General features: G+C 35.4%; 19 protein-coding genes and 3 long non-coding RNA genes across 49 annotated transcripts in view; 12 read left to right on the forward strand and 10 right to left on the reverse strand.

The window, feature by feature from the left end:
• Nucleotides 1-4,757: 4,757 nt before the first annotated feature.
• Nucleotides 4,758-10,189, reverse strand: Igfals_4 (chaoptin). Its single transcript, XM_011194703.3, has 14 exons — nt 10,119-10,189; nt 9,761-10,009; nt 9,539-9,699; nt 9,291-9,460; nt 9,078-9,230; nt 8,792-8,994; nt 8,631-8,732; nt 7,971-8,115; nt 7,656-7,910; nt 6,989-7,600; nt 6,788-6,882; nt 6,357-6,546; nt 5,589-6,286; nt 4,758-5,350 (listed from the first exon to the last, which is right to left on the reverse strand). The coding sequence occupies exons 2-14, from the start codon at nt 9,859-9,861 to the stop codon at nt 4,948-4,950; spliced, it is 3,288 nt and encodes a 1,095-aa protein (XP_011193005.1). The 5' UTR covers nt 9,862-10,009; nt 10,119-10,189; the 3' UTR covers nt 4,758-4,947.
• A 1,994-nt stretch (nt 10,190-12,183) lies between these two features.
• On the forward strand, nt 12,184-13,801 carry LOC105218857 (inactive selenide, water dikinase-like protein). Its single transcript, XM_011194704.3, has one exon. It carries the CDS (start codon nt 12,350-12,352, stop codon nt 13,550-13,552), a length of 1,203 nt encoding a protein of 400 aa, XP_011193006.1. The 5' UTR covers nt 12,184-12,349; the 3' UTR covers nt 13,553-13,801.
• Nucleotides 13,802-23,503: 9,702 nt separating this feature from the next.
• On the reverse strand, nt 23,504-29,682 carry LOC128922654 (uncharacterized). Its single transcript, XR_008471837.1, has 4 exons — nt 29,081-29,682; nt 28,158-28,330; nt 23,949-24,010; nt 23,504-23,865 (listed from the first exon to the last, which is right to left on the reverse strand). It is a non-coding gene; the product is annotated as an uncharacterized LOC128922654 (long non-coding RNA).
• LOC105218858 (proteoglycan 4) lies at nt 25,412-38,663 on the forward strand. Its single transcript, XM_011194705.3, has 8 exons — nt 25,412-25,755; nt 32,995-33,071; nt 33,144-33,303; nt 33,366-33,399; nt 33,488-33,693; nt 33,750-34,777; nt 34,842-35,024; nt 37,317-38,663. The coding sequence occupies exons 2-8, from the start codon at nt 32,997-32,999 to the stop codon at nt 37,449-37,451; spliced, it is 1,821 nt and encodes a 606-aa protein (XP_011193007.1). The 5' UTR covers nt 25,412-25,755; nt 32,995-32,996; the 3' UTR covers nt 37,452-38,663.
• A 776-nt stretch (nt 38,664-39,439) lies between these two features.
• Nucleotides 39,440-41,989, reverse strand: LOC105218859 (beta-1,4-N-acetylgalactosaminyltransferase bre-4). Its single transcript, XM_011194706.3, has 6 exons — nt 41,630-41,989; nt 41,287-41,564; nt 40,392-40,818; nt 40,199-40,321; nt 40,032-40,127; nt 39,440-39,758 (listed from the first exon to the last, which is right to left on the reverse strand). Exons 1-6 carry the CDS (start codon nt 41,758-41,760, stop codon nt 39,617-39,619), a joined length of 1,197 nt encoding a protein of 398 aa, XP_011193008.1. The 5' UTR covers nt 41,761-41,989; the 3' UTR covers nt 39,440-39,616.
• Nucleotides 41,990-43,761: 1,772 nt separating this feature from the next.
• Nucleotides 43,762-46,189, reverse strand: LOC105217512 (dnaJ homolog subfamily C member 11). Its single transcript, XM_011192554.3, has 6 exons — nt 45,922-46,189; nt 45,267-45,843; nt 44,915-45,212; nt 44,611-44,727; nt 44,117-44,540; nt 43,762-44,056 (listed from the first exon to the last, which is right to left on the reverse strand). The coding sequence occupies exons 1-6, from the start codon at nt 45,991-45,993 to the stop codon at nt 43,916-43,918; spliced, it is 1,629 nt and encodes a 542-aa protein (XP_011190856.1). The 5' UTR covers nt 45,994-46,189; the 3' UTR covers nt 43,762-43,915.
• Nucleotides 46,190-46,642: 453 nt separating this feature from the next.
• On the forward strand, nt 46,643-50,634 carry LOC105218861 (heat shock 70 kDa protein cognate 5). 2 transcript variants are annotated; one of them, XM_054233883.1, is made up of 7 exons: nt 46,643-46,857; nt 47,029-47,075; nt 48,043-48,621; nt 48,686-49,790; nt 49,853-49,993; nt 50,057-50,167; nt 50,223-50,634. In XM_054233883.1, exons 1-6 carry the CDS (start codon nt 46,777-46,779, stop codon nt 50,144-50,146), a joined length of 2,043 nt encoding a protein of 680 aa, XP_054089858.1. In that variant the 5' UTR covers nt 46,643-46,776; the 3' UTR covers nt 50,147-50,167; nt 50,223-50,634. The 2 variants fall into 2 exon arrangements, with proteins under 2 accessions (XP_054089858.1, XP_011193010.1); XM_011194708.3 differs by having other exon boundaries at nt 50,057-50,634.
• Nucleotides 50,635-57,059: 6,425 nt separating this feature from the next.
• LOC105217507 (SET domain-containing protein SmydA-8) lies at nt 57,060-60,995 on the reverse strand. 2 transcript variants are annotated; one of them, XM_011192548.3, is made up of 7 exons: nt 60,303-60,995; nt 59,893-60,153; nt 59,323-59,513; nt 58,001-58,429; nt 57,829-57,936; nt 57,437-57,621; nt 57,060-57,380 (listed from the first exon to the last, which is right to left on the reverse strand). In XM_011192548.3, the coding sequence occupies exons 1-7, from the start codon at nt 60,432-60,434 to the stop codon at nt 57,142-57,144; spliced, it is 1,545 nt and encodes a 514-aa protein (XP_011190850.1). In that variant the 5' UTR covers nt 60,435-60,995; the 3' UTR covers nt 57,060-57,141. The 2 variants fall into 2 exon arrangements, with proteins under 2 accessions (XP_011190850.1, XP_054089859.1); XM_054233884.1 differs by having other exon boundaries at nt 59,922-60,153; nt 60,283-60,420.
• A 7,331-nt stretch (nt 60,996-68,326) lies between these two features.
• On the reverse strand, nt 68,327-72,738 carry LOC105217508 (ubiquitin carboxyl-terminal hydrolase 33). 2 transcript variants are annotated; one of them, XM_054233885.1, is made up of 7 exons: nt 72,576-72,738; nt 72,362-72,511; nt 71,730-72,285; nt 70,957-71,671; nt 69,877-70,897; nt 69,486-69,822; nt 68,327-69,430 (listed from the first exon to the last, which is right to left on the reverse strand). In XM_054233885.1, the coding sequence occupies exons 2-7, from the start codon at nt 72,434-72,436 to the stop codon at nt 69,099-69,101; spliced, it is 3,036 nt and encodes a 1,011-aa protein (XP_054089860.1). In that variant the 5' UTR covers nt 72,437-72,511; nt 72,576-72,738; the 3' UTR covers nt 68,327-69,098. The 2 variants fall into 2 exon arrangements, with proteins under 2 accessions (XP_054089860.1, XP_011190851.1); XM_011192549.3 differs by lacking the exon at nt 72,576-72,738 and having other exon boundaries at nt 72,362-72,540.
• A 288-nt stretch (nt 72,739-73,026) lies between these two features.
• On the forward strand, nt 73,027-76,790 carry LOC105217509 (SNF-related serine/threonine-protein kinase). 2 transcript variants are annotated; one of them, XM_011192551.3, is made up of 9 exons: nt 73,027-73,182; nt 73,276-73,730; nt 73,816-74,034; nt 74,220-74,395; nt 74,461-74,812; nt 74,876-75,013; nt 75,067-75,187; nt 75,274-75,957; nt 76,061-76,790. In XM_011192551.3, exons 2-9 carry the CDS (start codon nt 73,480-73,482, stop codon nt 76,589-76,591), a joined length of 2,472 nt encoding a protein of 823 aa, XP_011190853.1. In that variant the 5' UTR covers nt 73,027-73,182; nt 73,276-73,479; the 3' UTR covers nt 76,592-76,790. The 2 variants fall into 2 exon arrangements, with proteins under 2 accessions (XP_011190853.1, XP_011190852.1); XM_011192550.3 differs by having other exon boundaries at nt 73,030-73,730.
• A 1,714-nt stretch (nt 76,791-78,504) lies between these two features.
• On the forward strand, nt 78,505-79,726 carry LOC128922656 (uncharacterized). Its single transcript, XR_008471839.1, has 2 exons — nt 78,505-78,961; nt 79,025-79,726. It is a non-coding gene; the product is annotated as an uncharacterized LOC128922656 (long non-coding RNA).
• Nucleotides 79,727-82,083: 2,357 nt separating this feature from the next.
• Nucleotides 82,084-86,845, forward strand: LOC105217506 (dynamin-like 120 kDa protein, mitochondrial). 4 transcript variants are annotated; one of them, XM_011192542.3, is made up of 16 exons: nt 82,084-82,277; nt 82,373-82,661; nt 82,717-82,852; nt 83,038-83,160; nt 83,288-83,362; nt 83,428-84,017; nt 84,086-84,313; nt 84,374-84,519; nt 84,574-84,738; nt 84,797-84,984; nt 85,352-85,429; nt 85,488-85,882; nt 85,950-86,068; nt 86,150-86,234; nt 86,298-86,502; nt 86,565-86,845. In XM_011192542.3, the coding sequence occupies exons 1-16, from the start codon at nt 82,246-82,248 to the stop codon at nt 86,627-86,629; spliced, it is 2,919 nt and encodes a 972-aa protein (XP_011190844.1). In that variant the 5' UTR covers nt 82,084-82,245; the 3' UTR covers nt 86,630-86,845. The 4 variants fall into 4 exon arrangements, with proteins under 4 accessions (XP_011190844.1, XP_011190847.1, XP_011190848.1 ...); XM_011192545.3 differs by having other exon boundaries at nt 84,797-84,975; XM_011192546.3 differs by lacking the exon at nt 83,038-83,160.
• Nucleotides 86,846-98,354: 11,509 nt separating this feature from the next.
• Nucleotides 98,355-99,030, forward strand: LOC128922655 (uncharacterized). The gene is made up of 2 exons (XR_008471838.1): nt 98,355-98,651; nt 98,710-99,030. It is a non-coding gene; the product is annotated as an uncharacterized LOC128922655 (long non-coding RNA).
• Nucleotides 99,031-100,572: 1,542 nt separating this feature from the next.
• On the reverse strand, nt 100,573-128,193 carry Slc16a14_2 (Monocarboxylate transporter 14). Of its 4 annotated transcripts, none has more exons than XM_011192538.3 (3): nt 126,871-128,193; nt 102,538-104,406; nt 100,573-101,169 (listed from the first exon to the last, which is right to left on the reverse strand). In XM_011192538.3, exons 2-3 carry the CDS (start codon nt 104,399-104,401, stop codon nt 101,009-101,011), a joined length of 2,025 nt encoding a protein of 674 aa, XP_011190840.1. In that variant the 5' UTR covers nt 104,402-104,406; nt 126,871-128,193; the 3' UTR covers nt 100,573-101,008. The 4 variants fall into 4 exon arrangements, with proteins under 4 accessions (XP_011190840.1, XP_011190842.1, XP_011190841.1 ...); XM_011192540.3 differs by lacking the exon at nt 126,871-128,193 and adding an exon at nt 126,031-126,821; XM_011192539.3 differs by lacking the exon at nt 126,871-128,193 and adding an exon at nt 123,433-123,718.
• Nucleotides 128,194-145,594: 17,401 nt separating this feature from the next.
• LOC105217503 (40S ribosomal protein S23) lies at nt 145,595-146,928 on the forward strand. The gene is made up of 3 exons (XM_011192537.3): nt 145,595-145,753; nt 146,195-146,354; nt 146,580-146,928. The coding sequence occupies exons 1-3, from the start codon at nt 145,750-145,752 to the stop codon at nt 146,845-146,847; spliced, it is 432 nt and encodes a 143-aa protein (XP_011190839.1). The 5' UTR covers nt 145,595-145,749; the 3' UTR covers nt 146,848-146,928.
• Nucleotides 146,929-147,831: 903 nt separating this feature from the next.
• Nucleotides 147,832-155,803, reverse strand: LOC105217502 (nucleoprotein TPR). The gene is made up of 6 exons (XM_011192536.3): nt 155,519-155,803; nt 148,912-155,278; nt 148,558-148,850; nt 148,353-148,489; nt 148,156-148,294; nt 147,832-148,082 (listed from the first exon to the last, which is right to left on the reverse strand). The coding sequence occupies exons 1-6, from the start codon at nt 155,667-155,669 to the stop codon at nt 147,928-147,930; spliced, it is 7,242 nt and encodes a 2,413-aa protein (XP_011190838.1). The 5' UTR covers nt 155,670-155,803; the 3' UTR covers nt 147,832-147,927.
• A 23,258-nt stretch (nt 155,804-179,061) lies between these two features.
• Nucleotides 179,062-213,150, forward strand: LOC105217501 (putative transcription factor SOX-15). 2 transcript variants are annotated; one of them, XM_029043609.2, is made up of 4 exons: nt 179,062-179,531; nt 183,818-184,503; nt 205,301-205,926; nt 210,118-213,150. In XM_029043609.2, the coding sequence occupies exons 2-4, from the start codon at nt 184,451-184,453 to the stop codon at nt 211,758-211,760; spliced, it is 2,322 nt and encodes a 773-aa protein (XP_028899442.1). In that variant the 5' UTR covers nt 179,062-179,531; nt 183,818-184,450; the 3' UTR covers nt 211,761-213,150. The 2 variants fall into 2 exon arrangements, with proteins under 2 accessions (XP_028899442.1, XP_054090233.1); XM_054234258.1 differs by lacking the exon at nt 179,062-179,531 and having other exon boundaries at nt 183,585-184,503.
• Nucleotides 193,426-194,345, forward strand: LOC128922723 (uncharacterized). The gene is made up of 2 exons (XM_054234259.1): nt 193,426-193,761; nt 193,832-194,345. Exons 1-2 carry the CDS (start codon nt 193,560-193,562, stop codon nt 193,993-193,995), a joined length of 366 nt encoding a protein of 121 aa, XP_054090234.1. The 5' UTR covers nt 193,426-193,559; the 3' UTR covers nt 193,996-194,345.
• A 2,213-nt stretch (nt 213,151-215,363) lies between the features above and the next one.
• Nucleotides 215,364-218,958, forward strand: LOC105217499 (vesicular inhibitory amino acid transporter). Of its 4 annotated transcripts, none has more exons than XM_011192533.3 (4): nt 215,364-215,518; nt 216,129-216,266; nt 216,561-216,717; nt 217,033-218,958. In XM_011192533.3, exons 2-4 carry the CDS (start codon nt 216,230-216,232, stop codon nt 218,327-218,329), a joined length of 1,491 nt encoding a protein of 496 aa, XP_011190835.1. In that variant the 5' UTR covers nt 215,364-215,518; nt 216,129-216,229; the 3' UTR covers nt 218,330-218,958. The 4 variants fall into 4 exon arrangements, with proteins under 4 accessions (XP_011190835.1, XP_011190834.1, XP_011190836.1 ...); XM_011192532.3 differs by having other exon boundaries at nt 215,720-216,266; nt 217,033-218,955; XM_011192534.3 differs by having other exon boundaries at nt 215,376-215,541.
• A 2,784-nt stretch (nt 218,959-221,742) lies between these two features.
• LOC105217498 (uncharacterized) lies at nt 221,743-242,348 on the reverse strand. Its single transcript, XM_054234751.1, has 5 exons — nt 240,079-242,348; nt 232,215-232,481; nt 232,081-232,154; nt 231,894-231,949; nt 221,743-231,828 (listed from the first exon to the last, which is right to left on the reverse strand). Exons 1-5 carry the CDS (start codon nt 241,825-241,827, stop codon nt 221,912-221,914), a joined length of 12,063 nt encoding a protein of 4,020 aa, XP_054090726.1. The 5' UTR covers nt 241,828-242,348; the 3' UTR covers nt 221,743-221,911.
• Nucleotides 242,349-255,207: 12,859 nt separating this feature from the next.
• LOC105217495 (zinc finger protein 605) lies at nt 255,208-267,400 on the reverse strand. 6 transcript variants are annotated; one of them, XR_008471994.1, is made up of 12 exons: nt 266,520-267,399; nt 263,588-263,721; nt 263,251-263,333; nt 262,941-263,168; nt 261,243-261,403; nt 261,071-261,173; nt 260,677-261,001; nt 260,446-260,610; nt 260,258-260,384; nt 258,617-258,765; nt 257,627-258,531; nt 255,208-255,735 (listed from the first exon to the last, which is right to left on the reverse strand). XR_008471994.1 is itself a non-coding variant. In XM_029043580.2 (12 exons), exons 1-12 carry the CDS (start codon nt 266,643-266,645, stop codon nt 255,568-255,570), a joined length of 2,418 nt encoding a protein of 805 aa, XP_028899413.1. In that variant the 5' UTR covers nt 266,646-267,400; the 3' UTR covers nt 255,208-255,567. The 6 variants fall into 6 exon arrangements, 4 of the variants coding, with proteins under 4 accessions (XP_028899413.1, XP_028899415.1, XP_028899414.1 ...); XM_029043580.2 differs by having other exon boundaries at nt 257,883-258,531; nt 266,520-267,400; XM_054234752.1 differs by having other exon boundaries at nt 255,516-255,755; nt 257,883-258,531; nt 266,520-267,400.
• Nucleotides 267,401-275,199: 7,799 nt separating this feature from the next.
• LOC105217493 (ikaros family zinc finger protein) overlaps nt 275,200-288,358 on the forward strand; it is a 20,771-nt gene continuing 7,612 nt past the window's right edge. For 2 of the 9 annotated variants that reach the window (XM_011192523.3, XM_054233567.1), the window contains exons 1-2: nt 275,200-275,643; nt 288,212-288,358. The exon at nt 288,212-288,358 is cut by the window's right edge and continues 528 nt beyond it. In XM_011192523.3, coding sequence (XP_011190825.1) covers nt 288,216-288,358 — 143 coding nt within the window. In that variant the 5' untranslated portion in view covers nt 275,200-275,643; nt 288,212-288,215. Of the gene's footprint in view, nt 275,674-279,866; nt 280,383-281,055; nt 281,575-286,439; nt 286,462-286,595; nt 286,757-288,211 lie in introns of those variants that run through there. The other 7 variants (XM_011192522.3, XM_054233566.1, XM_029043583.2 and 4 more) reach the window with 7 other exon arrangements.

Below are 288,358 nucleotides of genomic sequence, written 5' to 3' on the forward strand. Positions count from 1 at the left end.
TCCAACAGCTGCTTCATGCTTTCTGCACTTTATCCATTTGCTGTTGATCAAGTAGTCTGTCCACTTGTGCTGTAAATTGTAGCCTTCTAATCTCATATCTTTCCTTGAGAATTTGCCAAGCGGCTTCATAATTTGTTTCAGTTACTGGTAGATGTTGAATTAATCTACCAGCTTCTCCACTAATGATGTCTTCAATCGGAACATCTTTTCCACTTCAGAAAAGTGCTTCGAATCATGCACCAAACTTTTAAAAAGATCGTGGAATGACGACCATTGTTTCATTTCTCCATAAAACATCGGACTTTTTCCTGCAATCCAGCAGTTTAACATTAGAACACATTGTTTGTGTTCTATTATAATTGTTTAATTTCTCCGTTATTCTTGCGGTGATAATTTTATAATCTTGCTTCTTCAACATTCTCAAATTGTATTTCAGGCTTGATTTTGATTTCTCTCATTTTCTCGAGAGAATTCAATTCATTTTCTTGAATTTCATCAAGTGTGTGTTTTGAGCTTTTTTGCTCGACGTTGATATTTTCTTTCAACGCCAGAAGCAGCTTCAGGTGGTTCGACCTGAATAGTTTGTGACATAGATTCTATAGATTCTGCTGCTGAAGACCTTCGGCAGTACTTTGAATTCTTAAATTCTGAATAGAATTCTCCATTGTTTGCATTACATGCTCGTAGTAATTCTTCTCCTCCAACGCAGACAGATCGCCCAACTCCTTCTGTCGTGTTAGCAAATTCTTCATATTTGGTTCTTTATAGTTGGTTTTTGTTGATATTTTTTTTGCACTGTTCTTGTTGTTTAGCCACAAGGACGCTTTTAAAACTTTTTCGCTGTAACTTTTACTTTCCGGCTTATATTTATATTTATTTGGCTAAGTAATGCTCTTTTTCTTTTAAGAAGCTTATAGTACTTGCACTTAAGCTCGATTCTTTTTCAAAAAGAGGATCGAAGGACCAAAATGTTCAGAAAAACACTTTGCTTTGATCTGAACTCTCACACATTTGAATCTGATTTCCTTTATTAAAAAATTCATATTACAATTTTGTTTCTTAACATTGCAATTGATATTTAGTGTAATACAAATTTCATGTTCATATATGTATTTATGAACCATGGAGTCATCTAAAGAAAAACGATTTTTTTCATAAATTGCTTTCTTAACATAGCTAGCATACGGTGGTAAAGTAATTTTTAAAAATTCGAAGTCGTTTTAAAGATACAGCAGTTAGAAGAAAGGCGTTGAGTTGAGAGCTGAAATTTTGAACGTTTTTTTTTTTAAACTTTCCTCCATCGAATCTCAAAAACGGCTTGACTGGATGACTTGGCATTTATAGGGTACATTCAGCAAATTTCAATTTTCTATAGCAAACAAACCAAAAAAAAGCAAAATTCGCATTTTTTTTTCAAATGTCCAATTTTTTGTATATTCATTTCGTAATAGTCCATTTTATGCATTTAAGCTTACAGATTAAAAAGCCACTAATTTTGTTTGCCGGAATCGTGGAGGAAGTGCGAGCCCATTTATTCGAGGCGGGGATGCTCAGAGTGCTGTAACTTAAAATTCGTATTTATACTTCGAAATATATTTAACATCTATTACACGGGTCAACACAAACTTTGACCTTAACTTTAAAGCAGTAAATTTCCATTGTTTAGGTCTTAATTAGACGAAAAAATATATGCCATGAAAAAGTTTGCTTTTTTATTTAGGACACCGTTTTAACGATATTTTTTATTTATTTAAAATAGGTGGTTTTAATTTTTAATTGAAAATGAAATCACTTAAAGAAACATTTTAATTAAGTTTTACTATCAAAATAGCTTACAACAAAGTAAAAAGTAACTTAAAAGTGCGCACTTTTACTTTTTTTTCTGTTCATAGGTACTAACTCTTAATAAACCCCAAATATAGTCTCCCATCATGTTTTCATTGTATTGGCCATGATAACGTTGTTCGAAGCTCATAATGTCCTGGTGAAAACATTCTTCTTACTCTTCTTAATACGCTCCCATGTTGTTTTTGAATTTATCTAAATGAACATGCAGCATATGTACTTTTAATGACATTCTGCAGCCCATGGCCAAATTTTTTTAGCATATTTTCAACTAGATTTTCGTAGTTTTCGGCTTTGTTATTTCCTAAGAATCCAGAAACGACTGCTTTGAAACTGTTCCAACTCGCTTTTTGAATACGATCCTGCAACGTTGGAAATTTCTGATCGGCGAAAATCTGTCTGATTTGCGGACCAACAAAAACCCCGGGTTTAAACTTTGCTTCGGATAACTTCGGGAAGAACTTTTTTAAGTATTCAAAAGCTTCTGAGGTTTGATCCAGTTTTTTAACAAATTGTTTCATCAACCCTAACTTGTTTTTAGCTATTATTCGTTTAGGATCATTTGTGGTCTCAAAGGCAAACAATCCTTTACATTGCATACATTAAATACTAAGGCACTAATCAATATACCGTTAAAACACCGTTTTAACGATATTTTTTTTTAAATGTGGTTTTAATTTTTAATTGAAAATGAAATCACTTAAAGAAACATTTTAACTATGTTTTACTATCAAAATAACTTACAAAAAAGTAAAAAATAATTTAAAAGTGCACACTTTTACTTTTTCTTTTATGTTAATTGGTACTATCTCTTAATTAACCCCAAATATACTATTATTACTATAACTTTTACAAAAGCAAACTTTATACGAAAAGAAAGTACTTTCTTGTCGTTTTTGTTCATAATTAATCAGAAAATCATAAAATAAACTTTGGACAAAGAAAAAAAAAATTATTGTAGAGTCGTGTTATCTATCTATTTACTGATTGCAGGAAAAGAATTCTAAAAAATCCTTAAAAAATAGGTCGTCACATCGGATGACCCCCTTAAGGGAGTAAATTGGCAGGTGAAATTAGAGCTCTTGTTTTCACCGCTTTTATTGCATTTTTTAGATGATTAGCATGAAAGGGCCAGTTCAGTGTCATTATATAAAAATTATCACTGCATTTAACAATTTATTTTATCAGGGATAGCAAATACACATCTACAAGTTTGTTTCACTTTTGCCAGTGATCAATACTTTGAAAGATAGCACGTCACTGGCTGAGATAGCATCTTATTCACATTCGGTCAAAATGTATCTGCGATTTGAAGATACATTACATTGCCAACTGCTATTGACTTGACGTAGTTTCCTTGTCTAAACCTCGAGCGTATAACTTTGTTAATATACAGTAATCTCCGTTTAACAAAAATACTTATTAATAACAATAAATATGCAAAAAAAAAAACAAAAAAAAAACATTACAAAACTATGTATATGTTTTACTTTTGACAATACCCGCATTCAATGTCAAAAATATTAAAAGACACTTAAACGGGGATCACTGTAATATAAAATTAGTCGTTCAAACGTGTGCTTTTTAATTGGCTGCATTGTACAGAGTCCTAAACTGGCCAGAAGCATTTTGTTACAGTTATGCACAAATAACCTTTAAACTTCTAAAAAACTCAAAATATAAGGTTAACAATAATAATTTTTGAATAAAAATGGTATAACCAAATGTAGTATAGAAGTATTATGGTATGAAAAAATTGTTGAAATGATGAATATTATACTTTAATAGTTCGCAAATTGTATTAAATGTTTGAACAGAATTTTAACATATGGTAGACCGTTAATGAAGGGCCCTTTTCTGGAAATGATACGCTTACAAACTTCCTTGCCGTCTCATTGGATGTTGACATCGTCCACGCTTCTGCACCATAAACAGGACGGGAATAAAGAGGGACTTGTAGAGTTTGCTTTTGGTTCGTTGAGAGAGGACTTAAATTTTCAGTAGCCTGCTCAGTCCAAAGTAGAAGCTTTTGGCAAGACTGATTCTGCATTGGATTTCCAGACTATAATTGTTACCGTTTATATTTATAATAGCTCTAGTTGAAGCTAGTATTATTTTTCCAAGCAATAGATTGAAGAAGTCACAGGATAGTGAGTCACCCAGTCTGAAACCTTGTTTGATATCGAACGGCTCGGAGAGGTCCTTCCCGATCAATTTTCACAGCTGTATTCGTTTTAGCGGGAATGTCAATTTTAGACATAGCGGCATGGTTGCAGGGTGGGCATCTTTAAAATCAACAAAGAGATGGTGTGTGTCGATCTTCTTTTCACGGTATTTACCAATATTTGGCACATGGTGAATATCTGGTCAGTTGTAGATTGTCCAGTTCTAAAGCCACACTGATAAGGATCAATCAGTTTGTTAAAGGTGGGCTTTAGCCTTTCACACAGTATGCTCGATAGGATTTTATATGCGACATTGTCAAGGCTTATTATTATGTCGTGGTTCAGTCTGGATAAGTAGCATATTAACCAGCCACAATATCCAGACGAGCCGGGCCTCATTATGTAGGTGCTTTTCTAGACTTAGATTCCAATCATGCTTTCGGCCGACCATATTCGGCAAAGAAACTGATACAAGCACCTTATCAGCTCTTCGCCGTTGTGTTTGAATAGCTTGGTCGGCAATGCATCGGCTTTGTTGTTTTGTCAAGGGGGTGTTATACTCTCACTGCCATTCAGAATACTCTTCATTATTACTTTCATAAATATATATGGTTTAAAATATATTGTTTATTATTTATAGTAAATATATTGGATATTGTGTTTCTTCCTGCTAGATAATTCTTAAAAAAAGGGGAATTGACTTGGAACTGCTTTTGAATTTCCATATAAATTCACTTATAATGGTGGTTCATTAATGATATAATTAAACAAAATCAACTTTATTCAATAAAATTCGTTAAAAACATTATCACAAAAGGAATGATTATTTGCTATAGAATAATACATACATAATAATATATGTATGTATATATGAATGTAATTTGTTTGGCAGTGAGGATTCCATTAATGTGGTATTAATGTGGTTGAAAATCCGTTGTTAAATTTGAGTGTTTACCGCAATTGTGGAAAAAACAATCGTTAACCAGGATATGGTTATTGATAGCATAGCTTTCGTTGTTGTACGATCAGCGGAACTATACGAAGTAAACGTGAATATGCCTTTACGTTTTTGTTTCAAATTGGGCAGATTTGTACACTGTGCACTAAACCAACGACCCGTTATGCCATTGCTATCCTTGGATATTATGCATATCTCCGCATTTTGGCCTTTAATCTTGTCGCGAATAGTTTCGATGCGGATCTCATGCGTTCGCTCATTATACGCTGCCTCTCCTTGATACAAGACATCGTTTTCGTTGTTTCGAATATAAATTAAAAAGTCAGCTATATCTCTCGCAGCGGTAACAAAGAAACGTACTGTAAGATTTCCATAATCAGTGCTGAAAAAAATTAAGAAATACATATATATTCATCTACATATACTACTATTATAAAGAGGATAAACTCAAAAGCTACTCGCGGTGGAGAAAGTCGAGGAACGAACACTCGCAGCTGCTTGCTGAACAAAATTTCAAAACCTATAACTTATAACTTTTGAAATGTTTGTTTAAACCCGTGCGAAGCCGAAGCGGTCTGCTGGTATTATATAAAACAGGCCATCACATATTACATACTTACACTTTAATATCTCGAAACAGTACATCTGAAAGCTCTTCGAAAGCTACACCCTTGTAGAGATCTCTATCCTCTAAGATGCATTGCAAATTCTCGTCCAACACTTCCATAAGTCGCTGGTTCTTATAAAACGACGGCGTACTACACTCTACATTTTCTAAGTCATTGTCTATTTTTGATTTTTCCATCATGAAATGCTTTAGTGGACGCGCAGCACAACTGCAATCCAACGAATTTCCAGCAAAATATACATTGGTGCCGTTGCGAAGCATTAGTACTAATAGTTGCGGAAAGTCGCGCAATTTATTGTTGCGCAGATCAATGTTTTCGAATTGCATGGCTTTTTTAAAATTTGAAATTGGGATTTTGTATATCTGATTGTTGCTCAGATTGATGTTGGTCAGATTCTTCGGCAGATCGAATACATGCTCTTCGGATGCAAGGTTAGTCAGTTCGTTGTTGGATAAATCCAGTGATTGTAATTCCGTAAAATTTGCCAAAACGCCTCTTCGGATTTCGTTTATATGATTATTCGATAAATTCAAAGTCAACAGTTTTTTGGTTCCGAAAGTGATATCGTACGTCAACACCGGCATTTGATTGTAGCTAAGATCCAATCGCTTCAGGTTGTACGGTATATATTGATTGGATGGGAATGTTTTTTTCGTGATGAAACTTATTTTGTTGTGGCTCAAATTTAACTGAAATTATTTGATTACTTTTATATATATAACTACATCATTACATAAATATTTACATTTGTGTACATACCTCTTCTAAACTGAGCAAATCATCAAGTACGCCATTTGTTTTATTATCCAATTTTGACAGTTGGTTAAAAGACAGATCCAACTTCCTCAGCGAAGGTAAGCCAATAAATGCGTCTGTTGGTATACTTTTGATGTTATTGGAGGAGAGATTGAGTGTAAGCAATTGCAAAAGGCCTTCGAAGGAGCGCTTGCTGAAATGTTAATGTTTTTTTTTATAATTTTGCCTTGTGAAATCGACAAATTAAGATGTTTTGCTAAAGAACGGGTATCGCCTAAATATTTAAATATGTGATTTTGAAGTTACTCGATTAAATAACGTCTCCGACTTCAACGTACCCAAACTAAGCTTACTTTATTTTTATATCGTCGGATTGTTTCGGCTCCGAGCAAATTAATAATAATAGCGAGAATAGTAATTAGAGTAATACTAACCTTATATCCTGAACCCCATTAGCATGTAAATTAAGTTCAAACAGGACTGGCAACTTTCCGAAAGCACTCTTATCCAACGTTGTTATGTTGTTATGCTAATAAATAATTATATTATCATAATTTTTTCATACGTATTAATATAATATTGGAATAAATAAAGACTTACTTTACAGCTTTGTCTATTTTGCATGTTGGACTCACCTCTAATTGCAAATACTGCAGTGTCGACATGCCGGCAAGACATTCAATCGGTGGCAAGGTTATGCCATTTTTATTTAGCTTCAATCTTTGTAACACAAGCAGACCCGTGAAACTTTGCGCTGATAATGAATCTCCAATTTGATTGTCATTTAAGTTCAAAAACAGCAGCGAATTCATAACGGGCCAAGTGCTTGCTGGTATGCCAGTTAAACGATTGCTCTCCAAATTTAGCTCGTTCAGGGAGATTGGAATCTGGAAGAGTTTTTCGAGCTGATTATTGCTGAGGTCCAAAAAGCGCAAACTTGTAAGCTTTGCCAGTGCGCCACGCACAATCGATGTTAATTTATTGTGGCTGAGATTCATGTCCAGCAATGTGGGAAGCGTGCCAAAAACTGAAGACTTAATCTCCGTTAAGCTATTGTGGCTAAGGTTCAGCAAACGTAGTGAGAAGAGTGTCTGAAAGACGCCATTTGCAATCAATGAGATGTTGTTGTGTGAAATGTCTATGGTGTGCAGCTCATACAGTTTTGGAAAACAGTTTTTCGGCACCTCCGCAATATAATTATGCGATGCATTAATAACTTTGATGCCGGTCATATTTTGGAAAGGAACCTGCAACACAAATTATTACGTCTTATACAAATAATTACTTTTATTGCAAGATCACCTGCGCTAAATTTGTGAGGAAATTGTAGCTGACTTGGAACTCCGTTGCAAATGTGGTGAGATCAAATGCATTTCGCGAAAAATTCGTGAGCCTGTTGAAAGACAAGTCCAAAATTGTAATGTTTACACAATTTTCGAAAGCGAGTGACTCTATTTTTTCCAAAGCGTTATGTGAAATATTTATTGTTGATTGGTAGATATCCTTAAAGGAGTGCTTTTCCACGATCGTTATGTTATTCTCAGCCAAATCAATAAGCTAAAAATTGTTAATTAATTAATACTGGTGCATAAAGTAATATAAATTTTGTATATCTACCTCGACGTAATTAAGTTGTGAGAACATTTGAAATTCAACTTTTTTCAAAAAATTTCTAGCCAGATCAATTGTGCCAATTTTTCCAATGGAGCCGAAAGTGCCTCTGCCAACATCATTGATTTTATTATCACTCAAAAACAAGCGTCTTTAACAATGAAAGAATACAAATTGAAAATATACATATATACATACGTACATGTATTAAAAATATACATATTATATTACATAAAACGACAGAGATCCTTATTTGAGGTAATATATATAACACGAATAGTGTTAAAGACAGCAAACAATAGTGCATTTTAAAATAAACATTATACATATAACCAAAAAAATATGCAAATAAATTTCTCTGAAGGAAATCGTTTTCAATTAAATCAATTTCATTACCATGGTTAATAGATTACTGACTATCTATGGAAGACATTGCCAAAGCTTGAAAAGTTTGGCAAGAACTTTCATACTCTTTAAAGGTTATTTAGTGAAAAATATACATATTATATTACATAAAACGACAGAGATCCTTATTTGAGGTAATATAGTTAAAGATTCCGGATAATAAATAAAGAACATTCATATGACAAACATGAACATTTTAATATGGTAAAATGAGGTTATGCGTTTCAAACAAGAGTGTAAGCACATCGTATTTGAATTTACCTTAAAAACCGCATCCCACGGAAACTGTTCGCGTCCAGACGTGTGATATTGTTGTGCGACAAATTCAATAACTTCAAAACGGAGTTGCGGGCAAAAGTTCCTCTAAATATTTAACTTATTATTTTCGAAAAATGTTCTAGAAAGTGCATGGTAATACACACCTCGAAATTTCTGTAAGTGCATTATGAGAGGCATTGCACCAACCCAACTTGGTTAAATCTGCGATATGCTGTGCCTCAAGCTTTTTAAGGTTATTGAAACTAATATCTAAGATCTCCACCGTCCTTAGATTCTTGAATTGATTTTTTTTGAGATTCTCTAAGCGGTTGCCATGTAAATCAAGAATCCTGAGTTTTCGCAGAGGCTGCATTTTTGCAAAACATAGTTAACAGCAGATGTTGATAAAATATTTTTTAAACAATTTTGTTATAGACCAAATGTGAATACCTGAAAAGTTTCAATTGAAACATCGTTTAACTGGCCGTTGATAATTCTTAAGACTTCTAGCTTGCTCCCAATGACTTGGCCATCGAAAGCATCTTTCCTGATACTTTGCAAGGAATGTCCATCAATTACGAGTTCTTTGACATTTCCTAATATCTACAAACACAAAAAAATAATTAACAGAGCTTTTAATGTTCGTGTAACGTTAGAAATTACCCCAAAAGATAGTGGTGTAAACGTTGTTAAATTGGTGTTGAGTAAGCGCAGCTCCTCTATGGTTTTGTTTACACCGAAGAATGGGTAATCCTCAATGGTTACTATCGGCGTATCAGATATGGTCAGTAACCTAGTTCTCACTTTCGAAAATACTGGCCCATATAAACGTACTGTAGAAGGTAAACAAGTGAAAACAGAAACATACACACATGTTGAAATTAAAATGCATGTATATTATTTTGTTTTACCGAAATGCCCCTTCAAAATTTCCAACTGCTCCACTGGAGTGCCCAGTGCTCCAAGGTTTTCAAGCGCAATGGAGAGTGTTGCTAAGTTCGTGTTTTCACATCGCACATAGATGCCTGCATCAGAGTTCTTCCAACAGGTACATGGGTAGATGACTTTCGGCCTTAAGAAGCATTATTTTACTATCCATATCTTTTGCGAGTATTTAAGAAACTGTCACTTACTTTGCTGGGCACTTATACTTGGGCTCATTAAATGCATATTCTGACTTCACTGTTGCACATAAACACAAAAGGAAAGTACAACCAAGTAACAACTTAGTCATATTTATATTCAAACAGGTTTGTTGAAGAGAAAATTCGACATTGACATGAACACGGATATAGTTCGTTGCTTAAGTCTTTCGTTTATGCGTAAAAGTCTACAAAAAATATTGACAATTCCTCCGAATTTTGCTAAAACACCTCATTCTACTGTTGAAATATATTTAATTTATTTAGTAAAATGTAAACTGCTAAATTTTTTCTCGAAATTTTGTTTATTTCACTATTTTAAATCGATACTAAAACAAAAATATCTTACTCATTTGGACCGTAGAGAATTCAATATTATTAAATTGGACTCTATTGGCATGACATTTTCAAATTACTTACCACAGTACATACAGTAGAAAACCTTATTCGTGGGGAATTCTCGGTGGTAAGATATCCGCCATCTTGGAAAAACACTGTGCTGTATATATGGAGTACTTCATTTTTGTAAAACTTTAGTCATAAAATAGCAAATATTATATATATTGCTGTCTTATATAAAGCGAAATTATTTATTTATGCTATATTTCACTTATAGAAGATTTTAACATCAATGTGTGCTATATTATATTCAAAAAATTTATTTAATGTAGATGAGAAATTTTATAAGTGGTGAGAATAAAATACAGCTCTCATATAAGTACTTCTCTGTGGTAAGTTATTTTTGGCCACATTTATTTATACTTTACTGACACAAAATTAAAAAAATGCTTTTTTGTTGTTTTTACTTAAATTATTTACAAATATTTATATGAAAAAGGCTTTGAATTGCAAAGCTTGGAAGTACACAAAAGCTTTATGAGCTTGAAACGATACGTGGTCGCCTCCTTATTAAACATTTTTTAAACAAAATATGTCATGATCCTATTGAATAGGTATTTCAACACATCAGGTCCAAGGTAACAAGAATCAAAATCGTCATTTAATACTAATTCAAGTTTTTTATGAAATTTGTAAAAGGCTCAAGAGCTTTTATTAAGTTTGACGAATACTACAATTTTTATTTTGTAAAAGTATAGGCATATTCAGAGATTTAGCCTTTCTCGAATAGTGTTAAAGACAGCAAACAATAGTGCATTTTAAAATATACATTATACATATAACCAAAAAAATATGCAAATGAATTTCTCTGAAGGAAATCGTTTTCAATTAAATCAATTTCATTACCATGGTTAATAGATTACTGACTATCTATGGAAGACATTGCCAAAGCTTGAAAAGTTTGGCAAGAACTTTCATACTCTTTAAAGGTTATTTAGTGAAAATTATTCAAATTTTTTCATGTTAATATTAAATCTTTTAAAATTTTAAAGCGCCAAATGCAGTGTCAATCCAAAAATTAGTTGAATCGCGTTATACACTTGTACATAAAATATAACTAACTTATCAATAAATAGCATTTAATACCACCATAAAATTTAATAAATATGCGAAATAATTTAAAATAATTCCAATAATAATGAAAAAAATTATTTTATTTAATAATTAATAAATACTGTTCATCGGACTTTAAAATGTTTGTGAAGATTAAAGGCTAGCACAACACCGTAATTACCACAATTGTAGCAAAAGCGTAGCACACAACCCAAGTACGCCTCGGTGGTGTGTTAAAAGATGAAATATAATGTAAACAAATCAAAGTTTTTATACTGTATATACTGAGTTACAATCGCAATGAAATAATTGTAAATTTATATACAAGTTAAATAGCTTTAGTGAAGAATGTTTTAAGATAGTACTTGCTTCATTGTTACTTCATACCAAAGAAATTATTAACATTTTTTATTAACTATTTCTAAATTTAGTTCCTCATAGGACAATTATTTATATTCTCAATATTATGAGACAGACATTAATCATAACAAAAATTGTACTCCTTAAAAATTAAAATGTATATAATTGTTGTTGTAAATATTCGATATTATAAATCATAGGAGTATTCAATTTCATGTAAAGTTTTGCTGCCTTTATAATTATAAATATTATCTATGGATTTGAATCTCTTGTTAACGATTGAAATAAATACTTGTGGATTTCTTTTCATCAGTAAATTTTAACGAATTCCTAACAAGAACAATTTTTGATGTTAACAATTTTTAAATTGAAAATTCTGGTAACTCTGGTTCACGGCAAGATTTGACAGCAATTCATTAGTTAAAATGCTATGAACACTGCCAGAAAATACTCAATCGCCTACTATGACCGCCGGGAGAAATACTGACTTCGCCCGATTCATACCGCCATTGCTAAATTAGCCAATAGGAGCAGCGTATACTTACACTGACGCAGCTTCGGGTTAAATTTTTATGTACATGCATGGCTAATGGCAATAGTGTGTGTGCTGAGGGAGAATGTGAGTTATTTGTCGAAGCGAGCGCTAAAAGGTAGCCATTAATACTTAACCTTTCTATCAAATCATATATTGTGCCGCAGTTGAAGTGTTTAATTTGAAAAGAACTTGGTCAAAGTTAATTTTTATTGGTTGAGAAAAAAGAATTTGCAATGAGTTACCAAGTGGAGGCATTGAATTCTGCACATCTTGAATTGCAAGGAGGTGGTGGTGGCGCCGAACTCCGTCGACCATTTGATCCAACTGCTCATGATCTGGAACCATCTTTTCGATTGACTAGGTTTGCTGATTTGAAGGGTCGTGGTTGTAAAGTGCCACAAGAAGTTCTTGGTAAACTTGTTTCGGCATTGCAGCAAGATTATTCTAATGCCTCGGATCAAGATGCTCAGTTTATGAATATGGCTATACCACGCATTGGCATCGGTTTGGATTGCTCTGTTATTCCACTTCGTCACGGTGGTTTATGTTTAGTTCAGACAACAGACTTCTTTTATCCTATTGTTGATGATCCCTATATGATGGGAAAGATAGCATGTGCCAACGTTTTAAGTGACTTGTATGCAATGGGTGTCACAGATTGCGATAATATGCTGATGTTGCTAGCTGTAAGCACAAAAATGACGGAAAAAGAGCGCGATGTAGTCGTTCCACTAATAATGCGCGGTTTTAAAGATTCAGCTCTCGAAGCTGGAACCACTGTTACTGGTGGACAAAGTGTGGTGAATCCTTGGTGCACCATTGGCGGAGTGGCTTCGACCATATGTCAACCAAATGAGTATATAGTTCCAGATAATGCAGTCGTAGGCGATGTGTTGGTGCTTACCAAACCTCTCGGAACTCAAGTTGCTGTGAATGCTCACCAGTGGTTAGATCAACCAGAACGGTGGAATCGCATTAAACTTGTAGTTTCCGAAGAAGATGTCCGCAAAGCATACCATCGAGCAATGAGTTCAATGGCTCGATTGAATCGAACAGCAGCTCGTCTAATGCACAAATACAACGCTCATGGATCAACCGATATCACCGGCTTTGGTTTATTAGGACACGCACAAACTCTTGCTTCACATCAGAAAAAAGATGTATCATTTGTTATACATAACCTTCCCGTAATTGCTAAAATGGCTGCAGTTGCAAAGGCATGTGGAAATATGTTTCAATTATTACAAGGACATTCAGCAGAAACTTCTGGAGGTCTTCTTATCTGTTTGCCAAGAGAACAAGCTGCTGCTTACTGCAAAGATATAGAGAAGCAGGAGGGATACCAGGCTTGGATTATTGGTATTGTTGAAAAGGGAAACAAAACCGCTCGTATTATCGATAAGCCCCGAGTAATTGAAGTGCCAGCAAAAGATTAATTTTATACATTACTATTAAGTATTCACAATTTAAAAATGATTTATAGACATTAGAAATGTTGCTTAGTTCGCAATAGTTGTTTAACGATTTGGTTTTTTACACAGCATTATATTAAAAAAATATACCTAATGATGTATATATAAGTTCGCACTCTATATTTAATAGTATTTCGTAAGGCTTACTATGTAATTGATACGACATATTTTAAAGAATAAAGAAAATGAGTAATGATTGTACAATTAAAATAATATATTTTTTTGAAACAATTGATATTTCATTAAGCGGATTCGGTCCATTGCCATGCCCACAAAACGGTTGCTTATACCCGTTACAGGTATGTATGTAGTAACAGTACTATGCTATGAATTAATACCAGATATGTGCCACCAAATACCAGCACTTTACTATACAAAAGCTTTTCTAAATATTTTGTCAAAATGACTGTTCAAAAATATTTTTCATGATATTAATTTTAAATGCCTGGGTCAAAGACCGCCTTACCTTGCGATGGTCTTTTAAGAGACTGTTAATTATGTACTTCCGTTTTTGTGGAGTGAATATGTATTTATGTACATATGTTTTTTTTTTTTTTTTGGTTTCCGTTCGGGCCTTCTCCCTTCTCTTCTTTAATAAAATATATTGCCTGTAAAACATTTATTTTTTCAGGCGAGTCAGTCTCTATTCTTACTAAAATATCTTTAACTGAAAATTTCGAAAAATAACTTTGAAATTTTTAATAATTCCTTGATCCAAAGCCTGACAAACTAAAGTCGTGTACCTAGGTAAAAAAAATATCTTCACTCTTTTTAAACTTATCTCGGTGTAAGATGCTGCATTTTCTAAAATTATGACACTTCTGTTGTACAACTCAATTTTTATATCCTCGCAAAAGTTCCTAAGAGAGTATTATAGTTTTGTTCGCCTAACAGTTGGTTGTAAGTCCTAAAACTAAACGAGTCAAATATGGGGTTATACATATATCAAAATGAAGGCCCACAAAATAGCGATAACCGAAACCAATAAAGAGCTATAACTAAGCCATAAATTAAGTTATGAAAGTACAAAAGATCGTACTAAGTAGGGACATATTTGGTTGTAATATTTTTGGGATGGTGTGCTAACCCCGCCCTACTAAGTTAAGGTAGTTAAAGGTAGATTAACGAAACTCTCGGGAGTCGTTTCCTTCAGGCACTTCCTTATACAGTCTAAAAATGGTATCCATCTCCCATCTCCCATACAAAGGTTATTCTGAAAATTACTAAAAATGGTTTAACTTGGAAAGGAAAAATACCAGAAACCTTACATTTCATTATAAAGGTGATACAGAAGAGCTGCACTCAAATTGGTATACTAAATTTTAATGGGCGTGGCTTCGCCCACTTATGGGTCAAAAACCATTTCTCCGAAACTATTCGACCAATTTCAATGGATTTCTGTTCATAATATATTTCTGGCTTCCCAATGATATGTTATGAAAATAGGCCAAATCGGTTCACAACTACTTTGAAGTCGATCTGAGTCGTTTATTTTACAATATATCAAGTAAGCATTAGTGAGATATCGGAACAGAACTTTGCACAAATACTGTATTTATAGGGTGGCGACGCCATGCCATATATGCTGAATATGTGCGTAAAATTGTGTGTTATAATAATAAAATGAAATAAATAAATTGCGAGAGTATATAATGATCGGTTACACCCGAACTTCGACCTTCCTTACTTGTTTTAATTATGTTTGTACCACGATTTTATTTATTTCAAACTCTCTAAAGTTGTTTCATTTAAAACTAATGCTTTAATTCAGTAAGATGGTCCAGAAGGGCTGCACTTAAATTTCTATACAAACTTTGAAATGAGCGTGGCTCTACCCACTTATGGGTCAAAACCCATATCTCAAAAACTACTCGATCAATTTCAACGAAATTCGGTCCATGACATTTCCTTGGCATCTATAGTTAGAAAATGGGAGTAATCGATTCACAACCATGCCTACTTTCCTCATACCACAATTTAGATGCTCATTTGATTCGTTCTCTTAGCAATCTATAAATTAAGCACCAGTGAAGATATCGAAACAAAACTTTGCATAAATACTTCATTTCTAGTGTGGCATAGCCCGTTAAAGCCCGAAAAAAAATATGGAACATGAAGACCTCGAAGTTTTCGAATAATTTTTTACTGAAAATATCGGGAAATCCCTCAGATATTCTAAAGTTATTCAATGTATATGTGTTCCTTCTAACAGAGAATAGAAGAAGGAGCTTTCCGAAGCGCTCAGTAGGCAGCTGGAAACTTTGAACCCGTATTTCTTGAAACTATGTTTTTCAAACTTTTCTCCATTGTATCTCAAAAACGGCTTGACCGAATGACTCTTTTGTTAGGTGTACTCAGCACATGTAAACGCGTGGAACGCTCTAGTATTGATCAAAAATTCCAAAAAATTCGATTTTTTATAGCAAAAATTCGAATAGTTGCTCTGCTGCGAGTATTTGAATAAATGAAAATTATTTGAAATCCAAACAGCCTTTGATTTTTGTTTGTTTTTACAGTAGATCAAAAAACTTCGAGTTATAGAATTTTCATTAAAATATAAAATTATTCAAAGAGCTGTAAAATATAGATTTACTTCGCATAAAGTTTTATGTACATATGTACGTTAAAACCTGTATTCTGTAATTTTGTTTGTTGCAGTTTGCAATTGTTTAACTTTTGACGTCTGTATCCCATGCAATCCATAAGTGTAATATCATACTTTTTATTCGCCTCCATTCGATATAGGGATTCTTTTAAAATTCTGCCTCGATAGTAAAATTTTATATTTTTGAAAAGTTCGATTACTGGAAGGAAATTTGTATGAAATTTGATTTCTATTACCAATTCTACAGTTCGAGCTATGGAGATCTTCAAGTTATAGAAGCGCGAGTTATGGAAGGAAATTTGATTTCGAAACGCTATTGCCAATTCAAAAGTTCGAGTTATGAAAGTTCCACTGTATTTGTGAAAATGTCAATTTTGTGAGTTTCTCCTTTTTCAATACTAATCGAAATTACTTACACTTCTCGAATAATCGACAACGAACGCTTAACCGGATAGCCAAAATGAACGGTTAATCGAATAGTCGACAACTTACGACTATCCGGATATTGCAAACAGAATATTATTATTCGAATAATGCCCTATCCGGTTAATTCGGTCAGTCGAATATCAATATCTAATACTAGCAGACCCGGCCACACGTTTTTGTGGCTAAGGTATACATTAAATTAAGTTGGTCCAATCTTGGCTTCGGCGACGATATTGATTACTCGAGGTTGATTTATGTTACGCAGCATGATTACAACTCACACTACTTTTAATTGCAAAGTACAGGCAATTTTAAATAGTTTGGGATAATTGACTACGTCATCCTGGTTAGTAGCTGTGTCAACTCTCTTGGACCGAAATTCTAAATTGTCGCATTAAGATCATCGATATTTTTTTTACCACCAATATAGGTCATTCAATCAGTCATTTATGGTTATCATATTGAGGTTTCATGTCAGGAATACTTCTCTTTCGAGTCAATGAAGTGAAAGAAATCTGTTGGAAATGCTATTAATCCTTCGAGGTGTCAACTGCCAACTATTTCTACAATCGCAATTTGGTATTGTTGCAAAAACACTCATATGTTAGTTATTAATTGGCGATTCTTTATGTGTCGCCACAAATTAAATGATTTTAGGCATGCGATTAGCCCGTCAGTAACAGTTGATCCAGGAATAATTGGAAGAGTCTGGCGTAAATCACCTACTAACAGAATCCTGGCTCCACCAAAAACGTTCATCGACAATCAAGATCTTTTAAAATCCTGTGCAGTACCTCCAACGACTTCTTGAATATTTGGAAAATTTTCGTTAAAGCGCTATTTTTGACGATTTTGCTGACTGGTGTTTCGTTCATTTGCAATTTAGAAGTAATTTCAAGGCCGAATGTGCCGTATGTTTGCCTACTAACAGGTGCCAAGTCGCCCCTATTCCCGTTAACCTTGGTGGTGAAAATGAGTGAAATTGGTTCTGGAATTACATCAGCCCTCATATACTATATATGATGATTTTCTATTGGACTTTATGTCGAATATATAGGTCAAATTGTGTGTTATCTTAATAAAAATAGAGCAATAAATTTCAAGAGTAAAAAATCTTCGGTTGGACCCGTACTTAGCCTTTCCTTTTTTGTTACAAATTGTTTTGGGCTATCGACACAACCTTATACAATTGAACAATAACAAAAATATTTTAACAAAGCAACAATGACAACCTTCAAATTATAATTTTTTGTTTTCTCTTTCATATTTTTCTTGTCAACTCGAATAAAATTCTCTTATTATTATCTTCCTCGAAATTTTTTCATATTTACTCACTTTCTAATCTTTTTTTGGCCTTCCACGAATATTCAAGACTAAAATTAGCCAGATCGGTTTGGCCGTTCTCGTTTTTTTGCGGCACAAACGAACAGCAATTCATTTTTATATCATATTATTATCAAGCGACAATTAGTTTTAATTCCGCACAGGACCATTCACAAATTTCAAAATTTTTAACTCGTGATATCTTTTGAATGGTATGTCAGAATCTAATAATTCAAAAAGTTATATAAAGGTTTTGAAGCGATCTTAAATAATAAATCATTTATTTCGATAAGGATTAATACTAAGGTATAAATAAAGAGCCTTTTCAAGTAGTGGTATTTTAATTAATTTTTTATATAAAATCGCTTATTGTGACAAAACTATAATAGTAAGAGGTATGATGTCGCGACGTTTTTTGTAGATAATGATAAGTTCTACAAAATTGTAGTACATCACTTTGTTATATCTTCAATCGTTTTCGCAGCATTCGCGATTAAAGAAAGTTTTTTGGTATTTTTTTTACATTATGGGAGTTTTGGTAAGGAACCCTATTTTTTTTTAAACTAAATATAGCCTATGTCACTCAGGGATAGTATAGCTTTCCAACGGTGAAAGAATTTTTCAAATCGGTTCAGTAGTTTCGGAGCCTATTCGACACAAACAAACAAAAACAAGTAAGGAAGGGCTAAGTTCGGGTGTAACCGAACATTTTATACTCTCGCAATTTATTGATGTAATTTTATAAAGACAACACAATTCGACCCATATATTCGGCATAAAGTTCAATAGAATAACGAAAATCATCATAAATAGTATATGGGGACTGAGGTAATTCCTAAACCGATTTCACTCGTTTTCACCACCAAGATACAACGTATCGAAGACTATACGCTCACTTAATTTAATATTACTTATAATTAGGTATATGGGAGCTGGGGGAAGTTATGAGCCAATTTTTACCATTTCAGGTACAGAGAGAAACTGTTATAAGAAAAAAATTCAGAGGGAGTGAATTACATTAAAATATCTGAGGGATTTACCTATATTTTCGGTGAAAAATTAACCTTAGGCACTGAGTTCTTCATGTTTGATATCAGGGGCCTTGAAAAGTCATGGTTCGATTTTGACAATTTTTCCACAAGTGATGTCACAGCTCAAATACAGTATTTGTGTAAAGTTTTATTCCGCTAGCTTCATTGGTTCCTTATGAATACATTATAAAGTGAACGAATCAGATGGAATTCAAAATTGGGTTATATGGGAAGTAGACGTAGTTGTGAACCGATTTCGCCCATATTCCACCCGTGTCATCAGGGTGTCAAGAAAGTGTTATGTACCGAATTTCATTGAAATCGGTCGAATAGTTCTTGAGATATGGTTTTTGACCCATAAGTGGGCGACGCCACGCCCATTTTCCATTTTGTAAAAAAATCTCAGTGCAGCTTTCTTCTGCCTTTTCTTATGTAAAATTTGGTGTTTCTGACGTTTTTCGTTAGGGAGTTAACCCACTTTTAGTAATTTTCAACCTAACCTTTGTATGGGAGGTGGGCGCGGTTATTATCCGATTTCTTTCATTTTTGGACTGTATAAGGAAATGGCTAAAAGAAACGACTGCAGAAAGTTTGGGGGCGGGGTCACGCCCACTTTTCCAAAAAAATTACATCCAAATGTGCCCCTCCCTAATGGGATCCTATGTTCCAAATTTCATTTTCATAACTTTATTTATGGCTTAGTTATGACACTGTATAGGTTTTCGGTTTCCTCCATTTTGTGGGCGTGGCAGTGGACCGATTTTGCCCATTTTCGAAAGCAACCTCCTAAGGGTGCCAAGTTTCATTAAGATATCTTAATTTTTACTCAAGTTATCGCTTGTACGGACAGACGGACAGACGGACAGACGGACGGACAGACATCCGGATTTCAAATCTACTCGTCATCCTGATCATTTATGTATATATAACCCCATATCTAACTCTTATATTTCTTGGTGACACAAACAACCGTTATGTGAACAAAACTATGATACTCTGTGCAACAGGTTGCGAGAGTATAAAAACAAACATTTCCTCTTTATAATATTAGTATAGATGTACGAATGTACATATGTTTTTATTATTTTATCACTTTCCTAAAGGTAAAAAAATAGTAAATTTTGAAATAGTTTATTTATTATTTGTAGTGGTAATATAAATTTCGTCATAAAATTCGATATACTGCTCTGCAGTGTTCCTTCATGTACGCCAAGTATTTGACAAAGTCTGGCATCTAGGCCTATTTTATAAATTAAAGGAAACTACCAATGCCTTATTATTTGCTCCTAAAGTCGGAGTCGGATTTGAGACCTCTTCGGGCTGGCGTGCCCCAAGGCAGTGTATTCGCCCCTGTGCTCTATATTCTTTATACAGCAGACCTTCCAGTGGTCAACTCTAATTCCACAATGACGGCAACATATGCTGATGATACTACACTGCTAGCATCAATCGGCAACCCTACTAGTGCTTCCACAAAGCTGCAGATTCAATTGAATGTTTTAAAACCGAGATATACAACTCTAATTTCACTGGAAGTGAGAGCGCAATACCAAACGTCAAAACCTACTAATCTTTTGACAGTTGGAATAACCGAGATTTAAATAGTTATTATTTTATTAATCGTTAGGTATATAACAATTATTAACCGTAGTAAATGTTGGATATTTTATTTTAAATGACCAAAAATTTATATTTGGTCTGATTTAGTAACAATGCAAAATGTTATAAAAACGCAAATTTTGAGGCACTCTCACACTGGAATATGTTGGACATCCCTTCATCCCTGGTGTTAACACCAAAATGTCCATACAAGTAGTATATACCCTTAACCCTTTCACCCCTGAGTTTTTTTTTCGAAATCCGGCGGGGTTTTCATCATTACGACAGCAAATACTGTAGTATGACTAAAATATAAGATAAAATATAATGCTGTTGCTCGCGAATGCCTGCTGTCAAGTTTTTTACAATCCGTTCTCCCAGAATTCCATTCAGATTAGAGGATGTGTCTTTTCCAGTATATACATTCAAGTCATAAGTGTAGCCTGTTTTGGCATCACAGCGCAGCCATAATTTTGTCCCTCTCTTTATTGGCTTCAAAGGCATATACTGTTTCAAACTTGAGCGACCCTTGAATTTTGCCATACACTCGTCTATGGATTGCGCACTACTTTCACTTCGCGCTGCTGGGAATGTTTTTTTATGCATGATACAACTTCCGATATATAATAATCCTTAGCTGCATTATCGGGCTTATTACAATCATTAAAATACATCTTGGCCATCAGTAAAGTGAAACGATCGCGAGAAATACTCTTTTTATACTCTCGCAACCTGTTGCACAGAGTATAATAGTTTTGTTCACCTAGCGGTTGTTTGTGTCACCAAGAAATATAAGAGTTAGATATGAAATCCGGATGTCTGTCCGTCCGTCTGCCCATGCAAGCGATAACTTGAGTAAAAATTAAGATATCTTAATGAAACTTGGAACATATGTTCCTTGGCACCCTGAGGAGGTTGCTTTCGAAAATGGGCAAAATCGGTCCAATGCCACGCCCACAAAATGGAGGAAACCGAAAACCTATACAGTGTCATAACTAAGCCATAAATAAAGTTATGAAAATGAAATTTTGAACATAGGATCCCATTAGAGAGGGGCACATTTGGATGTAATTTTTTTGGAAAAGTGGGCGCGAACCCACCCCCAAATAGGTTTTTTGTATATAACTCGCAAACCAATAAAGCTATATAAACCAAACTTTCTGCAGTCGTTTATTTTAGCCATTTCCTTATATGAATGGAATGGAAATCGGATAATAACCACGCCACCTCCCATACAAAGGTTAGGTTGAAAATTACTAAAAAACGTCAGAAACACCAAATTTTACATAAGAAATGGCAGAAGGAAGCTGCACTGAGATTTTTTTACAAAATGGAAAATGGGCGTGGCGTCGCCCACTTATGGGTCAAAAACCATATCTCAAGAACTATTCGAACGATTTCAATGAAATTCGGTATATAACACTTTCTTGACACTCTGATGACACGGGTGGAAAAGGGACGAAATTGGTTCACAACCACGACAACTTCCCATATAACTCATCTTTGAATTTCATCTTATTCCTTCACTTTATAATATATACATTAGGAACCAATGAAGATAGCGAAATAAAACTTTACACAAACACTGTGCATCACTTGTGAAAAAATTGTCAAAATCGAACCATGACTTTTCAAGGCCCCTGATATCGAACATGAAGAACTCAGTGCCTAAGGGTAATATAATACTTAGGTAAATCTCTCAGATATTTTAATGTAATTCATTCCCTCTGAATTTTTTTCTTATAACAGTTTCTCTCTGTACCTGAAATGGTAAAAATCGGGTCATAACTTCCCCCAGATCCCATATACCTAATTATAAGTAATATTAAATTAAGTGAGCGTATAGTCTTCGATACATTGTATCTTGGTGGTGAAAACGAGTGAAATCGGTTTAGGAATTACCTCAGTCCCCATATACTATTTATGATGATTTTCGTTATTATATTGAACTTTATACCCAATATATGGGTCGAATTGTGTTATCTTTATAAAATTACATCAATAAATTGCGAGAGTATAAAATGTTCGGTTACACCCGAACTTAGCCCTTCCTTACTTGTTTATCATATAGTTTCCCATAGATTCATATTTACTCCAATAATCAGCAATTGATGGTAAGTGGTTGTAGTGCATTAACAAAGTGACTCCTAAAAAAAGCATAATTTAGTTCTCGTCGGTAAGAGCACGCTTTGCAGATTTTTCTCTGTTTAGTGTTTGAATCCTTTGGTTAGTGCACTCTGTAATACGTATGTATAAACTTTTTGGAAAGAGTTTCCGAAAAACGTCGAGCTCGGAAGCACCATGAGGAAAGAAAATAAGAACTTCAGCCGGTTTTTCTACGGGCATTATATACTTCGGTTCGAAAATGACGCCGGCGTCAAACTTTGTCCAGCTACATTTATTGCCTAATAGCTGATCCTCACTGTTCTCTAAAGAATTAAGATGATCGCCTAAAACTTGACCGTCATCGTCATCCAACTCCGATTCAGAAGAAGACTCATCACCTGATTCGCTTACATATTTAGCGTTTGCTACAGGAACTTCCGCATCTTCGCCATCCGATGGTTCATAGCTAGACTCAGAGGCACTAAAATCATCGGCCATATCGTCGCTATCCTCTTGTAAAAAATAATCAGCAATTTCGTTCTCACCCAATTTTTTCCTTGTAGACATCTAATGGTATAAACAAATATTGGGATATTATTATCCCTAACAAATGCATTATTGGGATTATATGTCCCAATGTAGTTACAAATATAAAAAACTTACCTTTTTCAATCCAATTTGTTTCCAATTTCGAAGGAATTATCTTTATTCACACCTAAACCGTAAAGCAAGCGGAATATTACGAATAAAAACTGAACCAAATAGACGTTCCACATTGGTATACAACGCGTGACTGATGAAATTTCGCGAAATGTCTGTGCAAAATATTCGGTAACGGGAAATTGATATCAATAATAACGGAATGCGGTTACTGATCATCAAAGAAGACTTCAAGGCTTTATTGGGTACATTTCAATGCGTAATTGGATCAAAATTAAAAGTTATACACATGTTTGAAGTTTGCTGGGACATATTGTCCTAGTAGGGGCGAAAGGGTTAAGCACAAAAATTGCCCTCAAGTGACTTTATATGGTCAGTTGTTACCAACAAGCACATGCGCAAAATATTTGGGGATAACAATTGATAAGAGACGCACTTGGAAAGATCACATTAAAATTAAAAGAACTCAGTTAAGATTAAAGATGACGCAGTTATATTGGCTCCTTAGATCAAGATACTGCCTCAGTCTGAAAAACAAGTTGCTAATTTATAAGGTAATACTTAGGCCAGTGTAGCTATTTCTAATTTAAAAGAAATTCAAGCTTTTTACCATAGTGGGGACTCCTTTCTATGTGAGAAACGATGTCCTCCATCGGGATCTAAAGTTGTACACTGTAAAGGAAACAATCGAAAAATTTAGCAAACGTTACCACTTCCGTTTGGAGCATCATGAAAATATATTTGCGATTCAACTGCTGGACAATAGTTTGCATGTTAGAAGATTGAAAAAATACCACTCGTTAGACCTTCCCTTTCGATTCAATTAAAGTAAAAGTTTTTGTTATTTTTTGATTTTTTGTTTTAAGTAATTTCGTTGTTTTTTTATTTTCTTTTTCTTTTTAATTATTATTATTTTTTAATTTCATTTAATTTTGTTTTTTTCTTTTATATTATGTAATGTCATACTATTATAATTCATTCTCATTGTATTTTCATGAAATTAAGTTATTGTTTTTTTTATAATTAAACTGATTCTAAATACAGTGGAACTTCTCTAACTCGAATCACCATAATCCACAAAAAAACTTCAAGTTATATAATGTTTATTAAAACATACAATTTTTCAAAAAGCTGGAATATATAGATTTATTCACAGTTTTATTTATTTACTTCGCAAAAAGTTTTATGTACATACGTTAAAACATGTATTTTGTAATTTTGTTTGTTGCAGTTTGCTCTTGTTAGGCTCTTGACGTCTGTATCCCACGCTTCCAAACGATATAGAGGGATTCTTTTAAAATTCTGCATCGATAGTAAAATTTTAAATTTTGTATTATGCCCTGGTTGAAAAGTTCGATTTATGGAACGAAATTTGTATGAAATGTGACTTCTATTTCCAATTCAAGAGTTCGAGTTATGGAGAACTTCGAGTTAAGGAAGTTTGAGTTATAGAAGAAAATTTATAAGAAATTTGATTTCTAAACGTTGTTGCCAGTTCAAAAGTTCGAGTTATGGAGATCTTCGAGCTATAGAAGTTCTACTGTATATGGAGATTAAAAAAAATCGATTTTCGAATTTTAATTAAATCTAATAAATCTAAAGACGCATTTTAGTTTCCTAAAACATCGTTATTTTTGAAAAAGTCATCAGCATCATCGGTGTTATGTCGGAAATCGGAATTCATAACACAATGGAATTAACGTGTCCACCATAAAGATCAGTTTAGCACGCTACTTACTCGCTAAAAGACCACCAACAAATTTCAAAGCTTGGTTATTTAATTTAATTCTCAACCAGCGAAATTTAAAAGAAAGACTCAGATCAGTAGGTGACTGCGTAGCTTAGTGCACGCAATACTCATTTTTTTCAATATATTGTTGTGTGAATTTGTGATTATTATGATCATTATATTGATTGTGAGATAAGAGCGCACTTCTCAACGAGTGTGTTAAGAGAGTGGGCATCTTGCTAGAAACCGCTCAAGTGTTAACCCATGCGCCCGAGGAGAAGGCGGACCGTTTAGTAGCTCGTTTAGCTTTTCGCGCAAACAAATGGAGCTTCTCGAGAGCAGTTTGCTGGCGCCAGTGCCAGTACACAATAGATTGCCGACGCGAACGCGTGTAGTGCTCGCAACGAAACTGGTCGATCGTTACCAAACACATACTCCCACCACTGACGCCACTCCGCCGCATTTATAGCACACCAACATCTCATTGGGGATCTTCAAATACAATAGTTGTCAGTGCTCGCTAAAAGGAAAGCAAACCAAAAACAACAAAATAACAAGAAAACTATACCGATACACACGGCATCGGTAAATTTCAGACTACGAGTATTAAGGCCTGAAACTGAACTCAAAATAATCGAAGAACGGTGAAGAGCTAAGTGTTGTTGTTGGTGGCACGAAAAAATAGAAAGTATGTGAGATATTTGTGACAATTTTTGCAAACACAAACTAACCGTTTAAACACTAGTAAATATGTGCGTGTGCAAAATAAATGTTGCTTTAACTGTAATATATGTATGAATGAACGAGTACATTACCATTGTAAAGCTATGTATGTACAGGGAGTTGTTGTGCGGTTGTTGGAATACATAAGTACATACATACATTCGCACATATTTATATATGGATGTATGTATTTATTTTCGTATTACTTATACGTAGGTGTAGGCGATAGTAAGACAGGTTTCAAAGAAAATGTCGCTGGCCACACTTCATACAACCTACATATTCTACTTATGTACATACATACATAGATACAGACATATACATATGCGGTGCAAGTACACACAGATGTAGCAATTCCTAGGTTGTATTAGGAAGTGGGCTGTGAAAACCAGTTGCAACTAATTTTCGATGGCAATTAGCCAAATTTCATAGCAAAATGTGAGCAAAATAATACTCATGTGCGCACATACATATGTACATATACAAATAATAAACAGCGAAGAAAAATGTAAACCATATACAAAAATATATGTATCGTCGAAATGTTTATAACGGCTGTGACTAAGAAAGTGCGATATTTGCGTTCAAAGGAAGAAATTAAATAAATAAAATACATAAATATCACCGACAGATGTGAAAAGCAGCGATTTCACTGTTTCAAAACATGCTCAGTGACAATGAACTATTTTTAGATCTTTGTTTTTTTTTTCAGTTTATAAAAGAGCAAGCTTTTTAATTTATATGCATGTACATATGTACATAAGTATGTATGTATGTATATACTTACTTATACACTCATACACTCATAAATCGTGGGCATGCACCTACTCACAAATACTCAATGAATAGACACGGAGATCATCATCGCCAATAGCAAAGATGCTAATAGAATCAAAACTGAGCACAATGAGAAAATTAATCAGCAATGACGTTAGAGTCGAAAATATATGGTGAATGTCTCAGAAGCAAAACAGAAAATATCTAACATTGTTTGTATGTATGCACGCGCACATTAGTATGTATATATATGTATGTATATCTATATGATCAGGGCAATTTAGAGTTGTTTAAGCCCTTTAAATTTGTGTCTGCTTTAAGCTTTAGGATGCGACTGTATACAAATGTATAATTCCGAAAATGCGTGCTGAGACATATAGCCACATACATACATCCTGCAGTTTGCAATATAGCCAGTAAAAACCGATTTGAGGGTACTTGTCCTTGAAGCATTTCTCAAAAAATCAACTCAGCCGGTTTTGCGAAATCGTTCGTCAACCCACTTATTTTTCATGTATTTCAGATTCGGAAAAATAAGGCAAAACAACTTAATCGAATATACCTGTCTGAAGGCGAGATGATTTCCAAAATATCAAAATACATAAATACGAATATAATTACATACTTATTTATGTACGTTTGTTAGAATTTACGCAAGCGCTTCGGAATGTACGATAAACTAGTATAATTTTTAAGAAGCTGGAAGATCTGAGCGATGAACAATTATTTTGGTTACATATGTATGTACATATGTACGTGGAGTTTATATGAGGTCATATGAAGATACAACTACTTAAATCAAATTGATCTACGGCTAGTATTTTTCTACTAAATTGGATCATAAATATTTTCATTAATACACAATCGGCAGTATTCGTTTAAATTGTCACTCGCAAAAGACCAAAAATTAAAGAAAATTTATTTTGTTCAGGTGCAGGAACCAGCAAGGTCAGAAGGCCAATGCTTTACAATTAAGACATTTATTCGATGTATTCGCTGAAATTACAATTCACTAGTGGTGAATGTATGTATCCGTACATATCGCGTGTGTGAAATGTAAAAAGTGTGCTCGAGTAGCAAGCTTCATTTCAAAATATATGTACATATCTATATGTATTATATACATATGTACATATATTAATTTATATTTATGTATTATATACATATATACATATATAAAATATAAATGAGAATATGCCAGTAAAATGTCCATACAATTAATTCAGGCGTATACTTTCATATATACGAGCCGTTTGTGTTTTGTTGATTTTTCGAAATCACCTTCGGACATTCCGTTTTTGTTTTCTACGTTTCTTTTGGCATAAACGAGACTATATGAGATCATTCTATTTGAATTTATGCAAACATACTACACGCTACATATGGATGTACATACGTATTATTCACAAACATTTGTTCAGCGTGCGATCAGTGCTGTTGTCTGACGGGTTGTATTCTAGAATCTAGCCTTTTAATTTCAAGTCAATTGATATACGCAAATATATACAGAAATGTGTGTGTACGAGTATGTACTATGGTATTGTAATAATTTATATTTAAGCTTACAAATATACATATGTATGTACTCACTCCTATATGGATTCCATGTTCGACATTTCGACAAAATTGCGCAAGTAGTGTGTTTTTAAATAATTTAATTTAATAATTTTTTATTCATCGAAACGACGTATAATTGGTTGAATTGCTTCTTTCCACATTTTACACCTTTCATTCGTATTCGTATCCTTTAGAGCTATCAATCGCTTTTAAATTAAAAAAATGGAAATATTGAAGTGGTCTTGGGGGCACAAATGTACAAACATGTGTTTCATATAATTCTATAATTGTTTTCACTGTATGAAAAACAAGATTTTTCATTGTGATTTCAATTAAGTCTAATAACCGTATTTTGGTGCTTCTCCACTCAGTCATGCATGCATAAAAGTATTCTATCTATATATAGTGTTATACATATATGCTTGTGTAATTTTTTTCTTTTGTATGCCATTTTCGGTACACAAATGCGTGTACATTTTCGTACAATGTTAAACACCTACATATATATACATTTACATTGATTTGCCTAAAGTTCATTAATAAACATTTCATCATTATATTTATAAACATGTGTGAAAGCAAATACGATTATATAAAAATTAGCAATAACTAACTAGCATAAATATATTACATAAGCTCGTATAATTAAGACTCTGTTTTCCTCTGCCCAAATAAAGATTTTGGTTTAGTTTTAATTAGGAATTCTTAAGAAATGTTTTTTAACGTTCGCATTAATGAAGTATTATGTAATGATTACATCGTTTAATGAGCTAATCAACAGTCATATTTTGTTCAACATTACATTCTTAATTAGGAGTAAACATGTTTTCTTAAATATCAACTGAACCTTTAGTTAATTATTTGTTATTCATGTACAATGTACATATATCACTTTTAAATCATATAATAATTTTAATGTAAATATAAAAGTGTAAACATATTTTTATGAAACTTACATGTTTAGTTCTCGAAATGTCAGTTTTTAATTAAGTGGTGGTCTGAAACCCACAAAAACTAGGGTATTTTAACACTTTTTTTTTAATATTTCAGTTAAATAATTCATTCAATTTTTATTTAGAAATTCCGAAAACTCAGCCGTACTCTATATATTTTGAAAACATAGGATATAAGCACGAAATGGTTGAGAGTCCAATACAAATCTTCTTTCGACTAATTAAACTAAGCTTTTTTAAGATAATCCACTGTGGATGCACTAAACAATTTATTGGATGGAACAAGGAACAAATTAGGAGAAAATATTGAACAAACATTAAAAATTTAACAAAAAATTTAACTTTGAATTATGTCATTATTTGTGAAAAATATAAATCAATTTCGTCATAAGTCAAATGTGTTGTTTTTTCTGAAAAAATCAATATGAAAAATTTAATTAATTTTTCACAAATATCGTTGTAATACAAAATGTGTCGTTATATCTGAAAATAAAGTCAAATTCACCTTTTCACAATATGGCACAACTGAGAAGTGTCGTTATTGTGGTTAAAAAATAATGCAACATAACAAGTTGAATAACATCATATTCTTATTTCACGGTTAATTTTTCTACGCATCAGAATGCAATTTTTATACAATACAAAAATCGTGTTCATTGAGTATGACACTATGTGTCACCTGTTCAATCAGATAATTTTGACGCCTACTTAAAACAATTTCTTCAATGAAAACATGGATTACAAATTTGAATGAAGCGTAAATGCCGTCATACGCTTAACGTAAACTTGAAAAGATGTTGTATTTTCATATAAAAATTACAATTTCATATTCGACAAGAAATGTCCACTACTTTTCACTAAATATGCATGATATTTTACAGATAGAAATATAATTTATAATATTTTCATTGTTTATTTTTTATACTCTCGCAACAAAAGTTGCTAAAGAGAGTATTATAGTTTTGTTCACATAACGGTTGTTTGTAACACCCAAAACTAAACGAGTTAGATATAGGGTTATATATAACAAAGTGATCAGGGTGAAGAGTGGAGTTCAAATCCGAATGTCTGTCTGTCCGTCCGTCTGTGCAAGCTGTAACTTGAGTAAAAATTAAGATATCTTGATGAAACTTGGCACACTTATTTCTTGGCACCATAGGAAGGTTGCTTTCGAAAATCGGACCACTGCCACGCCCACAAAATGGCGAAAACCGAAAACACATAAAGTGCCATAACCTAAGCCATAAATAAATGGAAATAAAATTTGGTATGAAGGATCGCACTATGAATTGGCATATTTGGATGTAATTTTTTGGGGAGGTGGGCGTGGCCCCGCCCCCAAATATGTTTTTTGTACATATCTCGGAAACCAATAGAGCTATATAAAACAAACTTTCTGCAGTCGTTTTTTTAGTCACTTCTTAATACAGTCCAAAAATGAAAGAAATCGGATAATAACCACGCCCACCTCTCATACAAAGGTTAGGTTGAAAATTACTAAAAGTAGGTTAACTCACTAACGAAAAACGTCAGAAACACTAAATTTAATATAAGAAATGGCAGATGGAAGCTGCACTCAGATTTTTTTACAAAATGAAAAATGGGCGTGGCATCGCCCACTTATGGGTCAAACACCATATCTCAGGAACTACTCGACCAATTTCAATGAAATTCGGTTTGTAATAGTTTCCTTACATCCCAATGATATGTTGTGAAAATAGGCCAATCGCTTCACAACCACGTCTACTTCCTATATACCAGAACTTTGAAGACGATCTGAATCGTTTACTTTACAATATATAAAGTGAACACTAGTGAAGATATCGGTGCAGAACTTTGCACAAATACTATGTTTATAGTGTGGCAGCCACATTCTATTCCGAAATCGGACCATAGGTTTTTAAGGCCCCATATATCGAACACGAGGTCCTCGGTGCTTCTAACCTAATATTATGGTTTCCAACTTTCAATGGACTTTATACAATATATATGACGAATATGTGGGTCAAATTGTGTATTATATAATATAAATAAAGTTAAATAAATAAATTGCGAGAGTATAAAATGTTCGGTTACACCAGAACTTAGCCCTTCCTTACTTGTTTTTTATTACATTTGTACCTCGTATGCAATGATTAAATACTAACAACAATTCAATTCTAATATGTTAAAAATAATAATTAAAGGCTAAATGTTATATTCATTTGCTGCTACAGTTGCCTTGCTAAGTCTGAAGGCCTCTTACGTTTCAGTCGGTTTTCTCGTTCAGCAGTACCGATGAGTCTGGATGCCTCTTCATTTACATGCAGTATAAGCCTCATTTCGTGAGTCTTTGCAAGTTTGATTATTTCGTTTACTACAGAATTCACACCAAGATCACATTGAAGGTCAGCAGATCTAACATACCGAGGGGCATTAACTATATTTCTTAGTAGCTTATTTTGGAAGCGCTGAATGCAGGCAATACAGTTTTGACTTGAGCTCCATAGGCCCAAATTGGCTTTAGTACTTGATTATATATAAACAGCTTGTTTGCGATTGAAAGCGTGGATCTCCTACCGACCAGATGGTAAAACTTAGCAAATTTTAAATCAAGCTCGCACCTTTTTTTCTTGACATGCTCTTTCCAGCGAAGCTTTGCATCTTGGGTGATTCCTAGGTACTATTGTGATGTGGTATAGGAGTACCATTTATATAAATGGGATGGTATGATTTTTTTTTTAAAGTAAAGTCTACGTGCATTGATTTGGGATCGTTTAATTTAATGCGCCATTTGGAAGCCCATTTAGTATTTGCATTGACTGCTGTTTGCACTCGAAGGGTAGATATTGAGGTTGACTCTCCTGCTGCTAACAAGGCTGTGTCATCCGCAAAAGTTGCTGTCACGTAACTTGAGTCAGTGGGGATATCACTTGTAAAAAGCAAGTAAAGTATTGGCCCCAACACGCTTCCCTGTGGAACACCCGCTTCTATTGGTTGCAAGTTTGAGTATGCATCCTCTTGCTTTATGCGTAAGTATCTGTCTTTTAGGTAGGAAGCAATTATTTCGCAATATTGTTTGTGTAACATGCATTTCAGTTTCAGCAGTAGACCCGAATGCCAAACTCTATCAAAAGCCTGAGACACGTCTAAGAAGGCCGCAGAACAAACGTTCTTTTTATCCATAGCATTTTCAACGAAATTAACGATTCGGTGTACCTGGTCAATTGTTGAATGATGATCACGAAAGCCGAACTGGTGTAATGGTATAAGGTGTTTTCGATCTATTATTGATTTGAGCCTCTTTATGTGAACGTTCTCGAAGACTTTCAATATAGCTGGCAGCAGCGATATTGGCACCATAGGAAGGTTGATTTCGAAAATGAGCAAAATCGGACCATTGTCAAGCCCACAAAATGGCGAAAACCGAAAACACATAAAGTCCCATAACTAAGCCATAAATAAAGCTATGGAAATAAAATTTGGTATGAAGGATCGCACTATGAAGGGGCATATTTGGATGTAATTTTTTTGGGGAAGTGGACGTGGCCCCTCCCCCAAATAGGTTCTTTGTACATATCTCGCAAACCAATAAAGCAAACCAAAACCAAACTTTCTGCAGTCGTTTTTTTACTGATCACTCGAACCAAGTTTTACAAACTCTGAATTATTGATCTCAGAGTTTGATTAATTTAATTTGAGTATTCGTACAGATTCAATCACATCATCCGCGTTATATGAATAGTTTCCTTAAAATGGACCGAATGTTTCACTGAAGAGAAGATTTGAAACATTTTAGTTTCGTGTGTAGTGTTTTGTTATGACTAAGGGGAAATTAATCGTATATTACTTAAAAGGCATGCGTCTCCTTATTTTTTATTTAATTATTAATTATTAGCTGAACTTACTGTATTAAAAGATTTCACTGTTATTTTTAGGGATGCAGTACACGACGAGCTCAGAAAATTACTCCTCATCAGTAAGGGGTGATTCGCCTTCAAAATGGGGTAACAAGGTGAATAAAACATCAAAGATAAAGTAAATGAAAACCAAATGAATAACATGTCTTACAATCTAATCCCATCAGGAAGATAAAAGTTATGTGTATAAGAAGTCATCCTATCAATATTCCAATTCCGGCAATAAAAACATAGCAAGCATGAATAAGTCCCTGGATACAAATATTGATCAATTGGATGCTTTATTGGAAGACTTGAAACATGAGCGTCAAATAACAAAAGATAAAGGTAATGAATGAACAAAAATCTCGCACAAAACGCAATTTACATTAACGAATATTCTCTTTTAGATATTTTATCAACTTCAGCAAATTATAGGACAATGTGAGTACAAACATCATTAGCATATCATACCCTTTTAACGTAACCAAATCTAGATCTCAATTGGTTAAATGTTTCGGTTTAATTTCAGTGAACGTGAACGAGAGCGAGAACATCTTGAGCCTAGTGATTCTGTTACGAAAACAGTGCGAGTGATGAAAACATCACAACGGTCAGTACCACATCCTTTGCAGGACGAACTCGATGGCTTTTCGACATCAGAGTACAGCACTCTAAAGTCGAATGGTTATCCTAGCATTCAACGTGACTATCAATCAAATGAACTCTATGGATCTAGTTAGTATATTAAAATTTCTACATCTGAAAATTTTACATCCAATGTTTTATCACAGATAACGTCTATGGAAGCAAAAACAAAATATATGAGAGCAATCGCAATATTGACAGTTCGGACTTGATTCCTGCCGCTACCACAACTACAACAACTACGACTCAATTGGAGAAAGATCTTCAGAATTTGCCGCTGACTGAAGATATTTTGCCACTACCTGGTACCAAAGTTACCACTACAGTTCGTACCTATACTTACGAGGTACCAGCGACCGGTACGCTTAGTCGAGGCACTCCGTTAACTTCAAGCACTCGTTTCAATACAATTCAACGTAATGCAGTCAATAGCTCCACACTACAGTCTAGTCCTACCCCATCTAACGTAGCTCCAGTGATGCCACAAACAGTTGTTTATAATACGGAAAGCTATTCCACTACTAATAGGACAAATGATCATCCGATAACAACAAATCACTTGTATGAAGTGCGAGAGCATCGCGAAACTAACACTCTGAAAAACAATTTACCGCTACAACAACCACGTAGCCCTCAGCCAAGTGGCAGCAATAAAACTATTATTTATAAAGTGAACACAACTGAAAATATTCATACCGGACCGGAGTTTAAAAGCTATCCTCAACGGTCTCCCGAGTATACCTTACACCAAGAACCACCACAAACTGGACCATATGACCAACCAAATGATGCTTATACTCCTGCCCCAACAACCACAAAATATATTTATAAAGAATCCTCGAATGTGGTGAACACTATCCATGGCTCACCAGTTGGTCCGCCAGATACACAGCCAAGATATTTACCACCAGCACACCCTCAACACAAATCACCACCAGCAGGATATGTACCCAGCGGTAATGGCTATCCGCCACACGGGTCTCCAAACACTTCTCATGTAACATATAAATATTCATCTTCATCTACCACAAATACTCGCCAAGGTCCAGATAGTCCGTACGGCAAGCCATCGCCAACCATCCAACCAGCACCATTTCCCGTGGATGGAGTTGAGTATCCAGCTAATGCTAACCCACCGCAAAGAGTTGACGAACTCATGCAGTCATTTGGGCAAGTAAGTATGACTCAACACGTTCCTAAATACAAATCCATATGTAATTCGCTATAATATTTTTCAGGTTGATTCCGTAGACAGAGCTGACCTTTCTACTCCACGGAAACGAGAAATAGAAACTGCTGTAGCTACGCCAAGTCAACATGTTCCAACAATAAATAAGGCAGGAAAGGAAGTTTATTACCCTCCTGGACATGAGATGATGTTAACAAAACGTGAAGAAATGGCTGCCGGATCAGCGGCTGGGGTAATATTTTGATACTGACGATATGATACTAAAAAATACTTTAAAGTCGAATTTTCTAAAACTAATGTTTATCACGTGTACAAGTTCGAATCATAACGTTTGAATATTCGGGAGAATTTGCACATAAAAAGAAGTCTATAATCAAATTATTAGTTTAGGAATTCTTAAAACATCACCAGTTAAGTGGTTCATTTTTTTATTCTCGAAACATGTTGCACTGGGAGTATAATGGTTTTGTTCACATAACGGTTGTTTGTTTGTCCTAAAACTGAACCAATAAGATATCGAAAGATGAAGATACCGAAACAAAACTTTACACAAATACTGTAGTTGATGTGTAGCATCACTCATCATCATCGAAAATTGACGAAATCAAACTATAACTCTTCAAGGCCCCAGTTATCGAATATGAAGACCTCAGTGCCAATAAATATTTTTTTACTGAAAATATCGGTAAAACTCTGAGATTCAGATGGAATCTGTGCCGAAAATTAGTGAAATCGTGTCATAGCTTTTCTTAGGTCCCTTCTTCTTCTTGACTGGCGTAGACACCGCTTACACGGTTATAACTGAGTCCACAACAGCGCGCCACGCATCTCTCCTTTTGCCAGTTTGGCGCCAATTGGTAATATCAAGTGAAGACGGGTCCTTCCATCGGAGTGGAGGCCTCCCTCTTTCACCAGCGGGTACTGCATCAAACACTTTCAGAGCTGCAGCACTTTCGTCCATTCGAACAACATGACCCTGCAAGCGTGGCCGCTGTCTTTTTATTCGCTGGACTATGTCTATGTCGTCGAATAACACATACAGCTCATAATTCCATCTTCTGCTGTATTCGCCGTTTCCAATTCTTAAGGGACCATAAATCTTCCGCAAAACCTTTCTCTCGAAAACTCCTAGTGCCGTCTCATCGGATGTTGATATCGTCCACGCTTCTGCACCATAAAGTAGGACGGGAATGATGAGGGACTTGTAGATTTTAGTTTTTGTTCGTCGAGAGAGGACTTTACTTTCCAATTGCTTACGCAGTCCATAGTGGCACCTGTTGGCAAGAGTGATTCTGCGTTGGATTTCAAGGCTGACATTATTATCGGTGTTGTTGCTGGTGCCTAGGTATTCGAAATTATCTACAACTTCAAAGTTATGACTGTCAACAGTGACGTGGGAGCCATGAAGGGAATCCGCTGACTGTTTGTTTGATGACAGGAGATATTTCGTCTTGTCCAGACCCATACGCTTCGTTTGCTTATCCAGTCTGAAAAAAGCAGAACTAACGGCGCGGGTGTTGTTTCCAATGGTATCGATATCATCGGCGTACGCCAGCAACTGTACACTCTTATAGAAAATTGTACCTTCTCTATTTAGCAGATGCAGATTTTCCAGGTCTAAAGCCACACTGATAATGTCCAATCAGTTTGTTAACGGTAAGCTTTAGTCTTTCACACAGGACGCTCGATAGAACCGTATTAGTGATGTTAAGGAAGCTTATCCCACGGTAATTTGCACAGATTATGGGGTCTCGCTTTTTGTGGGTTGGGCAGAGTAGACTGAGATTCCAATCGTCGGGCATGCTTTCTTCCGACCATATTCCGCAAAGAAGCTGATGCATGGACCTTATCAGCTCTTCGCCGTATTGTTCTTCAAGCGGGTAATTGCTATTCTAATTTCTTCACGGTCGGGCAATGGAACATCTGTTCCATCGTCGTCGATTGGGGAATCGGGTTCGCCATCTCCTGGTGTTGTACTTTCACTGCCATTCAGCAAGCTGGAGAAGTATTCCCTCCACAAACTCAGTATACTCTGGTCATCAACAACTAGATCACCTCTGGGGGGCCTACAGGAGTGAGCTCCCTAGCTCCCTCATACCTAATATTAGGGTTTTCAAACATCCGGTGGGTGGTGAAGGATTGAGATAAAATCATAAAGTTTTATAAAAAAGTGATCAACGAGAGGTTAAAAAAAATGTTTTTACGTAATTCACCAATTAGTACCCGTTACCGTTAATATACGCAAAGCTCGATATTCATTGACAGCAATTAATTGCGCTTTTGGGTAATCGTCAATACATAGAGAACAAATCAGCTACCCAGTATAAACTTTAGTCTTATTATACGATTTATTATAAATCGAAATTGTTTAGTTATTTAACTCTTATAAGAGAGGTTGGTTCGATTTATATTGATTTGTAAATATATTTAAATTTATGAATTTATTGAAATATATATATATATATATATATATATATATATTATATGTTTAGACACTATTTACTAATATTTTTATGGTTTACAGGGACGATGGGCTAAAGGCTCTGGAAGGTATGAGTACGAGTCCGGTTATAAATCCAAAACTAAAACTAAACAAGGCGGTGCAGTGGTTCCTATATGTTTGCCACTTTGTTGTGCTATGCCATGCTCTATAATGTAAATCGAATCAAATTAATTTTTTGAAATAAATTCTCGAATGTAAATATAGATATGTATGTATGTATATGTATGTACCACTAATATTAAATAATACCCTTGTACTCTCTAAAAAAAGTAGTACACATTGGAAAATTTACAGTATAATATACAAATATACAAACTTATTTTGGATACGTTGAGAAAAAATATTAGTTTTTAATATGTAAGTTATTGAAACTGAAATATCAAATAATACATATTGATAATAAATTACAATTTTGATATAATGTTGTTATTAATTATTTCTATTTATCGCTGTACAGCATGAATATTCTGTTTGCCAATGTGTACATTTTTTTAACAAATTGCTATTAATATTAATGTATATTTAAAACTCACACGTATGATCACAAAACATGCAGTCATGGAAATAAGACACTACACTGATGTTTAATATTGAAAGCATACGGGATCGCAACGATGTTTGTTGAGAACGCTAATATCTCCGCTTAAATGTTCGGTGATGGAGACTTATTGTTGTACAATGTACATCAAGTTGCACTGAATTTTAAAGTTATTAAATTTAAAAGAAATTTATTGAAAATTATATACATTTGTATATATACAGTCAGAGACATAAGTTTAAATAAACCCCTAAAAATACATTTTTTTATTGATTGTTGTGTTTTAACACAAAAAAACAATGCAGTTTATTTAACGCGGGACAAAAGTTTAAATACCATATAGCCACTGAAAAATACGCATCGTATGTTTCTTGCGATTTTTTAGAAAAAATTAGTAAAAAAGTAAACATTACTTTGTTTTGCATTCCATTATTGGTTAAATATCTATTACAAATAAACAGCATCATTACATTTGTGTTATAAAACTTAATTTCAATAAAACTGAAATTTTGTGGGTGTATTTAAACTTTTGTCTTTGACTGTATATGATTATAAAGGTATATAATGGTACACTTATAGTATATGATTATAAAGGTATATACCGGTACACTTGCCGAGGAACTTTAGTACCATATCGAGCCTTTAAGGTACAATACAAATGTACATTTGTATGTACATATTGTCATGAGTATATGATTGTCATAAAGCTGTAAGCTTATTTTCATGATTAGCATTTATCTAATATTAACAAAAAATTGTAACCGAATTTGTCAAAAATGTATATGCTAATTAACAAACAATATGTTCAATAAAGATACTCTAACGGCAAACTGTAGTTTTATTATCATCAATTTTGTATTAGAATCATCTAAGAATATGATAATTTAAATTTACTGAATAAAAATACATTTGTGGAGCAAACGAACTGAATTTAAATTATGGGAGAACTAGACATAGAACAAACAACTCTTTCTTCGGGGCCTAAGAGATGGACCAGGAACAACCCGAGCTGTCGGCAATTATCCGTATTATCTCGAGATAAAACAAATAATGAATAAGCCGGTCGTCCATTACGCAGCACCGGTATGATCGCCTAGTTGCAGTGAAACGCAGCAAAATACCGCACTCCGGTCAGTCACAGTATGCCTCTTGATGTCTCCTGAAGCATACCTACACAATGAGACTGCCTGTCATCTGCTGGAAGCCGAACCGTCTCCCAGGTGCATCAAGAGGTCGTTTCTACAATACGCCGACCAGACTGCGGACGCGTACAGCTTCAGACACGTCTTAAATGTCATTCCCAGCGGATCCATTAACACCTTCCTTACCTCCCTCTCAGTGACAAGCGTCCTTGGAGTTAAACCCCCACCCAAAGCAAACGATGAGCTCGAGTTGCCACGTGAAACCATAGTTACCCTCGCGCAACTTCAATTAGACTAGCAAACTAGAGTCAATAACTAATAACCCGTCATTTACTTTGTCCCAGATAGCAAATGTTTCTGGAATCACCCTAGCCTGTAGAAACTTCGTTCAAAAAAAGTTCCGAAAAAGTTGAACTTCATCGGCTTCCACTTTGAACCTCATAAATCAAGACAATAAGAAAGTATAAAACTTAGAAAATGGTATATATTCATTTTATTAGTGTGTTTCAGTAATAATTGTAATAAATTACTTTTAAATATGAGTAGAGCAATTAGAGTAAACAAGTATATAATGTTAACTTTTTCTTAAACTAATTAAATAATTAAGGAATCACTATTTTCGTTATCTATTACTATAAGTATTAACTTGTTTGATCGAAGATTTTTAATTCTGCTAGATACCAAGTAAAAGTTGGAAATTCTTTTATGCTATAGATATTATATTTTATGGAATTTATGCCGTCCATTTCCATCTTGCTGATTCCATTTACGAGATTCTCATATCTGTAAGTAATAAATGAAATAATTAATTATGACATGAAAATGAAAATGAAATAATATATAGTAATGCTGTTAGGTTTCTTATTATTTTGATAGTTTCTAAAGATCGCTAAATTATATTAGTATTGTGCAGTACATTGTACACAAATAAGACTAAGGAGGACGTAAATTTATGATGAAAAATATCTCTATTAACCGGAAACCGATTTTACAGGATTCAAATAACGCCTTATGTCACTACTGAGGAAGTGTTTTCATGTATTAATCAATATTTACCTTTTTGGATTGGCCTTTTCTTTGGGATGTTTCAGCATCATATAACGTGCTATATTAACAGGATATCTTGATATGAATAAATTAGCATGCTTTAATCTGAAATATTTATTTCATTAGATTAATTCAAACTAACATAACCTTTTATATAAGTGTGTACAATAACTTACCTATTCGACATATCGTCGTCTTCACCACCCCAACCAAAGTACGAATTCGAAAAGCCATTCACTAGCTGAAAGTGTTCACGAGTCATGGCGGAAACTCCTCCAAAAATTGAACGATAAGGCAACCTATAAATAAAGACATAAAGGGTTTATATATAATTTCATTTCAATATGGTAATTACAACGCAATTATTACTTGAAGTTTAATGTATCTATAGAGACTGACATGTGGCGCGGTTGCCGCGGACATGTATATAAGTTTCGATTATCCAGAGGTAACAGGTCAACATCATGGAAGATAAAACAATCCCATGGAAATATTTTTAAGGCTTCTAAAAAACCAATATTCATTAACGCAGCCCGATTAAATGCTTTCCCATTGGTTTGTTCAATGATAAATATTCTGTAGGCAATATGCTGCTTCATTAAAAATGGATGAATGTTTCGCAGAAACACGGTTAAATGGGCATAGCGATCCCGAAATGGTACAACTATTGCAATGTGTTCTTTTGGAATACAATCATGCGGCACAAATGCTCCACCTGGCTTTAATAGTGGGCCTAGTTCAGCTTCCACAATGTCTAATGATTCAAGTGTTGTATTTGGTGTTATTGGCCCTTCATCTGAAAATTAAGAGGAACAATAAAGATATTTTTTGTAGCAAAGGTTAATTTTTTAAAATACTTTTCACATAATATAAGAATCCATGATTCTTTTCAATCATAAGTTAGTTTTTCAATTCTTATTTTGAAATATATTCTGGATATATATATATTATCATTTAAAACTGTACATATGCGAAGAAGCGAATGATATTTAGAGTTTCAACTTCCAATTCAACATTTCCGTCCCCACGACATTGGAGAGTCCAGTTATATGAATTGCTTTTAAATGAAAATAATAAAAACAATACGTGTGTCCATGTATTGGTCCGTTTATGTGGTCTGTACTGTATTATATATTTTGACACTACCGCACTGTAATATTCCTTTATTCATATTAAATGTAAAATTAATAAAAAAATAATAGCCCGAGCGTGTGAAGTGAATTGTGTTAAGCTAAAGTGCATTTTCTAGAACATTTTAACTCACTTTCATCATATTGTGGTTCTTTACATCTTACTCTCAATGTAGCAGCGTTTTCTTGTTTAATTGAGTGCAGTGGGTGGAGTATTGTATTATTCGAATGGTTATATTCGCTGGAAATATTTTGTGAGTCCAATAATAAAATAGGCCTCGTAGCTTCGGAAACAAAAGGAAGTACTTGTCGGTTACTTGATTTTAAAGTATCATGTTCTTCAGAGTTATTGCCACTTAAAGATTTATTGGCAATTGTAATCCATTTGGCATAATTATGCATATGCCGAATGCTGTAGATATGAAGAAATCAAATTTAATTATAAAAACTCAAAATATATCGTCGATATTGACTTACCTAAGTCTACTAAACGTAGAGTAACTTGTAGATTTATTATCTACATAGCTCAGGAACGCGCTAAACAAAACCCATATCCCGACCAGACACAGCATAGCTCTCACACCATTAGCTTTGGTGAAGAGTGCCATTGCCGCTGGTCGTAATTGCAATTATGCGGCAGTCCAGATCTTTTGTAGAAGACAGATTTCATCGAATATTATTACAAACTTAGAAAAACCCATTAGAACATCCAGTGCAGCTTGAATAAATCGTAACTTAAGTGTAATTTCCTGACACTTTACTAAATGTATTTATTTGTGCAATTTAATAGCAATGCAAATTAGCTGTGCTGCCACACATTGTAACTTTGAATAAAAACTCAAATACAGAGTGACACAATAAACATATTTTTCAATTATTAAAATGCTTCAATGACGGTGTATTTATGCGCATCAGCACTAATGAATGAATAGAATATAGCCAGAATGTGAAACCACCTTAAACTGCTGAATAATCACAGGACCGGAAGTCGCAACATAGCCAAAGACTGATTGGACAGATTATAATTTCATTTTAATAGCATTAATATTATTTTGTATTTTTTTCAACTTGAACATTCATTTGTATTCTTAGCGTTTAATTCATAAATCATACTATAAAGGCTAGCAAGGAACAAAGTCTACGCAAACAGTACTAATTAGCGCCCAACTAGATGTAATTAACGAATGAGTTATTACCCATGCAGCATCAAAAGAAGTTGTGTAATTTTTTAGTATTTTCGTCAATTTATTTTAACATATTTTCCTTCGTATACAATCATATTTTCAAATTCAATACTTCGTCTTTCCAAATTTTCTAACAGCTATGTTTCCCCAATTTTCAAATCCTGAATTCTAAAATTATTCTAGGTGTTTATTTCACATTAAACTCCTGAATTGAATTCCTAATTGAATCAAAATTTATGTAATAAGCCACTAATTATAGCTTCAAAGCAAAAAATAAAGGTTCATGACCAATGCGTAACTCCACAAACGAATTTATCGATAATTAGAAATACAATTGGCCTCTGTGAATACAGTCATAACGTCGCTTAAGCTACAACCACATAACTCGCGTAAACTTGGCAGAATAGCAGAATAGCTCACGAATGCCTGTGCGTAATGCAGTGCAGTGCAGCATAACTATTGTCATAACAGTAACAATATTTAATATACTCGATTATTGGTTTCATAGCCACAAACAGCATTTGTAGTTTTTGTTTTCAGTTCTAAAGAAAATATAAATCAAATAAAAAAATTTATAAATACAAAAAATCAACAAACAAATGTTTGTGATATATCAATTGAATTCTGATATTATTGGTTTGAGACTTTTATTGGTTTTAGGTGTCATGGAAACCAATTTTATCGGTTTAACTATCAGAAACAAACCAAGAGCTTCAGGGCTGACAGATTTGATATATTTTGTTCAAATTAATTTTGATTTGCCGTTAAACCGCTTTGGAAAAATATAATTATTATTAAACGAACGAATTGAATTCAACGGAAAAAATGAAAATATTCCAAGTTCACAAAATAGGTAATTCAGATTAGATCATGGAAATATCTAACTTTTTACAAATCAAACAATATACATATATGTACACTTAAATAATTAAATTTTTACATAAAAATAAATACTACTTTTGACTTCCTTTGAGCATAAAGCGAATTATCGTGACTCCCAAACATTTTCATTTTCTCGTTTGCGATACTTTCATTGTCATATAAAATAAACGCTGAAATAATTTCTCATCTTAATTCTATTTTTCGGGTTTAATGAATATTTTGAACTAATTATGTGATTAAGATTCTAAAAAAATTGTCTTGCTAATTTTTCCCTTGAATAAATAGCAGAACAGCTGATTCGAATATTGGTTTGCTTACATTCGAAAATCCAATCAGATTCTGTGACACCAATGAAAATCAGAATTGGTTTGCCATTCTGACATTCAGCAAATCTGTCTTGGATTCCACAACAGCCCAGATTGCTGCACGTAAATTTGTTCCAATCAGCTGTTTTATACGGATATGATTATGGCACCATTAACCTTAAACAAGCTTCTGGTCGAACTGAATGTGGTTCCACTTCTAATTGGTACAATTGTATAATTACTAATTTTTTAAATTATATTTAATGCTTTTCGTTTATAAAAATCACATTTTTTCCGAATAGTGTGAAATATACAAGGGTGTACAACAATTTATGGTATTCAGCATCCTCAAAGGTAACCGTTAATTTTAGCTATTTAATCCAGTTGTAGAATCAGTTATTGCTGTTCAGGGGAAGTCTTGCAGAATCCATATCCTTAATTATAGCAACGTTATTTTGATTTCTGAACATGTACTCAATTTTTAAAATTTTGTCTTCACCAATGCATGGATCATAAAACCCGGGCAATTCACTCTAAAAAAAAGAAGTAGGGATTTCCAAAATTTTAGAAGAATATTAACTAATTAGAGTTACCTTCGACGATTGATATAACATTAATGTACCATCCTTTACAAGGCACTGAAGTGGTATTTTTACATCAACCGATGCGTTGCTCTGAAAGTTGCTACTACTCTCTTCCAGTTGCCCATAAGTAGCACTTGTTATTATAAGTCCACCTCTGCTACTTTCTTCCGAAACTATGCGCTCATAGGTATGCTGCATTAATTCGATAGCGGAACGAGCCTCCTGCCGCTGCCTCGCCAATCGCTGTTCGTTACTTCGTTTCGCCTTCTCGATATCGGCATTTTTTTGCTCCAAGCGCATTGGGTCCAGTATAGACTTTTTTACAAAGAACCACATCAATACTGGGGTTACCGTTGCATAAAATACAGCGGCAGGAACAATCTCTTCGCTCAAGTGTATTGGAAATATATAGGACTGATTGGAGCGCACTATTCTGAATTCATATTGATATTATTATACATTCAGAACACGAACATATATATGAGTGTTAAGCTTATACATACTTAAATTTCAGCATTACTCCAGATGGAATACCCAGCGACACAGCAGCAAACACAGAACTATATTTCGATATTTTTTTCTCAGCCCCATATTCTGCCAGGAAACCAAATGTACCCAACCTGAAATTAATTAATCTCTGTAGAAATTTGGATCTTAATAAAGCGTCAAACATGTTTTATCAAGTAATTTAGATAGCTGCAATTACGAAAAATTCCTAGAGAAATTTACTTAATTGTAAGAGGTTGACAGTACATACAATCAGTCATTTTTAAGCAACGGAAGCATGCCAATTAAAACAATACTTACTTTGCGGCCAATTTAAGTTTAAGTTCGTTTTCTATCATCTTTCGCGTGTATGCGGCACTCAAGTATATATGAGGAAAGCCGATTACAAAAGATGTTGTCCAAGCGTGTTTTTCAGTGCTACTATCAATTTGCGTAGTCATGGAAGATTGAGTGCTTACGTTGAGAGTTAAGGAACCCATTGTATGTTTGTCTAACTGTACTGCTAGAGTTGAAAATACAGCAGGAATGACACGACCGTCACGAAAGTTCATTGACGTTCCCCCGTTCACTGTTACTACCGATGAGAGGGTACGTCCACCTGGTAAATTAAAATTATGCATGAGGAAGTAAAAATTATTAATTCCAAACAAACCTTTAAAACCTAAAAGAGGGCCATTACCAGCACCAACGTCTATTTCCAACCAGCCCTTATTAACTAATCTTCGACCACATAGAATGAAGTTTCCGTTTCCATTACCATTCGACGAATATAGGTTTCCGCCTAGTGTAAGGGTGTCTTTACGATTGATAGGCGCTTCAATAGATTGTGAAATACTCATCGAAGAAACTTCAATTCGTGGAAGCTGCGTCTCATCGTACGGAGTAAATATCTCGGTGGCATTAACATTAACTGTAATATTACCACGAGGATTAGTGCGTTGTTGCAGCTTTCGTTCCTCAGCCGCTTGTGCTAATCGTTCGTACTCCTCTCGTATCTCCGCAGGAGTTTTAGTGCGATGTACTAATTCCCATCCAACCGTTTGCAAGCCTTTTTGGCCAACACAGTCATATATAGCTCGTTTGTGAGGGTCTGACAATACTTCATACGCCCGTTTTGTCCTATTAAACAACTGTTCTGCTTTATGTTTACTCTCCACGTCTACATGCTTATCGGGATGATAAATTCGGCTCAATTTTCTATACGCGGCATTTATTTGCTCACCCGTCGCCTTAAAAATTAAATATTACTCATAAATACCGGCTCATAGGATAACCAGCTGATTCCTTTTAAATTACTTAGCACTTACGTCTCGCGGTAGATTTAGAAACGTGTAGTAGTTCTCTTCCAGCTCATTGTCAGTGTCTGCGTCAACTGACATTGTGATCTGGTAAAATATTCAAATTTTCACTGTGTAATATCTCTTTATTCAATCCTAATTTTGAATTTAGGCCGAATCAAAAACCAATATAATGCATATAACCTACAAAACTTTTTCGTAACAACCCCTACTGCCAAGATTGTAAATGCAAAGATTATTTCGTTGTGCTCAAATCAGAATGTCAACAGAGAAACAAAAAGGGTGATAGTTATAAGTTCAGAATTATGTAATAAATTCCGTCCCAAAATATGAATCAATACAGGGTTCTCAAAATAAATTATAAAATTTATTTCAAATCACCTCAGTTATCGGGGGATCACCAGATAGAACTAATTGGGAATTCTGAGAAAGTTGCCATGAAATCAAATTGAAAACACTACCCGGAATTTTTAAATGCGTCCGATTGTTTATCTCACTCTAACACATAGGGCTAATGCAAGTGCAACGTTTGAACCAAAATATTTTCGATATGCATATTTTGAAATTATTACAAAAATATGTAACATATTTATTTAAGGTTCTAATTAATTGCAAGAAAAATAATGATTTTTAAAAGATATTTATGTTTTTCCTGACGAACACTCTGCACTCTTTACTACTGTATAAGCATTATAACAATTTCGATCACATCAGTCACTCTCTGGTTCCAATTGTTATTTGTCGAAAAGGGGAAAACGTGCTGCTGTTCTTTTTCTAATTCACACGAGATTGTGAAGTTCGAGAAATTTTCCAAAAACGAGATATTGTTCAAAGAATTTAATTTCGGTTTAAAACAATTAGAAAATGTTGAGAATACCAAAGTTCGTGCCACGATTGATTGGGCAGCGTTTAGCAGCTTCTGATTATGGAAAAATCTTATCTAAGGCAAGTTAAAAACTTTTCATGGAGTAATGTGAGCTTTGTTCCATAATGAGCTCCGGCATTTTACATAATAAGATTTCAGCAAAGACAATTGAGTGGGAAACTTAAAAAAAAAACAAAAATTATTTATTAATCGTACAATTACTTAATTGTATTATTTTAAATCTATTTCAGAACACTCTGGTTGTAGATAATGGAGTCGGTACCCAACTTCGCCATAAGTAAGTCCACACAAATTTCGCTATACATAATATGTGTCTAATATTTTTTGAGTAAAATATAACCCTACAAAATTATATTTTTGAAATAAATTATTAGAAATGTGGTATATGTAACGAATTAAAAATTATTAGTAGAAAATATTTGTTTAATTATTCTAGAAGGAATTGCGTCATGCTTTACATGGTTTCATATAGCCCTTTATATATGCATAAGTAATAACATGAAAAAATACGTACATACCGTAACGAATAGCTTTTAAATTATATTTTTTTCAGAAATTAATTAAATTCACGGCCATATTCGTAATTGTAAACCCTTTACTTTTTCTTGGTTGATTAAATGATAAAACAAAATACACGCAGTATACGCCGGTGCTATTTAATTTTGTATATTTTTTTTTTAAATATATGTGGTTACATCTGCCTTTTATTAAAACAACATTATCAAATTTTTAGCCACTGAAAAAAGTTGAGTTATGAGTTGTGAAAATTCTTAATAAAATTATGAAAAAGATCACGTGTATTCAGCATTCCCCACTGTTTTCTGCCACAACTAGCATATAATCATGTTTATTGTTCCTATGGCTCTTATATTTGAGTACGAATGCTCATTTTAGTAACATTCCCCAAAACTATTCAGGAATAAATTATGATATAATAATAAAACCAATGAGCTGACTCTGATACATGAATCATCATCTCATATGCCCATATACTACTCAAAATTTGTTAATATTATTTTCCATAATTATAGTTCTTAAATTCAATTTTGTTTCAACCAGTGTTACTATTTAAAAATGTTCTTATATTTTTTATTTACACCAGATCGAATTTAATATTGCAGATAATTTGATTTTGACCTTAATTTTTATAATTTTGAAGTATAATAAAAAGTACATATTTTTTCAAAATGTGTTTTATCTATATGTGCACATATAAATGTTTTGCATTTTTATTTTTGTTACAGATCTGGCGAAGTTAAAGGAGCGGTCATTGGTATAGATTTGGGTACTACAAATTCTTGCGTGGCTGTAATGGAAGGTAAACAAGCCAAAGTCATTGAAAATGCAGAAGGTGCACGTACTACACCATCTCATGTTGCCTTCACCAAAGACGGTGAACGTTTAGTTGGAATGCCAGCAAAGCGCCAGGCTGTAACGAATTCCGCGAACACCTTTTATGCAACTAAGCGTTTAATTGGTCGTCGTTTTGATGATTCTGAAATTAAGAAAGATTTGAAAAATTTATCGTACAAAGTGGTTAAGGCATCGAACGGCGACGCTTGGGTTTCATCAACCGATGGCAAAGTATACTCTCCTTCGCAAATTGGTGCTTTTATTTTGATGAAAATGAAAGAAACTGCCGAAGCGTATCTCAATACACCTGTTAAAAATGCTGTCGTAACTGTACCTGCCTACTTCAACGATTCACAACGTCAAGCCACTAAAGACGCTGGTCAAATTGCTGGTCTAAATGTGTTGCGTGTTATTAACGAACCTACCGCTGCGGCCCTAGCCTATGGAATGGACAAGACAGATGACAAAATGTAATAACAAATTATATTATATGTATCTAAATTAGTTAATTAATTGATTCTTTGTTATTTTCAGTATTGCAGTTTATGATTTAGGTGGTGGTACTTTCGATATATCGATTTTGGAGATTCAAAAGGGTGTATTCGAAGTTAAGTCAACAAACGGTGATACACTTCTTGGCGGTGAAGACTTCGATAATACAATTGTTAACTACTTGGTTACTGAATTTAAAAAGGATACAGGTATCGATATTACCAAGGATAATATCGCTATGCAACGTTTAAAGGAAGCTGCTGAGAAGGCTAAATGTGAGTTATCCTCATCACAACAGACGGATATTAATTTGCCATACTTAACCATGGATGCTTCCGGTCCACAACATATGAATTTGAAAATGACTCGTGCCAAGCTTGAAAGCCTTGTTGGTGATCTAATTAAGCGTACAATTCAGCCCTGCCAAAAGGCACTTTCCGATGCTGAAGTATCCAAGACAGAAATCGGTGAAGTTCTCTTGGTCGGTGGTATGACGAGAATGCCTAAGGTTCAGCAAACAGTACAAGACCTGTTCGGTAGACAACCATCGCGTGCTGTCAATCCCGATGAGGCTGTAGCTGTCGGCGCAGCAGTACAAGGTGGAGTACTCGCTGGCGATGTTACCGACGTCTTATTGCTCGACGTCACACCATTGTCTCTGGGTATTGAAACATTAGGCGGAGTATTCACCAGACTTATTTCTCGCAATACAACCATCCCCACTAAGAAATCGCAGGTATTCTCCACGGCTGCAGACGGTCAAACTCAAGTGGAAATCAAAGTGCATCAAGGCGAGCGCGAAATGGCCGCTGATAACAAAATGCTAGGTTCGTTCACATTGGTAGGCATTCCACCAGCACCACGTGGTGTTCCCCAAATCGAAGTTGTGTTCGACATTGACGCTAACGGTATTGTTCACGTATCTGCCAAAGACAAGGGTACCGGAAAGGAACAACAAATCGTTATCCAATCCGGCGGTGGTTTGAGCAAGGACGAAATTGAAAACATGATTAAAAAAGCTGAGGAATACGCTGCTACTGACAAAAAGAAACGTGAGCTAATTGAATTAGTAAACCAAGGTGAGAGTATTGTTCATGACACCGAAACCAAAATGGAAGAATTCAAGAGCCAGTTGCCAGCTGAAGAAGTAAGATTCTATATGTATTTTTAGAAATGATCACAATTTAAATTTTTAAATGTACTTTTTAGTGTGAGAAGCTTAAGAAGGAAATCGCCGATTTGCGTACGCTTTTGGCAAATAAGGATACAGCTGAACCCGAGGAAGTACGAAAAGCCACCAGTCAATTGCAGCAATCATCTCTGAAACTGTTTGAAATGGCTTACAAAAAGGTAGTTAATGTTTTTTGATGGTATTTAAATCGGCAATACTAACAATATTTTATTTTTTTTTAGATGTCAGCGGAACGCGAAAGTAGCGCTGGTAGCGGAAGCAGCAGTTCTGAACAAACCTCTTCCGAAGAGAAAAAGGAAGGAAAGAATTAGATAGTCTGCTTTATTTGATGGGTACTAGTGTGTGAATAATATTGCGTAAATGTTATTATAGTTGAATATTTTCAAGTGTCCATTCTACGTTCGAAACAGCCGATATATTAAAGGTCATGCGATTATACTGATCCATAAATATTTTATTGTTTATTATGGCATCTGAAAATCAAATGAGCGCATCTAGACGTTGCTATGCAATAAGATGTGGCCACAAGTTTAATTGTATGTGGTTCTTGTTTAATTAATAAAATAGGGTAGTTTCTAAAAACTTAGTTTAAAAACAGGAGAGAAGAACATCTGATGAATATTCACATACAAATTAATAAACTTAAATGGGTTATTTTTAAGCAGTTGATTGTTAGTGATTTACTTTTTGTAAAACGAGCGTACGTAAAATTACTTATATTTTCTTGTGAAGTACATTAATATGAAAACATACATGTATGTATTAATAATAAATAAATATAAATAGTCTACAAAATCAATTGAACTCTACACTGTTTACTGTCTATTCGTTTTTTAATGGAGGAGCTGGCTCCTCATTTGCTTTTAAGAGTAATTCAGGGTTGTTGTGGAATCTGATAGTTGTCGGAATCAGAATCCATACCCAACAAAATGTTGGTTGATGCCATGAACATTCATATTATTGGTTTGATGTTCGAAACAGAAATTTTAGGTTTAGGTGTCATGTAAATCAATTTTGTCCGTTTTACTATCAGAAACTAACTAAGAGCTTCAGGGCCGACAGATTTGAAATATTATGTTCAAATTTATTTTGATTTGCCGTAAATATAATTATTATTTAAACAGAGGATATGAACACTAAATGACGTAATTATTGAATTCAACGGAAAAAATCAAACTGTTCTATGAAATTAACAAACTAGATAATTCTGATTAGATCATGGAAATATCTAACTTTTTATATAAAAGTTAAACAATATACATACATATATGTATGTATGTAATTGGCCTTGAACCGTTTAGCCGGTTATAGCCGAATCGATGAAAGCGCGCCACTCCTCTCTTTCCTTCGCAGTTCGGCGCCAGTTGGAGATTCCAAGTGTAACCAGGTCGCTCTCCACCTGGTCCCTCCAACAGAGCTGGAGTGTTTTCGTCCATTCGGACAACATGACCGCTGTCTTTTTATACGCTGAACTATGTCTATGTCGTCGTATAACTCGTACAGCTCATCGTTCCATCGTCTGCGTCGCCGTTGCCAATGTTCTGAGGACCATAAATCTTGCGCAAAATTTTCCCCTCGAAAACTCCTAGTGTCGTCTCATCTGATGTTGACATCATCCAAGCTTCTGCACCATGAAGCAGAAATGTACACTTAAATATGTACATTTGTAACCAATTTTGAGCATACAGCTAATTCCTGTGATTCCCTAAAATTTTACTTTTCTCGTCTGCGCTACTTTCACTGTCCAATAAAATAAAAGCTGAAATAACTTCTCATTTTAATTATACTTTCTAGTTCAATGAATATTTTGAAGTTATTATGTAATTAAAATTTATAAAATTCCCCATATAAATAGTAGCACAGCTGATTCGAATGTTGGTTTTGCTTCTATTCGAAAAGATGAAAACCCAATCAGATTCTGTGACACCATTGAAAATCAGAATTTGTTTGCCATTCTGACATTGAGGAAATCTGTCTTGGATTTCACAACATACCTGATTTATTTTGTGATTTAATAAGTGATAAGTGAAATTACTCGACAACTATGCATGTAGGTCTCCTATTGGTGTTTTAATAATAGTAGCTCGAAACAACGGACTGTTTCGACCAGAGATAAAGTTTCGACAATGTTGAATCAGAGAAATAGGATTGTAAATATCGGGTAATCCAAGTAGAGGTACTGGAAAAACTTACGCCTGAACAAAGTTTACAAATTGTTCAACTTTAAGGTAGAATTAGAGGTGCATAACCATATCCATATACAGCAGCTGATTGAACCAAATTAACGGGCAACAATGTTTCCAATTAGAGGTGCGTTACCAAAGCAACATGCCCATAACCATATCCATAACTATCGATTGAATTTTGATTTTCGGCTGTTACCCAAAAAGCTGTTGATTTTTTGAATTTTCATTTGAAATTTCGTTTGCATTTTGTTTTGTTCGTTTCATAAGTTTATATTTATACAGCTAGCAGAATCTTAGCGGATTATTTAACCGTTGGAACCTATTAACATTAATATTAAGAAATAATTTATCAATTTTTTCGTCACTGCTCACTTTATTTGGTAAATGAAAGATCAATTGTTTATGGTTATAGCACCAATAATCGATAATACTAAATATTGTTACGGTTATGACAATAGTTATGGGTATGACGATATGTTATAGCACTTCTAATTCTACATTTATTACGAAAATTCACTTGTATAGTTGCAAGAAGATCCGACGTTTTCGAGCCAAATTCTGTTCAGCGATGAGGCCCATATCACGCCATGATAACCGACTATTTGATCCTGAAATTGAAGCTTGTGATGTCGGCGAAATTTAGTTTCAACAAGACAGCGCTACTTCCGACACATCGCATCAATCAATGGATTTATTGAGAGAACACTTCGGTTCGGACAGATAATTTCACGTCTGTTCGGGAATCCCGTTTCGATTCAGAACTAGGAGCAAAACATCACGCGTGTTACCATTAGAAATGCCCCAACGAGTCATCGAAAATTGGTCTCAACGGATGGACCATCTGAGACGCAGCCGCGGCCAACATTTGAAAGAGATAATCTTTAAAAAATGAATGACAAAGAGTGTTCTTTCGAAGGATAATAAACATTACTCATTACATTTTAATTTTATTTGTTTTACTTTCTTTGAAAAAGTAGAAAACCTCGAAATGGATTACCCTTTACAAGCGGCGGCATGCATATAGGGATGCAAACATCGTGAAGTGAAACATCGATGGTTCGATGTATCGATGTTTCTTCAAAAAGCATCGAAATCAAAAACATAGGCCATTAAAACATCGATGTATGGAAACATCAATGTATTCTTGAACTTTTTTAACATATTTTAATGTTAGAATAAAAAGCTAAGGGGTACAGAAGCAGAAGCATACATAAATGAAATATAGTAGTTACTACGTCTTAAGTTGATACATTTTATTTACACTTAAGTGTCTGTTAAGACTTTTTCTTAATAAATAACAGAATTCTCAATTTTCTTCTGCGTGAAAGGTGCTCTGGCTTTAGAAAACAGTCGTTCTCTCGGGACTGAAGTGACCAGAATGTGAAAATATTAAGAAACCTCGTTATACAACTTCGGACACTTTTTATATCAACCCATATCTCTATTAGATATTTTATTATTTCAAGATACATTTGCTCTTCAACCTTCCGTCCATGTATTTGCAGATAAATTTGACAGTTTATATTTCATATTTTGGGGGTCAAATATAAAGTGTCTTCGCTGAAAGTAATGATGCTTTTAGACAAAAACATTGATGTTTTAAAAACATCGTTTGCATCCCTAACGGTAACGGTTTTTAATTAGTGAAAGGCAGTATGAAGGGCTTTAATATTTTGGAATCTCAACCAAAGATTATTTGACTAATCTATACTAAATACAAAAGCAGAAATTTTTGGTACACAGCATTTTTTGAGAACAGTTTTTTCAAACTTTGTTTGACACTCACATCCTTTAAAAGCACGCACTTAAACTTCACAATTTCCACTAGGTGTTTTCAAGGTGCTTTCTCAAGCTCACAGGTGCCAGGCAATTACAAGTCAATATAGATATGTTCATACATATCGCTCATTTACTTGAATAGTGTCACAACTCAAAAAAGTCGATTTTTCAGGAGAGCAATTTAAAGTTTTAAATAGAAAAATGCCATCAGTTTATTGATAAATCTAGTCACCTGTAATATACTGTAATATCCCACTTTGAATTATGTCGTTATTTGTGAAAAATATATATAAGTCAAATGTGTCGTTTTTGCTGAAAAAAGCAATATGAAAAATTTAATTAATTTGTCACCAATATCGTTGTAATACAAAATGTGTCGTTCTTTCTGTAAAGTAAATCAAATTCACCTTTTCACAATATGTGTTGGAACACAAAATATGTCGTTATTTCACATTCTTATATCACGGTTTATTTTCCTGATGAGCGAATGAAATTTTTATACAATATGGACGATGAAATTGCGCACATTTCTGCATACTCAACTCAAAAATCGTGTTTTTTGAGTTATGACACTATTCAAGTAAATGAGCGATATGTTTTACATGTACAGTGATTCACAAGAGTTTCAGATACGTTTCACATCTTCTGACATGTAATTATACTATCTGTAAACAATAAGTTTTCAATATCACATACCACATCACGATTGAAACTCCGCCGTCGTTTAATTTTGATTTGAAATTTTTTATTTTGATATTGAGTTCCCACACAACGACCATTTAAACCAAAAATTTTATGTTTGCTCTCCAAAGCAAGAAATTTATTGTTTTTCATTCCTAACAAATGAACAAATAATTTCGTCCAAACATATAGAGAAAATATGTCTAAATTTCAATTAGTGCTATGCAAATGAAACGCAGTGTATTTGTATATAACATACTAGCAGACCCGGCCACACGTTTTTGTGGCTAAGGTATACATTAAATTAAGTTGGTCCAATCTTGGCTTCGGCGACGATATTGATAACTCGAGGTTGATTTATGTTACGCAGCATGATTACAACTCACACAACTTTTAATTGCAAAATACAGGCAATTTTAAATAGTTTGGGATAATTGACTACGTCATCCTGGTTGGTAGCTGTGTCAACTCTCTTGGACCGAAATTCTAAATTGTCGCTTTTTTTACCACCAATATATGTAGGTCATTCAATCAGTCATTTATGGTTATCATGTTGAGGTTTCATGTCAGGAAAACTTCTCTTTCGAGTCAATGAAGTGACAGAAGCCTGTTGGAAATGTTATTAATCCATCGAGGTGTCAACTGCCAACTACTTCTACAATCGCAATTTGATATTGTTGCAAAAACACTCATATGTTAGTTGTTAAGGGGCAGATCCATAAATTACATCACACGAATTTAAGGACTTTTTAACCCCTCCCCCCCTCCTTGTCACAAGTTGTCACATTTTAAACTCACCTCCCTCCTGACGTGACGTCACCCATTTTCCTAATTTATGGATTTATAATAAAATAAAAAAAAACAGGTTATTCTATTTATTGAATAATCTTTAATAAAATCAACATTTAGTTAAATATTAAAGTACAGAGACAACGAATGACTAGTCAAGAAATAATAGATACTTAATTATGCTGCTGCGTGATCGGCGTGGTACAGAGCAGCCAGTCGTCTAGCACCCAGGAGCGCAGCAGAGCGGGAAACGATATTGCCCAAAATTTTGAAATGTGATGTCACAAAGCTTTTGACAACCCCCTGCCCCTTGTCACACAATGTCACTTCTGAATGATACCCTCCCCCCTTCAAGGTGTGACGTAATTTATGGATGGCCCCTAATTGGCGATTCTTTATGTGTCGCCAAAAATTAAATGATTTTAGGCATGCGATTAGCCCGTCAGTAACAGTTGATCCAGGAATAATTGGAAGAGTCTGGCGTAAATCACCTGCTAACAGAATCCTGGCTCCACCAAAAACGTTCATCGACAATCAAGATCTTTTAAAGTCATGTGCAGTACCTCCAGCGACTTCTTGAATATTTGGAAAATCTTCGTTATAGCGCTATTTTTGACGATTTTGCCGATTTTGGTGTTTCGTTCATTTGCAATTTAGGAGTAATTTCAAGGCCGAATGTGCCGTTTGTTTGCCTACTAACAGGTGCCAAGTTGCCCCTATCCCAATTAACCTTGGTGGTGAAAATGAGTGAAATTGTTTCTGGAATTACATCAGCCCTCATATACTATATATGATGATTTTCTATTGGACTTTATGTCGAATATATAGGTCAAATTGTGTGTTATCTTAATAAAAATAGAGCAATAAATTTCGAGAGTAAAAAATCTTCGGTTGGACCCGTACTTAGCCTTTCCTTATTTGTTACAAATTGTTTTGGGCTATCGACTCAACCTTATACAATTGAACTATATCAAAAATATTTTAACAAAGCAACAATGATAACCTTCAAACTATTATTTTTTTGTTTTCTCTTTTAATATATTTCTTGTCAACTCGATTAAAATTCTCTTATTATTATCTTCCTCGCAATTTTTTCATATTTACTCACTTTCTAATCTTTTTCTGGCCTTCCCTGAATATTTCAAGACTAAAATTAGCCAGATCGGTTTGGCCGTTCTCGTTTTTTTGCGGCACAAACCAACAGCAATTCATTTTAATATTATATTATTATCAAGCGACAATTTTTTTAATTCCACACAGGACCATTCCCGTACCACCGTGCCCGAGTGACGCCTACAACTCTACAACGCATAGTTAGCCGCCGAGCGGCTTTTCAAAATTTTTAACTCGTGAAATCTTTTGAATGGAATGTCAGAATCTAGTAATTCAAAAAGTTATATAAAGGTTTTGAAGATCTTAAATAATAAATCATTTATTTCGATAAGGGTTAATACTAAGGTATAAATAAAGAGCCTTTTCAAGTAGTAGTTTTTTGTAGATAATGATAAGTTCTACAAAATTGTAGTACATCACTTTGTTATATCTTCAATCGTTTTCGCAGCATTCGCGATTAAAGAAAGTTTTTTGGTATTTTTTTTTACATTATGGGAGTTTTGGTAAGGAACCCTATTTTTTTTTAACTAAATATAGCCTATGTCACTCAGGGATAGTATAGCTTTCCAACGGTGAAAGAATTTTTCAAATCGGTTCAGTAGTTTCGGAGCCTATTCGACACAAACAAACAAAAAAACAAACATTTCCTCTTTATAATATTAGTATAGATAATTAGTGTTTTTTATATTTTTTTGTTTTATTGTCATTAGCAGAAATTTAGCTTATATGCTAAGCACACCGTAGAATTTCGGCAATATCTACATCACTAACACCATTCTAAGAGCGTCTCTATTGATTTTCGCTTGCTTAAGAATGTGTCCCTCAACGAAAAGGTCGCATTCATGCTGCAAGTAGTCTATGCATTTTTCGACGTAGAGTAGAGACTCTTCCAGCATGTTTTTCGGAGACAACGTAGTCTGCAATGCCACACGTCGCGTGTGCTCTGCTATTGCCGAGTGTAACTCGAAACAAAATGTGCCCAACATTCGGACCTCACCTAAAAAAGAAAACAAATAAAATAATGGTATCATTAGAAATGCATTTGATACTTACAAGGCGCCAATTTCTCGTATAATTCTATAAGTTCCTTGACGTATTCCAATTTCTTATTGAGCTTATCTTCGGGTACTACCATTAGCTCCTTGGGATCAGTACCAATTAGCTGCACTAATTGTATTTTGGCTTGACATATAAAATAATGTCTCCCGGTAAGCCACTTTTGATAATGTTGAATATATCTGAAAAGATATTGATATGGTACATGAAAAAAATATATAAAATTGTCCAATAATTTGTTTATGAGCGAGTCCCTACAACATCTACACGTTGATGGCGAATAGGTATAATGTATTATTAAAATTATTTATGGAGACTTAGGTTAGATTAAACGACCTATCAATGCGTACGCAAGAATCCCACTTTGACTGCTGATTAACGAGACTTACTTGATACAATTTTCCACGGTTTTATCCATGGCCTGCAAGTCTTTTCCAGCTTTTTCTAAAATACTTTTTATAAATGATATGTCCGCTTGAACTCCACACGACGAGCATCTACGAAGGAAATAACACAACATTATAACTAATGCGTAAATCGAAAATTTATTTGGAGCCTTACTTCCACGCCGAATTCCATTCCTTTATGCTTACTGGTAAAATAGTGCCATCACAATCAGAAGTGGTGCACTTGAAGGCATCGTAATTTGTTTCGCATTCCGTTACATCTAAACACCTCTGGCACACACATTTAAAGAGTTTAGTGTGCATAAGATGCTGCTGCCGCTCTGCAGTGCCCCAAACGGCGTCGGAGTAACAAATACTCAAATGCGAATTCTTTTTAATTGCTTTTGGTGCCCATAAAATTAAATTTCCTTCCCGCGTGAAGCTTTTAGCCAAATTCGGGCTGCAGGAGTGCTCCAAAAACGAAGCGATACTATAGATCGCTACATGTGGTGGATCTGTGACCGGTACTTCATGCCCGTTTATTTGCAAAATGCCAATTGTCTTCATAATCAGATCCTCGGTGAAATCAGTTGTTTTAAAATATCTAAAAATTAAAAAAAAAATAAATAATTTCATAAATCGGAATCATGTCGAACATTACATTACATTACATGAATAGTGTCATAACTCAAAAAACACGAATTTTCAGTTGAGTATGCAGAAATGTGTGCGTCGACTTTTGAGTTGTGACACTATTCATTTAAATTAGCGATATATATGTATTATAAATAAAATGAATTTTTAATAATAGTATCTAGTTGAAATAGTTCTAAATGACTTTTTGATACGTTTTGTTCGAAGAAGTACTAAGTTTGGGTAGGTAGTCATAAACGACAAAAACACGGATCGATTCTGTCCGAGATAAATTTTTTGGGATAATTTCCATAAAGCTGAAGTTGCATATCGTAAAGTAAGTATGGAAAGTATGTATGAAATCAATCATTGTGGGATCAAACTATGTTATATGCATAAACCAAAATGATCAGGATGACGAGACGTGTTGAAATCCGCTTGTCTGTGGTGCAAGCGGTCATTTGAGTAAAAATTTGTATATCCTAATAGGACTTCAATTGGAAATCGTGTTCCATGGAACCTTTGGGCATGTTGGTGGCCTCGCAAAGTACTAAAAGTATATCAACCAGGTGTTGCCAACACCTGGAAATATTTATGGATCTAGATTTGACCCTTACCAATTGCGACTGTAAAAGAATTTTGAAACTTGGCCTTGTCTACTTGGTGAGTGTTGGGGACGTTTCAGTTTTTCCAGCACCTTTCTAACATCAACGAGTAACTTTGCTATCTCTCAATCTTTGTACCTTTAATATTGAATTTAGTTTTCGAGAGCTATAGACAATCTTATTTCTTGTTTGAAAACTGAAATACTGTTTATATAACATAAATATGTCGATAATTTGTTTGATTAATGTATCTACATACCTTGGTATAAATTTACCGATACTCTCTAAATCGGCCTTCCACTGCATGGAACCTCGACGCTGTTTTTCCAGAGATTCCAGTTTTAAAAACATTTCCCATTTTTCAGGATAATTTTTCGCCAAAAGTAGACAACGCACCGTACCCATGCATTGGTATAATGGATGAGGATTTGTAAATTCTTTTATTGAGACCTAAATGGTAGAGGAGTTTATGTATTACGAAAAAAAAAAATAAAACAAATGCACAGCCATTTCAGTCTTTGCAAACATTTTAGATGGCTTCAACCACGAATGTCTGCCTGCCCAATCGTGGGTGCAAGCGATCACTTGAGTAAAAATATTTACAACTACATACATATCTACTTACTTAAAGAAGAGGTGTTTCATTGACAGCGCAAACGTTTTTTCGTTTTTTAAGATCAAATCAGTGGTTTTCATGAAATCTATGTATGTACATACCAAACGAATGTTCTTCATAACTATTTACTCGAGGTTCGGCAATATGGATAACCAATTAATAACTTACTCAATTCATAATAACTATATGTATGTACATGTAAGGTTTACTCACTTTTGAACCTTTTTTTACAGTGAACTCACACTCAGCTTGGTGTACAGCTTTACCCTTGCACTCGACGCCACAAAGCGGCCAACCGCATTTATCGCATTCGATATAGTCGGAAGGTTCGATTCCATTCAAACAGCCAAGACACACGGGACTTGTGACTTGGGATGGCGTACATATTAGAGCAGCCTCTTCCAGGATTATTTCGAATGGCTTAATGCTTCGGGTAGCCACCAAATATCTTCCCAGCTGATCACAGTACTCCACCTACAAAGGCAAATTCTTTTGTGAATTTCTATACATATACATTTGTATGTATGTACATGTGTATATATGTACATACATATATTTATGTTTAAATATGGAATAACTAAATATATGCATGTACAGACATACTTATATACAACTATGCATACTCTGAAGGGTCTGCAATCGACTTTGTGCGTATTCCAATGTTGTTTTTGATGCTCCACAGAGCAATAAAAGCTCTGATTGCAATTTGAGCATTTGCTTTTGGTCGGCTGATCGCATACCGCACAAGTAGACATTATTTATTATTTATTCCTTTTTTATTATTTATTCGAATTGAGCAGTATAAAATTTAACTTAAAACGGTTTACTTAGTTCGCTTTAAAAAAAATTTAAAATTGATTGAACCAAAATAATTTAAATACACCGCACCGAAACATGCACCACTCAGCAGAACCTCACAATGTGTTTCACTAAAATAAATTCATCCAAAAATAGATGTTTAAATGTTTAAAGGTTGATGCTTCGAGCAGAAATGGCTGAATGGTGCCCAACGAAGTAATGAACGCAGTCACACCAGTACAAATATATCGCTCATTTACTTGAATAGTGTCATAACTCAAAACACACGATTTTTGCAGAAATGTGCGCAATTTCATCGTCCATATTGTATAAAAATTTCATTCCGATGCGTAGGAAAATAAACCGTGATATAAGAATGTGCCATTCTTAAACATTAGTTTTTAGCCACAATAACGACACTTCTCAGTTGTGCCACAATTAGTTAGAATTTTTTTTACGAAATAACTACATATTTTGTGTTCCAACACATATTGTGAAAAGGTGAATTTGATTTACGTTTCAGAAAGAACGACACATTTTGTATTACAACGATATTGGTGACAAATTAATTAAATTTTTCATATTGTTTTTTTTTTCAGTAAAAACGACACATTAGACTTATGACGGCGAAATTGATTTATATTTTTCACAAATAACGACATAATTCATTTATGCCCAAGAAAAAGAAAAGCATTAGTACACTCTATTTGATCTATTTATGCTCAACATTGTATTTAATATATTACAATAAACTGATGGCATCTTTCTATATTTGCTAAATAGGAGATAATTTAAAACTTTAAATTGCTCTCCTGAAAAATCGACTTTTTTGAGTTGTGACACTATTCAAGTAAATGAGCGATATGTTCGCGGTATTAATATATATACATGATATGTACCCATATGTGTGTGTGACCATATGAATTGGAGCTACCTGCCTTTTAAATAAAATTTCAATTAATTCAATTAATTATGCCTTTATCCTCTGATGGAGAAGAACAGAGTAATTTCCGTTAATTTTGATAGGTTATACTATTAACATTGATAGCGAGTCTTCTTAAGAATTCATTTTCTACATACATATGTATATATTTTTTTAATTGATCAATTATTAACTCATTACTTGTACAATGTCTACTATACTAGTCAGAATACAACTTTTTACCGTCGATGAGATTTTATTCCGTCGTTGGACTTTCTTTATGATCTTTTATTGATTAAAAATTAATCTCTAGTGGTTCAAATGGTTTGCGGATGACAGGTCTGCCTTAATATCTACGCGCTCTATAAAATGTTTCGCTCAAATGTCAAGGATATTTGCCCTGATATCTCCAAACAAGTAATGAAGGGTTAAGTTCGGGGCAACCGACCATTTTATTCTATCACAATTTATATATTTATTATTACAGAGCCACACAAAAAAAATTATGTATGACCTGGGGTTCTTACTATGTATGCTTTATGTTTTTGGAGTCGCTGAATCCGAATCCGAGGTCCGTTTAACCCCATCAGATCAGAACTTTGAGATGACCCCAGAAAATCAATATGGCGGAGAGCGATTTTTAAAATTCATCGGATTCGCTTGAAAGTCGCTCCTCGAGGGTTTTCAGGGTCGCTAAATAATAGTAATAGTTTTTCAAATTGAAAATTACGTATTCAATAAATTATATTATTATATACACAATTTGACGTATATTTGACAATTTTACCCTATTTGATATATACATATATTAAACGATATATACGGTATAAAGCTCACCGGACATTTTAAAATCAATTAGTTATATGAATACTAGAGGGAGTAATGACCCAATCCTATCCATATTTAGCACCGAAATGGGTTTTGACCCAATAGTGACACACCCAATTTTAATTCCAAATGAAATGTACCTTTTTCGTTTGTCGAGTTATCACACCTATTTAGTTTTCAACGTAAGCCTTGTATGTGGATGAGCGTGGTTATTATCAGATTTACTCATTTTCATACTGTATGATAAGGTGCCGATGACTTTAGTAAAAAATTACTTTAGTAATTTTGATAAATAAAGCATTATTAGTTTGTAAGGTACCCTCACATTTGGCCAATTTTGAAACCATAGATGCCCCCCATACTACAATCGTATGCAACACGTTTTTCTTCCATGACTAAATTTGTGACTTAGTTATAGCACTTTATAACCTATATTGTAGGCGTGACAATGGTGGCCTGGAATATGTGTATCAAGTTCCATTAAAGTATTTAGCTTAACGTCAGGATTTCAACTCCTCTCGTCACCCTAAGCAGTTTGATAAATGCATGTATATAATCCGTCTGATTATTATACTCTCGCAACAAAGTTGCTAGAGAGTATTATAGTTTGTAACTTGAGTAAAAATTACGATATCTTAATGAAACTTGGCACAATTATTTCTTGGACCCATAGGAAGGACCACTGCCACGCCCACAAAATGGCGAAAACCGAAAACACATAAAGTGCCATAACTAAGCCATAAATAAATCTATGGAAATAAAATTTGGTATGAAGGATCGCACTATGAAGGGGCATATTTGGATGTAATTTTTTTGGGGAGGTGGGCGTGGCCCCGCCCCCAAATAGGTTTTTTGTATATATCTCGGAAACCAATAGAGCTATATAAACCAAACTTTCTGCATTCGTTTTTTTAGCCACTTCTTAATACAGTCCAAAAATTAAAGAAATGGGATAATAACCACGCCCATCTGCCATACAAAGGTTACAAAATGGAAAATGGGCGTGGCGTCGCCCGCTTATGGGACAAAAACCATATCTCAGAAACTACTTGACTGATTTCAATGAAACTTGGTTTGTTCACAATCTCGCCTACTTCCTATATATCAGAACTTTAAAGACGATCTGAATCGTTTACTTTACAATATATAAAGTAAGCACTAGTGAAGATATCGGTACAGAACTTTGCACAAATACTATGTTTATAGTGTGGCAGCCCCATTCTAAAAATCGCCGAAATCGGACCATAGGTTTTTAAGGCCCCATATATCGAACACGAGGACCTCGGTGCTTCTAACCTAATATTATGGTTTCCAACTTTCAATGGACTTTGAACGAAATATATGACGAATACGTGGGTCAAATTGTGTATTATATAATATAAATAAATTGCGGGAGTATAAAATGTTCGGTTACCCCCGAACTCAGCCCTTCCTTACTTTTTTTGTTTAGTTTTAAAATATCCGACTGGATCTTTTAGCATATCTAAAGTTACTTTGAAAAGGTAAAAATAAAAAAGGGAATGGAATACGGGCTCCTTACACAAAGCGAACGACTTACGTAAATACAAAACTGTCTCGAATGCTCACTGTGCTCTTGAGTCTATATCTAATACTACTTAAGTTGAAATTGAAACTGCAGGATGTAAAATGTTTAAGGTCAATTAAGACAAATTTGCCGCGTGCAACTATGCGAAAGAATAGTGCCGAAATAGTACTTAAATTTCAGAAAGCAAGACTATTTGGCACGCTATTGTAGAGCGACCTTCAACAGCCAGAAAGTAAGTACATATGTAATAGCATGGAAGTGCCACTTATGTTCTTGGGAATTACGCCCGTCTTTAATTTGTCAGCACCTTTGCTAATATAAAGAGTCTATTACGATTGCATCTTCTAAACTTCGTTGTCAAACACTTTAACTGAAACGGTCATGCAATATTTTTGATGTATTTTTGGATCCTCATTCATCTCATGAACACTATAGTCTTCTTATCATTGTTTTATTTGCAATTAGAATGATTGCAGATCTCCATGTGCATTTGTTTCTATAAATTGAAAGGACCACAAACTAACATATGTAGTCAAGGTTCAGATCTGAGCCCCTTACAGTGGAACGTACTGTACGACGAAATCTTCCGAATCCCACTACCTAAGTGGAATATAAATAATAGACTACGCTGATGATATCGGAGTACAGTCACACAGTAGCGAAGGAAATCGACCGAAAATAAGGGACCGAGTAAGAGAATGGAGTGCGAGAGCCCTAATAGAGCTGAGGAGGGATGAATGACAAAGGAGCAAAAAGAGACATACGTTGGACAGTAGGGGATCCGAAATATATGTATGACGGTTTCTTTTAGAAGATACCCACTCCGACAACAAAACAAAATCGAGCACTTGTAACAAATAACAGCTGCTTCTGAGAAGACACGGATTGCGATTGAGAAATATGCTTAGAGTGATATAGAAAGTGTCAAAATATTCAAAATGGATAAATTCGTCTATTGACAGTTATAATCGGCAAATCGAAATCCAAAAAATTCATACTTACATAAAGAAAGAGAATTTCCCCACTCAAAATTTTCATAAAATCATCTAATTTTGACTAAGTGACGTTTTAAAAATTCAAAAGCTTTCGAAAGTTTTAACACGTTGGCTGCCAATGTATCACCGGTGATCATAAACAAAAAACTACCCCCAGGTGCCAGTGTATCACCGGTGATCACAGCAAAAAACTACTCCCAGTTGCCAAGCAAAAAAATACATGTTGTGCTTTGAGTTACAACGGGATTTTTTTACCATGAATAAAAGTCATGCTCCCGACGCGTTTGAGAATATTTTTTTGTTGTGATCACCGGTGAACACTTGATGTATTTTTTAACTGTTATTTATTTTTTGCAATGTGTATCACCGGTGATCACATTGCGAAATGGAAATCAGTGTTAAGCTAGAGTTCATAGCAAACAGTTCAAGTATTCAGTGAGAAAGTGAAGTGAAGTTGTGAAGTTATGAATTCCGTGGTCGTTTACGATTTCGGCAATACCTTCCTGGCAAAGCACATAAGTATGGCATCAAGGTGTTCAAATTGGCAGATACGAAAGCTTACATATATAATTTGAAACTCTATACTGGAAAATCAAATACAACCACGGGGCTTTCTCTTGCAACGAATATTTGCCTTCAACTTATGGAAGGTTATTTTGGAGAGAACCACTTACACTTACGGTCGACAATTATTATACATCTATCGAATTGGGCAATACTCTCTTAAATAGAAAAACGCATCTACAGGGTACTCTAAGAAAAAACCGGAGAGGCTTACCTAAATTGCCCAGGTCGCTGAAAAGAGGGGATAATGTTACTTTCGAAAGATCTGGAATCGTAGTCGGGTACTGGAGGGAAAAAAGAGAAGTTCGTTTCTTGTCCACTGTAAACAACGGATCACTTGTACCCTCAGGTAAAAAGAATAGACTCGACCAAGATGTTTTAAAACCGAATGTAATAATGGAGTACAACAAATGCAAACAAGGTTTGTTGAGAGCTTTAAAAATCTTTATTTAAATACGTAAATATTTATTGATTTTTTCCCACTTTAGGAATAGATTTGTCTGATCAAATGGCTAGTTACTTTAGTCCTCTCCGTAAAACTATTCGCTGGTTTCATAAAGTTGCTAACTTACGTCTTTCTTAAAACTCCTTCCGTTAAGGCCCCAGCCCCTAAATTCAAGAGGCCTAGGCGTGTATCACCGGTGATACATTGGCACCTGCGAGTAGTTTTTTGCTGTTGTTGTTGTAACGGTTATCTATCCCTGCCTGAAAAGAAGAGCTTAAGTCTAGTTGTCGTCGAAATCATCTAACGCGAGGCCCAGGAAACGTGCTGTTTCGACAGGGTTGGACCAAAGGGAGTTTAACCTGCTACAATATCCAGATCGAAGTTGCGCAAGGGTCACTCTGGTTTCACGTGGCAACTCGAGCTCTTCGTCTGCTATAGGTGGTGGTTTGGTTCCAAGGACGCCATTCACCGGAAGGGAGTCAATGAAGGTGTTGATAGCTCCACTGTGAATGGCGTTTAGAGCGTGTCTAAAACTGTTTGCGTCCGCAGTTTGGTCGGTATAGGGGTTTAGTTCGTCGACGTATTGTAGGAGCGATCTCTTGATGCACCTAGGGGGCGGTTCTGCTTCCAGCAAGTGACTACAAGGGTGATTTCTACGAAAACACCCAAGTAGAAACTGCTTGGTAAGCAGTTCATTATGCTCCTTAATAGGCAGCATAATGGCCTCACTATGATTGGTGACATCAAGAGACATCCTGTTGCTGTTCGGAGTGCAGTGTTCTGGCACGTCTGTAGCTTCTTCTGCTGCGTGTCACTGCATCCAGGCGACCATACCGGTGCTGCGTAATTTACGACCAGTCGGCCGAAAGCCTTGCAAGTGGCCAGCAACGTTTCTTTGTCTTTTCCCCAAGTGCTACCGGCTAGCGACTTGAGGATTTTGTTGCGGCTCTGTACTTTAGTGACTATCGCAGTCATGTGTGGAGTGAAGGAGTGCAGACTGTCAAATGTAACTCCCAACATTTTGGGGTTATTTACTGTCGGAATTGGTATGCCATCGACATGAATGTTAAGACTTAGTCTGTACTCCTTCGTCCAGTTGGTAAAAAGGGTCGCCGTGGATTTAGTGGGTGCGAGTGCCAGGCTCCTCGCAGAGAAGAAGCGAGAAAGTTCGGGGAGGTAGCTGTTCACTTGTCATGTCACATGTCATCGATGCCAGTGCCCGACGTCATTAACGTACAATCATCTGCGTAGGAGGTAACGGAAATTCCCTCTGGTGGTTGAGGAAGTTTGGAAATATAGAAATTAAACAGTAACGGGGGAGGACACCGCCCTGTGGAACCCCTTGTTTAATTTTCCTAAGTTTTGATGTTTTACCTCGAAATAATACCGATGATTGTCGACCGCTCAGGTAGTTCATAATCCATCTCTTCAGCCCCGGAGAAAGTGTTGTTTGTTCCACGTCTTCTAGAAGCGTTGTTAGGTTGACCGTGTCAAAAGCTTTTGACAGGTCCAACGCTACTAGGACGGTTCTCTTACAGGGTGGTTTCTGATTTAGACCATGAACTATCTGGGCGTTTATGATGCTAAGTGCTGTGGTGGTACTATGCACTTTACGGAAGCCGTGTTGATGTTCAGCTAGGTTCAGGTGGTATATGAGTGTCGTGAGCAGTAAGGCCTCAAGTGTCTTCACTACTGGGGAAAGGAGAGTTATCGGGCGATAGGACTCCCCTTGGTTGGCGGGTTTCCCAGGTTTCAGTAGTGGAACCACTCTTCCGATTTTCCACATATCGGGTATTTTAAGAGTGGTTAGCGACAAATTGAGTACCTTGGCGAGAAATTCTACTCCCGTTGAAGCTAGGTGTTTTAACATTAAAGAATTTATTTCGTCCGGGCCAATGGCTTTAGAGGACTTGGTCTTCCTGATGACCTCCTGAACCTCCCCACTGGTGAAAACAAGTGGCGCGCCGTTGTTTCGCATTTTGCGCAGCCGTCTGGTGACACGTCTTTTAGCCTTGTCAACCTGGGGGTGCAGTATGAATTGTCGGCTAAAATAGCTCGCGCACCTCTCCGGGTCCGAGGAGGCATGGCTACCGAATTGAATTTCAACTCGGCCGTCATGTCTCCTCGGGTTTGACAGGGATTTGACGGTTGACCAGAGCTTGCTCACGCCAGTGGAAATTACAGGATTACAGGATTACAGGACTTCAAGTGCTCTACCCATTTCGTCCGCTTATAGTTATTTACCAGTTGTCGAATCTCCAAATTGAGATCCCTTATGCGGGGATCACAGGGATCAACCTGGCGTAAGGAGTCACGCTCATTTGCTAAAACTGCCGCTTCAGCCGGGAAATTAGGTCGCATGCTAGCAATTCGTCCGGCTGGTATGAAACGAGCAGTAGCATCGGTGATCATCTTGCGGAATTGACGTTTTTTGCTGTGATCACCAGTGATACACTGGCACCGGGGGGTAGTTTTTTGTTGTGATCACCGGTGATACATCGGCAGCCAACGTGTTAAAAAACCTTATCTGAATTAAAAAATTTAAGGCGTTTACATTACATATATTTATTAATCAGAAACACATATGAAAACTTTGCATACAATAGCCTCTACCCGAACGACACATTTCTATCGAAGTGCATATATGTATGTATGTATATGTATGTACCATAATGAAATAAAATAAAATTGAATCAAGCCTTAGCACATATACAATATTTTCAATAAGCAAAATGTACTAATGTACACATATACATGCATACATTTAATTTGTGGAATAGTTAATAAATGTTCAATTCTAGAAAGAGCTACTATTTAAGGAATCTTTCATTAATTACCAAAGGAATTAATTATCACAAAATCGTATTTTTTATTCCGCATATTTGCAGTAACTGTTAAATATAAATTATATAAACATAAGGTATTACACTTGTATAGTTTTTGTTGTTGTGTCGGTTATTTAATATATCTATATATATATATAAATTTGAAAATGTGAGGTTTAAAGTATTGTTTGTGTACACATGTTTCTCAACATAATAAATAATTTTGTATAATTAATATTTTTATTCTCCCGAAAATTTACGATTTTTTCTTCCTTGGTTTCTCTCTTTCGCATCAAATTGTGAAATACCACCTTTCTACTGAACATGGTTCGCCTATCTTTTATTTCATCATGGGTATATACATACTTACATACATTGACAAATTTACAATGCAAATATTAAAAGCTTACGAGTATAAAAATACATACAAGAATAGTCCAACAAAATTAACTCTATATAAATTGTAATGACTACGTCGAAAGTCAGGTCAGATTTTTTAAATATCAGTTTCGGTAGACTCACTGGATTCCGGCAACTGAACAAATTTCTGCAGAGTCACTGCATCTTTACTTTTCGATCTACTTTTTATATGACCAGTATGCACAGCTACGATTTCATCGGAGTATGATCCTAAGCTTTCGGTATAGATGTTTTTTGAATTTGTTTTTCTAGACTTATTTTCAGATAGGAATGATTGCTTTTGATTTGTATTAAATGCACTTTGCGGTAAGTCGGGATCGATATCAACTGCTTGCGTGGAATGTGTGTGTATATTTTCCTCTGAACCATTCTCTGTACCATCGAAGTTTTTCCGAATGTTATAATTACCTATTGATGATATGCAATTAATATCATATTCCATGATCAGAAATTATATAGTTACCTGTCGGCCCAAATGCACTTTTAATAGCATTTCGTCCTTTTTTGTTCTTTTTTCGTAGACTATTTCGTAGTAATGGTGGGCGCAACTTTTTACTATTGCCTCCAAAACGTTTCATATTTTTGGTTTCTTTAAAATTGCCATAGTGATTGGACAATGTTGGCGAGCGCGTACTATCGTCCGAGCTTCTATTATCTATTGTTGAATTTTCTTGCATCGTTTCGGACTCGTTTATGTCAACAGAGTTCATATTTCCAATGTTACTTTCTGTATCTGAAAAATCGAATTTGTCTCCTAAATGGTCAGAATCATACTGTTCATCTTGGTCAATGATTTCAATCTAAAAGTGAAAAGTTTTTAGAATTCAGCATTTTTATTGACTCAAAATACAAACCTCTTCTGTAACCGCCCCACGAAGCATTATTTCCGGCCCTCCTCCGTAAATACCATAGAAGAAACGCCACAGGAGCGCATTCACTTGGGCATAGTCCGAACCCGGACGCACTTGTCGAATTGGTAACGACTGTGCAGCATCCGTTAGGGCAATATTCGCATTAGTAATAGGCCCCGGTTCCTTATGCGTAATTCCGCGTGCGAATTGTTGCCATTTTCGCAGCCATGGCATTGATATGGCATATATGGCGCCACAATCAAGTTCTGTATCCAAGCCGGTGAATTTTGTGAATACACATAACTCATAAATTTGGCGTCGTTTCAGCGATTTGGCTGCTCTTTTGCAAATTTCACATTCGAACAACATGTTTATAGCAGGGCCGCCACCAAATATGCAATATAGATAATCCCACAATGGCTGAGATATCGGTACTGCAATCTGATCTAACAGTGCCATTTTAGACTGTAGAAGGCCACCGTGTGAACACAGTATTGTCCAATTATTGATTGGTCCAGGTTCCGCAAATGTACTAAATCTCGATAGCCATTCACGTGCCACATAAAATCGAATTTCTGCAGTGTGGACTGGATTCAATGCAGAAATTTCACTTGCCTTTGCTCTAATCAGATCCATTTGAGGATTATGTTTCCGATAGAAAAGCACATAAGCTTGACAGTTTTGTACAGTATTGGCTTGCACTTCAAAGACGTGTTGATCATCATAAAGGTACCAATGGTCTGTAACTGGACTACGGGCAAAACACGTGTAATGACCACCGCCTACGGTGCCATGGTGACAAATCACAGAAACCAAATTGTACGTCGTTACTACTGATTTACAATCTTTATGCAGATATGGTTTCATATCGAAGCATTCGAGAGGAAAATGAACTGGTGACGATATTTTCGAACTATACGACAAGTCATGACGGAACCGCTTCAAGTGAATGCACAGCACTTCCGGTAGCTCCAAAATTTGTGAATACTTAATCCCAGTTCTTAATTTATTGCACTTCTCACAACTATAATAATAAAATCGTTCCATTAAAGACTAGTTTAATTAAATATTTGTCATAAATACCTATACATATTGTCCCCTTTGAGTTCATCTGCACTAAAGAAACTTGACATGCAATCATATAACGTTACGGAAGGACCCCACAACCATGATCGAAATATTTTCCAGAACCAAGTGAGCCATCCGTCTGTGTTATTAGTTGCTAATGTATCAATTGAATTAAGACTTTGAGCGCTTAAGCTATGCGTTTGATGGATCATGTTCAAATAGTCTCGATTTGGGATTGGCAACGAAAGATCTTGAAACGTTTCTTCGCGTGTCGAAACGCGATCACAAGTTAGGCATTGTACTGAGGAGAGCAATTTTCCATCAAATACGTCACTAATTATTGAATGAACTTCTGCTTGTGGTTGCGTTGAACTGTTGTGTGCTTTTCGCGTTCTTCGATTACGATCTGTATTACTTGAGTTTAACTGACCTTTGACTTGATTCGAATGCTGGGAAAGGCTGCTATCACATGTTTCATACTCAGAATCTGACAATGAGCTTGACTGAGATATAGAATCTGAATCTACAGGCTCTTCTGAGTTGTTCATCTCTATCACTGGAGTTTTAGTAGAAGACATTATTGGCAATACAGGGCTGTTTTCTTTTAGTTCTTCATGTAATTGATCCATAAAACAACGTAAAAACTCTTGGGTATCATGCTGCTGAAAGCCACGAAACATTGGATGAACACTTCGAATTCCATATAATATTCCACGCGGCGCAATGTAATCTATAATTCAACCATATTGCATAAATTAAAAAAGATGAACAATTTGTTATGTATTTACCTTTTCCGATGCCCTTTCTGCACCATATATCCTGAATTAACCGCTGATAACTTTTAGCAAGTCCAACTTTATTGCGATTAGAACTTTGCTCAACAATGTGTTCAACTAGATCCCTGCAGTTGAGGAAGTAATGTGTCATGGGTTGTACGTTACTAAGCGCTTGTAGCGCCGAGTTCATGTAACAGGTGTTAGCGATGTTTTGCAGTCCAACCAGTCCGGTTGAGAAGTCTGACATTTCGTTGGTATTTCCGTCACTCTCATTCCCATCACTGTTATCCTTTTCATATTTCGGCGAAGCGACCGTTGACCTTATTGCTGTTATAAACGGATCCCCTATCAATGATGGTTTCACGTCAATGAACACTTCTCGTTCACATAAATAACACCAGAGACGTTGTGATGACATGTTCATGTGTAGGCAATGGCAGTTATCCAGCTGAAAATGTTCAGTGCTGTGATCATTGGCTTGTTCAGAGCATCCCACACGTAAACAATTCCTCTTAAGACAGATCCATAGATTCGGACCAGAATAATCACACTCTGCACACGACCTTACCTACTCCAAGAAACAATATATTTTGGACCGTTAGTAGATAGAATGACATTACGAAAAGCACCTACTACTTTGGTACCTTTTCAAGCTTTTTAATCTCCAGTACATGCTCATTACCAATATGTGGACACATCTTACTCCTTTTCTGTGCCATTGTTGAAATCAGTTGCCAATTCCTGCACAATACATGAAATCAAATCGAAATTCCTTCTGAATTTCGCAAATCTTCCTGCAACCAAATGATAGTCAAAACAGCACCTAGTTACCACATTTATAAATATTATTATTATTACCAGATCTTCCGAAAGTATACCTAAAATAATATAGGGGTTATACGTTGCAAAGTTGTCTATCGAAGTTTCTTAAATTCATTATCAAAAGTGTACTATGTAATTGTATCACTACGATTTGAGACATGTGCGAAATTGAGTATTTAAATTTTTTTCACTATTAGATTTTGCTATATCAAATGTTTACAGCGAGCAAGAAATTTATAATTATTTTTAATTTTTTTTTAAATTTTAGCGAAAAGTCAATATCTTTTTATTTATAAAAAAATATATTTCGTACGCAGTTTTCTTTAATATACTAAGAATTTTATTGAAAACGTAATGCAACTTAAACGCCTTAAAACATCGATTGAAATTTCTTATTGTGGCGGGTCTATAAATTTGGCCCTCGAGCGTGATATAATCGAAATATCTACACAATGGAGACTTTATATATAATTATTTTGATGGTGTGGCAACGTTTTTAGTAAATGCATTTGCTACAACCAGAGCCCATCGCATACAGATATTGGATCAAAAGAAGAGTTGAGGAAATATTTCTATGCGAGATTTAATAAATTAACTTCACAGAAGTGTGCATGGAGATTGACTGTTTATTTATTAAAAGGAGGTAGAGAATTTAATTTCATTAAACTGTTTTTAATTTGATTGGAACCGAACAAGTACATAAATGTTTCCTCTACACTAATACGGAATGTGGCAGATTCTCTCGGGGGAAAATCTCCAAAGATATATTTCGCTTGATTAGACCAAACGTCAAATATTAAAAGGATAGCCTTTTAGTTATGGCTAAAAACTTCATATAATCCAGATGAAAATACGCTTTATATCGGAACAAAGTTATACCCCTTTTACTGTGCCTACTTAAACACCACCGGCGACAAAAATTATATTGGTGAACTCGGACATGCACTCTGATGAGAATATGGCTTTCGGTGCATCGGCAACACAAATACAATCTATATCCGGTTGTAGCGGAGGATCTTACGATGGAAAAATAGCAGGATTATATGATTTAGAAGAAACCTTAGGCTCCGGACACTTTGCTGTAGTGAAACTGGCTCGACATGTATTTACTGGTGCTAAGGTTGCCGTAAAAGTTGTAGATAAGACTAAATTAGATGAAATATCTAAAGCCCATTTGTTTCAAGAAGTAAGGTAAGATATTCGAACAAATTAAATAAAAGAAAAGAACCTATAAAAAGTACGAAATAAAATATTGATTTATTTAATTTTTTTTTAGATGTATGAAGTTGGTACAACATCCAAATGTGGTGCGTCTCTATGAAGTTATTGACACGCCAACTAAACTATACTTAGTTTTGGAATTGGGTGATGGTGGTGATCTATATGATTACATAATGAAACATGAAGGTGGTCTTAGCGAAGATTTCGCTAGAAAATATTTTAAACAAATTTTAAGGGCTATCACCTATTGTCATCAGTTACATGTTGTTCACAGGTAAGCAAATGATTTCGTAGTTAATATTACAGACATATTATATTAAAGGCACACACTGTCGTATTGTGCCGGGTATAACTAACCCGAAAGAACCGTTTTATATTTAAGTGCATAATATGTATAGTAATTTAGATAAAGTTAAAATATATATATATGTAAATAATATATATATTTTATTGTTACAGAGACCTGAAGCCAGAAAACGTTGTGTTTTTTGAGAAAATTGGTGTCGTTAAATTGACCGACTTTGGATTTAGCAATAAATTTTCTCCTGGTCAAAAGTTAGAAACATTTTGCGGTAGTTTGGCTTATTCTGCACCAGAAATTCTTTTAGGAGATTCTTATGATGCGCCAGCTGTTGGTAAGGATTGAAATGTTACATATTGAAAATAATTGGTAATTGGGTAATTGTGAAATTTCTTGCAGACATATGGTCACTGGGAGTAATACTTTATATGCTTGTTTGTGGTCAGCCACCTTTTGAAAAAGCTAATGACTCGGAAACTTTGACCATGATTATGGACTGTAAGTATACGGTCCCACCACAGGTGTCGCAACATTGCAAACAGTTAATTAGTTCAATGTTGGTTCGTGACCCAAAAAACCGCGCTACCCTTGAACAGATTGCCGCACATCCTTGGTTAAGCGAATTCTCTGATTTTGATACGGCAGATAGTTTGCCATTGATAAGTCGGCAAGAACTTAGTGATGAAGACCACGCTTTCATTATACAGAAAATGATAAACGGAAATATAGCTCCTAAAGAGGAAATTTTGCAGTAAGTCTTTCTCGTATTCTATATGCTCTAAAGTATGTAAATAAATTCTCAAAATGTATGTAGTGCATTGGACAAAAATCAATACAATCACATCACAGCAACATATTTCCTCTTGGCGGAATTGAGGCTCCGTAAACGTCGCGAAGAGCAATTACCAAAAAAACATACGTCTATCCTCTTACCCGACGTAGTGGCGGCTAAGTACGTTAAAGAAAATTGATTACATAAACGTTTATATTAATTAAAAAAATTAGGACTAATCTTACAGATTTGAAGCGTGAGCAACAACCAGACATTAAAATAAATTCATTGGATTCAAATAAAATAATAATGCCAATAAATTTGGTGACGCGGCCTGCAACGGAAACTAAAACCGTTAGTTTACTAATATAATATTTTTTATCTTTTGTAAACCCGACATTTTAAAAAATTTACATTTGTTTTTCACTTTTCTAAATCAGGATAAAAGAAGTAGAAAATGCAGCATAGTGCGAGAAGAGGAAGAAGACGAGTCTGGCTATGAAAATGCAAATGATGGCAATGAATTGCGTGTAGCTGTTACTCGACGAGAGTCAATATCTGATGGTCGTTTGAATTGTGTGGTTCAGGAACGAAAGAAGTCCAATTCTATTTTGCAAGTGGATGACCGCCCAAAAATGACTGCATCTGTAGATGCTACATTAGTACATAAGCTTAACCAAATAGAAAATCATGCCGTATGTGATACAAGTGTGAAGAAGGACGCATCAAATTTTAGAACAGCTAAACTACCAGTAGTGGAAGATGCTTTGAGAGGAATGAATGACCTCGAAATAGGCAAATTAAATTCCTTACCTCTGAGTAACAAAAACCCAGTACTAACACATCGCCGTAGCAAACTAAGCAAAATTCGAACACCATCATGCAGTAGCTCCGAGGCATCGGACGATGACACTAAAGCACGTAGCAAGAAAAAGATGAACAAATTCGTGGGTGACACTCCAACAAGATTACGTATGCACCGACGTGATTCTCACGATGATTCAAGTGATTCACAAGATCAATCGTGTCCCCCGTCTGGGTCCCAAATACAGCCGACACAAATAGTTACCAGCAGTAATACAAACGTAAGCGGAAAAAAGGATAATCACAAAAGCAGCAAAGAGGTAATAGTAGCTTCCAATGAAAAACGATATACATATGTATATATATGAATTTTTGATTTTCTCAAACCTTTAACTCGTAACACTTATTTTGCTTTTAATTTAGCATAATAAAACGGATGAGAAGCGAAAGGACTGTAACTCGTACACAGAACGACAAAAGAAAACTCCAAAAGACGAGAAGAACAAAAGTAATGGGTCCCTTAATAGCTCAAATTCGGAATTATTTATGATTGGAACAGGGCGACGTCGAGTTCGGGAGAGCCAATCATTAGATCGCATAACCGAGGCGCAGGAATACGAATTTCGTCAAAAATGTCTTACATCTGACGTTCAAACCGATATAAGGAATTCGCTATTTAACGTTAACGCATATACTGTTGCAGAAACTAAAGAAGAGTATGAAGATGATGTCATTTCCATTGATTCAGAAAGAATTAAGAGCGATTCCATTTTCCTCAAAAAGGATTCAACGCACATACGTGAAAGCATTTGTAAATTGAATTCAATAGAAGATATCATTCTCGAAGATAGTAAGATAACAAAAGCAATCCAACTTACTGGCTCAAAATGTTTCGTTACTATGAAAAAGATTCGTAAGCTAGGCAAATATTTTCCTGTAGTAAATTTTTCTTAATACGGCAGGTGTCAAATGAAACAACTACTCATACAGAGGCAGAAATAATAAAAATATACCTAGATATTTTAATTAAATTAATTTAAACTTAAAAGTATAATCTAATATTCAATGCAATATTCTATTATTAGTAATTATAAATAAATCGCAACAAAGTCACATGCATTATGGACGTTCTGAACGTAATAAAAAATTTTAATTTGTGTATTTTTTAATTTACGCGAAAAATGTGTAGGTAATTAGGCTTAAGACATTTATAATGTTACGAGGACATGACAAACGTATTTTTTCATTGAAATGTGATGTTTAAAATTTTGCTTTTATTTGACTAAACAGATTTCGATCTTAATTTTTTTTTTATTTCATTATTATAATAATTTATATCATTTGAATTCGCAAATAGAATAGTAAATAGTCTGTTTTCCATTTGAACATTTATTTTCTAACGTCTCTACTAGCACCGGGACGAAATAACGTCTATTATAATATTAACATTAACAGCTGACTTAAAAGAAAACAGATGTCAAAACATTTAATAGAAATATGCTAGTGAATTCATTAAACATCACAAAGGTTTAGTCATATCAGACACGGATATTTAAGCCAGGACAACGTCGGCTAATTGAACAATTAAAAATTGTGACAAAATTAGGTAGTAAATATGTGGTTTCGGTTCATTTCTTTAATTTTGATACTTTATTTCAGTGTTCGGCAAACTTATACAATCAAACAATTTATTTTGTGACAGTGTATGCGTGTTGAGAGCTACTCAACTGACCAAGAGTTCTGTTCTACTGGTCGCGTGCTTTTTTAGAACTGGTGAAATTAGGACCAATACTGGTTTCCTAACAATAATTTTTATAGTGTACGTTAGCTTAACACATACAATCAATTGTTTTTACTGCGTAGAAATGTGTATGAAAACATTATAAAGCAGTAAACTTTATGTAAATTAAATTTTTTGCAAAACAAAAATCGATAGTACTACTTCGAATTAAACACACAATTATTAATTATATTACAAACATTTTAAATGGCGAATGAAGTTGGAAAATTAATCGTTGTGTTTTTATGAACTGACTTGCAAAAATAATAAAAAAATTAATAATCTAAATAGAAATATAATAATATATAAAAAAGCATTGTCTTTTTTGTTCACACATGCGTGCGTACAATCCACCACACGTCCTGCTCGCTTTGAAGTCAGCAAGCAACTGACCTGACAACGCGTCTATGGTGTAAACGAAGAACTTAGAATTTCGAGAAAATGCGAAACTTTCCAATTCGTGTTGCCTATGTAAATAAAATGAGCAACGCCAAATGAGATGTTGCGAAGAAAAGTTTCCTCGTTTGAACGCAGACATAATACGCAAGATTACTGTAATTCAAACGCTCAATTTGAATTTTATCATTCTTGGAATCTATCGGCATGCTCGTCAAACTGAAGAGTATCGAAATGCGAAAAATGAGGGAAGGGTTCTGTTAGACCCCTTTCACACAGGCAATTTTTGTCGCGGCAATTCTTAGTTTTATAGGAGAGGGGGCGGCGAGGAGAGGAGAATCGCGCCGATTCTGCTGTGTTCAGGCAAAACGCTTTGTGTTCTTATTCGTAACAGTTCGCTGCTACGTAACAGTGTTGCATTTGCACACATTTTAAAATAAATGTTTACAATATATTTGAAAATTTGAATTTAATAATTTAATTTTGTATGTAATTTGCAAATACATATAGAAATATGCATAATATAATTAAAATGAGTTAGAAAATTGAGAATAACGATAAAATTTAGTTAATGAAATATATTTTTTGCTTGGAAACGATGAGTACAAGAAGTTGAGAAAATTATATGAAAGAGAATGAGAGAAAGACATGAACAGAGTTGTCGAACAAGAATTGCTCGTGTGAACGCAATGGGCGATAACAAAAGAGCCCACCAAGTCATGGGTACTGAAACTCCAACACATTCAAAGAAATTTTAATAACACCACTACATACACACTTACACAACAAAGGGTAAAATGTGCATAAACATTTAACTCAACTCTTCTCTCATACATCACCCTGAATGATAGAAAGAAACAACCAAAGTTCTCGTGTTTGAACAAGTTTTGTTTTGAGCTATATCATGGCTGCTTGTGAAGTATTATTTTGCGTGTTTTATTTAATTCAGTGATCTGCAGCCTAATTAAAGTTTAAATTTTTGAAGCACGCATATTTAAATAAGTAAAACGTAAAATAAAGGTTTTCTAAAGCCAAAATATGGAATTGATGAGGGTGATACAGAAATAGTTCATTGCACTGTCAATTCGAAGCACGCAATAGAAGCTACGCCAACAATGGTCAACATCAATGGCGAAACCATTGAATACGTAAATAATTGTTGAATATAATAATATTATCTTGCCTTAAATTCTAATTAATTTTCCACACAGATATTTCAAACCTCATATGGCGCGTTAAAGGTACGCAAACTTATTGGTGTCACTTATTGTAGCAGCGTAGAACTTTCGAAGCGATGGAATATGTGCTGCAAGCAAATCCAAAACTATGGACGCAAACGCTGCTACATGGAACACAAATCATTCACACACCAGATATTACGTTTAATGTCACTTTTTTGCGTGCAATTAAACCTTTTGGTCAACACAAGCACGAGAATTGGAACGACATGGCGTGTTTCAACTGGGTTTTGCCAATGAGCTAGAGGGCAAAGCAGTTTCAGTATCTTTGAGCTTACCGGCACTTGGCACATATGCACTGTTTAAAGCAATTATTTGATCGTCTCCAGGGCACTTTAATCATGGGCAATAAAGTGCTGAACACAAAGACGACGACACGACCCGACGTAGCGACTGCTGATCACAAATGTCGCTTTGAAGCCAGCGTCTTGAACATTTTGAAGACGGCAGCGACATATCAAACTGCAATTTCATTGTTGCCGTACTAAAACCTTTCATTTCAATAAAATTTACATATTTAGTTTAAAGTGAAATTATTTGCGCAAGAGATGTAAAAATTGTCGATTTATTTGTTTTAAATAATCGATTGTTATTATAAATGATATATCAAAGTTATTTTACGTTTCTGCTGGCAAAATAACGTCATACTTGTTAGAACTTTGAATAATTTTACATTTCACATATTAGTGGCAGCTCTACAGCGACCATTGTCGTCGGCAAAATTAGAAACATTTCTAATTTGTCGACAGCGAAGACTTCAACCCTTTTGTCGTGAAGTCGTGCTGTTGTCAAAAAATCTGTGCCCATAAGAACGCGTGTATTTTAATATGTGACAGTTGTCGCTCGTCGTCTTCTATGTGTTCAGCACATAATGCTGAATCATTTTATTAGATGGAGAAATACTTAAATCTGCACAAACATTGTTTTTATCTTTTTGTATCGAGCTGCATTTATGCCTTACGTTTTTATAATCAATTAAAATGTATTTTAAAGTAAAAACAACAAAAATATACGTTTTATAATTTGTATTGTCATTTTTGTCTAAAATTTAAACTTTGAGTCGTTTTTACCATTGTGAATAGTGTACGTATGTAAAACAAAATTTGGCAGCACTCAGCAAGTGCCGATATAATTTTTAATAAGGTATCCGCATACTCTCCCGCATAAATTCAATTATTTGTTGTTGCTTTCACATACAAAATGTAACTAATAATCCGTAAAATATTCGAAGCTTGATTATGCGCCCATAAAGCAAAGACACCGCTTTTGATGAGAGCAACATCTTTTCCAATCACACACACACCGCTACCACAGTTTATGGCAATGGAGGTTTTCTTCCTTTCGGAAGAGGTGAATACCTCTCATTGTGAGGAGCAAGACCTCTGAGATGTTGTATTTATTCGTGAATAAAACCAATGTAATCGTACCACGAGTGACGCTTGGTCAATTAACCAATTTAAAACATTAACAGTGGTGTAACAGCTTTTTCCTTTCTGCTTAAAAGAAACTATAATCTGTCTTCAATCTGCAGTACTGGGACTTTGATAATTGACATGGGCCAACGATATACGGGAAACGGCAAGGAAAAGTAAATTCGGGGCTTACTTATTAACGCCACCGCCCCAACTTATTGTGTGGATATCATGGATTTTGATCGTCCAGAATAATTTTTTTAACGTTCTAGGCAAAAGAAGATCTTAATACACCCCGATTATTCGCACTTTTTCACATCTCAATTTATGCTGTGGTGACGTTAATACGTAAGTACCGAAAATTCGTTTTCATTGGAATGTTTGTATCCCTGCAAAATTAATACGGCTGTGTATGCTGACGTTGAGCAACACCAAAAGCTCCGTCAGGATCGGGAAGGACCTCTCCGAGCCGTTCGATATCAAACGAGACAAGGTGACTCACTATTGTGTGACATCTTTAACTTGATGCTGGAGAAAATAATACGAGCTGCAGAGCTGAATAGAGAAGGTACAATCTTCTATAAGAGTGTACAGCTACTGGCGTACGCCGATGATATTGATGCTGTTTTTAAGACTGGATAAGGAAGCGAAGCGTATGGGTCTGGTGGTGAACGAGGACAAGACGGAATATCTCCTGTCATCAAACAAACAGTCAGCGCATTTGCGTCTTGGCTCCAACGTCACTGTTGATAGTCATAACTTTGAAGTTGTAGATAATTTCGTATACCTAGGCACCAGCATCAACACCGATAATAACGTCAGCCTTGAAATCCAACGCAGAACTACTCTGGCCAACAGGTGCTACTATGGACTGAGTGGGCAATTGAAAAGAAAAGTCCTCTCTCGACTAACAAAAACTAAACTCCACAAGTCCTATTCCCGTCCTACTTTATGGTGCAGAAGCGTGGACGGTGTCAACATCCGATGAGACGACACTAGGAGTTTTCGAGAGAAAGGTTTTGCGGAAGATTTATGGTCCCTTAAACATTGGCAACGGCGAATACCGCTGAAGATGGAATGATGAGCTGTATGTGTTATTCGACGACATAGACATAGTCCAGCGAATAAAAAGACAGCGGCTACGCTGGCTAGGTCATGTTGTTCGAATGGACGAAAGTGCTCCAGCTCTTAAAGTGTTCGATGCAGTACCCGCTGGTGGAAGCCGAGGTATAGGGTGACCTCCACTCCGATGGAAGGACCTGGTGGAGAAGGACCTGTCTTGTCAAAAGGAGAGATGTGTGGGGCGTTGTTGTGGACTCGGTTATAACCGCGTAATCGGTGTCTACGCCAGTCAAGAAGAAGAAGTCGGATCTGTTAATTAAATATTAGTTTTTTTTCTAAATTAAACCATCTTCTGTATTACGGTGTCCATTGAATAAAATTAATAATAATACTAAAAAAAAAAAAATATTTGCAAATCAATAACTTTATATATTACACAAACAATATATTTGATCTTGCAAGTTGACGTTGAACACTATATCGCTAGGAATTGCTAGTGCGGACGGCTTGTTTGGTTGCAAATATTTAATAGAACAATTTTTTTTTTTTGAATAATCTGGTAGCTGCGTTAGCTGTCAGTGGGTGAGCAACACAATCAGGTGAAAAAGAAGAGCACTATTTTCATGGTTTGTAAAAATATTACATTTTTTCAACTGAAACATTTGTGTGGACTCGTATTTAATTTGTAGACTGAACAGCTCCCACACACCACTTTGAATCATGTTACGAGTAGCTTTTAATAAATCACATCTGTAAGTATAATATATGTGATAGATTATGAAACAGTTATCTGATGTTATAGGTGTAATGTCGTCATCGTTAAATAAATTTTTGCTGTATCCTTCAGGGGTACAACCCAAAGAACAACGTATCTCTGCACGAAAGTAATTTGCTCCAATCATTCCACCTTATGCAACAAGTCTATACACCGGCAAACTTATGATGAATATGGCAGACCACAAAGTCAACGTGCTCCAAATGATTTGCTATACCCTCAACGATACGGCAGATTTGGTTGGTATGTACCACCATCTCGAAAGTACGGAATGTTTGTTGTTCGAATATTACGTGGTGCTTTAAAACTACGATACATAGTCCTTGGTGGAGCTATTGGTGGTGGCGTATCACTAAGTAAAGTAAGTATTTAACCTTAATACGAATTACTGAAATAAAAATTGTTCATTGTTATAGAAATATGAAGAGTGGAAGGAAGGTCTGCCCGATTTGAAATGGTTGGAGGACGTTTTACCACAAGGCGAAAGGTGGAATAATTTTTCGAGAAAATTGATAGAAGTTGGCAGTGTTATGAAGGATGTTGTGCAAATAGGTAAGATTTTAAAATTATGAGTGCTTTTGATATTCTCTCACATCTCGACTAGGATTTTTTTGATTACTACAATTAAACAATTGGGTATTACCTATTTAATTTTTCTATTATATTGAACAAAATGCGCAGATGAATAAATTAGTAATTTTCATATGTAATTTATGTGGGTTTGTTTTCGTATTTAGATCCTAAGCTAAAGGAGCTCGGGGAAGAGAAGATAGCGGAATGGAAAATATGGTTCGATAATCGTCTGGACGATGCCATTGAGGCGGCGGATTATCAAGGCAACAATGCCAGTATAATTGAATGTACGTCAGTTTAAATTTTCGTAAAGCATTTTAGAGTGGGAGAATTTCAAAAGCATTTAACCAACTTACATTGTTGTATATAAATATTTCACATTTAAAGTAATTGAATACTTTTTCTTTTAATTAGCAAAAGACGATATTAAATCCAAAGCTTCTGTGTCGGCGTTAGGATTGTCTAATGATGATAGTCGTAAAAAATATGGTAAGCGTAAAATTGTAAAGAAATTCAGTCAACAAAGATTTATGAAATAATATTTTTATTTTTAGAGAATTTGCAAACTCAAGTGGAAACCTTACAAACGGAAATTATGAATGTACAAATTAAATACCAAAAGGAATTAGAAAAAATGGAGCGTGAAAATAGAGAATTGAGGCAACAGTATTTAATATTGAAAGCGAACAAAAAAACAACCGCTAAGAAAATCAAAAAGTCTCTCATTGATATGTATTCAGAGGTTCTCGATGAACTCTCTGGATATGACACCACCTATTCCATGGCCGATCATTTACCACGCGTCGTTGTTGTTGGTGATCAAAGCAGTGGTAAAACATCTGTATTAGAATCCATTGCAAAGGCACGCATATTTCCACGAGGTAGCGGAGAAATGATGACGCGAGCACCAGTTAAAGTAACTCTTGCAGAAGGGCCATATCATGTGGCTTCCTTTCGTGACTCGGATCGTGAATATGATTTAAATAAAGAATCTGACTTGTCAGAGCTACGCCGTGAAGTTGAGTTGAGAATGAGAGCTTCTGTTAGAGGTGGAAAAACAGTAAGCAATGAGGTAATTTCAATGACAGTGAAAGGGCCGGGCTTACAAAGGATGGTTTTAGTTGATTTACCAGGAATAATATCGGTAAGTTGAAATAATTGAATAATATATAATTAGAATAGCTGAAAGTTTGCTTACACTACTTTACATAGACCATGACAGTTGATATGGCGGCTGATACAAAAGATTCAATCCATCAAATGACTAAGCACTACATGAGCAATCCGAATGCAATAATTTTATGCATTCAAGATGGTTCAGTAGATGCTGAACGGAGCAATGTGACTGATTTGGTAATGCAGTGTGACCCACTAGGACGCCGCACCATATTTGTTTTAACAAAAGTGGATTTGGCTGAAGAACTTGCTGATCCTGATAGAGTATACCGCGGATTTTTACAGCTCATTATTGTAACTAATTAATGTATAATTATTTAACAGATACGTAAGATTCTCTCCGGCAAATTATTCCCCATGAAAGCGTTGGGTTACTATGCCGTAGTGACTGGTCGTGGGCGGAAGGACGACAGTATCGATGCGATCAGGCAATACGAAGAAGACTTCTTTAAAAATTCAAAACTTTTCCAGTGAGTAATTGAATTGTTCTAATTAATAGAAAATTGAAACTAATATCCATTTAGCCGCCGCGGTGTAATAATGCCACACCAAGTGACAAGCCGAAACCTTAGCTTGGCAGTCTCCGATCGATTTTGGAAAATGGTTCGCGAAACAATAGAGCAACAAGCCGACGCTTTCAAAGCTACCAGGTTTAATTTGGAGACGGAATGGAAAAATAATTTCCCGCGGTAATTTTCTTATTTTTAATTTTAATAATATTGCATTAATAGAGTTTACACTGCACAGGCTTCGTGAATCCGGACGAGACGAATTGTTTGATAAAGCTAAAGGTGAAATCTTGGATGAAGTGATCACGCTCTCACAAATATCGGCAAAGAAATGGGAAGAAGCGTTGACTGAAAAACTTTGGGACAAACTATCAAATTATGTGTTTGAAAATATCTACCTGCCGGCCGCACAGTCAGGTTCTCAAAGTAATATTATGTAAATATAAATTAGAAACTATCGTAGATCACTTTCTGGCACGACACTCATCATTGTTATGTTGTGCTTTTAACAAATTCATTAATATCTAAAAACTATAATTGTTATTATTCAGGCATTCAAACGGACCAGTATGTGTTTGGATTGTTTTTACAATAATAACATATATGTATATGTAAATGCACAAGCTTTTCTTCACATGTTTTTATGTGTGAATTTCACTCACGCCTTAAGCATTCGGGTGTACTTAAAGTAATGTATTTTGTAATATATATATACGCATTTTCATTGCCATTTTTAGACTCAATAAAATTGGTCCCATTATAACAACTTGAACTAATGTAATTACTTTTCCAGATTCTTTCAATACAATGGTGGACATAAAGCTCCGGCAATGGGCAGAACAGGCTCTGCCAGCTAAATCGGTGGAGTCAGGTATGTTCTATCAGGATTTTAAAATGTATTTTTTGTTGTAATGTCTGTATATATGTAGGTTGGGAAGCGCTGCAAAATGAATTCATAAACTTAATGGAGAAAGCTAAAAAGTCACCGGACCATGATGACATATTTGATAATCTTAAAGGCGCTGTGGTGGACGAAGCTATTCGTAGACATTCTTGGGAAGATAAGGCTATCGATATGTTGCGTGTCATACAACTAAATACATTAGAAGACAGGTGCGTTCATGATAAAACCGAGTGGGATCAAGCTGTTAAATTCCTGGAAACCTCTGTAAAAGCTAAACTCGCACACACTGAAGAGACTTTGAATGAAATGCTGGGGCCAGGACAATTCACTCGTATAACTCATTGGAAATCACTGACAGAAGATCAATCAAAACGACGTTATGTTAAAACCGAACTCGATAAAGTACTCAAAAACGACGATGTGAGTGTTCTTTAATATTTTATTACCGCCAAAAATCCATTTATTTTAACTATAACTAATAATTTAGAAACACTTACCCACATTATCATACGACGAACTAACGACAGTTCGAAAGAACTTACAGCGAGATGGCATTGAGGTCGACACAGATTACATTCGGCAAACGTGGTTCCCTATTTACCGAAGGTATTTTAAATACAGTGATACTTGAATATTGTTTATTCGGCACTATTTTTTTAACACAGTGATGCCGTTTTGTAATTTCAGACATTTCTTGAAACAAGCACTGAATCGTGCAAATGACTGCCGAAAAGCATATTACTTATACAGCCAACAAGGTGCCGAATGTGAGGTAGTAACTTCGAATGCATATAACTTCGTTCGCATTTTACATAATTGTTTATAATGGTTTCAGATAAGTTGTAGCGATGTGGTCCTCTTTTGGCGTATTCAACAAGTGATTAAGGTTACTTCAAATGCACTGCGGCAGCAAGTTATTAATCGGGAGGCGCGTCGATTAGACAAAGAGATTAAAGAGGTGCTGGATGAATTTAGTGATGATGAAGAGAAAAAGGCGCAATTGCTAACAGGAAAACGAGTTACACTTGCGGAGGAATTAAGTATGCTAATTTACATAATTAAGTTAAATGAAAATTAAATTAAAAAAAAAATTCTTTTACAGTTAAAGTGCGACACATTCAAGAAAAGTTAGAAGAGTTTATCAATTCTCTTAATCAAGAAAAATAATTGTTCACCACGTGGACGTATTGCTAGTCGTTATTTAAAACTCATCGAAATAACTCCATGATTCTGACAGGAAAATATCAGTTAATATTGATTTGTTCACCATTGTGATTTATTTATTTAAAATACTGTTTTTATTGTTAGAGCGTGAAAATTTAAAAAATGAGTACGTGCGTATTATTAAATCTTTGCAAAAATAAAATTGGAAGCTTGAACTGATTCATACTTATTTTCTTAGTTGTTGTTATAACGTCACTATTGTTTCAAGACGCAATTCGAGCTTGTCTACAATAGGCGGAGGTTTGACTCCATTCACTTAAAAGGAATAAAGGAAGGTGTTAATAGCTTTGAAACAGTTTGCGTCCGAAGTCTGTTCGTCGTATTGTTCAATGACGTATTGTAGGAATGACATCTTCATGCACTTGGGAGGCGGTTGTGCTTCCAGCAGATGACTACAGGAAACGGAATGGAGGAATGCGACTGTCAATGTAACACCCAATATTTTGGGGTTATTTACTATCAGAATTAATAATGTTAAGATTTAGTCTGTACTCCTTCGTCCAGTTGGTTGTTTTTGTTGTCTGCAGCACTTGGAAAATAAATATTCAGACTCCGAAACACCGCAGTTTGGACAATTACATGAAGTCTCCTGAACTTCATCTACAAAACAAGTAGTTACTTATCTGTCAGAGTTCCTTGATTATATATGTATCTTCAGGCGTAATACTTGCGTAGATAATCGTTATGAATTTATATATTTTAAAGCTGATGTTATAAGGAATATAGATATAGGAATAAGGAATTATAGGTATAAAAGGAATATATTCAAGGAATATATTTTACACATATCTAATAATTGAAAATACCCATCTCTGAGAATTAAGAAGAAAATTTAGATTTGATCTATATTTTGAAATTTTTAGTAACTAGGATTTTTTAGTAAATTAATAATAATTTTTTAAAAACTATTTTTTTCGAACTTCGAATCCAAATATTTCGATTTTGGAGGCTAACTTCGAAAATCGCAGAATATAATTTGTTTACTTATGTCTCAATCTCCTGGAATTATTTAGTTTGGTCCAATACTCAGAAAACAATTGCCGTATAGTGTTAATGGTTAATCTAAAATCAATAAGCCTAAAACATTTCGTCAGTACATGGAAAAATCTCGTTATTTGACAAAGGGAAAAATAAAAATATTAAAATTTGAACATTTTATACTCTCGTAATTTATTGATCTAATTTTATTGAGATAACACACAATTTGACCCATATATTCGGTATAAAGTCCAATAGAATAACAAACATCATCATATTTGAAGGCTGATGTAATTCCTGAACCGATTTTACTCATTTTCACCGCCAAGGTACACACACCAAGACTATACGCTCAACTTAATTTGCTAAAATATCTTACATATTAACAGATATATGCGGAATAAAGCCCAACGTATTTTTGAAAAGCCTATAATTAGGTATATGGGAGCTATTGGAAGTTATGACTCGATTTTAATAACTTTGGAACAGAGACACACTATTAGAAGAAAATAATTTCCTCTGAATTAAATTAAAATATCTGAGAGATTTACCGATATTTTCGGTGAAAAATTATCCCTAGGCACTGAGTTCTTGATATCGACAATTTTTCCACAAGTCTAGCCACAGATGATATACTGTATTTGTGTAAAGTTTTATTCCGCTATCTTCATCGGTTCCTTATGTATATATTATAATGTGAAGGAATCAGATGGAATTCCAAATTGAGTTATATGGAAAGTTGTCGTGGTTCTAAATCGATTTCGCCCATTTTCCATCCATGTCCAAAGGGTGTAAAGAAAGTGTTATGTACAAAATTTCCATTTTGTAAAAACATCTGAGTGTAGCTCTTCTCTGCCATTTCAACTGTAAAATTTAGTGTTTCTGATGTTTTCCTTTATACTACGTTCGGACCGACATTGAAAACACAATTTGTGGATTGTGGAATCAAAGTCGTTCTGACCGACATCATGTATTTTCGATGCGTTTTCATTGACATTTCATTAAACAAATTATTTGTTTGTTTAAATTTTGAGCAACGAGAATGGTATGTTTTAAAATCTTTAATATTTGCTTATAATTATTATTAATTATAGAATCACGACAAGAAATTTTTAATAATGATGGTATTGGCTTTGAAAAGCTGCATAAATATCTTGTGCAACAATGATTCTTCAAGAGAAGTGATCGAGACTCTTACTACCCCGTACCTTGGCCTTGCAAAAAAGATAGAAGAGTTGAACAAACAACGTTTAATCATATTAGGTATAATAAAGGAACTTGGGACGCCGGTTAAATCATGATGGTGGTGGTTAAAAGTTTGTATAAGTTTTTATTGGAGCAAAAATGTTTAATCAAACATCATTAATTCCAACAACGTAAGAATAATTTTTGGGAACATGATTGCCAACGAAATGGATCTGTGTTTTTTTAAAGAAAACTTTCGTTCATTTAAAAAATTATGCGACATCCTTCGGCTTTTCCATATTAATTAATTTCGGTTGCACACACCTTATTTTGCCACAATTCAATTAGGTGCGCTTCCTCCCTTACTTACTTACTTTTTTTGAACTTTTGCGGTTTCTCCATTCTTTTGAAAATTTAAACAAATATTAACTGACAATTTGGGGATGGCATAATATGTCTTTCAATTATATCGACTAAACTAGAGCACTCGACTAAAGAGTGGAAACCAAGTGTAACGGATTTCAAAAATCTATCGTTTACACTGAAACTCTACTCTGAGTTCGATCACAGGATTGTCAAATAAAAGTCACTATTTAATGGTTATACACTTAATTATCTTTATTTCTAATTCTCTTGTCTCGACAACTCTCTCTTTAGAATTGTCCGTACTTGACAACTCTCTTATCAGAGCTGTGTCTTGCTGCCAGTCCGGCAGCCCTTATATAGTTGATTGTTGGCAATATATCGAACATGCTGACAACTACGAATATCGATGTCAGGATAAATCTGGAAAGTTATCAATTTCGGTTGTCGATTCTAGTTTGTTCTGATATCATTTTCGTTACACAAATGATCCAGTAGTTTTCAGCGAAAACTGTGATTTCGTTTGACAGATTTTGCATGGATAAAAACACAAGTTTTAGAACGAAAACCTATTTTTGCTAAGAAAACATTTTTTGTTTTCAATGTCGGTCCGAACATTGTATTAGTGAGTTAACGCACTTTTAGTAGTTTTCAACCTAATCTTTGTATGTAATGCGATCCTTTGTACCAAATTTTACTTTAGTAACTTTATTTATGGCTAGTTATGACACTTTATAGGTTTTCCTTTTTTGCCATTTAGTGCGCGTGGCAATGATCCGATTTCCATTTTCAATACCAACCTCCTCAGGGTGCCAAGGAAAATGTGTTCCAAGTTAAGATATCTGCATTTTTACTCAAGTTATCGCTTGCACGAACAGACGGACGGACAGACATCCGGATTTCAACTTCACTCATGTCTAACTCTTTTATTTCTGGATGATACAAACAACCGTTATGTGAACAAAACTATAATACTCTGTGCAACATGTTGCGAGAGTATAAAAAGATACCAAAGAAAAATACTTTAAGATGACTTTTCTCTAACTATTAACTTATTAATACTTACTTAATACTTTTAAAAACTAAAATCTCTCACATAAATTAAACAGAAACGTATCGATATTTACAGTACATGGCACACATACAGTGCATATGTATGTAAGTATATACCTATTTTTGTGTACGAACAAATCTTAGTGAGACATTTAAATATATTTGATAACAAATGACAGTTATCAATGTTAGTTTTTGTAGCAACATAAAAGGCTCCACATAATGAATTACATTTAACCCAAATTTCAAAACTAATATTAACCAGATTAACATTAATATTTACATTATTATTTAAAACCAGTAAATTTAGTTTTATCAGTTCGTTCGACTTCTATATACATAAACAGATGTATGTACATATGTACACAAATGAACATGTTTGCATGTTACTACCGTTAATTTGGCGATATCAGCAACGCTCATAACTACGCGATTATAATAATGTATTGAATTACAAGCTGAATTTACGATCGCTGTTAATTACGAATGAAATTGATTTTGATCAATTTATTGTATCCAGAGACTTGAAGTCCTAGCAGCCTGCTTAATTTAATAACCCTAATATGGTTCCATTACCCGACCGTGAAGAAATTCGAATAGCAATTACCCGCTTGAAGAACAATAAGGCGGCGGGGGCCGATGGATTACCGGCCGAGCTATTCAAATACGGCGGCGAAGAGCTGATAAGGTGCTTGCATCAGCTTCTTTGCAGAATATGGTCGGAAGAAAGCATGCCCGACGATTGGAATCTCAGTGTGCTCTGCCCAATCCATAAAAAGGGAGATCCCACAATCTGCGCCAATTACCGTGGGATAAGCCTCCTCAACATCGCGTATAAGGTTCTGTCGAGCGTACTGTGTGAAAGACTAAAGCTTTAGTAGCTTTAGACCTGGAAAATCAACAACAGACTAGATATTCACCATGCGCCAAATTTTGGAGAAGACCCGTGAAAATAGGATCGACACACACCATCTCTTTGTGGACTTTAAAGCTGCTTTCGACAGCACGAAAAGGAGCTGCCTTTATGCCGCGATGTCTGAATTTGGTATCCCCGCAAAACTAATACGGCTGTGTAAGCTGACGTTGAGCAACACCAAAAGCTCCGTCAGGATCGGGAAGGACCTCTCCGAGCCGTTCGACACCAGACGAGGTTTCAGACAAGGTGCCTCACTCCCGTGTGATTTCTTTAACCTGATGCTGGAGAAAATAATACGAGCTGCAGAACTAAATAGAGAAGGTACAATTTTCTATAAGAGTGTACAGCTACTGGCGTACGCCGATTGGAAACAACAGCCGCGCCGTTAGTTCTGCTTTTTCCAGACTGGATAAGGAAGCGAAGCGTATGGGTCTGGTGGTGAACGAGGACAAGACGAAATATCTCCTGTCGTCAAACAAACAGTCAGCGCATTCGTGTCTTGGCTCCCACGACACTGTTGACAGTCATAACTTTGAAGTTGTAGATAATTTCGTCTATCGCAGAATCACTCTTGCCAACAGGTGCTACTATGGACTAAGTAGGCAATTGAAAAGTAAAGTCCTCTCTCGACGAACAAAAACCAAACTCTACAAGTCTCTCATCATTCCCGTCCTACTTTACAGTTCAGAAGCGTGGACGATGTCAACATCCGATGAGACGGCACTAGGAGTTTTCGAGAGAAAGGTTTTGCGGAAGATTTATGGTCCCTTAAACATTGGTAACGGCGAATACCGCAGACGATGGAACGATGAGCTGTATGTGTTATTCGACGACATAGACATAGTCCAGCGAATAAAAAGACAGCGGCTACGCTGGCTAGGTCATGTTGTTCGAATGGATGAAAGTGCTCCAGCTCTGAAAGTATTCGATGCAGTACCCGCTCGCTCAGAGACCTCCACTCCGATGGAAGGACCAGGTGGAGAGGAACCTTGCTTCGCTTGGTATAACCTATTGGCGCCAAACTGCCAGAAGGAGGGATACGTGGCGCGCTGTTTTGGACTCGGTAATAACCGCGTAAGCGGTGTCTACGCCAGTCAAGAAGAAGAATATGGTATATATGTATCTAGTCTCAGTAGAATTTAAGTTAAAGAATTTAACTTTAGAACAAACCAATACTTGTTTGGCCTTGATAATGAAAGCTAATAGTATGTTTACATATGAAAATAATCTCGTTCTAAGATCGTTCAATAATCTAACCGTTTACATATAGCCAAATGAGATTATCAATTGTCAAATGTGTTGCATTTGTTGTTGTATTACACATATTTCTCTCGCGGTCGGCCATTTTTGTTTAAATTTTCATTTGACATTTCTCCTCTTCCTCGCAAAATTATCGATAAACGTAGGAATAACACCGAAAATCTAGTTGTATAAAACGAGATAATTTTATAATCTCGGATTATCCAGAGAGGAATTTTGATGGGAAATCTCGTTTCTTAATTACAGATTATCGAGTTAAGCTCGTAAATGGAGATAATCTCGTTATATGTAAACATAGTATAACGAAAAATAGATTTGATCAATAATTAAGCAATTGAAAAATTTTAAAAGAAACATAAAAACGAGAAAAAACGTTAACTTCGGCTGTACCGAAGCTAATATACCCTTCACAGGTGCATTTCTTTTAGCAACTATGTGTTTAAGCAAATCTAAGGACTTAAGAAAAAGTATGTAAAAAAAAAGAAAACATTTTACTAATTCTTTTTAGCCGGGTTGTTTGCTAGAAACATTAAGGTTATATAGTTAACCGATCTGAACAATTTCTTCGGATATTATATTATTATCTTAAGCAGTAATCCATGTCAAATTTCGTGAAGATACCACGTCAAATGCGAAAATTTTCCATACAAGCCATTGATTCCGATCGTTCGGTTTGTGTGGCAGCTATATGATATAGTGGTCCGATATCAGCAGTTCCGATAAATGAGCAGCTTCTTGAAGAGACGATATCTTAAAAACTGAAGGACTAGTTCGTATATATACAGACAGACAGACGGACATGGCTACATCGACTCAGTTCAACATACTGATCATTTATATATATACCTTATAGGGCCTCCGACGCTTCCTTCTGGGTGTTACAAACTTCGTGACAAACTGAATATACCCTGTTCAGGGTATAATAATATACAGTGGAACTTCTCTAACTCGAATCACCAAAATCCACAAAAAAACTTCGAGTTATAGAATTTTCATTAAAACATACAATTTTTCAAAAAGCAGCAAAATACAGATTTTTATTCAGTTTTTTTTACATTACAGTTTTATGCACATAACTTAAAATATTCTGTAATATTTTTTGTAGCAGTTTACTATTGTTTGGCTCTTGACGTCTGTATCTCATGCCTTTTTTACACGATTTATGAAATCTATAAGTGTAATATTATATATTTTTCACCTACATACGATATAGTGACTGTTTTAAAATCCTGCCTCGATAGTAAAATTTTAAATTTTGTATTATGCCCTGGTCGAAAAATTCGATTTATGGAAGGGAATTTGTATGAAATTTTACTTCTATTGCCAATTCAAGAGTTCGAGTTATGGAGAACTTCGAGTTAGGTAAGTTTGAGTTATGGAAGGAATTTAATTTCTAAACGTTTTTTGCCAATTCAAAAGTTCGAGTTATGGAGTTCTTCGAGTTATGGAAGTTCCATTGTATTTAGTTATTTTAAGCAAAAATGGTATATTAAAATAAACATTAGGTTTGGTAAACGAGAAAAAGAACATTTCTCATATATTGAAGTTATGCGCAATTTTGCGATTCGTAGCTCATGGAAATAATCACAAAATTCGATGGTCATGATTATTACGATTGTTCGATTGCAGCCGAACTTAGCCCTTACTTACTTGTTACAAATTGTTTTGGGCTATCACCGCAACCTTCTGCTATTGAACAATGACAAAAATATTTTAACAAAGCAATAATAGTGGTACTCATTTAACGTCGTAAACGTATGGCAACATCGCAAAATTACAATATCGTAAAACAGCTGTTAATTTTTACATGCATTTCATTTTACGACAATCTTGCAAATATGCGAGACCTTTTTCAGTGGCATTCATGGCATGCTTGCAATTAATTCACAATAAGCTGATATTACCACAATATTGCCAAAGAGCGCTCATTTAACATTTGTTGCCATATTGCAAATTTACTATATTTATATCATTGCAACGTTAAATGAGTACCACTAATGACAACCTTCAAAATATTATTATTTTGATACTCTCGCAACAAAGTTGCTACGAGAGTATAATAGTTTTGTTCCTTGTACTTCAAGGAACATTATACAAAAAGCATTAGCGGAATCGGTTTAGCTGCTCTCGAGTTATGCGCTTAGCAACACATTTAGTGATTCATCTATATATTATAGATTTGCTTTATTCAAAACTACAATCTATAATGAAGAAACTGGTCTTGATCAGTAGCCCGCTTTTTACATATTTCGATACTATTTTGAGAGTTGATAGTAATAGATAATATTCAAAAAAAAATGGAGACTGGCGATCAGCAGCCTATCATATTCGCCAGTAGCCTCTCTTAATGTATTTTTCGGGCTTCGTTAGCCTGAAGGCGACTGGACTCAGGCTGTTATAAATACATAATATGGGTGTAAGTTGTGCAATACCGAAGTCATTTCCTTGGCTTTTCTGATAACTACCTTCAGTTAAAAATCGTAGCGCTGTGTAATTCTTCAAAATTGAAAGAGGAGCAGTTGATCGGTTGATGGGTTTAAAATACGGCCACCAAGTATGAAAATGCAAAACTATTTTAAAATATACAAAATATAGTAAACATAACAAATAACAACATTTTAATTCTTAGCGTACTTCACAAGTGGAAGATCCGAAGGATTGGAACGATTTCTAATTAGCCGCCCTTCACGACTCATGGAAAAGAACTCATTTTTATATTTTGATTCAAATAAATTATTTTTGTTCACGTGTTTCTATTGTAACGAAAATGGCACCAGAACAAACTAGAATTGACAAACGAAATCCATAACTTGCCAGATGTATCTAGACATCGATATTCGTAATTGCCAGAATGTTCGAGTGCCGATGTATCGCTTACAATCGTCTATATAAGGGCTGCCGGCCTGCAGCAAGACACAGTTCTGATAAGAGAATTGTCGAGAAAAGTTAAACAAGTTATAAGTTAGAGTTGTAAAGAGTATTGAGTACTAAAGTGTTAAGTTATAAGGAATTAGAAATAAAGTTTAGTGTATAGCCATTGAAGTGTGACTTTTATTTGACAATCCAGTGATCGAACTCAGAGTAGAGTTTCAGCGTTAAAGACAGATTTTGGAAATCCGTTACAATTGGTGTCAGAAGTGGGATTGACAAATAAAATTCCATAGGAAATAATGGTTAAGTTCAACGATTTAAAGATACCACAACTCAAAAAGGAGTTGGAACAACGAGGCTTAGCAACGAATGGGTTGAAAGCTGAGTTACAAGCCCGGTTGCGAGAGGCCATGGAGGAAGAAAAATCAACGTTGACGGATATGTTTTCGAATCGGTGTTGGAGGATTCAACAACGAAGATAGAAGAGAGGGAAGAAACCCAATATTCATCAAAGAATATGGACATAAGCACAATGTTGGCACAAATTTTAGCACAGCAGTCGCAGTTGTCAACACAATTGTCCTTACAAACAACAGAACTGTCATCACTGATATCAGCTCAGGTGTCAGCACAGTTAAAAGAACAGGAAGCACGTATATCGACGAATGTGACCTCATATATCGCTCAGGTGCCAACACAGCTGGAAACGCAAGAGGAGAATTTGTCTTCACAGTTCGAAGAGGAGGAGGAGGAGCCAATGGATGTGACCTCAAAAGGAGCAGACGTGTTAACACAGCTGGAATGGAAGCGCACGAGGAAGCGAATGAGGCGCGTATGTCAAGACCTTTGGAAGCGCATGGAGAGATTTTGTTATCACAATTGGAATTGAATGGGGTGTCCTCACAGCTGAAAGAGGAGGAGTCGATGGAGGTGACCTTACAAAGAGAAGAGGTGTCAACACAGCTGGAAGTGCATGGAGAGTGTATACCATCACAGGTTTCGGCACAGGTGTTGACGCAGTTGAAGGAACAGGAGGTGCATAAATCGACGCAGGTGATCCCAGAGAAGACAGACGTGTCATGGACAAAAGATTGTGATATGAAGGAACAAGAACCTCAAGATGAAACTCCAGTTGTGAAACATCCAAAGAATGAAGAAATGTCTACAGAACCTCTATTCTCAAAGGCACAGTGGAACAGTTTTAAGTTGGTGGCTGGTTGCTTATAACGAGTGTGGAAAGGCAAAGGAGGATACTGCTCCCGATCTCTCGTGGTTGTTCGAAACGAAAGATCACCTAAAGTTTGCTACGAGATGCACAAAGGTCCAAGTGAAGGGCACATAAGAATCACGGAAACCTTGGGAAGGTTGAGGAATCAGTTTTGTTGGGTTGGTTGTCGTCAATCTGGAAGTATGTCTAATCGGGACGATCAGACTTAAGTGGAGGGCAGTGTAAAGAAAATGGCACCAGAACAAATTAGAATTGACAATCGAAATCGATAACAGATGTATCTAGACATCGATATTCGTAATTGCTAGAATGTTCGAGTGCCGATGTATCGCTTACAATCGACTATATAAGGGCTGCCGGACTGGCAGCAAGACACAGTTCTGATAAGAGAGTTGTCGAGTGAGGACAATTCCAAGGAGAGAATTGTCGAGCAAAGTTAAAAAAGTTATAAGTTAGAGTTGTAAAGTAGAGTATTGAGTACTAAAGTGTTAAGTTATAGCCATTGAAGTGTGACTTTTATTTGACAATCCAGTGATCGTACTCAGGGTAGAGTTTCAGCGTTAACGACAGATTTTGGAAATCCGTTACACTATTTTTAACTGCACAAATTGTCTCTCACATTTGAACAATGCTGCCAAGTACATTCAAAATAATTGTCAAATATGTAAACTCAGGGCCAGTAGCCTTATACAATTGGGGTGTTAGATTTGTTTTAAGTGAGGCGTGGGGGCACTGCAAAGTTTTAGCCAAATATATTCATTACGGCTTGATAAATAAAGAATAAAGTCAAAAAACCTTGATGGAGTTATCCATTTTAAGATACAATTTTGTGGTGTGGTTCTGACTTTTTGAGGTTTAAAACAACCACCCCCGCCCCCCTCCCCAAAGTTATTGAATTTTTAAATAATAGAATTTAATGCTACATAGTCATTTGAAAAATTTTAATTTGTTGTTTTCAAAGCAATCTTTCTGCCGACGATGTATGAATATGTAAAGTAAATGAATACATTAGTCACTAACAGCGTTGCCGTTTTGATACAATTGTATCTTTTTTGATACTTTTTTTTCTAAATTTTGAGATTTGATACTTTTTTGTTCACAAACGGATACTTTTGATACTTTTCTGCTGATATAATTTAATTTTTTGAAACTATGAAAATGTTAAACTAAAAACAAATCTATTGTATCTGAATAGTATTAAAAAGTTTTGGGAATGTAGGCCAATTAAAAAACCCAGAAAAATATAAACTGGACAGAGACATTTTTTTAAATTTGCTTCAAAGTAATGAGCTTGCTTTATAACTCTGTGCCTGCTGAACTGGATTTTTTTAGATTTAAGGGAATTGTGAGTCGAAAATGGACTTCTTTTGAAAATTAGTTCTGAACTGGAAAGTCACCAATAAGGTTTCTATTATTTTTTTAGAGTTTATTGTTAATCATAATACAGGAAAAATAAAAACCAATTTATTATGACTTTCAGTTTTCGTTCCATGAGCAAACTGATGTGAAATAAATTTAAATTTAAAAAAATTATGCTAATTGCAAAAAAATACTTGAGTGCCTTAACTAAAATGTCTACATTTTTAATAAAAACAACCAGAAAAAACTGGTCTGAATTAGATACACAACTTTACTTATTATTTGTTTTTCAAATAAAAATTTTTAAAACAACGGTTGTGCTTTTGATACTTTTTGATACTTTTTTTGCTTGGTAACATATACTTAATTTTTTTAGCTCGCGGCAACACTTGTCACTTATGATTAGAGCGTGAATGAGAATAGAACAAATGAATTATGTGCGTAAGTGTGTTTTGTTCTTGTGCCGTTTTAGCATTTTCCTTATATTTTTGCATTCGAAGAAGAAGAAGAAGAAGTAGAATATTACCGCAGATCAATTTATATACCGTTTTTAGATCATTTTTTGGACCAAATCAATGAACGATTTTTAAAATATCGAGAGCTGCTTTCCAAAATTGAAAACATTTTGCCAAATAAATGCATAAACTTGACGTTATTGAGATGCAGGAGACTGTTCGTGTTTTAGAAAAGCAATAGTCCGCTGATGTAGAAGATCCCGATGATTTCGTTGCTGAATTTAGAATGTGGAAAAGGTTAAAAATCTTTTCTTCAGATTATATTTTCAAACTAAAATTTTGAATATATTTTCAGGAACTGGTTAAATCAAACAGAGAGATACAAAACTTTTTTAGACGCGTTGAATTGTTGCGATGCAAAAATTTTCAAAACAGTGCATCGTTTTTTAAAGATTGGAGCAACAATCCCTATATCTTTCGCTTCAAGTGAACGCTCGTTTTTCTCACTTCGCAGGCTTAAAACATATTTAAGAAATAAAACTGGAGAAGCACGCCTGAACGGAATGGCTCTCTTGAATATCCATAGAGATATAGACGTGACTGAGGAAGAGATTTTAAATGTTATGGTCCAAAATAAAAGAAGATTAGACTTCAATTTGTGAATAAAATAATGAAACGTTGTCTTTTTACCTAAAACCCCCCTCAAATTTTTTTCCTGCGTTCGCCACTGTTGTCTATTATTGATATTGTCACAACAACCCTTACAATGTTTATAACCATAGCCATGAAATAAGTAAGGAAAAGCTAAGTTCGGATGAAACCGAACATTTTATACTCTCACAATTTATTGATGTAATTTTATAAAGATAAAACAATTCGACCCATATATTCGGCATAAAGTTCAATAGAATAACGAAAATCGTCATAAGTAGTATATGGGTACTGAGGTAATTCCTGAACCGATTTCACCCGTTTTCACCACCAAGATACAATATATCGATTTTAACCATTTTTGGTACAGAGACGAAATGTTATAAGAAAAAAATTCAGAGGAAATTAATTACATTAAAATATCTGAGAGATTTACCTATATTTTCGGTGAAAAATTACCCTTAGGCACTGAGTTCTTCATGTTCGAAATCAGGGGCCTTGAAAAGTCATGGTCTGATTTTGACAATTTTTCCACAGGTGATGTCACAGCTCAAATACAGTATTTGTGTAAAGTTTTATTCCGCTATCTTCATTGGTTCCTAATGTATACATATGTATGTACATATATTATAAAGTGAACGATTCAGAAGAATTCAAAATTGAGTTATATGGGAAGTAGGCGTGGTTGTGAACCGATCATATTCCTCCCGTGTCTTCAGGGTGTCAAGGAAGTGTTATATACCGAATTTTATTGAAATCGGTCGAGTAGTTCTAGATATATGGTTTCTGACCCATAAGTGGGCGACGCCACGCCCATTTTCTATTTTGTAAAAAAATCTCAGTGCAGCTTCTTTCTGATATTTCTTCTATACAATTTAGTGTTTCTGACGTTTTTCGTTAGTGAGTTAACGCACTTTCAGTCATTTTCAACATAACCTTTGTATGGGAGGACTGTATAAAGAAATGGCTAAAAGAAATGACTGCAGAATGTTTGGTTTATACAGTTTTTTTGGTTTGCAAGATATATACGAAAAACCTATTTGGAGGCGGGGTCACGCCCACTTTTCAATAAAATTACATCCAACGCATGCCCCTCCCTAATGCGATCCTATGTTCCAAGTTTTATTTTAATAACTTTATTTGTGGCTTAGTTATGACACTGTATAGAATTTCGGGTTTCGCCATTCCATCCGACAGACATCCGGATTTCAACTCCACTCGTCATCCTGATCATTTATATATACATACATATATAACCCCATATCTAACTCTTTTATATCTTGGTGACACAAACAACCGTTATGTGAACAAAATTATAAAACTCTGTGCAACATGTTGCTAGAGTATAAAAATTATATCACATATTTTTGTAAGGTTTCAAATAAATAATGTTTAAAACAGGCATGTTCTGTGTTAATTCGTTTTAGTTAAAAATCTGCTCCGCTTGAGGTATATTTAGCCAATTTGGGGATCAATTCAGCGAAATAAGATCCCGAATTCAGTAAAGTCCAAGAACTGAGCCCACTGATAATTTATTGTTAAAAATGAATGAGAAACACCGGAAAGATTATGTTTCATGTTTTTTTATTAATTAAATTGTTCCTTTGTTTTTTAACAAATTAATAAATTATAAATGTTAAAGTTACACTGTAGTTTATATTAAATTAGCGTAGTCGTTGCTAATAAAATATAATAATTTTTCGACTTACCTATGCAAATATGCATATTCTAGAAAATATTTAATTACAATTTCGTAACTTATCAGTATAACTTATTAATTGTATTTAAGCTATTTGCCTGACTTCGGTTAGGAAGCTTTAGTTTCGTCTCGGACACACATGCGAACTTATGTACATATGTATGTGTGTATGTATAAATCAAATGGACATACATACACGTACAATACATACACATTTTAAATTCAAGTCTTTAGTTTTACTACTTTATTGTTATATGTTCATTCAGTTGTATCTATTATTTGAATTTTAACTTCATGATTATACTTAGGCTCTTGGGGGACTCTGCGCAGCGTTTCTTTCATTGCGCGCCTTCTCCCAGTCAGCAATATAAGTCAATGGGTAGCAGAGGAATGCCGAAACTAATATCAAGCCGCCAGAAAAATAGAACGCAGCATTGTAGTCTTGTGTCAGCTCATAGAGAATGCCTGGAATGAGGGGAGAATATTGATTAATTCAATAAATGGGCACTAAATTATGTCAGTGAATTTAAATCATTTGACAATACTAAAAAAATACACTTTTTATTTTTCTGTCTTTGGTCTGTCTGTCACATGCATACACATTAATTAATTGTTCAAATTTTGTTCAGCAAAAGTTTTAGAAAGTATTGATGACGTTCATTTCACAGATACAACTCTGAAAACTACAGGAACCTAAGGTTTAGGGTCACCATCGATGTGTCTAATTTCACGTACGAGAAAGTATTTGTTAGTTGAGATGATTATTTGACTTTATTATGGAACATTTTTTAGCAATAAATAATATGTTTTGATTATACACAATTCTTAATGACACATTTTCGATATCCCATATACACTCACTTAAATTTGTGATATCTCATATATCAACCAGAATAAAGCCCACCGTATTTTTGAAAAACCTATAATTAGGTATATGGGAGCTAGGGGAAATTACGACCCGATTTTAACCACTTCTGGTAAAGAGACACATTATTAGAAGAAAAGGATTTCCTCTGAATTAAATTAAGATATCTGAGAGATTTACCGTGAAGTGAAGGATTCAGAGTGAATTAAAAATTTAGTTATATCCGAAGTAGGCGTGCTTGTGAACCGATCCCTATTCCATCCGTATCATCATGGAGTTAAGAAAATATTATATACCAAATTTCTTTGAAATTGGTCGAGTAGTTTCTGAGAAATGGTTATTAACCTCCGGACGTGAACAAAACTATAATACTTCCTTTGCAGCATGTTGCGAGAGTATAAAAAGGAAATAGATGTGGGTCTTTATAATGCCAGATATCAATTATTTCATTGCATCAAATTAAGTTAATCTATTTCAAAGCTATTTTATACTATATTTAAATATAACGAGATTATTTCCATTTACGAGCTTAACCCGATAATCTGTAATTAAGAAACGAGATTTCCCATACAAAATTCCTCGCTGGATAATCCGAGATTATAAAATTATCTCGTATTATACAACTAGATTTTCGTTGTTATTCCTAGGTTTATCGATAATTTTGCGAAGAGGATAAATGTCAAATGAAAATGTAAACAAAAATGGCCGGCAGCGAGAGAAATATGTATAATACAACAACAAATGCAACACATTTGACAATTGATAATCTCATTTGGCTATATGTAAACGGTTAGATTATTGAACGAGCTTAGAACGATTATTATATTTTTGTCAATGGTATGCCGAAAAATAAACTATTACGTCTAACAGACCAACTGTGATTCGTGTGCCTCTTCGTTTATTAGTTCGTTATTTTGTTTTTTTTTTTGTCGGTCAGTATGTATGTTTATAGAATATGTTTGATGTACCTGCAATAGGATTTCCAACTGTGGCTGCAATTCCCTGAAACAGCATAAGGAAACCAAAGGCATTAGTTAGTTTTTCCAATCCAATCATTTCCACGGCAATTAGGGAACGCAACGCCGAAAAACAAGCAATACAAACACCAAAGAAGATAGCAAATGCCCACTGAGTCACAACTGTTATCTGCACACCACTGAAAATTGTCGCCAGGCCACCTGCTGTGATTGCCACATTGTTCAGCCAAAGTGGTTTCACGCTGGGGATCGAGCTGACCGTACCGCAAACTAACCTAGCAATTGTGTTAACCAAGCCTATGCCGAAAACGACGCTAAGTGCCGTACTTTGGTCCATGCCCGCCGCTTCGGCGCGTTCTCTCAAGAACATGAAAGGCACAAAGAAACCCATCATGGTGAGAAAACCGCTGAAAGCCAGACACATGAAGGATGGCGACTTCAGCAGTGACGTGTCCAACATCGTCGATAAGGTGCGCCGCACAGCTTCGGGACAGAGACGGCATCCCTTTTGGCGATCTTCAAGCATATCCTGTTTGGTTGGCAGACGTGTCACCGACATATGATAGGCGAGTGAAGTTTGTGATTGGTATTGTGGGATTCGTGCTAATGAGCCAGTGAAGAAAATATCATCGCGATACATTGGTCTAGTGTGGATATTGTGTACGGTATCTTGCGAACCGACTGCACTCTTCTTTCCAACGATATCGTTTGGCCGTCTGCCAGATACTGTATGTCTGCGTGCCTGTATTATAGCTGGTTTTGCCTCAGTTTCGATTAAATTCTCATTCTCGGTTTCTTCTTCATTCTCTCCAACTGTTGTCAATTCTTTGTTAATATTGAAGTGAAGTTGGGAGGGTTGTGGCTCGCCGTTCGGAGTGGTTGGCTGTGATTTTCGCAGAGCTTTCAATTCGGTGCCTTTGCCGGAAGAGTTCGAGAGGCGACGTTCAATATTAGCACCTCTAAAGACTTCTGCCGCTGTTGGATAATGATGTTTGGGAGACGCCCCCATATAGGTGTTATGTGCTGAATTCGGCATTGAATATGCGAAACGTCCTTCAGGCAGTGGTTTAGTAAAGGCAGCTTGATGGAGTTGAGGCGTTGGTGCAACAATATTGCCATGTCCATTGCGTTTCTCATTATCATTCTTGTTCTCGTTTGTGTCTTCATCAACAGCCAGTGTGATGGGCTGAATTGGTCTAAACGCGCATGCGAACAATGCACATAACGCAATTATGCAACCTTGGATTAAGAGTGTGAATCTCCAACCCGACTTAAGCAACATGTCAGTTAATGGGGCGAATACAATGGTGCCCACACCAGAACCACACATAGCAATACCAGTTGCCAGAGCGCGATATTTTTCAAAATAAAATCCAATAATTACAACGGCCGGTATATAGACCATGGAGAAGCCAATGCCAGCGAGAATTCCATATGTTATAAATAAGACCTCGATACTAACAGCAAAATATGATATGCCAAAGCAGACTGCGGCAAATAGTGCACCAACCATAGCTACAGGGCGGAAACCGAATCGATTTGCTAATGCACTTACAAATGGTCCAGCCATTAAATAGCAACCGCTAAGCAGTGAAGACACCAGTGCCGCATAACCTTTTGTCACTTCAAACTCCTTGATTAAGTCGTTTTGAATAAAAGTAGAACAAAATACGATGCCGTCTAGTACCGTGCAACATAAAAATGATGCTACCATCACAACCCATGCCCAGCCGCTATCCGGTGGAACAACTACCGCTGCTGTTGCTTCATCAATTTCGTAGTCTTCATCTTTTCCATTTAGCGGCTCAGCAACAGCTTTGGCCTCCTCATGTGCTCTCGAGCTCTGTGTTGCCATTTATTCTGAAAATATAGTTCAATGAAAGCGAAAAAATAGTAACTACTTTGTTTTTTACAATTGCAATAGTTTAATTTCTGTTATGATTTTAACATCGATAAGGTATTTTGTGTAATACAGAGTATTTTTATAATCAACAATTTAAATTGAGAGATTATATTCAGCCAGTCACATTGTATATTTGACGTCAGCACCTATTTAAAACAAATCATTTGACTGTGGTACTACTAGACCATTCGACTATTTAACACACTTTACAATTATACTTATACACCACCGAATTATACTTATACACTCTTAGAACAACGCTTAGTCGCTGGACGTTATTCTCTACCTACTGCCTATAGACTTGTTCTGTAAGCAACTGTCAGCGTAGGTGGCACTTAGGCTGAGGGAATCCTTCCTTATAGTCACCTATAATAAGGAACACTCTAATATACTTAGCAGGTTCCCATTCCCACCTAACACCACGGATTTTTGTAATCCGTCAGAAATAAATCTAATTTCTCTCCTTAATATTCCCTTTACCACTAGAGAGGACAGTGATAGGGTGAGGGCGAGGTTGATCAAAATACGGGGATAAGTATATGTACAGATGGATCCAAACTATAGGAACGAGTGGAAGGTAGTGTCATTAGACATCAAAATCGCCTTCCGACTTGCAGATTAATTTCAGTGTTTTTCAAGCAGAGACTCCCGCAATCAAAGAATGCCTACTCTCTCTAACAAAGAGAGTGCAAACAGCAAGAAATATACGTATTTATTTTTATAGACCTTAAAGTCATCCTTCCAACATCCACTTTACCGACATACCTAAAATAAATCCATTTCTGAAAATGTTGTCAGCTATCGCTTAATGTAAAACATTTGCCAAATACTGCGAAATATGTGCCGGAAACATTGAATTTAAGAAACTCTTCGGTAAAGAATGCGTACAGATTTCACTTTAGACTTATTTAAAAAAAATTAATTTATACGCCAAATAATAAGTATATATTTACCTATTTTGGATATATCCTTTGTCTATTTTATAAATATATAAATTTTTAACAAATGTTACTTAAATACCACAGTTATGTGGAACCGTCACCCGGTTTATGATTTTATTTTCGTCCGACGCGAACTTTTTCAACGGCTCTTTTTCGGCACAGCTCACAATGCTTAAATAAGCAATATATGATTTCATCTCTGCGAAGTAACGAAAATCGCGTGTATGCATTACAGTTTGGTCATGTGCCTTATGCTATAACACTGAAACTTATTAAAAAATGTTATGCTATATTTATCTGGAACCAAACTAAACAAACTGAAATTGTACCGATCGTAAAGTAACACTTAAGCGATTACGCTTCGTACAACTATTTTTATATATTTGTCCAGATATTAACTTCCTATTTATTTAATTAAGATAATTTCGAGTATTTGGAAAATTTTGTTGCTTGACAACCGAAAGATTTGTAGTAAATACTGCTTGAGTTTACAATGCAAATTCTAACGACACATGGTTGAAGATCATGCCTTTCGTGTGAGATAACCACTGTAATCTTATTTTGGAACCATAGTTCGTTATCTTTATCATGTTATTGTGAAATACAATAGTATTTTTGATTTATCAAATGTTTTAAATAATCAGTAATTGTATTGTTTGTTGTTCATTCGATTTCGAATGGCACTGGGAATTCGCTTGATAAACACATTTAGAGGTGTTATTTTCAACTTCGTCAGAGCTTTTTCTCACTTAATCTTTTGAGATCAATTCTAATATCCCTTAATTTGTAGAACCGTTTTGCACTGCTTCAAATCCACTAATAACATGAACAGCTCTTTTCATTTCAGGAATGCATTTTCAAAAGAATGAACTGTTTGTTTGTGGTATTTTTAACAATATAGCTTCAAACATTATTATGTATAGTTATATCAATTTAGAATGTTCTTTGATTCCTCATCGACGTGTTCTAACGATCTTAAGATCACTGCATCCACAAGCAAAAATCCGACTGTTGTTTAGTAGATATGGAGCCGAACTTTCAGTATAAAAACTGATATATATATATATGTATATACCACGGTAGTTTCGAAACTGATGTGGGAATGAAACTTAACTGAAATTCATCTGGTCTAATCAAAGTCTTTTGAGAGCCTTCAGTTACCAAAGTGTTTATAAATTTAAAGTTCGCACAAAGATGCTCTCGGTTACGACTTTTTAGGAGAGCATAACTGAAACAGTGAAATTTACAATGAAGCTTTCTGGCTGGACTTCAAAAGACGTTATTGCCCATGTAGACCAATTAAAATGTTGAGCATTCATAATAATATATTGCTTTAATAGAAAAAGTCAACATTACCGACTCTGTTTTATTTATATAATACGCATGTATGGTTATGCTTGTTCGTACAAGTGGATGTATACATATGTATGTTTGTCTGGCGGAAAATATGTCACAGTATTCGCATGAGAGTTGGTTCATGAGCACTGAGGGAATGTAGTATGAGATTCATCTCACATACAAGAAATAACCCACTAAGAAATCGTGAATGATCTATGTACATATGTCATAGAAAAACGAAAATCATCATATATAGTATATAGCCTGAGGTAATTCCTGAACCGATTTCACTCATTTTCACCATCAACATATATTATACCTGAGAGTATATGCTTACATAATTTGGCTAATGTTTTTCACATATTAACCGAATTATAAGCTATTAAGCCCCTCGGTTTTTTTGAAAATCCTATAAATAGTATATGAGAACTAGGGGAAGTTATGACCCGATTTTAACCATTTCTGGTAAAGAGACACACATCTAAAAGAAAACGATTTGCTCTGAATTAAATTGAGACATCTGAGAGATTTACCGATATTTTCGGTGAAAAATTACCATAAGGCACTGAGTTCTTCATATTCGATATCGGGGACATTGAAAAGTTATAGTCCGATTTCGACAATTTTTCACAAGTGATGCCACGGATCTTATATACAGTATTTGTGTGAAGTTTTATTTCGCTATCTTCATTGGACCCTTATGTATATCTTACAAAGTGAAGGAATCAGATGGACTTCAAAATTTAGTTATGTGGGAAAATGTCGTGGTTGTGAACCGATTTCATCCATTTTCCACACGTGTCGTTAGGGTGTCAAAAAAAAAGTATATACTGAATTTCATTGAAATCTATCGAGTAGTCCACGCCCATTTTCCATTTTGTAAAAAGATCTGAGTGCAGCTTCTTTCTGCTATTTCTTCAGTAAAATTTAGTGTTTCTGACGTTTTTCGTTAGTGAGTTAACGCACTTTTCGTCATTTTCAACCTAACCTTTGTATGGGAGGTGGGCGTGGTTATTATCCGATTTCTTTCATTTTTGGACTGTATTAAGAAGTGACTAAAAGAAACGACTGCATAAAGTTTGGTTTTTTGGTTTGTGAGATATATACAAATAACCGATTTGGTGGCGGGGCCGTCAAGATATCTCAATTTTGACTCAAGTTATCTGTGGCACGGACGGACGGACAGACAGACATTCGGATATTGACTCGTCTCGTCGCCCTATATCTAACTCGTTTAGTTTTATTACTTACAAACAACCGTTATGTGAACAAAACTATAATACTCTCTTAGCAACTTTTGTTGCGAGAGTTTAAAAATTATATTTCAATAGGGAAGTGATTTGTTACTTGCAACATTTGAAATTACTTTGACACTTTCACAATTCACTTAAGCCGCGTATTGCATAATTTGAAAGAGAATTTGCGTCAACCGATTATATAGCAATAATTCCGAAAATTTTATTTTATCATTCTTATAATACAGAATTGCATATTTTTGCGCAAATGTGTGTATGTACATATGTATATGCATATGTATGAAGGTCCGTACAAAGACCTTGTTTTATGAAGCTTTCTAAAGCGGAAATCTGAAAATCTAACACTCAACTTATTTGATAAATTATTTAGATATACATATTTCTTTGGGAATATAAGGTTAGGTTAGGTTAGTCTGGTCGGCCTGTAGGCCACGCATAGACCAGTTGGGAATATAAAGTGTTATACGAAATTACATACATGCATACATATGTATAGAAGTAGATATTTGCGTATACAATTTCCCTTCAAATATTATTGAACCATTTATTGAATCATTTGTGCGATATCTGAGTATACTACAAAACAGTCCTCTGAAATGAACATTTCCACAAGATCAGTATTCGTGCTTTTACGATTCTGATCATTGCACGATGTGTAAACGACCGACTTGGTTACGAAGTGTTGGGAAAGTGGGACAGTTTGTTCTTAGTATATTAAGATTTCGTTCTGAAAACAAACTACCGCAAATACTCCAGATGGTTCAAAATGGTTACGAAAGAGTACGCAGGTAGACCTTGGCGTACTCTGAAGTTATACACTTTTAGAGCATGAGGTTCTGTAGTATATAGGTCATCGCATTGTTCATTGGACCACATTAATTTCGGAGTACTCTCTGATCCAAAAGGAGTAACTTTTACATGAGTTCATAAAGAACTCGCGATTTTCGCCGTGTTATTTTCCTTGTTGACATCTTTTGCCGAGCCCCTAAGTATATATACTATGTACTTGCAGATATGTATGAAAAATATATTTTGTGTACGTAATACAGTTTTTTATGTTACCCGTTGAAAATGTTATTTTTGTATAATTTGTAGAAATGTCTATTTTTGTATTTAGTGTTTACTGTGATAATATGTGTATATATAATGTTCTTGAATGTCCAGACAAACACTTATGCTATAATATATGTATGTATGTATATGTGTATAAATTGTATTTATATGGGTTCATATACTCAACGCAACTAGTGTTTGGAATATTTCATTTGTATTTATGTACATACTTGTTCAAGATTAAGATCGACACTTTTGACATTTATTTATGTCCTATGTTAGGGATTTCTAAATTTCACAATATTTTTGTAAGATATGTTGTTATTTGTTTTTGAAGAATTTTAGATTTTACCAAACAGTATACAAATAAATACCTCAAGCAGAGAGCAAAGTATGAAAAATAAGAAAGGTATACATTGACGTAAACTATATTATGGGTATCAAACGTAAAGTATGTAAAGGAAGCATTAAGCACAAATTGTTTTGACCATTTTTTTTTTTTCAAAAAATTGAATCCTCTTTTATTGCATTTTCATTTACAGTAATATATTTATCTAGAAATTTTCATTTTTAAAACTCAAGCCAAAAATAATTTTATAAGAGAAAGGATTACAGTAATTAACATAGGATATCAAGAGCACTTTGCAACAATATCTGATTAAATAAGATCTGCACTAATCTACGAATTCTATGAATGTGTAGCCCCTTTTAGAATTGTAGAAACCATTTACGTTTATCTTCAGACTGAGCTACTTTAACTGATAAACTAAAAAACTTAGAAGTAGTATTTTAAGATATATTTTACTCCGAATTTACTTAATTTACTTAATTGTTATTTTAAGATTGTCAAATGAGACAAAAACTGTGAGAGTGTGTACACACAAGGCGGACGTCATAAATATATACACACATTGAAGGTAAAAATACACATGATAATATTATATTTGCACTGAAAATTAAATATGGCCCGTAAGACTGCAAACATTTTAATATTCATACCATAGCCACTTCACCGCTTATTTATTGTTTAGTGGAACATTTCCAACAAGATCAGTACGAATATATTATCTAATTACAAATATATACAGAACTACACATGATCACGAAATGTATTTACACAAAAATATTTAACGCCAGTGTGGATTTTGTTTTATACTGCCTTATGAATCCTTAGAAGCACGTGGCACATTACAATTTCAGTTATAATATGAGGCAAGAATGTGTGAGATTCGATTTAATAGTAGCCAGTAGTAACAGTAGCGGGGAGATTATGCTAACTACGAAATATACATAACTCAACTTTTGGTTAGAATAAATAATAGATAAAATACATATATAGCAATAGCAATTAAATATTTCTTAGATTATAGAGTGTTTGATTGTTTTTCCTCTGTGGATAATCTAACTTCAAATTATATCTATGTTAAGAATAAATCTTCTCTTAAAATATGTAAAAACGGAACACTTACTTGCATTGACTTTAAATCGATGTAGTATTAACAAATCAAATTCTCATATACAAGAAAGTATTTATTATACTAAGTACATTATTCAGATACAAGAAAACGCTTTATTTATTTTACTGAATGTACCATGAAAAGTGCAAAAAGGCCAAAATTGAGTGAAATTGATAAAACAGTAATTTTGGCTTTGCGATCTCAGGACATGAGTATACGCAGAATTTGTGAACAAATAAAGTTTAGTTAGATTACTATCAATGTTTTCCTTAAAAAATTTCCAAAAATTGCGTCCATAAAACGCTACCGTCAATGATGACCACCATATTAAGCGGATTAAAATTCGGAACAAATTTAAGCCCGTTGAAGACATTAGAGTCGAGGTTCGGAAACTGAATGGAACCAAAATCAGAACCCGGATTGTACTACGGCGCCTCCCAAAAACCACTTTTTTCGGTAAAAATACGACAAAAATGCCTCCAGTGGGCTAAATTGCACAATTAGTATTGGAGAAGTCGTATTTTCAGATAAATCCAAAATTAACCACTTCGGTTCGGACGATATATCGCACGTTCGCAGAAAAGTTGGTGAATGATCTGCAAGATCGGGGGGTGTTTTTTTTTGATCGTGGTGCTGGAAAGTTGCCCTTAATTGATAGAAATGTTAACCCAATTAAATACCAACAGCTCTTACTGGAAAACCTGGCCCTTTCAATTGAATATATTGGGTGTATTATGTTGGACTGACACGGAAACAGTCCCGATATAAACCCCATAGATAACCTCTGGCCTATCATGAAAGTGGGGATAACAAAGAAGAGACCAAGGACTTTGCCAGATCAAATATATTTTGAATGAATTCTATCCTTAAATTTATACTGCTGATCTTCCAACAGCTAATAATGTTTTGACATCAACTTTCGCGGATGACACAGCTTTAGTGAGCCGTAACAAATGAAACATTATAGCATCAAGAATATTATCGGAGAACTTAAGATCTGTCGAAGAATGGCTAGCCAACTGGCGTATAATTGTGAATGAACAAAAGTGTAAGCACGTTACATTTTCGCTAAGACCAAAAATGTGCCCGGCAGTAAAAATGAACAATATTCTAGTGCCTCAAGCGAATGAAGTTACCTATCTTGGTATTCACCTAGATAGAAGGCTTACGTGGAGAAAACATATATCTAGTAAAATAACGTGCATGAAGATAAGAGCTGTAAATTTAAATTGGCTTTTAAATAAAAACTCTAAACTTAGCCTAGACAACAAAGTGCTTTTATACAATGCGGTCATAAAGCCGATTTGGATGTATGGCATTCAACTGTGGGGTACGACCTGTGCAACTAATATTGATATAATACAAAGGTTCCATTCGAAAATGCTTAGATCAATCACGTGCTCACCATGGTACATTCGCAATGAAAATATCCATAAAGATCTTGGTATCCCTATGGTGAAGAAAGCAGTAGAGGACAGCAGATTGAAATATATGTATATCTAAACTCCGTGATCACCCAAACCCATTGGCTAATGCCTTAGTACATTCCTGCGATCAAACACGCCTAAAAAGAAGGGATATGCCTGCGTACTAAAGAGCAACGTTTCACCAATACAGCTCAATCACTTGTTTGAGCATGTCTAGTTTTTTAAATAGATTTAAGATTTTATAACTTATTGTTAGGCTTAAAGTAAAAGCAGATTCAATAAATAAAGAAATATTGAAAAAAAGAGTATAAAATGTTCGGTTACACCCGAACTTAGCACTTCCTTACTTGTTATCCATAGCATTTTCAACGAAATTAACGATTCGGTGCACCTGGTCAATTGTTGAATGGTGATCACGAAAGCCGAACTTTTCAATCTATTATTGATTTGAACCTCTTTATGGGAACTTTATCGAAGATTTTCGATAAAGCTGGCAGAAGCGATATTGGCCTATAAGATGTGACATCATGTCGCTCATTTACATGAATAGTGTCATTACTCAAAAAACACGATTTTTGAGTTGACTATGCAGAAATGTGCGCAATTTCATGGTCCATATTGTATAAAAATTCATTCTGCTGCACAGAAAAATAAACCGTGAAATAAAAATATACCCTTGTTAAACTATTCATGTAAATGAGCGATGTATTGGTTTACCCGTCTTAGGTATCATAATAACTTCAGATACTTTCCAGTGATTGCCTAATATTTCTCCGGTTATTAAGTCAAACCCAGAAGATTTTTGGAGCCTTGCGTTCCTGATAAGACTTTTAATTTCTTTACTAGTAACTGGAAAATGTTGACGAGTGGATCCAACCAACTATTTTCACAATTTAGCTCATGTCCATCTTTAGGTGTAAATGTATTTCTCAAATGATTTTCAAATACTTCTGCTTTTTGTGCATTCGTTTTGGCGCATTCAGTTTAGTTTAATTTTATTGGTGCGACATTTTTTCTTTGTTTAATAATATTATTTGCAGCTTTCCAGAGCGAATAATCGATAAATTTATCAGATTTGGACAAATACTTTTTGAAAGAACAGTTTTTAAACTGTCTAATGTTTGTTCTTAGTTCCGCTTTACATCTATTAAGCTCAGTTTTGAGAGCAGCCGACCTAGTTCGCTGCCATCTTCGTTCAAGTTTGCGTTTTTATAGATACCTTCCATGATGTATTTTGGGAATTTGTTTACACTTTGTTTTTCTCGCGAATATTTGGTGTACTCTTCCACGTAGCATTTTGAATTACTTTTGTGAAAGATTCATCTTCAAAATCTAAATCAACATCTATCGATATGCGCTTCAGCTTAAAATCGACTTTATTCAGTATAGTCTTAAATTTATACCAATAAGATTATAATGTTTATTAGATAAAGAAGACATGGCTATCATTTACCAAACACAGAAAACTTGGTAGCAAATCTCTTTTGTTGCTTTATGTATTACTATCATATTTGTTTACATTACACAGAAATGGCAAAATCCTCATGCCCAGTTGCCTATAATGTAAGTAGAGTTTTGAAATTGGAATACAGTTGAACTTAACTCGAACTCCTATATCGGGAAGTTCTCCATAACTAATTCCCTTGAATTGGCAGTAGAAGTCAAATTTCATACAAATTACCTTCCGTAACTCGAATGTCTGTCTAACTCAAAGGTTTTTTTGTGGATTATGGTGATTCGAAGTTCAACTGGGGTTAGGTGAGATTCAGAGACTAAAAACAAAGGAATGTTCACTATTTTTTTAATATATACAATCATATATTTCATTTAAACAATTCAGCGTATTAAAGATATATGTATGTTTAAATGGTATTTTGTGAAATTTTTAATTCCGAAAACTCAGCCGTTGGCAAATCATCTGCCATGACGTGTCCAAAAAAAGGTATTAAGGTGGACATCATAACTCATGATTGGTTAATTATAAAACAATAAACCAAAAATATTTCGAATTATAAGGAAAAAAGAAAATATTGAAATTTAAATTTTTGAAAGAACTTAAAACAAAAAATTTACTTTTTTGATCAAATTTTCGGCATACAAAATAGTTATAAAAAAATAGTTGCATCGAAAAAAATAGTTATAATAAAAAAATTAGAAAATACTTCGTTCATTAACCAGATAATGTCATTCCAAAGATTTTTTTTTATTTTTTTATTACAATTGTACCTAGTATACAATGATTAAATACTAACAACAATTCAATTCTAATAACTTAAAAATATTAATTAAAAGCTAAATGCAAGAGAAATTAATTTGCTGCTACAGTTGCCTTGCTAAGTCTGAAGGCCTCTTACGTTTCAGTCGGTGTTCTCGTTCAGCAGTACCGATGAGTCTGGATGCCTCTTCATTTACATGCAGTATAAATCTCATTTCGTGAGTCTTTGCAAGTTTGGTTATTTCGTTTACTACTGAATTCACACCAAGATCACAGTGAAGGTCAGCAGATCTAACATACACTTTTGAAATCCAAAGATGTATGCAAAATTTGAACACAATCGTTTCAGTACTTTTTGAGTTATCATGTCCACCGCCTTGATAAATTGAGCTTTGAGATAAATGCGTTTAAAGTTTTACATTCGGACTGACGTGGCCTGATGGGCGGAGCTTCCAAAGGGCATATCTCGTCGAATATTAGTCGGATTGATTTATATTATTGGATAATATTTTAAACATGTTGTATTGTATGTATAATTGTATTTTTTCAATAATACAGTAGTTTTCCGAAATAACGAATATTCGTTTTAACGAAAACCGCAAATTTGTTACATGAGTACCTTAAATAACGAACAACGGGGATTTGAAAGTACTCGGTTTAACGAACAACATGAAGAAGACATATGAAGAAAGAAAGAAAGAAGAAATCAAATAACTTCAAACCAGAATTAAAAGTAAAACTTAAAAAAAATTCAAAAAATGGTGCAAATTGAAAAAATGTTGAATTTCACAAAAAAGCTGATCAGCACCAAATAGAAGTATAAGTGTCAAAATTGGTTCATATTGGAGGAATTTAGCTGATTTGAATTGTTTTGTTATGCTTTTTCATTTATTAACAAATAATAATAATAAAACAATTTATTAAACTGCAATTTACGGATATTTAACTCATTTTTATTGAAAAACATACCCTAAGTGAGTACTCGATTTAACGAAAAATTCGATTTAACGAACAGGCCTGACAATTAATGTGTTCGTTATTTCGGTAAACTACTGTATTTACTTAGGTGGTTATTTTATGGTGAAAAATATTTTTTTAGAATTTACATTCTATTGATGTTTTAATACGTTTAAAAAATATTTATAGTTGTAATAAATGTGCCTATTCTAATGCTTAACCCTTAATATATTAACTTTTTTGAAGGAATCTATTAATTTTATGACAAACGTACAAATTAACAAAATCTATTATGCAGCAACTTTCAAAGAAAATTATTACTTTCGTTGTCTTTATTTTTCATTTCACAAAATTTTAAACACATAATAAAAATTGAAGCAGTGCTGACAATTAGCTAAAACAGTCCTACTTGAAAATGTAAATTCAATGCTGTTATCTGATTATACCAATTCTGGTAGCCATTCGCAATGTAAAATCTTGTTATAGTAGACATGGCAAGTAGGCCAGCAATTACAGTAACTTTACACAATTCGGGTATAAATATTCGATTATGTTTTTATAAGAAAATGATTAATTTCATTCAGCGTACTTTAATTTCTACACAATTATGAATAATAATTAGTAAGACTTCAAAAATATGTTAAAATATTTCAATATTTTTCCACTGCGTAATTATTAGATAATGTTATAAAAGAATGCAAATTAGCTCTCTTAACTGTCACATCAAATAGCGTTGAAATACATATGCAAATGCATATATATGTACGTATGTATGTACACAAATGCACGTACATGAGTATTTAGTGTAATCAGTATATAAATTACTTAGAAATAATTGATTAAAATGTGCTCATATATGTATATTTATTTATAAGCATGTGTAGACGATCGCCACAATCATACAGATTATACAAGTCTAATGACCCAACAATGAAATGTAAATGAACTTTGAGTGCAGCCTTACAATTTTCTACCAAAACACTACTTTCCGATTTCTGATAAGAGAGGGGACAAGCAATGGGATATATGCATGTATACATATTTATTTACGTACTGACACACATATTTATAAAAACATACGAACAGAAACAGCATTCATATACATATACATATATTCATATATATTTATTGATATATAAATACATCAGCTTGCGTCGTTCACGCACAAAACAAAGCGAAGTAAAATTATATTAAGTTCATAAAAATGTCAACTAATGTTCAAACAAAGAAAAATAATTTTCAAAAAGTTTTCATTTAATAGAGATCCCTTATTTAGAACCGGTGGAGTTAAGTGGCAGCACGTTCTTTTCGAACCTTTCATTGTTATAGTTAAAAAAATATATTTTTTTCTGATTTTGCAAAACTTTCTTCCTTAAAAATTATAATTTGTTTTTGTGTTTCAATATATTTAGAATCTGTTTAATTATAAAAGACAATAACTAAATTTCATGAAAACACTATAAGGATGAATTATGGTAGTATGACATTAAACAAAAACAAGAAAGGAAGGGCTAAGTTCGGATGTAACCGAACATTTTATACTCTCGCAATTTATTTATTTAACTTTTTTTATATTATATAATACACAATTTGACCCACATATTCGTCATATATATGGTATAAAGTCCATTGAAAGTTGGAAACCATAATATTAGGTTAGAAGCACCGAGGTCCTCGTGTTCGATATATGGGGCCATAAAAACCTATGGTCCGATTTCGGCGATTTTTAGAATGGGGCTGCCACACTATAAACGTAGTATTTGTGCAAAGTTCTGCATCTATATCTTCACTAGTGCTTACTTTATATATTGTAAAGTAAACGATTCAGATCGTCTTCAAAGTTCTGGTATATAGGAAGCAAGCGTGGTTGTGAAGCGATTTAGCCTATTTTCACAACATATCATTGGGATTTAAGGAAACTATTACAAACCAAGTTTCATTGAAATCGGTAGAGTAGTTCCTGAGATATGGTTTTTGACCCATAAGTGGGCGATGCCACGCCCATTTTCCATTTTGTAAAAAATCTGAGTGTAGCTTCCATATGCTATTTCTTATGTGAAATTTAATGTTTCTGGCGTTTTTCTTTAGTGAGTGAACCCACTTTTAGTAGTTTTCAACATAACCTTTGTATGGGAGGTGGGCGTGGTTACAATCCGATTTTCTCCACGGGGCCACGCCCACTTCCCCAAAAAAATTACATCCAAATATGCCCCTTCATAGTGCGATCCTTCATACCAAATTTTATTTTCGGTTTTCGCCATTTTGTGGGCGTGGCAGTGGTCCGATTACGCCCATTTTCAAACTTAACCTTCTTATGGTGCCAAGAAATACGTGTTCCAAGTTTCATCAGGATATCTCAATTTTTACTCAAGTTACAGCTTGCACGGACGGACGGATAGACAGACATCCGGATTTGAACTTTTTTCGTCACCCTGATCATTTTGATATATATAACCCTATATCTAACTCGTTTAGTTTTAGGACTTACAACCAACCGTTATGTTGACAAAACTATAATACTCTCGTAGCAACTTTGTTGCGAGAGTATAAAAATAATCTGAGTGCAACTTATTTCTGCATTTCTTATGTAAAATTTAGTTGTTTTGATGTTTTCCGTTAGTGATTTAACTCACTTTTAGTAATTCTCAACGTAATTTCCACCCTAACCTTTGTATGGGAGGTGGGCGTGGTTATTATCCGATTTCAACAATTTTCATGGATCCGGATTTCGAATCCACTTGTCATCCTGATCATTTATATACATATATATAACCCCATATCTAACTCTTTTATTTCTGGGTGATACAAACAACCGTTATGTGAACAAAACTATTATACTCTCTCTAGCAACTTTGTTGCGAGAGTAAACATGAAACGTAAATAAATATGTGTTTTTTTCAAGTTACGATATTTTCCCCACTTTTGTCGATCATATCTATAGAGCGATTTTAGATTGAAGCTCTACGAAATTTCCAATATTTATGGATTGACACTGGTTTACTTAGTGAATTAAGGCCTGTATACAAGCACTATGCGGTTTTTTATATTCTGACAACAAACTAAATTGAAGCTGGTGGAGATAGTGATCATTTGAAATTTCACTAGATAATAATAACAAACTCTTCAAGTTCTACCGTTCTAGCCGTTTCGAAACACACCAATCAAACATTTAAGAAAACATTTATAGCTGAATGATCGTTACGACATCAGTTTACGTAGTTGACGCCTCTTATCCTAATAATATGTAGCTGTCGTAACTGTGTCGCAATTAAAAAACAACGCCTTAATCTGATATGAACATAAGTACAGTGTACAGTTAGTTAATAACATTTGTGTATTTGTCTCCGTATCTGCTTTCCTGTTGCTTATATTAGGTCACAAATTATGATCAACATTTTTATTTGTTCAAATATCAAATATTTGAAGCGTGCTTTGGATTACAAATGTACAAGTTTTATTGATATATAAAGCCATAAAGATATTAAAAGAAAGATTAAAAAAAAACGCTTGACAACGAAACGACGCACAGAACCCAAAAGCCTACAACATTCTATTAACATTTAACTGCTACAAGGCAACTTCAAGTACTCGTATGAAAGTAGATTTGTGTACTGGCCTTTGAATGTTTGTAATCGACGAATTGTTAGCATAATCAGTCAACTTGCCGCTGTAAAGATTATAAAATTTATTGCTCTCGAATAAAGTTATAATTTATAGCTAACATTAAAACAATAGTTAGTAACAGGCTAGCCGCAATAAATAAATATAGATCTCGAGTGCAATTTCTGGCTTCCTACTGTGCTTTTATAGTACATAAATATATTAAACAAGTCTACTACAGTTCTTTTGAAACTTTCGCTTTTAGGCAAATTCAAGCCCAAATATTATATGCGAGGAATTCTTATACTACACTAGAACTGTTTTTTCTAAATAGATCTCTTTATTTTAGTGATCGCACAATGAAATTTGAAACTGCACGCGGTGTGCATATAAAGCGTGTGTTTGAAGTATTAAATATTCATTATACTGCTTTGATTTGATAGTATGACCATACGAGTTTAGGCAGATAGCATTTGACTTTGTTTTTGCTCATCTGCGTTTGCATATTTGTCATTTATCCATTTATTATCAAATAAATCTTGACTGATCGCGTTTAATACGAAATGCGAAACAAGTTTTGTATCAGTTTTAAATTCAAATTTTAATGAAAAGGTTCTATAGGTTATCTGGCTAAACAGACTTTATCAGCATTTAAACTGCATGGATGATTGTATACATATGTACATATAAATGTTTATATGTAATTATATGCACATGCTATATTTCCTAATTAAAACTGTTTACTAATATTCAAAACAATAAAAGCAAAACAGAAATACGAATGGAGGGGCTTGAGGTGTTGCAAGCTGAAAGTTAACACATCAACACACGATATCTCATATTGCGCATACAGAGAAATTACAGGCCTATCATCTCTTTCGAAATCACTCTTGTGCTTTGTCAATTAAAAAAAATATATTATTGTGAATTATTTATCACTAGCAGACCACTCCGGCTTCGCACGGGCTTAAACAAACATTTCAAAAGTTATAAGTTTTTACACACTTATGCACACTCTCCCATACATATGTATCTACTTTGCCGTTTCTTGTGTGGGTTCATTTTAAAAAAGTAAAAAGTGAGGAAAATTCGAACATAAAATTATATTTTATTTGCAATGAGCTAAAACTTGATTACGACCTCTAGTCTTTTGTGTCCGCTGTCGATGAAGGCGTTGGGAACGCTCAGAGTTCGACGTCCTAGTGCGAGCTTGTATGTTTCTAATATTTTGTTCTTCAAACTGCTGCACACGCTCCGTACTCGACTCTCAAGCGCGTACTTGGCAGGTTTTGAAATTTTGTTCAGCAAGCAGCTGCGAGCACTCGTTACTCGACTCTTAGGCATGCGATTACGAAGCGAATGGAATGACATGCAAGACGATTTTCAGCTTCAGATTAAGATTCTCCATCACGGAGTATTTTTGATACCCTCACTTGGGAACTATTTCCAGAAGTTTGAGATTCTAGCAATAAATATAGCCTATGTTACTCGGGGTGAATGTAGCTTTCCAATGGTGAAAGAATTTTTGAAATCGGCAGAGTAGTTTTCGAGGTTATTCAATACAAACATACATACAAATCTTTCCTCTTTATAATAGTAGTATAGATTTACCTTATACAAGTACTTATGAAGAACAACTCTTAAATGGCGCATGAAAGGAAGAATCTGCAATAAATTTACTACTCAAACGGAAATCTGGTGTATATAATAAAATAAAAAAAAAAACAAATATACAGTTGATCTCCTTTTTGCACGGTTAACTGGGACAGTAAATTACTCGTGTAAAAAAAAAACCGTGCAAAAAATCAAATTTTTATATAAAACTCAGTATTGGGACCAATTTAAGAAAAAAATCGTGCAAAAAATAGAAAACTTGTAAAAAAGATCTAATTTTACATGAAAATCTATCTATTCGTACAGTGAGAATTTACACTGTTGTTGTTGTTATAGACTTTTTTGGTATTATATGTATGTACATATTACTGTTAGAAGGAACAAACAACAACTATTCTGGGAATGGTAAGAAAATAATACATTTCAAAGTTCCGTCATTAATCGCTGTGTCTTCTTTTTTCTTACTTCTTCATACAGCTTCATTTATTTGTTTACGTATTGAAATTTCACTTTTTTCACTGGCTTTCGAATCTAAAATTTGTATTTTTTAATTTAAACCAAATTTAGAATATATTAAATTCTTTAACAGCAATGGATTTGTTACGTATTGACGTATGGAATTTTGATTTTATTGCAAAAAAGTATACAATTAAAATAAAAAATCCGTGTAAAAAAAGGAAAAACCGTGTAAAAATGGTAACTGGGAAGTGTTCAAAAACACCGTGTAAGAAAAAATCGTGTAAAAAAAACCGTGTAAAAAGGAGATCAACTGTACTATACTAAGAAATATAATTTAAAATACGAGGCAATAAGTGAATATTTTTTTAGGTAAATTTTACACTTTATCTATTATACTACGGCATACATCTTTGGGGTACTGCCAGTAAGTCCAATGTAGAGATTTTGCAACGTTATCAATCAAAAACATTGCGGTCACTTATTAATGCTCCATGGTTAGTTACCAATGAAGCTATCCATAACGACCTAGGTATTCCCTTTATAAAAAATGAGATCCCAAAACAGTGCTAGATATCTTGCACGTCTCTCAAACCATATAAACCCAATTGCTGTTTGTCTGTTAGATACAACTTATGACACTATACGGCTAAAACGTTCTCATATCTTAGATTTACCATTTCTCTAATGCCCGGTTTCACAGTTCGTACTTAAGTTGTGCCCAAATAAAATCTTAGCTAAGCATTGTTGTTGACTGAGTAGTCATTTGCGTTTCACAGTCGATGCTTATTTTCTATAAAATTCTATTATGATATATGGCAGCACAATGAAAAACATTTGTTTACAAATACCATCTGACAAATTGAAATTATTGTTGATGAAAAATAACTTTGCGACGAATAAATTTAGAATCTGGGAAATGGATGGAAACAATAAAAGGACACCGAATTTCACCGCAAGCGAGTGGGGGCACCTATTGCAACTCGCAGGAAAGCATATAACCGTCATTGAATGCAAGAAATTCCAAAATTTTTTTAGCAAATAATTTTTATTTTATTTTTTTGACAATTAAGTCAATATTCAAAACAAAAATCAGCTGTTACTTAAGCACTGCTTAAGTCTCCCATTTTCAGTACTTAAGCAGAACTTAAGTATGAACTGTAAAACGCAATATTTCTGTTTTATCTTAAGCACAACCTAAGCACTGACTGTGAAACCGGGCATAAAACTCTCTTAGATTTAATTCTGGCAAAAAAACCAAAAAAAAAAAAACATGAATGAAAATGAATTTTTGATGGATGTATTTAATAACCTAAGTTAATTATATTTTACTTATGTATGTATATGTAAAAAAAAAAATAATCCTTTATGTAGATTTGCTTATTTGCTTCTGCCATTACCTACTAGATCTAATTTACTGAATATCTTAATGTAGATAGATTGTAAATAAAAATGAAGTAAAAAAAAAAATCTATTATACATAAAAAGCAATTTACTTTACATAGACTTTGCCACTAATGACGATGGTATTATCGTATTGATTGCATTCAAGTTTGCTTGTCATAAATATAACAAAATTAAGAAATCCACCAATACTGATCCAACTGTAACGGGTTAAAATTATATATTTCATCTTAATTGCGTGTATAACTACTGTCATCCGCAGATAACGCCTATGTTAACGGCAATGATCTAAAGAAAAGGATTTAAATAGGTGGGTGGACAATGACAATGACCTTTAATTGAGTACCAATAAAACCATAGATATTCTTGGTTGAGTTCTTTCAACGAGTTCTGACAACGATCCAGATGATATATGGACTTTTTGATATTGGCGACAATAACAGCTGTAATTGGAATTATGATTATCTAGATCCACCGGTAAGAGAAATTATAGACTGATAGCCTCTTTTTGACAGATCACGCGTGAGTCGTGATAAGCTGTCACGTTACTTTTGTTCAAATTGTTCAACTTTATTACGAAAATTCTCGTTCTGTAAAGAATGAGTTTCACCCGCGTCGCCCAACTAATGATCAACATAATCGACCTACTGCGCATACTATTCACAACACCATCACCCACCTTGATCACGCTTGTCATTCGCCAGTTACCAGTCGTAATGTTCGAACGAGTCATCGAAAATTGGACTCAACGGATGGACCATCAGAGACGTAGCCGCGGACAACATTTGGAATAGATAATCTTTCAAAAATAAATGCCAAAGAATGTTCTTTCGAATGATAATAAACATTTCCCATTAAATTTGAATTTTCTGTGTTTTTTCTTTAAAAAAGTGGGGATCCTCGAAATGGGTCACACTTTAGTAGTGACAAGTGCGCAAAGCAAAAATGTTAATGATAGATTCCATGAATTGATCACTAATTAAATGCTATGAGTTTTGGAAATCAATCTCCGTTTAGCCATTTATTATTTTTAAAAGTGTCTCTCCAAATTTAGCTTTTCATGGAATTTCCCATGTGAACAACAAATTTGTCTCTACGTAATGAGGACACAAAAATATTAAATAAAGTGCCAATATTTATGTGTTTCAACACTCAACAATTCAACAACAACTGTAAATCGCTTGCAATCGCATAACAAGTATTAGAAATAAATAGAAATAATTTATCAAGAAATAGAGATGAATTAATTAAAAAATCACACTTACGAGAGCAATTCAAAATAGTAGGTGAATTAATGCAAAATCACGTCGCCAGACACTCATGTGTATCGGAGGCTAGTAACTACTAAGTGTTTATTAACAAATCGGGTTTGAGTGCTTTTATCTCTAAATGTTTCCCAAAAAACCACCTGATCTGATAATCGCACGGCTCACGTAGTAGATGTTATAAAGTACGTATGTACGTACACATAAACGTACCACACTTACATACATATGCACGCATGTGTGTTCGTACTTTAGGCAAGTTGCGCAAGTGACCGACAAGAATTCAAAAATAATAAATGAAATACATACATATGTATGTACATACATACATATGCAGGTGATTGCTGATTATGATACAGATTGCTTATCCGTACGTGCATTATGCAATCAATTGACGAATATACTTAAATACAAATTGTTGTATTTTTTTAACCAACAAGTAGTTTGAAGTTAAAGTATTTGCCCATGCCAGTCATGATTGTAATGCAACGCGTCGATTGTAATAAATAATTATTGGTAAGGTCAAATTCTTCAAATATTTCGACAGCAATAAAGTGAGAGCAAATTGAATAACATTTGTATATGTATAACTGGCATTTGTTTGCTTGTGTATGTATGTGTGTGCGAAGCTTCTAGGCCATTGTTAGAATGTCTATTGTTATTATAAATAAAAAATCAAAAATACAAATATTTCGATTTTTCTGATTTCTCACAAAATGAAGCTAAATCTCGCACCGGCCCCTTTTTCCTGTGTGTAGCTGATAACGATTCGCAGTCGTCATACATTTATTTGTAAATATAATTATAAGCACATAATGTGTATGTTCACATTCATATTCGTAAATGTGGTAATTCATACATACATAAATGTGCTAGCGAGCATGTGAATTGTTGCGATAAACTTTCGACATGCCGCATTGTGTCAACGCCGACTACATGACACTCTTAACGCTCACATGCTTGTGGTCGCTATAATTGCGGGGACTGAGCTCTGTGGGCATGCGGTATGCACTTAAATTTTATGCATATACATATATACAGTGAATGCTCTACTTGCGGACACCTCCAATAAGAGGACACATCTATTAACCGGATAAAAATTTAGGAACCAAGCTTTACGTTGCGTTCTCTCCTCATGACCGGACGGCGGATACTTTTTTTATTTTCATATCCTGTAGTAAGTGGACGCGGAACTCTCTCTCGACAAGAAGCTTAAATCACTGAACGAAAGTGTAAAGAAAACAGTAAAAAAGCTCTGATAAACGGATGTGAAGCTCTAAAAAATGGGCTCTCAGAACAGAAAAGATAAAAGCATAAATATATATGTAAAATAAATTATTTAAGACGAAGTTTTTGTATGGATTTTAGTAACATTTTTACTGGTCCACTCCTATAAGGGCACAAAAATTGTGTAACCATGAGTGTCCGGTTGTAGGAGGTTTCACTGTACATACATACGTATATACTCATGTGCATGGTACATGTGCATGCATGTGTGCATACATTTTGGAACTATCTTAGAAGTTGATTTTAACTTGGGTGTTGCGATCGTCACTTTCACTGTACTACAGCTTTGAAATTGCTTTGTTCAAACAAATCTAGAATTTCAAATATTTTCAATAATATTTGTTCTTTCCAAGAATAATATAGACAAGATTACAATTGTACACCAAAATATACTTTAATTAAAGAATTAATGCTTTTATAAAATATATATTTGTGTCAACGAGACCGATCTAATATAAGATCCGTTGGTATTTCTATATGTTAGGTATACTTCAAAATATAAGCTATATATATGTCGGAAACTTTTAAATTAATGGGCGTTTGTTTCTCTCTTAGTGGATATAACAAACAAAAAAAAATATCTGATCTCTAAGTCGAATATATATCATATGTATCGCAAAAGCAAATGCATCCCAAAACACCTTTTAGGTGGTGCGCCATTTCCCAAAGTGAAATTATGTGTCGGAGAATTATAACCTAAAACCTAACCTAAAAACAAAATAAATTTGGTGTGATACTTTCAGAGATCAATTTGAATGCTCTAATAAAACATATGTACATTTAATAGGCGATTACTCCTTGTTAGGTGCCAGCCAGTATTCCTGCGTATAGAAGCGCCCTCGGATAGTAACACCAGACACTACAAGTCTTGACCCGATTGCGAACAGCTAAGAGATGTTATGAATTTTTTTGTGATGAAAATAGGCTCGAAGATTATCCCGGCAAAAGGAAACCGGTTATTCGGAACTTGCAATGTAACCCAGGTCTTGATTTTTAACTACCGTCACACAAGTGTGTATATAAACTGACACAAATATAATATTATACACATGAACATAGTGTATGTAATGTCTAAATATGTGCATATGTAAGTTGCAGAAAATGCCCTTAATTTAGTGCCACGTGCGTGTATAATATTCATTTATTCTACACATTCATTTATTCTGGCGCAATAAGGCTTCAGAGAAGTTCAAATACCCAATTCTGAATATGTACTCGTATCTGCAGAGCAATGAAATATACTATTTAAGTCTGCAAACGTTTCTTTTCTTAATGTTACTGTTTATTTTTGTCTTTTTGTTTTGCTCCTACCTTAACTGCTTTAACCGGAGAAACCGCTTTTGAACCGCTCGTATACGAGTACTACGCGCAGTCATTACCTAATAAGAGACTAAGCCAACAAGCTACCATTCGCGCATTACCAAGTGTGCGCTGCACTTAGGCCAGGCCAGTATCTACTGGGAGCGCTAACAGCGCCAATAACGTCTACGTAATACCCAATGCCAACAGCTTCGGCCATTGTACACAAAAAATAAAGCAACAACAGCAGAGCGGTATTTCAGCACCATTAGCAATCATACTCGTACTTTCGTGATTCGTATTGGGTAGAGCAGCAAATACGGCCGGGTAGCAAGAGTCGCAACTGCTCGTGTAGCGTGCGCGATCCGCTTGCCGCCAACCGGTGCGAAAGCCAGCTCCACAGCGAGCGCCAACACGACCTGTTACGTGGTGTTTGTGATAGCAATGGGCCGACTGTGAGAACGCGCTGTTCCGCGCACATTGCCGGTCAAGTGGTGGTAGTAGTGTCACATGCACATGCGTGTACATGAGAATATGAGTGTATGTGTGCTCAAAGTTTTCCACGATTGCAGTCGAAATCGGTTGGAAAGTGTACAAGTGCGTGCGCACAACTGTGGGATAAGCAAGAAACGAAAGGAATGTGTGTGGTAGAATTGGGTTAAATATTAGACACTCGCTGGTGTCTCGAATGCCGTCAGCAAAGCTACCAGTTCCTTGCTTGATTAGAATGTCTGACCAACGCTAGTGCGCGATCGATAGTGAAGTTAGTGAATTGCTGTCGGCAATACAAATAGATATGTACATATACGTACAATAATTTAAAATTTAAATGCGTGAATAATTTTCATTTACCTGCAGTGTGTTGAATAAATAAATAAATTAATACGACAAATTTAGTCGTTGGCGTCGATCCACAATTCTCTGCGTTGCCGTTTGTCGCTGGTGTCGTTGTTGTCGTCTTTGTTTATTATTATGGCCCAATCGTTGTTATTATTGTTTTGTTTTTATCGCATATATACGCACTCTGTGGTTGTTTTGGTTGATAGTTGTTATCTCTCTGTTAGCTTTGTCGTCGTTGAATGGTGTTCGCCGCGCCGAACGTCTGACGCAGTTGCAGCTGTTTGCATGCGCGAAAGCAACAACGGTTGTTTTCTATGTTGTTCAGAATGGTTGCACCGATGGATCGCCTCACGCGTATGCACCTGGCGTGAATTCAGAGGGCGGTCTACTACGTAGACTGTGGGCGACACTTTCTACACCAGTTCGCCTTTCTTTTCGTTTGCACTTGTGTGTGAGTGTGTGTGAGCAACTTGAACTCGCTCCCAATCACCAAGTTGTGTGAGTGCTTGTGTGTGGTAAATCGTACGCGCACGCCTTTGGTGTGTTAGTTGAATATTATGTGAACAAACAATCGGCGCAAATACTGCTTCGCGCTTTTGCTGGCAATATTGCTGTGTGCTCCGTTCACAAAACTTAAGAATTTCCTCTTTTAACTTTGCATTTACTTTTACCTTTTTTTATGTTGCTATTTTCGAATTGTCTTTACTTGTGTGTTGACTATTCATTTGCTTCTTGTAGTCACAGCTCGTTTCGATTTACTAAATTTAAATACTTTTCACTTTTTGCCTTCCGTTTGCGTTTGTTTTTCGAACACTACGCGCACATACGATACATACGTATGTGTGTCATGTAATTATATTTTCTTAAAATATGCCTGCACACTCTATATATGTATGTATGTATGTTTGGGTTTCAACGTACGCAAGTGTGTTTATTTATTTTTTTTTTTTGTTCATTAGTTTTTTAAAGAATACTACATAAAGCAAAATACAAATGGGCGAATGAAGAATCGAATATTGAAAAACTGAAAGCACGTTTTACTGTTGCGCGATGCACTAACTATTTACATATGTATAAATGTATGTATGTATGTACATATGTATTTATTATTTAGTTATGTGAACGTATGTGTACATCTCTTGCCGTGCTTGGTGGCGTGGACGGTAGACGTGTATGTGTTGTTAAGCTGTGGTGGCATGAAAACGAAAACTAAACACTAGCTAATAATCACCACTAGTGCCGATCAATTTCAACTAGACGATTGCTTATCATACGGTAGCGACGAGCCCGCAACCGTTTCCTCAGACTGCTTTCAGATAACTAAAGGAATGGAATTGTGCGCGGCTCAATGCTCCGGATACAGATATAGGCGAGAATATAAGCGCGCGGCACACAGCACCGCACAGCACCATGGAGCGGCAGTAAGCGGCCAGGCCATTTCAACATTTGTGACTGCGCCAACAGCGCAACACAACGACAAATAACACACGTATAAGTGCCAACAACGAGCCAACAGTTGAAACCGAAAGGCGGCGAAGCTGAAAGAGCAAAAAGCCCCAAAGTCAAAGCGGCAAAGCGGCAAAGCAAAAGTAGCAAAGCATACTGACAGCAAGCAATGCTAGCAACTAATACACGCACACAGTCAGACATACATACAAACACACTTGTAGCTGCATTTGTGTGAGCGTGTGCGGCGAGTACGCCGTAAGTCAACAAGGGAGCAGTATGCACCGCGCTAGTAATCGTCGATACATATGTACATACATACACACGAATGTTTGGTGTACATATATATGCGTACATATGTATGCATGTATATGTGTATGTCGTGTAAACTGACTAAGTCGGCCTGAGTAAAACTGCAAAGAACCCGATCAGTATTCGAAGCAGTGGGAAAAGTGTGCAGCAAATTTGTTCTCTGCCCACTCATGTGCTAAACTTTTTGTCGATTGCTGCTGCTGAAAGGCGAAGCGCGCCGCATCAAGGTGCTCACGCTCAACACGAAGTGCATGTTGGAAATGCGCATTAAATACGAAATTGCGGTTGTGTGTGTTAGCTTATTAGCAAGTGGCGACATTGCCATTCTCAATTCCAATGCTAACCAATGCTAACTACTCAAACAACAACAACAGCAGCAACAACATTGTATATAGAGGCAGCGCAGAAGCGGAAGCGGCGAAATATTGGTTTTAGCGCCACACCAGCACCTCAGTCATCAGCCAATGTCGCGACTCGCGAGTACTTGTGTGCAGAGTTTCGTCACATTATCACATGGACGCTTGATAATTGCTCGTACGGGTAACGCTCGTACTCATAAGCGAAATAGGTTGGGATAGGCATACAAATACATATGTATATACATACATTACTATTATATACATAAACTATGTATGTGTGTATGGTCAAGTACATATATACATATGTATATGTACATTTGTACGCATGTGTAATGCCCACTGAACTACTTTGAGCAGCTATAATAGGCGCAGACAAAAAATGGTCACTGCCATGCCGACCGGCAGACAGACAGCAAATAGTTCAATGAAAACAATGCCAACCATTTATTACATACATATGTATGTACATACACACTCAAAATGGGACAGTACAAAATTTCTTCAGTTCTATATAGTGTCCCATTTTGAGTGTGACTGATATCAGTAGAGAGAATCGCCGCGGTGCGTGCAATGCATTTTAAACATTCAAGAAGCAATGGCTCATTAGATATTATCACCAGCACCTATTGCCAATAATTAAAAATTTACAAAAATAGGCAACATACTTATGTACATACATAAGTACAATACATTTACCAACATATGTAAGAACATTTGCACAATTATGCGATATATGGACATACTTACATATGTATGCATTTGAAAAAAAAAATGTCAATTAGAGATGTGAATCCCGAAATCTTCGTTTACGCCGTTTCTACAAACGGGATTGAGCGATGGAAGAGTTTAGTAAAATATTTTTTTTTAATAACTGTACAGCTTCTTGCATTATCTTTATAACTCGGTTTTGTGCACTGTTATCTTTCTCAATTTTTATTCAACCTTTGCATATTATACTATTCATGATCGATTTTTTTGTTAGATGTTAGTAAGTGGTATTTAAAGAAACAAAAACATATACCATGCTAAAAGAAAAAGAAACCAAATTAATAAAACTTCATTGTATACCATAGAAAATAGCTATTTGTGCAAAATTCAAATTTTTAGTTATAATAAGTATTAACTTTTAAATAGGTAAACAATTTGAATGAAATGTTTTTGATTTATTAATATGATATTGGACCCCCGTTCTTGTTTTTCAAAAGTTTTAGCCAATTTGTTATAAAATTGGCCAACTTTTACAGTACTGAAACGTTTATCTTCGCCCAATCATCCTCAACGGCTTGTTTTAGCTGTCATACTGCTTTGTTCAGCTAAAAAATGTTGCGGAAAGTATGTCCCATAAATTCTCTATTGAATTCAGATCTAGACTTAATGACGGACACGGAAGTTAGGGAATATTACGCGACTCAAAAAAGGCTATAGTATACCCTGCTACGTGGATAAGTGCATTGTTCTGCTGGAACACGCAGTTGTCGACATGATATGCCTTAACAAACATGATAAGTTCACGGCCCTGCAATTCCATATATATTTGGCTTTCATACGACTTGGAACAAGGCAAATGGCAGACTTCTTTTGGCAGCCCACATCATTTGAAACTCTACTTCTTAGAATTTGAATATTTAAGTCTTAAGACTCCTATCAAAATTTGTTTTACACGTTGTCTTGGCACTTATAAACCAAATTCCGCTTTAATTTGGAGCAACTCATCATGTCCTGAGTTGCCAACTTGCGAATATGCCATTTGGTGCGTTCATTTATCGAAGATTTTGGTAAAATACGCTTATGTTTTTTGTATTCCTCGAGGTTTCTAAAAAGTCTCGTATGGTTTTTCGATGCAACATTACTTCTGCAGTATTTACATATATTTTTAAAACATCTTTGTTAATAATACGACTTGGAACAAGGCAAATGGCAGACTTCTTTTTGGCGCTAAGAGCAGCCTACATCATTTGAAACTCTACTTCTTAGAATTTGAATATTTAAGTCTTAAGACTCCTCTCAAAATTTGTTTTACACGTTGTCTTGGCACTTATAGACCAAATTCCGCTTTAATTTGGAGCAACTCATCATGTCCTGAGTTGCCAACTTGCGAATATGCCATTTGGTGCGTTCATTTATCGAAGATTTTGGTAAAATACGCTTATGTCTTTTGTATTCCTCGAGGTTTCTAAAAAGTCTCGTATGGTTTTTCGATGCCACATTACTTCAGCAGTATTTACATAAATTTTTAAAACATCTTTGTTAATAATCTCAATCTTGATCTGTTCCTTAGACGAAATTCGGTTCCAAGTGGCATTTTTAGCTCAAATGAAAGTTAGTTGTTGTATTTATATACATATAATTATTTTTCAATTATTGCTTACATCCTCGTTAGTGGTTTTTATAATTCCAATAGTCGAAATGTTGACACCGCGACAGCAAATAAACAAATGAATGGGTTTGCACATATACCTATTTGCTATATAGCGACCCGATTTGCAGTGTTGTCGTCGATTTTTTTGTGTTTGTAATTCTTTTAGACCCCTTTCACACGGGCAATTTTTGTCGCGGCAATTCTTAGTTTTATAGGAGAGGAGGCGACGAGGAGAGGAGAATCGCGCCGAGTCTGCTGTGTTCAGGCAACACGCTTTGTGTTCTTATTCGTAACAGTTCGCTGCTACGTAACATGGTTGCATTTGCGCACATTTTAAAATTAATGTATACAATATATTTTAATATTTGAATTTAATCATTTAATTTTGTATGTAATTTGCAAATACATATAGAAATATGCATAATATAATTAAAATGTGCTAGAAAATTGAGAATAACGATAAAAATTACTTAATGAAATATATTTTTTTGCTTGGAAACGATGCGTACAAGAAGTTGAGAAAATTATATGAAAGAGAATGACAGAAAAACACGAACAGAGTTGTCGAACAAGAATTGCTCGTGTGAACGCAAGGGGCGACAGCAAAAGAGAATCGCCCGAGAATTAGCAACAAAAGTTGCCCGTGTGAAAGTGGACTTACATGTAACCAGACAATTTTTAATATTGACAACTTGTATCAAAAGGTCCATTGATGACAATATGAAATATCTCCCGCAGTGGCGGATCCAGAAACATTTTTTAGGGAGGGTTTTACAAAAAGTTTTATTACTCAACGTATTTTTAATATAGCAGTTCCCTCGCGAAAATTCAGTTATTATGGACACGTTTTTTTTTATACTCTCACAACAAATGTTGCTAAAGAGAGTATTATAGTTTTGTTCACATAACGGTTGTTTGTAACACCCAAAACTAAACGAGTTAGATATGGGGTTATATATACCAAAGTGATCAGGGTGAAGAGTGAAGTTCAAATCCGAATGTCTGTCTGTCCGTCCGTCCGTCCGTCTGTGCAAGCTGTAACTTGAGTAAAAATTAAGATATCTTGATGAAACTTGGCACACTTATTTCTTGGCACCATAGGAAGGTTGCTTTCGAAAATGAGCAAAATCGGACCACTGCCACGCCCACAAACGAAAACACATAAAGTGCCATAACTAAGCCATAAATAAAGCTGGAAATGGAAATAAAATTTGGTATGAAGGATCGCACTATGAAGGGACATATTTGGATATAATTTTTTTTTTTTTGGGGAAGTGGGCGTGACCCCGCCCCCTACTAAGTTTTTTGTACATATCTCGAAAACCAATAGAGCTATATAAACCAAACTTTCTGCAGTCGTTTTTTTAGCCACTTCCTAATACAGTCCAAAAATGAAAGAAATCGGATCATAACCACGCCCACCTCCCATACAAAAGTTAGGTTGAAAATTACTAAAAGTGGGTTAACTCACTAACGAAAAACGTCAGAAACACTAAATTTCACATAACAAATGGCAGATGAAAGCTGCACTCAGATATTTTTACAAAATGGAAAATGGGCGTGGCGTCGCCCCCTTATGGGTCAAAAACCATATCTCAGGAACTACTTGACCGATTTCAATGAAACTTGGTTTGTAATAGTTTCCTTACATCCCAATGATATGTTGTGAAAATAGGCTAAATCGCTTCACAACCACGCCTACTTCCTATATACCAGAACTTTGAAGACAATCTGAATCGTTTACTTTACAATATATAAAGTAAGTACTAGTGAAGATATCGATGAAGAACTTTGCACAAATACTATGTTAATAGTGTGACAGCCCCATTCTGAAAATCGCCGAAATCGGACTATAGGTTTTTAAGGCCCCATATATCGAACACGAGGACCTCGGGCTTCTAACCTAATATTATGGTTTCCAACTTTCAATGGACTTTATACAATATATATGACGAATATGTGGGTCAAATTGTGAATTATATAATATAAATAAAGTTAAATAAATAAATTGCGTGAGTATAAAATGTTCGGTTACACCCGAACTTAGCCCTTCCTTACTTGATTTGTGTATTTTTATGTAGGAATTTGACGCTAAAAAAGCTCGAGAAATATTTTCTTTTTATGAAAGGGTGATTAACTGTTCAGAACAAAACTTTCTTGCGGAGGTGAAAATGTGGAAACAGCGAACTTCAGGCAAGCATTTTCGGAATGCTCTCGAAGCTTTAGAAGCAGTGAACAAAACGTCTTTTGGGAATGTTTTCAAGATTTTACGCATATTGGCGTTATTGCCTATCTCAATAGCATCACCGGAAAGAAGTTTTTCAAGTTTAAAGAGAATTAAAACCTATTTACGAAATACGACAGGTCAAGATAGGCTTAATGGTCTAGCATCAATGAATATTCATAGGGATATTGATCTGTCAGTTGATGAAATACTAGAATAATTCTTTCAAAAACCAAGGAAAATATAACATGGGATGTGAGATCCCGTGTAATCCTCAATTAATCACTGAGCTTCAGCGATACTGCTTGTACAAATGTAAATAAAGTTCGAATTATATGAATAACAACAAAAATTGTGTAACATTGTAATTCCACCTTGGAACCAGCATCAATAACACCAACAACGTCAGCCTTGAAATCACTGTTACCAACAAGTGCTACTATGGACTGAGTAAGGAACTGAAAATTAAAATCCTATCTCGTCGAACTAAAACCAAACTCTACAAGTCCCTCATCATTCCCGTCCTACTTTTCGGTGCAGAAGCGTGGACGATGTCAACATCCGATGAGACGGCACTAGGAGTTTTCGAGAGAAAGGTTTTGCGGAAGATTTATGGTCCCTTAAACATTGGCAACGGCGAATACCGCAGACGATGGAACGATGAGCTGTATGTGTTATTCGACGACATAGACATAGTCCAGCGAATAAAAAAACAGCGGCTACGCTGGCTAGGTCATGTTGTTCGAATGGATGAAAGTGCTCCAGCTCTGAAAGTATTCAATGCAGTACCCGCCGGAGGAAGCCGAGGAAGAGGGAGACCTCCACTCCGATGGAAGGACCAGGTGGAGAAGGACCAGGCTTCGCTTGGTATAACCAATTGGCGCCAAACTGCCATAAGTAGGGATACGTGGCGCGCTGTTTTGGACTCGGCTATAACCGCGTAAGCGGTGACTACGCCAGTCAAGAAGAAGAAGATGGGGTGATCTGGTGTTTATTGAGGTACGTACGTATATACGTACTTGAACATATTCAAAAAGAACTGGCATCGCGAGGTTCTTTGTATTCTCAAGCAGTTCCATCTCTATCATTACTGGCTAATATGGAACTCTCCACAATTTCTCACGTATGTAAAATGTATATGTTCTGCTTAACTTAAACATCTAGAGAAATGGTAAAAATCATATCTGAAAATACACGACTGCTGGTTGGTTCAATCCCAAACAAGCAACAATTCCTTATTAAGACTTCCTAAATAATGCAAATTGTTATCACACAAAAAAAATCCATTTTTTAAATGAGTTGTAGCAATAAAATATGACGTAAATTGTTTATGTCCTTTAATTTTTGTTTCTACTAATATTTAATATACAGTGGTTTTATTTAAATACGTTAAAACATGTATTATGTCATTTTGCTTGTTACACTTTGCTATTGTTTGGCTCTTGACGTCTGTATCCTTTGTTTTTGTTACATGATTTATGAAATCAATTAGAGTAATATCATTTTTTTCATTATCGTAAATACGATATTGAGGGACTCTTTAAAGTTGTGCCTCGATAGTAAAGTTTTAAATTTTGTATTATGCCCTGGTCGAAAAGTTCGATTTATGGAAGCAGATTTCTATTGCCAATAAAACAGTTCGAGTTATGGGAGTTCCACTGTAATTAAATATAATAATTTTAGCATCTATTTTATTTAGCAGACTTAGGGGTTTTTCAGATTTTTTACATATATATTATTCCTCGTTATTTTCATATTATCACATAACCTATGAGCCACTGTATATGTATTCAGCCATGTCCATATTAATAGCAGCACGATCTATTGAAAACCAATTTCAACCTAAATTATGTTTCCTGCTTCCCTGCAAGACGGATATAGTTACTTATCTTATGTTCCAGGTAAGCAGTAAAAAAGCCCGTATTATTTTTATGGTCACTCTTGTTCTAGCATCAGGAAAAAGGTTACCACTTCTCCTCTTTTACAATACGTCGGTGTGATTATCTTGCTCGCTCTATGTCATTGATTTTGGTGCTGTGGTTAGTAGAGCCATCTGAAATCGCTTGTTTCCCTATAATACCCCTGCCAGCCAGGCCTAACCACTTTCCCCTCATGTTTCTTCAATTACTAACACCAACGCACACGTTTGGGTTGTTTTGTTTTTTAACCCTAATGCGATGAAAAAATAATTCCTCTAAAATGCTTAGAAATATGTTCCTCAAAAGTCGAATTAAACATACTAGGGTTAATACATTTCGAATTTCCCAAACAGAACAAAACTAGTTATCTCATTTATTGTTCTTATTAAATGAGTGCGAAAGAGAAAACGTAATTGTCATTGGTGCCAAAAAAAATCCCATAAAGGGAAATATAAAAAAAAATGAAAACGCGAGTCATTTGCGCACATATGGTTAAAAAGGTGAGTTGAATGGAATTGTTAATATTTTTTATTATAATTTATATAAAATTAACTAATTTGTTATTATTCTAGCAGCATACAACAACCAGCAACATAGCAGCATAGAATAGAAGCAGCAGCAAACAAAAAAATGTAAGTTTTGCTTTAAAAAATTGTATATTTTGTGTGCCTACGCAGTGCAACAATTTATGTTTTGTGTGCCTGCACAGTGAAATAATTTGAGTGCATGGTTATGTTTTGTGTGCCTGCGCAGGCTTATGTTGCCTGCGGATTTGAAAAAATATATATATAAAAAGTTTGAAATACTAATAAATATGCGCTTAACATTAACCCATAATTTCATGTTCATTTATTTAATAAAATTGGTTTTATTACAATATTGTAACATTGGAGAAGTAATAATTCATATTAACTATTATTATTTATATTTAATTAATATTTTTTCAGCTTCAATTAACCTTTTTTAGATTTTATTTAATTATTTTTTTTTTTAGATTTTATAATTATTATTTATTAATAAATATTTTTTCAGCTTTAATTAACCTTTTTCAGATTTTATTTTTTTTCACCATTAATTAATTTTTTTCAGAATTTATAATTACAAATATTTAATTAATATTTTATAATTATTATTATTTAATTAATCTTTTTGCAGCTTTTATTAATCTTTTTTTATTAGATATTATAACTATTTTTATTTAATTAATATATTTCTCAACCAATATTCTTTTTTTTCAGATATTAATAATCTTTTTCTTTTACCTTATCTTTTATTTTCAGATATCAATAACATATTTTACAAAAAATAGTTTATATAATAAATATGTATTTAATTATACTAATAATTGTAAAAATTAGTATTATTATGTTAAATAATTGTAAAAATAAAATGAAAATATGTTAACATATATTTATATGATAAATAAAGTTTAAAAAAATAATTTTGAAATTTAAATAATATGTTTGAAATTTAAAGAAAATTTATAAATAGGGATGAAAAAAATGCAACCCTGCATCAGCTGACGATTAGGGATATTAGAGCAGTTCAGCTATATTTTTGTGTATATAAATTATATGGCACTGCGTAATGAGCGCAACAGAGATGTAAGATCACATGTATCCGTACGTGTGAGGGGAATAGTGGTTAAAAAACTCACAAGCAGCTATGCTGGCTTATGGCAAACTCACCACTTTTTTACCACTTTTGTGGGTTTAAAAAGCTTCGGTTTAACCAGCTTTTTCACCACCTTTGGCTGGCAGGGACGGAGCTAACTTATACACCACTACACATGCAAAGTTTTTCAGTTTTTACCAACACATACACAATAGTAACTTTTTGTAGTTAAATGACAATCTCCGTAGTTAGAGAGGCAACTTTCATTAACCCTAATTTTTGTATGTATAAGAGAGAGATGCACGTACTACAATGAACCGGTCAAAATCGCCGTCATGACCGCTATTCATATGAAAAGAAAATTTGAAGTGAGTGCGCATTAATAATTTGTTACTGATATTAATTTATATTTATAGTAAATTTTCTCTTTACAGAGCGGTACTATGTTTGACTGCGTGCTGCAGCGTATTTTAAAGGAATATAACTGCATAAAATGGTCTTGGAAGGCAAAGCGAGCTGCAACGCACATCTGATACGTACATGCAAAACTAAAAAGAGAAGCAGAACAAGGATTATGCCACTTTACGCAGATGGGTGAGTTGATAATATCAAGCCTTACATATGTATGTATATACTAAACATAAAATCGTATGTATATTCTAATATTCTTTTATCTTTTTATTATCCTTTTCAGATATTTACAAACTTCGGAAGAAAAACTAAAGCTTAATCTGGATACCACCCATATACTCCCATATAGGAAGGTAGCTATACTTAGTATGGTGCGGGAAATCCTACCAGAAGTTCTTAATTTGTATTGTATAACAACACAAAAGAACAATACTTAAAACTTTTGAGAAATTGAAAATTCTAAAAATTTAATAATTAATACTAACTTTATATGTAAAGTATGTAAATTTTATCAATGTATAAATGATTCCCCTAACACGCGGAACCAAATCGATCACGTTGTGATAGACGGAAGACATGTCTCCTGTGTTTTAGACGTGCGTACGCTCCGAGGACCAAATATAGACTCGGACCATTATCTGGTCGCAGCGAAGATACGCACCCGCCTCTGTGCAGCAAAGAATGCCCGTCAACAAACACAAGGAAGGTTCGACGTCGAAAAGCTGCAATCGCAACAGACAGTCACGAAATACTCTACTCGACTTGCACTCCTGCTCTCTGAGAGCACTCATCAGCATCTCGGTATAAGGGAACTGTGGAACGGTTTAAAAAGAAAGAGGCCGAAATGCGTGAGTACGAAGAGCTTGAGAAGCTGGCAGACAGAGGGAATGCTCGAAAATTTTATGAAAAAATGAAGCGATTTAACGAAGGTTTCAAGACCGGAGCATCCTCATGTAGAGACCAAGGTGGTAATCTGGTAACCGATGTCCAGGGCATACTGGGATTATGGAGGGAACACTTCTCCGACCTGCTGAATGGCAGTGAGAGTACAACACCAGGAGATGGCGAACCCGATCCCCCAATCGATGACGATGGAACAGATATTCCATTACCCAACCATGAAGAAATTCGAATAGCAATTACCCGCTTGAAGAACAACAAAGCAGCGGAGGCCGATAGATTACCGGCAGAACTATTCAAATACGGCGGCGAAGAACTGATAAGGTGCATGCATCAGCTTCTTTGCAGAATATGAAAGCATGCCTGACGATTGGAATCTCAGTGTGCTCTGCCCAATCCATAAAAAGGGAGATCCCACAATCTGCGCCAATTATCGTGGGATCAGCCTCCTAAATATCGCATACAAGGTTCTATCGAGCGTACTGTGTGAAAGACTAAAGCCCACCGTCAACAAACTGATTGGACCTTATCAGTGTGGCTTTAGACCTGGAAAATCGACAACTGACCAGATGCGCCAAATTTTGGAGAAGACCCGTGAAAAGAGGATCGACACACACCACCTTTTTGTCGATTTTAAAGCTGCTTTCGATAGCACGAAAAGGAGCTGCCTTTACGCTGCGATGTCTGAATTTGGTATCCCCGCAAAACTAATACGGCTGTGTAAATTGACGTTGAGCAACACCAAAAGCTCCGTCATGATTGGGAAGGACCTCTCCGAGCCGTTCGATACCAAACGAGGTTTCAGACAAGGTGACTCACTATCGTGCGACTTCTTTAACCTGATGCTGGAAAAAATTGTAAGAGCTGCAGAGCTAAACCGAGAAGGTACAATCTTCTACAAGAGTGTACAGCTCCTGGCGTACGCCGATGATATTGATATCATCGGAAGCAACAACCGCGCCGTTTGTTCTGCTTTTTCCCGCATGGATAAGGAGGCGAAGCGAATGGGTCTGGTGGTGAACGAGGGCGTCTTGGCTCCCACGTCACTGTTGACAGTCATAACTTCGAGGTCGTAGATAATTTCGTATACCTGGGAACCAGCATCAACAACACGAACAATGTCAGCCTCGAAATCCAGCGCAGAATAACTCTTGCCAACAGGTGCTACTTTGGACTGAGTAGGCAATTGAACAGTAAAGTCCTCTCTCGACGAACCAAAATCAAGCTCTACAAGTCGCTTATCATTCCCGTCCTGCTTTACGGTGCAGAAGCTTGGACGATGTCAACATCAGATGAGACGACACTAGGAGTTTTCGAGAGGAAAATTTTGCGCAAGATTTATGGTCCTCAGAACATTGGCAACGGCGAATACCGCAGACGATGGAACGATGAGCTGTACGAGTTATACGACGATATTGACATAGTTCAGCGAATAAAAAGACAGCGGCTACGCTGGCTAGGTCATGTTGTCCGAATGGACGAAAACACTCCAGCCCTGAAAGTGTTCGATGCAGTACCCGCCGGAGGAAGCCGAGGAAGGGGAAGGCCTCCACTCCGTTGGAGGGACCAGGTGGAGAGCGACCTGGTTACACTTGGGATCTCCAACTGGCGCCGAACTGCGAAGGAGAGAGAGAGGTGGCGCACTATCGTCGATTCGGCTATAACCGGCTAAACGGTTGCAACGCCAATCACATACATAAATGATAGCCGCAAAAACGATTGTAAAAATTAAGGTTGAGGCAGAGTGACATATGCCTTTCCAAAACAATGAAAAATTAGAGCAGAAAAACTTATGCAGGATTTGCAATAAAATCAATGAGAGAGAGCGAGCAAGATAATCACACCGACATGCCGTAAAAGAAGAGAAACGGTAACTTTGTTCTTGCTGCTAGAACAAGGGAGACCAATAAAATAATACAAGCTTTTTTTACTGGTAACCAATACACCATAAGATAAATAACCCCACTCGTCTTGCAGGGTTGCTTCATCATTTCCATGGTCACCCTTTAGACCAGTGGTCGGAACTTCATAGCACAATTGTGCCGACTAAATAATATGGATGTCGATTTTAAATTTTTATTGATTTTTATAAGCAATGTACATAGAAAACCTCGCATTAAGAAACGGAAGGAAAATTTAAAGTACCTACTTTGTTTATTAAAACTTCATCACCCCTAATCTTTAAAAATTATTTTAAATATTTGATAAAAATATTATTAATAAATTAATAAATATTATATTTCATAAAAATACTTATATTGTAGCGAAGAAAACGGGCTTAAATAATTAAAACACACAAGACAAGTATTAACATAATGTTGGTTGCTATTCTTAAGAATGTGAAGGTTGCTCTGTTAGCGCATAAAAGTTGAAACTTTCAACTTCTGTGCGTCTTCGAATCCGAGTTCGAAATTCAGAGCATTGGTTGCGAAAACATGCGAAAGCTATGTAGCTCATCTCATAAGAACATGTGTATTCAACTCAACTGTCAAACGTTCGCATTCGCATTCGCGAGCTATGTAGTTTCTGCTTCAGTCGTTGTAGAACCAGCAACGAGTAAACATCGCGCATGGCTATGGCACTTTGCATAAGTGCCCTGCGCGAAATTCCTTCTTTTATGAATGTCGTTTTATGTTATGTATTATATTTATGGTTTTAAGCTATTTAAAGACAGAAAAGTTAATGCTTTTGTGATCTAATATATTTGTTTAAATAATAAAATAACTAAAATGAATAAATGAGTACAAAAATTCATATTTTATGAAAATATTAAAAACATTCTAAAAATGGATGGTTACAGAGTTCTCACTGGGTATCGTTTATTTCGTGCTCACCTACACAGTCACAATTCCTCTCGTGCCTACCACTGCTTTAGACACAGGAAGTGGTCATTTGTGTAGTCACCGCCTGGTTAATAAAATTTGGTTCAGTAGTCATCTCGTTCATGCTACCGGTTACATTTTATTTCGTTTAGAAATAAAAAAAAAATTTATATTTTTTTAATTTTATTTATTTAATTGTATGAGATACTTACGTTTATAAATTAGTATGGTATTTTACATTATTAATAATTATTATGGATTAATTTTTAAATATTATAATTTCAGTACAAATTAAACTTTAATTTTTACAAACATTTTTGTGGTTATCATTTATACATTGATAAAATTTACATATTTTACATATAAAGTTAGTATTATTATAATTATTAAATTTTTATAATTTACAATTTCTCGAAAGTTTTAACTATTGATTTTTTGTGTTGTTATACAATACAGATTAAATTTCACTACTATTACGATTGTTACAAATATTCGTACATTCATTCTATTCTTTGTATATAGATGCTGATTTAACAATATTTTACATTTAAATTAATAAATTTAGTGTTATTGCGAACGTTCAAAATTTATACTATCCATTGTGTAATTGTAGATCCAAGGGCATCATAGGAGACACTGTGTTTATCACGTCGAAAATAAGTAGTGAAACTGCTACTCCAAAAGTGCGATGTAATTTGTTGTACATCATTCGATGCCTGAAAAATATGTATAGTTGGTTAGAAATAATTAAAATATCTATATTCGTAGAACAAATCTTGTTATTTGCCGGTTACGTTGTGAATTTGAATATGTGTTATTTGTTGTTACTGCTTGTTACACCATGTGGCGATTATCCACCAATATTATAAGCATGGGAATATTAATACCAACTCTGTTAAATAATAATAATATCAAAATTATTGTTTTGTTTTGCAATTAAATTCGTTTCAATAATACCTGTTGTTGTAGCATAATTTGTGTTGTATTTCTAGGTGTATGATTTTTCTTACTTCCTAACACAAAGGACTACGAGTGTTGCTTCCATCGTACGTCGAATTCTAATTCGAATTTGTATTGTACGATTGATGAGCGATTGTCGTTGAATGTCTTGAAGAACTTCTGGTAGGATTCCCCGCACCATACTAAGTTTAGCTACCTTCCTATATGGGAGTATATGGGTGGTATCCAGATTAAGCTTTAGTTTTTCTTCCGAAGTTTGTAAATATCTGAAAAGGATAATAAAAAGATAAAAGAATATTAGAATATACATAAGATTTTATGTTTAGTATATACATACATATGTAAGGTTTGATATTATCAACTCACCCATCTGCGTAAAGTGGCATAATCCTTTTTCTGCTTCTCTTTTTAGTTTTGCATGTACGAACCAGATGTGCGTTGCAGCTCGCTTTGCCTTCCAAGATCATTTTCTGCAGTTATATTCTTTTAAAATACGCTACAGCTCCCAGTCAAACATAGTACCGCTCTATAAAGAGAAAATTTACTATAAATATAAATTAATATCAGTAACAAATTATTAATGCGCACTCACTTCAAATTTTCTTTTCATATTATAACGAATATGCCCTGCAAGACAGGTACCGGCGAATTCTCCGGTGAAATGCCAGGGAGCGGTACCCGCAGCTTCAATGAAAGTTTCTATGCCATTCTTAAGGGCGAATTGACAAAAGTACCCGAAACTATTGTGTACGTGTGAACTTTCATCCCTTTCTTGCACATTACATTCATCATTTAGCAATGTATATATACCTCTTGCACAAGTTGGGGAATGGTATTGGTACAATCACGGATGAAAGACCCAATACTGCGAACCAAAACTCCACGTGCACTTTCAGTACTGCGACCCATAAAAGCCCAGAAACTATACCCTCTGTTTTCGGTTAGTTCTACCAAAATTCCAAATAAGAATTTAATAACAAAATCATTAATTATATTACATATTTATTGAAAATATCATGCCATTTAGTTGTTTATTATTATATTTACTTTATACATATATTATCGTACTACACTATATACATATGTATAAAGTAGGTGAAAATGAATATTTGAACAATTTTTGCTATCGGACAAAGGCTGGAGGAAGAGTGGAAAATGTCAAATACCCCGTGCGGTCTGGAAGTGTAAGCTGCGCACATTATGTGAGGACTCTAAACCATGTCGTTCCAATTCTCGTGCTTGTGTTGACCAAAAGGTTTAATTGCACGCAAAAAAGTGACATTAAACGTAATATCTGGTGTGTGAATGATTTGTGTTCCATGTAGCAGCGTTTGCGTCCATAGTTTTGGATTTGCTTGCAGCACATATTCCATCGCTTCGAAAGTTCTACGCTGCTACAATAAGTGACACCAATAAGTTTGCGTACCTTTAACGCGCCATATGAGGTTTGAAATATCTGTGTGGAAAATAAATTAGAATTTAAGGCAAGATAATATTATTATATTCAACAATTATTTACGTATTCAATGGTTTCGCCATTGAAGTTGACCATTGTTGGCTTCTATTGCGTGCTTCGAATTGATAGTGCAATGAAGTATTACTGTATCACCCACCCTCTTCAATTCCATATTTTGGCCTTAAAAAACTTTTATTTTACGTTTTACTTATTTAAAAATGCGTGCTTCAATAATTTATACTTTAATTAGTCTGCAAATCACTGAATTAAATAAAACACGCAAAATAATACTTCACAAGCAGCCATGATATATCTCAAAACAAAACTTGTTCAAACACGAGAACTTTGGTTGTTTCTTTCTATCATTCAGGGTGCTGTACGAGAAAAGAGTTGAGGTAAATGTTTATACACATTTTGCCCTTTGTTGCATATATGTGTATGTAGTGGTGTTATTGAAATTTCTTTGAATGTGTTGGAGTTTCAGTACCCATGACTTGCTGGGCATGTATCGCTTACAATCGACTATATAAGGGCTGCCGGACTGGCAGCAACACACGGTTTTGAAAAGAGAGTTGTCGAGTGAGGACAATTCTAAGGAGAGAGTTGTCGAATAAAGTGTAAACAAGTTATAAGTTAGAGTTGTAAAGTAGAGTATTGAGCAATAAAGTGTTAAGTTATAAGGATTTAGAAATAAAGATTAGTGTATAGCCATTAAAGTGTGACTTTTATTTGACAATCCAGTGATCGAACTCAGGGTAGAGTTTCAGCGTTAACGGCAGATTTTGGAAATCCGTTACAATATGAATGGTGGTCATGGCGGCGATTTTGAACGGTTCATTGTACTACGTGCATCTCTCTCTTATACATACAAAAATTTGGGTTAATGAATGTTGCCATTCTAACTACCGAGATTACCATTTAGCTCCAAAAACTTACTATTGTGTATGTGTTGGTAAAAGCTGAAAAACTTTGCATGTGTAGTGACGTATGAGTTAGCTCCGTCTTGTAGGGATTGATTTCATCGATAAACTGCTTTACCACAAATTGAAATCGTGAAACTGTTTTATCGACCTTTATCGGCAAATGCGTAAAATTTGATAAAGTCGCTGTGCTTTTTGTTTTGTTCAGAACCAAATTAAAAATGACCTTTAACTATTGCGAAATTTATTCCAAAAATTATTTAATTCGCCTGAGGTTCTTTGAGAAAATTCTTTCCCTCGAGGGGCAACTTTATATTCGCTTTTGAACATCTTTAATTTATTTTTATTAGTCTGTTTTTGGCTGTTGTCTTTAAAATTCCCATTTAAAACATAATTTATTCCGTCATCAGTAATTATTTACATAAAAATTTCCTAATAGTTTATTTCTTTTACATTTCCGCAACTCTTTCACCAACGGTTAGATTTCGACCAAAATTTTTCGATCGAAACTGATTCAATGATTAGGCCCATTTCGTGCATTTCTGTCTTTTACATACAAAAATTAGGGTTAATGAATGTTGCTATTCTAACTACGGAGATTGCCATTTAACTACAAAAGGTTAGCAATGTATGTACATATGTATGTGTTGGTAAATGCTGCAAAACTTGTAGGGAATGGTCAAATTAAAAATGACGATTAGTTGTCGAATATAAGGCTGTACTGTTTGGTTTCAAATATTACCAATATTATATTTATTATGTTTATGAATTATGTTTAGCTTTATCGAAATATTATTAAAAATGAAAATAATTTAAATTCAATTATTGAAATTAATAAATATACATTTTATGTGTTTGAAATTTACTTTGAAAGTAGCAGTAAATACCAACTTTGTTAATTTCTAATTTCATCAATATATATGTATACATTTTTAATATGTATAATATTTTTAAATATTCAAAATATATTATTAAAGCAATTGTAACAGTTTATTTCAATAGAAATTTGTAATTTTCTTTATTTTGAGCTACACTGTGACATCGGCTTTTATTCTTTCCAAACACTTCCTGCTTGATTAATTGTTTGACAGCTTGACATGTTGTTGTAGCTGAATTTTGAAAGATGTATACGATCCGAACGACATTTCGTTCTTTTATTTCCGCCATTGCTTGAGAAAGTTTGGAAATTATGGGTGAGTTGCAGAAATAGTTCAATTTCATTCGTTTTATAGTATTTCCATGTAATATTTACGCACAGTTTGTGAAATGTTTGAAACGGCGTTGAGAAATATATAGCAGTAAGTAAAAGTTCTTCACTGAAGTTGGAAAACTTCAAGAAATCTATTGCAAATAAATCGGCATCTAGGCGCAATCAGTTGCCGAAATCAAAAGTTGTTTTATCGGGCGATATCACTGGAATCACCTTATTACATTTGAAATTTCTAAATTAAATTGAACATAGTTTTTCCATTTTGACTATTAACATCAATATTAAAACCGAATATATGAAATCTTAAATGCATTGGGAAATCTAACCTCAAAATTGGTCGGTGTATATATATATGTATATAGAAAATATGTTTTTTAAATTTGATATCACAATAATACTAATAATCTTTTTTATTGTTTTACAGGCAAGCCAAGAGGTCTCCGCACTGCTAGGAAGCATGTAAATCACCGTCGTGATCAGCGTTGGGCTGACAAAGACTACAAAAAAGCTCATTTGGGAACCAGATGGAAGGCCAATCCCTTCGGAGGAGCATCACATGCCAAAGGCATTGTACTCGAGAAAGTGTATGTAGATTTAAAACATTATTTGATGATACAAAGTGTGTGCCTCAACCCTCTTGGGCTAGTGATAATGCAGCACGCAGTATATTTTTGTGTTATGTGTTTATAGTAATCATATCACAGGATTATACTGTGAGCAGCGTATCACACTACAAACTTCTTTTTATTATTAAATATTATTTATATATCAATAATAAACACTTTTAACCGATACATATTTAATTCCAGTGGTGTTGAAGCTAAACAGCCTAATTCTGCTATCCGCAAGTGCGTGAGAGTGCAACTGATCAAGAACGGCAAGAAAATTACCGCTTTCGTACCCCGTGACGGTAGCTTGAACTACATTGAAGAGAACGATGAAGTCTTGGTTGCCGGTTTCGGTCGTAAAGGTCACGCCGTCGGTGATATTCCCGGAGTACGTTTCAAGGTGGTGAAAGTCGCAAACGTTTCCTTGCTTGCATTGTACAAGGAGAAGAAGGAACGCCCAAGATCGTAAATCTTCTACTTAATGTATAATATACATTCGTTTAGTTTCTACAGACAACAAAAAATATAAAATTCATAAAAAAATTAATAACTACTATATATTTTATTTGTGTTGGTGGTGGTTCTATCAAAAGGCTAAATAGTTAATTGTAAGACAAAGGCATAAACTTCAAAATGATTCCATAGTAGAAATGCAAAAATACGGGAGTGCAATTATTAGCTAATGCATAATTTCAGATTTTGTTCGGATTTCCTTTCATAGAAATAACATTGCAACATGGTACTAATGAATTATATATTGGAGAGAATTTCAAGTTTAACAATGATATAGTTGTGCACATGGGTTTTTTTTTATTTGTATAGCTTGGTTGATTCCATAACGATTTGTTGAATATAACTAAAAAAGTATATCGACGTTTCGCTGATCCCATCAAATACAAACCAGATTTTGAGACATATTGTAAAGTTTCAGATTAGCTTTAAAACTAACACTGTGTTAAAATGATGTAGAAAAAATAGTTTATATCTTTCACATGGATTCGCGTATTATATTGCAGTTATCAAGAGCGAGTTCCCAGTGATATTGAAAAACAATCTGATTTACAGATATTTAATCAATGAATTTTATTGACTGCTCTGATAAGTAAAAACGATTTAAAAAGGAAGTTCATTTTAGGTGTTAAAGCAGACATAAGTAATAAATTTTTTTGGCAAAATAAGCAACACATCAGCAAAGTAGTTTCAAATATGCAACAGAGTTGTGGTACTGCAGTAATTATTACGTAGCTCAAACCAATCCCAATCGTACACCAAATCACTTCTTTAAGCATCTTCGAACTAATTGTGGCTTACTTCCACTTTCTTTCCCAGTAATGTATTTAAACAATATGCGAATAATGCGTAAATGGGATGATAGCCATTTCTAAAACGTTAAGCGAACATCCCCGTGAACGTGTACGTACTAATGTATTTAAAGTTAAAGGTTGCTGCGTTTGAAATGAAATACGTTTTTATATTGAGCGCTTTATATTGAGGAATATAATGGGTGCTGTATATATTTTTTTTAAATACTACAAGTAATGGCTAAAATTTATGAATATCGCATGTTTCCGTAATTTCCTCCGGTTGGGCGTCGCATACGTCGTGCTCTTTGTGAACGCTGGTTGGGAAAGCCACGCAGTGGACTACCAGGTTGCTCCTGTCCACGGTGATTTGGAGAAACATTTCGCGAATGCCCAGCGCTATCTGTAAACAAGAAGACGAGAAGAAAATAAAAAATAAATTTGCACAATTGTTTGCATATATTATTGCTTTATACCTTGCCAAATTATAGGCGTCGGTCTACCTCCTCGCTGAAATCCACGAGAAGGCCTTCTTACATTGGTCGTGCCTTTGATGGCTTTTGAACGTGTTGTTATTGAAGGTGAAGTGGATGCTTCGGCTTCACGTCCTTCTTCCTACAAAAATTGTTATTTATTATAATTGAGTTTTTAGATTTCATTTAAAAATACATACTTCTACTTCCTCCACTGCTTGTTTTTCACCCTCTGAGGAAACACCATCTGCGCCTTCATTATCCTCAGATGTTGCCTCTACCTGATTTTGCTGGATATCTTGTATTTCTGACTGCGTTGCACTGCTGCTATGATGGCCTAATAAAATATTTGATTTGATTAATATTTATATTGTTTGTTTGGGGATCTTTTCGTACTAAACTCACTTTCGCTATCAGCATTTTCAGGAACTTCTCCAGCAGCAGGTTCTTCCGCAAATTCTTCTTCTACGTTTTCCATATCTTCTTCTGTGGCTAGCGCGGCGTCAGCTGACCCGCCACTCTTTGAAGCGTCAGGTGCATTCTCGTCGTTGTGCTCTCCAACCAGTTTTTCACTCTCTGCTACATTTTCCTCGGTCGCCTCGTTTGTAGCAACACTGCTCTCATGTTGATCGGAATGGACTACGGCTTCACCACCGCCAAATTTTGAACCTTGCGGCGAGCTTACAATTTCAGCACCGCTAATAAAGAAATTTTATTCAATTGGTTGTTTATATTTGTGCATAAAATTACACATCCTACCTGTCAGAAGGTCGACTTCCACTTGGATCTTGTTCAGTGGTTTCATTTATGTTTCCGCTGACTCCCTGTTGTGGCAGCATTATTGCCGCCTTCTGTGGACGAGTTTGCTTCCATTGTGGTCCAGTCGGTAGAGTGGTATTGGTGTTGGATTCATAGCTACCGCTGCTGATAGTTTGGCTCTGCTGATGGCTATCCATCTCATGACTATGTGCTATTGCAGATGCTGCTGCTTGACTTGTACTAGCTCCAGTGTTGTAATGAGCGTCTGGCTGGTTGTCAGTGCCTGAACTGCACTGTGCCTGGTTCTCACTACCCTCGTCAACATCTACTTCATTGTTATCTACTTCGGCATCAGCGTGTATATTACTTTCATTGACTTCTGGAATTTCATTCTCATCCATATCTTGGTCCTGCTCGTACGAGTCTTCGTAACCTTCGTTTTCGGCATCTCCGTCAGTTGGGCCATCATCAGCATCAATCATGCCGTCATCTTCTTCCTCTGAGTCCACAACTACAATATCATCCTCTTGATCACGTTGTGAAGAAGTCGGAACTTGATATTCAACATCGAGTCCAGACTCTGTCACACTCAAAATAGCTGGTTCTGATCCACGTAAACGTTTTGGATGTTTTGCCGTCTTATCAGCACTACCATCTTCAACGTTGGTAGATGAGTCACCTTCTGGCTCGCGAGACCTCTTATGACCGCCTGATGTACCGGCCTGTGAAGTGGTAACACTACTGCTAGAAGGTGCATGACGGCTGTGACTACTAACGGCAATGTGTGAACTCGAACTGGTTGTTCCTGATGTGCTCGGTTGTTGATTTCCAGGATCTTGCTGAAGCTGTAGGTTCGGGGATGGTACGTTTTGTAAGGATCCTTCCACACGTGGCGAAACTAGCGCTACAACCTGTTGCTGGCCTCCTCCTACAAGCACTGGCGATTCGTTTTGTTGAGGTTGTTGAATGCTTTCAGCTTCTTGGGAGCTTTCTGCTGCAGATGTAGAACCCATTGGTGGAATGGCAGCAACCGCAACGGAAGCCGAGCTGCTCGTAGATGGCATATAATCAGTATGCGACGAAGTTGGCGAAGATGACATCGACTCAATTGAACTGCTGCCAGTGGTATGCACCTGCTGTTGTGGCGGAACTAATGCCGTGTTGCTGTTGCCAGTCGAAGCATTCGTTGTACTTGACGATGAAGTTGACGTTGATGTCGATGATCCACCGGCTGCTGGCTGTTGGCTGGTAGGTAGTATGGCTGCTGTGCGACTGTTCTGCACTGATATTGGTCGAATGCTGGCCAAAGGTGTTTCGCTACCGCGCCATGGTGTTACTGTTGCCGATTGTTGTACGGTTGTGGACCCCGACATAGGCTTAACGTTCGCTGTGCGTAGTGAAGACTCAGAAATAGAACCCTTATCCGTTATAGCCACTGAACTGGTAGATGGCTTAGCTGATTGTTGTAATCCAAGTTGGCGGTTTAATTGGTTAATGCGCATCAGCAAAGATTCGTTTTCTCTGGTCAGACGAGCGATTGCCTCCTTGTTCTGGTTATTTTGTTCAAGTAATTCTTTCTCAAGTCTCGCTAAGGTCTCCTCATATTGTGTTTTTATATTATTAATGGTGGAATCTGCGTTTTCAGAACTTTGCAAGACATTTTGCAACCTGCTCTTCGTGCTATTTAATTCTTGACTGATAGCGTTCTTCGATTCAGTTAAACTAACAATGCGTACCTTGGCCTCTCGCAAAAGAGTTTTGGTACGATCATCGATTTCAACAGATGTCTTCAAATCATCATAGTCCTTGCGTAGCTTGTCGCTTTCTTCTTGCATTGTACGTATGACACCATTAAGGTTCTCAATTGTGTTACGATGTTGTTCCAATTCATTACTTACGGCCGTTGCGGTGGCAGCAGTAGCGGTAGCACCATCTGCTCCACTGTTGCCGCCCAGATCCATGTTATCTTGTGTCGTTACTGAGCCATCGGTGGAGGCGGCCGCTGTTTTATTTGACAACTCCAAGTAAGAGTCCTTATAACGTTTTGCTATTTTGCGAATCTGGAATTCTTTATTTTTAGAATCTTGCAATTGAGCTTCTTTAGATTCCATTTCTTCAGTAAGCTTTTGCACTGATTCTTCTTTCTGCAACAATTTATTGCGCAACTCCATAATCTCTTGCAGCATGCGCATGTTGTTTTGACGTACACCTGTGTAGTCGTCGGTCACTTTCTTCTTTTCTTCATTTAGAGTTTGGATCTGTTTTTCAAGTGAAGCCATCTCGGTGTCGCGTTGCTGTTTCTCGGCCTTAATGGTGTTTAGCTCATCAGTAGTCTGTTTCAGCAAATCTTTTTCGTGGGTTAACATCTTTGCCAGATTTTCACGTTCAGTTTGTAGACGTTTGAATTCTTCGGGATTTTTATTACTCTTTTCAACCAAAACGTTGGCACGTTGCCGCCATTTAATAGCTTCAGTGCGTAGCGAAGAATTTTCTGAAGTGAGTTCTTCAATTTTTGTGGAAAGTTCACGATTTTGATTTTGCAATGGAAATAAATCATTTTCAATAGAACTAATATGATCGTTAAGCTCTTTTACGCGTGCAGCCAGAGAATTACGTTCTTCACGTAATATTCTATTGCTGTCCGTAATGGCATTAAGGTTTTCAATCTTACGTAGGATTTCCTCGTGTTTTGTAGCTGAAACGACTAAGGTCTCAGATTTAGCTCGCTCTTGGTTGAAGCTTCCCTTCAATTCATCCATCTTTTTCTGTAAAATCATATTCTCCGATTGCAATCGTGCATTTTCGGCTTTCAATATGTCCAATTTTGCGTCGATAAGGTCCTTTTCCTTGCGTAAGTATTTTATGATTTGCAATAACTGGTCGTTATTCTTGGAATCATCTTCTAATTTTGAGCGATTCAAATCCGAGCAAGAAGTATCCATATTAGATTCATTCAGGGAATTGGCTGTCACGTTTGAGGATTGTGATTGACTGAGTATGTTTAGTTTCATTGTCAATGCTTCAATTTGATCATGCAAGCTGGAATTAAGTCCGTTTAGATCCACTAATCGCTTTTCCATTTCATCTCTTTCGTTTTGCAGCAAACGTAATGACTCATCATGCGATCCTTTAAGTTCCTCGTACATATTTTTGACACAGTCTCGTTCTGTTATCAATTCATTTATTTGATCTTGTACCTTGGTCATTTCGGCCTTAACTTTTGTTAGTTCTTGTATGTCGGCCGAATGCAACACCATTTCATTGGCATATTTTCCTTGCACAGAGTTTAGCGCTTCCGACAAAGATGTATTTTCTGTTCGCAACGTGCGAAGATTTCGATTGCATTCACTTAATTTCTGCAGAGCATCTTTCAGCTCTTCTTTAGATTTTTTGAGTTGGTCGGATTGATTTGAGTTTGGTACTTCTGTAACAGAGGCTAATTGCACCTCAGCTTCCAGTTCGCTAACCCGCGATTTTAGATTCAATTCGGATAATTTCAACTCATTTAGTTGAGCTTCAGCTTTAGTGCTGTATTCAGTATGAACTTCGTGCAAATTTTTAATTTCCACCTCTGCACTTTGAGACATTTTGAAATATTGGTCTGCGTGTTCTCTGGCCTTCGACAATTCACTGGACAAAGAATTTATTTCAATTTTAGCTTCTTCGAGTTTGACTTCAAATTCACGCGCTTTTTTGTTAGCCAAAGCTATGGGATTGTCATTTTTGGAGGGAGTTAGGCTTTCTTGTAATTTCTTGCTAAGCTCATCGATTTGATTTGTTTTTGCTGTGAGTTCTTCGCGCACTAAATGTAGCTCATTTCTTAGTTTTTCAGATTGTGATCTCTCTTCTTCCATATGCTTCTTTGCCGATTCAGCTTGTCGCTTAAGATCACTTGTCGTTTCGCGGAAGCGATCTTCCTCCTCCTGGAATCGACGACGTTGGGCGGACAATTCGCGCACGGTTTCGTCCAATCTTTGTTCCAACCGTGCTCGTCCTTCCATTTCGGAACGTTCCAAATTCGATTTGATCAACTCCAAGTTATTCAAAAGTAAATTTTGATTTTGTTGTTCGCGATGATAACCTTCTTTTTCGGCTTGAAGACGGTTTACAGTATCTTTAAGTATGCGATTTTCACTTCGTAAGTGTGATGCCTCGCTCTGCGCAGAAGATAGTCCATGCTGAGACTTCATAACTTCGTCTTTTAGGAAATGTACTGTCTGTTCATGTTTTATGATGGTATTCTCATAGTTTTTACTACGGTCTTCCAGAGCTGTAATCTGCTGCTTATAGGTGCCAATGTTCTTTTGTTGTAGTTTTATTTGCTCTTTGCTGTATTCTAAGGAAGACATAAGCTTGCAATTCGTTGAAGTTAATTCTCTAACTTCTGTGCGCATAGAATCAAATTGTTCATTCATAATACGTTCATTATTTTTTTTCTCTTTTGTATAATATTCGTACTGTTCCTTAAGAGTTTTATGCTGCTCCTTAACTTCCTGTAATTGCTGTTCCAAGTCCCTTATACGACGATCTGCATTTGAGTCTACAGACTTTCTACCCTTACTTTGTATTGAAGAATTGGTTGTGTTTTTATTTTCAGTTTCATCTAAATCGACCATTTCCGCGTCGTCAACATTGATCTGTTCTAATTGTGGGCCGGACTTCTGCACATTTCTTTGAATATCGAAGTACATTTTCTTGTAACGCTCACATTTTGAAACCAATGTAGCTACTGTATTATTCTGTTGATTTAATGTTTCTTGCATCGATTGGAATTTTTTGGCATAGTTTTCAATTTTCTCTTGATATGCTGCAGCATCCATTTGTTGTTTCAATGTTTCAGCATCCTCCAACTTGGTACTTAGATCGCGAACCAGCAGTAATAGCTTTTGATTGTTCTCTTGCAATTCGACAATACTGTTAAATGTCACCAATTTCTTGGATATTACATCATCAGTAGTTGAAAGATTTCCACTTTGATTGGGACCGCTGTCGGAAATGAGCCCTATGCGTAGCTGTTCAACTTCTTTAAGTAAATAACAAACTTGACGACTAAGATCATTTTGAGAGTTCTTTAGTTTTTTATTTTCCCTTTCCAAGTGATTGATTTTGGAATGTGCGTTGTCCATAAGGTCCTCCATATCTGTTTTCTTACTTAGTAATTCATCACGCTGGTGCGCTAAGATGTTATTGGTTTGAATCAATTTTTCGTACTCTAGTTCTTGTTTTTGAATTACCGGTGCATTTTCACTTAATTCCTGCAAAATTGTTTTTAGTTGCAGATTTAATCGTGCATTTTCTCTTTTTTGAAGCTCGAGTTCTTCCGAACTCTTCACGTATAGTGAATATAATTCCGTCAATGACATATCAGTTCGGATTAACTTACTAGCAATTGCCGCCGATGGAGCGATTTTCGATATAGCGCTCTCTGTAGTTTCGTTTTGCAACTCTTTCAACAAATCGTTTGCGTGTTGGAGCTCAGATTTTTGAGACTCAATGATTTTATCACGCTCATCTAAATCTTGCTCATGTTGCATAACAGTAGCTTTGAGTTTGGTCTCTATTTCTCCATATTGTTCGCTTGCTTCAGCCAGCATACGTTTAAGATCAGTTATAGCAGCACTTAATTCATTACGCTCAATGTCGGTGTCTTCGCAATTGCTTTTATATAATTCAGCCAATTTCGTTTTTGCCTCAAGCTCTTTTTTGTAGAAGTCCATCATTTTGTTCGCCTCTTCATTTTGTGTTAATATTTTAGTTGATAAATCTTGCACATTTTGAGTAAGCCTATCAATTGTTTCTTTATATTGCGCACACTGACTCTGTGCTATTTTCAGTTCCTCAGTTTTGTCGGCAAGTTTGGCCTCAAGATGCATACCTTGTACTGTATTGTCACGCCTTATACTCTGAAGCTCGGATATATTGCGATTTAAATCGTCTGTGAGAGTTCGAATTTGATTATGAAGCATGGCACGTTCCTGTTCCATTCTTCGTTCTTTAAAATCTAGTGCCACCTTCTGGCTTTCAATTTCGTCTACTCTAGCAATTGCTTCACATTTTGAAGAGATTGCATTTTTTAGTTGCTGTTGGTAGGAATGAATTTCTTCCTGCAGCCTATCTAGTTCGCTTTTTTGGCGTTCGATTAACTTCAATAAAGAATCTCGTTCTTCAGCTATTGAATTTTTATCAGCACGTAGAGCAACCATTTCTTTATCATAATTACCGAACTTTTCAAGTAGTTGAACACGATCGCTTGAAACACTATCCAGTTGAGTACGGAGTTCAGCAACATTTTTATTTTGACACTCCAACTTCATTTCATAATCCTCAATTTGAGCTTGCAGCTCCTCAGATTTTTCTTCATAATCCTCTATTAGTGAAATAGAAAAAACACAATATAAAAATTTATATTTTGATTACATTGAATATATTTACAAATATATATATATACGTATTATGCACATATGTATATATAAGCGTCGGACGGTATTTTGAGTTTGCAAAATCGCAACAGACGCCATTTGTTTGAGGTTAGATTCTTTGTTAACTAAAATATCTAATCCTATCAAAAGTATTTTACTTATTTATATATAAGAACATCTTTACTTACGGAGACGATTTGCGGCTGCTTTATTTTTACAAAATTCATCGACAAATCCATCAAGCCAAGTCTTTAATTTATCCTGCACCACAATCGGCGTTTGCTCCAATTCCTCGTCAGACAAGATGTTTGAAATTAAAAGCGGACCTGAGAGATCCATTTCGTATACCTTCTATTCCTAGACACAAATAACCGAAATTATTTAATAAATTATTATAAAATCCGTCACTATTTTCTTTGCAAACACAAAAAACTTTTGTTATCTACAGCGGCAAAGTCTGGCCCGGTTGAACGCAAAATCATGGATAATATGATACGAAACTCTTCTCTTTTGCTTGTTGAGAGAGCCCATGAACTCATTTTTGATGTTGGCAACAAAGCCAGATCATGGGCTACTGAACAGCTGACAGTCAAAATGACGAGCTACCACTAAGAATCCCGCAGAAATAAATGATTAAATGGTTCGTTTTTGTACGATAAGTTTTTTGTGATTTTTGAATTACTATTAACTTCTATTTAAATGGAGTTAATATGTGTACATTATTTAAGAAACGGTGGCTATTTGTACGAAAGTAATATATGTACGTTCTTTAACAGTGTTAAATGACATTTACGTAAATACATATCTGGGTACAAATTTTCTCTTAAACTTTTAGAGAATATATTAAGGTGTTTATTTGTTTATAATATATAAATAAATATATGTTACTAAATTAAACTAAGCTAAATTTTAGTTTATGTTGACTTATAATATGTACGATTTTTAATTATTATTATATTTTATTATTTTTATGTGTAGATGTCTATTGTTTATCTTAAAATATATATTTATAAGTGTATGTGTTGGTGTAATATTGGTTAAGAAGTCTCTATTAAGCGTAAACTGCAAACCAATAAATACCCAAGAAATCGAATAAAAATCTCCTAACTTATGTTTTCCCGCAGTGGCACCACTGCCAAATGTTATAAAAAATGCGGACTTTGACAGCTCTCTCACGAATGAAAGAGTTTCGTATCATGTTATCTTTGCGCAAAATATCAACTCAATATAATTCACAATAGTTTAATGCCTCATTAAAGTTGCCACATTTTTCCAGAGACTCAATTCTCTACGAAGTTATCGATATTCTAACTTAAGTTAGAACTAACAATAGAAAAGCGTAACTCAAACTAGAGTTGTGTAGAGTCTTATAGTATGTTTACATATGAAAATAATCTAGTTCTAAGCTCGTTCAATAATCTAACTGATTACATATAGCCAAATGAGATTATAAATTGTCAAATGTGTTGTATTTGTTGTTGTATTACACATATTTCTCTCGCTGTTGTTGTTTACATTTTCATTTGACATTTCTCCTTTTCTTCGCAAAATTATCGATAAACCTAGGAATAACACCGAAAATCTAGTTGTATAAAACGAGAAAATTGTATAATCTCGGATTATCAAGAGAGCAATTTTGTATGGGAAATCTCGTCTCTTAATTACAGATTATCGAGTTAAGCTCGTAAATGGAGATAATCACGTTATATGTAAACATAGTATTCTAGGGTCCGTACACCACACAAAATCATTACACAATAGCCGTGTTTTATTTGACCACCACAACCTAATAGCTAAATCATGGACAAATAAAACACATTTAGCTTTTTTCATATCTTCGCTTAAAAATGAATTGTGTTGGCAATGCGGTCCCGAACTCTCAGCTGATATGTAATTTATTTAAAAATAAATTGGTTGAATTTATAAATAAAATTTCTGTTTTGTTTACCGCTTTTCAATAATATTCTGACCTTTTAAAGAATCTACAATCATTATTAGATCAGGGATGGTCAAAATAAATATGGATAATATTTTTATTTGCCATTTTGCACATCGATAGAATTTAAAATTTTGATTTGTTTGCATTTTTATCTGTCAAAATGGGGTTTCTCGCTATTGCCAACTACTTGTTTTTGGAAAAAACCTAACTATTGTGAATGAAAAGAAGCGATGAACTGACAATGCCTCTAGTTCAATATACAAGCAATGATAGCTTATGACAAGCCAACATAATTATGTTGACTAAGTCTTCCATACAAAATAAGCTAATAGCTTAATTTGCTGATCAAATAAAACACGCATAATAATAGCCTAGACAGACGACAAAGTTAACCCCGATTAACTGCACTTTTAATCAGTTCCAAATTTGTAGGTTATAGCCTAGGCAGACGGCAAAGTTAATTCGGATTAACTGCCATTTTACTCAGCTCCAAGTATGTAGGTGACAGACGGCAGCAAAGCGAGTTATAAACTCCCATAACAGCTGATTGGCAATAATATTTCCATTTTGGTAAAATAAAAATGGATAGAAAGCAAATATTGGCATTATTAGCCGCACAATTAGTACAAAATCACTAATTACTAGAAAATTATACATAAATACGTTATTATACGAACTTCCATTAAAAAAAATAGCTATTTCATTGCATGCCTATGTTTTTGTTTACATTTAATTGAAAATCAGCTGGCAGTATTGCATATTTTCATTCACAATATGTTAAAAGCGGCCATGTTTAACAACGTTGCCAACTAAAATGTCACGAACTCCCACAAACTCTCTAAAATTTTGAGGATTAAATGGGAGTTAACTAAGATAACTCTCGAATTAACCCCGATTAAAGCAGTTAATCCGAATTAACGCCGCCGTCTGTCAGAGGTATAACAGACTTGCGTCGTTTGTGTTGCGTATGGAGGTGTTTGTGCAAAATTGCGTAGTTATTGCGCTAAAATCACAATCAGTTTGAAATTTTACACAAGTCTAAACTATTGCACAATGACTTTGTGTGATGTATGGCGATAGCTGCGCAATTTTCAGTTTAGTTTTGGCACTGTGATGTGCACATCGTACCGCAAATAATGTAAAATACCACAGAAAAGGATAAAACTTTGTGGAGGGAGTCTCTAGTTTGATGAAAATCAGCAAGCGGCGATATAATTTTTAATGAGGTATCCGCGTACTCTCCTGCACTAATTCAACTACCCAGCAAGTCATGGGTCCTGAAACTCCAACACATTTAAAGAAATTTTAATATCACCACTACATACACACATATGCAACAAAGGACAAAATGTGCATAAACATTTACCTCAACTCTTCTCTCGTACAGCACCCTGAATGATAGAAAGAAACAACCAAAGTTCTCGTGTGTTTGAACAAGTTTTGTTTTGAGCTATATCATGGTTGCTTGTGAAGTATTATTTTGCGTGTTTTATTTAAATCAGTGATCTGTAGCCTAATTAAAGTTTAAATTATTGAAACACGCATTTTTAGATAAGTAAAACGTAAAATAAAAGCTTTCTAAAGCCAAAATATGGAATTGAAGAGGGTGATACAACAATACTTCATCGCATTGTCAATTCGAAGCACGCAATAGAAGCTACGCCAACAATGGTCAACAGCAAGGGCGAAACCATTGAATACATAAATAATTGTTGAATATAATAATATTATCTTGCCTTAAATTCTAATTAATTTTCCATACAGATTTTTCAAACCTCATACGGTGCGTTAAAGGTACGCAACCTAATTGATGTCATTTATGGTAGCAGCATAGAACTTTCGAAAGCAAATCCAGAACTATGGATGCAAACGCTGTTACATCGAACACAAATCATTTACACACCAGATATTAGGTTTAATGTCACTTTTTTTTTAGGTGCAATTAAACCTTTTGGACAACACAAGCAAGTGAAGTATTGGAACGACATGGTTTAGGTGCTTTTGTAACCGTTTATCATCGCGACGTGTGTCAACTGGGTTTTGTCAATGAGCTAGAGGACAAAGCAGTTGCAGTATTTTTGGATTTACCGGCACCTCAGTTGGCCGTGCCATTAGCAGCTAATAGCCTAGACAGACGGCAAAGTTAACCCCGATTAACTGCGCTTTTAATCAGTTCCAAATTTGTAGGTGACAAACGGCAGCGAAGCGAGTTATAAACTCCCATAAACAGCTGATTGGCAATAATATTTCCATTTTGATAAAATAAAATTGGATAGAAAGCAAATATTGCGGTTGTCAGCCGCACAATTAATACACAATCACTAAAAATTAGCTATTTTAAATTTAATTGAAGAACAACTGCTAGTATTGGATATTTTCATTCATAATAGGTTAAAAGCGGCCATGTTTAACAATGTTGCCAACGAAAATGCCACGAACTCCCACTAACTCTCTAAAATTTTGAGGATTTAATTGGAGTTAGCAAACGGAGTTAACTGAGATAACTCTCGAATAAACCCCAATTATAGCAGTTAATCCGAATTAACGCCGCCGTCTGTCGGGGGTATTATACTACGTTTACATATAACCAGATTATCTCCATTTACGAGCTTAACTCGATAATCTGTAATTAAGAAATTAAGATTTCTCAATCAAAATTCCTCTCTTTATCTGGTTTTATACAACTAGATTTTCCTAGTTTTATCGATAATTGTGCGAAGAAGAGAAGAAATGTCAAATGAAAATGTAAACAAAAATGGCCGGCAGCGAGAGAAAGATGTATAATACAACAACAAATACAATACATGTACTGAACACATCCACAAGCGACAAGCGACGAACGACATCTGTCAAATGTTAAAATACACGCGTTCTTATGGGCACAGATTTTTTGACAGCAGCACGACTACGCGACAACAGGCTTGAAGTTGTCGTTGTCGCTAAATTAAAAATGTTTCTAATTTTGGCGACGACAATGGGCAGATGTAAAGTTGCCACTAATATGTGAAATGTAAAATTATTAAAAGTTATAACAAATATGACGCTATTTTGCCAGCAGAAAAGTAAAATAGCTTTGATATAACATTTAGAATAACAATCGATTATTTAAAACAAATAAATCGACCATTTTTAAATTTTTTGCACAAATAATTTCACTTTAAACTAAATATGTAAATTTTATTGAAGTGAAAGATTTTAGTACGGCAACAATAAAATTGCTGTTTGTTCAAGACGCTGGCTTCAAAGCGACATTTGTGATCAGCTGTCGCTACGTCGTGTCGTGTCGTCGTCTTTGTGTTCAGCACTACATTTGACAATTGATAATCTCATTTGGCTATATGTAAACGGTTAGATTATTGAACGAGCTTATTTTTATATGTAAACATACTATAAAACAGTAATTAAAGGGTAAATTTAAGTGAATGTTTGTGATCATAGAAATTTAAAAACTTCTTATATGTTCAATTAGGAGGACTTTTTTGATTAATTTTCATCTTGTATTATATCGCTTTACAAGGACATGGATTCACCGAAATTAATTCAATGGAAATACTACAGAAAGAGCATGGATGTTAAGGCTAGAACGTTGGCCGTGCTAGATTTAGAATTCCTGAAACATAAGGTAATTATTACCAACTTTTATGTTGTAAAAATTCAAATTTTACTTTATATTTTATGGAAACCCTCCTCCCAGAAATTGGATGAACCTAGTACTAGTGAAATTAATGAAAGAACAGATCTTTGTCCGATTGCAAAAATGTTTCATCTATTCAATGCGTTATACGTTTGCAGTTTTGGGTCTTTCAACCGTGATTATACCAAGATCATTCCCCGAATTGTGAAAGTGGTATACATATATAAATTGCTAAATGATGAATGTAATATGCAAGAAAGGGATGAACGATCACCCGTACACAAAAGTTTCGGGTACTTTTGTCAATTCGCCCTTAAGAATCGCATAGAAACTTTCATTGCAAGTGCTAGTACCGCTCCCTGGCTTTTCACCGGTACCTGTCTTGCGGGGTTTGTTGTTGCTTTCACATGTGAAATGTTTGACAGGCGAGCAGCGCCCAAAGATAGCGAGCAGAGAAGTGACCAATCGATGACAGCTATTATTTAAAACAACAAACCAGACTTCTGTCAATTTCAAGTTATTAGAGGTTTTATTGATCTGCAATATGCATATCAGGGATAAAGGGATGTCCAACTTATTCCAGTGTGAGAGCGCCTCAAAATTTGCGTTTTTTATAACATTATGCATTATTACCAGATCAGACAAAATACTAAGTTTTGGGCATTTAAATTAAAATACCTAACATTTATTATGGTTTAAAATTATTATATACTGAATGTTTAATATAAAAATAACTTATTTCAATTTCATTTAGCGATATAATGGTATATTAAAATAGCCGGTTTTCGAACTTTCAGTAATAAATAAGGTCAATTATTAAGTGTCAACTGAAAATTAATCAGTTTCTTTGTTTCTTTTATAATTTTCCATGAAAAATTAGTTTCTCGATGCTGCAATTCACAAAAATATTCTTAAATCACTTTTAAATTTCACGTTTTCATTTATATTTATTTTTTAGTTCTTATTAGTGATCTTGCACGGCGGTTAAACATGTCTCCATGGCATTATTTTTTTGGCAACTTTTCAATCTGGCCTTTCCAGTTTCCCAATTGCGAAACGTCAAAACCTCCTCCATCCAGTCAACTGTCAAAGTCGAGGAGGTTTTGACGTTTAATATTGCGCTCTCACTTCCAGTGATATGAGAGTTGTACATCTCTTTATCTCTGATGCATATATCTGTTTGTTTCTGTCAAAGCTAAACTTCTTTAGTTCTGTCAAAAGTAGTGTGAGTAAATGAGTGTTAATAAATATTAAATAAATATAAATTATACGTTCTAATGACTATTTCAGGACTCAGGGCTATAAAGAGTCCTGAAATAGTCATTAGGCGTTATATTCAGAAATATGCGAAAATATAAGTATAGTTTAGAGTTCAAATCCTTTAAAGAGATATTCATAAAATAAAAATTTGTTTTCAAAATTAAGGAATATAAAACAAGAAGATTAAATGAAGAAATATTAGCTGTCATCGATTGGCTAAGCGTTATAGAGAACCCAAAAGAGCAGCACTTATGGTGCAAGCCTGCGCTAAAATGTCCTGTTAATCATGCGCAATAGTGCTGAACCATTTTCTTAGATGGATAAATACTTAAATCTGCACAAACATTTTTTTATGTCTTTGTATCGAGCTGCTTCTATGCCTTACCTTTTATTTCATAAATTAAAATGTATTTCAAAGTAAAAACAACAAAAATATTCTTCTTCTTAATTAGAGTTGCTGTGTGTTGCTGCCAGTCCGGCAGCCCTTATTTAGTCGATTGTTGGCAATATATCTCCATTCGAACATTCTGGCAACTAGGAATATCGATGACTGGATAAATCTGGCATGTTATCGATTTCGATTGTCGATTGTAGTTTATTCTAGCATACATGTTTTTCACACTGCCCTCCACTTAAGTTTGATCGTCCCGATTAGACATACTTCCAGAACCAAATGCTGCAAGCCGTTCTAGATGAACCACCTACATTTCATTCCTGTGTCTTCCAATTGTCTGTATGCGATATACCACATCATTGATCTGTTTAACAACCTGGTATGGTCCTTCCCAACTACATTGAAATTTAGAAGACAATCCTTTCTTCCGTTGTGGGTTATATAACAACACCCAATCTCCTTCCACAAATCCTTCATAGTTCATTGCCGTGTTGTATTTTGCCTTAATTTGATCACTCATGATTTGTGTACGCTGTCTCATCATAGCATGAATATCTCTCATTTCGTCTTTTAGGACACTATTGGCTTCCCTAACATTCTTTCCACCATTTGCGTTTATTCCAAACTTTAAATCAATCGGTAACCGAAGATGATTACCAAATATTACCTTTGCTGGAGTCTGCCCCGTTGTTTCATGTACGGCAGACCTATAAGCCATCAGGAACGAGGCTATATGGGTATCCCAATCCTTTTGATACTTGTTTACCACTTTCTTTAGATGTTCTTCCAAAATTCGATTGAAACGTTCTACCACGAACGCTAGGTGACACCATGAACTACGAAAAAATATAGACACGATGCCGCTTGCGACTATTGAACGCCCCATCAATGCGGGCATATATGTCTCATACTGTACTCAAGACTTCGACCCTTTCTCAATTCAGAATTTAGTACTTCCGCTGTGAGTTGCCCAGAAAAGGGTTAAATAAGTTTAGACATGTCATAAATGCAATTTATGATAGTATCTTGTTGTGATTTCCATAGTGTATTTGGTGAGAAGAGTGTCACTATTGTACTTTCATTTTTTTATTGTAGAGAATATTTTTCTACCATTTCGGTTAACGCAGTTTCAGTTAATTTAACGCATAAGAAAAGAATTAGAAGAATGTATTATAAATACAATACATCAAATATCAATCATTTGTAGACATTTTTATAGTAAGAATACCAATGCCGAATTAATTTAAGAATAGTGCGAATGAATTAACCTTGTACTTTTTCTCTCAACATCACTGATAACATCATTAATATCCTAACAAAGAAATATATTATTTATTAATTTGTGCTCTGTGTAAAATCTTTATAAGGATACAAAGAGCAAATTCATATGCCTTAAAAGTATGCGATTGCAAATAACTGTAAGTTTTTGCTCTCTTATTATCCTTTATTTTAATGCCCCGTGCGAGATCAAAAAGTTACACTTGTTACCACTGCATCGGAAATATGAGCAGAAAGCTCGCAAAATTTTGAGAATGAACAGTTAATTTTTATATTATTCAATTAAAATAAAAAAGCCTTGTTCAAAGACAAAGACTTGTGATTTTGGTAACTACTTAAAATTTGACTTAAATATGTAAATATGTAGATACCGTACTTTATATTCCACTGAACTAGCTATTCAAATAGATTTTGGCGACAATTATAGGCTTACAAATCCAAATAAGAGTGCTCATACTAACAAGATAGTCATGAGAAAATCGTTTGCTTTTGTAAGTGATAAGCTAATGCATAACATTTTATTTTCTTGACATATCTCTTAACTAAAATTAAGAAGTCATTTAGTTGTTTTTCTAAAATATTTATTTTTTCTGATGGTAACTGCTATAAAATAAATAGCAGCAAATAGCAATAAATATAAAATAAATTTATATTATCAAGCCTGGTTGATTTTTTTAAATAATTCCGTATTATTCATAAGCCCACCGTATTTTTGAAAAACCTATAATTAGGTATATGGTAGTTAAGAGATGACAATTTTGAAAAACCTATAAATAGGTATATGGGAGCTAGGAGATGTTATGACCCGAATTTAATAATTTTTGGAACAGAGACACACTATTAGAAGAAAACAATTTCCTCTGAATTACAATAAATTACCTAAGAGATTTACCCATATTTTCGGTTAAAATTTACCCTTAGGCGCTGAGTTCAACATGTTCGATATCTGGGGCCTTGAATAGTTATACTCCGTTTTCGACAACCAGGATGATATACACTATTTGTGTAAAGTTTTATTCCGCTGTCTTCATTGGTTCCTTATGTATACATTATAAAGTGAAGGAATCAGATCGAATTCAAAATTTAGTTATAAGGAAAGTAGTCGTGGTTGTGAACCGATTTCGCCCATTTTTTATCCGTGTTATCAGGGTGTCAGAAAATATTATATACTGAGTTTCATTGAAATCTGTCGAGTAGTCGCCCATTTTTCATTTTGTAAAAAATCTGACTGCAACTTCCTTCTGCTATTTCTTCTGTAAAATTTAGTGTTTCTGACGTTCTTCGTTCGTGAGTTAACCCACTTTTAGTAATTTTCAACCTAACCTTTATATGGGAGATGGTCGTGGTTATTATCCGATTTCAACTATTTGCATGGGATGATGGGGAATGTAAGAGAACCGACTGCAGAAAGTTTGATTTATATAGCTTCATTGGTTTGCGAGATATATACAAATAACCGATTTGGGCCCACTTCCCCAAAAAAATTACATCCAAATATGCCCCTTCCAAATTTATTTATGGCTTAGTTATGACACTTTATAAGTTTTTGGGGGCGTGGCAATGGTCCGATTTTGAAAAGACCGATCGGTCTTAGACCAAGTATCCTCTGGGTAGCCAACAGACATCCGTTTGGAGGCGAGCTTAAGTGAGAAGGCGAAACCCGCTTATGCGGTTGTGCGTAGGGTTTGGGACCCACCACCCCAATGAATAGAAAAAAAACAGCCTCGGATGAGAGACCCCAATTTTGATGACGACCACTGCATACGTTTAAAGGACTACGAATTAAGGGCATGCATCTGGAATGTCCGGACCCTTAATTGGGAAGGTGCCTCTGCCCAGCTGGTTGATGTCCGGAAAAAGGTGGGTCCTTGTGACATCTACTACAGCGGCCATATAAAGGAGCGCAAATTCGGTGTGGGAGAGAGACTCCGTTGTCGAGTCCTGGCATTCACTCCGGTGGATGAACGTCTAGCCACAATCCGCATCAAAGCGCTTTGGCACAACAGTCACCAAACGGTCTGAGGCTACGACTTCGCCGGGGCCCGAAATATGGTCGTCTGTAGTACTAGATTCCAGCATAAGAAAATCCATCAAGCTACTTGTCTGTCCCCGGATCGAATCACTCGCAACCAGATCGATCATGTTGTGATAGATGGACGACATGTCTCCAGTGTTTTTGATGTGCGTACGCTTCGTGTCCCAACATCGATTCGGACCACTATCTTGTAGCAGCTAAGATACACACCCGCCTCTGTGTAGAAAAGCGCACACTCAACAAACACAAGGAAGGTTCGACATCGAGAAGCTGCAATCACAACCGACAGCCAAACGATTTTCTACTCGACTTGCACTCCTGCTCTCTGAGAGCACTCATCAGCATCTCGGTATAAGGGAGCTGTGGGACGGCATATCAAACTCCTTACGTACAGCTGCAACCGAAACCATTGGTTTTCGGAAAAGTAAAAAAAAAAACAGCTAGTATGATGAGGATTGTCGTCTCGCAGCGGAGAGAAAACAGACTACCTACCTCGCAATGTTGCGATCGACCGCAACACGAGCGGGATGGGAAAGATACCGAGAGCTGAAGAGGGAAGCGAGACGCATTGCAGACAAAAAAAGAAAGAGGCCGAAATGCGTGAGTATGATGAGCTTGACAAGCTGGCCGACAGGGGTAATGCTCGAAAATTTTACGAAATGATCCGGCGACTAACTGAAGGTTTCAAGACCGGAGCACACTCCTGTAGGACCCCCAGAGGTGATCTAGTTATTGATGACCAGAATATACTGAGTTTGAGGAGGGAACACCTCTCCAGCCTGCTGAATGGCAGTGAAAGTACAACACCAGGAGATGGCGAACCCGATTCCCCAATCGACGACGATAGAGCAGATGTTCCATTACCCGACCATGAAGAAATTCGAATAGCAATTACCCGCTTGAAGAACAACAAAGCAGCGGGGGCCGATAGATTACCGGCAGAACTATTCAAATACGGCGGCGAAGAGCTGATAAGGTGCATGCATCAGCTTCTTTGCAGAATATGGTCGGAAGAAAGCATACCTGACGATTGGAATCTCAGTGTACTCTGTCCAATACACAAAAAGGGAGACAACACAATTTGCGCCAATTACCGTGGGATAAGCCTCCTCAACATCGCGTATAAGGTTCTGTCGAGCGTATTGTGTGAAAGACTAAAGCCCACCGTCAACAAACTGATTGGACCTTATCAGTGTGGCTTTAGACTTGGAAAATCAACAACAGACCAGATATTCACCATGCGCCAAATTTTGGAGAAGACCCGTGAAAATAGGATCGACACACACCATCTCTTTGTCGACTTTAAAGCTGCTTTCGACAGCACGAAAAGGAGCTGCCTTTAGGCCGCGATGTCTGACGATGTCTGGCTGTGTAAGCTGACGTTGAGCAACACCAAAAGCTCCGTCAGGATCGGGAAGGACCTCTCCGAGCCGTTCGATACCAGACAAGGTTTGAGACAAGGTGACTCACTCTCGTGTGATTTCTTTAACCTGATGCTGGAGAAAATAATACGAGCTGCAAAACTAAATAGAGAAGGTACAATCTTCTATAAGGGTGTACAGCTATTGGCGTACGCCGATGATATCGATATCATTGGAAACAAAACCCGCGCCGTTAGTTCTGCTTTTTCCAGACTGGGTCTGGTAGTGAACGAGGGCAAGACGAAATATCTCCTGTCATCAAACAAACAGTCAGCGCATTCGCGTCTTGGCTCCCACGTCACTGTTGACAGTCATAACTTTGAGGTTGTAGATAGTTTCGTCTACCTGGGAACCAGCATTAACAGCAATAACAATGTCAGCCTGGAAATCCAACGCAGAATCACTCTTGCCAACAGGTGCTACTATGGACTAAGTAAGCATTTGAAAAGTAAAGTCCTCTCTCGACGAACAAAAACCAAACTCTACAAGTCTCTCATCATTTCCGTCCTACTTTACGGTGCAGAAGCGTGGACGATGTCAACATCCGATGAGACGGCACTAGGAGTTTTCGAGAGAAAGGTCTTGCGGAAGATTTATGGTCCCTTAAACATTGGCAACGGCGGATACCGCAGACGATGGAACGATGAGCTGTATGTGTTATTCGACGACATAGACATAGTCCAGCGAATAAAAAACAGCGTCTACGCTGGCTAGGTCATGTTGTTCGAATGGATGAAATTGCTCCAGCTCTGAAAGTATTCGATGCAGTACCCGCTGGTGGAAGCCGAGGAAGAGGGAGACCTCCACTCCGATGGAAGGACCAGGTGGAGAGGGACCTGGCTTCGCTTGGTATAACCAATTGGCGCCAAACTACCAGAAGGAGGAATATGTGGCGCGCTGTTTTGGACTCGGCTATAACCGCGTAAGCGGTGTCTACGCCAGTCAAGAAGAAGAAGAACAAAACTATAATACTCTCTTAGAAACTTTTGCTGCGAGAGTATAAAAAAAAAACATTTTAGTTTATTTTTTTTTAGTTGAAATGTGCGATTGGAACGTTCAATATGACGGAAATGACCATATACGGATTTTCAAACTTAATTATCTTAAAAACAAAAAAAAAAACGTTAACTTCGGCTGTACCGAAGCTAATATACCCTTCACAGGTGCATTTCTTTTAGTAACTATGCGTTTAAGCAAATCTAAAATAAAAAGTAAGTTAAAAAAGAAAACATTTTACTAACCGATCTGAACAATTTTTTCGGAGATTAAATTATTTCTATGAGCAATAACTCACACCAAATTTCGTGAAGACATGTAGTAAAATGCGGAAGTTTTCCATACAAGCCCTTGATTCCGATCGTTCAGTTTGTATGGCAGCTATATGATATAGTGGTCCGACAAATGAGCAGCTTCTTGAAGAGAAAATAACATCTGCAAAATTTCAAAACGATATCTTAAAAACTGAAGGACTAGTTCTAGTTCGTATATATACAGACAGACAGACAGACGGTCATGGCTAAATCGACTCAGTTCAACATACTGATAATTTATATATATACATTATAAGGCCTCCGACGCTTCCTTCTGGGTGTTACAAACTTCGTGACAAACTTAATATACCCTGTTCAGGGTATAATTAATCGAGAGTTTAGGATTTCCGGTTATACCCTTTACTAGTTTTTTTTTCATTATCAAAATGCCTAGGCTTTTTGAAGACCCGTTTTTCGATTGAATTTATGAGGTCCATTTGAGCGCCCCTAATGTTGTCATATAAAAAATCAGTATTTACATACAAATGTATTTATGCGCCGTTTGTACAGTATGCCACATCTTAGGAGTAAGTCAATAAACAAATGCTTAGCATTATTGGGTACTTGGCTCACATAACAAATTCTTTCGCCGCTCCCGGTGGGAGTGAACCGTTGCCGACCGTACTAGTAGATTATGGTGCAAAGCTGTCTCTTACACACATACATTTGCACATATCGTACATACATATATGCTGCTGTCCACATACATATAGCAGGATAAGCTGAAGTCTTGGCAATTGCACCAGCAGCACTGGCGTCAAAGTCATTGCTATCAGCTTTGACTTCATCGTCGGTACCGACAATCAGACCGAAAGGGCACCGAATTGCTCCAAAAAAGTGGGCGTGTGACATTGCGGTTCATATCGCTCATTGATCTTTACTCAAATACAAATATACAAATATATATGTATATTATATATTCAAACAAAAACAAATAATTGATAAGCTCTTAATGGCTTTCAAGCTGAAGTTGCCGAAAAGATGATACAGTGAGAAAAATTAAAAATTAAAGAGAGATATTTTGTTTAGTTGATAGTGATAGACAATTATTAACTTACATAGGTAGTACAGTGGAGCTCCTCTACCTCGCATCACCATAATACACAAAAAAAATCGAGTTAGAGAAACTTCGAGTTATAGAAATTTTCATTAAAACGTATAATTAAAAAACATGTTAAATATAGATTTCTACACAGTTTTATTTATTTACCTTGCATAACGTTTTAATAAAATACGTTAAAACATGTATTTTTTAATTTTGTTTGTTGCACTTGGCTATTGTTGGGCTCTTGACGTCTGTATCACATGCCTTTGTTACATGATTTATGCAATCCATAAGTGTAATATCATATTTGATGTTCGCTCCATACGATATAGGAACTCTTAAAATTCTGTCTCGATAATAAAATTTCAAATTATATATTGTATTATGCCCTGGTCGAAAACTTCGATTTATGGAAGACAATTTGTATGAAATTTTAATACTATTGTCAATTCAAAAGTTCGAGTTATGGAGATCTTCGAGTTATAGAAGTTCGAGTTATGGAAGTTCCACTGTATTTATTGTCTCTCTCTACAAAAATCTTCAATTGCAATTTTGGATTAGTTCGATTTTTGCAGCACTTGCAATGTTTAGTGTTCACCATAAGTCACATCTAATGAACGCTGTCCAAGTGGGGAATATTTTTCAAGTGTACACATACTCGCCTGAGGTGCAATTCTGTCTTATCAAAGATTGAAACCATTCTACTCCAAGCGCTCGTATAAGGAACGGTCGTAGGTTATGTAAGCAGCATTTTGAGATGTGCAATATTGTTTATACTAAAACCTCAGTTCAGATGGACATCAAAATATTTTTTGTTGCTCCAATGCTGCGGTAGGTACATACATACAAACATACGTATCTCCTTTTTAGAATCTAAACTGAATGGAGTACTTGAGTTTGTGTATAATTCATCAAAATCTTATGTTTTGTACACAATGGTAATTATATACATACATATAAGCGATTATTATTGTTCTAATGAGTTTATAAAATACGTTAAATTTATGAAAATAACGCAGATTCCATGCTTTAAAATAATTATTTAAAATTATAAAAATAATACAATGGAGTATGGAGTAATTGTGACTCGATGGCGAGGAAACTTTGTAAATGATTTGTGTCAAGTAATGCTTTCGAAGATGTGTGAAACGTTCCAAGTTGAGTTCAATACAAAATCACTTTTTCATATACATATGTACACATCTCGTCAATTACTTAGCCGATCGTCTCGAAATCCTGCTTGAAAGGCATCGATTATCAGCAAATGAATATATAGAGTTAAATTAACAGAACATGCTTAAATAGATTTGTACGAAAATCAATATTTTTATACTCTCGCATCAAAGTTGCTAGAGAGTATTATAGTTTTGTTCACATAACGGTTGTTTTTAACACCCAAAACTAAACGAGTTAGATATAGGGTTATATATACCAATACCAGTGATCAGGGTGAAGAGTGGAGTTCAAATCCGAATGTCTGTCTGTCCGTCCGTCCGTCCGTCTGTTCAAGCTGAGCAAAATCGGACCACTGCCACGCCCACAAAATGGCGAAAACCGAAAACACATGAAGGATCATAAATAAAGTTATGGAAATAAAATTTAGTATGAAGGATCGCACAATGAAGGGGCATATTTGGATGCAATTTTTTTGGGGAGGTGGGCGTGGCCCCGCCCACAAATAGATTTTTTGTACATATCTCTAGACGGAAGACATGTCTCCAGTGTTTTAGACGTGCGTACGCTCCGAGGACCAAACATTGACTCGGACCATTATCTAGTAGCAGCAAAGATACGCACTCGCCTCTGTGCAGCAAAGAACGCCCGTCAACAAACACAAGGAAGGTTCGCCGTCGAAAAGCTGCAATCACAACCGACAGCCGAACGATTTTCTACTCGACTTGCACTCCTGCTCTCTGAGAGCACTCATCAGCATCTCGATATAAGGGAGCTGTGGAACGGCATCTCAAACTCATTGCATACCGCTGCAGCCGAAACAATTGGTCTACGGCAACGCCAAAAAACCAGTTGGTACGATGAGAATTGTCGTTCCGCAGTGGAGAGAAAACAGACTGCCTACCTCGCAACGTTGCGATCGACCACAACACGTTCGGGGTGGGATAGATATCGAGAACTGAAGAGGGAAGCGAGACGCATTTGCAGACGTAAAAAGAAAGAGGCCGAAATGCGTGAGTATGAAAAGCTTGAAAAGCTGGCCGACATGGGTAATGCTCGAAAATTTTATGAAAAGATGAGGCGATTAACAGAAGGTTTCAAGACCGGAGCATTATCATGTAGGGACCGAGAAGGTAATCTGGTAGCGGATGTCCAGAGCACACTGGGATTATGGAGGGAACACTTCTCCGACCTGCTCAATGGCAGTGAAAGTACAACACCAGGAGATGGCGAACCCGATTCCCCAATCGATGACGATGGAATAGATGTTCCATTACCCGACCATGAAGAAATTCGAATAGCAATTACCCGCTTGAAGAACAACAAAGCGGCGGGGGCCGATGGATTACCGGCCGAGCTATTCAAATACGGCGGCGAAGAACTGATAAGGTGCATGCATCAGCTTCTTTGTAGAATATGGTCGGAAGAAAGCATGCCTGACGATTGGAATCTTAGTGTGCTCTGCCCAATCCATAAGAAGGGAGACCCCACAATCTGCGCCAACTACCGTGGTATAAGTCTCCTCAATATCGCATATAAGGTTTTGTCGAGCGTATTGTGTGAAAGACTAAAGCCCACCGTCAACGAACTGATTGGACCTTATCAGTGTGGCTTTAGACCTGGAAAATCCACAATGGACCAGATATTCACCATGCGCCAAATCTTGGAAAAGACCCGAGAGAGAAGAATCGATACTCACCATCTTTTTATCGATTTTAAAGCTGCCTTCGATAGCACGAAAAGGAGCTGCCTTTATGCCGCGATGTCTGAATTTGGTATCCCTGCAAAACTAATACGGCTATGTAAGCTGACGTTGAGCAACACCAAAAGCTCCGTCAGGATCGGGAAGGACCTCTCCGAGCCGTTCGATACCAAACGAGGCTTCAGACAGGGTGACTCACTATCGTGCGACTTCTTCAATCTATTGCTGGAAAAAATAATACGAGCTGCAGAACTAAATAGAGAGGGTACAATCTTCTACAAGAGTGTACAGCTCCTGGCGTATGCCGATGATATTGATATCATCGGAAGCAACAACCGCGCCGTTTGTTCTGCGTTTTCCAGACTAGATAAAGAAGCGAAGCGTATGGGTCTGGTGGTGAATGAGGACAAGACGAAATATCTCCTGTCATCAAACAAACAGTCGGCGCACTCGCGTCTTGGCTCCCACGTCACTGTTGACAGTCATAACTTTGAAGTTGTAGATAATTTCGTTTATCTGGGAACCAGCATTAACAACACCAACAATGTCAGCCTTGAAATCCAACGCAGAATCACTCTTGCCAACAGGTGCTACTTTGGACTGAGTAGGCAATTGAAAAGTAAAGTCCTCTCTCGACGAACCAAAATCAAACTCTATAAGTCGCTCATTATTCCCGTCCTGATGTATGGCGCTGAAGCGTGGACGATGACAACATCCGATGAGACGACTCTTGGGGTTTTCGAGAGAAAGGTTTTGCGCAAGATTTTTGGTCCTCTAAACATTGGCAACGGCGAATACCGCAGGCGATGGAACGATGAGCTGTACGATTTATACGACGACATTGACATAGTTCAGCGAATAAAAAGACAGCGGCTACGCTGGCTAGGTCATGTTGTACGGATGGAAGAAAACACTCCAGCTCTGAAAGTATTCGATGCAGTACCCGCTGGAGGAAGCCGCGGAAGAGGACGACCTCCACTCCGGTGGAAAGACCAAGTGCAAAGTGACCTGGCTTCACTTGGTGTTTCCAATTGGCGCCAAAAAGCAAAAAGGAGGAATGAGTGGCGCGCTCTGGTGGATTCGGCTATAATCGCTTAAAGCGGTTCCTACGCCAAATATATATATATATATATATCTCGGAAACCAAGAGAGCTATATCTGCAGTCGTGTTTTTTAGCCACTTCTTAATACAGTCCAAAAATGAAAGAAATCGGGTAATAACCACCCCCACCTCTCATACAAAGGTTAGGTTGAAAATTACTTAAAGTGGGTTAACTCACTAACGAAAAACGTCAGAAACACTAAATTTCACATAAGAAATGGCAGATGGAAGTTGCGCTCAGATTTTTTTACAAAATGAAAAATGGGCGTGGCGTCGCCCATTTATGGGTCAAAAACCATATCTCAGGAACTACTCGACTTGTTTGTAATAGTTTCCTTACATCCCAATGGTATGTTGTGAAAATAAGCAAAATCGCTTCACAATCACGCCTACTTCCTATATACCAGAACTTTGAAGACGATCTGAATCGTTTACATTACAATATATAAAGTAAGCACTAGTGAAGATATCGGTGCAGAACTTTGTAAAAATACTATGTTTATAGTGTGGCAGCCCCATTCTAAAAATCGCCGAAATCGGACCATAGGTTTTTAAGGCCCCATATATCGAACATGAGGACCTCGGTGCTTCTAACCTAATATTATGGTTTCCAACTTTCAATGGACTTTATACAATATATATGACGAATATGTGGGTCAAATTGTGAATTATATAATAGAAATAAAGTTAAATAAATAAATTGCGAGAGTATAAAATGTTTGGTTACACCCGAACTTAGCCCTTCCTTACTTGTTAAAAGTAGATTTTGGTTGGAATATTTCAATTTTGAATGGTAATCTAACTACATCAACGAGGGAGAACATAATGTATGGCTTATTCTGGAATTCTACGAATTTGTCTGAAAATGATACTGTGAGTAAATGTGATCCCATGTGATACATGTACATTTTTACAAAATTTCCATTTTCATATTAAAGGACATTTTCGAATAATTATTGTGCTCAAAAATATTTAATTGCAATGTTTATGCTATGTTTTAGGATTATGTTTTCATGTACGCAATAAAGTCCATTTCACTAAGTTGACATATAATTAGAAAGTGTTTCCGTGCTTTTGAGGAGGTCTGAATTAATTTTCATATACATATATATTTCTTGGATTATTCGATGTGATTATCGGCTGATATAAATTTACATTTTTTGTAATAATGTTATCAAATTTAAAAGTTTTAGTGAAGCTTACAGTTGAATATCAATATATGAGTATAGCTTAGAGAAGTATAGCCGCTTGATTGATCAATTTAATTCAATTCAATAAAAATGTTTGTTTTATGTTTTGAAAAAAGTATAATTAAACGCAATGATAAAAAATAAATTTCATAATACAACATTAAATGAAACATATTTTTAGGTGTAAACATTTTAATTCTAAATCATATATAATAGAAAGTATTTTTAGAATCATAAAATTTTCTATGGTATACCCATGTCACATCAGCAGATGAAATTTAAAATAGAAATGTTTACTCTGACAACTTATATTTTAAATTTCACCTATGTATGTCTAAGTGGGTGCTACTTTTCTAACTCTAACCAATACCATCGTTCGGTGTGATATATGCAACTTACTGGTCCTTACTTCTTTTTTCTAAGTCGGTATTTTTCTAAATAATTAGATGCGTTTGAAAATTTCAAAAAATTTTTTTGTATTATTATATAGTAATATATTTAAAATATTATCTTAAAATTTGTTTTTATCTTCAAAGTCTTTTAAAAATTAAAATTTTAATATTTTTCCTTCGTAAATGAGATTGATCCGTGGACTAACGATTTTAAAACATACATTTTAATACATAGTAATCAAAAACGTATTGGTCAAAAATGAACCTTTTGAAATTTTAAATTAATATCAAGTGAATGTATTCAAACATACATTAACTTAATGGGTATTCTTTGAAATTTAACGGAATAAAGTTTAGGCTAAATTTTAGATAGTTTAACTCTCATATTGTTTGTAGTCAAAATATCAAAAATGACCTAAACAGGAAATTATTAGCATTTGAAGACAAATAATAAGTTATTAGATAATTGGTTTATCTCGTCATAATATTAATTCAAAATATCTCAACAACAGATTTTAATTTATAAGCAAATATCAACAAACCCACAATGTGCTAATCGTACCTACAGTAGGGAAATGTCGAAAAGCTTCTGGAGAGGATGACTTTTCCACCAAACAAATTTTTTTTGCTGGACAAGAGATTACTTCGTAGAATAATAGAAATAAGAAGTCGATACGTATAACCTGATATTTTATGCAATGTCGTATTACCGTAATGGGTAATAGGGGTGATGCCATTTAAATGAAGGCACCAACGGTATTATGATCATTAATACATTTCCAACACAGTACATATAATCGTTTGCAAGGTAATCGCGTAATGATTGTCTAGTTCATTCTACTAACTAGTGTCCGACCGATATCAAATGTTTGGCCGATGCCGATTTATCGACCAGTTGGCAAAGTTTCGGTCGATACCGATTCTTTCATGCACAAATTTATTTAGTAAATGAATTTAGTAACAAAAGAAAACAAAAACAAATAACATCACAAAATAAGTAAAACAATCCATCCTTATGTAAATATGAAAGTGTTTATAAATTTAATTAATATTCAAAACTAAATAACTTATTTTTATAATATATAGATAGAAAAAACAAGTTATTCGCCTTTGCTCAAAGCATGTTGCTACATCAGCAATATAGCGTTTTTCCTTTAAGGACAGAAAGAAACCTTTTTTTGAAGGTTCTTTTTCATGCACCTCATAGTTCAGACCAGCACCAAATGAATATTATCTGTTCCTGTCTATGGCGAATGATGTTGATTATGAAACTTTTAAAAATAGACTCTCCCAGTTTTTTGCCAATATATAGGAGTGACATTATGCAATTATCTTCAAAATCTCAGCAAGGTGTTGAACAAAGATGTGCATATTTGAAATAAATCGGATCATTCTAAATAATGTTTATCGTGAGGAATGATTGGTTCAGGCAAATATGAATAAAGTGAACAGAAGGATTAATATTTAAGGCTTCTAAGAAATCAAGAAAGAAAAAAATATGTAATTGTAATTCAAAAGAAGTAGAAAGAATCGGCCGAATATTGCCGATGTCAATACCGAAGCTGAATTTTGTGGCCGATGCCGATGCCAAGTTCGATCGGTCGAACTCTACTGGTATTCGAAACCACCACATACATGTATGTAGCTTTACCTATAATCTGATATTATATCGTCTTCTTTAATGGGGAAGACAACGCTTACGCGGTTATAGCCAAGTTAACAACAGCGCGCCATTTGTTACTCCTTCTCGCTGTTTGCCACCAATTGGTGATACCAAGTGCAGCCAAGTCCTTCTCCACCTAGTCATTCCAACGGAGTGAGGGTCTTCCTCTTCCCCGATGTCTTTTTATTCGCTCAAATATGTCAATGTCGTGGTATAGCTCATACAGCCCATCGATCAATCGTCTGCGGTATCCTCCGTTGCCAATGTTTCAAGGACCATAAATCTTGCGCAAAACGCTTCTCTCGAAGACTCCTAGTGCCGTCTCATTGGATTTCGACATCGTCCATGCTTCAGCACCATAAAGCTGGACGGGAATAATATAGAGTTTGGTTTTTGTTCGTCGGGAGAGGCATTTACTTTTCGATTGCCTACTCAGTCCAAAGTAGCACCTATTGGCAAGAATGATTCTGCGTTGGATTTCTTGGCTGACATTGTTATTGGTGTTAATGCAAGTTCCAAGATCTTATCCTCATTCACCACCACACCCAATCGTTTCGCTTCCTTATCCAGTCTGGAAAAGGCAGAACTAACGGCGCGGTTGTTGCTTCCAATGAGCTGCTGTACACTCTTGTAGGAGATTGTACCTTCTCTATTTAGCTCTGCAGCTCGTATTATTATTTTCTCCAGCATCTGATGATATATGCAAACTTTTTTTATTTCTGGTCTCAAAGTTTTAGAGAAACAAGTAAGGAAGAGCTAAGTTCGGCTGTGACTGAACATTTTATACTCTTGCAAGTTATTTATGTAATTTTATTAAGATAACACACCATTTCATCTGAATATACCCCTTCCTACCACATGGTGCTAAGGAACACGAGTGCCAAGTTAATTTTTACACAAGTTATCGCTTGCACAGATGTTTAACCGGATTTCAACTCGGCTCGTCACCGAGATCATTTTGAAATAAGTGTATAAATAACTGGATATCTAACTCGTTTAGTTTTATTTGTTCTAAACAACCGTTATGTGAACAAAAATATCATAGTCTGTACAACATGTTGTGAGAGTATAAAAATAGAATTTAGAGGAATTTTACAAAAAGATTAAACAATAACATTAGCACTTTTACGGTTTCGAAAATTATTCAACAATGATACATTAATTCTGCACACAAACTCTTGAGTTCGGCGGAGCAAGAGTTCAATTGATATAATGTAAAAATGTATGTACATATGTAAGCATTTACATACATACTTATGTGCTCAGAATAATTCGGATTCTACATTAACGCTCAAACGTACAAGTGTGTTCGTACAGCTTGAAAGCTAAACGATAAGGAGCCAATCAACCAATTGCAAGTGACCAATCGCTCTTTACTTTTTTCTCTAATCACTCCCAATGCGCTCCACTCCACTCTCTTCGATGCTGTTAACTACTCCGAGATGCAGAACAACTCTCAGCGCTAATTTCCATATGAATGTGCAATGCCTGTGGAATGAATACATTTACGAGCCCGGTCAACCATTTAAAGGTATAGAAATCTTTGGAAACAAAACAAATAATATAGTTTTCTTAACATTGGCATCATAATGAGGATATGTACGTGAAGTAGTTTTGTTTAAAGGTAACATAATGTACAAGAATATAAGTAAAATAAAAAAATAAAGGTAAATACTAGTTAATATATATACATGTATATATGTATATGTATATATATATATTCATATGTATATATGTATATATATATGTATATATATGTACATAGTTTTATTAATTTATATACAATTAGGACTTCATCTGCGTGCAAGACATACTACTTTTGATTTTAGACACTGCAGCTTTCTTTGACACTCATTTGCAACTCATGTATGTTTGTACACCTACAGATACATACATACATATTATATACATAATACGCACCTATTCGTATTTACTCTGAGCCATGGTTCGGAGAGAAGCAACTCAAAGTGTCGCGGTTCATCGCCGCTCACCTTAGCTCACTTCAATTCAGTTAAGCTCTTTTTGGGACTGGTTGACGGACATTCAACTAAACAACGTGTACGTACATACATACATACATACATATGTATATATGTAGTGGATATTTGAATGTACAAGTACAGGTTGAAGTTTGAGCCATTGAGTGAATTTCCCATGGCTAACTTGGACTCGGAGATCGGCGGAACTTGCAGCCCAACTGAACAACTCTGTTGTGATACACAGTCAGTCGCTTAATTTAGTTCGATTCGGTTCCGTTGCAGCAGTTTGAAACTGTGCGCGCGCGCAAACAACTACAAGTGCTTTTAGCCAAGGGTATACCCCAGTACCATTTAGCCCCTGAAACCGACAATTAAGCAAAACAGAGCTGCACTTGTGAGCGCTTCTGTATGTGTTCAAGTATATCGGTTCTTTTTGTATTAAGCTGCTAAGCAATATACATACATACTTACCTATAACCGAGGTACTACATAGTGGTTGATAAATTAATGTGAGAGGAATCATTGCGGCCTTTAATTTATCATGCGGGCAGACAAGCAACCTTTCGCAGGTTTTTACTTAACGCTTCGCCAACATTAACGTTATACAAAAGTGCAGTTCGCCATTCGTCGGTACAGTGAAACGGTGTTCGTTTGAAATATAATCATCTATATCTAAATAGAAAAGTATAAGATAAAGATGCAAAATATTCGCAATATATAATATGTTATATAAAATATGTAAATCAAAGAAAATTTTGAAGAAAGTGATGTCATAACCCTGTGTGTGATTATTGAAATACAATGCTTTCTAAAGAAGCATATACTCGTATATATGTATATTGTTTTCACAATTAGTGCTTGTGCTTACATATTCATTATTATTATAAATATTATAATATAAATAATTCTGAAATCAGTGCTTAGAAAATAGTTTCTGCCATTTTTTTGTGAAGCTTAACTTTTGCCATTGAGAAAAGAAATTAGTATAATTAAAGTGATTCATTGCACTGCAATAAATCGCAGTTTTCGAATTGTTTTAGTGAAATTTCGAAAACAATTGTATTTTTATTATAATTTGGTAATTTTTTAGTAAAAGCGTATTTTATAAAATTTTCATTGTTGAAAGAATTTGTTAATTAAAAGTGATATTTCTGATTTGTTGGTAAATATAAAAGTCCATAAAATTTAATCAGCAATAAATTATTATACTTATAAGCATTATTTAAATTGGGAATTATTATAAATAAATAGATACTTAGTTTTCACATATATATACATACATACATACATATACAGTCGAAACTGAATCTGTTAAAAGAGAAATAATAATAACATCATAAAATTATTAGCCACGGATTTTCGTAATTATTGTTTCTTTACCTGAGATAGCTCGTGATCCAAAACATTCTTGAACACTTTCGAGGATATCTTCGTCGGAAGGGTTGTCTGTGACAATGACAAACTGCTTGTGCGTTCTGAAAGCAACAAAGGACACACAGAGCAACAATAACATACAACAAACCGACGTTATTAACGAAAAATTATTTGAATAAATTCTTTTTATGGAGATTGAAAACGCTTCAATCTTGAAGTTACGGTCGCAAAAAATGTTTCGTTATAAGGAAATTTTCACTATAAGGAAAAATATTCGTTATATGGAAAATATAATACACTTATACTACACTCAAAGTACACCCAAAACACAGTGTTCTTATAATTGCTTCGCAATAAAGAAAACCTCGTTATAGAGAGTTTCGACAGTAAATTTGCTTACTTGGATTCTCTAATAGGTAGAATGGAGTCGGCTGAAGCTCCAAATAAAAAGGCGTATTTAGCACGATTTTTAAATCAACTTAAAAAGCTACTTTCCTTCTTTTCTAAAAAATCATTTGTTTTTAAATAAAATACTTTTTGAACCATGCCCTTTGCATTTTATTACTTCTGCTAAGCGTTTTGATATCGATTCAACTTGTTTTGAAATTTATTAATTAAAACTTTATTTAAACTTTATTTAAAAACCAAAATGTTTACAAAAATCATTCCTTTGTATCGAATATTTAATCAGTGTAGTTTCATGGAAGGCTCTTTTTGACATTTGTATACACTGTATAAGTATTAAAATACTTTCTAATATCAAGTTATTGTATTAGAAAGTTTCAAAGGTTTTAGGATAAACATTTGGATACAGATTCAATTTTTTTTGCCCACTGAACAATTACCTATACAAATTTTCATATACAAATAAAGTAACCATTGTTAGATTGAGTGTTTTTAGGGTGCAGTAGAAATTTTTACGCAAGCTATTATATAACCATAATATTGAATATTTAAGTATTAAATAATAAAATTATAAAGAAAATAAGTTCGGACGTAACTAAATATTTACTACCGAAAATTGTTAGGCGGTAAATTTTTATTACTTAATCCTTTTGTATTTTAAACCGATCTTAAGAATTTTTGGTACATTTTCTTAAGTAAGATATCTCATAGGTTAGTATTGAGGTACACAGATTAGATATTCGGAGTCTTGAAAATGTGTGATGCACAATATTTATACAAAGTTGGATTTCCATTTCTTAGTGTCTTATTTATATATTTTATAAATTTTTTAGTGTGGTAATTAAATGTAATAAAATTTGGTTACAATTGGTCTAGTAGTTGCTAAGTTTTCAGTCAAAAGCGGGACGACCAAGTTTTTTATACCAATTTTAAGCCATTTGGAGTGTACAATTTAGTGATTTTGAAGTTTTTGTTAACAAGTTAATGTATTGTAAGAAGATTTCAACAAATTCTTTGTATGGGGTATAGACGTGATTGTTATCTGATTTTAACATTATACGTTATACCGTATGATGTCTTAATGAACATGTGTACCAGTTTTATAAAGATATCTCAAATTTAAGTTTAATTCAAGTTATCGCTGGCACGAAAGAACGGACGGACAAATTGCAGCCAACTGAAATTCAATTCGTTTCGCCATTATGATCAATTTTATATATGTATGTACATAAATAACTCTAATCGATTAGATTTAAGTGTTACAAACAACCGTAAGGATTTTGTATATGCCTCACCGTTGACTTTACCTTAAATTAAATTAATGTAATGGACTAAAACGGATTAATTTAATTGAAGGAAGAGTCCTTTAAGACAATTTGATACCCTGCATCGAAAATCTGTAACAGGACCAAAACGACATAATATTATAGGACGATTCTGAGTCAAGTCAGAAGTTCAACATCATCAGTATTTTTTTTAATTCTACTACCTGTTATTAATCACGTTCAGAACTGATTTTGACCTCCTTCTTTGTTATTTTTTTGGATGTACCATACCATACCAGCAAGGATTAGGACGGTAATTAAAGCAAAAGGAAGCGCAACAAAATATTTATTGAGATATTTACTATTAGATAGACTAAAGTTAAAAAATAAAAACAAATAATCACTTTGATATTACCATTTTTATAAATTTCGTGATAAATTTTGTTGAATATCTCTAATTTTGGTGAATTTTACCAAATTTGAAAAAAGTTCGCTCTTGAAAAATTTAACATAAATATTTTTTTTTGCTAATTATTTTATATCTTATTACAAATACAAATAATTCCTCATTCAAATTTTTTTTCTTGGATGAATATCTTTGCTCATAATTAAAATTTTCATACTGACCGGGATTTTTTGCCCAGCACTGTATATACATAGGATTAATAATGGTGGTTCTTTCCTCCTCTAGCATGGTACAGTATTTTTGAGAATAATACCGATGCGTCGGCGTATACTAGATTCAAGTAGCAGCGAAATTAGAATTAAAACATCAATTAAGGGAGGGGTCTGGGTTTCAGCGCAGAAAAAACACTTTTTTTGTGATTTTTTATCTCACATATCGATTTTGACTATGTTCTGTAAATTTTTCATGCAAAAATATTAAACCATTAGCCCGTGACAGAGCTTCCCCTAGGACGTCTTGAAAAAAAAAAACAATTTGCGGTGTTCACTGTAACTCGCCCGGAAATTATCCAAAAATGAAAAACCATAAAAATTTAGTTAAATTTTAAACAAATCTTCCCCCCAAACATTCTCTGATTATTGTTTTTTTATTTAAAAATTTTTGGCGGCCATCTAAAGTGTGAACCGTTATTTTCGACTAAAATTTCCGCCATTTTCAGGGTAAAAAAAAACACCCTTAATGTTAAAAAAAAAATTTACTAAACGTAGGGAGGAGGTATTTTATGTGAAGAAAATGTGTACCAAGTTTGAAATGAATCGGTCGAGTAGTTTTCAAATGGCAGTGAACACGGACTTCAAAAAAGTATTTTTGAGAAAAACGCGTTTAAAACCGTAGCTGTTAGAGTTAGAGCGTTAAAGGCCCCGAGACTAATTAAACAATAACTTCAAGAATATTGCTTAGATCGGATTAAAATCGAAAAAAAAATTCGACTTTTCGAAAGTGAAAACCCAGACCCCTCCCTTAATTAACCGACCAAGTATGTACAAACATATGTATGTATGTATGTAAATATGTATGCGAGTTAAATTATTATATGATACCTGAAAATAATATGCAATATAAAATTGATTATAGATATCATGTTGTGAAAAAAATTTTAATCAAGATACTTGCTCATATGTATGTACATATGTACCATATATGCAAGTGTGTGAAATTCATCATAATGTTTCATTTGTTTTTTGTTGCTGATTAAATGACATTTTTGGGAGAGAAACTCGTGAAGTGTATTTATATTTAATCATAACTAAGCATTCGTGTACAATTAGTGAATTATAATATTAAATTAACAGGTTGAACCAAAATCTAAAAGCTATTTAAGTGAACGCGGTTCGCATTTAAACGGAGACAGAAACATTTACAATATAAATTACATTTGCACATATGTATTTGTATTTACATAATTATATATACATACATATATGTACATAAGTAAACGCATGTCCGTTCCCGTATTTTAGCCTTTTGGATGTGCTGACGGTAATAAATGGAACGAAATTGCAGTCAAACTAGAGCACGTCGATTCTCTAGGGTAATGCCGTGCAAATAATCTAACGTTACCCGTATGTGTGCATGTGCTTATGCGTATGTGAAGATATATATATACTTGTGTGTGTAGGAGAACAGCAAACAGTGAACATCATTAAGACTGCAACATTTAGTACCACATGTTGCCGCTGACAACCAACATAGTTAATAGCAAGAACAACAATAAAAAGTAGCATCAATACATGCATTGCTATATAGATAGTGAATAGTACGGGAAACCTAACGGAATAATGCTGCATTAAGCAAAATGTTTCTGGCCCAATCACATAAACGCAAAGGCAAACAAACACCACCACAAAAACAACAAGTTGCCGTTGTCGCGGTTGCCACCTTCACAGTAACGGACACGCTTACGAGACTGCCAGCAAAAAGCTCCCCCCACGTCTCGCCAGAAGTCGTTGCTAAAGTCAAAACTGAGACCAGCGCTTCCAACAACACGGCCAACGTCGTCAGCACCGCCACCGCCACCAACAACACAAATACCGCATACGACGCCGCCGTTGCTATTGCTGTCCCTTCGAAAGCGTTCAAGACGTAGTAGTAAAATGGAACCCTCATATGATCACGAACAACCACATCATCTGCTAACAAATTACAAGTAATATTTACATTTTTCCCATGGCATTTTTTTGTTTAATTACACCCAACTGAAAAATAGTAGTAGATACATATCTTTGAGATAATAGCTATAATGAATGAAAATGTAGTTGTGAAAATTTTACATAGCAATCACACGTACATACATACATACATATATATTGGCATATAAATAATATGTGTTTGTATGTAGTAAAAAGTTCACTCGCAAATATGTGTATTTGGAAACCTCTGCATACAATCACAGATTTATAGGTGAACAGTAGTATATACATATTCGTACATGTATTCATAACATCTTTAATTGGCATTTGCAATAGGAATTTCATGTAAATATATATAACATACATATGTACATTCGCACGAGTATATGTATATGTAACAAATATATTAACGTACAATAAGTAAACTCATATATGTATAAGCACTATATGTATACATATAGGTATGTATATACATATGTATGAAAGTATGTAACAGAATTTATTCGCCGTTTTACTTTTTTAAGGCTACCACCAAGTATATGAAGAATGTACATATATACATATATATATTTGTATATAATATATCTATGTATATGTATGTATGCGTAAGAGCTGGCAGCAGTCGTATGTATACACCTGAATTAAAATGATAATCAAATGTTTGGATGTGTGTGTGTATAAAACTTAAACAGTTTCTGGTTAAATTTTCTATGTTAAATTTGTAAACTAATCGGCTCCGCCATCAGCTTCTTGAAGAGCACTAAGAATGAACAAATCTGAGCAAAATTTAACGGCAGAATCGCAATTAGTTCCTATTCAAATTATCAGAAATGTACAATGATACTTTTACAGTAAGGCCTTGCAGAGTTTGAGTTACAATTGTCCAAGCTTTTAATCAGCGAAAACTTTTCATTTCATAGTAAAAAGTTTTTTAGTCACTAAATGAATGCGAGCGTAAAAATATTTAGAAATCTGGATTATCAAGCATAAGATTCGGTTAAAAATATCTCATGAAGAAGATGAAGATGAAGAAAAAGTAAGTTCGGTTGTAACCGAACAGATTATGCTCTCGCAATTTCTTTATTAAATTTTATTGAGATAGCATACAATTTTATCCATATATTCGGCATAAAGACCAATTAGAATAACGAAACTTATTATAAACAATAGTATATGATGGTTGGGATAATTCCTGGACCGAGTTCATTATATCCAAAATTCTATATTCACTTAATTTTGATATAAAGATCACTTGAAGTTTTCTTCTATTCCTAATATTAGTTATATGAAAGGTATGTTCCGATTTTACCCATTTTTGGCACAGGAATAATTATAAATGAAGAGAGTATCTGACATTCCATAGAGTATATAAAAAAATTACAGATACTTTCGGTAAAACATTACATTCAGACACTGAGGTCCTTATGTTCGATATCTGGGGTAATGAAAAGCTAATAAGTGAACTAGTTGTGGTTGTGAAAATATTTCACCCTTTTTCTATCTGTAACTTTAGGATATCGAGGATATATAACGTACTTTTAGAAGTTTCAACATAAACTTTGTATGGGTGGTGGGAGAGGTTATTATCTGCATACTTACTTTCTTAATGAACATAAAACATATTTTTGGCGGGCAACGTCCACTTTTGCAAAAAAAATCATCCAATATGGAGTGGCTTCCATAGTGCCAGAAGTACGTGCACTAAAGTTATCGCTTACACAGACACACAGACGGTCATTTTGATATATGTGACCTGGTCTACGAAAAGGGAGCTAACGTGCGAAAACTAGTTTTCTGGGAAACAGCTGTTAAAAATAAACAACTCTCATCTTCCATCCGAATCAACTAAAAAGTGAAAATTGATTTTTTGACACCTAAGCCCCCTTTCCGTAGACCAGGTCACATATATACTTTTTAGTTTTAGGTGCTACAAACAAGCGTTAGGTGCAAAAACTAGCCTTAGTATAAACAAGTAAGGAAGGGCTAAGTTCGAGTGTAACCGAACATTTTATACTCTCGCAATTTATTTATTTAACTTTATTTATATTATATAATACACAATATGACCCACATATGCGTCATATATATTGTATAAAGTCCATTGAAAGTTGGAAACCCTAATATTAGGTTAGAAGCACCGAGGTCCTCATGTTATGTATAAGATATATGGGGCCTTTAAAAACCTATGGTCCGATTTCGGCGATTTTTAGAATGGGTCTACCACACTATACACGTAGTATTTGTGCAAAGTTCTGCACCGATATCTTAACTAGTGCTTACTTTATATATTGTAAAGTAAACGATTCAGATCGTCTTCAAAGTTCTGGTATATAGGAAATAGGTGTGGCTGTGAAGCGATTGGGCCTATTTTCACAATATATGTATCATTGGGGTGTAAGGAAACTATTACGAACCAAGTTTCATTGAAATCGGTCGAGTAGTTCCTGAGATATGGTTTTTGACCCATAAGTGGGCGATGCCACTCCCATTTTCCATTTTGTAAATAAATCTGAGTGCAGCATCCATCTGGCATTTCTTATGTGAGTCTGGCGTTGTTTCTGGCGTTTTTCGTTACTGAGTTAATTCACTTTTCGTAATTTTCAACCTAAGCTTTGTATTGGAGGGGGGCGTGGTTATTATCCGATTTCAACTAATTTCATGGTTTGTGGTGGGGTACATAAGAGAACCGACTGAAGAAAGTTTGGTTTATATAGCTTTATTGGTTTGCGAGATATATACAAATAACCGATTTGGGGGCGGGGCCACGCCCGCTTTCCCAACAAAATTACATCCAAATATGCCCCTTCCTAGTGCGATCCTTTGTTCCAAATTTTAAAATTTTTAACATTATTTATGTCTTAGTTATGGCACTTTATGTGTTTTCGGTTTTCGCCATTTTGTGAGCGTGGCAGTGGTCCGATTTTGCCCATTTACGAAAGCAACCCTCTCACGGTCCCAAGGAACATGTGTTCCAAGTTTCATCAAGATATCTCAATTTTTACTCAAGTTATCCGTTGCACGGACGGACGGACAGACAGACATTCGGATTTTGACTCGTCTCATCACCCTGATCATTTTGATATATTTAACCCTATTTCTAACTCGTTTAGTTTTATGACTTACAAACAACCGTTATTTGAACGAAACTATAATACTCTCTTAGCAACTTTTGTTGCGAGAGTATAAAAATAAGCTGTTCAGGTTGACTGAGCTCCATCATAGTAATACAAAATGATATTCATTTGAGTTTTTTACCGCCGGAACAATACAATTAAGGGGTTAGGTCTGATTAGAGTCTCGGAATAGGCCTAACTTGGACAATTTATTCTATGAGTAAGTAATCAATATTAAATATGTAATACGAATTTTGCATTAAAAAATAGTTGAAAAACTGTTGAACTTTATTAACATTCAATAGCATTCAAGCGAAACCTGTTGACAATTTCAGATTATTAAAATGCAGATCAGATAAACTCTTGTGGAAATCTCGATTAATATACATATGTATTTATGTAAAAAAATATTTACATGATTGGCAGTATTGGGAATAGAAAAGTGAGAGGTTAGCACCCCTTATTCGAAAAACGAAAGTTCGAAAAAATCAGCAAGTTCGAGTAGTAACAGCGATATGTGACCTGTACGAGTACAGAGGCTTACAGCTTATTTTGACCTATTTCGTGTATTTTTAACTTTTTTTAATATTTTATTTTTGATTAACAACGAAAAAGTCACAAAAAATAAGGCCACAGCTTAATTGACCATTTAAAAAGTTTTATCTTAGGATAATGCATATAACTAAATAACAAGTTTTTAATATTTATGACCCCCTTCGTTATCATTGACCATTTTAAGTCTGTTTGGAATCGAGCAATTTTCGGACAATTCCAAACCAATCAAGTTTAAACATTGCTTGACTTGTGACTCGGGACATTATCTTGATAGAAGCGAAAGTCTTCACGGATGTCGAGTCGAATATCTTTCGAGCAAATTGGACTACAAAATCTTGAAGTAGTGACCTTTATTCATTGTAATCTCCATAAAACCCAGATTTAACATAACGTTTCCTCCGACGTGCTTGTTTGTGCGCAGCTCAGTTTTTGACTTATGGCACACATAGGAAGTTCCATCTGCGCAAAAAATATTTAATTTTGAGTCGTCAGCGAATGCAGAAGCCAGTTCCAAGTGCTTTTTTAAATTTAAAAGGGAACTTGATGCTTTCAGCGCTTATGAACGGTTTATATCGAGCTTTTATGTCATCGCACTCGTACTCCACTCCGAATAGATTCTAGAGTCTTCTATATTAAAATTCTTTATATAAACTATATTGGTTTCATATTAAGGGTTGGTCTGTTACAAATATCGGAACTAAGCTTGGTTTTCATTTGGTAATGAATGCGGTTAACTGCATATTTGTAATTAAATCTGTGATGGTTTGGAGATTTTTCAGGGACTAAGGCAGAAACTTGACTTGTACCTTTTGAATTCAATTTTTAAACGAATCATGAGATTCGGATTGAAATTACTGGTTAACAGACAAATACTGTATTTGAGGTGGCAAATTGTCAAAATCGGACTATAACTTTTCAAGGTTCCTGATATCGAAGATGAAGAACTCAGTGTCTAAGCATAATTTTTCACTGATAATATCTGTAAATCTCTCAGAAATTTTAATTTAATTCAGACGGAATCTTTTTCTTCTAATAGTATGTATCTGTACCAAAGTCAGAGTCATAACTTCCCCTAGCTCCCATATACCTAAGTATAGGCTTTTTTAAAATACGATGTGGTTTATTCCGCATATATGGGTTAATATGTGAGATATCTTAGCAAAAAAAAGTCTTGGATATAGTGTACTTTGGTGGTAAAAATGATTGAAATCGGTTCAGGAATTCCTCAGTCCTCATATGCTATTTATGATGATTTTCGTTATTCTCTTGGCATAAAGTAAATGTGTGGGTCAGATTGTGTTATCTTACTAAAAGTTCATCAATAAATTGTGAGAATATGTTTAAAATGTTCGGTTACAAAAATGTTCTACGAAGGAAATTTTTTTTTGTCAGTAATGATTGATAGACTAAATTCAAAAAACGCTGCGGAATAAGTTTTCTTAAAGTATTATCCATTTATAAACGATCTAGAGAACAGTCAAAATAATAATGACCCGGTATTTATTGGAAATTGCTTACTAAAAAACATAAGTTCATCTTGAAGAAACATCTGCACCAGAAAGAAAGAACACCAAAGAAAGTTGAACATTTTTAGAGTGCGCCAGTACTTAGTATGTAATTGGAAAATCTTAAAAACCCGGTAGAAGGTAGAAGACTTTGATATTAGTTATTTCAATAGCATTAAGTTTTGTTTTTCAAATTCATTTCCCAGTGTTCAGTTCGATTCGTCGATATTCATGAGTAGAATTGTGATGGTGGATTTCAGATTTAACGAATTTTTCGCTTTTAATAAAAAAGTCGTGAAACATAACTTACACGCCATTAATTTTTCCCAATTACAAGAGTGTGGAATGTTTGGTTGCGTTCGAAATAAGAATTCCCATAATTACACACCCAGAAACGTGAACACTCTTTTTTTGTTCAATGACTATTGGAAAAAACTGCGTACTTCAGAGCTGCCCAAAATTGGAAAATCTATTTATCGTTTGTTTATCCGTGTGGGAAAAAAGACCTGCAATAGAGTGGTTTGTTGTTGAAAGAAAAAGCCAAAACCATTTAAATGTGTAATTACCTTATATTTTTGCGTTTTCGAAAACATGAACTATTCGCAAACGTGAACTGCCTTGGTTTTAATTAGTTCGCGTTTTCGAACGTGCTATGTACTCTATTTCCCGAATTTAAGCTTTAAAAATTAGACCTTTTTGTATTGAATCTAGTATTTCGAATTTAAGTATACATATGAGCAAATCTTCGGATATAGTGTAAAATATATGTAAGTACATACGTATGAATGTAGTATACATATGTATATATGTATATAAATACATATATTTTCAATTTGAGATACTGCAATTCAGGTTGGTAACCTGGAGGCATTATCGTTGGGCCACGCTACCACGCAAGCTGTGAGAATTAGGTCGAAACGGCAAGGCTAACAAATTCCGACAGACAATGAAATAAGAGAGACCAAAATAAATTAATTATACTTAAGAAAATACACATACATACACATATATCAACAATATACATACATATATATACATATGTATTTATAAGTAGTTAAAATACATATACCCTTAATAAGGCATAACCATTGGTGTACAAACCTACATACACATCCACATCCATACATATACGTGTATATTCTAATCCAGCTAGCAATCGTTCGTGTTTTTACGAACATCATCATTGAAAAGTTGTATCGCAGCTTTGATTGCCGCTCAGCGTTGACCTCAGTTAAAAAAGTGTATCACTCACTCCATTATCCATTACCATGCATACTACTTATTGCACATACACTTGCAAATATGCACATCTCACGTGTATGTACATATGTATATAGAAGAACAAACACATAAAATGCAACAATCCACTCTGAATACTAAAGACGGCAATGCTTATTGGTCATTTGCCGATAAGACGGCGTCAAGTTATTTAAGCATATCACACCTGGTTGCTTGAATGCCGAGTGGCTTTGTTGTTGATTCCTTGCTTGATTGGGCTTGCTTACCTCTCATCTCCAAGCTGCAGACCGCAAGATAAAATAGTAAAAACATTAAGCTATGGCGTCCGCACAGCTCGCACGGGTGTATGCCCATACACACATGCATACATATTGCTGTGTATTAATGCCAGACTGGTTTCTTGTGAAACGGTCATGCGCGCGGCGTAGCACATGTCAGCCAACGAACAAATGAGCCAACGAGCGAACGAGGCGCAGCTCCGAGAGCGCACCAATTTACCATTAAGCAGATGCAGCCAATGAACTGCAACTATCATTGGATGCTGTGCCGAGGTATGCTTTGCTTATTGTGCGGTAGACACACCCACCGAATGCCTTAAAATAGCTAAACTATTTAGTATGTAAATCTCATTTCAACTATTTGGACAGTGTTCATTGCTTGCCCTTTCGAATATTTACTCGTATGTAAATGTGGTGAATAATTTATTTAACTTAATTTTGTGGTGCACTCTATCGTATCGTATGCATAAATATTCTATATTTGAAGGATATTTAATTATAGATAGAATTTATAAGGCTGTGTAAACCATTACAATTCAAACTCTTCTAATTTTAATGAGATTAATTTTGACATCTTCACGTAATTAGAATATCTAATCAAATTAGTTGATTTGTGTCAATATAGCGGGTCCCGATTTATATGTTAACTTTAATAACTTTTTTATTATTTATTTTCATGGATGCTTGTGTCAGTTATTTAGAAATCAGATAACAAAGATACATAAATATTTATAAACACCAAACCAGTTTCCGGTTAATAAACCGCTTTTCCATTGGTCGTATTTGATTATGATCAAAAAGTAAGGTTTGGGACAGGTAGATCGGACGATCCGAAACTATCGAAATTTTTGGAAAACTGACGAAACAGTCAACATTTTATTTTTGAGAACCGTAAGGAATCTTCTCTCAAGTGATTATACCAAAGTTAACCACCTACCACTTCTGAAAAGCGGAAACGGAAGTGGCAAAGGCAAGCGTATGAAATTTTGGAAAATTTAAACTCTTAGCCATTATTTTCTTAAAAAGATTATTCACAATATAAATTATAAATCGTTTACACCGATTTTAGAAACAGCAAAGCCTCGCCCTTTCGACAATTCTCTTTTATCTAAGTACATAGAATCTTTCTAAATATTTAATAATCTTAGCTTTTACTTGTGGAAAAGGTCTTATATTCAAAATTTCGATTATTATAGCTTGCAGAATAAATAAGAGTATAGAAAGAAACTTTTAATTACTAGAATATTACGTATTTCAAAGTTTCTGTTTAGAGTAAGTGGGGTTTTACAATACCTCCAAAAGGTGGACAGGAAGTTCATATTTTTTTTATATGTTTTGAATATGTTTTGATATGTAATTATTAATTTATGTTGTACTCTTTACATATCTGATCTGAAACATTTTTCTCTAATTTAGCTTTTAATTACAATTTCTTTTCCCAAGCACAGTTGAACGTTATTATTGATATTCAAATTTCAACCGAAAGGATCTATAATCTATTTCTGTACTGAACTGTAGAATGCCCTCCACTTCTTTCTGCAAGGATATATTACATATTGATCGATATTTAGAATATAATATCAATCAAAAACATTAAATAAGGTATATAACAGCTAGAAAGCTCAAGAAAAGATGGTTGTCTAAATAGTATACTTAGGATTTTTTGCAAGTTACCTATATTTTCGTTATAACGTCCCTTATTATTAGGATATCTTTTTAGATACTTGATTTATTTATAAGAGTGTTATAACGGAACATAAGGATGTCAAGATAATAATAAACCACTTCAAATTCCAATTGATAAACTACTTGGTGAGTTTTCCCCCAAAAGAGGGCAATTTCACGCCCATTTTTTAATTTTTGTATCTATTTATGTACACGCAAATGTGTTGAATTGTTTTTTATTTATGCTGTTCCCAGTTAAATGTTATTTAGCGTATTACATTTCCCAGGTGGCAATATATTCGCATATATACCTATGTGGTATATATTTTGTTTTTGTTTTACGTGAAAAACAATTTCACCACTATTCCCGTTGTGTTGAGCGTGTTTATTAATTGTGGCCAACTGGTATCTCTGATCAGCCGACTTTATTTACATTTGAAAATATAAGCTGTCATCGATTGGCTAACTGCTATAGACAAGCCAATCGAACAAACTTTCCAAATTTTTATACGAACTGGCAGCACTGAAATCGAATTGTCTATACAATTTAATTTTCAAAGTTGGAAAAGATAGAATAATTTTATGTTAAAAACGAAAATGGAAAACAACGAGTATTTTAATTTGGTAAGAAAGTTTTTTAAACATATGTAATGTATTGTATTTTTACTAATAAATTATTGTGCAGGTTTCTCAGTATTTACAAAATGAAGAGGAGCTTATGATTGTGAGTGCTGGTATACTAGCATTTTTAGATGAATTGCCATCTAACTCCAGCTCGGAATCTTCATCAAGCTCTGAGGAATCGGAAAGGGAGGAAACCTCTAAATGCCAAAACTTTTGCGAAGTCATTGATGGCTATGGTGAGAATGAATTCAAATCGCACATGAGATTGCGGCGTTCGACCGTGGAATTTTTAATAGGTATGTATTTATGGACGCATACTTTCTTTTTATTGACTTAACAAATTTATTTGGGCATTCTTTCTTTCAGAGAAATATACAAATAACATTGAGCCCAAAACAAATACTGGTGGAAGAGAAATTGTACCACCTAGAAAAAAATGTATATTTATATTTGGTACATCAGTAACACCGTCACTTTTCGGCAGCTTGCTAATTTGTTTGGAGTGTCTTCTTCAACTGCTTGGACTATAGTATCGGGTGTGACTAGTTGGGTTATATCGATTTCTCACGAATACGTTCGGTGCCCAAACAGTACTTTCGCAGTTGAAACAAAAAGAAAGTTTGAGTCAAGATGTGGTTTACCAAATGTTATCGGTTGTATAGACTGCACTCATATCCGTATAATAGCTCCTAGAGAAAATAAAGAAAATTATTTCGATAGAAAGCATACATATAGTATAGTGCTTCAAGCAGTTGTGGATGCTGATAAAAGATTCGTAGATGTAACTTGTGGTGAACCTGGTTCTCTTCATGACAGCAGAGTTCTTCGTAGATCACATCTTTTTGCACTAGCGCAGACAGATTCAGAGAGACTATTTCCAAATGAGGCTTTCATTGGTTGGTACCACCTTTTAAAGACCATGGAAACTTGACCGCATCGCAACGAAATTTCAACAAATTGCACCCTTCTACACGTATAGCTGTAGAAAATGCTTTTGGTTTGTTAAAAACAAGATTTAGAAGAATATTACATTTTACCGAACAATCAAATATTTGTTTTGTAGTGAATATAATTGTTAGTGCTTGTGTTCTCCATAATATATGTATAACTCTCGATAATTTAAGTATTGAAAATGACCAAGATGAATATTTAGAAAACAGTTTACAAGATGAGTCCCATGAAGTTCATCAACAAACAAATAGTAGTAGGCGAGATGAATTATTTCAATATTTGCAACACCATAACTTAATATAAATAAAAACATGAAATTTAAATAAAACAACTTCTTTTTATTTCAAATTGCTTTATTACATTCAGTAAATGAATGAAACAAAATAAAAATTTCATGAATTCATTATCTTAAAATTATCTTATATACACATTAAAAAAGTAACAAAAATTTATTAATATTGATATATACACATAAAAACTATAAAAAATATCACAAATTCATTTAACCTTAAAAGTAATTTAAATTAACAAAGTATTAAAAATTCATTTTACAAGCTTAAATAACTAAAACATATTACCTAAACAATTCAATTCAATTCAATTTATTTCACTTCAACTTATAATATATATATTTACAGTGACTAATAATAATAAATGTTAAGAGTATATGGATATAATGTCCGAACTAACATGTTAATTTTCTTCGCAATATAAAGTACGTGGTCTTTAAAGGTCAGTCTAGGGTCTAGTATCAGTACTAAATATTTCACACTCTTTTCCCAGTTGAATGAATGGTTGAGAATTGAGCGTAATGTGGCTTGTTGGGAGAAAAATGCTTTTACGCTTCCTTGTAAAGAAAATAGCTTGAGTTTTCTCAGTATTAACAAGAATTTTCCATTTGTTGAAATAAGAAGCGAGGGTGCTAAAGTCCTCTTGAAGTGAAATAGCACACGTTGTTGTGGCTAAGGTATACATTAAATTAAGTTGGTCCAATCTTGGCTTCGGCGACGATATTGATAACTCGAGGTCGATTTATGTTACGCAGCATGATGACAACTCACATTACTTTTAATTGCAAAGGGAGTACAGACAATTTTAAATAGTTTGGGATAATTGACTACGTCATCCTGGCCTGTAGCTGTGTCAACTCTCCTGGACCGAAATTCTAAATTGTCGCATTAAGATCATCGATATCTTTGTTTTTTTACCACCAATATAGGTCATTCAATCAGTCATTTATGGTTATCATATTGAGGTTTCATGTCAGGAAAACTTCTCTTTCAAGTCAATGAAGTGACAGAAATCTGTTGGAAATCCTATTAATCCATCAAGGTGTCAACTGCGACCCTACCATTTCCAACTGCTTTTACAATCGCAATTTGATATTGTTGCAAAAACACTCATATGTTAGTTGTTAATTGGCGATTCTTTATGTGTCGCCACAAATTAAATGATTTTAGGCATGGGATTAGCCCGACAGTAACAGTTGATCCAGGAATAATTGGAAGAGGCTGGCGTAAATCACCCGTTAACAGAATCCTGGCTCCACCAAAAACGTTTATCGACAATCAAGACCTTTTAAAGTCTTGTGCAGTACCTCCAGCGACTTCTTGAATATTTGGAAAATCTTCGTTATAGCGCTATTTTTGGCGATTTTGCCGACTGGTGTTTCGTTTATTTGCAATTTAGGAGTAATTTCAAGGTCGAATGTGCCGTTTGTTTAAAATTATAAATTGCGAGAGTGTAAAATGTTCGGTTGGACGTGAACTTAGCCTTTCCTTATTTTTTACAAATTGTTTTGGGCTATCGACACAACCTTACACAATTGAACAATAACAAAAATATTTTAACAAAGCAACAATGACAACCTTCAAAATATTATTTTTTTGTTTTCTCTTTTTATATTTTTCTTCTCAACTCGAATAAAATTCTTTTATTGATATCTTCCTCGCAATTTTTCCATATTTACTCACTTTCTAATCTTTTTCTGGCCTTACACGAAATTTCAAGACTAAAATTACCAGATCGGTTTGAACTTCAACAACCAATAACTTCCCGATTTTAGGAAAGTTTTAATTTTCTTCGAGGAAAGTTAAAAAAATTTAGGGGTAGACCATCCTTAACATTTAGGAGCATGCAAAATAGATGTTGTCCGATTCTCCACCCTAGCCGATATGCACGCTAAGATTCACGAAAATCGGTCGAGCGGTTTCAGAGAAGTTCAATAACGTACACCGTGACACGAGAATTTTCTTATTATCTAATAACAATACATGGAGATGCCACCCGTTCTGCTGGCATTGTCTTTGGCCGTTTTATACGCCGATAGCAAAGTGCGCATTTTATTTTCCAATGCTATCACTGTTGTTGAAGAGTTCTTATGAAAAGAATTACATAAAGTTTTTACAAAAATATATATATAAACTTTTAACTTACGGTGAAGCCTTGTGCAAGCATGTCCTCCAACACATGAGCGTATGCGTTGCGATTTTTTCTTTGATGGAGAAATTCTTCTCTTCGGGCTAAGTAGCATTTTAGTAGCCCCTTGGTTTCTACCACCGTCCACGTCTTACGTTTTCTACAACAAATTTTATTATACAATAAATTAAATACAAAAATACTTACGATTTATCTTCGCCTGCCATTTTCAATTTCAAATTTGTGTATAACAATTTTTATTATTTTGTAAAATGGTTCTAAAATGTGTAAAACAAAACTTGGTAGCAAGTAGCAAGCGACGATTGAAATTTTAATGAGGTATTCGCATACTCTCCAGCACGAATTCAACTAGATATCTTTGTTGTTGCTTTCACATGTAAAATTTTTGACAGGCGAGCAGCGCCCAAAGATAGCGAGCAGAGACGTGAGAATGTTTTTAGATTCGAGACATCGATGGCTACCATCGATGCTTTTTGACGAAAACATCGATGTTTCAAAAACATCGATACATCGTTTGCATCCCTAGGTGTAACCGAATTATAATACTCTTATACTTAATGTTATTAAGATAACATATAATTCGTGCCGCACATTCGGCCTAAAATCTACTAGTATAATGAAAATCATCATTTGAAGGCTTCCTAGACCGATTTCAATTATTTCTGCCACCAATCTACATTATATCCAAGAATTTGCGTTCACTTAATTTTGCTAAGGTACATATCTCACATATTAACCGACATATACCGACCACCGGAAATTTGAAAACCCTAGGGGCTACAGGAATTATTGACCCGATTTTTAGAAAATCCGTATTTGATCAAAATTTTGTTCCGATATCTTCACTGGTGCTTTAAGAAATATAGGCGTGGCTGTAAACCGATTTCGCCTATTTTCAAACTATAATATTGTGATGCCAAAGAAATGTTATGAACCGAATTCCGTTCAAGTCGAGTAGTTCCTGAGATATGTGTTTTGATCCATAATCATTTTATCTTTTATATCAAACTGGGTGCAGCTTTTCTTTATTATTTTTACCATAAAATTTAGAGAAATATAACCTTTATATGATAGGTGAACGTGGTTATAATCCAAATTTTATTCCGTACAATTGGGTGCTTTAAGAGAAATTACTCCAGAAATTTAATGTAGCTTTAGTAGATTTTGAGATATGTATGTACAAAAAACTTAAGAGAGGGTCCACGCCCACTTTCCAAAAAAATAGAATTCAACAAATGATGCCCATCTCTAGTGTGATCTTATATACTTGTTTTCCTTTCATAACTTTATTTATCACTGTGTATCATGTTGCGAGAGTATAAAAATATTGCGATTAATATTGTTCTTATCTATTTGTAATTTTAACTTAATCGATAACGGAATTATATTACATAGAACCAATTCTATCCAAGTGCTACATCAATCTCCTCAGAACATATTCAGATAGTTGGACACGAGTACCAAATTCCATAAAGATATATCTTATTAATCAGTAATTATTTGAACCTATGCCCTCGTCATAAGGTCTGCGAATTTCTAAAAGAGAAATGAAGTAAATATAAGATATAAAGCATAAATATTATATTGAACATAATTTAGAAATATATATTTATGAGAGCACTGAAAGCGTAACTCCATATCATAATATTCAGTCTTTCTGAATACATATCAACGCTTATCCCTATTCTCTCTTCTCTCTCTTAAAAAGGAATGTTTCTTGTCGCTTACAATCCATTCTGCATTCTATACAACTGTCATTGCAGCGACGGGTTTATCATAAAATTATACATACATACATATGTATTGCAGGACGATAAAATCGGGGAAGTTCTGAGAATATTTTATTGTATAATAACTCGAATTTAAGTAGATTTACGAGTAAGTTAAAGAATTATACAACTGTGGTCTATACAAATGCGCTGTAAGGGCCACATTGAATAAAAGTCAAGCTATGGATCTGGCGAATAAAAAGGCGGAAATTTACGTCAGAGCTCTCAGATCATTGAAACATTGTCCTTTTTTCAACCATGATTAAGAAGTTGACAATGTCAAAGTTCAAATTTAATGCAGATTTAGACTTTCTAGCATAAACTTCTAAGAACTGATTAACATAATTACTTACTGTTCCAATATTAGGTGAAATTTGCAAACGATAAAATGATTAGGTGTGCGATCTACATATTGACATGCAAACTTTCATTTTTAGTAACTATCTATTCTTCATTTATGTATGTAAGTAAGTTATGAAAACCACTGGTATGCTTAAGTAATGTGTTTTTCTTTTAATCAGATCTCTCTAAGAATCGATAGATCCAAATTGGTGCTTATGGTGCATAACCTTCGACATACATATGCGAATATTCGTTTTAACGAAAACCGCTTATAACGAACAAGCAAATTTTTTACATTGAGTATCTTAAATAACGAACATCGGCGATTTATAAGTACTCGGTTTAACAAACAACACGAAGAAGACATACATACATATGTAGAATGAGTATAAAATCAAACAAAATCGTTGTAAAAAGAGTAATAAAAGAAAAGAACATGGAAAAATTCCAAATAAAATGTGCAAATTTAAAAAAAGAGTACGCGGAAAATATTGAATTTGATAGAAAAGTTTAAAATTATTAATAAGCACCAAATAGAAGTATAAGTCGGAATTGTGTACAAAATTAATTGAAAAGTGTCCACCGTTTCGACTATATTAAAAAATAAGGTAAACCTTTCCAAAAGTATGAGCTGCTGCTACAAAATGGAAACAACTGTAGTGGTGAATTTGCTGAATTGGTCCATTTTGGAAGCTGATAAAATAAATATATGCTCTGCAGAGCGCCAGGGATAAAATTATCAAAGGAAGGAGTAGCTGCCCTTTTATACAGCAATTTAAGTAGTATAAAAAGGCTGAAAGCAGCAAAGATGAACAATATCAATTTTGCAAAATTTTCTGTAATGATTGAACTTCATTTGCTTTGCTTTTAAAGCACATTACTTCTTTTGAGGCAACATTTGAATTGTTCTGTTATAGTTTTTCCTTTTGGAACAAATAGTTTCATAAAACAATTTATTAAACTGCAATTTACGGATATTTAACTCATTAATTATTAATGAAAAATTCGATATAACGAACAGGCTTGACAATTAATGTGTTCGTTATTTCGGAAAACTACTGCATGTATATGCACGATCCGATTTAACACATACGAGCATTTACACACGTTCAAAAGCGTATATGAATGTATAAGTATGTATGTACGTGACTTTTCCCGGTAGAGATTTCTATGCTACTATCTGAAAATATAACAGTTGTCTTAGCTAGTCCGACCCAATAAATTATCCTGTCTCAATTGTCTCCGAACGCCGAACGGCGAGTGTCGCGAATAACTCGCATGCCGCGTCTCCAGAGCGCTAACCGACAGTTTGCCCATACAAATACAAAACGACTCGCCGCTTCGTTTATAACGATTTATTTTAGGTTACTCCACGTAGAAGGCCAAAATGCGCTGCTGCTGTGAAAAATTCAATTAGGCTAATTGATGGCTAAGCTTATGCATTTCTTTGGGCCCTACTCTGCTCAGCTACGGTATACGAAGGCAAAAGTACCATACACGCTTCCACATTTAGGTTGCGCTCATATACATGTCATTGTTTTTGTTGTTTTGTACTTATTCCTTGCATGAAAAGGGAAAATCAAACAACGATAAATGGAGCAGAACATTTTCCCTACTGACATCTGGCTCACCGCCTCGAAGGGGTACAGGCGAAGGTGAATGATATTTAAAGGGAGCTGCATTCGCATTCGGAATTGCAGTCGTTGTTCCACTGTTTCACATTCAAGTGGCTACTGCGGGTTGTCGCGCTGCTGCCGAACTACCAAACTGGAGTGGAATATATTTTATTTGCCAAATTCTCGGAAGGCGAATTACTTCGAAATGTGTCGATGTGTCGAATCTTCTAAAAGACTTCGCTATTCAGCCGCTTATGATATCGTAGCTCACAGTTCGGAGCTTTCAGCTCTTCGCTTGTTAATGCCAACTTTCTGTACGTCCGTGCATTCGTCCGTCCGACTGTTGGCTGTTAGTTGTCTGGTTGTTGGCTGCTGGCCTCCTTGTCTGCTCGTCTGACGGCCGTTGGCATGCAGTGGGGCAGCGACGCGGCCTTCTTTGATAATACAATAGCTGCACGCGCCCAATTTACATTTATGTCTACCGAAGAATGAAATTCATGGGGCACATCCACATCCACATTCATATACAATATACACACAACAAATGCCACACTACCGTTGCTGCCGCCTCCGCCTCCGTCACCATCACCGCCACCGATGCCACTCCAAGGCCTCGCTCAAACCGGCATCGACTCATCTTATGTATGCATGAAGTTTGTGGGGTAATATTGTCGCAGCCGCGGCAAGCATGACAGAAGGCAAAGCGACAATACCGCCATGGTGTGGTAGCAGCTTTGCGACTAGCGTAACGCTTTTTCTCTTTTTTCTTCTTTCTTTTCTATCCTCCTTTGTAAGATTTAAAGGATACTGTCAATATATCTGTTTTGAATATATTTCCCCGACTTATAAATCGATGGTCGCTCGTTGTTTGCTGACTTCTTTACCGATACTCACTTTTGTTGCTGGGCTACTAGTGTCCATTTTATGGGGACACTTTTGTCCAATGGTGACTGTGACTTAACATTCCTGCAACTGAATCAGCAGGACAGTGGGCCTTCCTTGTAAACGAAACACATTAAATAAAGTGTGCAGTTATAATATAGTAACCCTGCGCCAAATATTAAAGAAATCACAAATTTGCCTTGATTTTTTATTAATCAACAGTCAATATATAATTGTTATCTCTATTGCTTCATGTTTTTAAGAATATAAAATATAATATATCGACAGAGTTTTCGGCATAATGCTTATGAAGAAATTAGTATGTATCCAAAGAATTGCGGTTCCACGCTCGTTGTTTACTTTTTAAATTATTTATAGTTTTCACAAACATACATAGAGCTAGGGACAAGGATACTCAGATATTTTCAATTTGTTTTGTTAAGTTTCGACGGAAATGCATTAGATATTCATTTAGCGCACTCATAGTTTTCTGTCATCAGGTGTATTCGGTCTAACAAATAACTACTCTCTGTTGGGAACTTGTATTTAATAGTTAATAGATATTATAATAAATTTCAATAAAAAAGTAACAAGAAGGTTGTTGAAAAACTAAAAATTATTTGTGACATTTACAAACAAAGAAAAAATTGCTAACATAGTAAAATATTCCAGAACAAGTAAGGAAGAGCTAAGTTCGGGTGTAACCGAACATTTTATACTCTCGCAATTTATTTATTTAATTGTATTAATATAACACACAATTTGACTCACTTATTCGGCATAAGTATATATGATATAAAATCCATTGAAAGTTTCAAAACCCTAATATTAGGTACATATATGGGAGCTAGGGGAAATAATGACCCGATTTCAACCATTTTTGGCACGGAGACATATTATTAGAATTATGGTCCGATTTTGGCGATTTTTAGAAGGGCGATGCCACACTATAAATGCAGTATTTATGCAAAGTTCCGTCCCGATATCTTCACTAGTGCTTACTATATATATTGTAAAGTAAACGATTCAGATTGTCTTCAAAGTTCTGGTATATAGGAAGTAGGCGTGGTTGTGAAGCGATTTGGCCTATTTTCACAACATATCATTGGGATGTAAGGAAACTATTACAAACCAGGTTTCATTGAAATCGGTCGAGTAGTTCCTGAGATATGGTTTTTGACCCATAAGTGGGCGACGCCACGCCCATTTTCCATTTTGTAAAAAAATCTGAGTGCAGCTTTCATCTGCTATTTCTTATGTGAAATTTAGTGTTTCTGACGTTTTTCGCTAGTGAGTTAACCCACTTTTAGTAATTTTCTAATTTATTTAACTAATTTTTCTTGAAAAATATACCTCAAAGTGAGTACTCAAATTAACGAAAATTTGATGTAACGAACAGGCCTGACAATTAATGTGTTCGTTACTTCGGAAAACTACTGTATATTTAAACTTGTTCCGTAAGTCATACGCTACACAGAAAGTTAGATAGTTAAATTTTCAAATCTTAAAAGTATCTTTTATGCTGATATGCATTTAAACTGTAATTTTGGCACTTTTTGAAAACGGTAAATTTTAGACGATATTACATTACGGGTATATTCTCATATGGTTCCTTGTTCTCAAAGTCTTATAGGTTTATAATATTATTATAATAGAATTATATTACGCCTTCTATTAGTCAGCATTTTCCCTATAAGATTTCGTGAGACTGTCACTGACACTGTCACTGAAATATTAAAAAATAGGTTTAGATAGGATCATAAGAAAATACTATTCCAAATTTGACTCGGATAAATGTCCAGAACTTGTTTTAAACATCAATATCCCAAGTGCCAATGTCAATTACCCTTGAGATACATTTTTAAACATTTCGGGTATCCGCAATAATTGTTTTTTAATACATATATAATTGAGGTACTCACAAGTTGTCATAAAGTGTAGTAATATCATAAAGTTTTAACCTTTTACTCTGGTTTAAAAAAATTGTTGTTGGATCGATTACAAAATAAATTTAGACAATTACGACTCAGTGCGCTATGTATTCTGTTCGTTGTATATTGAAACTTTTTGTTTTTCAGTAATCTGCATTTTTTAATGATTTGTCAAAACCAAGTTATAACGAAGTGCTCACAACCATCGTATTTTTTTAACATTTTCATTTATGACTTATAACTTTCCGACAACTTGTGAGTACTCTAAATATATTATACTAGCAGCCCGCTCCGGCTTCGCACGGGTTTAAAGAAACATTTCAAAAGTTTAAATTTTTACACACACATACGCATCCGTCATACATTTGTATGTCGAGTTGCGCCGTTTAGGTACCATCTGATTGAACGGTGTGAGGGGCGACAATGCGACAATTTTCAAATAACTTACGTTTTTAGTGCACTTTTTTACACCTTGGATCCCTAATATTTTCTAGCAATAAACATAGCCTATGTTACTCAGAGTGAATGTAGCTTTCCAATGCACAGTGGTTCGGTTTGTATGAAGGTGCGGTCATAAATACTTCCCGTTGAGATATCGCTTTGAAATTTTCACCAAAATTCTAGAAATTTATTTTAAATATATAGTAAAAAAATTGGTCCCATCGGACTACTAGGTCCTATAGCTCCCATAGAACTGTAATTGCCATTATATGGTAATCATGCGCAAAAATACTTCTCATGGTCATGGTCGGAGCGTCAAAACTTTCAGTAAGGCTTTGTAAAAACATTTAAGAAAGCGATACACAAGCTGAACATGATTTGTCGTTATAGTTTCCCCATCCAACGCCCACATTCAACCTGTAAGAATAATATCATATAAACAAATCATGCAGGAAAAAAAGCAAATTATCAACCAATTTAATACAGTTCATTTTTTCACTGCCATTCTACAGCCATTATAATTTGAACAAAAAATTATAATACATCCTCTAATAAACCGTACATAGATTGAAATAAAGATGGTTTATCCTTCTTTCCAAGCTTTTTTAGTCCAATTATAATGAGTTTGAACTTAAAAATAGTTAATTTAAAGGCCATTACTATTTTGGCGATTACTTCTACATCTGCAAATTTCCGCACCTAACTGTAACACTTTTATTAGCTTAAGACTCTGGTAAAGAGAATGTGAAATAAATCTAACGGGGGGTCGCGGGGGAACACAACTAAAACTTTATGTAAACACATTGAAGACGTAGAAAAAAGGTACAAAAAAATAGGTGATATAAAACACTAAGTTCACAAAAAAAAAATACAAATCACGTTAGTCTTAATTAATTTCACAAGTTAAAATAAATACCTTTAGCTTCAAAAGCCATTAAAAATAATCTTGATTCGTTAACCTGAACAATTACCAGAACAATTTGAAGTGCGTTGTTGCTGCGAATTTTTAAAAAAATGTCTGGTGTGCTTTAGAAAAATACAGTTATTCATGCGTTTAACTCTATTTTTAGAAAGTACCGTTAGATTTTTGGGAAAACCACTGTGAAATGGTGAAACAATTTTTGAAATCGGCATAGTAAATAGTTTTTGAGTTTATTCATTACAAACATATAGTACATACAAATCTTTCCTGTTTATAAAAGTAGTATAGAATAATTAATAATGGTCATGCTTTGATACTGACATTGTGATAATTTCTTTATACATATACATATGCATATGATTACATCCATACCTACCTCAGTTAATTTATAAGAATTGGAGATCGTGAGAGTATAAGTGCGATATTCTTTAATAAAACAGATTAAGTATGCCATTAGTTATTAAATAACATATGTATATTTACCAAATTATATTTACTAAATTGCTCTTATACATCTTCGATCACCTATTTTCTTCTTTCAGCCATAAAAAGTACCAGCCATTCATGTCACGTTTACCCGAATACAGTCTCGCACACGATCTACAGGAGCAAAGCATGGTAATCGCTGGTAGCGATTCGTACAGTGTCCGGCATGATAGTGAACATTCTTCGCCAAGCCTACATTCACCGGCCATACATCAGTCCGCATATGAAGCCGAAATCATTGATAGAAATTTATCACAAAGTGAAGCGAATACGGTGTACCCTTCGTCCTTTCTTGCCACAACATCGCCTCTGCTAAATTCGAATCTACCGCTACTCACAAATAATCAAGTCATGTTAAACAAATTTCTTAGTCATCCCAATATGGTGGCTGTAAATGTACCCGTACACGATACCGAAGACTGTACAACGGGCGCCGAAACCCCGGTATGGAACTATACAGATTACAAGGACGACATTTGCAACGTAAATTGCTCGTACTTGGAAAGGCAACAAAAAGTGAACGATGCAAAATTTCGTACGGGCGTCAATGCCGCAAAATGTGCCAAAGAGACCCGAATACGTAGACCAATGAACGCTTTTATGGTGTGGGCGAAAATCGAGCGGAAAAAACTAGCCGACGAAAATCCAGACCTTCACAACGCAGATCTTAGTAAAATGCTAGGTAATATATTTAATTACAAAATGTATTATTATTAAAGTGGACAATTTTCCCTTAACTTCCTATAAAACATCCAGGATTGCTAAAAAAAATTCCAAATGTGTTAAATTAAATACAATTTTTCAAATGTTTAATGGAATCATGTGGTATCAGGAATTTGCCCTCTAAAACCTTCCTAAACTACCACAATAACCTTAATTTTTTTCATCTGGAAAGTCTAATAAAATATTTGGTATTGAACACAAATAAAAGTGTTTCGTTTCAAAACACTATACGGCAAAATCGATTTTGTTCTGGGCATTGGATCAAATAAAAATTTTCCGAGAGATTGAGTCATAATTAAAAAATTGTATGTTCTCAATTTTTCGCAGTTAGTCTCCAAAATCGAAATATTTTCCTTCGATCCAATACTCACCAACCTCAGCTTCATGCTTCCGGACTACTGTAGCGTTTTTCAAACGGAAGTGGCTGCCATAAAGGTTGCAGCGGATTTACTGCTGCGAAGCGCATCATCTTTCAGAGAGGTGATAGCGGCGGTACTAGTCATTGGCTCACTAACTGTGCGCTCCAGGCTGGTGAAGAAAGGGCAGCCCTCGCTATCTGTTGTATCGGATCGCTTCGCAATCAGACTAGATTGCCTGGCCACAGTGGAATCGCAGGAAAATACAAGGCTGATTAGCTTGCTGGGCTAGACACGTCGGTATCACCTACAGTGGAATGGGAACAAGTAGGAGTACCACTATCCAGTTGCAATTTGCTTCTGGATGAATGTATCTCAGCTGAACTGAGCAAGTGCTGGACAGTCACTAGCATTTGTTCTATCGCTATATCCTTCTGGCCCTCAGTAAACACAAGAGGTCATAGGAACTCTTCGCCATCAATAAGGTCAATTTTTCCCTTGACGTAGGTGTTCGAATTGGCAATTCGGGATTCACGCGGTAAAACTACAAAATTTACCTAGTGCCAGCTGCAGAAGCTGCTTGGAGGAGGATGAAGCTGATGAATGCATCCTATCAGCTCTTCGCCGCCGCATTTCCATCGGCCCCCGACGACTTGTTGTTCTTCAAGCGGGTAATTGCTATTCTAATTTCTTCACGGTCGGGCAATGGAACATCTGTTCCATCGTCGTCGCTAGGGGAATCGGTTTCGCCATCTCCTAGTGTTGTACTTTCACTGCCATTCAGCAGGCTGGAGAGTGTTCCGTCCACAAACTCAGTATAGTCTGGTCATCAACAACTAGATCACCTCTGGGAGTCCTACAGGAGTGTGCTCAGGTCTTGAAACCTTCAGTTCGCCGGATCTTTTCGTAAAATTTTTTCGAGCATTACCACTGTCGGCCAGTTTTTCAAGCTTTTCATACTCACGTATTTCGCTCTCTTTTTTTTCTGCTTCCCTCTTCAGCTCTCGATATCTTTCCCATTCCGCTCGTGTTGCTGTCGATCGCAACATTGCGAGGTAGGCAGTCTGTTTTCTCTCAACTGCGAGACGACAATCCTCATCATAACAGTTGTTTTTTTGACATTACCGAAAGCCAATGGTTTCGGTGGCAGCTGTACGTAAGGAGTTTGATATGCCGTTCCACATTTCCCTTATACCGAGATGCTGATGAGTGCTCTCAGAGAGCAGGAGTGCAAGTCGAGTAGAAAATCGTTCGGCTGTCGGTTGTGATTGCAGCTTCTTGATGTCGAACCTTTCTTGTGTTTGTTGACGTTTGCGCTTTTCTACACAGAGTCGGGTGCGTATCTTAGCTGCTACAAGTTAGGGGTCCGAGTCGATGTTGGGACCACGAAGCGTACGCACATCAAAAACACTGGATACATGTCGTCCATCTATCACAACATGATCGATCTGATCATTGGTTATTCGGTTTTATGAGGTGGGTCCCAAACCTTACGCACAACCGCATAAGCGGGATTCGCCTTTAGCTCGCCTCCAAACGGATGTCTGTTGGCTACCAAGAGGATACTTGGGCTACGACCGGAAGTCGTGAGCTGCTTGAGCCACATGCAAAAGAATCGTTCCTGGCCAAGTGAATGATAGTCAGAAACTTTCCTCACTTACGTGAACTTCTACATATGACTCCATCTTAATGTCTTACCATTAGGGAAATATCAATGCATTTGGTCTAACCTTCATGAGATACCAATGTACATATATAAATTCCTCTCCCGTTGGACATTTAGTTCGTGAGATATATAATTTACTTTTATATAAAACAAGTAATGAATCCGATTACTAAAACTGTTTTTACAAAAAAGTTTACTTTTTGTCTTTCGCATAGGGAACTCTTGAAAGGATCTATTTGTAATTACTTCCATTGTCTAAAGGAAACTTATTAAGATACATAGATAGGATACATACTTTTAATCAAGTATCCGTTATTTCTATTCCAGCATATTTGATTTTTCGAACGATTTTTTATTATTAAATCTTAGTTTTTGAAATTTTCGTTTTTGTAATTAAGTACTTCAGATCTCGACACCTATTAACACTCGTACCTTTCTGGTCAAGCCTCTTGCCAGTTGGTTGAGAAGAAGGAAGAAGTAGGGTTTAATATTAATAAATTTCTCTGAATTCAGGATAATTATTTAAACATTGTACGATATTACGATGGATGCATAGAGTATACTAGTGATCGGACCACGCTTTGCTGTAGTGATGAGCGATATTGCTATTTTTAAATCACTGTAATTTTTGATTGCTATTGCGATCACAACAAAAAAACGAATTTATGAGAATATGTACTCCACACTTTTTTTTAATGTTTTACATTTTTACATTTATGTATTTTTACAATATCAAAAATTTACCCGCTTTTGTAATTGCTATTAACTAATAAAACAAGTAGGGAAGGGCTAAGTTCGAGTGTAACCGAACATTTTATACTCTCGCAATTTATTTATTTAACTTAATTAATATTATATAATACACAATTTGACTTACATATTCGTCATATATATTGTATAAAGTCCATTGAAAGTTGGAAACCCTAATATTAGGTTAGAAGCACCGAGGTCCTCATGTTCGATATATGGGGCCTTGAAAACCTATGGTCCGATTTCGGCGATTTTTAGAAATGGGCTGCCACACTATAATTATACTGTATGTATTTGTGTAAAGTTTTGCACCGATATCTTCACTAGTGCTTACTTTATATATTGTAAAGTAAACTATTCAGATCATCTTCTAAGTTCTGGTATATAGGAAGTAGGCGTGGTTGTGAAGCGATTTTGCTTATTTTCACAACATACCATTGGGATGTAAGGAAACTATTACAAACAAGTCGAGTAGTTCCTGAGATATGGTTTTTGACCCATAAGTGGGCGACGCCACGCCCATTTTCCATTTTGTAAAAAATCTGAGTGCAACTTCCTTCTGCTATTTATTCTGTAAAATTAAGTATTTCTGATGTTTTTCGTTAGTCAGTTAACGCACTTTTAGTAATTTTCAACCTAACCGTTGTATGGGAGGTGGGCGTGGTTATTATCCGATTTCAACTATTTTCATAGTGTGTGGTGGGGTACGTAAGAAAACCAACTGCAGAAAGTTTGGTTTATATAGCTTTATTGGTTTGCGAAATATATACAAAAAACATATTTGGGGCTGGGCAAACCTCTCACGGTCCCAAGGAACATGTGTACCAAGTTTCATCAAGATATCTCAATTATTACTCAAGTTATCCTTTACACGGACGGACGGACGGACAGACAGACATTCGGATTTTGACTCGTCTCGTCCCCCTGATCATTTTTATATATATAATCCTATATCTAACTCGTTTAGTTTTATGACTTACAAACACCCGTTATGTGAACAAAACAATAATACTCTCTTAGCAACATTTGTTGCGAGAGTATAAAAATTGATCGCAGTTATATGCGATTTTTAGCCTTCTCATAGTGGCAAGGGTTAAGTGTGTCAATTTATATATCATATATATCAAGTTATCGCGTGACCAAGTGGACGACTGAACAGACTGATGGACATTGCGACTAAAATTTTAAATATAAACTATCCTATCTTTTATGTTTAATCAAACTGCAGACGTGTGCAAAATTTCATTAAAAACGGTTCAGTAGTTTAGGCGCCAATCCCGGACAAACAACGTGACATGGAATTTTTATATATATAGATATTATTTTATTGTTTAAAAATCAGTTATTTGTTATAATTATAGAGTTAATGTATTTCTAGGTAAAAAATGGCGTTCCCTCACTCCACAAGACCGAAGGCCTTACGTAGAAGAAGCGGAACGTCTACGAGTGATACACATGACCGAATATCCCAACTACAAATATCGTCCACGTCGGAAGAAGCAATCGAAAGTTCGAGCTGTACAACCAACCACAAAAGAACATAATAGCTCGTCCAATCAAGGTGCCACTGCCAATAAACCAAATATTGGCGCACAGAAAACGTCTAATTCACCAGCAATGAACCAATCCTTTAACCAATTGGTCGAAGAGAATTCCACAACACGCTTCCAGACACATCCGACAAATTGCTCGAATCAAACTATTTACGAGCAAACATTGCGCTCCAACTATTCGCCATCTACCACCGTCGATTGTTGTAGTAATTCCGACACAATTGAGCACATGGACGCCATCAATTGTCCACCGTCCATATGTACTAACGAATCCCAAGCAACAAATCTGCAAAAATCAAACGCGAAGGGTGGTAGTCATCTGGTTGGCAACAAAACAACAAAACCAAATCGGAATCAATCGTCAAATGCCCAAAATTCCGACAAAGATGTAGTGAAATTGCCGAGATACGGCAAAATGGAGCCTAAAGTTCAACAGAGCTCTTTCGTATCGTATCCACTGACGTCCACACCAAAAGCCGTCATTACCAAACGAGGCATGTATGTAACGTGCAACAGTAGCGGATTACTGAATCATGGTTACTCAGTAAAAGGTACATTTTATCCACCAGTTTCTGGATCCGACAACCCATCGATACGCAATACCCACTCGGGGCAACCGTTATCGAATTGCGATGTTGTTACTGCATTTACCACCTCCACAGAAGGTACACTTAGCACTAATTGTGCGCCGAGCTATCAGTCCCTTTACTCACAGGATTCGAGTATCTCCACTGCAAGTACGCTCCATCAAACAATTGCCAACACAGCAGACAGCTTCGCAACGCTGCCCAGCTCCTATGCGCCGAGCATGCATTTCGATGAGTTCGCAAGGTACTCGGGTGTCGTAGAAAATGATTTCACTCATGCAATCTGCGACAATGGGCTGGAACAGGGCAAAACTGATGGCGAAATGAAGTTCGCTAAATATCCAGATACGAATCATAATTACGACGACTTTGAAGCCTACAACAATTCATTGGTCATCCCTGCTGCCGCTTCTAACTACTATACTCAGTTGCCTTACACGCTAGCCGCCTCAAGTGCATGTAATCCGCCGACGTCATTAGCATTCCCCCTCCAGTTGGCATTACCTTTACAGCAGCCAACCACTTCGGTATACACTCCACATCACCACCATCACCACTCTCATCATCCGCATCACCCGCCGCAAGTGCACAGCCAACAGCTGCAGAATGGTTACCCTTCTTATAACCACTTTATCACCACCACAAACACCACTGGAGCCGTTCTCCCCACCAGCACACCATTAATGTCGATCAGTGCACAGAACAGTGTCATCGGCGCCATGGCCACACCCATGCAACAGTCACCAATTGCACCGTATACACGAAATGCTCCAGGAAGTGCTGCGACCATTGCAAATGCCGACAGGATATTCGACGCACGAAAAGACGACGAGATTAGTAACATACTGGCTGGAGTGAGGAAGACCTGCTACAGCAATTGACAGAACCCTAACACCTCGTGGCGAATTTCGAATATTATTTGTGTGGGAAAACTTTGTTGAATCTATGTGCATATTTTGAATAAATTTTGTTGAGAGACCTGCCTTGCCGGTTATGCCATATCCGTCAGTTTTAAATTTTCACTTTGGAATATAGCCATAACCATAACCATAGCCACATTTCACTAGTAAGAGATCTAAGCACCCTTATATCGTTATCTAACCAGCAGAAAGGGCGGAATAGAATGGTAATGCTCAATTGAATAATGTTTGTGTCCAAATACTTCAAAATTTGCGTTACAATGTGTTGAATTATGTTGAAATTGTTTATACTAATTTGTGGTATAAGTAAATGTTTTCGACGAGGTAAATATAATTTTTTCCATAATTTCAGTAGAGCAATATTAACACAAAACAATAATTTACTTTATAAGTATCTTTCTTTTTAACCAAGTACATTACACACTTTTTAGGGGGTTACAAGCATTTCTGATAGCACTCAAGCTTGTCCAATTGGTGATTTTAGGGCGTTAGTTGGACCACTCCAAACCATAACCATTTACCCGGAATTTTAAAAAGACAATATTGGGTATTATATATATGGAAAAAGCAAAAATTAATGACCAACTAATTGACAAAGTCATAGTAAATATCATTACGAAGAATAGGTAACGGTATAGTACGGTTAACTGCGAAACACATTTGAAGATATAAAAAAACGAATTGTGTAAAGAGTTTCTTGACACTAACAAAATTGAATGATATATATATATATATTTTTTTTTTTTATTGTTCTTTGTTTTTGCATGGCTTTTGCACTGTTGTATCAATTATCTTTAAATGTTGTATGTAACCATCATTGATAAAATATCAAATGTTAAACTCAAGTAAATAGTAATAAATTTTGCTGCGCAAAGTTAAAAAAGTGTATTTATTTTCAATGTGTAAACTCATTCTTGACAAAAAGTATTTAGCAAAATACACTTGGCTATAGAAATTTTAATATTATTTAACTTCAAAACTTGCGAACTAGCGTGGATACAATTTTGACTTTTTTTAAAGTACTTTTTTTACAAGAGAATTTTATGTTTTATTCCGCCCGAACGTAGCCCTTCCTACAACTTGAACATACATAGATATGTTGGTTATGTGGTTATATCAATTTCCGGCCAGAAGAGTTATTTCTTTCACATGCAGTCACAGGCGACATATTTCTATGGCTACGTGAAGAGCTTTCGTACAACATATTTTAGCTTAATAATTCATAAATGGTTATAAAAGCTTTAGAATAAATATTACAGATACATTTTATTGTATGACATAATAAAAAAGTAAAAGTTTTTTACAACATATACTTGAATTTCATAGGAATTATTAATTCAGTCTAAAATGTTAACTTTTTAAGAAGACAATAAATATTTGTGCATATACATATGCATATATGTTATCTCGTAAAGCATGATGTTTTTATTGAGGATTAACTTATTATCTAAGCAAGTTTATATAACATAACAAAAAATGGAAAAACAATATTTTCTTATGCAATGGTAGGTATAATAACTAATCAAAGAACTCGGACTACTTCATCAGATACTCGTATGCTGATCTTGGCCCACAAATGAAAGGTACTTCAGCATCGAAATCGGCATCAGCTATATTTGGTCTATTCTTTGTACTTCTTTTGAATGTCACTCAAATCAATATTTTTTACTTTTTTGATTTCTTCAAATCTTATAACATGAACTATCCTGTCCACCTTATAAAACACAGTTTGTTTCATATAGAAATTAATTATTTTGGCATTACATAAATTGAAGGTTTTGCTTAGCACAGTTTTGTTTAACATCTTGTTGAGATTTTGAAGATAGTTGCATAAGGTCACTCTTATAGAAGTCCTCGTTGCTATTGGCAAAAAACTGGAAGTCTGTTTTTAAAAGTTTCTCTGGAGACGAATTTTTCACCAACAACATCATTCGTCTAAGACAGGAACAGGTAATAATCATTTGATGTCTGATCTGGATTATAAGGTGGATACAAAAGAACCTTCAATTGAGTCGCTAACAATATTTGTGGCCTGTTGTTGTTCTGATAGAACACAACTCTTCTCCTATTGACTGACCGCTTCAGTGCAACTACTTCCTTCAAACGGCCCCATTGTTGACAGTTTGGCAGTACAGATGCGAATAAAGGAATCGGGAATCGGTCGGACCCTAAAATATGGTATAATTAACTAATTAAGTTAGTTAAAATAATTCGTTAGTATTTTACCTAACTTAATTAACTGAAGTCGACGTTGCATGGAAATGTTGATCTATTTTTTTAATAATTAATAATATCAGATCCTAAAACAGTTGATAATTTTCTAAAGAAGTTACATGGATTTCACAAAAAATAAGTTTTATATGAAATCGATAGTTTAAATTTCATAACATCTTGGGCATATTGTCCAAAATTCAAGTCGATCCGAGTAATAGTTATAGAGATCTGTACAGTCTGAAGAAGTTGCGCGCTACTGTAGGCTATATTATAACTCAAAACTTTAAACGCGTTTTTTATGAATGAAACTTTAGACAGCTATTCGAGATACAATTTACAAGGGCTTGTACGAAGTATTAGAAACAAACATTGCTTTTTAAAACCTTCTAGAGTTGTGTTACTTATTTTATGAAGATCTAAGAATTAAAGAAACTAGGCAGGGATCATATCAGGTGTTAATAATACTATTATTTCAAGCAATTTACATGAAATAATACGAAAACAATTTCATTTTAACAATTGGTGAGTATTAAATGTAAGAGGATAGAATTCATGCTTACCGGGCTTGTATAGACTTTGACACAAAAAATGCAATAAGCACGTTATAATGTCATGGACGGAAATTTAGGAGTGTGGAGATAAGAAAATAATAAAATTATTTTGTATTACGCACAATATCCATTTTTAACTTCATTATGTAATCATTATATAATTTATTTTTATGCCTAAATAATTAAGACATAATGCAGAGACGTTTAAATAGTCTACTTGTGCATTTTTGTTTAAAAGTAGGAGTTTTTCAATATTTTAATCTAAGACCTCTTTTATTATATTTCAAGAGTTAATATAATATCGATAATAAATTAATGAAGGTAACATTAATCTTTATATCGAACATGTTGCCATAAAATGCTATCATAAATGCTAGCATAATATTACTTGAGAGCATAATTTCTTTTTACAACATACATATACATATTTGTCTTATTTATATATGTACATTTATATCTATTTCTATTATTTCATTTCAAAAGTGTAACAGACCAATGTTGCCACTTGAAAAAAGGTCGCTATATGCAGACAGATTTTGTACTTCCAAGGACAATGTATGCAGTAAAGAACACTCACGTTGATGTCAGTGACTTAAAGTAGTGAGCAGCATCTCGATGGCTCACGTCAATTGAAAATTGCTTCAAATTTTCTAATTCCATTCGTTTATGAAAGTCAGCGGATTGCTTCATCAAACCATTTGTGACAGCAAAATGACCACGATGCCAACAGCATCCACATGAGATGTCAAATCCTACCAAATACATACAATTTTTGGCGCATGCGCAAATTCCGTTTTACTACTCGTACATGAGATAAGCCATCAATTCGGTTTGGATCCTACTACAGTTAGTTACCGTAATAAGATTTGTGTTATATAAATTCGTAGTGGTTTTATTTTCATTTTATTCGACAATAAATGCTGTTAATTTCATTAACGTGATAGAGCACTGCAAGTAAATACGCTGTTGTAGAACAAGTAATAATACAACAAGTAAAACATAAAACAACATACTCGCACTACATGCTACATATTACAAATTCTGGTCCACAGCATATAAGCTTATTTCATTGGAAACATATACATATACTCGTATTTACATGTATGTATTTGCTTTAATTATCGCTTATCGTTTCGTCTCGTTTTTTTCGCGAAGATGAAGTAAAGAACGCATTTGTGCATCCATGTGTCCGTATTCGAGATGAGCATTGAAGTTGGTTACATAAAACTATTGGCAACTCGGAATCATTACGCCCAAAGTTTATGTGCTAAAAGTAGCCTCCGGAAATCTACATAAATGAGTTCTTATTAAGTCAGTGAACGGAAAGAGAAAAATCAAAATTATCTGTCTGTCACGCAAAATCGATAAGCTTGAGCACATCAATTCGGATAGTGTAATTGTGTTTTGACATTTCCATAATCGCCACCGTCACCTTCACCATCAGCAGCACACGTCGTCATCTCACTGTCACAACATCAATTTGCCAAAATGTCATTCATTAATAAATTAAAGTCCACACCATTGCCGCCAATTAAAAACATTATAAATGTTGCCGTGCAAACAGCTCGTCAGCACATTCCCGAGAAGAAGGACTACGAGCAACCAGGAAGCAACACAACAGGAGCAGCAACGGCACAGCAAAATTTTAATTCACATCCACGAGGAATGTTTAATGGAGGGGCTGGCGAGGGCCACTACCAAGGTAATTGGGAAAGACTGCGTAGTCTTATAATTATGCCTGAACCGATCTTGAGCTTCAACAGGCATTTTTTGCAAATTTCTGATTTTTCGTATATTTTTTTCGCTTTCATTTCTGTGTCATCTAAGTTTTTCTTGGTTACTTTTTTCAACCAAGAGAGTTTAAACAAAATTGGTCAAATGTTTTCTTAACGTTTTGAAGATAACATCCCATTTACATATGTATGTATGTAATTAATTTACAGTTTTTATATCATCATTTTTCTCATTAATAATTCAAATTTTAATCTTTTTCCAGCGCAAATCGCTGAAAGGCCCACGGAATTGAATCCCTTTCGCAATCCAAATGAATGGACAGATGCCAACAATGGAGAATACAAGAATGAAGAATATCAGAACACTTCATTTACTGCTAATGAATATGACGGACGATATCAGCAAACTGATGGATTCAGGTAAATTTAATGTCATATACTGGTCATCGGAAATTCATGCCATGTTCGCACCTCGATTTTCAATATTTTAAAACTCCCACACACATTTTGCAGATTATAAGAGTTTGATAGTCTATCAATATTATCAAAATTCTCTATTTTCTCACACTCGATACAATTAAATAAATATTAGTAAACCTTCCAGTAGTTAATATCTATACCCTACACTTCAGTTGTTTTTGTGCAATGATATAGATTTTATGATTTAAATAATGTTTTTTTTTAACTTATTTGCAATTGAAAGATCTAGTTTTGTATTTTGTTGTTTTTTTACAGACAAGCAAGTGTAGCCTCAGACGGCAGTTCATTTGTGTGCGAAGGTGAAGGTGGCGGTGGCACAAACATCGACGAATTTCAGGCCGCTTGGAATGTGACCAATGCGATTCAAGGAATGTTCATCGTTTCGTTGCCGTTCGCTGTGCTGCATGGCGGTTATTGGGCCATCATAGCAATGGTGGGCATAGCTTACATCTGCTGCTATACGGGCAAAGTGTTGGTGCAGTGCTTGTACGAACCCGACCCGAACACCGGTCAAATGATACGAGTTCGCGACAGCTACGTTGCTATTGCAAAGGTTTGTTTCGGTCCGAAATTGGGTGCTCGCGCCGTTAGCATTGCCCAATTGATTGAGTTGTTAATGACCTGTATTCTGTATGTGGTGGTGTGTGGGGATTTATTGGCAGGCACCTACCCGCAAGGTTCGTTTGATTCACGTTCTTGGATGATGTTCGTGGGAATATTCTTGTTACCAATGGGTTTTCTGAAATCCCTGAAAATGGTATCGACCCTCTCTTTCTGGTGCACCATGTCACACATTGTCATTAATGCCATTATTTTGGGCTATTGCATATTGCAGATTGGAGAGTGGGGTTGGTCCAAGGTACGATGGAGCATTGACATGGAGAACTTTCCGATTTCATTGGGTGTGATTGTCTTCTCATACACATCGCAGATATTTTTGCCCTCATTAGAAGGCAGTATGATCGATCGCTCTAAATTCAACTGGATGTTGGATTGGTCGCATATAGCAGCCGCGATTTTCAAAGCCGGCTTTGGTTATATTTGCTTTCTCACCTTCCAAGATGATACACAACAAGTGATCACAAACAATCTGCACTCACAGGGATTTAAAGGATTGGTGAATTTCTTTTTGGTCATAAAGGCATTACTTAGCTATCCTTTGCCTTACTACGCAGCATGCGAACTGCTCGAACGTAATTTCTTCAGAGGGTCGCCAAAAACGAAATTTCCGACTATATGGCATTTGGATGGGGAACTAAAAGTTTGGGGTCTCGGATTTCGAGTCGGTGTGATAGTGTCAACCATAATGATGGCTATTTTCATACCACATTTTTCAATTCTAATGGGTTTCATTGGTAGCTTCACCGGTACCATGTTGAGCTTCATCTGGCCATGTTATTTCCATTTGAAAATCAAAGGTCATCTTTTGGATCAAAAAGAAGTTGCAAAGGACTACCTCATTATAGCTCTTGGAGTCTTGTTTGGTGTAATAGGCATTTACGATTCCGGTAATGCCCTGATTAACGCCTTTGAACTGGGACTTCCATTTTAAAAGGTCATCCTTGCAACTGGGCACAAATGCTAGAGCTCCGGGGTAGGTCAATGAATAAATAACACTGATAAGTAGAAATTGAAATGCCAAAACGAAAGAAACAATGAAAATTTCATTTTCTTTCTGCGTTCCATATACATAAGTACTATTTGCTACAATTCATATGAAGTGTATTTGGGGAAATTTATATTGGATACTTAAGGAAATTTAATTAATTAAATGTATGGTATACTTAAACTAAAAGTCAAAGTGACAATTTGAACATAATCAAATGTAAACTATGTCTTCCAAAATAATATAATGAAATAACACATTCATTAACATTATATAAACATGCATATATACTCATATGTATATATGTAAATATACAATGTAAGGTAACACACAAAGATTGAAAGAAAAAATGTCTTCCAAAACGATTTAACTATAAATATATAGATATACATATTCGTACAATAAATAAAAAGGATTTGTAGAGAAATAATCGAATGCACACACCTGTATGTATGTATGTGTGCATAGTTTAAAGTTAAAGTTGAAACTTGTCTTCCATGATAACTATATCACATTATATAGATAGATCTTATATACATACATGTACATGTATTGAATTGTATGGATAATTTTTTAATGTTCAAATACATTAAAAATATAGCCTTAATGACGTTGTTTTCTTGCACGGTGGCATGTATAATATATGTAGTATATGTAACTGTTGGTATATACATATATATGGTAGAGTATCTTTCGCTCATTTACTAATATTATTATCTGAAGAGCTTGGTAACATTTTGAGATGTTATAAGAAAAGAAGTGGTTCCGACGGAGCACCAGCTGAAATGTTGTTTAAATAGGCTTGTGTTAACAGACACGTCTGAAAAGAATCTTGAATAATCCCATAAATAAGTTTTATGCGCAGATATTTGTAAAAGTCTATGTCCTGGATGTTTTTATACTCTCGCAACAAAGTTGCTTTGAGAGAAAGTTGGTAAATGGGCGAAATCGGACCATTGTCACGCCCCCAAAATGGCGAAAACCGAAAACCAATCAATTTTTATAACTAAGCCATAAATAAAGTTATAAAAGTAAAATTTGGCACAAGGGATCGTACTAGGAACTCAAATTGGTATACAAAATTTTAAATGGGTGTGACACCGCCCACTTATGAGTCAAAAACCATATCTCCGAAACTTCTCGACCAAATTTGGTTTGTGATATCTTCCTTGCATCCCAATGATATGTTATGAAAATAGTCCAAATCGATTCACAATCACGCCTAATACAAGAGCTTTGAAGACAACCTGAATCATTTAATGAACATATCAGAACATAATTTTGCATAAATAATGCATTTATAGTGTGGCATCGTTCTTCTAAAAATCGTCGAAATCGGACCATAAGTTTTATAAGCCCAAATATATAAAACATGAGGACCTCAGTGCTTATCTTTTTTTTACCGAAAATATAGGTAAGTCTCTCAGATATTTTGAAGAAATTCTGTTGTTGTTGTTATAGACTTTTCTGGTATTATATGTATGTACGAAGGCTGCTATATATATTTCTGGCCTAATAATGAAAATAGGAATATTTATTTTCGAAATATTCTCCATCAAGATTTATACACTTTTGCATGCGCTCTAACCAATTTTCGAAGCACTTTTTTTGAGCCTTTTTTGAGCGATTGTCAAATTGTGCGGGATCCAACGAGAACAAACCTTTTTTACGGCCAGGAGTTCATGCAATATCGAATGTATGCTGGTGGGAGAAATGCATAGGCATGCCTCTATCTGAAGGTATGTTACATGACGGTCTTGCATTATCAGTTCACGTACGGTATCGATGTTTTCTGGCACAACGGTTTTCTGTGTTTTCTGTGTCTTCTTTTTTCTTACTTCTTCATACAGCTTCATTTATTTGTATACGTATTGAAATTGTTGCAACCTTTTCACAGGCTTTCAAATCTAAAATTTGTATTTTTTCGTTTAAACCTAATTTAGAATTTATTAAATTCTATTAACAGCAATGGATTTGTGACGTATGGAATTTGGATTTTATTGCAAAAAAGTATACAATTAAAATAAAAAATCCGAGTAAAAAAAGTAAAACCGTGTAAAAATGGTAACTCGGAAGTGTACAAAAACACCGTGTAAGAAAAAATCGTGTAAAAAAGAGATCAACTGTATACTACTATTATAAAGAGGAAAGATTTGTATGTATGTTTGTACTGAATACACTCAAAAACTACTGTGCCGATTTCAAAAACTGTTTCACCATTGGAAAGCTACATTCACACCGAGTGACATAGGCTATATTTATTTCTGGAATGTGAACTTTCTGGAAATATGGGAACTATTGGGTGAGGGTATCAAAAAGACTCCGTGATGGAGAATCTGAAAATCGTTTTGCAACTCATTCTCTTCGCATCGCAATCGCGTGCCACAGAGTCGAATACGGAGCGTGTGTAGCGGCTTGAAGAACAAAATATTAGAAATATACAAGCTCGTACTAGGGCGTCGAAATCTGAGCGTTCCCAACGCCTTCATAAGCAGAAAAAAGAAAACGTACACCAAAGACTAGAGGTCGTAATCAAGTTTTAACTTATTACAAATAAAATATAATTTCATGTTCGAATTTTACTCATTTTACTTTTTCTTAAATGAACCTACGATCAATATAGTGTCTGAATTTTCAAATATGTATGATAGTTATATTAATGTATGCTCAAGAACCAGACGAAAACTATGTTAAACCAGAAATTATCCAACAAGAAAAAATAATGCTTTGACTACTTTCCGGATTGATTTCAGGATGATTTTGAATATTCATAGTCGAATCCGAATGGACAATGTTTATTATACTCGCGCAACACGTTGCACAGATAGTACATGTGTATAATAGTTTTGTTTACATAACGGTTGTTTGTAAGTCCTAAACTAATTGTAATAAGTATAGTGTTATAAATGGGTCACTTGACCATATGTATGTATGTAAATATATCAATCAAACTTATTTCTTCGTACAGTGTGAATATGGGTGAAACCAGATTATAGCCAAGCCTGTCCATTGCAATTTAACGATATGTGATAGGTGTTTCGATATATAATATTCCCTGTAATTTTATGATTTTCGCTATTCTAGTAAACTTTTTGTCAAATATAATATTTAATCTGTGATTTGTTTAAAAAAAAAATCGGAGAAGATTTTACCATTTCTATGGTTTTCAGTGGCAGCCTATTTTAACACTTGCTTAGTTCCTACATTATATTTCAACATGTTAAATTATTATTATTTCAATACAATGCATTCCGTCCGTTGAATGGCATTAAAGCTATTCTATGTACATAGATCTTTGAAGAAGAGAGTATCTTACCGTTATTTTCTCAATTCCATAGTTATATATTAAACTCGAAAAATGTGGATGTTAAATTTTATGTATGTATAATTGTAGAATTTATTATTAAATACATATGTATATATACTTGTATGTGGCAATTATGCATGCTTAATATTTACATATAATATTAGAGATAAAACATTTGCATGTCGGCGCATGCGTTTCAAAATTGTGTGTGGGTTAATTATTTAGTTCTTAACGGTTTTAAAAAATTTATGTTCGTTCGTATTTCTTGTATGTTGGAATGCACCTTCTTTGATTTTGTGTATAGCACAAGTTGTAGATGGAACCGTTTTATATTCACTACGATATAGAGTTGTAGACGAAGCTCCGTCCATACCGAAAGAAATGGATGATTGGTTCACGTTTCTACGGGATACAGTTCTTTCGGAATGTTTGCTGTACGATGGAAATTCTATACCACTGGAAGACGATGTTTTATGAACACTGCAGGACTTCGAAGTCTGGTCTCTATTCTGAGATTGGCTGAGGATGTTATGTTGACGACGTTCACTTGACAAAAATGAATTATTGTTATCTTGTTGTTCTCTACTCTGTCTATGAATACTGCTGTAACTTTGACGTTCACTGGGGAAAACCGAACTTGATGGCTCCTCGTGCAAGTTTAAAATACTCTTGCGATGAATTTTACCATTCGAAGTAACACTGCCTATCTGATTGGAATCGTTGGAAATAGTTTTCCGATGAAATACTGAGTTTGTAACGTTTGTGTCGGCAGTGAAGTCGCTTCTTCGATGGTGAAAATGTTTGGACATTGTAGCAGCTGAAGAGCTTGACGTTGTTTTGGTTGAGGCAGTTTCAACGGCTGAGGACTTTTGTTGTGTGGAATGTATTTGATCTGAACTATTTCTAGCCGATGCAACAGTATTCAAATTCGCTGATGAGCTCTCCACAGGGACAAACTTACATTGCGTGGAGAGTGTCTGACCCGTGACATGTCCCATTGTTGAACTCGATAATACTCTTTCGGATGAGTTGCCAACTTTATTAGTTCTGTATTGTGTTGACGTAGACTCTTTAGAAGCATTTGTGCGAGTATCAATCATTTTATTTTCCTTTCTAATGCGATTTTCCGTCATAGATATTGCCTCATCGTGTTTATTTTCGACATTTACAATATTCTTAACATTATTGGTCTTGGCAACGTTTTCAATGACATTCACTCTCTCTTGTCGTTTAACATATTCTGTTTCAGGTTCCTTCTTAACCCGACCACCTATTACTGTAGTTACCCTTTTCGTGGATACTACAACTAACCCGTCAACGGGCTTTTCCGAACTCGCATTTGAGGCAGGAATTGTTTGTTTGCCAGATACAAAACTCATTTGATTGGTCGTCTTTAAAATGGCAGTATCCTCCCCAAGAGTTATAGATGATTTATTATGCGAATATTTCGAACGGACAGTCTTCTGTACTACTTTATTGGTGTCTAATCGTGAACTTTGCTTTGCATTATAGTCATCTCTTCTGGAAACCTGGAGAGTACCCTCAAGTTTAAGATTGTCTACTGGACGTTTTACAACCACTTTTTCAGCAGTGGTTTTCAAATGTTTAGAATCGGTTCTATCAGTAGATGAAATATACATCTGCCCTTCTGGTTTAAGATTATCTTCCGGTTTTACTTGTTTTGGTCGCTCTGCCGGCTGATATTGTGGTTTTTCCTTAGTGTAAAAATCTCCTTCAGGTTTAAGATTGTTACGTGGCACAATCTTTTCCGGTCTCTTAACACTGACGTGTTTCTCCGTTTCTGTAAAGGTCATATCCCCCTCCATTCTCAAATTATCTTTGTGAATGACTCGTCTCACTGTTTCAGCCGGTTTATATCCAGGTTTGTCGGGAGTGTAAAATTCACCCTCCGGTTTCAAGTTATCAGAGGGTACAACTTTATCAGGTCTATTCACATATTGATATTGCTTTTTCTCTGAAAAACTCATTTCTCCTTCCACATGCAAATTATCTTTCCTGAAGATGCGTTTTGTTTTCTCAGCTGGCTTAAACGATGTTTTCTCGGGTACGGTAAATTCACCCTCCACCCTTAAATTGTCTTTGGGTTTTTTTACAACCGGCCGTTCACCCGGCTTGTATGAAGGCTTCTCTACCTTATAAAATTCTCCTTCAGGTTTCAAGTTATCTATAGGTTTTATTTGGTCCGGCTTTTCAACAAACTCATACTTCTTTTTTTCACTGAATATAATTTCTCCTTCTGTACGAAGGTTATCCTTTCTTATAATGCGCTCACTTTTTTCAGCCGGTCTAAATGCCGTTTTTTCTGGTAGAATAATTTCACCCTCTGGCTTAAGGTTATCTTGGGGCTTTTTCTGAACAGGCCGATCGGCTGGTTTATACCCAGGTTTAACTGGTGTATAAAACTCTCCTTCAGGTCGCAGGTTGTCTGCATGTTTAACTTGTGTCGGACGCTCTCCCGGTTGGAATTTCGGCTTTTCTGGAGAATAGAATTCTCCTTCAGGTTTCAAATTATCCTCCGGTCGTTTCTGTGTGGGGCGTTCGGCTGGTTTATACCCAGGTTTATCTGGTGTATAAAATTCTCCCTCCGGCCGTAGATTGTCTACATGTTTTACTTGTGTCGGGCGCTCTCCCGGTTGGAATTTGGGCTTTTCTGGGGAATAGAATTCCCCTTCAGCCTTCAAATTGTCAGTAGGCTTCACTTGTTCAGGTCTGATTACAAATTTATATTCTTCTTTTGTTTTAAAAATCATCTCGCCCTCAGATCGCAAATTATCTTTCCTAATAATACGTTCAGCTCTTTCCGCAGGCTTAAAACCAGGTTTCTCTGGTGTATACAAATCTCCTTCAGGTCGCAGGTTGTCTGCATGCTTTACTTGTGCTGGACGCTCTACGGGTTGGAATTTGGGTTTCTCGGGAGAATAAAATTCTCCTTCGGGCTTCAAATTATCCTCCGGTCGTTTCTGTTTTGGGCGTTCGGCTGGTTTATACCCAGGTTTCTCTGGTGTATAAAATTCTCCCTCTGGCCGTAGATTGTCTAAATGCTTTACCTGTGTCGGACGCTCTCCCGGTTGGAATTTGGGCTTTTCTGGAGAATAGAATTCGCCTTCAGGCTTCAAATTATCCTCCGGTCGTTTCTGTTTTGGGCGTTCGGCTGGTTTATACCCAGGTTTCTCTGGTGTATAAAATTCTCCCTCTGGCCGTAGATTGTCTAAATGCTTTACCTGTGTCGGACGCTCTCCCGGTTGGAATTTGGGCTTTTCTGGAGAATAGAATTCGCCTTCAGGCTTCAAATTATCCTCCGGTCGTTTCTGTTTTGGGCGTTCGGCTGGTTTATACCCAGGTTTCTCTGGTGTATAAAATTCTCCCTCTGGCCGTAGATTGTCTACATGCTTTACTTGTGATGGACGCTCTCCCGGTTGGAATTTCGGTTTTTCTGGTGCATAAAACTCCCCTTCCGGTTTCAAATTATCTTCATGTCTAATAACCAATGGTTTCTCAGCTGGTTGATACCTCGCTTTTTCCGGAGCATAGAAATCGCCCTCCGGTTTTAGATTATCAGTGGGTTTCACTTGTTCTGGCCTAATGACAAATTTATATTCCTCTTTTGTTTCAAAAGTCATCTCGCCCTCAGATCGCAAATTATCTTTCCTAATAATACGTTCAGCTCTTTCCGCAGGCTTAAAACCAGGCTTTTCTGGTGTATAGAATTCTCCTTCCGTTTTAAGATTATCTATCGGTTTGACTTGGTCAGGTCTGTTTACAAACTGATATTCTTCTTTCGCTTCAAAAATCATTTCTCCTTCTGAACGTAGATTGTCTTTTCTTACTACACGTACAGTTTTTTCCGCAGGTTTATAGATTTCTTTTTCGGGAACAGTGAAATCACCTTCTGGACGTAAATTGTCTTCTGGTCGCTTCTGTATTGGACGCTCTGCCGGTGTGAAACCTGGTTTCTCGGGGGTATAAAATTCCCCTTCTGATTTTAGATTATCGGTGGGTTTCACTTGTTTGGGCCTATTGACAAATCGGTATTCTTCTCTTGTTTCGAAAGTCATTTCACCTTCTGTGCGCAAGTTATCTTTCCTAATTATACGTTCAACTTTTTCTGCAGGTTTATACGATTCTCTCTCTGGTACAGTAAACTCTCCTTCCGGTTTCAAATTGTCCTCAGGTTTCTTTTGGGTTGGACGCTCAGCTGGTCGATATATGGATTTCTCGGGTTTATAGAATTCTCCTTCCGGTCTTAAGTTGTCTTCTGGTTTCTTCTGAGTGGGGCGTTCAGCTGGACTAAACCCGGGTTTTTCTGGAGTGTAAAACTCGCCTTCTGGTCGTAAATTGTCAGCGTGTCGTACTTGTGTGGGTCGTTCTGCCGGCCGATAACCCGGTTTTTCAGGAGAGTAAAATTCACCCTCAGGTCGAAGGTTATCCTCTGGTCTAACTTGTGTAGGACGTTCTCCAGGTTGGAACTTTATCTTTTCGGGAGCATGGAATTCTCCTTCCGGTTTCAAGTTATCTTCTGGCTTTTTCTGAGTGGGACGTTCAGCTGGTCTAAACATAGGTTTTTCCGGAGTGTAAAACTCGCCTTCTGGTCGCAAATTGTCAGCGTGTCGCACTTGTGACGGACGCTCTCCAGGTTGGAATTTGGGTTTCTCTGGTGAGTAGAATTCACCTTCCGGCCTCAAATTATCTTCTGGTCGTTTCTGAATTGGACGTTCTGCTGGCCGATAACCCTGTTTTTCAGGAGTGTAGAATTCACCCTCAGGTCGAAGGTTGTCTTCTGGTCTAACTTGTGTTGGCCGCTCTCCTGGTTGGAACTTTGTCTTTTCTGGTGCATAGAATTTTCCTTCTGGTCTCAAATTGTCTAATGGCTTCTTCTGAGTTGGACGATCAGCAGGCCTGAACCCAGGTTTTTCGGGAGTATAGAATTCACCCTCAGGTCGAAGGTTGTCCTCTGGTTTAACTTGTGTGGGACGTTCTCCTGGTTGAAAATTTGTCTTTTCTGGTGCATAGAATTCTCCTTCTGGTCTCAAATTGTCTTCTGGCTTCTTCTGAGTTGGACGATCAGCAGGCCTGAATTCAGGTTTTTCGGGAGTGTAAAACTCGCCTTCAGGTCGCAAATTGTCAGCGTGTCGTACTTGTGTGGGACGTTCTCCTGGTTGGAATTTGGGTTTCTCTGGTGAGTAGAATTCACCTTCCGGCCTCAAATTATCTTCTGGTCGTTTCTGAATTGGACGTTCTGCTGGCCGATAACCCGGTTTTTCAGGAGTGTAGAATTCACCCTCAGGTCGAAGGTTGTCTTCTGGTCTAACTTGTGTTGGCCGCTCTCCTGGTTGGAACTGTGTCTTTTCTGGTGCATAAAATTCTCCTTCTGGTCTCAAATTGTCTTCTGGCTTCTTCTGAATTGGACGTTCAGCTGGCCTAAAGCCAGGTTTTTCAGGAGTATAGAATTCACCCTCAGGTCGAAGGTTGTCCTCTGGTCTAACTTGTGTGGGACGTTCTCCTGGTTGGAACTTTTTCTTTTCGGGAGCATAGAATTCTCCTTCCGGTTTTAAGTTATCTTCTGGCTTTTTCTGAGTGGGGCGTTCAGCTGGTCTAAAGCCAGGTTTTTCCGGATTGTAAAACTCGCCTTCTGGTCGCAAATTGTCAGCGTGTCGTACTTGTGTGGGACGTTCTCCAGGTTGGAATTTGGGTTTTTCAGGTGAGTAGAATTCACCTTCCGGTCTCAAATTATCTTCTGGTCGTTTCTGAATTGGACGTTCTGCTGGCCGATAACCCGGTTTTTCAGGAGTGTAGAATTCACCCTCAGGTCGAAGGTTGTCTTCTGGTCTAACTTGTGTTGGCCGCTCTCCTGGTTGGAACTGTGTCTTTTCTGGTGCATAAAATTCTCCTTCTGGTCTCAAATTGTCTTCTGGCTTCTTCTGAATTGGACGTTCAGCTGGCCTAAAGCCAGGTTTTTCAGGAGTATAGAATTCACCCTCAGGTCGAAGGTTGTCCTCTGGTCTAACTTGTGTGGGACGTTCTCCTGGTTGGAACTTTTTCTTTTCGGGAGCATAGAATTCTCCTTCCGGTTTTAAGTTATCTTCTGGCTTTTTCTGAGTGGGGCGTTCAGCTGGTCTAAAGCCAGGTTTTTCCGGAGTGTAAAACTCGCCTTCTGGTCGCAAATTGTCGGCGTGTCGTACTTGTGTCGGACGCTCTCCAGGTTGGAATTTGGGTTTCTCTGGTGAGTAGAATTCACCTTCCGGCCTCAAATTATCTTCTGGTCGTTTCTGAATTGGACGTTCTGCCGGTGTGAAGCCTAGTTTCTCGGGAGTATAAAATTCGCCTTCTGGCTTTAGGTTGTCGGTGGGTTTCACTTGTTCGGGCCTACTAACATATTGGTATTTTTCTTTTGTTTCGAAAGTCATTTCACCTTCTGTGCGCAAGTTATCTTTCCTAATTATACGTTCAACTTTTTCGGCAGGTTTATACGATTCTCTCTCCGGTACAGTAAACTCTCCTTCAGGTTTCAAGTTGTCTTCTGGTTTCTTCTGAGTGGGGCGTTCTGCTGGCCTAAACCCAGGTTTTTCGGGAGTGTAAAACTCGCCTTCTGGTCGCAAATTGTCAGCGTGTCGTACTTGTGTGGGACGTTCTCCAGGTTGGAATTTGGGTTTTTCAGGTGAGTAGAATTCACCTTCCGGTCTCAAATTATCTTCTGGTCGTTTCTGAATTGGACGTTCTGCTGGCCGATAACCCGGTTTTTCAGGAGTGTAGAATTCACCCTCAGGTCGAAGGTTGTCTTCTGGTCTAACTTGTGTTGGCCGCTCTCCTGGTTGGAACTGTGTCTTTTCTGGTGCATAAAATTCTCCTTCTGGTCTCAAATTGTCTTCTGGCTTCTTCTGAATTGGACGTTCAGCTGGCCTAAAGCCAGGTTTTTCAGGAGTATAGAATTCACCCTCAGGTCGAAGGTTGTCCTCTGGTCTAACTTGTGTGGGACGTTCTCCTGGTTGGAACTTTATCTTTTCTGGTGCATAGAATTCTCCTTCTGGTCTCAAATTGTCTTCTGGCTTCTTCTGAGTTGGACGATCAGCAGGCATGAACCCAGGTTTTTCCGGAGTGTAAAACTCACCTTCTGGTCGCAAATTGTCAGCGTGTCGGACTTGTGTGGGACGTTCTGCTGGCCGATAGCCCGGTTTTTCAGGAGTGTAGAATTCACCCTCAGGTCGAAGGTTGTCTTCTGGTCTAACTTGTGTTGGCCGCTCTCCTGGTTGGAACTGTGTCTTTTCTGGTGCATAAAATTCTCCTTCTGGTCTCAAATTGTCTTCTGGCTTCTTCTGAATTGGACGTTCAGCAGGCCTAAAGCCAGGTTTTTCAGGAGTATAGAATTCACCCTCAGGTCGAAGGTTGTCCTCTGGTTTAACTTGTGTGGGACGTTCTCCTGGTTGGAACTTTTTCTTTTCGGGAGCATAGAATTCTCCTTCCGGTTTTAAGTTATCTTCTGGCTTTTTCTGAGTGGGGCGTTCAGCTGGTCTAAAGCCAGGTTTTTCCGGAGTGTAAAACTCGCCTTCTGGTCGCAAATTGTCGGCGTGTCGTACTTGTGTCGGACGCTCTCCAGGTTGGAATTTGGGTTTCTCTGGTGAGTAGAATTCACCTTCCGGCCTCAAATTATCTTCTGGTCGTTTCTGAATTGGACGTTCTGCCGGTGTGAAGCCTAGTTTCTCGGGAGTATAAAATTCGCCTTCTGGCTTTAGGTTGTCGGTGGGTTTCACTTGTTCGGGCCTACTAACATATTGGTATTTTTCTTTTGTTTCGAAAGTCATTTCACCTTCTGTGCGCAAGTTATCTTTCCTAATTATACGTTCAACTTTTTCGGCAGGTTTATACGATTCTCTCTCCGGTACAGTAAACTCTCCTTCAGGTTTCAAGTTGTCTTCTGGTTTCTTTTGGGTGGGACGTTCAGCAGGCTTATACCCAGGTTTTTCAGGAGTGTAGAATTCACCCTCAGGTCGAAGGTTATCCTCTGGTCTAATTTGTGTGGGACGTTCTCCTGGTTGGAATTTTGTCTTTTCTGGTGCATAAAATTCTCCTTCCGGTCTTAAGTTGTCGTCTGGCTTCTTTTGAGTGGGGCGTTCTGCTGGTCTAAACCCAGGTTTTTCGGGAGTGTAAAACTCGCCTTCTGGTCGCAAATTGTCAGCGTGTCGTACTTGTGTGGGACGTTCTCCAGGTTGGAATTTGGGGTTTTCAGTTGAGTAGAATTCACCTTCCGGTCTCAAATTATCTTCTGGTCGTTTCTGAATTGGCCGTTCTGCCGGTGTGAAGCCTAGTTTCTCGGGAGTATAAAATTCGCCTTCTGGCTTTAGATTGTCGGTGGGTTTCACTTGTTCGGGCCTACTAACATATTGGTATTTTTCTTTTGTTTCGAAAGTCATTTCACCTTCTGTGCGCAAGTTATCTTTCCTAATTATACGTTCAACTTTTTCGGCAGGTTTATACGATTCTCTCTCCGGTACAGTAAACTCTCCTTCAGGTTTCAAGTTGTCTTCTGGTTTCTTTTGGGTGGGACGTTCGGCAGGCTTATACCCAGGTTTTTCAGGAGTGTAGAATTCACCCTCAGGTCGAAGGTTGTCCTCTGGTCTAACTTGTGTTGGTCGCTCTCCTGGTTGAAACTTTGTCTTCTCTGGTGCATAAAATTCTCCTTCTGGTCTCAAATTGTCTTCTGGTTTCTTCTGAGTTGGACGTTCAGCAGGCCTGAACCCAGGTTTTTCCGGAGTGTAAAACTCACCTTCTGGTCGCAAATTGTCAGCGTGTCGTACTTGTGTGGGACGTTCTGCTGACCGATATGCCGGTTTATCTGGAGTGTAAAATTCACCCTCAGGTCGAAGGTTGTCCTCTGGTCTAACTTGTGTGGGACGTTCTCCTGGTTGGAACTTTGTCTTCTCTGGTGCATAGAATTCTCCTTCTGATCTCAAATTGTCTTCTGGCTTCTTCTGAGTTGGACGTTCAGCAGGCCTGAACCCAGGTTTTTCAGGAGTATAGAATTCACCCTCAGGTCGAAGGTTATCCTCTGGTCTAACTTGTGTGGGACGTTCTCCTGCTTGGAACTTTGTCTTTTCGGGAGCATAGAATTCTCCTTCCGGTTTTAAGTTATCTTCTGGCTTTTTCTGAGTGGGGCGTTCAGCTGGTCTAAACCCAGGTTTTTCCGGAGTGTAAAACTCGCCTTCTGGTCGCAAATTGTCAGCATGTCTTACTTGTGTAGGACGATCTCCTGGTTCGAATTTGGGTTTTTCTGGTGAATAGAACTCACCTTCTGGCCTCAAGTTATCTTCAGGTCGTTTCTGAATTGGACGTTCTGCTGGCCGATAACCCGGTTTTTCAGGAGCGTAGAATTCACCCTCAGGTCGAAGGTTGTCCTCTGGTCTAACTTGTGTTGGACGTTCACCAGGTTGAAACGTTATTGTTTCTGGTTTATAGAATTCTCCATCTGGTCTCAAATTGTCTTCTGGCTTCTTCTGAGTTGGACGTTCCGCAGGTCTGAATCCTAGTCTTTCCGGAGTATAAAACTCACCTTCTGGTTTGAGATTATCTGTTGGTTTAATTTGTTCTGGTCTATTCACAAATATGTATTCCTCTTTTACGTCAAATGTCATTTCTCCTTCTGTTTTGAGATTGTCTTTTCTTATTATACGTGTTGTCTGTTCGACTGGTTCGTAAGAGATCTTTTCAGGAACAGTAAATTCACCTTCAGGTCGAAGATTATCCACTGGCTTCTTTTGTATTGGGCGTTCCGATGGTTGATAGCCTGGTTTGTCAGGGGTGTAAAATTCACCTTCAGATTTTAGATTATCAACCGGTTTAACTGCGGTGGGCCTGGTTACGTATTGGTATTCCTCTTTTTCTGTAAATGTCATTTCACCTTCAGTGCGCAGGTTGTCTGTTCTAGTTATGCGCTCCATCCTTTCGGCCGGCTGGAATGGAATTTTCTCGGGAACTAAAAATTCGCCCTCAGGTTTTAAATTGTCCACTGGTTTTATTAAAGTGGCTTGTTCATCAATATCATACAAGAGTTTTAAACGGGATTCTTCAAAATCCTGTTTAGACCAAGTATTAGAACGTATTCGTGTTTGAGATTCATCGAGCAAATCTATAATTGAAAAAACTTTCTTCAGTAATCCAAACAAAATTTATTTTATTTTTATTCCGCATTACCTATAGTCTCTATAATAGCATCCGTCTTCTTAACGCTTGAGGCGCAATGATGTCGACTGAAATGAGTAAATTTGTTCATAAATCTAGGCTTACAAAATCTTCAAATCAAATATAATAATGAAATATTAATTTATATCCATTATAACAAACCGACGCTTCTAATAAAGGAGGAACGGATATTACTTACCCACAAGTACAGATTTCGCATATGCACATTTCGGTGTGCTTTGATCCAAACGTATCCTTTTTATCGACTCCACGCTAGAAAAGAAATATTAGTAATATATTGTTCATATGTAAACAAATAGCTATGTGTCTTACGATTCTTGAGTCGCTAGAAGTCAGCTTTTCTCTCTTAACTTCGTCAACTTCATCGTAGATATTCTTGATGATATCCTTGCGTTTTGAAGTATTAGTGCGTTCATTGGTTATGTTTTCACTATCTTCAGTTATCGCCACATTTTTTTCGATTTCTACAAATTCGTCAACATATATTGTCTTTTTGGGCGTTTCAACGATCCTCTCAATCACATCGGTATGCGTTTTCTCATCTAGGACTCGCCAATCATTCAAGCTAGCATCAAATATCTGAAATATTACGAAATACGAAATTATAAATTAATTATTTATAACATAATAATTATTATAATATATATTTGAAGGGAATTTACGTGTGGGTAATAAAAAATAAGATTTACATCGGCCTAAAACTTCGCCTTGAACCATGCTTATAATGATTATGTACATACATATATAGGATACAATAAGAACATTTTCTCTATGAAACTTAGTAAACAACCCAAAAATACAACCCTAATTCGAAGAATTAAATATGTATCCTTTACACGTTCTTCACCAAAATTTGTGCCGGACAATTCATATTACATATTATGTACATATGGTATATTATGGTATAGTATTTTCATCTCAGTACTTTTAACTTAACGTCTCAAATAATTTGGCATTAAATCAGCCGGAAATAATAAGTACATAATAACTAAACGAACTACATTCAAATATATACCAAACATTCATATAAATTTAGATGCATACTGGAATATAAAAATAATATTGGAGTTTACACCTTTGGCAACCACATACATATATCTCATAGTGTCAAAACTCAAAAACCCCGATTTTTGAGTTGAGTATTCAGAAATGTTGGCAATCGTCTATATTGTATAAAAATCTCATTCAGATGCAAAGATGTAATAAGAATGTGACGTTATTCAACTTGTTATGTTGCATTATTTTTTAACCAAAACAACAAAACATCTCAGTTGTACCAGAATTAGGTATGTTTTTTTTTCAGAAAGACCTACATATTTTGTGTTAGAACGATATTTGTGAAAAGGGAATTAAATTTTTCATGTTTTCTTTTTCAGCAATAACGGCACATTTAACCTATGGCTAAATTGATGTACATTTTTCACGAATAGCGACATAAAAAAAGGGGCATGTTTATGCCTAAGAAAAAGCTTTAGTGCACTATTTTTAGCCCACTTATGCTCAGCATTTTACTAAATATACTACCTCGGGAAAATTGATATTTGTGCCTTCAACCTTTTCATATTTTTTTCATGTTTGATTTTTTTTTGTTAGATGTTAGTAAGTGATATTTAAAGAAAAACAATTTTAGTTAAATATTAACTTTTAAATATGTAAACAATTTGAATGATTTGTTTTCGATTTATTAATATGAAATTGGGCCCACGTTCTTATTTTTCAAAAGTTTTAGCCAATTTGTTATAAAATTGGCAAACTTTTACAGTACTGAAACGTTTATCTTCGCCCAACCCTCCTCAATGGCTTGTTTTAGCTGCCATACTGCTTTGTTCAGCTAAAAAATGTTGCGGAAAGTATGTCCCATAAATTCTCTATTGAATTCAGATCTAGACTTAATGACAGACACCGAAGTTAGGGAATATTACGCGACTCAAAAAAGGCTATAGTATACCCTGCGACGTGGATAAGTACGTTATCCTGCTGGAACACCCAGTTGTCGCCATGATATGCCTTAGCAAACATGATAAGTTCGGTGTCCAGCAATTCCATATATATTTAGCTTTCATACGACTTGGAACAAGGCAAATGGGAGACTTCTTTTTGACGCTAAGAGCAGCCCACATCATTTGAAACTCTACTTCTTAGAATTTGAATATTTAAGTCTTAAGTTTCCTCTCAAAATTTGTTGTACACGTTGTCTTGGCACTTATAGACTAAATTCCGCTTTAATTTGGAGCAACTCATCATGTCCTGAGTTTCCAACTTGCGAATAAGACATTTGGCGCGTTCATTTATCGAAGATTTCGGTAAAGTACGCTTATGTTTTTTGTATTCCTCGAGGTTTTCTAAAAAGTCTCGTATGGTTTTTCGATGCCACATTACTTCAGCAGTATTTACATATATTTTTAAAACATCTTTGTTAATAATCTCAATCTTGATCTGTTCCTCAGACGAAATTCGGTTCCAGGTGGCATTTTTAGCTCAAATGAAAGTTAGTTGTTGTTTTTATATACATATAATTATTTTTAAATTGTTGCTTACATCCTCGTTAGTGGTACAAACAAATAAATCGTTTTGCACATATACCTATTTGCTATGAAGCGACCCGATTTGCATAGTGGACTTATAATAACCGTACTATGAGCAAAGTGTTGTCGACAATTTTTTGTGCGGCAAACAGAAATAAAGCATTAATAAACATAACTGCATACTCAGAATTAAGCTATTGTTTTTTTTTTTTTGAGATTTACAAAAAAAAAAATTTTGCACAAATCTAAATTTTTCTTGGGTAGTTTATTCAATAAACGTATGGAGTTTTTCTATATTTGATAAGTAAGAGATAATTGATAATTGAAAACTTTAAAGCGCTCTCCTGAAAAATCGACTTTTTTGAATTGTGACACTATTCATCTAAATTGTACTTGTATAATTGAATGAGTTGCTGTCCAAAGAGCTGATTGCTTTTTAACGGAAGGTTTTTTCATACCCACAACACGTTCGGGGTGGGATAGATATCGAGAACTGAAGAGGGAAGCGAGACGCATTTGCAGACGTAAAAAGAAAGAGGCCGAAATGCGTGAGTATGAAAAGCTTGAAAAGCTGGCCGACATGGGTAATGCTCGAAAATTTTATGAAAAGATGAGGCGATTTACAGAAGGTTTCAAGACCGGAGCATTATCATGTAGGGACCGAGGAGGTAATCTGGTAACGGATGTCCAGAGCATACTGGGATTATGGAGGGAACACTTCTCCGACCTGCTGAATGGCAGTGAAAGTACAACACCAGGAAATGGCGAACCCGATTCCCCAATCGATGACGATGGAATAGATGTTCCATTACCCGACCATGAAGAAATTCGAATAGCAATTACCCGCTTGAAGAACAACAAAGCGGCGGGGGCCGATGGATTACCGGCCGAGCTATTCAAATACGGCGGCGAAGAACTGATAAGGTGCATGCATCTGCTTCTTGCAGAATATGGTCGGAATAAAGCATGCCTGACGATTGGAATCTTAGTGTGCTCTGCCCAATCCATAAGAAGGGAGACCCCACAATCTGCGCCAACTACCGTGGTATAAGTCTCCTCAATATCGCATATAAGGTTTTGTCGAGCATATTGTGTGAAAGACTAAAGCCCACCGTCAACGAACTGATTGGACCTTATCAGTGTGGCTTTGGACCTGGAAAATCTACAATGGACCAGATATTCACCATGCGCCAAATCTTGGAAAAGACCCGAGAGAGAAGAATCGATACTCACCATCTTTTTATCGATTTTAAAGCTACCTTCGATAGCACGAAAAGGAGCTGCCTTTATGCCGCGATGTCTGAATTTGGTATCCCTGCAAAACTAATACGGCTATGTAAGCTGACGTTGAGCAACACCAAAAGCTCCGTCAGGATCGGGAAGGACCTCTCCGAGCCGTTCGATACCAAACGAGGCTTCAGACAGGGTGACTCACTATCGTGAGACTTCTTCAATCTATTGCTGGATAAAATAATACGAGCTGCAGAACTAAATAGAGAGGGTATAATCTTCTACAAGAGTATACAGCTCCTGGCGTATGCCGATGATATTGATATCATCGGTAGCAACAACCGCGCCGTTTGTTCTGCGTTTTCCAGACTAGATAAAGAAGCGAAGCGTATGGGTCTGGTGGTGAATGAGGACAAGACGAAATATCTCCTGTCATCAAACAAACAGTCAGCGCACTCGCGTCTTGGCTCCCACGTCACTGTTGACAGTCATAACTTTGAAGTTGTAGATAATTTCGTTTATCTGGGAACCAGCATTAACAACACCAACAATGTCAGCCTTGAAATCCAACGCAGAATCACTCTTGCCAACAGGTGCTACTTTGGACTGAGTAGGCAATTGAAAAGTAAAGTCCTCTCTCGACGAACCAAAATCAAACTCTATAAGTCGCTCATTATTCCCGTCCTGATGTATGGCGCTGAAGCGTGGACGATGACAACATCCGATGAGACGACTCTTGGGGCTTTCGAGAGAAAGGTTTTGCGTAAGATTTATGGTCCTCTAAACATTGGCAACGGCGAATACCGCAGACGATGGAACGATGAGCTGTACGATTTATACGACGACATTGACATAGTTCAGCGAATAAAAAGACAGTGGCTACGCTGGCTAGGTCATGTTGTACGGATGGAAGAAAACACTCCAGCTCTGAAAGTATTCGATGCAGTACCCGCTGGAGGAAGCCGAGGAAGAGGACGACCTCCACTCCGGTGGAAAGACCAAGTGCAAAGTGACCTGGCTTCACTTGGTGTTTCCAGTTGGCGCCAAAAAGCAAAAAGGAGGAATGAGTGGCGCGCTCTGGTGGATTCGGCTATAATCGCTTAAAGCGGTTCCTACGCCAAATATATATACATAAATAATTGCTATAGCTGGAAGTAACAAGCCCCCCTACACAGTTGACTCGCGTTGAGATTTCGAACGAGAGAGTCAGTCAGAAGTAACTTGAAATCTCAAGATATCAGCTGTGGTGTGTTGATAAAATAATAGTAAACCAATTTCAAACTAAATAATTGCGGCATTATATCACGTCCATACAGACTCCCAATTTTGCAGTTAGTTACAGTAATTTACTCCCTAAATGATCTCAATAGAACAATTCATTGCTTTCCTAATTCGTATTTAATTGATAGTAAGTTGATGTAGTCCCATAAAGTATTTGCATTAAGTTCAACATATGTATATTATCCAAAATTACAAAAAATCAACTTTCGAGAAAAAAATAACGATTCTATAATCAAGCACCATATGTTTTTCCAAAAAATTACAATCAAAATGCGATTATAAATACCTTAGATATAAATTCCTTTCACTAACTCCGAAGTTTATATAAATAAATTCAAATATTTTTTGGATACAAATTTTTAATTTATTTTTTATTTTTATTTCAAAACTTTTGAATACTAAATATGAATTGCTTCCTCTTCCGCTCTAAGTAATTTTTGTTTTGCCAGCAGCAATATTCTATCGAATTCAATTTTACTCTCGTAAAACTTTGACTAACCTCTGAAAGACTTATAAGACCGCTAGATAGTCGTAGGCTGGTAATCAATCGGCGAGAATTCAAATGCTGAAATGCATTTTCACTCAACTCCAAATAAACACCAAAATATTTGCTTATACTAAGTACCGCCGAATACCTGACACATATTGTTATTCACAATTTGTTTTGTTTGTCCTGCTAATTTATTCCAAAAAGCCAAAAGCTTATTATTGATGTTGTGACTCAAAGCTGATGCTTGTTTGAATGTACATATATACGAGTATGTGTGTATTTTTAGTATCTTTAATATACATACATACATAACTATGTATGTATGTATATGGGCAAGGTGAGTGATTAAATTCAAAGCAGGTTTAGTAACACGCGATGGAATGTATAAATATCTGAAATGTGGTCTATTTGTATGTATGTATGTATGTACATATGCGTACAGATAAGTATACATGTGCATATGTATGTATGTACGTAGATAAGTATATTTTATTTCGCTTGTTTGCTGCGTCAACATGTTTAAGTTGTCTCTCGGCAACTCATTAAAAATTAGGTACATAGGTTGTAGGCTTTTCGTGTTTTCTCATAACTACTACTCACTACTTTTTTATTGTGAATATGGTATTAGAGCGCAAATTTTGTCTTATCAAATAGTCGAATATGTTTAAAATATTATCCAAAAATCCATCTGAGTAAAATTCTAACAGATAACACCTTTGGACGTACCGCCCCTCCAGGGCACGTCAGTTTCAATTTAAAACTTTAAACGCGTTTATATTAAAACTCAATTTTTCTAGTCGGTGGACACAATTTCTCGAAAAGTTTTGAAACAATTTTGTTCAAATTTTGAACACTTCTTTGAAAAAACATTTTCTAGTTAATGAATGAAGGATATTTTTATTACAAATAGCAAATAGTACCAATATATGGGAAACAAATTACCAAAAAAAAAAATTTTTTTTTTGTTAAAATTCTGTCTAAAATTCAAATTTTAATATTTTCCGATTTTTTTTTATTCATTAACTAAATTTATCCATTTACTATCGAACTATTTTTGGTTTATTGTATTTAGATGAACCACGGCAAGAGCATTTTTGGAGTCGACAAGGGAGATGAGGTACCAACGCCTGAGTTTTCAGAATTTTTAATTAAAAATTTACAAACTACTGTTTAAATATGTAACATTGATATCCTGGATTGTTTAAATGAAATACAGTGAAACTTCTCTAACTCGAATCGCCATAATCCACAAAAAAACTTCGAGTTAGAGAGACTTCGAGTTATAGAAATTTCATTAAAACATAGAATTTTTCATAAAGCTGGTAAATATTGATTTATACACAGTTTTATTTATTTACTTCGCATATGCTATTGTTTGGCTCTTGACGTCTGTATCCCATGCCTTTGTTACATGATTCATGCAATCCTTAAGGGGTTATATACAGTTAGACGGCCGAAAAAAAGTGAATTTTCCAGAATTTTTTCTGAGAAAAATTTTTAATTTATTGATCCAAAAATTTATACACATATTATGGTATCTTTTAACTGTATTTTAAGACTTAGTTCTAGTAAAAATATTTATTTGAAAAAGAGCTACAGCTGATCTCCAGGAGCTCCTCTCAAAAAAGACGTTTTGCGGTGACCACTATATCTCGGAACTGGATCATCCGAAATTAAAAAACCTAACAGATTTCGTTAAAATAATGTTAAATCTAGTAATTAATCGAAGGAATAAGCAAAATAAAGTTTTTTGACAAAATGGCGGTTTCTCAAAATAAAAAATCGATTTTTCACCGAAAGTTCGGCCTTAAATTGTTTATAAAAAAAAAAAATATTTATCGGAGAGAAAAAATCTTCGATTAACTACTAAAAAATATATTTAAGAAGGTCGTGTTAAAATTTGAGACTAATCGGTCTAGCCGTTTTCGAGTAATGTCGGTCACCGACTTTGAAAACCTCATTTTGAGAAAAACGCGTTTAAAGTTTGGACCTTGTACTTCCAAGCACTCTGAAACGCCTTTTCAAATTTTTCATTTGCTTATAATTTTGAAAATATTCACCGGAACGAAATGAAATTTTCTGTGTGTATTCTTAAATATATGTACATTAAGAAAATGAAATAAAAATAAATCGATTTTTTTTTAATTCTAAATGTATATAACCCCTTAAGTGTATTATCATATTTTTTGTTGGCCTTCATACGATATAGGGACTATTTTAAAATTCCGCCCTCATAGTAAAATTTTAAATTTTGTATTATGCCCTGGTTGAAAAGTTCGAGTTATCGAGGATTGAGTGCAAGCAATATATTGCGCTTGTCTTATATTCTTGCAACAAATGAGTTTTAAAATTGTACTTAAGCTAAACATAATAGATTCCTTGGAGATAATTTTATAATTTTTTAAAAGTAAGCTAATTTTCTTGTTGAACGTTTAAACATAGGGAAATGTGATTTGTGATTTTAGAATTTATTATTTAAGTATTATTCTTATTTTCCCTATTTTACACAAACGATTTTTTATATTTTCTGTACGTACGCATTTAAAATATTGTTGCGAAAAGTATAAATTTTTCATAATTTTTCTTTAAAATAAAAAAAAATAAAGGCTTTCCCTAATGTATTTCTAAATACTTTGTCGTAATTAATTACCTTTGTGACTTCGGTGGTGGTAGTTATGTTCGCCACATCAGTATTGTCTTTTTCAATTTCACGAACAATGTCATTTGGCACGAAAGCTTTTGAGTCCACAAACGATTTCTCTTCAACGATTTTCCACTCTCCGGTCTTGGTGTCGTACACTTTTGTTGTGTATGTTGTGGTCGTCGTATTGATGACATCATCAACTATTTCGGGGTAATGAGTGTCATGAGCACTATCCACTGTCTTCTCTTCGACGATTTTCCACTTGTTCGCACGCTGATCGAATATTTTTTTTTTATACGTTATTTTGTAAGTGCCGTCCGACTCACGGCTAACGTAACGCTCAATGGTCGGTTGCTTTTTGTTTGTAACGCCATGGCCGGTCTTTTCATTCAGTACTGTCCATTTTTTAGTTTTCACATCGTATACCTCCTTCTTTGATGTGCTCTTGCTTTGCTTCCGTGAGCTTTCTTCAATTGTTTGCTCAGAGATATTTTGTTCTATTGTAGAAGACTTTTTCGTCGATTTGTTGGATACATTGGAAGCTAATTGCTTGCTGCTACCACTAACAACTACGTCACTCTTCAGGTTTTTCTCTGCCTTGGTCAGTGAGGTACTATCACCTTGAGTTGTAAATGCAGAGTGTGCGCTAGAGGTAATGACATGGCTGTCGTCATCGATTGCGCTGTGTGTACTTTTTGTAAATGCGGTTGAAGTTTGTTGTGTTTTTGCAGGCGCTGTGATTAGCGGCGCTATTGCTGGTGTTGTAGCACCATTAATGGCTTGGCCATCAATCGTCGTATACGTTGTATAGCTGTTTACTTCGGCGCTACTGTTGTTCACATCATTCGTTAAAAACTTGTTTGACGATGATGTCATTTCCACATTAGTAGATGTGACTTTGCCCGACTTTGCCGTATTCGATGTAGACGAAATAGACTTTGTGTTTGCAGTGGACATATCGGTGATCGTAATTCCACCTTCAACGACCTTACTGCTGCTGCTTGTGGACTCGGTTTGTGCGAAATTGGAGCTGCTCGTGCTGGTCATGACACCGCTTTGTGACTGGGAAGAGGACGAGTAAGCCTTTTTGTAATTACCTATGCTGGAACTGCCGCTGCCAACTATCTCAATGACATCGATCGGCACCGAAAAAACAGGTTCCTTTTTGTCGCTCTCAAGCAGATCGATGGATGATATTATCTTAGCATTGGAAAAATCATTCGAGATCTCTTCATAGTATTCCGATTTCTGTTGAAATGAGGATGATGAGGATGACGCTTTCGTCGATTTCAATGTGTCAGTCATTATGGAGGCGGCTGGTGCTAAATCACCGCCATAGATGCTACCCGTGTCGCTGACGATCTCGTACAGCTGTTCCTGCTGTTGTTGTTGCTGTTGCTCAATTTGCTGGCGTCGCTGCTGTTGCTCTGACCTCGACTCAGTGTGACTGCTGCTGCTACTGCTGCTCTTGAACAACTTCGATTGCGATTGCGACTGCGTGCCAGAGTGTGTGGTTGCTAGCATCGATTTGTTGCTCGCCGCAGACTCCGATTTTTGCAGTGTCTCTGAGGTCTTCGTCCACGTAGGCGACACTGTCGTAGTCACTTCCAACGCCGACGAGCTTTTCGATGCTGCCTCCGTGCCAGCAGTATGCAGTACAGTTGTCGAGGAACTGGAGGTGCTTGTGCTTGCAGCATTTCTGCTGCCGCTGACACTAACTTGCTGCTGCTTTTTTTTGCTACCTTTCGATACCATTTTAGCAAGTAGTCAATTCGCAGATAGTTGAAATTCGATTTATTTTGTTTTTTATTTTAATATATTATAAAAGTAATGTCTTTTATCGATCACAGTTAATGTTATCCTACTAATTGGACGTACGTGTACAAAAACGAGTTTAAAGTTGCTCACAAATAAATCAAAATTAAAAAAAGCGGACGAAAAAACGCGGTGAACTGGGCAATATTGTTAGAAGCAAACTATAGTTAATATTAAATAGCCAAATTAATAGCACTAGAAACACTTTATTTCAATAAAAAAAATATATTCACATAACACACAAACGCAGAATTCGAAAGTACCACTACAAAAGTATTGAGCGTTTTTTAGCTTTAGCTTTTTATTTTATTTCTTTTCGTTTTTTATTTTCCTCTCTTTTTTTTCTGTTTCTATTTTTTAATTTGTTAATGCCTTGTCTTGTTGTTGGTTGTGTGTCAGTCGTTTCGTTTATCGTTTAGAAATTTCAATATGTTTTCCGAAGATCGCGTCCAACGCGTAGCAATGCCCAAAGCGAACTGATCGTTCAGTTGGTGGCTGGAACAGCTTTTGGCCGCGCACCAGCACAAATCGCTACGTTTAGAAAGCAGAGTGGGCTTCGTACTGCCTACCCCCCTTATCCTCCCAATAGCTGCTGCCACACCAATGCACTGCACCAAGTCCGAAAGCACGATCGTTGTGTCGCTCCGTCTACATGACAAATACTCGTATATACAGTAAATATGCCCTTTGTGTGTGTGTAAGCACCAACAAGTGTAGGCAGCAATCAACTTGATTTTATTGTATTTCTTACGCGTTTAGCATATACATACATGGGAAGGTATGTACTTGTGTGCGTGAAGACAGCTTTATATACACGTACATGAAAGCGAAACTTTTGTTTTCTTTTGCTGTCAGCCCGAGTTTCAGAGCTTTACCTACACAGCTCAGTTCAATGCGATATAGTACATACTTATCTAGAAACGCGTTTTGTATTGAGTCTGCAGCTTTTAGCTTTGCGTTCTCGAATATGGTAATTTTAAAATGCTTGGTAATAAAAACATAAAAGCTTCTCTTTTTTCAAGCAGTATTTTGCATCACCTACACGTTGTTTTTCGTTTCAAGCCAAACATTACTCTACCTAAAGTAAAATAATAAATAATTCAATTATGTGGATTATTGAATAGCTGAAAAATAAATATGTAGGTTAAAATTTAGTTTGACTGCTGAGTTTTGCAACTTTCATCCAATATAATTTAAACATTTTTGAAATACATAATATACCCGCTCTAGCCTAGGCAACACTAACTGATGGAATTGATAAACCATTTGCAGAATGGAGGTTAAAGCAAATCAGTGTTAAAATTGAAGATTGATACAAAAGAATTTATGAGGTTCAGATTCATTGAAGTTGAATAATTCTCTGAGTTATTACGTACTATTAAGGGGTTTTCAAAATTAAAAAAAAAATATTTGTCTTATTAAATAGTACAATATGTTTTAAATATTCTCCATTCGATCCATCTCCAAATCGATCCGCGTAAAATTCTAATAAATTGCCCTTTGGAAGTTCCACACACTAGGCCATGTCAATTTCAACATAAAGCTTTAAACCCGTTTATCTCTAGCTCAATTTTTTGAGTCGGCGGACACAATTTCTCGAAAAGTTATAAGAAAAGATTTTTTATTATAACTATTTTTTTTAATCCAATATATGCCGAAAATTTTACTAAAAAAGTGAGTATTTTTGTTAAAATTACAAATATTAGTATTTTCCTTTTTCCTTCGTTAATTAACTACATTTATCCATGTACTATTGAAATATTTTTTAGTTTATTAATTGTATGATAAGCTAATAATGGGTTATAATGGCCACAGCAAGAGCACGGGACACGTCAAAGGAGATGAGGTAACAACAGAGTTTTCGGAATTTTTAAATAAAAATATCACAAAACACTATTTAAATATACTGTATTGCTTAAATGAAATATATGATTCTATATATTAAACAAGTAAGAAAAGGCTAAGTTCGGGTGCAAACGATCATTTTATACTCTCGCAATTTATTTAGAGATTTACCTATATTTTCGGTGAAAAATTACCCTTAGGCACTGAGTTCTTCATGTTTGATATCAGGGGCCTTGAAAAGTCATGGTTCGATTTTGACAAATTTCCAAAAGCGATGTCACAGCTCAAATACAGTATTTATGTAAAGTTTTATTTCGCTATCTTTATCGGTTCCTTATGTATACGTTATAAAGTGAACGAATCAGAAGGATTCAAAATTGAGTTATATGAGAAGTAGGCGTAGTTGTGAACCGATTTCGCCCATATTCCACAAGCGTCATCAGGGTGTCAAGAAAATATTATATACCGAATTTCATTGAAATCTGTTGAGTAATTCTTGAGATATGGTTTTTGACCCATAAGTGGGCGACGCCACGCCCATTTTTCATTTTGTAAAAAATCTCAGTGCAGCTTCCTTCTGCGATTTCTTACGTAAAATTTGGTGTTTCTGACGTTTCTCGTTAGTGAGTTAACGCACTTTTAGTCATTTTCAACCTAACCTTTGTATGGGAGGTGGGCGTGGTTATTATCCGATTTCTTTTATTTTTGGACTATATAAGGAAACGGCTAAAAGAAACGGCTGCAGAAAGTTTGGTTTATAAAGCTTTATTGGCTTGCAAGATATATACAAAAAACCTATTTGGAGGCGGGGTCACGCCCACTTTTCCAAAAAAATTACATTCAAATGTGCCCCTCCCTAATGCGAGCCTATGTTCCAAATTTTATTTTCATAACTTTATTTATGGCTTAGTTATAGCTCTTTATGTGTTTTTGATTATCGCCATTTTGTGGGCGTGGCAGTGGTCCGATTCCGCCCATCTTCGAACTTAAGCTTCTTATGGTGCCAAGGAACACGTGTTCCAAGTTTCAATAAGATATCTCAATTTTTACTCAAGTTACAGCTTGCACGGACGGACGGACGGACAGACAGACATCCGGATTTGAACTTTACTCGTCACCCTGATCACTTTGGTATATATAACCCTATATCTAACTCGTTTAGTTTTGGGACATACAAACAACCGTTATGTGGACAAAACTATAATACTCTCTTAGCAACTTTTGTTGCGAGAGTATAAAAATATATATATTAAAATACCCTCTATTTCAACCTAACCCCTAAAGGCCCATCTACAGATGCAGCAGTACTGACTATCTGATTAGTATATAAAGATATTTCGTTTTCATATGTTTTCGTTTATTACACCAACCTTCTCATTTAGAACTATGACGGCCTAAGTTAACACCGACTTTTTTAATTGAAATCAGTAATAATTCAAACTATGGGAAACCTTGAAGCAAATTTGGACAAATATTGCCGCATAAAACAAGGGGTCCGTTGTGGTTGCGAAAAAACGACTGTTGTGGACGTTATATATGTAGGTCGTTGACGTTGAAGACGTTGCAATTTACTATGAGGGTGTGAGTTAGTATTTAATATCTTTTATTTAGTTTAACAGCGAAATAGATTTGTATTACCCCGATTTCAACAGCGCACTGTAAATGGGGACCTCTTTGGATCATTGGATTAATTTATTTAGCAAATTGAAAGCCGATTATAGAGTATCGTTTCTACTGCAGTCGTCCAGACAGTTGGTATTAGTCAGAGTTAGCGATTAAATAAATTGTAATGTGCATATACCACGAAAATGGAGTATGTGTCTGCGATGTGTCGCTCAACAGCCCACGAACGTTTCAAACCCGACTGAAACACGTATTTCATTAGTTTACAAATGGCAATATGCAATTACCTATCTATATACAATATATAAAAGCATACATTGATACATTATATACACAGTTCATATGGAAGGCGAATACCGACTACGACAAACACGCACATCAGTGAGCACATACTCGTATGTGGGCATGTGAGTTTGTATTTAACCAAATACTCGATTGTACTGTTTTTTCTTCGTTACTTGCAGTACTGTGTGGGTGTTCATGACGACATTTTTCATTTTAACGACTTTTGTGGAAATCATTTCGCAATCATATAAATTACAATGCAACTCCAATTTCATATCCTTGATGTCCATATACCATAAATAAAAACACATACATTTCCTGGCCTTAAAATTCTTCCTTCACTTATTGCCCAAAACGATGAAACAGGATTGTGGTGTGTGAAAAATTGGCCTTCCATTTCCAAATATGTCCGGACAACATTCTACATCGCCAGGTCGAATGGACAAAAGCTGAGAAGTTGCATTCTGATCCAAAAATAAGAGAGTTATACCCTGCGTATGTGAAATATTGCTTTTATGGCCATTGGAATAAAATTTAAACCTTAAGTAACCTCGGTTGGCTCTTACGTTAGTGTTTGCTTTCTTATATACTTTAATCTTCATTTCCGTTCAAATGTATGAAGTTGTATATAAGTAACTCGCACGCTATTCTAATTTCAAAACACTCTATACTCCTCATAAAATATACTAAAATATACCGTTACGATATCTTACCTCAATAGTCAAAAAGAAAGCTTCGAATCGGCAGAATATCAGATACGCTGCGTAGGCGATTGTGCGATCAGTGTAAATATGTAAATATGTACGTATGTGCATTGAATGCATTCATGTCCACAGACTGAAGTTTAACAATTTAAATTTCAAACCGGATTTTACCAGTGCACCGGAATTATTTTCAGTGCAACCATGTATATCTAAATAAAATCGTTAAATAACGCAAACATTTTGATATTTCTTGCTTATTTTTGTGGGTGAACATTTGATAAAAAGTTTTACGAAATTCTTGCTAAAGAAATTTCAACGAACAATAATTATTCAACATGGGAACATATATATGTATGGATGCACAGGAAACTATGATGGTAATACATAGTTAATATACATATTTATATAAAAAGGGGAATCTGGACTTTTTTAATTTGAATTTTGAACATACACACATATGTACATTTTTTAAAGAAATTCTGCTCATATATATTCGGCTTGCTGTTGTTGTAAAACGGAGAAAATTGGCTTACGCTTTCTGATTTAGATTGATTAGCTAGTGGTATAATCGAACACAAATATGGTATATATGTTTACTTTTTTTACTGTCCATCTATCATCTCTTTGTTTGCCGCAAGTGGATGATGATTTATTAATTTATGACACTAGAATAGAATTATTACCAAAAACTGTATTATGGTCTGATTTAGGTCACATGCGAGATATAACATATTTGCAAGAAAAAACATACTTTTATTTTTTATTTTATTTATTTACATATATATATTTAAATAGTCTTTTTCCATCCGAAATCAGTAAACCAAAAATATTTCGATAGTACAGGGCTAAGTCTAGTTAATGAGTTTTACTCGGATCGATTTTTGGATAATATTTTAAATACATATAAATTTTCAAATTTTGAAATTAGTATATACTAGGGCGGTAACAATCAATTATACAATACTTTTTTTCTGAAGTAATATAGTGAAGTTGAATTAAATAGATCACAAATAGTATATAATATTTGTATATTTGGGTTAATTTTTGTATTAATTTGGTAATTTTGGACCTAACGGAATTTTATCCTTGGAATGCAAAAATTATTATGCAAACTATTATTTTTCTATTTGAGAGATATGTATGTTCAAACGTTTTATGCTTTTCGTAAAAAACCCAATTCGAAATTAATAGAAAGCAATATAATATACCAGTAAAGTTAGTTTTCGAACGAAATTAAAAAAAAAGTTCTATATTGTATTTGTACATTTGATTGATTTTGTTTTGGTTTTTATATTGCGCAGGCCTTTTTGAACCTGACAGAAGTTCTTCCTTGGAACCCAGAAATATATTTAAACGAAGAAAATAGATTTAAGTATATACGAGTATAATGTTATAAATTTATTTTTTTTTATGTTTTAACATTTGACTTTAAACCGGAGGGAATTTTAAAATTTTTAAATTTATTGTATTTTTATAAATAGTAAGTATTTCTGTAAAACTTGGATTATGATGTTTAGTTTACTATTTAAAACAGTATTTAATGCCGAAAACTTAAAAAAATAACATTTAAATAATGAGGTAGGGTACGTACGACAGACATCAGAATCTGTGAATGCCTCAGTCAACTTAAAAAAAATTACAACCATGCGCCATATCTCATTGCTTCACCCTAATCTACTCATTGCAAATCGCAATTTTCTAATTGAAAACGATGCAATAATTAATCTCATATTGGTCTACAATTTTAGTAATTCGTTACTATATACATATACTCCTAATATAAAATAAATAACAAATATTCACAAAAAATTGACGGCATTTAAATGATGATGACGATAGGTAGGAAATCGATAAGAAACGACTTGTATACCTAACGGAACGAATTCTCGCTGTAAGCTCAACGGCAGCTAATCGCAAATCGAGTAGAGCTTTGGCGCTCTTAACTAACTGAACCTGGCTCGAATCCATATATAAGTATGTGTGTACATACGAGAATTTGTTATGATTCATGCCACGTCTGCTGAAGCCGTGATGCATTCGCTATGCCAAATAAAGCGCAGTGAAATGAATAGCCAAACAAGATTTGCTTTCGGACACCAATATGGAGGGCTTGCGATTAGACGCTATTCTGATTGTGACACATGTACATATGTATGTATAGATATACAGAATTTTGTGTACAACACAAAACATATGTTTATGCGTACATTGGCTGATTCGTATTGGATGAGTAATTAAATATTTTAAGCAATTACTGAGCTTAATGAGAAATTTATGTGCTGCTTCTACACAATGTGTTTTTATATGCATACATATATGTATGTACATATGCATGTATAATGACATTTTTTGCAATCGAAGTCACAGCACATTCCTTTTGTTGGCTTTGTGATCAATAAATTCCAAACAGCTACAAATTAATGCTTTCTTATCTGCCCTGATTGTGTTATGAAACTGTTTTCGGTGGTGTAGTTGACCGCTATGCAACGATTTTTGGGGATAACATAGGCGGGCAAAATGAGAGGCACATATTACATATACATATGTATATGTACATTAGGGGTATAACTTTTTGAATTTTTTTGAAAAAACAAAATTTACATGGCATAACACGATGAGGAATAGTAAAAAAATGATAACTGCGTTTTTAGTTTTTCGATTTATTTCAAAAACTTCACGCAGAATTTAAATTGAAAAAATTCATATGTTATATGCGAAGAAGAAGAAGACAAATTTTGATTTAGAAGCAAAAAGACTAATTTAAGTACAAGACAAATACATTTTTATAGTAAATATACGTTTTAGTTCATTATTTAATTCATTTTGATATTATTTGAGATAAACTTAAGATTTAAACTATATTCAGATTTACAAAAAGGGTACATTTCCTGAATAACTTTGATGGCTCTTTCAGCGCAAATCTTAGATCTTTTTAAACTCAGAATTGCAGAATCTTCTTTTACCCAGTGTTTAAGAAAACACTTATGCTCAGTTTCGAATTGCTCGACAGATTCAGCTGATGATGTTGAAGTGTTGAGCGCCACTTTTTTTTTTCAAAATGACAGATTTTGCCAATTTTTTTTGCCGAAAAAATTGTTATACAGTAGAATTCCGATTATCCGGACGCAGTCGTCCCGGGTCTATTTGCCAATTTAAAATTGTTTTGACAGCACAAATTATTAAAAAAAAAATAAGTTATTAAAATTAGGTCTATCTAATTCTTCAATTGAAGCGCACGACCATTTTAAAGAAATATCAGAAGCAATGAAAATCCTTTGCATTGGAGAAGGTTGCGGTGAAGGGAATGTTAACTCGAAGATCTCCATAACTCGAACTTTTGAATTGGCAATAGCGTTTAGAAATCAAATTTCATACAAATTTTCTTCCATAACTCGAATTTTGATTATGCCGATGTCGAAATTCGACAAGAGCATAATACAAAATTTAAAATTTTACTATCGAGGCAGGATTTTAAAATAGTCCCTTTATATCGTATGTTGGCCCTACGCTCCAACTGGAGTTAAAGGAAATTATATATTTATATCGTATGGAGGTGAACATAAAATATGATATTACACTTATGAATTGCATCAATCATGTAACAAAGGCATGGGGGGGTACTGACGTCATGAGCCGAACAATAGCAAACTGTAAAAAACAAAATTACATAATAAATTATTTAACGTATTTACATAAAACTATATGCGAAGTAAATAAAACAACTGGGTATAAATCTATATTTTGCAGATTTTTGAAAATTTGTAAGTTTTAATGAAAATTCTATAACTCGAAGCCTATCTAACTCGAAGTGTTTTTGTGGTTATGGTGATTCGAGTTAGAGAAGTTCCACTGTATTATGAAATTCTTTATTGTTATAGCTCGTGTTTTATACATCGTATTATCTAGATGATTCATGTAAAATCCCTTACAAAATACACGTTTACATTACAATAAAAATATTGTTGATTTGCTTTGAAATCATATAATCGATTTTATTTGATCCGGATAATCGGGATTTTACTGTAATTTCAAGTTTTACGGATTTCACGATACAATAGAAACTATTTTGCTTTATCAGAATTATTAATATTCTTATTTCTTGTTAAAGATATATGGTATCGAAAAGTGTTCAAATTATTCAAGTGGCTGAACACACTTATAAAACATTCAGAGTAAAAACATACATATTCCACCCAAATAATATTCCATACTAACTATTGGATTCAAGTTTAGGTCATTAGCACAAAAAATAACAAATTGTCATTAATTCAAAAACTCATAATGTCAAAATCAAATATTCCATCCAATATACATATAATGTAAAGTATCCAAAATCATAAAAATTTAAACAAGAAAACCAACATTTCAACATTATCGAAAGCATTTATTATCTAAATTCGTTGATTCGGTTGAGAAGGAATAAAATATTCTTTACCGTTATCATTTTTCCTAATTCCATGTACCGGCTTACTATAGCTATCCGATATCCGAGCTATTTACTTACCGGGGCTTTTATGAATTATTTTACTGACCAATGATGAAATATGCGTATATATAATATAATAAATATAAAATAATAATATTCAATCAAAAATCCATAACCAAAAAAAGTATATACTCCCGCCCTGAATTTTGAAAGCTTAGCGTGGGTGCACTACAATCAAATTCTCTGGAAACAATGATTCGCTTTTATTTCCAATATTTAATATTTGTTGTCACTTACCATACTTGCATATAAAACCATACCATACATTGACTTTTACATTTAACAAAAATGGATAACTGAGACACTGAAACAAGAATTTGGATTGTCCGCCGCTATCACGCACTGGAGTCCGTAGTTTCGGTTCAAAGAATGTTCGGCAATCCTCCGAGCAGATGGACCATAATGAGACTTGTAAACAATTTTGCCGAGCATGGGACAGTCAACAGAAGTCCTTACCATCGAAACCCCTTCAGTTCGAACAGAGGAAACAATCGCTGCTGTAGCTGCTGCCATACAAAAGAAAAAAAAAAGGTAAGATGCCGCACATGCATCAACGAGCAGGGGGGGGGGGGCATTTAAATTCCATTATTTTTAAAACTAATTAAGCTATATTTAATAAAATTTAATGAGCTTTAACATGAATAAAAGAAAAATTAATTCCATACACTGAAAAAAAATTATTTGAGTTTCTTAATGTAGCGTAGCAAAATTCATCAGCCACCCTGTACATACCAACAAACGAGCATTGTCGAAAAGAAACAAATATAACCTTGAAGTCATATTTAAATGTTGGCTTCGCAAACTTATGTACGACAAATACATTGCTGAAATTCTCACTAGCTTAATTAAGAATCGAGCAGCCGGCCTCAGTCACTTAAATCTAATTTTTCACATTGTTACATCTATACATATGTAGTTGTTGTAGTTGTATATAAACAAGCAGGCTTATAGGCAATAAAAAGTGACGTCGCATACGGAAGGGCAAATTTCATTAGGAACTTGAAAACTTTGCATGAGCGAGTATATAAAGCAATTTACTCAATTATCTTTGATTAGACGAGAAGCGCTTTTCAAAATCTTAGACAATCTCTACACGTACATACAGATGTACATATGTACATATCACCGACAGTGAAACGAAAAAATGTACGTGCATTGTATTTTTAGGTACCGGAAGGGAAAATTGCAGTTTATTTAGCAACTATGTATATTTTTATACTTTCTCATCATGTTGCACAGAGTATTATAGTTTAGTTCAACGGTTGTAAACGGTTGTTTAAAAGAGAAATAAAATAGTTAGACATGGGGTTATATACACTGGTGGCCACATAATTAGGGACAAAATAAAGTTGAGTAAAGCACGCGTTTCAGTTCAATGTTTTTAGCACTAAATTTTCGCCTAGAGACCCACTGTAAATTGCAACGGTATATTATAACTGTGCTCAAAAATGTAGCACGTTTTTGAGTGACAAATTTAGACACTTTTATTAAAATTCGGCGGTTGGATGAATTTATTGTATTTTGAGTGTGCTGGTGCTTGGTCACATAATTAAGGACACCCATTTTTTTTTATTGGATTTTTTATTATTTTAACACAAAAACTTGCGGTAAGTTGTATAAATCATTTGTATATTAACTAAATATTCAATATCAAATAAAATAACTGTTAGATATGGGACGGAAAAAGAGTTGTACTCCAGAATTGAGGAAAATAATTATTTACAATTACGTGAAGGAAAAAATTCCATTCCTTCGCTTCCACCCGTAGCGAAAGAAGTTTTATGCTCAAAATCAATGGTTCACAATGCTTTGATTCATTACGGAGGACAGGGAGTAAAATAAAAAAAAAAAAACGGCCCAGAAAAACTACTTCAAAGGACGATCGTGTAATTTGTAGAGTTTGCCAGGCGAATCCTTTTTTAACTTCCAGGCAAATTCTTGGCACGATAAAGGATCAACTGACCAACGATGTATCAACACGAACCATCAGATGTCGTCTTCTTGAATCGCAAGAAAAAAACCGCACGTATCAAACAAAAACTTAGAGAGTCGTATTAAATTTGCAAAGGAGTATATCGGAAAACCCTTAGATTTTTGGAAACAAATACTGTTGAGCGATGAATCCAAGTTTAATTTATTTGGTTCAGATGGGAAACAATTTGTTCGTTAAATTATCAATAAATCTATACCTTAGAAGATAATAAATATGGTAACTGAAGTTTAATAAAATATGTCGCTTTTAAATTATAAAATAAACCAATATTTTAAAAGAAAACAGAGTGTCCTTAATTATGTGACCACCAGTGTATATTATATATAAATGATCAGGATGACGAGTGAAGTTGAAATCTGGATGTCTGTCCGTCCGCCGTCTATCCGTCTGTCCGTGCAACAGATAACTGGAGTAAAAATTAAGATGTCTTGACGAAACTTGGTACACATGTTTCTTGCTACCGTATTAAAAATCGGAACACTGCCACGCCCACAAAGCTAAGCCATAAATAAAGCTATAAAAGTAAAATTTGGTACAAAGGATAACATTAGGGAGGGAAACATTTGGATGTAACTTTTTTTAAAAGTCGGCGTAGCCCCTCCCCCAAATAGGTTTTTTTTTATATATATCTCGCAAACCAATAAAGCTATATAAACCCAACCTTCCGTAGTCGTTTCTTTTAGCCACTTTGTTATACAGTCTAAAAATTAAAGAAATCGGATAATAACCACACCTACCTCCCATACAAAGGTTATGTTGAGAATTACTAAAAGTGAGTTAAATCACTAACAAAAATCGTCAGAAACACTTAATTTTACAGAAATTTTTGGGCGGAAGATTTACGGTCCTTTAGACATTAGCATAGACATAGTTCTATAGTTCACCGAATAAAGAGACAGCGGCTACGCTGGCTAGGTCATGTGGTTCGAATGGACGAAATGCTCCAGCTCTGAATGTGTTCGATGCAGTAACCGCTGGTTGAAGCCGAGGAAGAGGGAGACCTACACTCCGTTAAAAGGACCAGGTGGAGAAGGACCTGGCTTCACTTGGCGCCAAACTGCCAAAAGGAACAATGCGTGGCGCGCGATTGTGGACTAGGCTATAACCGCGTAAGCGGTGCCTACGCCAGTCAAGAAGAAGAAGAGATGTTGTATGATATGAGCGGTAACAAAACGAATAAAATTCATAACTGGGTGGCAACGATGAAATCAGCTGTTTCCTCTTAATGAATGTAAACTACGAATTGAGCTATATTTATTATTTTGTATACATTGTTTATATTTATTTTTGTATATGTATATTAGTAGTTTGCAGTTGCAATTTCGCTGCTCGTATTTCAACTCTTGGATATAGTTTAACTGGAATCTGAAATCTTTTATAATCATCATTTCACTTTAATAATGAATTTTTCTTGTCGTGATTACAAACAAAACGCTGAAAGAAAAACTAGATGTGAAATTTTCACAGAAATCAATAACTCGCTGGCATGTGTGATCATAATCTAATCTTGTTAGGTAATACTGGTACACCCTAGCATTCGATTCAGTAGAACATAGCAGTCAAGTGACTTTTGGCCAACATTCTCAATTAACACTTGAAATACTAAAATAAATGTAATACTATGAATAATATGTATAACCGACTTTTGTCAGTCAAATTCAAAGCTAGAATAGAATTATACAATTTATATCCTATCGTTTTCCGCTACTATTATGGAAAGCGTGTTGTCCAAATCACTGATTGTCAGTTGTAAGAGAAGTAACTCTAAATAAAGATCGCACATCATCTTTGCAGTAATATGTAAAGGTGTGAAATAATAAAGGGATTTAAATGTTTTCTGATTTTTATTTTATTCTTATTTTTCATTAATTTTTTATGCTTATAATAAAATATATATATTTAGTTATTACTATTCATTCATTTCTTATGCACGTAAGTCTAATATTATACAACTATGTTTTGTCATGCTAGCACATGATTATGTATGCATTGTTTATTATTATTAGTTGTAGTTGTTTCTTTTTTGTTTTTTTGTTTTTATGTTTGTTTATTTGTTTTTGTTTTTTGTCTCGCATGTAAACGCATAAATTTTTACATACATTCTATGTACTGTATATATACTATGTATTAATCAGACATTTTAATTTCTAATAAAATGTCGGCATGAAGGTGAAATTCTTTTCAGATTTATAATCTAAGCACTCTTATCGTTATACATATATATTGTATGTATATATAAGGGCAAAGGTGAGGGATAAGAGAACTCGGAACATAATTAACGCAGACGCATGATCCTTACATCTTGTGCACGACTTAATGTGTAACCAAACCATTGTAACATACACTAATTATATCTCCCCTGTAAATTAGCTTAATAACACGAATTTAATTTAATTATGTGTGCTTGTCTGGTTGAGGGCTTAAAATTACAATTGTTATAGTTAAGTTAAATCGAACAAATATATACACAAATTGAAACAATTAGTAATTTCTACTCTGCCATTGCAAAATGTGTGCACACAATAAAGAGCGAAACAATAAAGCTTAATATACTAAAAACGTAATAAACTTAAACGAATGAAAACAAGTACCGTACCGAGTACCGTACAATTTGAACTCACTTACTTCCTCTTCCCAGCCGCCAGCCGACATTCACCACTTAAATGTCCTTGATATTTAATGTCCTTTATGGTAATTAATGTTACCAATGAAATAATTCAACCATTTCGACACTAACAACGCGCTCAGCCACTTTGATTATCCTGTGGTATATTAATTTCGTATTTAATAACTTGAGCTGCATTGGTGCCTTGCAGTACTTGCAAGTGCAGTGCTTGATGATTGCCAATCAACATAGCCGATTGTGGTTGTTGTTGTTTGCGCGAGCGGCTGTGCTGTTCGTGCGTTAAATCCTAAATGGAAAAAAGAAGAACTGTTTCTACTTTGAATTCAAATTAAACATATAATCGATATACATACACAAATAAATGAAGAGCATACAGAAAAACATATGTAATTGGAATTTTCAATTGCAATTTGAATACATAAAATACTGTTTATTGCAAAAGCGGCCAATACACTACACCAGCATGCTGGTGCAATCAACTGATGGTGTCAACAAGCTTGAAGCATACACTACACCAGCATGTCATGTAGGTACAATTTTTATTTTTTGACAAATTGTACATGGAAAAGGTCGTTATGAATAGACAAAAAATTAGTGCGGATACGTTTATTTCTTCACAACTATTTCCCTGTTGGTCTAAGAATCTATTTCTTTTAATTTTCAATCATTATCTATAACACTTGTATTTTAAAACAAAGTATTTACGAAAAAAAAAAGAGTTACACCACTAATTTCAAACAGTTAAAATATTTTCTTTTTCGTTTATGATATCCAATAATATTACATTCAAACATTTAGCAATTGAAAAACCCGACTTGTGCGCAAAAATAATTTAAAAGGTTTGTAAACGAAATTAACAAACAATAAAAGGAAACTTCATTTCACAATCCGATTTCTTAACATACACAACTTTAATGTAATGTGGTTATCTATAGTCTTATTTAAAATTTATTACAAAATTATTACACTCCTCGTCAATAGGTTAGATGCACCTTATTTACGATAGTATTCAGCTTTGAAAACTTGTATTTTGGATTCAAGTGAATAAAAGTTGATGTGCAAAACTCATGGATATTCAGTGAAATATTAAAAGATTTTAAAAATTTAACAAAATTGTATTTTTGAAACATTTTCTTAGAACAGTTTAAAAAAAGGCCATATTTTCTTGGTCACTAGAGTATACGCACTTAAGGTAATTACTTTTTGGAAGAAATATAGCGTATTTTAAACTTTGTTTGCAAAAACTTCATATATCCATTCTTTGAATGATAATGGGAGTCTATGTAATTTAGCGAAAACTCGATCCAAACAATTGTGATTGCTGCAATTATTGGAAACAACTCTAACAATTTTATGATCCGAGCGTTCTGTTTTTAGTTGTTTAAAGATTTTTTTCATATTCCTCTGGATTTTTTAAATATCTATCAACGATTTTGGAGCAGCACTTTATTTGTTTGACAATATTTCGATTGAATAATAGAAAGTCTATGTTTAGGCGCTTCAATAGGCTCAAAAAAAGAAAGTTTTGGTCACCTACAACAACAACCTGGTAGTAAATATAACATGTTCTTGAAGGAACCAAAATGGGTGCGTCTAACCTATGACCAGCAATGTATTGAGCAGAGTTGTAATTTTCATTGACAATATTCTGTAGTTGGTTTAAAATCAGTAATCGAGACACTATACTTTGAGTTGGTTTCATAAACTTTCAAAAGTATTATATTCACTTGCTCCGCAATTAAATTGCGATTTAAAAAGTTAAAAAAGACAAAATTTATGTGTAAACATTAATAGCTTTGTTACATTGCTAATATTGCTAATTCTATAAACAAATTAGGAAATCGTAATTTTGTAAGGGGAAGGAAGCAGCTTCCAGACATTAATAAAGTGTAACAAACTGTCCAGAATATTGCCTCACTTTGCATTAACTTATTTCCCCAAAGATTACTATTGAAACTGTGTATAAATTCTTTAATAGTTTTCTTAGAGCGAGCACTCTATTTCAGTTTAGATTACTCGTTAATTTTTTAAGGTTAGAAAACATTTTCACCTGCATTAGTATGTTCTTCTGCTAATCATATCCATTTTTTGTTTTCAATTTTTTAAATGGGCTTTATATAAATATGTATGTATGTATGCATATATTTTAGACTTAATTAATTTAATTATTTCCTTACCATTATGTTAGTATTTTGCGTATGCAGTTTTATTTCGTGGTTGTTTGATATGAGGATGCTGGCTTGATGTTAAGCGTTGGTTATTTGTCTCAGCGTAACGTTACCGAGTTCGTGTAAAAATAATAATGGAAGCGTTGCAAAGCCAGCTTGCGTATTTTGCAGGATTACTCTTTTGCGGACTACACAGCGTTGTGCAGCTTTTTTTGTATTTATTCTATTTTTTCTTATCTTTTGCTTAGCAATGCAATCAACGCACCTGTTGTTGTTGCTGCTGCTGTTGTTGTTGTTGTTGCTGCTGCTGTTGTTGTTGCTGTTGAGAGACAGCAGATGGCGGTTTGGTTTCCAAATGCTGGCGCTGATGTAGCATCAAGTGATTCTTCTGGAAGAATGCCTTGCCACACTCGCATACGTGTGTGCGCACGGTGCAGCCGCCGTTAGGATGTCTTCGATTATGCTGCATAAGACCATGCTTAGCAGCGAATCCTTTACCACAGCTAGCGCAAAAATGTGACTTTGGTTTGGGCGGCGTGACCTGCTGTTGCTGTGGATGATGCTGTTGCGGTGCTGCATTGGTCAGTTGCTGTTGCGGCTGTTGATGGTGCATCACTCCAGGCACATTAGTAACCACACCCTGGGGATGCGTTGCTGCGGCAGCCTGTACCAATGTTGTTTGTGTCATGACTTGTCCGGTTGATGAAATTATCTGCACGGGCACTGTATTCTGAGCCACTATATTGGGATTGGTGGCAACTACTGTGGCGCCTGGATTAAGGCCGGTGTTGAGGAAATGACTAGGCAGTGCCGCAGTTAAAGCGCACAAATCAGTCATAAGGCTTTTATCACCTGTATGTAATCGCAAATGAAGCGCTAACGCTTCTCTACTATTAAAGGCACTTCCACATTCACTACAAAGCCAAAAAACAAGAAAGTTGTTGTCAATTTATGAATAGAACATATAATTTTTTTTCACTGGATGTAACTCATACGTACCGACAGCCAAATTGGGGCCGGCCAGCATTATTATCACCGCCCACAGCTAATAAGGCCGGATTCGTTGGATTACTGACTACAGTAATGGTTTGTGGATGTGACCCCTGCGTCTGTTGTTGTTGCGTATGATGTTGCTGCGTAGAGTGTATCTGTCAAGGGAAAAACGTAACAATTAAGTTATATAAAAAATATTTTCCTAAGGACTTAGTTTGTTTAGCATAACGTAATAATTAACTATATATACAGCCGTAGAAAAATACTTAAGACCAATGCGCTGACAATCATATAAGCGCATTTTTTATCGAGTACTGCATCAAAACGGTATTTTTTTGTGCTTGAATAGTTGTCATTGAAATGCAGTCATTAAACAATGAAGTATTTGAATAAAAATTTTTAATTTTAAAAAGACCATTCATTTTTGAATGAGAAATATACTTAAGAACGATTTGGTTTTTGTAGTATAAAAGAAAATGTATTGAATATTCCTGACTGCATTTTACTGTATTTAAAACGAGTAATTAATGTCAAAAGTGAAAATTACACCTCAAATCTTCGACAGGTAATCATCGAGTTCCAAAAGACCGGATTAACCTAAACTGCTATTACAACTCAATTAAACGTTTCCAAAATAATGGTTTTTAATGCTTTGAAATGTTTTCGGAGTTTAAAACCGCAGAAAATGATTCCAGAAAGACAGCTCGAACATCTTCTAACCAGGTTAAAACGATGATCATTAGGTTGTCAAAACAGGACCCAAAGCGTGCTACAGGCATCCACCGCGAAATTTCTGTTCACCTAGAGAAGCCAATAACAAAAGTAACAGTTGCACTTCGATTCGAAGACACAGACTTTAATTGTAGACTGGTACGAAAAAAAAACCTTGGTAACGTCATCGCAATGAAAGCGTCGTATTGGATTTGCTAAAGGACACAGGTCTTGAACTCAAAAACGGTGGCATTATATTTTATTCAGGAGTGAAATCAATATAAAACAGAGTTGACCCAGATGTTAAAAGTACGTGCGTTCGGTCAAAATATGCAGCATTCGCCTCCTAATTCGTCTAACCGTACCTACAACGAATTATAAAGTTCGGTCCTTCCATATCGAACGTTATAGAAGTTTATTAAGGACAGTGCAAAGATCCTGTGTATCAGTAATAAAACAAAAAGGATTTGCGACAAATATTAATACTCATTACTGACTTTGCACTTGTAATTTTTATGTTTTAACCATTCTTTTGCTGCATTCTTAAGTATTTTTCCCAATTGAATTTAGCACATTGTTAACTTTTCCGTGTGGATCAAAAAAGTTTCTAAGAAAATTTGAGTATTATATGCTGAAGCTGAAATAAAGTATTTTTCCACAGCTGTATAAACTTGATAATTCGAGATGGTCCGGACCTGAATCATTCTATATGATACATTTTTCGGGTTTTAGTTTTCTCCGATGCAAAAATAATTTTATTTTATTTTTACGGTTAGTTGAGTTAAACGATTCACGGATAATTGAGGTCCAACTAAACTATCCAAAACCAAAACTATCACAGTTTCATTTCATAGAAATATTTGGTTTTAAACACTTTCCAAATCAAATTCCTCCCACAGGGATATTTTAGAATATAGAAATATTGTCGATCCTTACCGTAGTATTTGAGGAGTTTGGATTTACGCCTCCGTGCGTATTGCGCACATGTTGATTTAATTCGGCCTTAGACATAAAGCCCTCTCCACAACTAATGCAAGGATATGGCTGGTCGCCGGTGTGAATTCTAAAATGGTAATTTTTGAGCACCAATTGCTTTTACAAGTGATAATAACTACTAGAATTACCTCATATGAGAAACCAGCGTACGCTTCTGTAAGAACTCTTTGCCACACAAGGTGCAAGAGTGTGGTACTTTACCATGTATGCGGCCATGATTTACCAATTGAAATTTGCGCGGAAATGTAACTCCGCAATCGGGGCATACAAATGGATTCAGCGACCCATGAAAACTGAAAGTAAAAAGAAAGGTGAAATGAAATTTCAATTTAATTCAAAAGAAATTAAAATAAACTTACCGTGAATGCATTATTAAGTGATTCTCCTGAGCAAAACTTTCGCCACATTCCTCACAAACGTATGGCCGTTCACCTGCGTGAAATTTACTATGGGTCACTAAATGCCGCTTCAGTGGGAACGTTCGCCCACATTCGGGGCACACGAATGGCCGATCACGACTATGAACACGTGAATGTGTCAACAGGTGGTGTTTCAAAGTAAAACTCTTCTTGCATTCAGTACACTGAAAGGGCCGATCGGTAGAATGCAACAGCAGATGTGTATTGAGGCAGTGCTTATGGGCAAAGCTCTTGCTACAATGTACGCACACATGCGGCCGTTCACCTAAAATACATTCGTGCACCGTCAAAGTTTAAACGAATTTATTATTTCTTCATTTTCGGAAAAACATACCTGTGTGAACTCGCGCGTGTGTTGTTAAATGGTGCTTCAATAAAAACGATTTGCCGCATTCGTCACAACTGTAAGGGCGCTCCTTCTTAACTGTGGCGTCATTCTATTTGAATACAATAAAATTTGACTGCATTCTTGAACCAACGCACATTCATGTGACAATCATTCTTACCTCGTTATAATTCATGTTATCTTGCAACTCAGTTTTTGGAGATAGCTCTAATGTACCGGGCTCCAACTTTAAGTTGGGTGTATCGCCTTGTGAATCATCTGCCTCTTCTAAACCTTGAATAACCTTTTGAACTTGTACCGATATACCCGGCAAAATGTCACCTGAGAGTGAGCGCATTTGGGCAAAAGAGAAATCAAAGAAAACAGGCAAAAGTTGGAATTAATATCAAAGATAAATATTTGACAGAAGTTTCCCAAACACAAAAATAATGTCATGATTTGAAATGTGTTAGTCTTAGTATTGTGTTTGATGGCTCAGTAGTAACCCAATTGCAAAAATCGATCCGGTTGTCCGTTTTGTTGGCAACAAATTGTCCAGTTCTATACTGATCGAATATATTTTAGTGAATTCCAGAGATGTTTGGACAGAACGGAAAATTAAATTCAAAACTAACTATATCAATATATGTATACGGTATATGAACTGAATGAATTTATATTTAAACAAAATGTATGAGAGAGAGATATGAATTAAAAAATAAAATATATAAAAGAATAAATTAATTTAAAGATTTTTTTAAATAATATTTTTAGGAAAGCAATTTGATAATTAACTAGGATACTCAGAAGATTTAGCAAACTTTAATATTTTCCTTTAACCTAAACCGATTCGAATTCGCTTTCTAAAGGTTTTATTTCAAATAGTTTATAAAATTATCAAATGAATATGGATGTTTCTCGTAAAAACCTTATTCTTTCTATTACAGAATTAGACATTTCAGACCGTTTTCATAAATTTACATCCATTTTATGGCGAAAATTTCGAGGTTACCAATTTGGTATTACTTACAGTTAACAGTTAAGATCACTATTTATCCAAACTACATACACCATATCGAAATATCGAAAGCAATATGTACATTAAATCATCAAATTAGGAAGTTAAATATTTAATGCATGACATTCAGTTATATTAATTATTAAATTTGAATGAAAAATTTAGTGTAGGAAATGCATTAATATAATTTATGATACCATACGAAATAGTTAATTGCTATGACTTCTGTTAAAAAAATATACAAACATATATATTTGATGTACGCGTTTTTACGAAATAATTAATGAAAATGGTAATTTAAGCACACAAAAACCTTATGCACCAACACCAAGCCACATTAACACCAACATATGTATAATTTAATTTTCCTAATGGATATAAAATAGAAATATCAAAAACAATATTAAAACCATTATAATCAAGTATCAAGTATTTTGTATGATATAAAATAAGGACAATTTTGTAAAACCACCGTTTAAGTTAAATTCCGACATATTCGAAATGTAACTGCGACGAGAATGTTGCATTTTCGGAAAGAAAGACCAATGCAGAAATAATTTTGAAAATGGCGCGCATTTGTTCAATTCATTTTTATCGCACATTACGACAAGAAGTGCCAAAAATAATAGATCTATCATAACAAAATAATAATTAATTGATATGACGCGCTTTCATAACACAGTATTTGACAAGTTAATTTGTACTGAAAAACTGAACGAACAGTACAAAATATGTTGGCATTTCTATTGTCTTCACTTTCGAATTCCTATTCATTAGTAGAAAGAGAAGTAGATCGTCACACGATGTTTAAAGGCACGGACGAGGGAGCTTAGAATTTCTTTGAAATTTTTACAGTCTTACTTGTCGTCCCATGTCCGTCTGCAGTAGTGATCGTGTGAGTCTGTTGAGATGCGGCAAGCGCTCGTTTCATTAAAATCTCGTTGCATTCCTCTGCAGTGAGATGAATCGGCCCGATGGGACTAAAATGCGTTTTAGCGCCAGCTGTTGTCGTTAGAATGGTCTGTGACTTCGTGTCGACGATACCATTAGTCAGAGAGTGTGACTGATCTGATTGATCTACAAGTAGGTCTAAATCAAAAGCAAATAGTTTGTTTTGTTTTGAAACACTATTAAATATACTCGATTGGTGTGCATGGACTTGGATGCTTACAATTTTTGTCGCAGTTAATACTGAGCACTTGTTGGTCTTGTTTCTTCACCACCGATGGTGTAGTAGTACCTGCAGTTATGACCCTGAAATAGAAGAAAATACAAAATTTTATTAAAATATTTTAAATTTCACTACATTCTCATATAAATTTTGCAATCTCGTAAAGGTTAAAAATAATGAATTGTTGGATTTAAAAACCTAAGGCATTTTCTCTGGTAATATTTAAAGTTTGTAAAAATTACTTATCGTATGAATTTCTAAATCAGTTTCAACCTGGTAAATATAGTAAAAAAGAATGCTTCGAAAATACATTTATAATTAAACATTAAACACTTACCGTTGCGGCCCTGGTGCAAATGGTTCATTTACAACAAACATACGTCGTACAACACCTCCTTTCTGAGCCGCCAAACCTCCCTTAACATCCTTCTGCACAGTTAAAGAGCCATCTGTAGATAGCAAATATGGCATCTGCAAAATCATAAATTTTGTTTAGAAAAATACTTAGTAGACAATGTAAATAATAAAAATCGATTATTTTAAATATAATAGTAATTCGTAAATTATAAGGCGTGATTTTCTAATAATTAATTTTCTTTGCATTTAAATTTTGATAAAATTTGATTTCAAAATGGAATTGGTTTTACTTTAAACTTTATACAGATCTTTGAAGGGAAAATATTTGTGTTAATTGGTATTAATTAAATTAAAAAATCCCATTATTTTCAAGTTATCAATCAAGGATAAAAATTAGTCCCAAAAAACACTGTGGTTTTAATGTTGAGACACCGTGGATTATTGAGAAACACGGTAATACAAGTACATATTCAGCAATTGATTTTAGTCAAAACTTGTTGAATTCATTTTTTTTATACTCTCGCAACCTGTTGCACAGAGTATCATAGTTTTGTTCACATAACGGTTGTTTGTGTCACCAAGAAATAAAAGAGTTAGATATGGGGTTATATATATATAAATGATCAGAATGACGAGTGGAATTGAAATCCGGATGTCCGTCCGTCCGTGCAAGCTGTAACTTGAATAAAAATTGAGATATCTTAATGAAACTTGGAACACATGTTCCTTGGGACCGTGAGAGGGTTGCTTTCGAAAATGGGCAAAATCGGTCCACTGCCACGCCCACAAAATGGCGAAAACCAAAAACACATAAAGTGTCATAACTAAGCCATAAATAAAGTTATAATAGTAAAATTTGGAATAAAGGATCGCACCAGGAAGGGGATATCTGGATGTAACTGTTTTGGGGAAGTGGGCGTGGTCCCGTTCCAATCGGTTATTTATATATATCTCGCAAACCAATGAAGCTATATAAACCAAACTTTCTGCAGTCGTTTTTTTTTAACCACTTCTTAATACAGTCCAAAAATGAAAGAAATCGGATAATAACCACGCCCACCTCCCATACAAAGGTTAGGTTGAAAATTACTAAAAGTGGGTTAACTCACTAACGAAAAACGCCAGAAACACTAAATTTCACATAAGGAATGGCAGATGGAAGCTGCACTCAGATTTTTTACAAAATGGAAAATGGGCGTGGCGTCGCCCACTTATGGGTCAAAAACCATATCTCAGGAACTACTCGACCGATTTTAATGAAACTTGGTTTGAAATAGTTTCCTTACCTCCCAATAATATGTTGTGAAAATTGGCCAAATCGCTTCACAACCACGCCTACTTCCTATATACCAGAACTTAGAAGATGATCTGAATCGTTTACTTTACAATATATAAAGTAAGCACTAGTGAAGATATCGGTGCAAAACTTTGCACAAATACTGTATTTATAGTGTGGCAGCCCATTTCTAAAAATCGCCGAAATCGGACCATAGGTTTTCAAGGCCCCATATATCGAACATGAGGACCTCGGTGCTTCTAACCTAATATTAGGGTTTCCAACTTTCAATGGACTTTATACAATATATATGACGAATATTTAGGTCAAATTGTGTATTATATAATATTAAAATTGCGAGAGTATAAAATGTTCGGTTACACTCGAACTTAGCCCTTCCTTACTTGTTTTTTTTTTTTAATTTTGATTAAAATAACATTAGCACAAATAAATGTCCTTATGAATAATTGATACGATCTCTTTTGTTTTCTGCTATACAAGGAAGCTTTCTTTAGAAAGAATATGCCAGATTTTGAAGCATATTCTGGCGCCATTGAGTGGTAAACCTTACACACCCCCTCAAAATCTACAGCTTACAAGTCAAACATGCCAATTAGAATTACTTACAACAGAAAAATGTAAACAAACAAACACATATCTTCTTTTTACACACACAATCCCAAAGTAGAGAGCGCGCATCTTACCCACAATTGGACTTATGTCAATATATTTTTGCGCCAAAAACTTGACAACACAAAATACACAACACATTCATCCATGCGTTTCATTGTGTGTATTCAGCAACATGACCACGCAGCAGTGTGTGTACCCGACACTGATATGTGTGGTGTTGCTTTTTCACAGCCATCACACCAATTTAGCTGCTAAACAGCAACAGTACAATGAATGAAATACTGCACAAGTGTATTCAGATACGTAACCATTTATCATGTCGGAATATAAACGGGTACTCCGAAAAAATACAACCCTGTGCTCCAATCTTCGCCTTAGCTACTATTTGCCAATAGCGAGGCGAATTTATACAGTCGCCATTTTAAAATTAGTCTACGATTCAATATATTATTACATATATATATATATATATATATATATATGTCTGTACACATTTTTAGCCACATATTCAGTTTTCAATTCATTAAGCCTTTATCAAATGAAACACTTGTTTTGAATACAAAACAAACGTCAATGTTCATGGTGTCCACTACTCATGCATGTGACAAAGTGTGACCGTAGCCGATAACGACTATGATGGCGTTACATAAAACCTCGTATACGTATAGTCGCACACATTCACCTGTACGTCTGAGCACAAGGTACATACATGTAAACCTTACTACGTACGTGCATACATATTGTATGTATGGATATATGTATATGCATTTCTATCAAAAAGTACACGCACTATGTGCACAAGTATGCATGAATCTGAGAAATTGATATGAAGGGGGAGTTAAGGTGTGCTTGTACACAGACACCAATTGAGACAGTGGGGCTCTAACACAATACATTGGTGGTAGCGAAACAAAAACGCGTCTATACGCTATCTTTCTGTAACTGAAAGGAATCAACATAATCGGACATTAAACAATTTTACATTTTTGTTTTGCTCACTTACGGATTCACTGCTAACTGTGTAATTTATATTTGCCGGAATCTCCAGTACGGACTCAGTACGCGTGTTATCTGCGAATCCCCAAGTGTAGCCGAAGCCCTGCTGTGGGTTACTGTGTGCTGCACACATTTTTGGATTTTTCTTCTTGATTTACCCGCCTTTTTCACTTTATCATAGGCAAATTGGACTCCAGCGCTTTGTGACGTTTTGAAAAATATTTCAGCAATTAAGACAAAATATATGTATAAATTTTCCGTATGTTCCCACGCTGGCAATTAGAATCAATGAAAAACGCGTCCCAACTCGGACTGTACCACTTGCCACTTGTCAAAAACTGCAGTAAGCAGTGCAAGTTATAACATTCAACAACGCGTTGTACGCCTTTTCTTTAGATAACTACACACTGGACCCGCAGCACAAATAATTAAGTTGTGAAAAAAGAAAGTTATTTCGCTTCTTTACATACATGCGCCATTTTTGAGCGAATTATCACTAATTAAAAAAACTAAAGGCACGTCAGCTTATATTTCTCTTTTGTTTTTACGGATAAATCACTTCACATTTATTATTTTTCTCACAATTATTAAATTTAAAGCAGCACAAATACCGCGTAAACCAAGTTAAACACACACTAAAATTCCACCAAAAATCACTGACGCCATTTTGAAATTCCTATTTGGGTTCAGAGCTCCTCGTTATCGTTTTTCGTCTCGCTTCGTGTTGACGATGTCAATTCAGCACAAACGCGAAAGATTCAGCAAAATTTTATATTTTCTTTTAAGTGGCAAAGGCTCCACAAATGTTCAACTGAATTAAATTTTTAATTATATTATTGCTTATAATTTACTTATTTAATTATGCTATAATGGCGAGCATAATTGATGAATCCACTATGAAGGAAAATCCATTCGTAAGGCAGAATTCACTCATAGGTGGTGCGCATTTCAGTCACATTCAGCACTTGGCAGGGTTGCATTATTTGTAAAGATATAATTTAACTTTTATGAAAAATGTATCTCTAGTTAGCAAATAAGTTGTCAAAAGCAAAAAACCCTGGTCTAAAACAAATTCTACACAAAAAATTACAGTAATACTGAATAGTCAATTTTTTTTGATAAAAAATCTGCCGATTTGTATTTCGTGTCTTTGAAGAAGCAGAAAGACGCGAGAGCAAGCAGATATAAATTACTTATGAAATGAAGATCTTTCTCGCTATATTCTTATTTTGGAGGATAGATGGATTGAGATTTTGAGAGTCGTGAGATCCATTTGGTGCTTGGTTGGAACTGGATGAATTTAACAGTGGAGTTACGGATCGGAAGTTGTTTAGTAACTAATTAACTAATTGTTTAACTCAATGATAATTAGCAAATCTTTCGATTTTTTAAACTAATTATGAATCATGAAGAAAATGAAATGTTCTTATTACATGGCCCAATATTTATAATTATAATTAGCAATATACAGGAATAATAATATAAATTAAACATAACGGTATTATTCGGAAAAGTAAAAAGTTAAAAATCTGTATCACTCGATTTTACGAAAAAATTAAACAATTTTCTCTCCGTATTTAATCAAAACCTCATAACAAGGAAATGCACTCAACATTTTTATACTCTTGCACCAAAATTTGCTAAGAGAGTATTATAGTTTTGTTCACATAACGGTTGTTTGTAAGTAATAAAACTAAACGAGTTAGATATAGGGTTATATATATCAAAATGATCAGGATGACGAGACGAGTTAAAATCCGGATGTCTGTCTGCCTGGATAACTTGAGTAAAAATTATGATATCTTGACGAAAGAGGAGGTTGGTATTGAAAATGGCCGATATCGGACCATTGCCACGCCCACAAAATGGCGAAAACCGAAAACCTATAAAGTGTCACAACTAAGTCATAAATTAAGCTAAAAACAAGTAAGGAAAGGCTAAGTTCGGGTGTAACCGAACATTTTATACTCTCGCAATTTATTTATTTAACTTTTTTTATATTATATAATACACAATTTGACCCACATATTCGTCATATATATTGCATAAAGTCCATTGAAAGTTGGAAACCCTAATATTAGGTTAGAAGTACCGAGGTCCTCATGTTCGATATATGGGGCCTTGAAAACCTATTGTTCGATTTCGGCGATTTTTAGAATGGGGCTATCACACTATAAACATAGTATTTGTGCAAAGTTCTGCACCGATATCTTCACTAGTCCTTACTTTATATATTGTAATCTAAACGATTCAGATCATCTTCTAAGTTCTGGTATATAGGAAGTAGACGTGGTTGTGAAGCGATTTTGCCTATTTTCACAACATATCATTGGGATGTAAGGAAACTATTACAAACCAAGTTTCATTGAAATCGGTCGGGTAGTTCCTGAGATATGGTTTTTGACCCATAAGTGGGCGACGCCACGCCCATTTTCCATTTTGTAAAAAAATCTCAGTGCAGCTTCCTTCTGCCATTTCTTATATAAAATTTGGTGTTTCTGACGTTTTTCGTTAGTGAGATAACCCACTTTTAGTAATTTTCAACCTAACCTTTGTATGGGAGGTGGGCGTGGTTATTATCCGATTTCTTTCATTTTTGGACTGTATAAGGAAATGGCTAAAATAAACGACTGCAGAAAGTTTGGTTTATATAGCTTTATTGGTTTGCGAGTTATATACAAAAAACCTATTTGGGGGCGGGGTCACGCCCACTTTTCCAAAAAAATTACGTCCAAATGTGCCCCTCCCTAATGGGATCCTATGTTCCAAATTTCATTTTCATAACTTTATTTAAGGCTTGGTTATGACACAGTATAGGTTTTCGGTTTTCACCATTTTGTGGGCGTGGCAGTGGACCGATTTTGCCCAGAAAGCAACCTCCTCAGGGTGCCATGGAACATGTGTTCCAAGTTTCATTAAGATATCTTAATTTTTACTCAAGTTATCGCTTGCACGGACAGACGGACGGACAGACATCCGGATTTCAAATCCACTCGTCATCCTGATCATTTATGTATATATAACCCCATATCTAACTCTTATATTTCTTGGTGACACAAACAACCGTTATGTGAACAAAACTATGATACTCTGTGCAACAGGTTGCGAGAGTATAAAAATTTGGTATAAAGGTTCGCACTAGGAGGGGGCATTTATGATGCTGCATATTTGGATGTAATTTTTTTCGCCGCTAAGTAAGTTTTTTGTAAATATCTTGGAACCAATAAAGCTATATCAACCCCACTTTCTGAAAAAAAATTGGAAAATTACTAAAAGTGCGTTAACTCACTAACGGAAAACGTCAGAAACATTAAATTTTACAGAAGAAATAACAGAAGGAAACCAATTACAATGAAAAATGGGCAAAATCGGTTCACAACATCGCTTAATTCCCATAATCAAAACACCTGCGCAAAGCCCGGACCTCAATGTAATTGAACATTTGTGGGACGAATTAGGACGCAGGATGCAGAACAGGATGTGCGCATCGAAGGACCAGTTGAAGAATGCTTTACAAGAGGAATGGAACAAGCTTAGTCCGAATGTGTGCAAAAATCTGGTTAAATCAATGCCGAGAAGGCTACAAGCAGTGTAAAATCAAAGGGGTGTAGCCACAAAATACTAAAAATAATTTTTTTGTATGTCAACTTTTAAATACTTATGTCTTTTACGTCTTGCCCGACTTTCAATGTGAGGCGAAAAAGTTTCCTTAGTACAGTTTAGATGATTTTCGTTATTCTATTGGACTTTATGCCGAATTGTGTGTGTGTAAATTGCGAGAGTATAAAATGTTCGGTTGCACCCGAACTTAGCCTTTCCTTACATGTTTTATCTAATTTTGGAAAACCTGCTTCAATATTACACTGTACAACAATCGGCTAGGAATTGGACCAAACAATTGTTATTTGAATTTCTTCATGGTCGGGTAATGGAACATCTGTTCAATCGTCATCGATTGGGGAATCCGGTTCGCCATCTCCAGGTGTTGTACTTTCACTGCCGTTCAGCAGGTCGGAGAAGTGTTCCCTCCATAATCCCAGTATGCCCTGGACATCGGTTACCAGATTACCACCTTGGTCTCTACATGAGGATGCTTAATTTTTTCATAAAAATTTCGAGCATTACCTCTGTCGGCCAACTTCTCAAGCTCTTCGTACTAACGCATTTCGGCCTCTTTCTTTTTTTGTCTGCAAATGCGTTTCGCTTCCCTCTTCAGCTCTCAGTATCTATCCCATCTCGCACGTGTTGTGGTCGTTTGCAACGTTGCGAGGTCGGCAGTCTGTTTTCTCCGCGCTGCAAGACGGTAATCATCATCATACCAGCTCGTTTTTTGTCGTTGGCGAGATCCAATTGTTTCGGCTGCAGCGGTACGCAGTGAGTTTGAGATGCCACAGTGAGTGCTCTCAGAGAGTAGGAGTGCAATTCGAGTAGAGTATTTCTTGGCTGTCTGTTGCGATTGCAGCTTTTCGACGTCGAACCTTCCTTGGGTTTGTTGACGAGCGTTATTTTTTGAACAGAGGCGGGTGCGTATCTTCGCTGCAACTAGATAATGGTCCGAGTTTATATTTGGTCCTCGGAGCGTACGCCAGTCTAAACCACTGGATACATGTCTTCCGTCTATCACAACATGATCGATTTGGTTACGCGTGTTTCGATCAGGAGACAGCCATGTTGCTTGATGAATATTCTTGTGATGGAATCTGGTACTACAGACGACCATATTTCGGGCCCCAGAGAAGTCGATCAGCCTCAGGCCGTTTGGCGATGTTTCGTCATGGAGGCTGAATTTTCTTGGATGGCGGTGCCTTTAGAAATATGAGGACATCAACCAGCTGGGCAGAGGCACCTTCCCAATTAAAGGTCCGGACATTCCAGGTGCATGCCCTCAAATCATAATCCTTAAAACGTTTGCAGGGGTCGTCATCAAAAGAGGGAGTTTCTCTTCCGAGGCTTTCTGCTGCGTGAACCATGTGCAGAAGAATCATTTCTAGCAACTCCCAAGTGAATGACAATCAAAAACTTTTCCCACTTACGTGAACTTCACACATGATCCCATCCTCCAACGATTTTACGGTTAAAATATTCCAATTGGATATTTAAACATATGTAACAGGAACTTTGCCTCAAATAATGTGCATTCGTTAGACTGAAAAAGCCTATTGTTCAAATTTTTTTCCTAAAAGTTGCATTACATAATTTATTGAAATCCGAATCTGTTTTTAGTTTAGAACGGTACGTTAGTTTATATTTAGTGTATTTTTACCAAGTTTGCTTTTTAATTTTGATTTTTTTTCTCTTTTCGTGCAATGTAATATTTACATATAAAAGAATGGACATTTTTGCAATAAAGGGCTTAAATACTTAAATACAAACCAAGTTTCATTGATATTGGTCGAGTAGTTTCGGAGATACGGTTTTTGACCTATAAGTGGGCGGAGCCACACTCACTTAAAATTGTGTATAACAATTTGGGTGGAGCCCTTCTGTACCTTCTTTATAATGAAATTTAAGGTTTCTGGGACCTTTCCTTAGTGAGTTAACTCACTTTTAGTAATTTTCAACATAATCTTTGTATGGAAGGTATCCTTCATTTCTGTATAAGGTAGTACCTAAAAGAAACAAAGTTTGGTAGAAAGTTTGGTTGATATAGCTTAAGTAGTTTACGAGATATGTACAAAACACATAGTAGGGGCGGGGCCACGCCCACTTCTCCAAAAAAATTACATCCAAATATGCCCCTTCATAGTGCGATCCTTTATTCCAAATTTCACTTTTATAACTTTATTTATGGCTTAGTTATGGCACTTTATGTGTTTTCGGTTTTCGCCATTGTGTGGGCGTGGCAGTGATATCTTAATTTTTACTCAAGTTACAGCTTGCAGAGACGGACAGACAGACATCCGGATTTGAACTCCACTCTTCACCCTGATAACTTTGGTATATATAACCCTATATCCAACTCGTTTAGTTTTGGGTGTTACAAAAAACCGTTATGTGTATAAAACTATAATACTCTCTTAGCAACTTTGTTGCGAGAGTTTAAAAAAGTTGTTTTCTTATTTTAGCAGTACCTTTTGAAGAATTCAAGTTTTGCTTAAAAATTATGTCTTGCCCGGTTAGGGTTAAATACTTAATTGAACCTGATGTGTGTGTGAGACAAATTCGGAAACTATTTATTATATAATGTCGTGTGATCCATGTAGAGGTACTTTTTTCAATAGCATTTTTTTAACAGATCACGCGTGAGCCGTGTCAAGTTGTCATGATAATTTTGTTCAGTATTGTTTGGCATTTCATTCTGAAAAGACTTACGCCTTAACAACGTTCACAAATTGTTCAACTTTATTACGAAAATTCCAGTTCTGTAAAAAATGTGATTCGCGCGTATCGCTCAATTTATGGTCAACATAATCGGCCAACTGAGCATACTATTCGCAACACCTTAACCCATCTCGAGACCCCTCATTCATTATTGGATAATATTCGACCGAATAAACCACGTCCAGCACGTAGCGTAGAAAATTTAGCAGCCGTAGCTGAGAGTGTACACGAAGACCGTGGAGTGTCGATTATGCGCTCGTAGCAACTCGGATTGACGTATGGCGACCGTTATCGCGCCATGATAGCCGACTATTTGCTACCTTAAATTTAAGCTCGTGATCTCAGCAACATTTGGTTTCAACAAGGCGGCACCACTTCCCACACATCGCATCAATCAATGGATTTATTGAGAGAACACTTCAGTGAGCAGATAATTTCACATTTTAGACCCCTTGATTGGCCACCAAGATCGTATGATATCACACCGTTAGACCTTTTCATGTGGGGATATGTAAAGTCCAAAGTCTAGGCGGACAATCACGCTTCGATTCAGGCTTTGGAGCAAAACATCACGCGTGTCATTCGTCAGTTACCAGTCGAAATGCTCGAACGAGTCATCGAAAATTGGACTCAACCGATGGACCATCTGAGACGTATCCTCGGCCAACATTTGAAAGAGATAATCTTTAAAAAAATAAATGCCAAAGAATGATCTTTCGAATAATAATAAACATTTCCCATTAAATTTTAACTTTCTGTGTTTTTCTTAAAAAAATCCTCGAAATGGATCATCCTTTATTTAAAGTTAATGCTTTCTTAAAAAGAGGCGTTGTGATGGCTGTATTTGTTAATTTTTTTTGGTAAGTTGTTCGTGATAAAATTATTGGATGCAAATTGGCATATTACAGAGATTCGAATCTAATTAGTGCAATAACGAAATCCCCTTTGTATGTTTCAAATGAAATAATTCACAAAGATTTTTCGTAAAACTTTGATAAATAATCAAGGATATGCTAGCAGGTAGAAAAATGAACTTGAACTCTGATCATCTAAGTCCATTGTAATTAAACCACAAACTACTTGTTGTTGTTAATATGTTCTATTACCAACATAGCAAATATTCAGTGAGATTGCTAGGATTAAGAAAACCATAAGCAAAAGGTTTACACCATTTTGTATAGAATTATTTCTCAGCTCCTCCACACAAGGTAGCATCCGAACATTGGCACCACGTTATGCGTGAACCGAGCTTTAGGCCAAAATGAGTTGCACTAATTTAAGCATCCCCAATCTGCTATTCTATTGAAGAATTCTAGCCCCCACCCATGGAAGTGCATATGCAGGCAGGTGTATATACTATACATATTTCATCTACATAAATATATACATACATACGTATACATATCTATGCGAGTTGGTGCATTATGCTAAACAAATTAAATCAGTAGGCGAGCTTAGATGTTTTACTTCTCCAAGCCTTGTTTGAATGATGCTAACACAGATACTTAGCACATACATATCTAAGCAGCTAATACATGTGTGTATTTAGTTATATATGTTCGTTTGAAATAATGCATGTGCATGCAGGTCTAAACAAAGAGCGCAAGTGAATGTTTGCCGCCACTCAGTGCTGGTGGTGCTCCCCTTTACTGACTTCAGACTTTTGTGGGTCGTCCGAGAGCGCCGGCCGAACTTCCAACGGCTTGCTGCTATCTGGTTGGTTTCGGTTTCTCAAGCCAATGTTATTGCCGCCGCCGCCGTTTTAGCTGTTGTCGAACGCCGACGATGCAATTTAGTTTCTCAATACCAACTCCAGCAGAGCGTTGAGAAACTTTGCTTGCCATACATACATACATACATATATATGTACATTTGTACCACTGAATTTACGTATATACAATTAGATGAATGTTTGTATGGATGTGTATGTAGATGAAAAAGTTTAGTTGCGTTGCTATACGCCGTTTGGTAGCTTGGTAGCTTGGAATTGGCTTGAATCACTTCGGCATTTTTATGGCCTAAATCCATGTAGGCCTTGAGGAGTTGTAGTGTTCGCAGTTCAGTTCATCGCTCGAGATAAAGCGCGCGCGCGCAGCTGTACGGAAAGGTAACGAGCGTTAACAATTCAGTGCAGATGGGTGCGGTGGGCGCGGTGGCACGCAAGGGGCAGTGACGTTGGCGCACCGTACCGATTTCCCGACTTTGTGTGATGCTCAAGCGGCGTTAGCGCCGTTGTGGTCGTTGGCATGCGGTGTGGTGGGGAGAGTTACACGATGCGCCAGCGTCGCTGCAAGCGTCTTCAGTGTCGCATGTGAGCAGAGCAATCCAGTAATGTTCGACGCTACAACAGCCATGGAGCCACTGGCTGCTACCAGTGTGTTTTCGGATGCGGACGTTTTTACACGTTCGCTCGCTCGCTCGCTCGGTCGCTCACTTATTTGTTTCTGTCCGGCCATTCGTTTCGTTTATGTACTAATTGTTTTTGTTTTTGTTTTGACAACGCTCGTTGTTCTTCTTCGTTAGCAAGTGATTCTTTTTGGTTTCTTATATCTCTTGTATATGCATTGTTGCAATTGTTGTTGTTATTATTGTTATTAGTTACCTATTGCCACTGAGAGTGCTTTTTGGCTTTTGCATTTTGTTTGTTGTAATTATTGTTTCCGATTTGTGCATTTGTTTCGTGTAACGGGCTTCGGCGGTGCTTGCCGCGGGACACGTGAGAGACGCGTTACAGGTTCTGTTCGAACAGCCACTTGACTTCATTATACCGCCAACCCTGGCAGGAGCTGCTGCACCATACGCTTAGAACGGTAATTGCAGCGACCTACTACCACCACACAGTATGAAAAACATAATAATAATAAATAAAGACTAACAACCAGTAGAACAAGCGTAGAGTGTAGCCAGAGTAGCAAAAACCAATACACCTACCGACCGACGAATTTAACGGAAAGGTATTTAATTCACTGGCGGTGCAGTGCAGCGCATAACTGTGATGTTGCAGTGTGTGCTGGGTGTGGGCGGGAAGTAGAGGGCGATGTTGTTGTAAGCAGGATAGTGTGTGTAGCGTTGCGACAGTGCACCTTGTCATATTACAAAATTGAATAGGAATTGCGAAACGAATACGAAATCCACAAAAAATAACACACACACATACAAATACACATGGACAGAATGGAAACAGAGATTGATAAAAAAAAATGAAACCAAAAAATTTAAGAAATCAAGTGCATTATGGATTATCCCCAAAGCGTTAAGCGTTATGTGAAGGCATATGCAAAAATAAATCTTTGTCTATATGGCTGATTTTTCACGTACATATATATTTTTTTTTTCATGCGTTCCTATGGTCATACAATCCCGGTATGGTTTAGAATTATAAAATCTTTCTTGTTAAATTAGGTTGTACATCATTAAATTTTTAATTTTATCTTTCAAACTGACCCACATACAAAACTATACAAATTGCAATTTGTAGTGGTTAGAAAAGAGGATTGTTGAGCTAAATGTATGGGTCACTATTTTCCAAAGCACCGAACCATAGATGAACCTAAAAAAAAACTAGAAGACCGTATTAATAAATATATTGGTTAGATCCATGTCTGGGGGAATTATTATTTAATTCTTTTTGAAAAACTGGTTTTTTCTTATTTAATTTCCTTTTAACCTCCTATACAATACAGCTCCTATACCCGGAATAAAATTCGCGACAACTTCAATATTCTAATCAGCTACAGGAGTAAATATTATACAGTGGAACTTCTATAACTCGAAGATCTCCATAACTCGAACTTTGGTATTGGCAATAGCGTTTAGAAATCACATCTCATACAAATTTCCTTCCATAAATCGAACCTTTCGACTAGGGCGATTTAGATTCTCCCAGTTGAAAAGGTTGGCACATCCCTCAATTGTGGCAAATGTATACTTTGAATAAGCAAACACAAAAAACGCATATGAAAACAAAAGCAAACGCAAAAAAATCTAATCAACTAGGGCATAATTTTGTGGATTATGGTGATTCGAGTTAGAGAAGTTCCACTGTATATTATATCCTATAGGTCCGCGGGGAAGCATTGATCCGCAAGAGTAAATACTTGAATTAAATATTTAATTTTTTTAATATACCCAAACTTGATAATGTAGAATTCTACAAATAAAAGCGTTACTAAACTTTGAAACCATCTTTTCAATTTCGTCTATGTCCATTCATTCTCAAATATTCCAAAACAAAGAATAATAAATGACACACTAACTCTATTTAGTGGTTAGACAACTAAATATTGTCATAGGTCGTTTCGAAATTCTTAACTATACGAATCGGCATTCAATTGGACGTACTATATATATATATGTGTATATGTATATATTAATACAATCTTGCATATATGGCAGCTGTAATGTGTTTGCGCAATGTGCGTTCGTTTGGTTCGTACCTACGATGACCTTGTAGGAAATTTCGGGATGTTGGCAAAGTAAGCGTGTAATTTAGTTGGAATTGGTAGAGAAGTGCCTATAAGCTACCAAAGTTCACCTGTGGTCATTGCAGCTGAGTTTGTTGGGTTTATACTTGTTACTAAGACCCACGCTTAGTCCCTCGATAGAAATATAAAATTGTGGTGAAATTTAGTAGACAATGACAACTCTTCGAGTATATTGTGAACCCAAAAATCCGTAGCCACCTTAATGTGATCCATCCATTTTCGTAATACCACCAAGAAGTATCTCGTACTCTCAAAGTACTCAAGTGCTGTTTAATATCCAATTATATACAAAGACACTTGTTTAACATATTATATTCCATAAAGCTCTAAAACAAATCACCAACAAGTGCATTTTTCTCACTGGGTCACCACATACTTACAAACTCGCACTCGCTTTACATGTGAGTATATTTATGTAGTTCGTTATGCACTCGTAGACACATCGTAATCAGGTGGTAATAATAACAGAACGTGTGCTTTCGAATCGAATGGTTTTCGGTGTTTATATGCCATGCTGCTTGAGATTGAGATCACACGAAAAACAAGCATGAAACATGAATAGACCAAGTCCACGCAAAAAGAGAAAAGCTAAAGCGTAAACTATGATAAACTTTGGGAATATCTAGCTTTTCGTGGTAAAGCAAAGTCGAATTATACGCACTCTTTTTGGTAATAAACGCAGCTCTTGCTCCAAGATATCAAAATCGTGGAAAAAACATGAAAACAGTGAAGTGCAAAGCGTAGATATTTCAAAAAAAAATAAGCATTATTTCAAGGTCGATTATCAAATGAAATTAAGTGTTACAAATTTAATATTTTTTTAATAAAATATGCGTTAGTTTTCTAATTAAGTAGAGAGATAGTACATTCATATTTTCTACACAGTGTTTCTCAGTTTTATATAAACATTTTTGTGGATTTAATTCTTGGTTTAGATTGCCGTAGTTTTTCAAAGCTACAGGTAAATTTTAAAGTTTTTGGGCACTTTTCTTCAGATGATCGAAAATTTTTCAGAGAACTTGTGGTGTAATTTAACAAGAAATGTCAGTAAATCTCAAAATGCTGGTTCAATGAATGTAATTCTACTTTGGTTTCTATTGAGATGTGTCTTTACGGGTTCAGGATTGATTCGATAAGGTTATCCATGAAATTTTATTTTTTCGATTGAAAGATTCAAATTCAACCGATTGCGAAAGCTCTCGCTTATTCGAGAAGAAATCGTTGAAACACAAATACAAAGCTAAAAACCAGACTTAAGATTAAGATATGCTATATTGGTTCCACTTACGTATAATTTCGGTGATTTTTTTACTATTAAAAAAAAATATAAAAGATTAAAATAAATACAATTATATTATGCATACATCTTTATTATGCATGTATCTTTGGGAGTGTGAGAACCCGGTGCTGTATACTCTACAAGCACTATTAACTAATATGTGGACAGCCATACACTCCTACAAGCAAATTTCATGGTTTGCAATTTCACTAAAGGCATTGCACATGCCGTTCCAAGCCGCGCTGCAAACGCTTGTCTGCACATTTGGAACGAACGCTCGCCAACGCATGCATTCGTAGCAGCTGGTATGTGATTGGGTGTGTAGGTGTGCAAGTAGCATTCTGACACCTTATCCACAGACGACTCCGAAGAGGTTGTTTGTGTGAGCGCTTGATTTGGACAACTTCTAGGCTCGTGATTACAGGTTTGCCAACAGCGCTGCTAAGCAAGAATACCGAATGCGACAAGCAGAATGTCTTCAGACGCTGGGTGCTGCTTTGGCGCAGCGACCGAGACGGTTGCAACAGTGGAAGCGACAGCGGCAACAACAACGTGCCTCCACCATCCCCATGTACCTGCTGCTGTAACTGGTGAACCAATACCGTAAAGCACAATCAACATTGGAATTGTTATTAAAGCTGTTTCACTACTTCAGTATAAAACAGCAAGCATTAGCACTAGCAATAACAACCAAACAATACGATGAGCGGTAGCGAGTGGTTGGTAGGCTGATGGTGCAATAAATGCATTGCGTCGGCGGTTTGGCCGACTTACCGTTTTTGCTCGCGCAACCGAATGAGTGCGGACCGACTAGGAAGGAAGGAAAGCAACGGAAGAGGTGAGCTGCAGAGCATTGGGTGAGCATGAATGTGCGCTCTCTGTTCCGCTGTTAGTGCGGTGAGCGCCACACAATCGCAAAATAAACAGCAAGTGCGTCGAATGTTGTGCTGTATTTGGTGCGCGGTGTGGTGCGGCGCGACGTGTTTACGAATAATCAAACAGCACATGAGAAGGCCCACTCCAAACCTGTTGACCTAATTTTGAATCATGCGTCGTTTCGCTTCAAACATTGGCGAGTCGCCGTTTCCACTGAGTTTACGATTAGCACACATCATTCGCAGCGCTCTCTATTACAACACACACAACACAGCCGAGCAGAGCAAGCACGACGCATTGCTTTGGAGAGCCCGCCGTTGGTGAGTTGTTTGCGAATAGTTGACTGAGTGCTGAGTACGTATACGACGAGTACGTACAGGGAGCGTTAAGCTTTGAAGACGACATACCGCCTGCGGCTTTGGTTATGGCGCAGCTGACACTGATGTGCGCTCTGCCGCCGTCGCTGCGTCGCTTAGTCGGTTTCGTCTAAAGTGGTATTCCCTGACACACTGCCGCCTGTGTGCTTGCATTGTGCGATACTTTGGATTCAGTCTGTGTTGTTGTGTTGTGCCGAAAAGCAAAACATTAGAATCGAAGACGCGAAACGCGCGCACCAGCGTTCACCAAACGCCATCCGCCATCGCCTGTAGTCACCCATCGAACGCACTCGTTCCATCGTCGATTCGGCCGTTTGTCGCACGCATTAGGCGCATCTGTGAAGAACGCGGTCGTCTAGAAATATACGCACACACACTCGCTACGGTACGTCGCTACGAGTGCATGGATTATTTTGTGGATTGTGCAATAAAGTTATGAAAATAATCGCCGAAGACTACACTACAAGTACAAGCAACATCAAAGTTATGAAAAATTGCAAGCTTCTGCTGGCCTGACATCAGTTTTACGTGAGGTGAATTGTTGTTTGGTTGCGCTGCAATGAAACCAAAAGTAGAACAAATTGTGGAAACTAGGTTGGGTGCACGGCGAGCATAGGCTTTTTCATTCAGTTTACGAGTGTGTGTGTGTGTGTAGAAATGTGCATTCGTTTTTTACATATGTAAATACATATGTACATAAAATATACATAAATAGGGCTACGAATTTATATGTTTGCAACAACTTCTGTTGTTTGTGACATACAATCGCTGGCAACATTGCGACAGTTGGGGGTGTGAGGCGAAAAATCTATTCTCACCATTAGGTGAAATCGTAAGAATCCGGTCGCCGCCACGGAAGCAGTGCCGATGATGATGACGATGTAATGACGGCAGCCATATGCTCTATGCCGTGGTGTGCCTACAGCATGGCAACGTCAAAAATCGACTCAGTCTTTGAATACATAATTATTATATTATATTTATACTTGACACGATTGTGTGTGCATGTGAGCCAACAATAGTGACTCCAGTTTTTAGCTTAACCGACTTCTTGCAGTTCTTCGCTTGGAAATGAGCTTTATTAAGGTACAACTACTGATCTGTTTGTATGTTTGTATGTTTGCGAGCGTGTCCAAGTACGCGTATACGTATGTACATAAATTGTAAATACACATGTGCAGTGCTGTGTAACGTGTTGCCGTTGTTGTTGCTGTTGCTGCTGCTGCAGCTGGTTTTCTAGTTCATATCTACAAAGCATCACGGCCGCCAACTAACATTTACTCGTCGCTTCACTATTTCGCCACAGCTGAACGCTGACGAAATATGAGCGCAACGGCCAGTCGAACGGTTGGCCGACGGAACGGCGTAGCCAATAGTTAGTCAGGACGGTGAGCCAGTCAGCTTGTCAGAGAACTAGTTACCATGGCGTGCGAGGAGAATGTTGCGAAGAAAACTTAACAAACTGAGAAAAAATGAGGAAAATGTAAAATAAGAAAATAATAAAAAGTCAAAGTGGGCACACGACTGTAACAAGCGAGAGGAAAATTAGGTCAACAAAACAACGCGCTCTGCTTTCGAGCGCCAGCGCCACCAATCACCGCTGGGAGGCCAGCGCTTTTGACGAGGGCCAGCGGAGAGATTTTCTCGCTGGCAAAGCACGTTGTGCCGCTGGCAGAGCGCTTTTGCAGTACGTTGGTACGAGATTGAGCACACGCGGCGACTGTGGTAATTTCGCTTTAAATTCTATGAACACTGTGGCCTCTAAAAGAGCGAAATACACTTTAAAGCGGAAACAGAAAACTGTTTAAATCAATTTATTAGAAATTCATTATTTACAAAACGCCAAAGAATAGCGCTACGGCAAATGAGAGCGAAAGAAGTGAAGTGAAGTGAAGTAAACGTTTTTATATCACGTTAGACGCATATACATATATGTTCCTCGATCGCACAGCAAACCAATTATTGCTCAATGGGGTCAGTGTTTCTCTGGCTGTTTCACTCCGAGTGCAACCGAAATTAGTTCATTGAGCTTTACTCACTCTCTCGTGTAATAAAACTACTTTTGACTGGAGCAATATTAACGCAGAAAAAAACCTGAAACCTTAAAATACAGTGAAATTAATAACAATAACCACAATGTTTACCTCCATTAGGTCAAATTGAGCGAGCAACGCAAATGGGGAAAAAGGTCTAGCAAATAATAACAACAATGTTTGTGGGTGATGCGAGTGTTGGAGTGCGCAGCGCTCTGCTGAGCTAAATGTGCCGAAATGAAGAGTTGCAAATGATAGTGGAAGTTGTAATGACAAATAAAGCAACAACGCCAGCAACGAGCATAGTGGCACAATGTGTGAGCATATCCAACAAACACGCTAGACAAACGCTGACTGGCGCACTCGCTTGCCGACTGTCTGCTTGTTTAGCTTGTTTTGGGCTAACGCGGCTAACCGTGGCCCGTCTGTCGGTTGCTGTCTGTTTGTTGGCTGTTGTTTTTGTTGCTGTTGTTGTTACTCTGGTTAATGCCATCGCTGTGACAGTGTCCCACATGTGTGGTATGGTGAACTATTTTTGCTCCACTTGCTCTTGCCGTTGGCCATGGCAAGTGTTTCGCAATGCGCTGTTGCAGTGCCTACATAAATGAAATCATCGCTTCGCATTCGGAATAACGCGCCGCTACATCGTCGTACATACATACATACAAACGTACGAACATATGTGCGAGCATACGAGTTGCATATGCTCGCTTACATTTACATAGCCGAGCGCAAATTAAGCTTTCGGTGTGCTGCTGGCGCTGCTCCGTTTTACGCTGCTTTACCTTAATGAGGGAAATTCCTGTTCCACTTTCTAACTTGGGAGTATGGCGCGAAAAGCACAAGCGCAGTGTGTGCGTTTATGTTACAGTTAAATTGATTCTCATTCACCATTCATTCGTATTTTTAGTGCATACAAACAAACACATCTGCATTGTTGTTATCGGTTTTCATCGTTCTTTTTCGCTGAATGTTGAGTTCTGTTTGCGAAATGCGTTGAGCTGTAATGAACTGGTTGCTGGTTGGCGTGCGTGAAGGCGTTTGTGTGGCGTATTGTCAATGAGTAACAGGAACAATGTCACCCACCTTCAATAGCAGCAACTTCAGTATTTATGTCAAGTTCCGGTGGTGTCACCCGTACACACACAAACACACATTTAGAAATATAGAACAATTCTCTTTTGGTTGTAAAGTTGTGTGTAACTCTCGCACGTGCGCTATTTAGTTAACAGTAATTTTCTCTTGTAAGCTTATAGCTTTCGTACCTAACACATGGCATTATAGTTTTCTCTAGGTGGAAAGTCGACAAGTTTGCCAAATTTCAAGTAATTCAAATATTTTACTTTCCCTAAAATGTGAACTAGTGTTAGTTTATTCAATATTTGGCTTGAATCGAGTACTTCAATTGCTAGATTCTTCAGTGTTCTACATGCGTTGAGCTGCTTGGTGATTGGATCACTATATTATATGAGCATTTTTGAAATATTTGTGAAATGTAAAGCCGGTTCGACATCGAGGATTATGTTTTTTTAAGCAGTCACCAAAGATCGGCATTGAAAGATTTCGCAAAAAGTAATGATAAACTCAATGAGCACCTTACCAAACGAGAGAGTCAAAGATTATGACATTTACGTCTGTCAGCCAACATCATCAATTTGGGTGTTGGTTTTGGCCGGGTCCATAAGCCTTCGTCAGTTGTCTCTGCATTGCGCGCGATGGCGCCAGTTGGGGATTTCAAGCTTTGCATTGTCTACATCCACCTCATCCTTCTACCTGAGTTTCGGTCGTCCATTTCTCCGTCGGCCGACAGGGGGCCCCATATCGTATATTTTTCGCGCTGGAGTATTTTCTTCCATCTTCCGGTACTCATCTATGCTCACGCGTATGCTCATAAATCCTACGGAGGACTTTTCTCTTGAAGGCTCCTAAGGAGTGTTCATCTTTGTTGCTCATCGTCCATGTTTCGTGGGTGACGTCATTATTGGTTTTATGCTGGAATGTTGATATCGTGCTTAAGATAATTAAGGTTTTATACTATTTCAGTGCACATTACTCAAAGTATCATATTTTACATGTCACGCAGTTTATGTTTACCTAATCTAATTAGAAAAAAATATATTTAGACATGGAATTTGATTTCTATGTTCTAAATATTTGGTGTACAAAAAGTGGTTTATATTATAATATATTATATATATATATAAAATTAGACATTATTGTGACATTAAATGTTTAAAGCCAGATTTATTCAGTTAGAAGTAAGAAATATCGAAATTTCTAAAGATCAAAAGTTTTGCAATTGGAAAAGCTAGAAATACTATTTTTTTTTATTTATTAAATTTAACAACTTCTGATTATGAAAGAATATGTACTGGAGTTGGTTAAGTCAGTCCCTAATTATGAGGAGAGACACTTTTTAAGAAATATCGGTAATTTCGATTTAAGCGCAAATGTACCAATGCTTCTGGTGAGCACTGTGTTATGCTCGTGAGCATAGTTATGTGTAGGTCATCTACTTTCGGTGTAACATTTTTTCCTGGTCGGTAGGTTGACTTGTTAGTCGCCCGGCTTTTGTGCGACATAATCCAACATAAAAAATGTTAAGCAGATATGTCACTGACATACTGACATGAATAACTTCAAATTGGCAAAGAGTACGAAAGAAAGAAAACAAAATGCGCGCTCTCATGCCTATTCAACGTGTATATATTTAACAATATATATACAGACATCTAAATATGTTTGTATGAAGGGCATGTGTGTATATACATATAAGCGCGTTAGTGTGAATGTGTGTGACTTTACCGTTGGAGCGAGATATTTATGAATTTGGGATGTGAGCTAGTTTGGTATCAAAACTTGACCTAATGACTTGGTTGTAATGCAGCTAAGGAGCATTAAAATAAACTAGTACATATCTATGCGCATACATATGTATATTTACATGTAGTTATGTGCTTAGGCTTTTATGCATTTGTGTCTTATAACCAACCTTAAAATAGGCCAACGAGAAAAACTCTAGGGTTATTTGAAAACAATCGTTATATATGTAATTATGTATGTGCATTATATTGTACATCTGTATATATTATGTTTATTTGTATGTGTTTGCTTTATAAACTGCTGGGAAGGTAATTAAAATGTGTGCATAGAAACTTGAATTGATTTTGTAATAATTTAACCTCTTAGGCATTTGTTTCGAAATTTGCCCTCAGAAAAAAAAATATATTTTTTACTTTTCTTTATTTTGAACTACTATTTATTATTGTTATATTATTTGATAAATATTTTCAAAAATTGTTTGACTAGTGTGCTCTGTATTGAGACACCAACCTAAAATGTTCAGGTCTAGGTATGAACTTTGTCAGATCGTCTAGTTTAGAATCGAACTTTTAGGTTATCTACATAAATACAGGTAGAAGACTCATTCCAAGGCACCATGGAAAAAGCGTGTTACGAAGTACTGTGGATTTGTATGATTTTTTTATTAACTATTATATTCTGAAAAGTTATGATTATCCCACATTATTTACAAAGACCTATGACATCTTTATATATGGTATAATTTGATAAGATAAAAGTACAGAATGAAAGATTTCCAATGAAAGTACCAATAGGTTTCGTTTGACATTAATCATGTAAGATTATTCAATACCTGGACCAAATAAAAGGTGTTTTTCTTAGACAATGGTACAATACTTTTTTCGAAGTTGGTATTTTTGACAGCTGTTACTGGATTTATACTCAGTTTGATAACTGGCTCCGGAACAATGTTTAGTGCTGACATACGGCCTCTATTGCTGCAAAAATTGTTCTGAAATTGGGCCTCTTGGGTGGAATATATTCGAGCCAGTCGCGGCGGTCACTTGTCCGTAATCATTTTTAAAATATTATGGCAAACCCTTATCTTTAAATTATATGCATTTTATTTCTTCTTGAAGGCCATGGTAAAGTACCGTTTATTATTCCATGAATACTTCTTCTTGTCGATTTCTGCTCCACGCGATGACTTGATAGAAGCTCTATAAAATTTTAAAAATCTATAAGAAAAACTACTTTATAAACAATTATAAACAAATATGAAAATAAGTAATTTAGTTTTCATACCGAAAATAAGTATTTGCACTTAATAATTTGTAAATTAAGCTTTAGGCATTTTAATGAGATTAGTGTAAAGAAAATAAAAATAAAAAGTGATGTAAAGGGGAATCGGGTTTCGGCTTTTGAAGGACAATCTTATACTTATGACATACATAAATGATATTTGTGTGTGCGTTTGAGTGAATATTCAAATTGGATTAACCGGGTGACCTCTAATGAATCTTAGGGGGAAAATATGATTTTTTGGAGTGTGTTTATACACAAACGTACGTGTAAGCGCACATACATACATATATAGATATATGCATCTTTAATTCATTGTTTCTTTCATGCAAACCTGTTTTCTTAATGCAAGTGGCTCTAATATTCAATATGAAACTATCGACTCACAATATGTTGCTATATATGCACATACATAAGTATTTGAAGATGGACAGTATTCAACCTTGAAACGAACGCTGAAGATCGCTTCTACTACGTATGTATATTCATAAAAATAGCGTATTATTGCTTTTAGTTTTTATGTTTTGTGCAGCTTATGCACTTTTATACAACACTGTAATTGGAATGAACGATGGAAAGACAGCAAGGGACTGTCTAAATATCAAATCTCCTCAAGGTCTTACGCTCAATGAGTTTGTATGATCGCTAACCAAAAGAGGAAATTATTTTACGCTTAAAGAGCTCAGTAAGAAATTACCTCAGAAGAAGCATAACGCATTTTTAAACCGTTCACAGTTGTTTGTTATGGAAACCAACAACAAGCATAACAAGTAAGGAAAGGCTAAGTTCGGGTGCAGCCGAAAATTTTATACTCTCGCAATTTATTGATGTAATTTTATTAAGTTAAAGTCCAAAAGAAATACGAAAATCATCATATATAGTATATGAGGGCTGAGGTAATTCCTTAACCGATTTCACTAATTTTCACTCACTTGATTTGAATAAGATATTTCACATATTAACTGATTTATAAGCTACTAAGACCAACGTATTTTTAAAAACCCTATAATTAGGAATATGAGAGCTAGGGGAATTTATGACCCGATTTTAACCATTTTTGGTACAGAGACACACTATTATAAGAAAAAGATTTCCTCTGAAAAATTACCCTAAGGCACTGAGTTCATGTTCGATATCCGGGGCATAGATTTCGATTTCGACAATTTTTTCACAAGTGATGTAACAGTTTTATTCTACTGTATGTTTTATTCTACTGTCTTCGTTGGTTCCTTATGTATATATTATAAAGCGAAGGAATGAGATGGAAAACAAAACTTAGTTATATGGGAAGTAGTCGTGGTTGTGAACCGATTTCATCCATCGTGTCATCAGAGTGTCATGAAAATATTATATACCGAATTTCATAGAAATGTCGAGTAGTTCCTGAGTTATGGTCTTTGACCATAAAGTTTGGTTTATATAGCTTTATTGGTTTGCGAGATATATACAAAAAACCTATTTGGGTCTGGGCCACGCTCACTTCCCCAAAATACATCCACATATGGCCTTTCATAGTGTGAAGCTAAATTTTACTTCAATAGCTTTATTTATGGCTTAGTTATAGCTCTTTATAAGTTTTCGGTTATTGCCATTTTGTGGGCGTGGTAGTGGTCCGATTACGCCCATCTTCGAACTTAACCTTCTTATGGTGCCAAGAAATACGTCTTGCAAGTGTCATCAATATATCTCAATTTTTACACAAGTTACATCTTGCACGGACGGACGTACAGACAGACATCCGGATTTGAACTTTACTCGTCACCCTCATCATCATTTTGATATATATAACCCTATATCTAACTCGTTTAGTTTTAGGACTTACAACCAACCGTTGTGTGAACAAAACTATAATATTCTCTTTAGCAACTTTGTTGCGAGAATATAATAAAACTGTAGTAATTCAAAAACACAAAACAAAGTTCGCTCAATAAGAGAAAGTAAATGAAGAAAGGTTGTTAAGAAATGAAAATGGGTTTTTATTTCGAAAAGATACCTGGAAGACACCGAATAAATGAAAATCTCAAAAGAGAAGAATCTTATACAAGACTACAATTTTCATAACTCTTATAAGAAGTAGTAACATTACTGTAATTTCTTGAAGTTCTGCCGAACATATGATAGATTTTAGATTATAATACTTGAGGTTGATATAAAACATTTTTTGAAGAATACATATTTCGATAAAAGAATCAGTAATTACATGGTTTTTTTGCATTTTCTTGCAGATAAATGGCGGAAACTATAAGTGCAGCCGCCGGTATGGAGTTGACATTAAAGGATAGCGGGATAATTGATATGACGCCAGGGAGTTTGTTGCAACACAATGCTTTGGTCAAGCATACACATGCACTACGTAGCTTGAAGGAATGCAG

This window comes from Zeugodacus cucurbitae, chromosome 6 (genome assembly GCF_028554725.1).
Source record: "Zeugodacus cucurbitae isolate PBARC_wt_2022May chromosome 6, idZeuCucr1.2, whole genome shotgun sequence".
NCBI classification, from domain to species: Eukaryota; Metazoa; Arthropoda; class Insecta; order Diptera; family Tephritidae; genus Zeugodacus; species Zeugodacus cucurbitae.

Bases quoted from the DNA above. Each gene is read 5' to 3' on its own strand.
- Igfals_4 (XM_011194703.3), bottom strand. From the start codon at position 9,861: ATGACTAAGTTGTTACTTGGTTGTACTTTCCTTTTGTGTTTATGTGCA. The intron at 9,461-9,538 runs GTAAAACAAAAT...TACCTTCTACAG, and splicing joins AATTTTGAAGGGGCATTTCG to TACGTTTATATGGGCCAGTA. The intron at 6,883-6,988 runs GTGAGTCCAACA...ATTATTTATTAG, and splicing joins TGCAGTATTTGCAATTAGAG to CATAACAACATAACAACGTT.
- LOC105218857 (XM_011194704.3), top strand. From the start codon at position 12,350: ATGAGTTACCAAGTGGAGGCATTGAATTCTGCACATCTTGAATTGCAA.
- LOC105218858 (XM_011194705.3), top strand. From the start codon at position 32,997: ATGCAGTACACGACGAGCTCAGAAAATTACTCCTCATCAGTAAGGGGT. The intron at 33,072-33,143 runs GTGAATAAAACA...TAATCCCATCAG, and splicing joins CTTCAAAATGGGGTAACAAG to GAAGATAAAAGTTATGTGTA. The intron at 34,778-34,841 runs GTAAGTATGACT...AATATTTTTCAG, and splicing joins TCATGCAGTCATTTGGGCAA to GTTGATTCCGTAGACAGAGC.
- LOC105218859 (XM_011194706.3), bottom strand. From the start codon at position 41,760: ATGGCACTCTTCACCAAAGCTAATGGTGTGAGAGCTATGCTGTGTCTG. The intron at 41,565-41,629 runs GTAAGTCAATAT...TCATATCTACAG, and splicing joins TCTACGTTTAGTAGACTTAG to CATTCGGCATATGCATAATT. The intron at 40,322-40,391 runs GTAATAATTGCG...CTTTATTTATAG, and splicing joins ATAGATACATTAAACTTCAA to GTTGCCTTATCGTTCAATTT.
- LOC105217512 (XM_011192554.3), bottom strand. From the start codon at position 45,993: ATGTCAGTTGACGCAGACACTGACAATGAGCTGGAAGAGAACTACTAC. The intron at 44,728-44,914 runs GTAAGTATTGTT...AATTAATTTCAG, and splicing joins AAACTTAAATTGGCCGCAAA to GTTGGGTACATTTGGTTTCC. The intron at 44,541-44,610 runs GTATGTATAAGC...ATATGAATTCAG, and splicing joins GGAGTAATGCTGAAATTTAA to AATAGTGCGCTCCAATCAGT.
- LOC105218861 (XM_011194708.3), top strand. From the start codon at position 46,777: ATGTTGAGAATACCAAAGTTCGTGCCACGATTGATTGGGCAGCGTTTA. The intron at 49,791-49,852 runs GTAAGATTCTAT...TGTACTTTTTAG, and splicing joins GCCAGTTGCCAGCTGAAGAA to TGTGAGAAGCTTAAGAAGGA. The intron at 49,994-50,056 runs GTAGTTAATGTT...ATTTTTTTTTAG, and splicing joins TTGAAATGGCTTACAAAAAG to ATGTCAGCGGAACGCGAAAG.
- LOC105217507 (XM_011192548.3), bottom strand. From the start codon at position 60,434: ATGTCTACTTGTGCGGTATGCGATCAGCCGACCAAAAGCAAATGCTCA. The intron at 58,430-59,322 runs GTATGTAGATAC...TTTAATTTTTAG, and splicing joins ATCGGTAAATTTATACCAAG to ATATTTTAAAACAACTGATT. The intron at 57,937-58,000 runs GTAAGGCTCCAA...TTTCCTTCGTAG, and splicing joins GAATGGAATTCGGCGTGGAA to ATGCTCGTCGTGTGGAGTTC.
- LOC105217508 (XM_054233885.1), bottom strand. From the start codon at position 72,436: ATGGCACAGAAAAGGAGTAAGATGTGTCCACATATTGGTAATGAGCAT. The intron at 70,898-70,956 runs GTATTTATGACA...TTATTATTATAG, and splicing joins AAAGGGGACAATATGTATAG to TTGTGAGAAGTGCAATAAAT. The intron at 69,823-69,876 runs GTTTGTATTTTG...TTTCACTTTTAG, and splicing joins GTGGGGCGGTTACAGAAGAG to ATTGAAATCATTGACCAAGA.
- LOC105217509 (XM_011192551.3), top strand. From the start codon at position 73,480: ATGCACTCTGATGAGAATATGGCTTTCGGTGCATCGGCAACACAAATA. The intron at 73,731-73,815 runs GTAAGATATTCG...ATTTTTTTTTAG, and splicing joins CATTTGTTTCAAGAAGTAAG to ATGTATGAAGTTGGTACAAC. The intron at 75,958-76,060 runs GTAATAGTAGCT...CTTTTAATTTAG, and splicing joins ATCACAAAAGCAGCAAAGAG to CATAATAAAACGGATGAGAA.
- LOC105217506 (XM_011192542.3), top strand. From the start codon at position 82,246: ATGTTACGAGTAGCTTTTAATAAATCACATCT. The intron at 82,662-82,716 runs GTAAGTATTTAA...TCATTGTTATAG, and splicing joins GTGGCGTATCACTAAGTAAA to AAATATGAAGAGTGGAAGGA. The intron at 84,314-84,373 runs GTATACCGCGGA...ATTATTTAACAG, and splicing joins AACTTGCTGATCCTGATAGA to ATACGTAAGATTCTCTCCGG.
- Slc16a14_2 (XM_011192538.3), bottom strand. From the start codon at position 104,401: ATGGCAACACAGAGCTCGAGAGCACATGAGGAGGCCAAAGCTGTTGCT. The intron at 101,170-102,537 runs GTACATCAAACA...CCCTCATTCCAG, and splicing joins AGTTGGAAATCCTATTGCAG to GCATTCTCTATGAGCTGACA.
- LOC105217503 (XM_011192537.3), top strand. The intron at 146,355-146,579 runs GTATGTAGATTT...ATTTAATTCCAG, and splicing joins GGCATTGTACTCGAGAAAGT to TGGTGTTGAAGCTAAACAGC.
- LOC105217502 (XM_011192536.3), bottom strand. From the start codon at position 155,669: ATGGATCTCTCAGGTCCGCTTTTAATTTCAAACATCTTGTCTGACGAG. The intron at 155,279-155,518 runs GTAAGTAAAGAT...TTTCACTAATAG, and splicing joins AGCAGCCGCAAATCGTCTCC to AGGATTATGAAGAAAAATCT. The intron at 148,851-148,911 runs GTAGGATGTGTA...TTTCTTTATTAG, and splicing joins GGAAGTCGACCTTCTGACAG to CGGTGCTGAAATTGTAAGCT.
- LOC105217501 (XM_029043609.2), top strand. From the start codon at position 184,451: ATGGAACCCTCATATGATCACGAACAACCACATCATCTGCTAACAAAT. The intron at 184,504-205,300 runs GTAATATTTACA...TTCTTCTTTCAG, and splicing joins CATCTGCTAACAAATTACAA to CCATAAAAAGTACCAGCCAT. The intron at 205,927-210,117 runs GTAATATATTTA...ATGTATTTCTAG, and splicing joins AGATCTTAGTAAAATGCTAG to GTAAAAAATGGCGTTCCCTC.
- LOC128922723 (XM_054234259.1), top strand. From the start codon at position 193,560: ATGATTGTGAGTGCTGGTATACTAGCATTTTTAGATGAATTGCCATCT. The intron at 193,762-193,831 runs GTATGTATTTAT...TCTTTCTTTCAG, and splicing joins GACCGTGGAATTTTTAATAG to AGAAATATACAAATAACATT.
- LOC105217499 (XM_011192532.3), top strand. From the start codon at position 216,053: ATGTCATTCATTAATAAATTAAAGTCCACACCATTGCCGCCAATTAAA. The intron at 216,267-216,560 runs GTAATTGGGAAA...ATCTTTTTCCAG, and splicing joins TGGCGAGGGCCACTACCAAG to CGCAAATCGCTGAAAGGCCC. The intron at 216,718-217,032 runs GTAAATTTAATG...GTTTTTTTACAG, and splicing joins CAGCAAACTGATGGATTCAG to ACAAGCAAGTGTAGCCTCAG.
- LOC105217498 (XM_054234751.1), bottom strand. From the start codon at position 241,827: ATGGTATCGAAAGGTAGCAAAAAAAAGCAGCAGCAAGTTAGTGTCAGC. The intron at 232,155-232,214 runs GTAAGACACATA...TTTCTTTTCTAG, and splicing joins CTTCTAGCGACTCAAGAATC to CGTGGAGTCGATAAAAAGGA. The intron at 231,950-232,080 runs GTAAGTAATATC...TACTCATTTCAG, and splicing joins TGCGAAATCTGTACTTGTGG to TCGACATCATTGCGCCTCAA.
- LOC105217495 (XM_029043580.2), bottom strand. From the start codon at position 266,645: ATGTGTGCAGCACACAGTAACCCACAGCAGGGCTTCGGCTACACTTGG. The intron at 261,174-261,242 runs GTAAGAATGATT...GTATTCAAATAG, and splicing joins ATAACATGAATTATAACGAG to AATGACGCCACAGTTAAGAA. The intron at 260,385-260,445 runs GTAATTCTAGTA...TTACCATTTTAG, and splicing joins ACGCTGGTTTCTCATATGAG to AATTCACACCGGCGACCAGC.